This window comes from Leopardus geoffroyi, chromosome C1 (genome assembly GCF_018350155.1).
Source record: "Leopardus geoffroyi isolate Oge1 chromosome C1, O.geoffroyi_Oge1_pat1.0, whole genome shotgun sequence".
Lineage (NCBI taxonomy): Eukaryota > Metazoa > Chordata > Mammalia > Carnivora > Felidae > Leopardus > Leopardus geoffroyi.
Window position 1 is genome coordinate 206,582,374 of NC_059328.1, and position 237,157 is coordinate 206,819,530.

The 237,157-nt window shown below is 43.5% G+C and overlaps 3 protein-coding genes, 1 long non-coding RNA gene and 1 pseudogene across 7 annotated transcripts; 3 read left to right on the top strand and 2 right to left on the bottom strand.

Annotated features, from left to right (window-relative positions):
- Nucleotides 1–9,400: 9,400 nt before the first annotated feature.
- Nucleotides 9,401–81,742, bottom strand: FARSB (phenylalanyl-tRNA synthetase subunit beta). The gene is made up of 17 exons (XM_045481435.1): nt 81,501–81,742; nt 75,188–75,243; nt 71,430–71,584; nt 69,331–69,400; nt 68,605–68,720; nt 63,877–64,027; nt 62,990–63,098; nt 61,119–61,189; nt 59,593–59,654; nt 58,623–58,674; nt 55,175–55,236; nt 54,497–54,704; nt 53,930–54,010; nt 50,465–50,557; nt 46,675–46,792; nt 35,179–35,334; nt 9,401–10,200 (listed from the first exon to the last, which is right to left on the bottom strand). Exons 1-17 carry the CDS (start codon nt 81,556–81,558, stop codon nt 10,049–10,051), a joined length of 1,770 nt encoding a protein of 589 aa, XP_045337391.1. The 5' UTR covers nt 81,559–81,742; the 3' UTR covers nt 9,401–10,048.
- Nucleotides 15,530–16,858, top strand: LOC123599777 (annotated as a pseudogene).
- An 8,205-nt stretch (nt 81,743–89,947) lies between the features above and the next one.
- Nucleotides 89,948–91,919, bottom strand: LOC123596941 (rRNA 2'-O-methyltransferase fibrillarin-like). The gene is made up of 3 exons (XM_045475153.1): nt 91,912–91,919; nt 91,361–91,847; nt 89,948–90,285 (listed from the first exon to the last, which is right to left on the bottom strand). Exons 1-3 carry the CDS (start codon nt 91,917–91,919, stop codon nt 89,974–89,976), a joined length of 807 nt encoding a protein of 268 aa, XP_045331109.1. The 3' UTR covers nt 89,948–89,973.
- On the top strand, nt 91,799–125,984 carry MOGAT1 (monoacylglycerol O-acyltransferase 1). 4 transcript variants are annotated; one of them, XM_045481442.1, is made up of 6 exons: nt 91,799–92,011; nt 105,342–105,520; nt 105,850–106,054; nt 111,008–111,182; nt 111,984–112,183; nt 125,277–125,984. In XM_045481442.1, exons 1-6 carry the CDS (start codon nt 91,918–91,920, stop codon nt 125,429–125,431), a joined length of 1,008 nt encoding a protein of 335 aa, XP_045337398.1. In that variant the 5' UTR covers nt 91,799–91,917; the 3' UTR covers nt 125,432–125,984. The 4 variants fall into 4 exon arrangements, with proteins under 4 accessions (XP_045337398.1, XP_045337401.1, XP_045337399.1 ...); XM_045481445.1 differs by having other exon boundaries at nt 91,847–92,011; nt 105,347–105,520; XM_045481443.1 differs by lacking the exons at nt 91,799–92,011; nt 125,277–125,984 and adding exons at nt 99,645–100,483; nt 113,972–114,532.
- Nucleotides 125,985–126,053: 69 nt separating this feature from the next.
- Nucleotides 126,054–128,216, top strand: LOC123599538. The gene is made up of 2 exons (XR_006713187.1): nt 126,054–126,607; nt 126,744–128,216. It is a non-coding gene; the product is annotated as an uncharacterized LOC123599538 (long non-coding RNA).
- The last annotated feature ends 108,941 nt before the right edge of the window (nt 128,217–237,157 follow it).

Genomic DNA, 237,157 nt, shown 5'->3' on the forward strand with positions numbered 1-237,157 from the left:
TCCATCTTCCCACCTCTTGTCTCTCGGCAGTTTTTAAGGGTAGTTAAGGCAGGAACAGGGTCGGCCTCTCTTGGGAAAACAACATGACCGAACGCAACACACCCTTTAAGCCTGTGCGTGTCCTCATTAGACTTAGGCGGGGGATCTTATGCAAACACCGGCAGCTTCTCTCTGCAGGCTTCTCTTCGGTTCTTAAGAATTAGGAATAAGCAGGGGTGCCTGGTGGCTCAGTCGGTTAAGCGTCCGACTTCGGCTCAGGTCACGATCTCGCAGTTGGTGAGTTCGAGCCCTGCGTCGGGCTCTGTGCTCACAGCTCGGAGCCTGGAGCCTGACTCGGATTCTGTGTCTCCCTCCCTCCCTGCCCCTTCCCCAGCTCACATCCTGTCTCCCTCTGTCTCAAAAAGGAGATAAACATTAGAAAAAAATTTTTTTAAAGAATAAGGAACAAGCATCCACAATTTCCTGAAAAGTTAGCGTAGATGCATAGCTAAGGAAGTGTCTTTCTCACTATGGTACCCAAACCACTGAAATCAATGACTTGTGATCCCAACATAACATCGCCATACACATTCTTTGGGGGACAGTTAGCCTGCCTTGAACGTTAGGCTCTTAACCTCTGCCCCCAGTGTGAAAACCTCAAGCCCCATTTGTCCCGATTGCAAACATCTCCCCTGGCCTTTCTGTTGGGATGACCTTTGCTGTCTGGCTTAGCGCTCCTGTCAATTAAGAAGGACTTTTTTTAGGAAAACGTTTTGCTTCTCCTTGAAATTCTCCTGACATTTTCCATAATTAGAAGGCGGGGCTCGAAATGACCTGCCGTTGTTACAGCAAACTCCGACCAGTATTTGTGGTACCATGATGGGGGGGAAATGGGAAAGGAAAGGGGGGCCCCAACTCACAGGCCAGCCCCACCAGTGCAGTGGAGGAGGCAAGTCCCTGCAGCCCTGGATAATACTTATGCCAAATGATTTTAGTTGATTCTTCTGGAGCCAGTCAGCAAAAGGATCAGGTCTTTCCACTTGTATCTTTTGAAAGGAGAGGCCATAATGGTTGTCGTGGCAGTGGGTGCTGACACTTCACTCAAGTGTGTACGTGTAATTTTTAATGCTGTCCTTTTAAGTCCCAGCAATAGGACAGCAATCCGCCGTATTAATGCGTTTGAGGCTGTATTTACACAATTGGACTGAGGATGAATACAGTAGCTGTAGCCCATTAAATAATGACCCAAGGGCTTGTCATGGTCACTTTTTGAAGTATCTTGTTTTGCAGCTGGAGAATAAAAAGTATGCTGGGGCGCCTGGGTGGCTCAGTCGGTTGGGTGTCCGACTTCGGCTCAGGTCATGATCTCGCGGGCTGTGAGTTCGAGCCCCACGTCGGGCTCTGTGCTGACAGCTCGAGCCTGGAGCCTGCTTCGGATTCTGTGTCTCCCTCTCTCTCTGCCCCTCCCCTGCTCATGGTCTGTCTCTCTCTGTCTCTCAAAAATAAAAACGTTTAATAAAAAAATTTTTTTAAAAGTATGTATATTGGTGAAGACAATTTTAGTTTTTGAGCTCTTCTGCTCTGTGGCCTGGAATCCGGCAGAAACGGATTGGAAGTCACTACCTGCTTCCTCCTCTTGCTGGCCTTCGTCACTCATCTGACACCCTCCCAGGCGGCTGTCTCACACACCCCACGCGTGCCCCTTCAAAGAGCAGGCCCTATGGCTCCTTGGAGACATTTGGATTTTCTCTCTGGGGAAAGACTGCCCCCTGCTGGAATCGCCTCAGCGGTGGCCCAGAGCACCTCTCCTTCAGGCGACTTGGGGATTAAGAATTTAAAAGTCAAGCTCATCGTGATGTATCCCACATAGGCTTAGGACCTGTGGTCGGGCCAACCCTGCCTTTGGAAACCGTGACACTAGAGTCCTCAGGACTCCTGGCACCTCTGGGAGGCAAGCAGAACATGTCTCCTTTCTAACCGTCCTCAGCCTGCCCCCAACCCACTACCATTCCGGGCTGGGACCTCCAACCTGTACCGTCATCCTAAACAGCTGTCACTCCATGCTGATTTTGCTCAGACCTGCCCCACAGCATTATGCAGAAGGAAACACAGAAGGGACCTTGAACTCAAAACCCGTGAATGGCCGTGGCCGAAATCACTCTACAACAGGCCTGATGGTCGCACTGGTAACATGGGATTTTCTAGTCCGCGTCGGCAACTTGGGCTTCTTGAGTGTAATCAAAGCAGGTGGTGTTTCGGGGCCATATGCTCCGGGTTTCTATTTTGGAAGGTTTCAGATGTCTTGCTCATGTAGTGTATGTAAATTTATTCTTTTTAAAATAAAATCATTTTTGGTTTGCTTATGACTTCTTGTTACATGTTTCAAAAGCTAGGGTTGTGCTCCCTTGGATTTTTTTTTTCCTGCTAGACCTTTCAGGGTTCATTGGACCGGAGTTGAAAAGAGGTGACAAAAATAAATGGCAGGCTATAGAATTCTCTGTTGCTGTCGTAGTTCAATCATGTGCAGATGTTGGGGAGTGTCATGGCGGCCGTAGATGTGATTAGCAGGAAGTGGTAGGCGCACAAGCTCACATACCCTCCTCTGACTCCTTGATACTAAAAACAATCTTCGGGGCGCCTGGGTGGCTCAGTCGGTTAAGAGACCGACTTCGGCTCAGGTCATGATCTCACGGTTTGTGAGTTCGAGCCCCGCGTCGGGCTCTGTGCTGACAGCTCGGAGCCTGGAGCCTGCTTCGGATTCAGGGTCTCCCTCTCTCTCTCTGCCCCTCCCCCGCTCATGTTGTCTCTGTCTCTCAAAAATAAATAAACATAAAAAAAAATTTTTTTTGGAAAAGAATCTTACCATATTTGGAGACCAATGCCACTGTGAGTTGAAAGGTAAATGCTATCGGTGCTGCTAGTTAAGGTAATACACGGTTTTCACGAATAAGTACCCTGCAGAGCCAAATGAATATGACCCTGTTTCATATCCACATCGTTACGATGATAGGCTGTGTCTTCACGCATCCCAAATACGCTATTTGAAATGGTGCAGACAACTGCCACTCCTATTGGCAAGGCCAAGGCTAGGCCCCCGTTTGTACTTTCAATACGTAATACGCCGGGCACCATGGGCCTGCGGAGCCGGATGGACGTAATCCTGCCCTGTGGAGCTCTCGCAGGAGACAGGAGCCTCTGGCTCAGGGAATTGGAGGGTAGGGGCATAGGAGCCCGAGAGGAGGGGGAGACGAGTTCCTGCTTGGGGGCTGCAGCAAGTCGAGGGGGGCTCCCGGGAGAGGCAGCACACGAGCCAGGCTTACAGAACAGATGATGTGATGGGAAGCAGATACGAGATGATACTCCATGGCGAGGGCAGAGCTTGCCAGAGACGCGTCCCCCAAACACCTGCGGCGCTCCCGAGGCGAAGCCACACCAAAGCCGGGTTGACGATCGTGTGCAGGAAGAGCGGTGGTGGCCGTGGCCGAGCAAAGGACGAGCAGAACCAAATCACGAGAACGGGAAGGAAGGGTGAGGGAGCCCCTTAGTCCATCTCCTTACATCCATGTGGGGCCATTCCAGAGAAGATGACATAGGAGGTGGCTTCCCAGTCTCCCCCATCATTCCTCCTTTGAACATTTGACAGGCCGCAGTGGGCACCTTCCCCTTCCGCCCTCTTGGACCTGACCTCGCCTGCACAGTTTCATGCCCATTCTTGTTCAGCTGTCAGCAGAGGTGACAGTTGCGAGGGCCTCCGTCTGTTTCCCTCTTTTCTCTGTTCGGTTCCCTGAACTAGGCCCGTGGAACTTGATGTAAAAGTATTTTACCTTGATCTGGCTCTTTGAGAGACCCGTAAATGTGCTCGCTCACCCTCCCTCCCTCCCTCCCTGAATCCCTGGTTGTCTAGTAAGAGGCTAACAAGAACCAAGTGGTGTAGATGTATCCAGTTTTAGAGAAGAGATGTTTTCCTGAAGGCTGTCTTGATTTTTTTTAACTTGAATTTTAAGTGCACCAAGGGGTTCGCTGTTTATAAATGGCATTTTTAATCATATGGCAGTTCTTCATTTCTGTAAACATAAGGCTCTTTAATGGATTACTTTGGATACACCATGTGTCCACTGTTTTCTTAAAGTGGGGCACACCTGTAGTACAGACTTGCCTATTTACAGGACGCATGTGAAAAAGAAGACTTGAATGTGGACCATGAATAGAATGTTAAATTCCTAAAACTATAGCCACATGAGACAACGGAGCTATATGAAGCCAAAAATCCTTTTTCCTTTTCCACGCCTGTCTATATGGCATGCAAAAACAAACAAGAAAAGCCAGGGCGCAGCTAGTTCCGGCTGTGACGCTTCTTTAATGCACACCCTCGACACATCTGCTGGCCTTGCTCTTTCCTGCTACCACAGCAGGGTCCCCTTGCTGGGAGCACAAGCCAGATTCTTCCCCAGTGGAGGTGTTCGGAGAATGTCAATGCCTCTGGACAAAGCTAGCCTCGAACTGCTGAGGACAGGACAGGGTGCCGGCCGGTGCTGCCTCCACGCCCTGTACCTGCGTCTGTGAGCCCAGAGACCATGAGGCCTCCGGGGCTTCCAGGCTGCAGCGTGGGTCACGTGGGAGCCAGGTGGGCGGTGCTGTGGGAGGGGCAAAGCATGCACAGGCCACGTTAGCCATCCTAATTAGGTGCTGGTAAGAATACTTGGCTGGGAAGCTATTTTTGTGAAACTTTCATGAAGTCCATCAGTTCTGTTATTCCATAGGTATTGGTATTATTATCAGCTTATTCCTTTATCTCATAGTTTTCTTCTCTAGAAATTGAAAATCTGTACCTTCTGTGTTTCCACTTGTTCAGTCTTTCCTCTAGCATCTTAAACATATGGAGGACAGTTACAATAATATCCTATTAATTTTATCACCTATGGCACATTCGTCAGTTTCTGATTTTTTTTCCCCCCTTCCTCATTATTGGTTAGGTTTCCCAGCTTCTTGGCTTGCCTGGTAATTTTTGGTTGGATGCCAGACACTGTGAGTTTTACACTGTTGGGTGCTGGATATTTTGTATTACTATAAATATCCTTAAGCTGTGTTCTAGGATGCAGTTCATTTCTCGCAAATAGTTTCTTTTGGCCTTGTTTTTAAGCTTTATTAGGCACAACTGGAATGGCGTTTAGTCTAGAGTTGGTTTTCCCCAACTACTGAGGCAAAATCCATCTAGCCCTTCTCCACATAACCTTTTGATTCCTGGGGTTTTCTAGCTCTGACCTGCCCTCTGTGAGCTCCAGGAATGAATGGTTCAGTTCTCCGTGGATGGTTAGAGGTAGTCTCTGTAATGGGTGCTGGCCCCATGTGCACAGGCTGATTGATACTCAGCTAGAGACTCAGGGGCCTTTGCAGACAGGTTTATGTCTGGTGTCTTCCCGAAGGCATCTCACCTACAGGGTCCCTCTCTTCCCTACAGTGCAGTTTGCTCACAGGGTGCCCTTCCCTCTGGCTTACCTTGTGTCGTCCCCCCAAACGCTGTTTGGATGTTCTACCTAACACAGCTGAGAAAGGTCTACTCCCAGCCATCTCTGATTGGTCTTTTACTCTGTACGATTCCAGCGCCAGTGTGGGGGCTTACTAGGTTTGTATCCTTTACAACTGGTTTCTTGCTGGCCCTAAGCAGGTGTTTCTTTTAGAGAAATATTTTCATTCCTCAGGACAAAAAGTTGTGACTTGTGGAGTGCAGGAACTTTATTTCGCTACCAGGTTTCCTCAACATCCTCACTTTTCTGTCTTAAAGGTCAGATTTGCTTTGTATGGCTGATAAGATCTGCAACTTGGAACACCTAGCAGTTATCTCTTACAAGTGCCTCCTAAAACAGGGAGAGGGGGGCTTTTCAAAATGTTTTCTATGCAGAATCACGTCATGCTCCTTAAACAGAGACAGTCAAAGCCAAACCTTAGGGATGAGTCAAAGACTTGAATGGAGGCCTTGAGCGTATTCTTACCACACTGCATCGGTCCCATGAGGGAGAAGAAACATACTGGGCTTTAGCCATAGACATAACTCAATCAAACCCTTTGCTGGAGATATTTCTTCAACCCACAGCTGAGTTACAATGTCTGTCGTCATCCTGTTTACTAGGAAGTCAGAGGAGGGTGGGAGACTGGACAAGAAAGCAGGCAGTAGTAGAAACTAAAATCGCCCTGGGTCGGCTTGGCCTTGCTTGTGGCCCGGCTGACTTCTCAAGGATTGGCTGTTTGGTTCCTGTACCTTTACCCAAGGAGGCAGATCTCCTCGCGCTGAGCTGGGTCAGGGAGCTGCTTGTAGATTGTCCCAGGGCTGTACTGGTGCCTTGAGTTCCGTTACGTATGCCAGCCTCTACCTTTTTAAAAATAATATATCCAGGCTCCTTATAATAAGCCACAGCCTGGAAGATATCAGACGTGTCAAATGCTTCTGCTGTTTAAAGGGCATATTTTACTGAAGGCAGTTGTGTCCCTTTAAGGCCACCTGTCTGCTTTTGGATAAAATGGACCAAAAAAGCCAACTCAATACCCAAGCATTGGGGTTAGTGGTATTTACAGAAAGCTTCAAGCAAAAATAGCAGCTAAGACTGAGACACAGGATTGTAAGCAGTGCTCTTTTCCCAATGTGACGAGCCCCTTGTTGCTGAGGGCAAGAGTGCCAGCTGGGCCCTAGTTGGGCTACCCCTGTTTAAAAGGTAATAATTCGGGGCGCCTGGGTGGCTCAGTCAGTTAAGCGTCCAACTTCGGCTCAGGTCACGATCTCACGGTCTGTGAGTTCGAGCCCTGCGTTGGGCTCTGTGCTGACCGCTCAGAGCCTGGAGCCTGTTTCAGATTCTGTGTCTCCCTCTCTCTCTGACCCTCCCCCGTTCATGCTCTGTCTCTGTCTCAAAAATAAACGTTAAAAAAAATTTTTTTTTAAATAAATAAAAGGTAATAATTTAACATTCTTTACACCTGGGAATGTAACCTACTGGGATAAGATACTGTTTGGGTGTAAAAGGCACACGTAAGAACTATCTAAGTAGCCCCTCGCCTCTCCGAATGCATCTATCAAATAGCAAATGTGGATGTTTGTACAGCCATTAGGCCTGGGTTTTCATGGCCTCTAAGCTAATACTGTTTTGGGGGCTGGCATGTGGAGGTCCACTGATCACTGTACTCGCAGATTGGGAAACAAGGTCAGCAGAGGAATAGAATGACGTGGGTCTACAGGTCCTGACCTAGAAAAATAAGACATGGTGAGTGAAGTGTCATGATGTAAAATACTATGTAAAATAGAAACCGAAGGTTGTTGCGAATCAGTGAGCAGAGTCTGGCCCCAAAACTGTGAGCCTATGTGTGGCTGACTGTCCAAACTAAGGAAAATGTCAGGAACAGCACAAGCCAAATTAACAGTGGTTAGTTACTTCAGTAGGAGACTGGGGGCAGAAAGGGTAGATTAGCCTGGGAAGGTCTAGCTTTGTACGATTTTCTATAGTTGAGATTTTTAACTTTGTTTTTCCGTGTTTTTTATAAAACTCAAAAACTCCGACATTTTGGATAAGTGGGTAAGTGACACAAAACACCAAGTGATCTAGGGAATCCAAGTCGCTCATTGTCCCAAACCCATTTGTTAAGCATGTGACTTTTGGGCATATCATTCATCTCTCTGAAGGTTGAATGTTCCCATAAGGCAGGGAGAATGCCTACTTTATCTCCTATGATTATCATAAAAACGTAAACGTTGCAACAAGATCACGGGTGAAAATATAAAACTCGAGAGTAATACAGGAGTGTCGGGCTCTAGCACTCTTCTGTAAGCTAGAACAAGAAATCGATTATATCTAACTTCCCTCTTCATACTAGGGCTCCCAGTTTTCACAAAGAAGGTGTGTTTTCTCCAACATAGGTTTTGGTAGTACCCACGACTGGCCCGGCCCCAGTTCAAATGCCTCAGCTGGGACAAGTGTAAGATGATCTGGCCATGGAGCCTCAGTTCCTAAACTGGTGGTTCATTTCTCCTAACGTAGCTGATATCGGTTTTCTTCCTACAGTTTCCCCGCTTCAGAGGGCAGAAACATCCCCGTGATGGATGGAGTTGATCTTTCCCCTTTCATGCTGGGATATACAATCAGATGTCAGTGGGTTTTTCATTACAAGTAGTTTCTGACCAAAAAACATCCAGGTGGCTGCCTAACAGGGTATCTCAGGATATCCACTCACTTCAACCATGGCTATCACATGGCCCACGAACCTGGACTTTATAGACAACCTGGAGGGACAGTATCTCCTGAAGAGCGGACCAGTAAACCACTTTAAACAGACACACCAATTCCACAGTTCATGCTTTTACCCTAGGCATAGATGTGGGGTGCAAGATTATTAACTACGTTAACGTGTTTCTCCCATCTTTGCTGAGGTAATAAGCTACATCCTAATTACCATGCCAGTTAGGATAGATCCGTCCCATCGTCCCCAACAGCTTAGCCCTCTACCCTTTGCAAGCTCTAGCCAGCCAGTGTACCACCGACTCTTTTAGAATTTCATTTATGTGCAATCACATGTAGTCTTGGGTCTGGTTTTTTTTTTTCCCCCTGAGCATGCTTAGGGATTCATTCATGTTCTTCTTCAGTAGCTCATCCCCTTGTATTGCCGAGAACTACTCCATGATACGGATGTACTATAAGTTAGCTATTCAGCTGCTGATGAACATTTGGGCTGAAGCTACTATAAATAACACTGTTCCGTTTCCACCAGCAGGACACGGAGGTCCCATGGCACGGGTCTCACCAACGCTCGGTATGAGCCAGTCTTTCAAATTTCAGCCATTTCAATTCATACTGTGGTTTTTATTTGCATCTCCCTGATGACTAATGAGAATTTTTCCCGATGCTTATTTCATTTATCTGCAGGAAATATCTGTTCAAATCTTTTGTCCATTTAAAAAAAAACTGGGTTGTCTTAACTTGCAAGAAATCTTTAGGTATGCATGCTGGACACAAAACCTTTTGACGTACATTCTTTTTTGTGAGCTCTCTCTTCATTTAAATGCCCTAAACAGAACGGGGAAGCAGTGGTGAAAGTCTGTATGTTCACAAATCTTACTAGGCTGGACACCGCTGCCCTGATTCAGAGCAGTAAGAGGGTTGGGTTACTCTGTAGTAGGCTCAGCACAAGCTCCAAGAACCTAATTCTTTCTAACTTTGTTATTTCTAGTGGACTTAAAGTTTTACATTTTATTGTTTCATCATCTTAACAGGAATTGAGAACTTATCTCAAACATCTGACCTTTTTTCAGTACCTATTGGAGGAGTCTAGATCAAAGAAATAAAAGTAAATTAGGAGGCAAGACAAGGCAGACCGACACACTTAGCATCAGAGGAGAGACCTAATACTTCCCTGCAAAATAAGACAGAACCTAGTTGCTCAATTAAGTATTTAAAGCCATGATTTTATAGTATTGATTACAGCAGAACGTATAGCCTGGGGCAAAAATACTCTTTCATGGTTTCCGAATGTTCATACCGCACTGCTATCAACACGTTTGTTTTAACTCGTCTAGCAGAACAGATGTGTGTTGTGTGAACTCCGTCTCAGGATATCAGAGTGGAAACACCCACGCACCTTCAAGCACTTCAAATACTCGTCTTCTTTCACTTTCAAAGGACTTCGAAGGCTATAACTGCCAGACGGCCGCTGCTCCCTAATCGTTTCCCAAAGCTACTGTTGTTTCCCACTGCTGGCTGCACGTCAGATGGAGAAGGAACAAATTCTTCCATTCTCCCGCATCAGCGCTGGTTTCATCAGCAAGGCTCCGTCCTGCGGTCCTCTGGGCTTCTCCTCGTAACGCGGCTTCACAGACAGCGTGTTCGCACAAGCTGGCCTAATGCAGGGAGCGGGCGGCCTCTACACACGGAGCCAGACACGACTTTCTACTTTATTAAACATTAAAGCGCAAGCGAATGGTCCCGGGGGGGGGGGGGGGGGGGGGGGGGGGGGGGGAGGGCAGAGACGACTCAAGGACACCAGGGAAGGAGCAGAATGCTCCGGGAGAGAGTCACACGGCAGAGACCCATCTTCACAAAAAGGGCTCGATGTTGATTTCCAGGGAGGAGCAGGGCATGGTCAGCTCAAATTTAGTGATGACATCAGGATGAAGGACCCCGAGCTTCCCGATGCTTTGACCCCTGGCCAAGATCTCGGCGCATCTCCCGGGGAAGAAGGCAGCACCTGAAAGAGAGAAATCAATGTTTCTCCCGGCCAGAGAGTCAACAGACATTTAACACTGCAGGCTCACTAGTCTGCTTGAAAAATAACTTCTTTAAGCCACTGGCTAGTAAATGAAAGTGCTTCCTCACACTTTCTAGTCTTGAAATTATTTTTGGTATTACAGCTAGCAACTCTTACAAGGAAAAGGTTAAGCAGTAAATATCAAAGTCAGGGTCCTGTATGGTTTGTCTTTTTCTTTCTTTTCTTCCTTCCTTCCTTTTTTTTTTTTTTTAATCCCAGAGCTCCAGGCAGGAAGGATCAAGAAAAGGAGGCTGACGAGCACAGCTGGAGAAGTCCTAGGGGAACCTGGCAGGGAGGAAGGACAAAGGGGAAAAGTGAACCGTAAAACTGATGACCTTACATGGGAAGAACCTGTTTTGAAACAGGTTTTTCCATAGTCATCCTTGCTGGATAAAAATTCATTTACTATTCCACCCTCACTCTTTTCTACCTTCTTGCACAGAGAAGCACAAGCTTGCGCTGTCATCGGCAGGCTTAGGCCTTGTTAGCAGAATGCAACCCCCATTCCTGTGGGAGAAAGCACTTTCTCAGCAGTTCTGGAGCCTCTCCCGTAAAACCACAGCAAAGGCCAGCACCAAACAAGTCTGGGTTGACCCCCGATTTACTTCAAGATAGGCAGGAAGTGCTCTCTTCATCTGGTGTCAGTGCAGAGACATGGCTCACCAAACCAGGAACTGGTACTGAGGCTCAAACAGCCAAACACAAGCAAACCTACAAGCCCCTCCAGATTCGCCAGCTGGCCAGGGCCACAGAGTTCAGCAGTGCTCTTCCCTCCTCAAGGTTGTGGTGGGGGGTGGGGGGTGGGGGGGGGTGGGAGCTGACTCACTTCTCTAGCCACCAACTTGAAAAGAGATCAGGCCCACAGCTCCTGACCGATTCAACCGAAACATTTACTGGCATGAACTATAAATACCCAGCAGGTCTGGGCCACAAGCCTGCAGCCTGCTGTTTCGGAGCGAGTGCATTATTTATGAAAGGATAAACTGCTGAGTCTGTACTAATGGCTCCAAGGTCAGCATGATGAAGAGGGGTGGAGGGGGACCACGAACACGTCAGTACCAGCTGCACCACGAAGACACAGGGCAATTTCACACCCTTCCCAGTCAGCCCAGAAGGATGTATGTTTATGTTCCTGAAAAACAGTGTTTTGTTTATTTTTGAGAAAGAACGAGCGTGGGAGAACACGCAAGCTGGGGAGGGGCAGAGAGAGGGAGACAGGATGGAAAGCAGGCTCCACATGGTGAGTGCAGGGCCCGATGCGGGGCTCGACCTCACAAACTGAGATCATGCCCTGGGCCAAAGTCGGACGCTTAACTGACTTAGCCATCCAGGTGCCCCCACCTAAAAAACATTTTTAATTGTCACTCTTAACTCTCAGAGCACCCTGGGCTGAAATACAAAATGGTCTGTTCCTCACCTCCCCCTAAACAATTTTGTTCCAATGTCTTATTAGAAAATTTCACTGGACTGCATTTGGAGTTTGTATTTGGCTGTGCACATGAATCCACGCTTGGACAGAGGGGGGACTCAACACAGAAAGCAAACCGAACGGATGAAGTGAGAGATCACTAAATCTGATAAAGATGGCACACTTTAACCCCATTTACAAAACTAACCCCACCCCCACCCTAATAAAAGAAATCTTTAGACAACAAAGCGTGGAGCTTGTCTAAGTGTTGACGGTAAGCAGTGTAACCAAGAGTCGGACACTGGAAGGACCGCTGAGGAGGCCGCTCGCTCCACCGTCCGTCACCCCTTTACACACACACACAACTACGGCTGAATGCCCTACACTAACTGAAACCACCAGCGGCCTGTTTCTAAAGGCCATCCAGAAAGAAAGGAGGCTTAAGACCTTCCCTGCTAACCCTGCTCTGTTTAAGAATCCTCCCTGTGTATCAAAATCCTTTTTATCTATCTTCAAATTCCAATTTGATTGGATTCATTTTAACTGAAGCATAAAACCAGACTATTTTAGAATCTAAGCCAGATGTACTAGTTCTAACAATGTTAGCAAAATAAAGCTGAAGAGATAAGAACTCGGAATTTTTACTTCATAAAAGAACCTTTGGAATCAGTGCTTTTCAGCAAAATTCAGTTACATTCTTCTTCAGTGAGCAAGTGTGCTCATGCCATCTGCCCCTTTCTCCAGAAGTTCTGACCACATTTGGCTTTAGCTTGTTAACCAGTCGGGTACTCGGTCAAACAAAAATGTTCCTATCACGAAATACAATTTCCCTCTTTGCAAAGAAAACTGAAATTCGCTATGATGCATTATTTAAGATCTATTCAAGTAGGAGAGCGCTCTAAATAACGTAAATGCCAAAAGCTCTCAGGCCAGCACACGGGTCCGTCCGAGTCATCACCACCCGCTAACCTGGCCGGGGTCAGAGGACCCTGCTGTAGAGCAGCCGCCGCACCAAGGGGGCCTCGGACGCCTGGACCAGGGGGAGCCCTCCTCTACCCACCGCACGGAAGAGGGAAGTTCGGTAACGGAGTTCTTCAGAAACTTCACTTTCTGAAAACTGCACCCTTTAACCCGTGACACCACGATTGTTTTTTTGCAATTTCTCTTTCCTGACAAGGTCAGATGATGATAAGTACTTCTTTTTTTTTTTAAATGTTTACTTATTTCTGGGGCGCCTGGGTGGCGCAGTCGGTTAAGCGTCCGACTTCAGCCAGGTCACGATCTCGCGGTCCGTGAGTTCGAGCCCCACGTCGGGCTCTGGGCTGATGGCTCAGAGCCTGGAGCCTGTATCCGATTCTGTGTCTCCCTTTCTCTCTGCCCCTCCCCCGTTCATGCTCTGTCTCTCTCTGTCCCAAAAAAAATAAATACACGTTGAAAAAAAAAAAATTTATAAAAAAAAAAATGTTTACTTATTTCTGTGTGAGAGAGAGAGAGAGAGAGACAGAGAGAGAGAGAGAGAGAAAATCCAAAGCAGGCTCCAGGCTCTGAGCTGGCTGCACAGGGCCTGACGCGGGGCTCGAACTCATGAGCTATGACATCATGACCTGAGCCAAAGTCGGACGCTTAACTGACTGAGCCACCCAGGGGCCCCAGTACTTCTGATTTTATTGACTCTTCTGTTCAGTTAGAGCAAGGAGGAAGTTTTGGTCTTCCCACACACAGGTTGAGAGGCACACAAAGGGACTTCAAAGGGTACGGAGAGGACCTAAAAAATGGACCTCCTGACTGATGATAGGTATAGACTAGAAATACTGAAAGAAAATTTAAAATTATTGGAACACAAGCATTTCTTAGTGCTTTTTAAAATGTTATGGCTCAAACCAAACTTTGCAGGCAGAAATAAATCACTCCAAGGAAGAGAGACAAGAAATAAGAGAATTGCTTCACTATGGAAACAAAGGGAACAGACTGGAGTAAAGGAGCCATTAGGCCCGAGTTCGAAGATGACAACGTCTCCCATCGATAGCAGGATGGTTGAGCTCAGGAACACAGGCAGATCAATGCATCGTAACGCACTGCCTGGGACTGGATGCAACTTAAATCAGTCCTTTTAGGAGAAGTCACATCTGAATGCAGCCTCACCACGGGTCTGGGCTTGTGAACAACCAGACCTGGATGACAGAGGCTACTCTAACCTCCTCGACACAAAACACACACATGTTTCTGGAGAAAGAGCGGCCTGCTGGGTCTAGAGACATAAAGCTGCCAATTCAAGGAAAGTCATGGTGCCCTGTGAATGGGAATTCTAAAATTCAAATTCTACAAAATACATCTGCTTATTACCCTTCTTCACGTGTCTAAGCCCAAAGAGAGGTCCTGGTTTCCGGGGGTACTAAGGTGTGTCTAAACACGACAATTTTCAACCTGTGTCCAAAACGCTCCCTGGCAGAAAGCTCCTCGGCTCACTTTTCCACCCGGTTCCCTGCAAGGATTAAACTCTCGGCTTTGCCGGTATCCATCACAGTGAAGCGGCTTCCAACGGAAAGCAGACCCAGGGGAAAACAGTGCTCTCTGCTGAAATCCACGTGGAAGCCCAGACAAAAGAAACATCAGTTAAGCACAAGCAAGAATTTAATTTCCAAAACCTAGTGGGGTGTAAGTAAGTCCCTTAATTAAAGCTTTTGTAGCATCTCCTCCAGGTCTGTAATTGTCTCTCTGGCTCGGGCGGCAGGACCACTTTGAGGACCTTGGGGGTAATTCTCGGCCAGTAACGCGGCACCGCACCCAGTCTTTAGCACATTTTCTGGCTAATTGACCTTCAAAGCGTTGGTGAGCTCCCACTCTTGCTCGCTGCCAAACACCTTTCACAGTTTCTTTTTGCCCCTGTCTTTCTTTTAGGGTTATATTATAGGCCCAAAGTTTGGATAAGCTTCACACACAGAGCCATTCCTATAATTTTATGAAGCATCGGAAGTAAAGGTTTAAGGCGGTAACTGAGCAGATCTCTAATCGGAACGTGGCGCAGCGTTATCAAGCACGAGGCTCTTAATTCCTTAACCTTAAACCCCTGCCAGTGGCTATCTTCATCTGGCCATCGCTTCTTTTGACCATCGCTAACAATCATCTACTCACAATTTTACTTTTCCCTTCACATCACTGAGACATGCCTCAGGATTCAAATCCCCATATTTAACCGCCTGCAATCTGGTACTTCATCACCCAGATATTTCTCTAATAAAAAGGCAAGAACAAAATAAAAAGGGGGCAAGGAGCTCTGGAAAAGGACTGAGTGTATCTCACATGTGTCACAGCAAATAACAGAAAACACCACTATCGGCTTAAATACAAATAACCACACAGAGCTCTCCATAAATTCAGGGACAAAATACAAAATGCAGAATCATACAGATACCCTAAGCCACTGAGCTGACTGTATTTTAAATCTGTTCTAAATGGCTGATGATGTGATATGGGGTGGGGATAGGAATCATCATTTAACAGGCTGATTCTAGGGCTGGCACCTACCAAGCCTACCCCTTCCTCTCCGAAGTCCTAATTCTCAATACCATTCCACGGTGCGACAGTCCATCCTAGGAAAACACGAAGGACAAGGACATTCCCAGCCTTCCATCCTGGCATGACGTGGGTAGAGTGGAACGGGGCTGAAACCACAACCCCGAATGCAGGGCTCCCCTCCTGGTTTCCCACCAGCTTCTTGAGAGTTCAGTGACCAGAACCGTCTAACTCTGCCGCGGGCACGTCAACCTCACTTTCCCTTTCTAAGCAGTGTTAGCTTAAAGGAAGAGAAAGAACAAAACATAGGGCCTCTTTTAAAAAACTGAACACACACTTAAACCGAACATGGGTGCACGGCAGTTGGTTCTTGAAGTGTCAGAGGCAGTTCTTGGTGTAGCAGCGGAGTGAGGAGACCCCATCGGGCAGGGAGGAAGCACGACAGAGACAGCATGTTAACTTATAAACACAAAGAAAAAGGTTTTAGAAGGAAAAAAAAAAAAAAATCAGTATAATTACTGAGCTTTAAACCTGCACATTTTTTTCCCCCAATCTCAGTCCACTACAGGTTGGGAGAAAAGTATCTCTACAAAGCTCATTCAATTTGTAAGTGGAGACTGAATAATTTCCAACTGGTAATATAAAACACCCGTTTCCCCCTAGATGTATATAATTCTTTGCCTTACATCTGAAGTGAAATATTTATGGTACCTAAAGTCTTTAAAGAGAGGGGACCTAATCCCTCGAGTTTAATGGCTATCTTTCATCCCTTTCAGAAGATCAAAAGAAAGAAAAAGCCCTGACACAACTTTACAGTGCTAATCCCAACACACCTGCAGACATCATTAACTCTTAAAGCAAAGGCCACCGGACGTGATCGGAGAGGGTGCCTACTTAACCCCACAGCACGGGACCGAGGAGGAAACCTGCACTCACGGCAACAGCCTACGGAGACCGGGCAGGGCAAAACCCCTACTGCAGGTAAGGACTGGATCCTGTAGACTTTATTCTGAAAAAGGAATCAGCCGAGCCCAGACTATCTAGTCTTCCAACAAAAGGAAAATGTCTTCAATAAAAAATCTTTTAAAACAGTGAAGCTGTGGCCATCTATGGCGTCATCGTGGCAATTGTGATTAGCAACCTGGCTGAGCCTTTCAGTGCCACTGACCCCCAGGCCGCTGCACATCGAAACTACCATGCAGGCTACTGCATGTGTGGGGCTGGCCTCACGGTGGGCCTGTCTAACCTCTTCTGTGGAGTCTGCGTGGGCATCGTGGGCAGTGGAGCTGCCCCGGCTGATGCACAGAACCCCAGCCTCTTTGTAAAGATTCTCATCGTGGAGATCTGGCAGCGCCAGTGGCCTCTTTGGGGTCACTGTTGCAATCCTGCAGACCTCCAGAGTGAAGACGGGTGGCTAGATGATCTGTACGGTGGGGCCGTGTCCCACTCTCATTTGTGGTTTTCCTGGGACAGCTGGCCTTGCAGGGGGCTTGGTGTTCAAGGGCCCTCCCTGCACTCACTCGTTTGTCAACTTGGAGGCGCTGCCTGGCTGGAGCCTCAGTGTGGGAAGCGGGTCACTGATGACCGTGCGCAGCTGTGCACCTGTGTCCCAACTCCACCCCAACCCATTTTCCCGGTGTTTGTGAAATAAACGTGGTATTTGTCTGGGTCAAAAAACAAAAAAAAAAACCTTTTAAAATGAATCACCACAGGGCACCTGGGTGGCTGTCATTAAGCATCTGACTTTGGCTCAGGTCATGATCACACTGTGAGTTCGAGCCCCACTTCTCTCTCTCTCCTCTCCTTCCCCACCCCACCTCTCATGGGATTCTCTCTCTCTGCCCCTCACTCACTTGTGCCCTCTCTCAAAATAAATAAATAAATCACCATAATCACTTTATGACAAAACTCCAAAATTTCCCAGTTTACTTTGTATCAACAAATTTGTAACTTCGTGGCTATTACTTTTTAAGACCTACTTTAAAGTCTAGTCTATGTCTATGTCTCTCTCATACCCACCTACTCATATTTAAAAAGCTGAAGAAGGTCAGCAATGTTAGAATTTAAATGTGATCCATCCAGGGGTGCTTGGGTGGCTCAGTAGGTTAAGTGTCTGCCTCCGGCTCAGGTCATGATCTCATGGTTCCTGAGTTTGAGCCCTGCATCTGGCTCTGTGCTGATAGCACAGAGCCTGCTTGGGATTCTCTCTCTGTCTGCCCCTCCCCAGCTCATGCATGTGCACTCTCAAACATGAACTTTAAAAAAAAAAAAAAAAAAGTGACCCATCCAGTTGCGATTTTAAATCAGTCTCAAATTTACTTGTATAAAACCAAAGGATTTTTAACTCCTGGTTAACAAGTGTCCTCATGGACTACTGATTTTGACAACTCCTGTTCTAAATAATGCCATTGTCCTACATTTGTCTGATGCTTCCATCATTTCCCCTAACCTGTTACATTTCTTAAACACATTAAGACAGTTTTAGAATAGCAACTTCAGAAATAAAAGGTAGGACCATCCTGCTTTCCTAGACTAATAAAATGGTTCTTTTCTAGTTTTTCACCTAATAAAATCCTTTAAGGAGGCAGTTTCTCAAGGCAAGTATGAACAACTTTACACTTTCTCCACAATTATAGTGAAATAATAATCATAAGGAGACCATCGTAGGGTTAACTGGGGAAAGAATGGGAATGTTAAGTATATAAGACTGTATCTATAATTTCACAATTAGTTAACTTATTTCAGACCTTTGACAAACATGGAGTAAAGAGAACTTCAAGCGTGCAGTTACGGCAGATGGGCCGTAGTTTCAGAACTAGATTTCTGCTGACACGTAGGGAGTGCGCGCAAAAAAGGAAAGAACCCGAGACTGTTAAACTCTGCCTTCTATTCCTCTCCTTCCGTGCGTAGGAAGGGCCGGGCCGCAGCCCCAGTCAGCCCTGGCCAGGCCCCCGAGGACGGGCAAGTTACAGATGGGAGAAAGCAAAGTACAAGGAGATCAGGGGACTCGCCCCAGGCAAGCCACAGGATCGGACGGTGCTGACGGCCACTGAAACGGGGCACCTGTGTGTGTGTGGCCCAGAGCACAGATGGCCCGCGGGATAAGGTTTTCAACCTTTTGGTCAAGCTGTCCGTTCCATGTTTGCAAACTTCTTCTGGTTTAAAATAAAATAAACAGAACTTAAGAGGGGGAAAGGAACCTGACAACCTCTAACCTCAGGACAGACCCAAGCAGGCTCTGCAGAATTATCAATACAACATAATACTGACAAAACCTAGAGCATTCCAGGGAAAACAACTGTGTTTTTTCAGAAATCTCACACATCATAGGCACACTAAGAATAAATTCCAGATTCTTGAGACAAGGCTAGAGTAACACGAGCAGATAAAGCAGCACCACAGTGACACCGCCTAAAAGGCGAGGAGAACAGCGCATCCGTTAGAACCTGTGGCAGGGCCTGCTTTTGAAGCTCTGAAACTCCTGCATGATCTGAACCCCGGAAACGACTTCGGAGAAGATCTTCTCTGTGCCTTTACTTCAGAGACGAGAAAATGGCCACCAGAGAGGATAAGGAAACCATACGGCCAGGTAACAGCAGAGCTGACGTCACAAGCCCAGTCTGTGCTGCTTTCACCCACTGCCACTTGTCTCAAGGGCAGAGCGGAAATCTACCCGGAGTTTACTCTGCAGAGTATCCACCCCAAATGCTTTCCCAAACTCACCTGCCTCTCCACAACTGTGTGGTGCAGACGGACAGATGCCAGCATCCCCCTTAGGGACGAAGAAGCCCGCACGAGGGCATGGAGTCCTCGGTCACACGGGCTCCAGCGACACAAGGACTGGAAGCAACATCCGGTGTTTTTACTGCACCGCAGCTGACGCGCGTCCCCGGGTCCGACGAAACATACCCTTTCCTACCGTTTTCGCTGCTGTCTATACCATCTTGGGATCTGCATTTCAACTTAGTTTATACCCACATGTCTAAAGACATTTTCAACATTTCCATTACATTTATGTCCTAGTTTGCCAGACTGTTCTTAAAGTATCTTATGTTGGAGTTGTTCCCAATTATTCATTGTTATATACAGGGCTTCTAGAGTATATACTGCTTTTTGCTTTCTTGGTTTCTTCCCCTTTGCCAAGAGTAATAGCACACAGTAAAAAAAAAAAAAAAAAAATAGGAATCCTTGTCTAGCTCATTATATACCAAAGTGTTAACACAACAGATTTCTAGATTTCTAGCAATGGTAACCACAAACTTACATTCATGGGGGTCACGCTGATCCCATCTCGTACAACACCAATTAAACGATGCTTTCCCTTGCGTGGTACCAAGTCCTACCTTTCTTAGTTCTACTGAGGGGGAAAATGCATCAAAGCCGCCTAGGAAAGTAATTCCAAGAGGAAATCTCTGTTCAGAGAATGTAATTCAAACAAGCTAGCAGCCCTCAGGAATTAAGAGAACTGATCAGAAACTTTCCCCTCCTGGAAGGGGAGTGCCACAGTATAGCGGCTGAGACGACAGCAGTGACAGAATGCCTACCAGCTACTGATGGTATTACTCACTGAAACAGGAAGTTCTGGAGACATTTAGAGCGAGGCATTTTGTCTTTTTTTTTTTTTTAATGTTTACTTATTATCGAGAGACAGAGGAAGACAGAGCATGAGCAGGGGAGGGGCAGAGAGAGGGGGAGACACAGACTCGGAAGCAGGCTCCAGGCTCTGAGCCGTCAGCACAGAGCCCGAACGGGGGCTGGAACTCACAAACTGCAAGATCATGACCTGAGCCACAGTTGGATGCTTAACCGACTGAGCCACCCAGGTGCCCCCTTATCTGGTATTTTTACTCCAGGGTTTACTCTTTATGGCCTTCAACATCACTCAGAAGAAATAAAAATACTGTAACTACAGTCACATGGTTTATGTTTACAATAAGGCAAGTAAATAAAGAACTGCCTGTATTTGCGATTATACTGGGCAGTGCTGCTGTTCCCCCACATTTCTTCTTCCATGTCTCCCTAGATATGCTCTTTTCACATAGGAGTGTGGCTGTCACCATGGCATGGTTTCAGGGGGCGGGTAGATTTTTCTATTCCACTGAATTAGCCCCCATTCTTTTTGAAATTTTTATAATGGGACCAAACTGTTCTCCCTTCACAATCAGAAAGGTGACTAAAAATCAAAGCATCTCTTTAAGTTCACACTGATATGTATCAATGGAACGGAAGTCAGATCCCTTCCTGAAAATAAAGTATTTTTAAAGGATTAGAAAGGGACAAATAAGAACCCGGGTCCTAGGGGGGCAGAGGGTGGATAGGAAGAACACTAGAGACACAGAAGGACGGCGAGGGCCAGGGGTTCTCAATGCAAGCTGTCAATTTCACATTTGGCCCGTCTTGCCCAGAATAACCGTCAGCAGGAAGAGTGTGTTCCTGACCCCCAACCCGCCTGAATCTGCAGGTTCTCAGGGGTAGTTCCAAGTGCCCAAGTCGCCATATGACTATCTGCATGGATTTCTCAAACAGGTCAAGATTAGACCAGAGCTATTCAATGCCAACATAAAGCAAAATAACTCACCAGGATCTAAGCTCTCAACTGAATGAAGTTAAACTGTCCTATCGTGTATATAAAAACATTGGGAGCACTTTATTTTATTTTCCAAATTTTTAATGTTTATTTTTGAGAGAGAAAGAGAACATGAGCACAAGTGGGGGGATGGGCAGAGAGAGAGGGAGACACAGAATCCGAAGCAGGCTCCAGGCTCTGAGCTGTTAGCACAGGGCCTGACATGGGGCTCAAACTCACAAACTATGAGACCATGATCTGAGCCATTAACTGACTGAGCCACCCAGAGGCCCCAAATATTTATCTATTTCTGAGAGAGAGAGAGAAAATTAGAGGCAGAGAGACAAAGTACAGAAAGCATGCGTGGAGTTGGGGACAGGCAGAGAGAGAAGGGAGACACAGAATCCGAAGCAGGCTCCAGGCTCTGAGCTGTCAGCACAGAGCCAGATGTGGGGCTTCAACTTGGGAACGGTGAGATCATGACCTTAGCCGAGGTCAGACACTTAACCGACTGAGCCACCCAGGTGCCCTGGGAGCGCTTTAAATGAATATCAATCTATGGGATTCCTGCAATGATGTAGAGAGAAGACTAAGCTAAAAGGCAGAAAGGAGTGTAAGTAAAGGATAATACGGGAAGCAGAGAGAAAAGGTGCCGGCAGATGAAAGAACCTCTGGAGAAGACAGACATCTAATGAACGTCTGGCTAACTTTCCACTTCCCCAATGCCCCACAGTCCACAGTAAAATACGTGGTTTTTGTTTTTTAACAAAGCAGATTATGGCTTAACATATTTTTATTAACCTTTAGTTATTTTTGAGGGATTGAGAGAGAGAGAGAGACAGAGACAGAGAATGAGTGGGGGAGGGGCAGAGAGGGAGACACAGGATCCGAAGCAGGCTCCAGGCTCTGAGCTATCAGCACAGAGCCTGATGTGGGGTTTGAACCCACTAACCATGAGATCATGACCTGAGCTGAAGTCAGGTGCCCCTGGGTGTAAATATTTTTTTTAAATCAGGGGCGCCTGGGTGGCTCAGTCAGTTAAGCACCCGACTTCAGCTCAGGTCATGATCTCGTCGTCGTTAATGAGTTCAAGCCCCGGGCCGCGCTCTGTGCTGACAGCTCAGAGCCTGGAGCTTGTTTTGTTTCCGGGTCTCCCTCTCTCCGCCCCTCCTCTGCTCATTCTCTCTCCCTTCCTCCCTCCCTCCCTCAAAAATAAATTTAAAAAGATATATTTTTTAAATCTGCAAGCATTAGTTATTAAGGCTCTCAGATGTATTGCTTGTTTAAAAAAGGGGGGGGAGGGGAGATGTTGGTCAGTGATTTTTTTAACGACATTTTAATTTCCTAAACCATAATAGATGGTAAGCTATTAGCTACTAAGCAGTGAGAGTTACTGTATCAAACTATACCTCTGGCTCAACGATACACAAGGAGGGAGCAAAACAGAGACTGAAAAAGGTGTTGGAATACAGAGGAATGACTTCATTATTAGTCCAAGAGGATAATACAAGTAAAAAACTCCAAAAAAAAACCCCACCAAAAAGCCCACAACCCCACAAATACATCACTGTAAACAAGTCCTTGGATGGGAAACCTGGTTATTAAGTTGCAAAGCGCTCTGAAAGGATGATGGGTATCAACATTTGCTCCAGCTCCTGTGTAAACAGGATCATACACAGAGTCCTCTGCTCTGATACATAATGCATTCTTGAAACAGTTACAAAATAAACCCAACATATAAATACACCATCAGCTAAAAGGTTTTTATCAATTCCCTAGTTATGGCATAAATATTTCCTTTTGGAATCTGAATCTTTTCGATACTACCTGATTAAGGTCTCACTCACCTCAATTTCTAATTACCCACCTCTACATATAAATACGACATTTATTTTAATGTTGGGAAAGACTGCTAATAGACCACAAAGGTTGGGCTGATTAAGGACACTATCACGCCAATCTTTGCTTGCAAATTTCTTGAAACCGTTCTCCAGAGTTGAACAACACAGGTTTTCTTTTCTTGAAAGGGTCCCACCCATTCATATACCTGCATGTTTTCTCCTGTACCTGGTTCAATGTAACTAATGGACTTCCAAAACTCATTTCATCTTTTAAAGATATCAGAGATAAAAGTTTGGATCTCTTGTACTCTTTCATGGATTCCAAAAAGCATTTACCATAAATTTAGGAAATTAAATAGTACCATTTAAAAAAAGAGCAATAATTGGAAAACAGCATGTATCAAAATCTACAAAGCAAATGGAAAAAGAAAAAGACTGGATCTATTCCTCAAATGTACTCAGGATAAATTACAGAGAGGTTTAAATGTAAAATGATGAAACACTTATGCACTAAAGGAAGCATGGAGAATTCCTCCCTCATCACAGAATGGAAGAAACTTTATGACTCAAAATCCAGAAGCAGTAAGGGAAAAGACTGGGAAGTTTTATTACATAAAAATCTACATGGCAAAAAAAAAATAATAATAATAATAATTTAAAAACTTATAAAAAATAGTTGGATGTACATCACAAAGGGTTAGTATTCCTAAATGCGTAAGTTTCTAAAAAGAGGGAAGAGCAACATACCTAAAGAAAAAATAAGCAAGACCTATGAACAGAAGTTCACAAAAGTAGGTAAAAATGTCCTGAATCATGAAAATACGTTTACTCGCTCACAAGAATAAGCCAGCTACAACTACAGTAGACACCCCTTTCCTCCTGAAAGATTGCCCCTCAAAGGGGGAAGTCTGACAAGCCTGTGAACAAGGTTCAGGAAAAAAGGTCTTCTCATCTGCTTCTGGGTTTGTATGATGTTAGGACATAAGTCCTCCAGAGGGGTGTTTGCCACTATCTAATAAAAGTATGAATTTATCCTTTGTCCCAGTAATCCCAAACTTCTAGGAATCTTTCCCAAAGAAACACTAGCAAAAACACCAAATAACATATGCAGAGACATTCTTCATGGCATTATCTGCAGAAGCAAAAGACTGGAAACAGCCTAGCTACGTCCACTGATAGGGAATTGGTTGAGTAAACTGTGGCACTCCAGTACAGCACTCTGCAAACATCATAAAGAGAGAGAGAGACAGATCTCCATATAAGGCTGCAGGGTGATCTCCAATGTAGATTAAGTTAAAAAAAAAAAAAAAAAAAAAAGTACAGAACAGTATGTAAAGAAAGTATCGACTCCCCAGTTGAGAACATGGAGAACACAGACACACATTTAAAAAAAACCACAGAAAGATAACTGAAACTAATCATAACCTATACAGGCAGTGAGGGAACAGTGTGATCGGAACAGAAACGAAAGCTGGAATTCTTGAAATATACTTCATTTTGTAAGTTATATCCTAAGTACAAAGAAAACTGCAGATAACATTTAAATTGTTTTAATAATCATACGGATGTCATTTTGAAAAACAGAGCGAGCAAATAACTTCATCAGGAACCAAGATTTTCAAGGTAAAGGAAAGAGCTATAAATATAAAGTCAAGTATAGTAAGTAAAAATCCTCTAATTCTAAGTTGGAAATATCCATATGACTCAATGTTTTCTTGTTTAAAAGAAAAAAAAAACAAAAACAAATGAACGGTTTCCCCAGCCCTGCACACCAAAGTCCCAGAAGCAACAACTTCTTCGGTAGCAGTAAGCAACCTCGGCACCCAGACTGCGATCTAAATTTGATTTCTCACTAAAAGGAACCAGGGCCACTTGGCTATATACCTGCTTCCAGGTCTGACACAGAACATATATATGAGCCCAAAAATGTTTTCTACATTAATGCCAGCTTTAGAAAAAGCTCCATTGTATACAACCATTTTCCCTCCCCGCCCACCTTCATTTTAATAAGAACCTCCTGACAAAGGTTTCTTAAGACTTAAAAGTCTTTCCGCCTACTTTTCCAGGACAATTCAGCCCTAAAGAGGCTAAAGAAGGCAGAAATCCCCACCCTAGGGACTGTGTGTCCCCCAGATCAAGAAAGAGAGAGTCAGCATGGAGTGTCAGAGCCTAAGGGGGTGGAGAGGACATGCACAGCTGAGCAGAGGACAGCCCTGAGGAGGCACAGCAAACATGCAGGGGAAAGACGGAGTCTGGTTACAAACAAGGGCACTGATCCAGTAAGTAAATAAGTTAGGAATAATGCGAGCCAGGTTGAAGAGATACACAAACACGGAACAACAGAAAACTGGAATGAACCCTGAATGTCTGGGCTGGAATGGGAGCACTGCTATAGACTCATGGTCTTAGAAAACACACACACACATACACACACACAAAGAAAATGTATGTGTGTGCAAAATGTATGTGTATTATACACATGCAAATAACTCTCACCTCCAACAGCAATAAACACACCCTAAATCTTGGCTTTTACACGACATTCCCTAATAAATAGAACCAGGATGGAGAAATGGGGCAATGGAAAGTTCCAGATAAGACTGGGAATATTTTCTTGTGCCCAAAGCAAGCGAATGCTAATAAAGAATAGGAACATGTTAAAAGGACACAGAAGCCAGCTTGAAGGAACTCTCACTGGCCAAATTGGGGACAATGTAAGCAACTCAATTATTATAATGGATTAAAATACTGAATAAGAAATAGTCCATACTGATAGAAATAGGAAGATACATTCGGAGCAGAACATTTAAATAATTTCAAAGTTCTTCCTACAAATGTTTATTATAATAGAGAAAGGAATAACTTTATAGTAGTAAAACCTAGTACATACACATCCTGTAACGGTTAAAGTGAACACCATCAGTTATGAAATAAATGGAAACTGGGCCACTTGAGAAGACAGCATTATTTCTGTTACATTCCGCCAAATCCGAATCTAACATAAGGAAACCCCAGACAACCCAAAATCGAGGGATGCACTACAGAATAACTGGCCTGTAATCTTCAAAAGTGAGATGGTCATAAACGTCAAGTAAAGACTATTCTAGAACCCTCCAAAAAGAGACTAGAGAATCATGGCAGCTAAAGACAACACGAGTCTCGGATGTAAAAGATAATAAAACTTGCATAGGGTCTCAGGATTAGATGGTGGTTAGCATTAAGATGAATGGGATTTTCCTGATTTTGATGATTACATTGTCGTTATACAGGACAATGTCCTTGTTTGAAGGAAATACATACTGAAGTACTCTGGAGTATTGGGTCATTAGGTTAGTAACTTATGCTCCAACAGTTCAGGAAAGGTTCTTTGTACTGTACTTGCATTTTTTTCTTTTTTGAGAGAGAGAGAGAGAGAGAGAGAGAGAGAGAGCGAGAAAGGGCACGCACGAGCAGCAAGGGAAGAGCAGAGACAGAGGGAGAAAGAGAATCCCAAGGAGGCTCTTTGCTGTCAGGAGCCTCCTCCTTGGGGAGGCTCCTCCTGGGGGTGGCTCCTCCTTGGGGAGCCGATATGGGGCTTGACTGTGGCATCATGACCTGAGCGGTAATCAAGAGTCAGATGCTTAACCAACTGAGCCACCCAGGCGTCCCTGTACTTGCATTTTTAAAATAGCTTGTGACAACTTCAAAATTTTGGAAACAAAATGGGGTTTAAGTTATAGGAGTGTCCTGAAGGGAGCTTTCATCAAATTCTCAAAAACAAAACAAACAACAACAAAAATTACCACCCCAGTTCTGTACTTTGAAACAAAAGGAAATACTAAATATGAATACATCAAAAGGAAATGAACATTTTGAAGACAGGTAAATTCAATAAACTTATATGCTTAAACATATCTACTGCAAAAGCAGTAAGAGCTGTTAGTGGTTTTAAAGAACTCAATGATTCCCTTAACCAACGCCTTTCAAAGCTGCTCCAACGGGCAGGGTGGTTTCCTCAAGATCTGTCCACCTATTTATCTAAATACATGCATCCATGTTTTGTTCTCTATCACAGTATTTCCTACTGTTTTGGGAAATGCAACACCTTATTTCATTTTGTTCCCTTACCCTGACAAAATATTAGAGCTCATCCATTATTTTAAGTGACTAATTGTGTTGAAGGATTTATCAGACTAAAACAAAAGTCACTGCCAATCCTATATTAACTCATCTCATGAACTTTTCAACTTACCGAAGAAACCTTAAGAAATACGAGCCGAATCGATGTTTTGGCGGATTTGCCTTTCAAGTCAGTGTTGATGAGAAAGACTTCACGTCGCGGTCCCCACAAGCCTGAGACACCATTAGGTACCTGGTCTTCCTGAACAAGTAGAACTGGATGACACCCAAAGCCTGACATCTCATCGCGGATTCAGGAGAAGCTGGATCCACAGCTACTCATTTCTTACACCCACAAAGTAGCTCTCCATGTGACAGGAAGACTTCTGTTACTAAACCTTCACTTTAGCTATTCCTGGGGTGCCTGGGTGGCTCAGTCGGTTAAGCGTCTGACTCTTGGTTTCGGCTCAGGTCATGATCTCACAGTTTTGTGAGTTTGAGCCCTTCACTGGGCTCCACACTGACAGCACAGAGCCTGCTTGGGGTTCTCTCTCTCCCCCTCTCTCTCTGCCTCTTCCCCACTCACGCTGTCTGTGTATCTCTCAAAATAAATAAACTTTAAAATGAAATAAAATCTTAGCTACTCCTAACCACGGCACCAGAAAGAGCAGCATGTGAAACAACACTGTACAGAGTGAGACTATCTACTCATAGTCACTACAGAATTCATGAACTTCCTGCTTCTCTAGAAAGGTGGGTTTCAAACTTATTTTTTCTACAGGGACCCTTTGTTCAAATTTTACTTGGAAGTATACAACTACAATGGGTTTGTTGTTTTATGGGAACCCAGAAGACATTTAAAAAAAATTTTTTTTAATGTTATTTTTGAGAGAGAGAGGGAGACAGCACACAAGTGGGGAAGGGGCAGAGAGAGAAGGAGACACAGAATCCCAAGCAGGCTCCAGATTCTGAGTTGTCAGTACAGGGCCCGAGCCCAATGTGGGGCTCGAACTTATGAGCTGTGAGATCATGACCTGAGCTGAAGTCAGACGCTTAACTGACTAAGCCACCTAGGCGCCCCCCAGAAGACATTTTTAAAAGCCACTCCTCTACAACATATTCCCCGGGAAGGGGCGGGCAATGTCTTCACTAGCTGTAAAAATGCCAACTGAAAATAAGTGCCAGTGGTTAGCAACAACACCTTCAAGGCAACAAGACACAAGTACGTCCATGAAACGAACATCCGTGAAGGTGACCGGAATGAGACCACAGCCTATGCTGATAGGAGAAGGGGTCATCAAAATTGAATTCAAAAGCCAAAAGTAAAGGGATACAACAACAGAGAAAGAAAAAATGAGAATGGTTTTACTAAGAGTTAATTTTAAAATGACTCAAGAGGTTAGCATGAAACTTGATTCTATGATCTTACAGCTGGATAGCACTCAATTCTGCCAAGGAGTTCAGACAAGTAGAAATTAAAATATAACTTGTAAGTTAGAGTTGATTTTATCTTTGAGAAAAGAAAATCCCAAATATCAATGGTTTAAAGAACACAGAAGTTTGTTTTGTATCAAACACAGAATTACGTGCTCCAGGGAAGGAGGCCTTTATTCTGAATGGCCATGTGGACAGCTGATGGCTGCACAGCAGCCCTACCTAGGGATTTATTCAATACGTTTTCCTTTTTATTAGCCACCCAGCCACCCACTCTTTTGATCTTCTGGATTGGCCACTCGGAGGGTTGGAATGTAGTTTGCCAGAACACATCATTCCCTAGGAACTCACAGGACGTTGTTCTCAACCAATACGCTGCAGCACACCCATGTGCCAAAACCAGGGTGCCACCAAAATGTAAAACTGTCTTACATGTACTGAGTAGTAAAAGTCACCCTAAAAATCCTCTAAACTTTCAGGGTCTGGGCCCTTCACGCAAGCTAAAACTGAACTTCTTCCGCATCTCTTTGTATTTGGGCCACAGCGTTTTCTACAGAACAGTGGAGGCCAGGATCTAGTTAGGAAGCAGGAAAAAAAGGAGTATAAGGTGGCAAATAAAGACAAATGGCTGAAGTGAACTCCAAAGAATGCATTCAGTTACAGTCTGCATGCTCAACAGGGGTGAAAACGAGCTCTTGGGGGCAGAAAGAGAGAGATGAAAAAAATCCTATGAATTACAGGGGCGCCTGGGTGGCTCGGCGGGTTGAGTGTCCGACCTTGGCACAGGTGGTGATCTCCCAGTTCGTGGGTTCGAGCCCATCAGGCTCACTGCTGTCAGCACGCAGCCCACTTCAGATCCTCTGTCCCCCTCTCTCTGCCCCTCCTCTGCTCGCACTCTATCAAAAATAAAACAAACATGAAAAAAAAAAAAAAAACCTACAATGGTCTGTGGCCCTCCAATGCTGAACCCAAACTGACCATCTTACTCCTCAGTATTCTGTCCCTCCCACTGGGTTGTCCTGGGCATCACGGGGGCAGCACCGACATGGAAGACAAAGCAGCCATGAGCAAAGTCAGACGGTGCTACAAAACCACGGCCACAGACGGCCAGGACTCTGCCTGCACGCACACGGGCCGCCATCAGCTGCCTGGAGGACATGACTGCTCACATCCGTCGCCAGGAGCTTCCGTGCGGCTCAGGCTTTGACGATTAAATAAAAAGTGTCCGATTCAGAAAGTCATTCAACACATCACTAATTACATCGTGTGCCAAAAAGAAAAAACAATAACCAGCCAGTTATTTTCTCTCAAGGAAAAGCTAAATTCACTAACAGTTAAGAAATTAGTTGCAGTTGTTTGACTTTTGGTGGAAAAAAAATGCTTTTAAACGACAAAATGTGATTGGCACATATAATTTGACACACAATTTACACAAGTAAATAAACATTAAAAGTTATTCAGTAGATACAGATTTTTTAATTTAACTTTTTAGTTATTTTTAACCCTGGGTTTTAAAGAGGTTTACACTTCTTTTTATGCACGAAGCATAGCTATACAGAGAGTACATAGATGTGGTGTATCTGTGGTGTCCATTTTCAGAGAGGGGCAATTAGAGGGAAAAAGTCTAAAACAGGTTTCGTAGGGGAAACAGAAACACTGTTAGGACATCTGTCAGGTGGGAAATGGAACTGAGTCATTCAAGTGAGATGTGGTGGGAGCACTCCAATTTGCCGAGTACTGAAACGTCAGGTAAGAACCAACCAACGCATGCACACACACACACACACGCATGCACGCATGCACGCAAAGTGAAAGGAACGTGAGTGGAGAGAACTTGGCCTGGTACATATGAGAGAGGGAGACAGAAACACTCACTCAAAACCACAGGGCCAAGTGAACCCCTCGATAACTGTGAAAGCTTCATACACACCGCGGCCCATGGTACGCTGCGGCTGTCCGCGTGGGGATCACGGCTGCCGCAATATTGGTTTGAGTCTTTTAATCCCTTCCAAGAAGGTAACAAAAATTGTATTTGAAGGCTTTCCTCAAACACGAAAAAGCAGACGAGCAAAGGAACAAGGGCTGTTTTTACACAGAGTGCTAAGGTCAGGAAGCTGAAAAACTTCTAAAACCTTTTCCAAAAGAGAAAACTTGATGCCTTAACAGAGTGATGCCTTTGTTGGTGGTAACTAAATGTGGACACATCATACGGATCCCCTTCTACTCTGGTCTAGGACACCTGTGTAAGTCAAACCATAAACGTACGCCGCTCCTTCAAAGGTTGTCCAACAGATACGCTTCCCACGTATTTGCAAGCTCGTGTTACACTGAAAGCCAGTGTGAAGATCAAGGGAACCTCACAGCTTCACCCGTGTATTTCAGCATCTGAAATCCTTCACAGGTGTCCTGAAAGAGGAAAAGGTCACGACCTACGGGCCAAGTCAATGATCATTAGGTGTCACTGTAACAGAAGGGATCTAAATAACCTCTGTAGCTACATATGGCTCAGGATTAAATGCACATATTACTTACAGTGATTTTTCATCTCACAAAATGAATTCTGAGCAGCATGAAAACTAGAATTGTTCAAAACTACATGTTGTAAAACCTGTCTCTCGGGGATCTTGTCTCAAGTTTAAACTGAGGTCTCCAGAAGAACTGTGAATAAAACCAAACTGAACCAGGTAACACATAAAAGGGGAAAAATACACACTAAAGTCAATGCAGCCAAACGCACACAAAGCCTGCCACCTCCTACAAGAAATAATTTTTGCCACTGATTTGCCCACTAACCACATAACTGTCCTAAACACAAAAACACTTGAGATTTTTTTTTTTCTTGCCCAGAAGTGGTTTCTGAAAAAGGATAAATGCAGTTTGACATACATAATTTAGTTTGCAACCAACCACGAAGAGGAGAAGCTTGGCAGGGTGGGGGTGGAGGTGGGAGGAGGGGTAGGCATGTGTGTGTGTGTGTGTGTGTGTGTGTGTGTGTATATATATATATATATATATATATATCTCCATGCTGTAACAATCTGATCAAACGCCATTAAAACAGCTGAATCCTTCTGAAACCCTCAAAAGGCTCTACAGTCTGCTGCAAAGTTAAAGGTTCTTTTTCTCCTCCTCCCACTTAGCTGACTTTACCCCATCATCACCTCACGTTCCTAAGCGCAAAGATGCTCGGCAAATGAAAACTCAGTAACACCCTGACTTCTAACTCTGGCTGCAGTCCTTCTGCAGAGACTCCTCAGGCTGCAGAGGGCTGTCGCCTTCATAATAAACAAGGTTACGCTGCAATGTCAACAGAACACTTTGGGGTCAGTGCAGCAATCCGTCAGTCAAGCTTCCAGATTTCTCTCACAGTGGACAGGGCCGCATTTATCAGAGGGGAATCAAGTTTTGTTCCACTCATCACTACCACCAAACAGCACAGCACAGGAGGAACTCGGTGGTGCTCATTACCAAAGACAGAAGAAACCGGGCGTAACTGCCAATGGGCTGACGTTAGCAGGAACCTCTGGTGAAGAGACTTAGCTCAAATATAAACACCAAGTCACTAGGGATTTTTAATTATTAAAGAGTAAACCATATGCTAGAGTAACAGAAGACAACTCCGTAATCAAGAATGGCAGGAAATGGTAGTTCTTAATCTGTTTCTATTCTTTGACACTCTGAAGACCTTTTCCTTCCAGAAAAAGTTATATGCAAACTAACAATAAATTGGTAACAATGATGTAGCTAAACACACTCCAACTACCAAATTCCAGTGTTTACATAGCTACTTAGGAGATATATATACGTATATCTATATGATATATATACAATATACATGTGAAGTTTTAGATGAATACCAGCTTTGCTCCGGACTTGTTTTGACAAACCACTTACTTTAAGTGTCGATTTCTTTAACCGTAAAAAAAATGTCATTAATCAAAATAGACTTAGAAATGCCTATGAGAAATGAGGAACTATTATTTATAATGACAGTAATTCTCTTTGGTTTGATGGCTCTTACAGAAAGCACTCAGAAAAAAAGATGTGGCCAATGCTGGTGATAGGGGCAGTAGAAGTAAATACCCTGCTTTGTTTTTCTGTACCCCCCAAATAGCCAGTTTAGATATAATGAAACATGTACTGGTCCAGGCCACCCGTATGTATAAAGAAGTTGTACCAAAGCTTTTCAAATTTATAAATCTAGGACATCTCATAGACGTCAAAACTTTAAGACATTACAATATTCTACTATGAAAGCCTAAATAAATTTAAAAGGAAACAGAATATTGACTCTGTCCTCATCCTAAATCAAAACCATAGTAACAACTTGGTCTAAAAAAGTGAATGTCAAGACCTATAACCACATCAGAAGGTACAGCTTATGAAGGCATTTTCTAATTAAAAACAAAACACAACACAACAGACATCTTTGCATTACGGAGATTAAGTACTAAATATTACATATTTTAGCACCAAAAATAATAAAAGGATTTAAATACTATCCTAGGTTTAGAATTATAAAAATCTGACTTTTAAAAAGATCAACACAGATTCGCTTTTTCTATAAATGGTTCCAAGCAACACATACCATGATATTTTCCAAATGCTAAATGTTGTAGCTCCTCCCTTTCAGAAGTGTCTTAAATCAGTCTTCTTGAAATAGCTATGGCCAACACTGAAGTTCAAGTTTTAAGTCAACACCCTCACTACTGTCGTATAGTGTATACTGTGATATGGAATCCACACTATTCGACTTTCCAACCATTCTCTACCCCTTACTCTGTGCCACCCAATCTCCATGTTGCTGCCAGATTAATCCCTCTCAAGTACAGGTCTAAATCATATCACTTACTTGAAAAGAGGGAGAGGGGGAGGGGGAGGGGGAGGGGAGGGGGAGGGGGAGGGGAGGGGGAGGGGGAGGGGGAGGGGAGGGGGAGGGGGAGGGAGAGGGAGAGGGAGAGGGAGAGGGAGAGGGAGAGGGAGAGGGAGAGGGAGAGGGAGAGGGAGAGGGAGAGGGAGAGGGAGAGGGAGAGGGAGAGGGAGAGGGAGAGAAGAAGCTTCAGTATTTTTTCTCCTGATTAGCTAAAATCCCTAGCATTATTCTAGCATTCAGGACTCTCAAATATAGTCCTAAGCTTCTTCCTCACCCTATAGTCAAACCAAACTGCACTAGGCCATGCTTCCCATCGTATTTTGTCTTGGCTCATGTAGCTCGTCTTGCTTCCCTATTCCTTCCTTCACAGGCCCATCCAACTTCCCAGAAGCTCAGTAATGCTTTGCTGGATGCCCTCAGGTGCACAGTTTCCCCCTGTGGAAACCTCAAGGCTCCCGTCGGACGCAGTGGCCTGGTGTGAGAGCTGGAATGTAATGCTCTTCCCCCTACAGGTTCCAGGATAGTGGGGCCTGTCCTACTTACCCTTGTCATCTTGAAACCTGCCTCATGACTGGGAACTCAGATTCCTTCGAAAAATAAATGTCTAAGGAGATTACTGAGGCCAGAGAAGCATCATATTAAAATGTCGGTTTATGGTTTATAGAAATATCATTAATATAAAAGTGTCCCATCCATAACAGATTATGTTCCAATTCACCATTTCAGTTCTTTGCAATCTTACAAGAAAAGAACATTAGGCCTCATATACATAGCATAATCTGTTTCAGAGAACTGGTTTTTATCCATCCAGTTAATTTATTTTTGAAAGGAAGTTTCTGAGTGAGTCTTTAGAAGGTAAAGAAGATACCAGCTTTCAGGTTGCTATTAACTTGGTTGACCCTATCTTAAAGAACTCTAGAAGAGCAAACTGGTGAATGCATGAGTAAAGGCACTGAGAAGGTGGGCAACTTGGGCCTGTGGACGGAACACTGGGCGGCAGGAGCCCTGGGTTCTGCACGTGACGTGCAGCCCAGCTCATTCAACTTGTCTACGTCTGGCTCCTTCACTTGAGAAACAAGGGAATTGGATTTGCTGAACTCCAAGATCCAGTTCTAACACTCCACACTTCTAGAGGGGTAACACATGACTTCCTGGGTAATTTCTAATGAGAAATGTGGCAGAAAACAGTAACTCCCTGCCATATTTAATCTCTCAATTTCGTGGGAAAAAAAAAAAAAGAAAACCAAAGAAGAAAAAAAACTTCACAATCAACCTAAAAAGGCCCACATGTTTCAGGGTTATTGCATTTTCAAAGAAATCTTCAAGTTAAAAAAAAAAATTTAAGACAAACCACCCACAAAAAAATCTATGAGGACTACGAAAAATAAATCTAAGAAAAACAAAAATATGCCCTCCAAAAGACCTCATATCACTAGTAACTGCTAAGTAACACTTTAAAAAAAAAATGAATGTTCTGTTAGACATTTAAGATGCCTAACAGTTAAAAAAAAACTGTCAGGCAGGCAGTAGGAAGGAGTGGTATAAAATATTTCCTTTCAAGTTGTTTCTGGATCTCTAGTCTAACAAAATAAACTCAGGTTCCAACTACAGGGAAACGAAATGTAAAAACTTCAGCATCCCCGGCACAGCGAGAAGCCAGCACCCCAGGAAACGTGCTCCGTCCTGTCAGCCTAACTGAAACCCTCCAACAGATGTCGCTGCACGGGCTTTCATACAGGAGGATCCGTGTTGTTCCTCAGTCAACCTCACGACTTGATTAACGTGAAGCCTCTCAGGATAACTTTCCAGGTTTTTCTTTTGCCTTAAAGGCTTCAGACAGGCGGATTTGAATGTGAATCCTCAGTTTAGGTCCTCTCAGCTTCCAGTTTGGACTTCTGAGTTCAGAAGTGCCACCACGGTGCTGGTGGCTTGACCGTGTCAGTAACTAGGGGCTATCACACTCACCTGGGACAAAAGCACTTTACTAAAAGAGCTCTGCAGGTGTTTTCCTAAGATGCTGGAGGGAAGAGGAAATGTTTTCTAGAAAATACTAATAATTAATTGAAAATCGAACCTCTATTTCCCACCTCCCCACCCCAATCAAATTGAAAAAAACTATCAAAACATAGGACCTGGACTCTTCATTACATTATCGCTAACTCTGGATTCAGCTGATGAGTCTTACCTTCTGATGCCTTGATCACATATCCCCCCTTCTTCTCACCGGGAGGCACATTCAGGAGCTGCATAATTCTGTCAAGTAGCCCATGGATGATCTCAAATCCAGGATTCTTGTTGTAATAAACAGCACAGAGGTGCCTGTAGTTTCTTGCACCTACATCTGAAAAAATAAAAGAATTAGACACAAGGCCATGGAGACCATAACTTAAGAAACTCCTATGGGGCTAAAAAGCATCTTTATGAAACTTAGAGCTAAAGCAAATACTTAGAGTAAATTGGGGGGTGGGGTGGGGAGACTGTAAGTTCAAAGAGTCAAAATTATATTGTTTAAAGCATATACAAGGACACCTGGGTGGCTCAGTCAGTTGAGCGTCCGACTCTTGATTTCGCTCAGGTCATGATCTCACGGTTTGTGAGTTCAAGCTCCACATCAGGCTCTACACTTTCAGTGCAGAGCCTGCTTGGGGTTCTCACTCTCTCCCTCTCTCTCTCTCTGCCCCTCCTCCACTTATGCTCTCGCTCTCTCTCAAAATAAATAAATAAACTTAAAAAAGTGTTTAAAAAAGCATATACATTGGTTGGAAAACTACGAAGCGATTGCTTCTCGGCCTTTTGGCTAAGATCAAGTGGAAAACTGAAGCGAAGAAGGGAGTAACTATCACAAAAGTTAGCACAGTGGTTGTTTTAAGTAAAGAGAAATGATAAGATGGGGAAGAGCCTTACAGGACACTGGAGATACTGGCAATAAATATTCTATTTCTTAGTTTGGATGGTTTATAATCTTTTCAAATCATATGTTACATATATTCTTCACAATTAAAACATGAAAAAAAGCAATATAGGAAGACAAGAACAACACTGATGTAAATGTAAGCCAAAAAACTCTCCACACAGGAAACAGAATGAAGAGAAATATACCTAAATGCCAACAGAGATTCAATTAGGGACAGAGAAAAAATAAAACAATGTCTACCTGGGGGAAACCGAAAAATAATCTACTTTATATTCTCATGGAGTGAGCCAAAGTTCTTCCACAGATTTATTCCCATAGCCACGACTGACAAAATACAAAATGTCTTCTACCTTCCAGATATCCAAATAAAACCTGGGTATTTTAAGACACTATACGACTGAAGTAATATAAAAGTGAGCACATAAATGGGGTGAAAAGGAAAACTCACAACTGATTACTATGTGCCAGGTACTTAGTACCTATCATTCTTCTATAATCTTAATTTTCAAGACAATCATGTACAGTGGGTTTTATTACCACTATAAAAGGGGACAGGAAAAGTTAGATGGAAAAACAAAGGCTCAGACAGATTTTACCCAAAATGTCAAGCAAACTGGCTGGAGCTAACTGTAATTAATTACATAGCTAATAAGCTATAAAACCAGGATATGACTGGGATGGTCTGGCTCTAAAACACAGGCTCTTTCAGGGTGCGTGGGTGGCTCAGTCGGTTAAGCATCCGACTTCAGCTCAGGTCATGATTTCGCAGTTTTTGAGTTCGAGCCCCCACAGGGCTCTGTGCTGACAGCTCAGAGATTGGAGCCTGCTCCGGATTCTGTGTCTCCTCCTCTCTCTGCCCCTCCCCTGCTCATGCTCTGTCTCTCAATAATAAATGTTAAAAAATTTTTTTTAAAACACAGGCTCTTTCTAGTAAACACTGCAAATGTTGAAGTCTCTAAAGGATTTAGAGATTTCTTAATCTCTGAAGCACTTAGATGAAAACAACATACAAGGTTAATACAGTCAAAGATGTACGTTCTTAAAATGGTTTTAAGAGGACACATTTTAGTATTCTCATGTGTTATTTGTCAGAAGTCCTTCAACTGAAGTTTCAAGCCACCAACAATATTGTAACTCATGGAAAGAAAGCGTATTCGAAGTGACACTTCTGACTAAATACAGTGAAGAAATAACCATTCTTGCCATGTAACATTTCTTAGTGCCCACTAGGTTCAAGGCACTCTAGTCTATGTATCCCTGGAGGGAGAAGGTCAAAGCCAGCACAGGGCCTGCACAGACTAAACTCTCAACAAGTAATTTCTGAATAAATGAATAAAGCCCAGAAAGGGGACACACACACACACAGAACAGTTAAACGGGGCCAGGCCCAGATAGTGGGCCACATTCTAAGTCCGCACAGGAGCCAGCTGCTAGAGGAAAGGAGTTCTTCACTGTTGTCATTCTCTATCATTTCCATTTGCGAGAATAAAGGAATTTGGTATCTAAAAGCTATAATTGAAGGTGTAAGAATAAAAACTAATATTAAGACCAGGCAGGCATAAAACCTCACTAAACCAACCACACGCATAAACTAAAATGAGGGGCTTGATTTCTCCGTCGGAACACACACACGCACACATACACCCGCATACTCCCTGAGGGGAAAACAATGCAATGAAACAGAACTAAATTATCCCTTTCATATTACTGACTTGCTCCTGGGTATCTCTGCCATGTGGTACCCATTTCTTAGCGTCACGTGCTTCCACTTTAACCCACAGACATGTATTCCAACTACTTTGTTGTTCCACTTTTGCTGGGAGAGAAGAGCCCAACAGTAATGCCAGCATTCAGAGAGCTTAGCAACATAACCTGAAGCTTTGTTTTGGTAACCTCGGTGCCTTGGAATACCTCTTTCCTGATCTCCAAACCACATAAAACTTAACTTTTCTGATAAGAGGAGCAACATCTGCTTTAAAGACTTCGAATTAAGAAAAAGCAGGTCGTGTGATTTTGATGATCAGAATGATGAGCTTACAATAAAAATTACATGCCTTAAAATTATATTCTATTCAAGAAAGGTTTCAAGATGTTTGCATAACACATGTACACATACACACACAAATAAGCTAGGTATTTTTAGATTCAATTTTGCAATATTTTTAAGAAAAGCCATGGATTTTTAGGGCCTTATACTAAACCCACTGTAAGAATTAAACTATTTAGATGGTCCCTCCAACTCCCACCACTGACTGGCCTTTTCCTCCACATCTCCCCAGTGCTACCACTCCCTCTGGACTTGCTTCCTCACATCTTGCTAAGATATTCCCTCTACTGTAGCCAAACTGAATTAAAGGAGGAAATGACCACATATTCGGTTCCACCCATTCCTCCCTGGAGAAACCGCCAGGTAGAGTAAAATTCCGTCTCCTGGTATTTTGCACCAAGGGACCCTCTTACATCACAGGAAGTTCCCTGACTACATGCCGCAAAATAAGAACTATTTAAATTTCATGCCAAAACAAGCGTTTGTTGGAAGTGCCTCAGTTCTTCATAACTCCATTAACAGACCTCTTGTGTTAGGCCATCAAACAATTCTGCTTCTTCAATGGGCCTGCCAAGTATGTCAGCCTAAATTACCAATGCATTTTGCAGACTTCAAAGTACTGCCTGGAGAGGCTGATCTAAACCACCCGAAAGAGGGGATGGCTGGCTACAATTCTAGAAGCTGAAAGAACATGCCAAATGATTTTTTAAAAGAGGAGGAAAAAAAGTGGTACATGATGTCCCCCAGTAAAGAACTATTAGCTACAACTCAAATTATTCAAACAGGCTCCTGCTCAGTGTAGACCGTCTCTCACCACGGTACGAAAAATAAGCAAATTACGGGTGTTAGGTTATTATATACAGACAGACTGTAAAAGGGCAGAGTCTTCAAGGGAACAATTCCGTCTCTATTCTCAGACTCACGTAAAGGCCCAAATACAGATGTTAGGAGAAAGCCTACTGAAAAACCAGAGGTCGACACTGAGCACTGAGATTAACAGTGTGGTCAAGGCAGAAAACAAAATGAAGCACCTTTGTTTTTAATCCATTCCACCCAATACATTTCTTTAATACTGGTACCCAAGAGACTGTAGTTAATGTGGCAAATTTTGCATATCTCCTGAAGCATGTCGATGTAATATTAAATGATTCACAAGAGCTACAAGAATTATGTGAAGACCTACACCTTAATACCTACCTAACATAAGAAAACAGGAACACTTACACACTGGTGTTAGGGCTGCAAGTTTATAAAAAAATCTTTTTTTTTTTTTTTTAAATGTTTATTTATTTTTGAGACAGAGAGAGACAGAGCATGAACAGGGGAGGGGCAGAGAGAGAGGGAGACACAGAATCTGAAACAGGCTCCAGGCTCTGAGCGGTCTGCACAGAGCCCGACGCGGGGCTCAAAATCACGGACCGTGAGATCATGACCTGAGCTGAAGTCGGACGTTTAATCGACCGAGCCACCCAGGTGCCCCAAAAAAATCCTTTTTGGAAGACAATTTAAGACAGCAAAAATTTAAGGTGCATACCTATGGACTAATTCTATTTGTACAAATACATATTTGTATAAGGGTACAAGGATACTCATTACAACAGACATGTTAGCAAAAACCTGGTAGCAATCTAAATATTCATCTTAAGTCTGAACAAACTATAATACAGCCACACAATGGAATATCATATAGACATTAAAAAGAATGCAATGGACAGAATGTGTTCATAGGCAAAAGTACATGATAGGAAAAACATAATTCAATTTTTTAAACACTAGAAAGTATTTATATGTATCTATGGCTCTACAGAGAAATGTAAAACACATGGTTGCATATGCACAGGAAATATACAATAAGAGTGTGTGTGTGTGTGTGTGTGTGTGTGTGTGTGTGTGTATACATTGTAACACTGTATACACACACACACGCGCGCGCGCACACACACACACATAAAACTAAGAGTAGGATTAGGAAGAAGTTGGATATGTGTTGTTTTTTATTAAATATGAAAAATAAAATTGCTCTTAATATGTATTTGTGAAGGTTCTTAAAGATACTACAAATTTTAAAAACAGAAACCTTAAGGGGCGCCTGGGTGGCTCAGTTGGTTGAGCATATGACTTCGGCTCAGGTCATGATTTTGTGGTTCACTAGTTCTAGCCCCATGTCGGGCTCTGGGCTGACAGCTTGGAGCCTGGAGCCCTCTGTGGATTCTGTGTCTCTCTCTCTCTCTCTCTCAAAAATAAAAAAAAATAATAAAAAAAAAACCCAGAAACCTTAACAGCAATTTTCCTTAAAACTTCTATATTAACACACCAAAGTATGGATTCTTTTTTTCTTTTTTTAGATAATGCTGAAAGCCAAAACATAAATGTGAGGAGGAAAAAAAAAATCTATGACCTTCTCAATGCATGCAGGAAAAAGTTATAACTGTGGGTTGCCTTTTAGTTAACATAAACCTGGAATCGATTTTTATCTATTAAAAAAATACAATATGCAATGCATGACAGAGCACATTATACTCACATTTGCAGATTTTAACTATGTGGAACCAAACACACTAAAATAACTTTCCATATTAAAAATGATGTTATTTACAGTTAAGATGCCATCATATAGGAGAATGATGCTACTTCAAATACTGTCAATGTCAATGTTCCTTACACCCATATTTTTTGAATTATTAATTGGAAATTCTACATGCCAAAAACATGAAGTAGTAAAATTAAATTAATCCAGACTGATGACATAAGCTTTCTTCAGAAAACCACATTCCACATGTGGATGCTAGATAATCTTCCATTATTTGATGGCTGCAGAATTAATGAACAATTTCTCAGAGCTCAAGTATTTCACAAGCTCATAATGAAAACGCCTTTATTGAGCTCTTTATCAAGCAAAGAGTTATAGAAAAAACTATAAATATCTGGCCGCCGTATTCAGTAGGTTACAATATAGACAGATCCACGAACGGTACAGAGGAAGCTGGAAAGAACAAACCAAATCACAGAACAGTGAATTAGTTATGTTCTACACAGTCTTGGTGGCCCAAGGAGGGAAAAAGAACAAGAATCTCATATACTGTGATTAACGCTAAAAGACATTCTGGATTTCCACATCTAAACAAGTCAGGGTCAGAAGATCATTCTGATTTAGAAAAGCTACTGGAAGAGTGCAAAATTTTAGACACCACTTGAACATTCGGGGGAGGGGGTGGGCGGGGGCAGAGAAAACACAGCTCGTACCAGGACCGTAACGATGCTCTGGAGAAAGTAGGAATGGTCTGAGCAAGGAGTGAATGAAGGCTTTGAGCGAGCATGCTTGCTCGGGCAAGCGAGGTCACCGGAGCCCTCCCAGTGCTCGAGGGCCTGTAACCTGCTCCATCTACCGTAATATTAAAACCCCAAAGTCTTCAAGTGCAGCTCAAACTCAAGAGCGTGGTGACGTGATCATCAGGATTCTCCACAGATATGACTGAATCATGCTAAACCTAAGGCACCTTATACCCTTTACGAAGCCAAGCTGAGCCATCTTGCTGAGGTATGGTTTCTTTTAAACTCAGACTCAACCCAGCGATGTGTTCTCTACCGCCACTTCAGGGAGCTTCTAGGCATTTTGGCAGCTTCAGTGACCATCATGAAATAAACTGTGATGGCAGAACTCAATCTGCTTTTAATAAAAAGCCAGAATGTTGGGCTTTGCAAAATCCAATTGCTTTTCTGGGCATAAAGATTAGCCCAAGTTAATTCATACGTAGGTCCTGGGCTCCTCTAAAGTAATTTACTCTTGGGACGGCTGGGTGGCTGTCGGTTGAGCATCCAACTTTCGATTTCAGCTCAGGTCATGATGCTAGGGTTGTAGGATCGAGCTCCACGTCAGGCTCTGTGCTCAGAGTGGGGCCTGCTAGAGATTTTTGCTCTCTCACTGCCCCTCTCCCGTGCCCGCTCTCTCTCTCGCTCTAAAAAAAATAAAAAATCTAAAAAAAATAAATAAATTTACTACTTTGTTAATAGTTTAGTTTATATAGAGGGAACTATGAACAACTGAAATCCGTAACTCACAGCGGCCTGATTTGATAGCTTCAGGGTTGCTTCTACCGACTTCTGTAATACAGCTGAAAATTCACCCCACACCAGAGTCTGCATTTAACTTCATTCCAAAGACACATGCCATTCTGCCCAAAAGGGATAAATCCGCTTAGCTGCTTGAGTCATGACTAATTTTTAACAATGGTGCAGCAACTGTGGATCCTACAGCTCAGTAAATGCAGTGGCTGGCTCAGCCTTAAAGAACCAGGATATGTTGGACTCCACACCGAAGTCTTAATATTTGAGAAGTGTGTCTGACTTAGTTGCTCAACAGGAAGCTAGCCTGATAGTCTCACAACATGGACGGTCGGTCAGTGAGTCCACACGAGCAGAAGAAAGTGTCCAATGGGGTCAAGAATGAAAACAGGCGCTGGTAGCCTTTCACTTGCTCTTACAGAAACGTAAGAGTACAATGTGCACGAGAGTACAGGCGGGCGAATAAAATTGTGGGAGGCATATAATAATCCAGCACAGATTTCTTCTTCATTTCCATTGAGGAAGATACACCTGCCTATACAAAACTGACATGAGGCTGGGAATCGGGGTTTTACTTAATGTTACAAAACAAGTCAGTGGTGACTGTCAATCCTTCTCTGTGCTATCAGGGTCCCTTGTACATTCCCTTGGAGCACTATGTATAAAAACCTGTTTACGGGGGGCACCTGGGTGGCTCAGTCAGTGAAATGTCTGACTTCAGCTCAGGTCATGATCTCGCAGTTTGTGGGTTCAAGCCCAGCATGGGGCTCTGTACTGACAGCTCGGAGCCTAGAGCCTGCTTCGGATTCTGTGTCTCCCTCGCTCTCTGCCCCTCCCCTGCTCACATGCACACTCTCTCTCTTTCTCTCAAAAACAAATAAACATTAAAAAAATAAAAACCAGTTCATCTCCCACAAGACTGGCAACTCTTTCTCTTATATTCCAAACAGACCCTGCAAAGAAAAGGAACTCAAAGACTCTTCGGGGGCGCCTGGGTGGCTCAGTCGGTTAAGTGTCCGACTTTGGCTCAGGTCATGATCTCACAGTTCGTGGGTTCGAGCCCCATGTCGACAGCTCAGAGCCTGGAGCCTGCTTCGATTCTGTGTCTCCCTCTCTCTCTGCCCCTCGCCTGCTCACACTCTGTCTCTCTCTCAAAAATAAATAAACATAAAAAAAAAAAAGACTCTTGTACCAGTGCAATGAATGAGATGGTCTTGTTTACTCTTGCCATACATCCCTACCTTCTGAACTTTGGGTACAGCCCCCCCCCCCCACTAATGAAAATCTGGGATGTTTTTATATTACTGGAAAACTTCTCTATCGTTTCACTTTTGATACTTTAGATTTTTCTTCTTTAAAACAGTGTGACTATTTAGGAGGAAACGGCTAACTCCGACAGAAAAAAAATGCTTACTGGCTTGAAAGGAAGTAAAAATGTATGTGCTCAATTCACTGAGGAGAAGTGGCTGATGAATTACTGAAAAGAAAACAACATTCCTGTTTTTAATACCCCCCCCCCCACCAGTACATTTTGGTTTTTCATGCCCTAAAATAAGAAGATAGAACACAACAGAAGAAAACCCAATTAAATCCAAAGTTAGGACAAACACGGAGCCCCAAGGGCGGCAGCAAGGTGACATTAACCCTTTAATGGCTGGAGGCTTACAAGTCATTCTCACGGACAATCACCACAGACCAGGACGCTAGGTACCTGGCCTCAGGGACTGCTAATACCCCGCCAGTAAGAGCAGACACCAAACAGTGCCTGTTACACGGCCAGAACTTTTCGAAACGCAAATTCATGTAATCCTTACAAAAACCCAGTAAGTGCAACCATCATCCCCACTGCTACAGATGAGAAAACAGGCACAGGGAGACTGAATAAATTGTCCGAGGTTAAGCAGCTCTTAAGTGGCAGAACCAGGACTCAAACCCCCAAACACTGGCTGTACAGTGTTGAATCCATGGAGCTGAGCTGCCGCTGCTACAGAGTCCTCTGCGTACCCCCAAATGACAAGCAGGGGGTCCACCTGCACATACGCAGAATAATCCATCAGAAAAATGACTTGCTAGGGTAAAAACTCCGGGTCTCCCTCAAGAGGAAACCTACTCCAGAGGGTGAACTTACTGAGCACGCCTCCCTCCTCTCATTCCTCAAACCCCACTGGCGGAAAAGGTTAAAGACAATAAACCAGAATGGTGCGAGATAACAGGCAAATGTCTTATCAGATGAAAATGGCTCCACGGGGAGAAGAGCAGAATAATCACAAGTAAAAACCGGAATAAAAGGTCTGCTACAGAGATGAAAACTACTCTTTCTGATGACACAAAGTGTAGCAGAAATGCAAATCGGAGGTGACAAGTATACAGACTGAGTTTCTGGGGTTATCGCCAGGGTGATGTGTTACATGACGGCCCACAGCGCTAGCACTGAACAACAGCTCGCTCGCTTTCAACAGGCGGCCTTCTCTCCGAGCGTGGTCCTCGCTTGCGGAGTGGAGTCTGTGCCTGGGCCTTCCCAAAAACACATGAAAGAAAAAAACAGCAGAGACATCCCTACCAAGGGCTGCACCACAGCCAAGCGCTCTGTGCTCACAGCGAAAGTGTCCTCGCGGCAATCGTGGGGACCTCAGCTTGCTCCTCACCCTCCAGACTCCGAGCCGCCTGCTTACAAGTGTGCCCAGCCCTGAAGCGCCCTGAGGGAGCCCCTGCCATTAGGGAAGAGGCCTACCGCTGAAACAGTATTACAGAACTTTTGAGGAAACTTAGTATAACTGACCTAATCCTATACACATCTGTAAATAGGTTGGATCACCAAGGATCAAAACATACAATTCAAAGAGCTAAGACGAAAGGAAAGGAGTCAAAATTAACAGAAAAACCTGACAGTGAAATCGTAACAAATTCTCAGTTATCTGTACCGACGGAGGATTTGAGGCACAAGAACCCTCAGAACTACTTACAGCCGGCACTGAAAATGTTTTGATTTCTACCACCAAAGAAAACTGATACACCACCCAAAGAAAATGCTACACAGACTGATATTAAAATAAACTTTTATTCTCTAAGGATATATGCACAGAAACCAAATTCTGGCCTTAGCTCAGAGTCCAAAATTTATCCAGCCTTGGGCAAATTAACACTTTCCTGTCTTAATTTTCCTATATATTAAGCATGGACAGTGTTTTTGGTCCCATCTGCCTCAAAGAGATGGATTAACAATCAAAAGAGAAGAAGTATGTTTAAAAAGATTTTGAAAAGTATAAAGTACCATCCAAATGCAAGGTGATGCCGTTAGCCGAAGACAAGGCTGCACACTGGGAAGTGGATGGAATCCAGCTTCGGCGGAAGAGTTTGCTACAGAAGGTTCACATACCGTCAGCATGGACGTGCCTCTCTAGTGTCCATTTCCTAAGATCAGCTGATTTACAGCCAACGGTTCTCAACTACTTTGGGCGGTCAGAACAACTGCCATATGACCCGCTTCATGAGAAACTGAGGAAAAGGCCTTTGCTGGTGTCAACAGACTCAAAAGAAAACAGGGAGTTCTGCAGTCTGGGGTGAGGCTCCTGAATAGAACACAGGATTTGAACAGTTAAATCCAGGGAACCAGAGAAATACTGCCAGCAGTTCAGTCATTTGATGGCACCACTCCCCAAGAAATGATCTCCTATGCAGCTCCAAACAGACCTCAGTCTGAAGACAAAAGTTTGAATAAGACGGACATCCTTGGCAATCAGGTTTAAGTACCAACTAAATACAGGTTTCTTCAGGAATCTCTGAGTTCCAAATGGTGGACCAAGCAACTGGCTGTACTAAGAAGTCCAGACGACACTCGAGACAAAACCTGGTAAAACGTGTATAATAACTAGTACAAGAGTGACAGCGAACAGCCACTGCTAACTAGAATGGCAAGATATCAAGTACCTTAAAATGACATGCACATAAATCACAGGATATAAGGAAATGTTCCGTAGTACTTTCTTTAATGTTTCTTTCTTTTTGAGAGAGAAAGAGACAGAGCATGAAGAGGGGAGGGGCAGAGAGACAGGGAGACACAGAATCAGAAGCAGGCTCCAGGCTCCGAGCTGTCAGCAGAGCCTCACGCGGAGCTGGAACCCATGAGCCGAAGTCAGATGCTCAATGGACCGAGCGACCCAGGCACCCCTCAAGTTGAGGTTTTAATAGGGTTCTTCATAAATGTTAAGTTCTTTACGATTTGCTTTCCATTTAAAGAAATAAGAGAGCAACCAAATATTTGAATAGCTTCCTTGGATGGATTCATATCAATCATGAAAACTAAATTTATGAAACAAATGGGAAAATTTAAACACAAGCTGGGTCTTCGATGGTAAAAGAGTGTGGCTTATTTTTTAAACATCAAGAGTGGCCTCTGTTATCTTTTAGAGATACACTGTCTTCTAGAAATACATACTAAAGTGTTCGCCAATGACATGACAGGATGTCTGGGAACTACATGAAAAGAACATGGGGAAGCAGGCTAGAGTACAAACAGATGAAAGACTGGCCATGTGCTGATAACTGCTGAGCCGGGCGCTGGATTCACAGGGGTCATCATACTGCTTACCTTTTAATATGCAGGTGAAATTTTCATAATCAAATGCTTTCAGCGGGACTAAAAGAGGACTCGTTCTTACCTCTGCTAGAATCTTTTACTACAATGTCAGAGATTTCAAACAGTTTCAGAGGAAGGGGCATCTTCCGATTCGCAGCTATGGTCTTTAGGAGGCCAGGAAGAAGGGTAGTGCGTGCCACCTACAGGAGAACACGTGAAATTGCATTGACCAAAGGAGAACCAAACTGACCTGGGGACAAAGCCAGAACTCAACAGCTTCACAGCAAGACTCTTCTGGAAAATGCAATGCCTAAATATCCAAATCATTTTTAATTTTCAATTCCAAGACAAAAACTTAAAATATTCTGGCTTCCAAACTTAAAAAATGAAAAGTCACAAAACTTGATCCCCAAATGAGAAACAAGTATTATAAATACAATGCTTGTATCTAGGACTGGCTATTTAAGACTTCAAATATATAAATTTTCATATCCTGCTTTATTTTATAAAGAAATTGAAGGAGATTACAAGAAACCCAAGTATTTATGTAAGTTAAATCAGAATCAAATTCTTCAAAACCAAGACCAGGGAAAATGTAAATGCAATTAAAATACCATGACAACGAGAAAAAAGAACGCAAATACGTAAGCACTAAAAAAAATTATGCAGTTGCTATGGGCAAGCTGTGACTATAGTTTTCAGCTTCGTAGCCAAAGAAATACAACCATACATCCTAGTTCTTAAAAACAAACCAGCTTCCCTACTTCTGTCTCAAATAAACTTCTCATTCTGAGCTCAAGGAGACAGGTGGGCTTTTGACGCATCACGTTACCAGACCAGTTTTATGAGCAGTAGTAGGAAACCATCATCAAGAACGTGGGCTCTGGAGTGAGACACGAGCACTGCCACCCTCTGCCCAGACTTCTGCGGGAGCTCACGCTGGTTTCTCGGCTTCCACTCCTGCTACCTTATGGTCTGTTCTCCACAATGATCCTTTAAAGCTCAAATCAGATCAGGAACCTCCCCTGCTCAAAAATCTAATAGGTTTCCATCCAACTGTGAATAAAACCATGCCCTACGTGGGGTCCTTGCATCTAAATCTGGCCCTGGCTTCCTCTCCAACTTCAACACATGCTGCCCCCACTGGGCGTACCGGGCTTCAGCCACACTCGGTGAGCAGACTTCCTCCTCAGGCCTCCATGCCTCCTCCCTACCTCCACTTCATACGTTCTTCCTCTGGACTCACATGTGGCTGTCTTACTTTCTTTAGGTCTCTTCTCAACAGGTCCTCTCCCACAAAGGCCTGTCTGTCCTGACCACCCTGACTAAAACAGCAGCCCCTCTGAGATCCTACAGGCGTAACAGTAATAAGCCCCTAAGACTTGCTAGTAGAATGTGTGTTGAGGAAAGAGAACGGCTTTCCTATCAATCTCACTCTACCAACTGCTGCGAGCAGCCTTAATCTCGGTGCTTTTCTAAATACCGCTCACGTTCGCGAATGGAGAGAAAGTGCCCAAACCAATCAGAAACAAAACTGCAGCGTTAAAAGAAAGCTTAATTTACCGTAATACAGACAAGCTTCCTGTGTAAATCATTTTTCTTAGGTCTCCCCCCCCCCCCATTTTACAGATAAGCCTTATTTGCTTGTTTAGAAACTCACGGCAATACAAAAAGTGAAAACTGAATCCAATCAAACTTCTACATCTACCTACTGACATACTAGAAATATAGGGGACCAGTGGAACGTATTCCACAAAATCTTAACTGTGGGAACTCTACAGGACAAATGACCCCGTTTCTTCAACAAATAAAGTGAAAGGGAGAGAGGAAAAGACAGAGATGGCTAGAGGAGCAATCTGTAAATTAAAAAGACTTAAGAAACACATCAACTTTGTACGAACATTTGAATGTCAAATCAAACTATTAAAAAACTTGAGACAACTGGAAAAATGTGAACAATGATTGGCTACTTAAGGATACTAAAGAATACTATTGCTGACTTGGGGAAATGTGGTAACGTTCTGTAATTTTGTTTATAATTATAATAAAAATTTACATGTTTTAACTAAAGGACATTTCTTCTTATATCCATTCTCTAACATCTCTGTGAGAAAATACCCCCAAATTAAGAATTATGCAAGAGAAAGAATGGGCTTAGACAAGAAGCTTGTGGAGTTACAAGTCCACAAACAACTTTACATTTAACCATAAGCAAACAGAAACCCGTCAGCCCCATGAGTAGCAGTAGGATATATCTGCTAGTAAACCATGAATAAACTGCAGAATCTGTCGAATCCAAAAGATAGCCTCTCATCTAATGTATTTTATGCAGAATTATTGATTCTGAAAGTGTGCTAAACCACTACTATTTATAGTGATATTTAATGTGCTTCTGATTTGTTTTCCTTCCACTTACATAGAAAACAGAATGTAAACCTAAAGAACATTACCTCATCTTACATCTATCAAGCTTGATAAACAAAACTGGGAGAAAACGGAAAACCTGGAATAAACGCAAATAAAAACCCAGTTAAGATTTACTGAAAAATCCCTCTACCCAAATGATTTTGAGTGTCCCCTATTAAAAAGAACACCATAAGAGAGGGCAGTAGAAAAGCTAGTGGGCCTCAAAGCAAACTTATGATCACAATCCTTCCAAATTGGCATAATTCTTCAAAGTTCTGACACCGAATACCAAGAAACAACTCATGTACTTGGTCCATGTTATTATCAATTAGTTCTTTAAATAGCCTCGCCCTAATCTACCGCATTAGTGGGTAGCCCTATAGATTAAATCTAACTTTAAAAAAAATTTAAATTTTAACATTTTTAGAACTTTAAAAATTTTTAGAATTGAGCCTTCTTTTACAGATGTGAAAACCACAGAACTATCTTAAGAGTTCACATGTTATCAACAGCATTAATTTATTTGAAAGCATTTCTTCCCAATTCTAAGATTCCCCTTGATTCCAAACCCGGGTTAAAGAAAAATCATCAAGAGGGGCACCTGGGTGGCTCAGTCGGTTAAGTATCCGACTTCGGCCCAGATCATGATCTCACAGTTCGTGAGTTAGTTCGAGCCCCGCATCGGGCTCTGTGCTGACAGCTCAGAGCCTGGAACCTGCTTCGGACTGTTTCTCCCTCTCTCTCTGCCCCTCACCTGCGTGCACTCTCTCTCTCTCTCTCAAAAGTAAATAAAACGTTAAAAAAATTTAAAAGAAAAAAAGAAACATCATCAAGAATTGCACCTGTAAGCAAAACAGAATGAGAGCGAGCCAGTATGAAAGAGGGGAGACGGTTTAAAGTCATTAATAAACAAAGGTATCATAATCTATAAAAAGAGCGCTTCAAGGTAATATCGTAGTCTATAATGTAAATCATTTAACACTTACTAAGGTAGTATCATCCGCACTGACATATTCCTACACCCTACGTGAAACTGCCATTGAACTAAAGGATTACCACGAAAAAAAATGGAGACGGCTTAGTCAAAAACTGATGTAGCAACTAATTTCAAAGTGAATGACTTCACAGAGGTACTGTGAATAGTTACTGACTCATTTACTACAAATGGGTAGAAAAGATGAAAACTTCAAATAGTACTTAAAAAGTCAACTGATTTGAAAGGAATGAAATGGAAAGTTCAGATAAGACTGGGCTACACAGCACAGAGCAAGCAAAGACGCACCGTAAATCAATCAAGAAAAGATTACAAAAAGGTGTTAAGAATCTGTCAACAAAGCATGCAGGAACCAACTATCCTCTATCCAAGAAGAGACTTTTAAAAAGCTCTAAGACTTTGTTATCTGAAGTATAATAACTTATGTACCACTCAGTATTTACTCAAACTCTTAGCTACTTAGAATTCTCACCTGGAATTCAGCTGTCTTAGGATTACTTATGTGGACTGCCTTTGTTGCAGAGATGTCCAAACCAAGTTTATCAGCAATATCTTCTTGGGAGCACTAAGAAGTACATACAAAATAAATAAGGAAAAACAATGACTAAATTGAATACACAAAGTATTTAAGGCTATAAGTCAACTTACAGTCTTGTAGCAATGTAGATTCTCTGTATAGAGAAGTTAAAAAAAAAGAAAAGAATACATGTATCAACTACTTCAGGGCCACAGCAGATATAATTTCACATTAACCGTTCTTTTACAAGGAGTTCTATCTCTGATACAGAGGCAAAGTAAGTTTTCCACATGTTGATGGTGCTATAACTGTATGTGGGCCCTTCCTAAGCTAGCCTCTCACTCACCAGTCTAGTCTCTTACAACTAGCTACCCACTCCCTGAATCTTACACTCTTCCTTCCTTCCTTTTACCATTAGTGCCTTCCGCCAACCTACCTACTACCGTCCCCCAACAGAGTTCTACCTCCTCCATAGATATATTCCTAGTGACTCCAACTTCTCTCTCCTTCCTTGGTGTTCCTATGGCTTTGTTTTGATTACCATTATAATGTCTGCTAAATACATACTGACTTACGGTAGAACGACAGGAGTAAGAGCAGAATTCAAGTGGCCTGAATTCTGCCCAACATTCTTTCTACTTGATCATTTAACTTCTGTGCATCTGTGCTTGATAAAGCTCTGAGGAATAAACTCTTAAGCACTCACCCACCAAACAGAGAAAGAGGCTGGTCACAAAACCAGGATGATAGGCAGAAGGTATGAAAATAAAACTCACTATTAGATGCATTACATCTAACAAATGAGTTAACAAGATAATGCAAATAAAGTACCTGGCACAAACTAAGCACTCAAAGAAATATTAACAGTGATGCTTAATAAATTACTAAGAACAAGTATCACATATTAATGCTAACTGCTAACTGCTGCAAAGGAGTTTAAAACTTAACATGAAAACTGATGTACCATCAGGGTACTGAACTATCTCCAACATTAGGTGATGTTGCCTAATTGCACTATTTTACCAAATGGTCTTCAAGGGCTAGTCTGCATTTCTCTTGGGGGGAAAAAAAACCACGGATGGGCTCAGATTTTATGTCAATGCCAGTTCTAATGATTCTTGCCATCCTCTCTTGGGAGGGATACTGAAGCCACATCCAGGCAGAGCAGAAAAAAGCTCCCTGATCTGCCATGGCTGCAGAGGTAGAGAATCATGGCAGGCATACTGGGAATAATCAAATTTTCTCTACAACACGGAGGCGGTTTTATAACAAGATATAATGTGATGAATTAGGAAATGCAATTTAAATAATGCAATCTACTCTCAAAAAGAACTCATCTGTATTAAAAAAAAAACATCGTTCTGCACAGCAACACAGGTAGGTATGTGAATGACCTTGTACTTTATCACAACAATGGAGGATAACGGACTGAGATTAGAAGCAGTTTAAATTTTTTCTTTTTAAACACTACTTCTGCAAAAAGGCAGGGAAACACACATGCGAAGTCTAAACAGCAGTTAGTTCTGGGGAGGAAAATAGGGTTAGAATCCAGAGGGCCAACAGAAGGGAATAGTCATCGTTTACTCTACATGGTTCTGTACAGGTTTTGAATCCTTTCAAATCAATCCTATGTCACTCCATTTAAAATTTTTTTTTTAACATTTATTTATTTTTGAGAAAGAGCATGAGCAGGGGAGGGGCAGAGAGCGGGGAGGGATGCAGAATCCAAAGCAGGCTCCAGGCTCTGAGCTGTCAGCACAGAGCCCAACGTAGGGCTCTAACCCAAGAACCATGAGATCATGACCTGAGCCAAACTCGAGTGCTTAACTGAATGAGCCACCCACCTGGGTGTTAAGTGTCCAACTTCAGCTCAGGTCATGATCTCACAGTTCGTGGGTTCGAGGACCGCGTTGGGCTCTGTGCTGACAGCTCGGAGCCTGGAACCTGCTTTGGATTCTGCATCCCTCCCCCATCTCTGCCCCTTCTCTGCTTGCGTTGTGTCTTGCTCTCTCAAAAATAAATGTTAAAAAATAATTTTTAAATAAAATAAAATGCAATACATTTCTTGGGGCACCTGGGTGGTTCACTTGGTTTAGCGTCTGACTTCAGCTCAGCTCATGATCTCAAGGTTCATGAATTCAAGCCCCATGTCAGGCCCTGTGTTGACAGCTCACAACCCGGAGCCTGCTTTGGATTCTGTGTCTCCCTCTCTCTGGCCCCTCCCCAGTTCATGCTCTGTTTCTCTCTCAGAAAGAAATAAAACATTAAAAACAATTAAAAAAACAAATTTAAAATCTAAATAAAGGACTAGTGAATCAGCAAAATGAAAATGTTGACCGAGAAGATCCGTGAGATCCCTTCCCATGTTAGCATCCTACAAATACAAATGCTCACTAAAAGGACCCGGAGAGGGGCGCCTGGGTGGCGCAGTCGGTTAAGCGTCCGACTTCGGCCAGGTCACAATCTCGCGGTCCGTGAGTCCGAGCCCCGCGTCGGGCTCTGGGCTGATGGCTCGGAGCCTGGAGCCTGTTTCCGATTCTGTGTCTCCCTCTCTCTCTGCCCCTCCCCCGTTCATGCTCTGTCTCTCTCTGTCCCAAAAATAAATAAACGTTGAAAAAATAAATAAATAAATAAAAATAAAAGGACCCGGAGAGGTTGCATCTCCCTCTCCCCACATACGTAGTAGCGTAGCCCCCACCCCTGCCTTCTGTAAATACAACACTGAGAAGTCTGTCTGGAGTCGAGTTGAGGGGAGAAAACGAATTAGTTTTGTTTTCCTTTGGTTTGGGTTTTGCCCTACGTCATTAAGCAGAAGCTTGCTTGAATACTCAAGAACCACACTTGAGTAGGCACCACATAAATGCTCAGCAAGAGAAGAAGGAACTATAAACGGCATACATATTTTATTCTTTTCAAATGGTCAATCTGTAGGGGGAAGGGGATTTCCTTCTATTTTGTAATAAAATTCATTTCCTGATTCAAGCCTTTTATGTCAGCTTTTCAACTCAAAGCAAATGTTGTGAACATGTTCAAAGACCAGTTTAATGTGTAACAGTCCACAAACCCTTAACCAGGGCGGCATCTAGTGGGCACAGACACAACCAAATTAAGACTCAATATTCTAACTTCATCAGTCTGGTTATGAAATTCATTGCGAATTCAACCCTTAACATTTCCGTGCTAATAAAAAATACACAGTTATCTGTCATTTAAGACTGTTTTGTCCTTCATGATTTTCAGTGACTAAAAAGAAATAATTTCTTCACTAGAAATTGTACGTTCTCAAGTGAAAACATTTTTCTAGAACCTGGAAATGTTAGCAGTCCGGCTTTTGTAAGTTCGTGTCAGGAATCAGAGAATACAGTGATTCAGGGATTCACGGTCAACAATCAGCTGCACAGAAAAGCACACAGGACATACCAGAGCAAAGGTAAGCGCTTCGGTGAATCCGGCGGCTGCCATGTCATGCCGTAGGAGCTCTGTGAGCTTATTAAGAGGAAACTGAAAAAAAGATATTTCACTTTATTTCACCTCAATAAAACTGCCTACTAACAAAAGGTTTAAACAAAACATGTCATTAAAAGGAAAACCCCCTTCCATCCTAATACCGCTAACACCCCCGTTTTAGCCCTCCCCACCGCCCCACTACCCCACTATTCCTACACAGATGTACAAACCCCCACTTGACCTCTCCCACACCAAACTTCTGCCTTCAGGCCAGGTTGAGGAAATGAATTTCCCAGTTAAAGATTCAAAAGGGCTCCTAACTCGAAACCTGTCTTTCTTCAAGTACTAGCCATCACAAGTTTTCAACTTACTCTAATCCACTGGGCATCTGTTTTGTATCCTCCCATAGCAAATGCCTCTCATGGCACAGCATGTCCAAATGCTACTTAATTCCTATGTTCTGTGTTTCCCAAAACCTTCCTGCCATTCAATAATCAGTCTCTCACAATAAGGAATATTTATTTAAGGGTGCAATCTTACTTGATTAGCTATGGTGTATGTTTTCGGGAGAGCCATCTGAATGTTGTTATATCCGTAAGCAATAGCTGCGTCTTCCACAATATCACATGCGTGGATAACGTCAGCTCTGGTTGGAGGGATCTCAATCTCAATCTGATTCCCGTCGCCTATTACTTCTGACTTTAAATGCATCCTGGTTAGAAGCTTGGCAATATTTTCTGGAGTTTCTCTGAAACAGGAATGTACAATCCATAAACTTCACTGGTTTACTTAAAACATGCTTATATTTTGGGGCGCCTGGGTGGCTCAGTGGGCTCAGTCATGATCTCATGGTTTGAGTTCGAGCCCCGCGTCGGGTCGGGCTCTGTGCTGACAGCTCGGAGCCTGGAGCCTGCTTCTGTTTCTGTGTCTCCCTCTCTCTCTGCCCCTCCCCTGCTCACACTCTGTCTCTGTCTCTCTCAAATATAAATAAACATTAAAAAAATTAAAAAAAATGCTTATATTTTGTTTTAAAATACTCTAAGTATCACCTTTCTTTCGGAGTTCCGTTAGACACTAGATATCACAACAGAGGATTTATTATCACTTACTCTGAAAAGATATGAAAACCCTAAGCATTCTTCCAAGAAAAATTAAAGTCCTGTGGGTACTTCATTCTTGAATTCTCTCCAACAGTAAATAAATGTTTTCAAAGCGTACCTGATTCCAACTTTTTTGTTAATTAGATCAGCTCTCACTATCTCTTTTCGGTAAGCCAGTTCCTTCAAAGAGAAAAAGTTTGAGAAGCTTCAGTCATTCCCTGTCAGCTACAGTGTTAGACTTTAATTTTACGTCATCTTACTGTGCAGTCTGCCCTCCCAAAAAACTGTTGTTAGAGCGAGACACTGAAAATAAACATAATGTTTCGAAAACATTATGGAGGAATAAATCTGCTACATTACGTTCATAACTGAACTTTCTACTTGCTAGACAACAGGAACTTCTCAGAAATATAAAATGTCAAACATTTTCTCTTAGATGATCAATCACCACTCTCTACAATAAAACCCTGGTACATCATTTCTAAGATGCTTATAAATCCTAAGGATTTTGAATCTCCTCTCATGCAAGCAGGTGTATACGACCAAGAAAGAGTTCAAATACCACCGTGTACTATCAAATATCACCATTAAGCTAAATCTAAGTGTTACAAAGAAACTCCTTTCTTATCATTTATTCTGGTGGGGAATGCGACCAGGCGCCCCCAGGCAGTCCTAGCGATCATCAATCTGCTCTAGAAGGTAGGGCTGGAAGCATCTCATAAATCGGTACTCACTCTCCTTCAAACAGCACATAACTGTGCCATGTTAGGTAGGAACAAATATGTATAAAACTCAGGCTTTTCGGCACCTTTGCACACATATCTATGAATGTTTCTTATCACTAAACTACTCTCAAAAGTGTAACTACCACTAGCAAAAAAGGCTATATCTAAAAATGTTTGGATTCAAGTAAGGACAATGGGCCAGAGCCCTGCCATGCAAAATGCAGTGCTCAGGCAGAAACATCATCATCACCCAGTGCCTCTTAGAAATGCAGACTCTTCGGCCTTGTTGCTGGGAGCAGTGACAATGGATCTACTGAATCCAGATCTGATATCAAGATCCTGAGCTAATGTGACTGCACGTTAGGGTTTAAAAAGTACAAAACCAGATGCTAATGACTGCCACAGAAACAACCTCCACTGAGTAGTTAATATGAACTAAACAGTACGAGACACTTTGAAGATACTAACCTTAACCCTCACAACAGATACTATTAGATTTCTTATTTGTGAAATGAGAATAGTAAATTTTAGATGAGTAACTATTCCCTGATCACAACAATGGTAAGCTGCTGAGGTTGTGATGCTATATTCCCAGTGCTTACAAACATGCTCACAAGAGAATAAGCACTTGGTATACAATTAATGAGTAAGTGTGTCCAAGTAGCAAATGAACAAGCACGTGAACTGACATGTTCAGGCAGCCGAATTCCAAGGCTCACACCATCAACCACCAACCTCTCTCACTGCCTTCCACTTTATCTTTTCAGGTCCTCTTATTCTTTTATATGAAATAACAGAAGACTAGGAAGAACCTCCAAAGTGTTTTAAAAAACATGCTAATTCATATGAGGAACAATCAGTTCCTCAGAAGGTCATTCTCTTCTGGGAGGACAATCTGAGAAAAGCTGCTTTAATCCACATTTATAAGGAAATAAATTAACAAATGACAACACTGATACAGTACTCCTGTTCAGAAATCCCATCATTTCAAATTTATGAAACCTCTTTATAATGCAAACAAATTCAAGGAATTAGCTACATGAGAAAAGTCAACCAAATTTTAACGTATCTTTTTCTTCCTCAAAGTACATATTTCACTTTTGTTAATACTTGACGAGTCTTGGGGCGTCTGGGTGGCTCAGTCGGTTGGGTGGCCGACTTCAGCTCAGGTCACGATCTCACAGTCCAGGAGTTCGAGCCCTGCGTCGGGCTCTGTGCTGACATCTCAGAGCCCGGAGCCTGCTTCGGATTCTGTGTCTCCCTCTCTCTCTGCCCCTCCCCTGCTCATACTCTGTCTCTGTCTCTCAAACATTAAAAAAAAAAAGTTAAACAAAAAATACTTGACAGTTCTTCACATTAAAGAGAAAAAAACTTTCTCAACTCGAGACATCACTGTAAAACAAACTAAAAAGCTATCTCTGGTTAATCCCAAGTACTACTGTGGTAAATCACATAAACGGCCAATTCTTCCCAACTCTGCTGCATCCATGGACTCACAATATAACACTTGAGGCCCCCACACTGAGAAATGAGAGTCTATTTCACCCTCCTTGAATCTAGCAAAATGACTGGCTTAGGCCAACAGGACACCATGCTTAAAAATACTGAAGCACTGGACTTGCTCTCTCTCGCTGCTGGGAACCCTGCAACTGCCACCATGTAATAAAAACCAAACTACCTTGCTGGATGTGACAGACACTTGACCCGGGTACTCCAAGGCTAAGCAGACTTGAGCAAGGCCATCAAAGGTCATCTAGCTGCTAGCCTACCAACCAGCTGATGACCCGGAACAAGGCTGGCAGAGGTTAGCCAAGCCAGCTCAGACCAGAACTACCCAGCTGACCAACAGAATCATGATTCTATTGTTCATGGTCATGAACAAATCTTTGCTGTTTTAAGTCACTAAGTCTTAAGATACCAGTTAATTATATAACAAAAGCTAACAGCCACTAAAAATTTTTAACTGATACTGCCCATAATTTCAACGTTTTCTATGGTTATACATTTATTTTGAATTATCATCAATATTCTAGAATAAAATAGGATGCTAAATTACTCATGTTTTCAGGACGGGGTGTTCTGACCTCAGCAGGTTTCATCTACTTTAAAAGCTATTTAAATAGTAGAAACTATTCCAGGCTGTGATCCACTTCTTAAGTGACGGAGGAATAGTGAAAATTCCAAAGAAAAAGAGCTTAAAGAATGGCCTCACTGAATCAGAACCACAACTAAATGACTAATACAGTCATGTGTTGGAATGGTCATCTTTATTTATAAAACCATCTTAGGGGAAGAAAAAAACCCAGTCAGTTAAGAATAATGTTGGTTTAGATTTTTCTTTTACTAAGATCCTATGTCTGGACAATAATCATGCTTATTCCTTAGTCCTGCTAATACATTCGGAATTTTTAGTTACAGTGATGACCTTTAGCAACTGTTAACTCAAATGTGAACAGATTAATTAGGTTTGGAGGGCTGAGTTATCTTAAAAGGGGTCAGACTATAAATTACCCAGTTAACTAGCTACTAGAATAAATCAGAGGAATTCTGGCCACGTACTGTGGTCATATAACGGAGTTGGTGGCTGAAGCCCAACTGTCACACAGCTCTACCACTTAACAGCAAGAGGCAAGCTATTTAACATCTGAAGGTCTCTAACTCCATCTGGGAAAGGGCATAATAACAGCACCCACCTTCACAGGGTCAATGTGATTATGTCCATGTAATGCACATAGTATAGTGCCTGGCATGTGGGTGGACGGACGGACGGACATACAACAAGCACTCTAGCACCATTATTGTTACCACCTGTGTTATCAAGTCCAGTTCTTAAATACTTACTGGAAAGATGTATGATTTTCCATTAGGAAAAACTACCTCAGCGGCTTCAACCCTTAGAAAAAAAAAAAGAGAGAAAGCCAGAAATAAAACACTTAAAAAAAAGGCAGTGAGTTCTAGAAATGAACGTATGGCTCACAAGTCTCTCACTTGGCCTGTAACAGTAGCCTCAACACATTCAATCCATTCACGTTCCAACACTGCCGCCTGGATTAATCCCCCTGCGTTCGCCGCCCCCCTGCTGTTGCACTCCCCGTGGCTCCCATCTCTCCTGGGGCAGCGCACGCCTGACGTTCTCTTCTCAGTGCTGCAAAGCACGCTTCCCCTGTGGGCTCCCCGCCAACACGGATGCACACATTCCAGCCTTCACCAGGGTGCTGTGTGACACCACGAAAGCTGGCTACGCAACCGCTCAGGGGCGCATCAAGCAACAAAACTGGCACTGCCGCGCGATTTCAGGCATGGGCTCTGCAGTGATGCAGCTATTCTGAATTATAATGAACACTTGAATGAACAATCATGCTGATACGCAGCAAGGGCCATTTAAATGTTGTCTAAGCCAACAATAGGCTCTGGAAAAAATACAGAGATCTTAGTGATACATAGAGGATAAATGCTTTGCTCTCCTACGTGCTTCCCTACTTGTTTAGCTGTTCCTCATCTGCCCCTCCATGTTTACATCCTCAAATCCAAGGATCCTTAAACACAGCTTAAATTTCGTTGCCTCCACAAGGTCTGCCCAGGTGCCTCAGCTGGCAATAACCTGCCCTTACAGCCAGAACGTCACTGAAATTTATTTTAAAGTACTTATCACTTTTTATTTTATACATTTATGTTCGGATCTTAGCCCCCGCAAAGAGCGGATATATTCTAATCACCAGAGCCACGTTTTTCATCTTTACGTCTAACACAAGGCTTTACTGCTCTGCCTTTAGAACAACAGGCTGTCAATAAAGGTGTCAAGTGAACTTACATAAACGGATTCTCACAATATTCACTGAACATGGTGACAATAACATCGAGAACTATTTTTGCCTGCAAAAAAAAAAAAAAAAGGAAAAGACAAATATTGTAATCTACAGATATATTCTCTCTTCACTCAGATGGAAGTGAAAATTTAATTTAGTCCTCAAACATCTAAAAATGAGACTTTATATATACATTCTAAAAAAGGGAGTGGAAGAAGAGCTTGTGAGCTAAAGCAGGCCTAGCCGTACCTTCAGGTGGTCTGCATTTATTCAGTTCTCTGAGAGTTAACAATCCATGACTGAAACAAATCATCCACTTCCCCCGGCCCTCCCCCTTGGGTTCACCAAGTTCCGAGGGAGACAAACGGCTAAGTCTGGGGGTCAACCTCATCAGTGTCCTAGGTCTCTGCAGCCAGGCGCCCGACTCCTGGCTCGATCACTCACTAGAAAGCGGACTTTGGGCCAGTTCCTTACCATCTTGGTAGTTCACCACCTTCATCTGTTACATGGAGACAATAAAATTCCTATAGTCCCATCTGGTTATTATGAAGATTAAACGTTTTAATGTGAGAGCAATGCCTGGCATACTGCAAGGGCCATACAGATTTCTTAAAGTCTTTAACTGGAAAAATATTCTCAGAAAAAAATACAGTAAACTTATTGGGATATAGGCTTTGCTTTTACATACCCTTCACTGTTTAAATGTAAGATTTAGGAAAGCTACCTAAAGGTCTGTTAACGTATGAATTCTTTTTAATTGGTAAATAGTGTAAGCCATTATCACTCTAGGATTTCTGACGGCAAATATGGCCCATGAAAGTTAGAAATGAAATACCTTACAGTGGTGTCCAATCCTGTTAAGATGTATTAGATGCCATTTATCTGCCCTATTTCTACAGGCCAGGCTTCTCCTGCCGTTCAAGCTTATCTTTCCCAATTTGCTTACCTGCCACCTCACCTTACGCCTTACTTAACCCGTGTAAAGAAATCGGGGGTGGGGGGTGTTTCATAGCAATCTAATATACGTATTTACTAAAAGTGACTGAACTAGTATTCTACATACTCTAGATATCATCACATGCACATGCCCTTTGTCAACTTGCTAAATAACGCTTCTTTATAGCCAGTTCATTTTTAAAAACTTATTACCAGGTACACAAGGCACCAAATTACTCCGCATTCAAATTAAGCCAACTAAAACAAACAAGTTATACAACACTTTATTCCATTTCTCAATTTTACAGTTAGGTATATGGCTAATTCTCCCACCAGAATGAGTTCCTTAAAGTCAAGAAACTTGTACCTCATTAAATTCACAGCACTGGAAAGACAGAAGTACTCATTAAAGGTTTGTTGATTAAATGAACACACCATTACCAAGTACAGAACATCTACAGTTTTCTAATTTTCTAAATTTCTGAAGTGTGTTCCCATCTACGAAATCAACACTTTGTAGTTCAGCCATATAGTCTTGGCCAGAAATAAAATCTGTCCTGTCCGACAGTATAAAAGTGGAATCTGTTTCACTTACCTTAGTAAAGTCCGTTCCTGTGCATTCAATAAATACATTTCGAGTATTTACAGTTATTTTGGAATGATTTCCTGCAACAAACACAAGGTAACAAAAACAATCAGTTTCAGAAATACAGGTGCACTAAAAAAAGCTCTCCAACACAGGAATGACATTTTCAATTAGGACACGATATAAACTGATATCTCAGAGGTAAGGTGAAAATGCAACTTTTATTTTAAGCCCCCACTGCAAGCAGGTGCATCAAAACAGTAACCAGCTGTTACTAAGTGCATTCAGCCCACCAGCTGCTCTGCCGGCACCGGAAGAAGCCGTCTCCTCGCACCTTCACCACAACCCTGTGCCGGAGTTGCAGGTAGAACGAACATTCAGAGCTTGAGCTCCTTGACCCTGATCCCAATCCATGAAGCAGCAAGGCTATGATATGGTCTCAGTCCAGCTACTCTGAAGCTCAGGTTCTGAACCACTGTAACTGCTCAAGTCCAAGACCTCAAGGACAAGAAACTCTTCTCAGCATGAATCAACTAAACCTTCTCCTCTCCAAAAGGGTAACATCTACGGCTCTGAGGTCATTACATTTTGTGAATACATTCAAGTTGCCTCATCAAACAAGCCCTCAGGACTGAGAAAAAGAGGGCTGAAATTCAGCTTAAAAGTTTTAACTATAAAATAGCAGGTTACTGATGAATGGATAAAGAAATTGTGGTTTATATACACAATGGAGTACTACGTGGCAATGAGAAAGAATGAAATTTGGCCCTTTGTAGCAACGTGGATGGAACTGGAGAGTGTTATGCTAAGTGAAATAAGCCATACAGAGAAAGACAGATACCATATGTTTTCACTCTTATATGGATCCTGAGAAACTTAACAGAAACCCATGGGGGAGGGGAAGGGGAAAAAAAAAAAAAAAAAAGAGGTTAGAGTGGGAGAGAGCCAAAGCATAAGAGACTCTTAAAAACTGAGAACAAACTGAGGGTTGGTGGGGGGTGGGAGAGAGGGGAGGGTGGGTGATGGGTATTGAGGAGGGCACCTTTTGGGATGAGCACTGGGTGTTGTATGGAAATCAATTTGACAATAAATTTCATATATTGGGGGAAAAAAAAAAGAAAAAAAATAGCAGGTTAGACAGAATCTGAGCTTAACCAAGCAAATCACAGGCTAAAACCAAAATATCAACACCCTCTGGAAGAACAGGACAGAATCCAGAGACTGGCACCAGTAAGTACCTATGTACCGATATTTATACATTTAAACGTTATATACTGGGGGACCCTGGGGGGGCTCAGTCAGTTGAGTGTCTGACTTCAGCTCATGTCATGACCTCGCAGTTCCTGGGTTTGAGCCCTGAGTGGGGCTCCACGCTGACAGCCTGCTGGCGATTCTCTCTCTCTCTCCCTCTCTCTCTGCCCCTCCCCCACTCATGCTCCATCTGTCTCTCTCTCTCAAAAATAAATTAACACTAAAAAAAAATAAAATTAAGGGGCGCCTGGGTGGCTCAGTCGATTGAGCATCTGACTTCTGCTCAGGTCATGGTCTCACGGTACATGAGTTTGAACCCGGCACTAGGCTCACTGCTGTCTGTGCATAGCCCGCTTCAGATCCTCTGTCTGTCTCTCTGCCCTTCTCATGCTATCAAAAAATAAACGTTAAAAAAAATTTTTTTTGTTATATAAAAACACCAGTAAAACGTTTATTAAATAAAAACCATTACAATAAAATCTACAAAATTCTGAGATTCCAGATGAAGATTTGATTTGATTCAGCCAAGTCTAAAGTTCAATTCTACAGAAATATTGAAGGATAAAACAGAAAAAAACCCAAAAAACAGAAAACAAACAAAAAACCCTGAGGCTCAAGAAACAACTCACCATTGATGATTGGAGGCATTGAAAGGACAACACCGTTGCTATCATAGATAACTGGGAACAGGGGTTTATTTTCAATGATATGTAAGTAATGTTTAAGGTGGTTGTCAGTCTGAAAAAAAGTAAGCCAAATTATGAACTAGTTTACACACCTATCTAGCACAGAAAAATAATAAAACGGTCCCAAATGAGAGAAAGTTCTAGATTTGATTTGCTAATATAAATATCTCAATAGCTTTGTATACCTCCTCTCCAACAGAAGAGAGATGAGAACACAGCCTGGCCATTTTTCAAGACTGAAAACAGATTTGCAAGCCTGAATGGTCTCAAGCAAAACACAAACTGTCACAAAACTACCTCAATAGGAAGGAAATCACTGGCCAATCAGGCCAAGGATAAGAGCTGCTTTTTCTGAATGATACCTACTACTTTTATTTTTCAAATGCCATTTAAAGTGACTACTAAATGATTTTAACTGCTGGAACCTAAAATGCTGAACAGTAGGAGGTAGATACATTGTAACATTGTTTCTCACAAAAAACTAGCTTAATCTTAGTCTTCGTATTCTCATGAGGTTTAATTATACCTGGACAGGAATATCACAATATGGCATATTCCACTGCATTGGTTCTCAATTCTAGCTGTAGATTAAAATCACCAAGAGGTTAAAAAAAGTAACAAAAATATGCCCAGGCCACACTCTAGATCAAAGGAATCAGTAGCTTGTGGACGGAGCTAAGACACAGTTTTTTAAAAGGACTCATTTAAAATAATTTTTTAAAATAAAAATTAAAAGTAGTCATTTACATCTCCCTATTCCAAGACCAGACATTAAAGGAATTTTCTTGATTTATGGCGAGCTATTGCATAAGATAAAAAAAACAATCTACCTTGTATATGTTCATCAATTCACAGGCTGTATACTCCTTGGTCTTATTTAGAGGCTTGAATTTGATATCTGAAGGTCGCTTTGCAGTGTAAGTAAAAGGGCCTGACAAAGTGTCCAAATCATGGGTACCAATAGCAACCAAGGCTCTTTTCCTAAATGTTGAGAGAAAAGAAGGAGAGGACAGACAAAACAAGTTCTAATAGTCCAAAGCAGATATTCGGGAGCTAGCTAACAGACGTTTTAACAAAACGATTTTTGACACTTCCCTAAAATAGCCTGTTATTACAAGGCAAGTTTAGAAGAGTATAATGAACAAATTCTCACAGCCATCCAAAGTAATGAGAAATTCTAAAGCTACTTAAAACACATTATTTCAGGAGCCAGAATAGATTCCTTGCTGCAGTGCTCTCCTAAGTACTGTGTTAACTAGGACATCAGTGAACCTACCCTTTTTCTTTTAACTCCTCTTTGGGTCTTCAAGTGAACAAATGTTTTATTAGAATAAACTACCAAACTGCTGTGTTTTTTGGATTTTCTATATTTTCCTTAATTTTCTGTCACAAAGCTGTATGACTTCAATAAGGGAAAAAATTAAAGAACTGTGAATTACATTTAAAATTTAATGTGCAAGGAGGGAAGTTCAGAAGGTATTAATTTCATTTGTTCTACAGTTTATGTGCAAAGGATTTAAGGAAATTTTAGGAATTTATAGCAAGTTAAGATTAGGAGAGAAAGAAATAGAAACAGGAATATAAAACAGAGCCAGGAACAATATTAGTACTAATTTAGAATCTAAAGGCCTACAGTCTTAGCACACAGTGTCACAAATTTAGCTCTAAGCTTTCTAAAAGACAATTCAAAAAGAAACTTGGTCAAAATGTATGCCATTCTTAAGACTTCTTAAAATTAGTTTTAGAGGGAAATACAAATATATTTTAGTATTTATGTATAAGTGCATATACACACCAGATAAAATGCATTGGCAATCAAGGATTTTATGAAGGTCCACATTACATGACCTGTGAAATAGTTTTCAAAAATTGCAAGAAATAAATCTTGGTCATCCTTCAAGACAGGTAACAACAAATTTAAGAAATAAAACTGTTAAGCACAAAGAAGTGTTACTTTACTCTGAGTTATGTGCTTCCGGAAGATAGTAACTCCAAAAATATCATAGGTTGTAATACACAGTTCCATAAGTTTAGATACATTAACTCAAACCCACGTGTAAGAAGGTCCATGTGTGTGTGTGGTTTTTTTTTCAATTTTTTTTTTTTAACGTTTATTTATTTTTGAGACAGAGAGAGACAGAGCATGAACGGGGGAGGGTCAGAGAGAGGGAGACACAGAATCTGAAACAGGCTCCAGGCTCTGAGCTGTCAGCACAGAGCCCGACGCGGGGCTCGAACTCACGGACCGTGAGATCATGACGTGAGCCGAAGTCGGCCGCACAACCGACTGAGCCACCCAGGCGCCCTGTGTGTGTTTTTTTAAGATAGTAATGATTCCTTAATCCCAAGAGTATCCCCACAAAAGGTCACTAAATTTCGATTTCAAACCCATCACAAAAAAATAAATTCCATATGAATCAAAGAGCTATGCATTTGGAAAAACAAGAGATAAACACACATACACTCACAGAAGGAACTACAAAAATTATTCAAAAGAAAATACAGGACAATGTGTAAAACTGGAGTAGGACACCCCTTAAGACACAAAATATATCCCAGATTTATGAAAATATGCAACCTAAAAAGAAGTTAGAAATCAAGATTTCCCTATCATACTGGCAAAAATTGTAAAGTCTTGCCCTGAAAAAGCAGGGGAGAGCTGAAAGAACAGAGTGGGAAATTCAGTGGTTGCCAACTGCAGAGGTCTCGCCTAGCTAAGTGTTTTGAATCTAAGTATTCAAAAGTCTTTGCTGGCAAGACAAAATCACTCCTCAGAGAAAATCAAGAACCTTACCCATAACATAACATTCTATGTGCAATCAAAAGACAGGGAAATGGGACTCCTACTCTAGACAAAAAACCAGTCTGTAAAAACCAATGCTAAGATGACCAAGACTGTCAAATCACCATGCAAATTTTAAAGCTCCTACCATAAAAAATGTTCAAGAATTATGGGGAAAATATACACATAAGGAGCAGAAAAGGAAATAACAGCAAAAAAATAAAAAAAAAGAAAGAAACACTTAAGAAGAAGCCAAGAGGGGGCACCTAGGTGGCTCAGTGGGTTGAGCATCCGACTTCGGCTCGGATCATGATCCCATGGTCAGTGAGTCAGAGCCCCACTTAGGGCTCTGCTGTTAGCTCGGAGCCTAGGGCCTGCTTTGGATTCTGTCTCCCTCTCTCTCCGCGCCTCCCTGCGTGTACACTGTTTCTCTCTCAAAAAAAAAAAAAAAAAAAAGTTTTGTTTGTTTAAGAAACCAAATGGATTCTAGAGATGAAAAAGGTAAAAATTCACTGGACACTTCCGGCCAAGATGGAGTAACAGACTAGATTTACACTCTTGCCTGAAACCACAAAAGGGGAAAATACAGGAAACTGTTTCATGGGTGGCCCTGGACATGAGGCAGTGAAGGCAATCCCTGACAGACAGCAAATCAATGAAGGGAGCCCCACGATTGCCCGGCTTACTGCCTCGAGAGGTTTCCACGCTGTAAGGCAGGGAAGGGGGACAGGGTTGGAGATCAGCAGACTCCCTGAGTTGAAGAGACGTAACAGGGAGTCTGGGGAGACCAAGACTGCTGGAGTTGACCGGAAACAGTACTGAAGTGGACAGCGCTATCAGAATCCTGCACATCTGCAGAGGAACCCCCTCAAGGGTTCTGCTGAGTACTGATCAGCGCACACACGTGAGGAAGTTACTCGAGGACAGACAAAGAACTATCTGAAGAACAGTGTCCGTGCAGACCGAAAACCTGTTTCCTGTGGGAAGGGATCAAGTAGACAGAAAGGTCTTGCCTCTGGATTAGCAGTTTGCCCTACACAGAACCTAATCAAAGAGGGGAAAAGTCAATAAAACCAAAAGCTGGGTTTTTTAGATCAATACGATCGATCCTCCAGCCACAGTGAGCAAGGGAACAGACAGGAATGAAAAGGTGGTATCACTACAGACATTAAGAGGGGCACCTGGGAGGCTCAGTCGGTTAAGCTACTCTGGATTTGCCCTCAGGTCATGATCTCCTTATTCGTGAGATCAGCCCCACCTCAGATCAAGCCCCATCTCGGCTTGGTATGTTCTCTCTCCCCCGTCTGCCCCTCCTCCACACACACTCTCTCTCTCTCTAAGAAAACATCGTGAACCACTTTATGCCAATACGTTTGATAATGTAAATGAAATGAGTGTATTTCTTGAAAAAAAGTTTCCAAAGGCCATGCAGGAGGTTAATTAAGATTTACTGACAGGTAAGGACACTGGCACACCAGAGTATCAGGATGTAGTTTATTTCTCCCCGTAGAAAAAGCTCAGGATTCCCAGAAATACCATATAAACAGAGGTTAAAGCTGAATTAACTGAGGAAATGCCTTCTAATTTAGTTAAAAATAGATTCTTCAAATAAAGTATGTCCAGAACATATAATCAGGCTCAACCACTTACTAGCTATACCTATACTGGTAAGAAATCTTTTGTTTTGTTCATTTGAGATATTTAAATTCTTATTGTTTTGCTTAATAATGACATTAACAAGCTAACAGACTATTTTTACAGCAGAACTGGGAATATTTAGAAACTGAAAAAGTTTCTTTTACCACATAAACAAAGATGTTTCTGGAAATAGAGACCTACTGATGTTTTCTTTTTAAAACACTTCATCCCAGAAGAAAACATCCAGGGTCCCCTCCACCCCTTCCCCATCACTTACACAAAAGCCTCTTCTAGTCTCCAGCTTACCAAACTGCAATTACCGCAATTAATAAATTTTTCTATTTTTATTCAAGACATCTCTGTTAATCATACCTTTTGATCAGCATGAGATATGCTGATATATTTCAGGACCAATACAAAAAACCTTGCTATGTTAGCTAAAGCTTGATTTTATCCGTAAATACATCATTTACTTCCATTAGGATTTTTTAAATGCTGAAATTAGTTCAAAGATTCCCACTGTTACCCTCCTTGACCTTTAGGAGTTCAGGAATTATACAGGTTTGAAGATCACTGCGCTAAAGGAGCATATGGGAAATGATCGATAGTAATGTCCAATAAGTAAGAAAATTCAGTTACTTAGAAGTCTCAAGTTTCATCTGTCAAATTTATAATTATACTCAAGAAGAGACATCAAGCCAAAATTTTTCCATTTTAAAATGACAGGTCATACTTCAAATTACCACCATTTAACATTTAGTAGTATAATGCATTACTAAGAATTTGAACCAAACGACAATAACACAAACATAAAAACCAAGGAAATCTCTAGGACTAGATATTTCTTCTCCATATAGTTTTCCCAACAGAGCTCGTTTCTCCATCTATGCACTGTTTATAAGCAGTAACAAATAGCTGTCTGGTAAAATTTAAACTGATTGCAATTTAGCTAAGCAAATTTAAACTTGTTACTCACAGATTAATTTAGAAACGCTTTGAAAAATGTGCAGAAGAAGAAAGGAAGGAGGGAGGGAAGGGGGGGGAGAGAGAGAGAGAGAGAGAGAGAAAAGGGTAAAAAGGAAAAAGAGGGGGCAAGGGACAGAGGAAGGTGAGGAGGACAGAAGATGCAACGACAAACCTGCAAATGTTCTGATGTAGTTTCTCCTGAAGTTCAATGAAGCTGTCGTATCGATCTTTAGTGAACTTGATATTCCGGAGAACCGCAGCCACAGCATAAGGGCGTATTCTTGCTGTCTGCAGTGCATCAGGCCGTTAGATAGAGTCCAGACTAGGGCCTTTCTTTGTAATAACGTCTTGTAAAACAAAGTTAGCTGCACTCTTGATACTATCACAAATTCATAAACACGTATAAAATGTATATTCATATATTCATTCAATCCAAGATAGAGTGGTGACAAGAGACAAAGTCGCCATTCTCATGGAATTTACATGTTAGCAAAATTTCTGAAAATTTACTAAATAACTGAGAAAAAATTAGTGTTTTTAAGTAGTTTTCTCATAGTTGATGTTTTTACCAAGGTGATGTCCCCTCAAAGTTTCTGTAAATTTTATTAATGTATCACAACGTAAACAATTATATCTCAAAGTACTTTAAATAAACACATGGGTGTTATTTTCCAAAATTATTCAGGAAAACTGATGCTTTGCTGTTACTGAGAAATGAAAGGGAACAAACTGACAGTTTTTAAGAGCTAGAGGCTAAATATACGTCCATTTTTAGCAAATGATCAAAGAAAATTATATTTGGCAGAGGGTCAGCTTTGTTTCATTTTCCTCCCCACCTTATAAATATATACACCAAGGAAATTTTTTAAGAAGGAAGATAAGAAGTTATCTTTATTACCTCCTCTGTGATGATCAATTTCTGGATTTCTCCATTAGGTGTTACCCGTTTATACACTGGAGCCTTTATCCTAAAAGGCAATTAAAACAAACTTGCCCATTTTTCACCAAACCATTTCATCAGCTGTAGTCTGTGTAAAAGTATATAAAATGAATAGATCTAGGACAACTGGCTGAAGTTAAAGAAAATCAAATTTAGGCTGAATATCAAAACAAAAAGCAAACTTTCTAACATTTAAAGTGGTCCAAAAATGGTACAGGATGCCCTAGATATAGGGGAGCCCTACTAATGCAGGATCAGCAGAGGCTAGAAAACACTAAGCAACCATGCGGGGGGGGGGGGGGGGGGGGGGGAAGGGGGGCATTGACATCAGCTGAAGGACTAGATTCAATAATCTTTAAGCTTTATTCCAACCATGAGATTCTGAACCTCTAGGAAAAATAGGGTTTATTAAAAATACAGATTGCTGGGGCCCCTGGGTGGCTCAGTCAGTTAACCGTCTGACCTGGGCTCAGGTCGTGATCTCACAGTCCGTGAGTCTGAGCCCCGTATCAGGCTGTCTGCTGTCAGCACCTCTCCCACTTCGGATCCTCTGTTTTCCTCTCTGACCCTCCTCCACACATTCTCTCTCTCAAAAATAAACAAACATTGAAAAAAAAAATGTTTAAAAAAAAAATTGCCTGGGGAGCCTAGGTGGCTCTGTCAGTTGAGCATCCAACTCTCGGTTTCAGCTCAGGTCATGATCTCATGGTTCATGAGTTCAAGCCCCACATCAGGCTCCACACTGACAGCAGGGAGCCTGCTTGGAGTTCTCTCTCTCTCTCTCTCTCTCTCTCTCTCTCTCTCTCCCCCTTCCCCGCTTGTGCTCACTTGCACACACTACAGCTCTGCCAAAATAAACAAACAAACTTTAAAAAAAATACAGATTGCCTGGTTCCATCTGGATGTACTGAATCAGGATATTCAAGGAAAGGCCTGGTAAATGGTATATTTTGAAGGCACAGTCCAGGTAATTCTTATAAGAGATTGGGAACTACTGTTTTAATCAGTACTTCTCAAACCTTAACGCGCTTATAGTCAAGTGGGGAATTTGTTAAACCACAGAGTGATTCAACAGGTCTTGAGGACAGGCTGAGATTCTGCAGTTCTAACAACTGCAGGTGAGAGAGAGTACGCTGGTCCACAGACCACACTCTGAGCAGCAAAGTCACTCTCCTAATTTTGTCTGATCGTAAGTATCACATGAGGTGCCTGCTAAGAGTAGAAAATTCTAATCAAGCAGATTTGGAAAATGCACTCTAAGGGATCATCCCTGATCCTAAAATAAGAGGATCTGTCATGCAGAGAGAATGAATGGAGTCACCCTCCAAATTTTAACCATCTAAACCAAATGCCTCATCATCACCCTTTCACCCACACCCATCAGTCATCTGAAACCTCACAGTTGTAGAATCTAGCCCACCAGCCAGAGGCTCTTATTCTTTTGCAGCTAACCAAATCATACATACGTAATCAAAACCAAAAATAATTATTTTTGATAGCTGTTACTGTTTCACCTCTTTTTCACTTTATATATTCATTACTTTCTGTATTCATTACATGAGTAGTTGGAAGGGGACTTAAAAATATCCATTCTAAACTAGGAGACTAAAATCAGAGAGGCCAATTAACTTGCCCACGGTCAGACAGCCATCACAAGACTTTCAGTTTTCCAGTTAGGAAGCTCCACTCCTGAGTCTTCTTAGAGTTCTTAAGCAAACAGCGTATCAAGGTTTGACACCTCTACTTTCCTCCCAACGTCTACTTCAACTGGATTCCTGAGGAAATTCACATGAACCCACTAAACATTTTAAGAAACCATAAAATCATTAACCACTCCAGTTTTAAATATGTTCCCAAAATAAAAGGCTAGGACTCAATATGCAAATTTTCAGATGGCTATAATCTGCATGAATCTTCCTCTCCAAGCCTCTCTCTATGCAGCCCCAATGCTGTGTACCTGTCCCACAAGTCTTTTTCTGAAGACTTAAACAGGGTTGCTGATAATGACAGGCGAACGAAACCTAACTTAGCAAAGTATTTACTAAACATTTTCTTACCTTTCTTTGAAGACTTGAAGTCCTCGAACCAATCCTTCCAAACAAAGAAGATCATATCTATTGGCAGGGACATCAATTTTGTAAAGAACAACATCAGAGGCTCCCTCCGCCTTTTCATTACCTTGTTCCTTACTTATGATTTCTTTCTCAGAAGTCTAAAACAAGCCCCCAAAAATAAAGTGAAATAAATGTTAACTCTTCTGAAAAAGTAGTAATCAGTGCTATAAAGTAGTAACGACATTATACATGTTCTTTTCGGCAGTAAAATGTGTTTATTATATTTGCAACAAAAATAAAAGTATTAAGTGTTACAATCACAGCACCAGAAAATACTCCAATTTTTGCTGAGTTCTGACATCTAGCATCCTCAGTCATTCCAGACCAGCACTAATTCATCTGAAGCAAGGGTCAGCAAACTATGGCCCACTGGCCATTATCATGCCTGCCACCTGTTTTTGTAAATAAAGTTTTAATGGAACATCACCAGGACCATCTGTTTACATCTCACCTATTGTGACTTACATACTGCAACAGCTGAGTTGTGACAGAGACTACACCACCTACAAGGCTACTATCTGGCCCTTTACAAAAAAAGTTTGCCCACCCTGGATTTAAAAGAAAATACACCATCACCAAGTACAGAGGGCAACAACAACGAAAAGTGCCAAAGAGGCAAAGTCAAGATGATTCACCAAGTAAAAGAAATAGGGCTTATAATGACTCTCAAAGCTAAATCCAGTAGGCACCCATGTGAATGAGAGTAATATTAAAAAAAAAAAAAAAAAAAAAACAAACAAACAGGGGCGCCTGGGTGGCTCTGTCGGTTGAGCGTCCGACCTTCGGCTCAGGTCATGATCTCACAGTTTGTGAGTTCAAGCCCCGCGTCGGGCTCTGTGCTGGCAGCTCAGAATCTGTGTCTCCCTCTCTCTCTGCCCCTCCCCTGCTCACGCTCTGTCTCTCTCTGTCTCAAAAATAAATAAAAATATTTTTTTTTAATTTTTTTTTTTTAAACGTTTATTCATTTTTGGGACAGAGAGAGACAGAGCATGAACGGGGGAGGGGCAGAGAGAGAGGGAGACACAGAATCGGAAACAGGCTCCAGGCTCTGAGCCATCAGCCCAGAGCCTGACGCGGGGCTCAAACTCCCGGACCGCGAGATCGTGACCTGGCTGAAGTCGGACGCCTAACCGACTGCGCCACCCAGGCGCCCCATAAATATTTTCAAAAAAATAAAATAAAAAATAAAACAAAAACAAAAAAGTATGAAGCGATGAGAAGCTGTGGTACAAATGAGAAGAGATTACAGACACAACGGGAAGCAATCTAATGACAGAAAAGGTATGGAGCAGCAAGAATAAGGCAACCAAGAGAAGAGAGAAGAAATACCACTAAAATAATTTTAATACAGTGGCCAAAAGCTTAGAATATCTCAAACGCCACATTACAGCAGATAATAACAGATTTAAATTTTTTTTAAGTATATTTATTTTGAGAAAGCAAGTGGGAGAGGGGCAGAGAAAGAGAGATGGAGAAAGAGAGAGACACAGAGAGAGAGACAGAGAGAGAGAGAGAGAGAGAGAGAGAGAGAATCCTAAGCAGGCTCCTCACGGATAGCATGGAGCCTGATGTGGGGCTTGAACTCACGAACCGTGAGATCATGACCTGAGCTGAAATCAAGTCAGACGATTAACCGACTGAGCCACCCAGGTGCCCCAGTAACAGATATCCTTAAAGATAAACCACTGTTGGGGCGCCTGGGTGGCTTGATTGGTTAAGCGTCTGACTTCAGCTCAGGTCATGATCTCACGGTCCGTGAGTTCGAGCCCCGCGTCGGGCTCTGTGCTGACAGCTCAGAGCCTGGAGCCTGTTTCAGATTCTGTGTCTCCCTCTCTCTCTGACCCTACCCCATTCATGCTCTGTCTCTCTCTGTCTCAAAAATAAATAAATGTTAAAAAAAAAAAAAAATTAAAGATAAACCACTGTCAAGAAAGATAAGAATTACTATGGTGTACACCTGAAATAAGATACTGCATGTTAATTATACTTCAATTTAAAAAATAAACAGCAATTTCATTGACCCCCTTTGATCGAGCTCTATTTATTTATTTTTTTTAATTTTTTTTTTCAACGTTTATTTATTTTTGGGACAGAGAGAGACAGAGCATGAACGGGGGAGGGGCAGAGAGAGAGGGAGACACAGAATCGGAAGCAGGCTCCAGGCTCCGAGCCATCAGCCCAGAGCCTGACGCGGGGCTCGAACTCACAGACCGCGAGATCGTGACCTGGCTGAAGTCGGACGCTTAACCGACTGCGCCACCCAGGCGCCCCGATCGAGCTCTATTTAAATTCTAATTCTTCCTCCTCCCTCTGCCTCCTTTCATGTTGCGTTCTTATCTCCCCCATCATAGGAGATGTGGCATTTCAGAAAGGACCCTTATGAAAAAGGGGAGAAAATGTGGGAAGCAGAGAAATGAAGACCTCTGAATTACAGAAAAAAGGCCTACTCCCTTTGCAAAAAAGACACCAGCTTAAATCTTTCATTTCAGGATCTCAGATCATGCTAGGACTGTATGTGAAGACTGGGTCTGTGAGGGCTAATAAAAATCTTACTGAAATCAAAGACCACAGAAATTTCAGAGCTGGAAGGGGTCTACATCAATCGTATAGTCCAGCCCTTATTTCACACATGAGAAGAAGGCCCGGAGAAGCGATGTAATTTGTCAGTGGTTACCCAGCTAGTGAATGTGGGAGCTTAACCTATTACTCAGATTCTCTGATATCCAGTCCAATGCTTAGGTATCACACAGCCTCAAACATAAGCCAAGTGTAATTATCACAGCAATTTAACAGAAAAATCTCAGTCAACTTCAAGCATAGAGATGCTCATTAACAAAACCAAGGTTTCCTGTAACATCAGTTAAAGCAGCAGAAAAAACAAGGCAAATCAATTTACATTATGTCAGCCTAAAGATTTAGCCTCACAGTGTTGTAACACTGCAGAGATCAAGAAGATAAAAGGTGTAAGAAAAAATAACACTAATTACAAGAGAAACAGTAAATCATTTTAGTTATAAATACAATGTCTATTACATGATCATGAGTAATGTATTTTGCAAATATGTTATCTAATTTTCAATATTTTAATATTATAGTAATATTTGATGTTTTTATTAATATTTTATTATACTAATTTAATAATTATTTAATAATTGAAAGACTAGGGATATGCTTCATAATGATTTTTACAGGCAGCCCTTCAAAAAACAGAAGATCATTTTACAAGGCCAATGTATACACTAACGAGTGAGGAATGAATTAATATTGGTTACACAGCAAGAGAGGAAGGTACGGTAGGGCAGAGGAAGAGAAGTAGGGGGAACCACAGGCCAGTGAGACATAAACTCTGGCTAAAGTAACGTTTCCATCGCTCCCCAGGCCTCTTTCCATAATTTATAAAAAGGCACCACACTGCAAAGGAGCACACCCTCATTCTGGGGTTACTCGAGATGGTCTATCCGTCTCCCCAGCATTAGCCCAATAACTTTAGGTGACAACGTAACATGGAAACCCTCTCTGAGATTTTAAAGAAAGCAACAGACTCTCTTAGAACTGAAGCTTAGCCCCTTAACACCAAGAACACAGCAATCACCATAGCCCACAAATATTCCATGTCAGTCTAACCATAAGGTAACAAAATACAGTAGGCCTCTGCAAAATGCGCTTATACACAAACTATTGAAAAAATATTCAATACATACAATTTCATCAAGTTCCAGACCAAATTCAAAACACAGTTCATCAAATTCTTCGTCAGCTGGAAAAAAAAGGAGATTGCTAATTTTAATTTGTTCAGCTTAAATGGGAGTATATAGACTGCATTTTCTTTTAAAACTGCCTTACACTAAGCATATGAAATACCAGGCATCAGCACCATTTTAAAACCAAAAGTGACAAAAAAAAATATTAAAAACAAATCACTATTTAAGGGCTGATTCATTTAATATCAACTAGAGAATTAGGTTACCTGCACTGGGAAGTTTGGGTAGGGATCAAATGTAAAGTGGGCTCCGAAACACAGATCCAACACAATGGGATAATGTCACGTAAGTCCTATCCTTTAAAATCCTGAGGCCTTGGGGCGCCTGGGTGGCGCAGTCGGTTAAGCGTCCGACTTCAGCCAGGTCACGATCTCGCAGTCCGGGAGTTCGAGCCCCGCATCAGGCTCTGGGCTGATGGCTCGGAGCCTGGAGCCTGTTTCCGATTCTGTGTCTCCCTCTCTCTCTGCCCCTCCCCCGTTCATGCTCTGTCTCTCTCTGTCCCAAAAATAAATAAACGTTGAAAAAAAAAAAAAAAATTTAAAATCCTGAGGCCTTGCGGCCGGCTAGCCGGGCCAGAGTTTGACTACTCCACTTCCTGGTTCTAAGAACTGGCACCTTATGTAAACTTCCTGACTCCTAGACCTCATCCATAAAGTAGCATTTTACAGCCATTTATTTATAGCAGGAACTCTGGGAAAGTTTTCAACATTATTATGCAGGTAACAGACCTGCCACAGCACCCTAAAATGTACTAGGTCTGCAACAATTAACGGTTCTCTTCCTTAGTTACATTCTACTTCACTCTACTACCTCATACAGCATTTTGAGGGACTTTCTTGTTATCAAAAATTGAACACAAACCGTCGTTACCAGTATATTCTAGTGAAAAGCCGCTCTTAAGATTCTGATCTTGACAATGAACTTCAGTTCAACATTTACAAGAACCTACTACGTGGCAGGTGGCTATACCAGGTGCCAAGGCTACAAAAATAAAACAATTCCTACTACTTACTCCTCTATAAAGAAGTCAGATGCGTAAATATAGTTAAGTGCAAGGTACGGAGGTGGCACGAAGAAGGTCATTATCCACTTAAAGTCAGCTAAGGCTTCACAGAAAGGATGAGTTCATTAGGCAGAGACCGCGAGGAGTGGGACAAGAGCATGGCAAATTTGGAAAAGTTCAATATGGATGAAGCCTAAGGTTCCGGTCAGGAAGAAATTGGACGCAACAAGTAGAAGAACTCACAACATGCCAAGGGACTTGCTCTGTCCTGCCTGTAGGCGGTGGGGGTTACACGGAAGGATTTTGCGCTGGGCAAAAGCAGGATCAGATCTGCACTTTAAAGGACGGCAGCAAGGTGGTGGATGGATTGGAGCAGGGAGGTTTCCGTAACAGTACAAGTGAGGCACAGTGAGGGCCTGACTAAAGGAGTGGCGGTGGGTAGGAGGAAGGAAGAATGTGGGAAAGGTCAAAGAAGCAGGATCTGCACGGCTCAGTGACTGGATGGGAGGCGGGAGGTGAGAGCAGGAAGAGTGTAGGACCCCCAGGTCTCCGTGTGGATACCGTTAACTGGGGCGAAGAACAACAGATGTCCCCAGTGATCTCTACCTCCTGGTATTCACGCCCTTGTGTAGACTGAGGTCTGAAGCAATCACATGAGTGATCCCGGGAGCGTACTCTTCAGGCAGCCAAGCCTGGATGGAGACAACTGCAGGCCCAGCTGACATCCTGCCGGCAACCTGGTCAGAGACCCAGAGCTAGAACCCCCCCAGCTAAGCCACTCCTCCATCCCTCTCTCAAAAAACTGTGAAATAGGGAGATGGGCTAGACTGGTGATGGGTACTAAGGAAGACACTTGTGATGAGCACTGGGTGTTTTAGGTTAAGTGATGAATCAGTACTGCACTGCATGTTAACTAAAATTAAACACACACACACACACACACACAACATAACTGGGAAATAACCACCACTTGTTTTACAGTACTGCATACTGGGGTAATTCGTTATGCAGCGATAGAGAATACAGACTTCAGCCCCTGGAAGTGGAGTGATGCCAAAACAAAACGGGGAAAACGTGGGAATATGGCTTTGGAACCGGGAGGTAGGCTTTGAGGCAAGTGTAAATCAAAACCTCAAGTGCCTGTAACAAGAAGCCTCATAGTCTTTAATAGGATACAGGTGAGCATATGGAGGAACCTGAGGCAGTGTTACTAGAAACTGGCAAAGGGGAATCCTTTTTATGTAGAGGCAAAAGTTTAGCAATGCTATTACCCGGTTTTGCAGACTGTAGAAAATGTACCTACTCAACTAGGTGATGTAACTAAGATTCCCAACCAGTGCTGTAGGTGTCGCTTGTTTTTTTTCTTGCTGTTTATGAGAGAAGAGACAAAGTAAAGGCCATTAAAAACGAGCCAGGACTTGACAGTTTTAAAAATTCACAGTCTCCTAAGGTGTAAAATGGTACTAAAATAAAGAAATGACTTCTGAGCAAACAGTAAATCCAGAGCATTGCCAGGAAAGCATGGTCCAAAGATGAAATGAAGGATACGACTGTAAACTCTTAAGACTCAAAAAGATCAAAGGTACTATTCATTCAGAAAAAAGGCACTATCAATTAAGGGTGTGCCTCACAAGTTCAGTCACACAACTGAGCTTAACCAAGGGCCCTGTATCAGTACAAATCCAAGGTACAAAACACCTTATTTCAGAAATTTGTGAGTGTGATGGCTTCTCACTAATGAAATGGAAACTAGCAAAACTCACTGAAGACCCACAAAGTTTTTAAAAGAAATATATAGGCAGAAACATTACAAGCTTGAGCTGAAAGGGACAGAGAGAGGACAAAATGAAGTCTCTGAACCGCCAAAAGGCTATCGGCAAGTAGTAGAGAGAACTAATCGGATGTAAGACACGTGCTTTCTTTCCCCCATAAAAATAAGGATCACTCAAAGAGCGCAGCCAAGAGCCCAGAGGGTAGGGCTGAAAGCCATGGAGAAGGATCCCAGGCCTTGAGACCTCATCAAGAGAGTCGAACACGTGCCAGTTCAATTTCAGAATGTGTCTCCCATGTTCCCCTTTGACGAGGAATGTGCATAGCGGTCCTCCTATGCCTGTCTCCCCGCTGGATGTTAGTTGTCGGCTGGGCAGATCATCTCTTTAGTCTCTGAGACCAAGAGAAACTATATTCAAGCAGCTGTACTTAAGAAACTACACCTGAAGAGCCTCATCCACACTGGGCCGTGATTTAGAGGAGATTCTGGATTTTGAGATGCTGCTGTAATGGGATAACACTTCTGGAATCCTTCGGAAGGGGAGAGTAGGTTTTGTATGGGGGAGGAGCATGAATCACCATGGGGGGAGAGGGCAGAGGGCAGACTGGCAGTCAGCCTCCAAAACTACCCGCCTCCTGGTATTCATACCCTTGTGTAGTCACCTTCCACACTGTGAAATGGTCTGTGTGACCTAAAGAATATGAGAAGGGATGGCATGTCACTTCTGACATGTGCTTCTATCACTCTGAACACTCAATTACCTGCTCTCTTGGGACCTCTCGCTCTGGGACAAACAAGCCACCATATTGCAAGCAGTCCTAGCGAGAGGCACTGAAGTCTCTGGCCAAACACATGCAAAGAACAGAGGCCTGCCAACAACCACTTGAGTGAACTTGGAATTAGATTCTCCAACCCCAGTTAGGCCTGGAGAGAGGACTACAGACCTGGCACCCTTAGGACAACATAATGAGACATCCAGAGCCAGAACGACCCAACTGAGCCACTCCTCACTCCTGGACCCTCAGAAACCATACAACACACGACCATCTTAAGCTGCTACTGTGGGGGGTAATTTATTATGCAGCAATAGAAAACAATTTGATCAGTAACCACTTAGTTTAGAACCGTTAAAACACTGCATCTTTCAATGCCTCATTATACAATTTGTTTTATTCCTATCCGCTGTATTTCACGTGCTTCGAAACAAGAACAAAATTGTGATTCATAATTCTAACAAAACGACACATCTAAGTGACTACCCCTTAGAGGTTTGTAGGACATATACAGGTGGCTCTGACAGTCCCGTCAGCAGTCACACCAAGGCAGAGCAGGAGCAGAACCGAACGGTGATAATAAATCAGTTAACAAGAAAATGTTAACTGTGGCAAAAGGAACACACCTGAGCAGAAAAGTGATAAAAAGGTAGACTAAGGAGATAAAATGGCCCCAGAGAAGGAAAAGGACCAGAACAAAAGCAGCTTGAGAAATCTCCTTGGTAAGCAAAGAGATGGTGAAGACAGTGACAGGGAGAAACAATGGAATTTAGGACAAAAAGCAAAACTTGGAAGGACTGAAAAAAAAATAGAATGTGCATACAAAAGACTGAATATCTGAGAATAAAAAGTGAGGAAGACTAATAAAAAAAAAAGAGGGTAAGAAACAAGATGGACCCATTCTACTTGCAAACTAGATGCTTTGCTAAACATGCTTTTCCAACTTTGACCTCAACCCAATTAAGTTTCAAGAAAAAATACAGGAAATATAAACTGACTGGTGTTTCTAACCTGCCTAAAGTACACCTCAATAACATCAACCTTCATGACTGAAATTTTAAGTTCATTTATTTTTAACTTATTTTCAGAGAGCGAGAGTGTGCGAGAGCACATGCATGCACAGGGGAGGGACAGGAGATGGGGGTAGAGAGAGAATCCCAAGCAGGCTCTCCGCTGTCAGCATGGAGCCCTGATGCAAGGCTCGAACTCATGGCCTGCGAGATCATAAGCTGAGCCAAAATCAACAGTCGGACACTCAACCGAGCCACCCGGGCACCCCTCTGACTGAAATTTGAGTCATTAGCTGATGGATACTTACGGGGGGAGTTGAAATCAAGCTTGCCTGATTACTTTCAATAAGAAAAACATGGGAGGGGTCGCTAGCGAATCTATGAAATCAGATAGACGTAAATAGATGACAAATCTCACCATTTTAAAAACCTAGAGTATTTTTTACTTTCTCAGAAATGGATACTTGGGTGGTAACTGATCACAGACGTCTTAAACAAATATTTGCCCCATACCATCGTGTATAATTCAGGCATATACCATTAGTAAGAACATGGTTTAGAAGAATGGGTTAAGAAATATACATAAGCACATTGTAAAATAAAACAGTGTAGGGAATTAGAGCTGAATTCAGAAGTCAAAAAGTATTACCTCTATTTTCAGGGACTTACGGCAGAACCCGACAAAGAATAATACTTGAAGAGTATGTGGTATCTAAAAGTGCGACTTTAGAAACGTTTTAAAAGCTATCTTCGTGGTAACATTCTAGGCAGCAGTACCTGTTACACCGACTAGGTCTCTCTTATACAGAACCTTAAAATCCAAAAATAGTTCTCACAAATCAGTTGCCACAGCCCTTACATAAGCTGATAACTATGGGGAGAGACAGCTATCATTTCAACCGCTACAACCATACGGCCGCTGATAATGTGCACTGTTTCCTCCCTTTTCTAAATGGGGATGTTTTCAGAACTAAAAAAGACACCAAGTGTAGCATGAAGACTGAGCCCGCCCGGTAAAGACTCCTCGTCGTCATTCAGGTCTCAGGTGTTACTATCCTATCTAACGTTGTTCTTAGCGCAGTATTTTTGTTTCCCCGATAGCCTTTAACATAATCCAGAATCAGCTCATTAGTCTGCTGGTTAATTATTGTCTGCCTCCGTCATCAGAACGTGAACGGGGGCCTTACGTGTCATGCGCACCGCTGTATTCCCAAAGCGCCAGGAACAGAGCCTGGCACCTAACAGGTGCTCAGGAAACGTTAATAAAGTAAGATAGAATGCCACCACTTCCTGCTCAAACTTCTACCCCCTAATCCCTCATAAATGGGGTTCCTACAGAGCTCTTCTTGTTGCGCTCAACTAGCTGCACTCGGGATGCAACCCAGAGCTTCATTCCTAGTCTATCCCCTGACACGAAGCACGCAACAGATGTTCCATGTGAGACTGCTGAACGAATGACAGGGCCAGCTTGGCACGTGCGAATGATGCAACACCAGCCCTGGCAAGGCAGGCTGGGAGAGGCTATTTCAGCCCAGCCCGGCCGCTTCGACCGCCAGACATCCCCGTCTCTACCCGGACCACCCGAGGCCAAAACCTGCCGGACAGCGTGAACGTTCCCACGAAGCCCTTCTGAAGGGGGGGGGGGTCTCAGCCTCGGAGCAGAGGCACAAAGCCAGGCCACGGCGCCGGCACTTACTGTAGGTCCGACCCAGGGCTCGGAAGAGCAAGTCCCGCTTCACGCTGACAGTCGGCATGGCGAGTCGGAATCTACTGCGCCTGCGCGGTGAACCGGCCGGGGCTCAGCGCGCGAGGCACGTAGGACCCGGCTCCCTCTTGTGCAGGCTCCCTTCAATATTGCCAGTCGGCTCCTAACAGCTTCTGCCTCGTTTTTCATCTGGAGGCACGTAAATTGCGACAGTTAAACTCCTTAAATCCATATGCGTGGTATGAATAATGTGCAGGCTGAGAAAGGAGACAACATTGGTGACAACGTGCTACGATTTGATAGGCAGTAGAATAGGCAGATTGCAAAGGCCCTCACGCCTCCAACCCACTATGGGCGGAGGACGCCAAACTAGTGGGAGGGGCACAAGGGGGAGGCACGTCGGGGGCGGGGCCTGGAAGTGGAGCATCCTCTCCCCGGGGAGGTGAGAAGATGAGCGGGAGGGGTCTCTGACAGCCTACGGAGAAAAATGTGCAAATCTGAGCTGTGGGATCTGGAGAAACCGTCCGGCCGCAGTTTGGGCTTCAATCTTCGCGCTTACGTACAGTCTCCATTGTACTCCAGGTTTGAGCCTTGCAGCAGCCCTTTAAGACACAGGGTCTTAGAGACATTTTTAGAAAAGGAGACAAACTGATGGTTAGGCAGTGCTGTCTGCTGGCGGATACTGTGCTCAGTCCTCTGCCATCAGTAGCGGATTTCCTGTTTATGACAACCCTAAATGTAATAGGCTGAATAGAGGCCCCCAAAGATATCAGGTCCTAACTCTTGGCCCCTGTAAATGTCACCTCATCTGGAAAGTATTTGCAGATTAAGGATTTGGGGATGGAGAGATTATCCTGGATTATCAGAATGGGCCCTAAATGCAATCACATGCATCATTTGAAGAGGGAGGCCCAAGGACATTTGACAGAAACAGCAGAGGGGCCGGCGGTATAACCGTGAGGGCAGAGATTGTGATGATGCAGCCACGAGTCAAGGAATGCCAGCAGCCGCCAGAAACAATGATGGGCTCTCCCTTACCTCTGGAGCAGGCCTGGAGGGTCTACAGACACTTTGATTTTGGCCAAGTGAAACTGATTTTGGACTTCTGGCTTCCAACTGTGAGAGAATAAATTTGTTGTTTTAACCCACCAAGTTCATGGTTACTTGTTACAGGAAACTAATATACAAACATAGGCACCCATTATTCCCATTTTACAGATGGTGAGACTGAGGCACAAATGGAGTCACTCACCTCTCAAGGCAGAGCTGAGGCGTTTGCATGAGGGAGACCTGCCTTTATCCTTTCTAGTATTTAGTGAGTGAGGCCTCCAAAGCCATTCAGGTGGGGGGCAGTAGGGAGTGGAACTTAGGCCTCTCTGACTACCATCAAGCAAGTTTTCACTATATTAGTTTCCCTCCGTGACTGCGGGCAATCCCTTCCCAGTGCCCAACATAACCAATTAGCAGAGGTCAATAGCAAACATCATGCCCAACAAAATCTTCTGCCAAATTGGTACTCAGCTCTCAATTAACAAATAAAGGACTTCATAAATTATTGCATGCTGACCTGCTCTCCTCTGGGAACCCCAAAGTGTTCTGTTGCCTCTGAACCTCACTTTCCTTATCTACGAAACAGGGATAATATACACCTTAGAGAATTATCCTAAGGATCAGAAATGCTCATAAATGATTAACATGCTTAAGTCCTAGGCCCTAGAAGTAAGGCAGCTGTCATTATCATCTATCCTAGTCAGTTTCCTGTTTGTCTCAAACCACCAGGGGAATTCTGTTCTCATCTCCCTGTATCCCCCAATGCGTCCATCCTGCTTTTTCATCCTTTGTACCTTTGCTAGGACTGAATGTTTAGAGGATTCTAACGGAAAAGAGAAAACTAGAACACCAGTGTTCATGACAGGTGCTCAGCTGACTGATAGGAAAGACACTTGGAAAACGAGAGTGTATATCACAAATTGTAGGGAGGTGCCTCTTTTGTCTAATTTTAAAGCCAGCTGGAGAGCAAGAATGAGATGGCAGCATTTCCTAGAAACAAAAGATGGGCTGGCCAATACACACACAAAAAGTCCTCCTTCCGTTGGAAATTAGGGAAATACAAGTTCAAATTATAATGAAATATTTTGTAATGTTTTATTTATTTTCAGAAAGTGAGCACGTGGGGGAGGGGCAGAGAGAGAGGGACACACAGAATCCCAAGCAGGCTCCACAGCTGTCAGCCCAGAGCCCAACGCAAGGCTTGAACTCATATACCGTGAGATCATGACTGGAGCCGAAATCAAGAGTTGGACACTCAACCAACGGAGCCACCCAGGTGCCCCATAAGGAAATACATTTTCACCCCTACCGGACTGATAAAAATGTGAAAGTCTGACCAAACTAAATGTTGGCAAGATTTGGAAGTATAAGCTTTGGAAAATAGGGCCTTACTTAGAAGAGTAGAACCTGTGCATACCCTACTGCCATTAAACTCCCAGGAATATTTCTCTGAGAAACTCTCACCCAGGTGCCCCAGGTGAGCAAATAAAAATGTTCAGTGTTACATTGTTCATTGTTCATTGTTCATTGTAAAAAAAAAAAAAAACCAAAAACCAAAAAACCCAAACTGGAAACAAGACATGTGATCATTATTTTTTTTTTCCACTTTAGTCTCAAATATAATTCTTTTTTTTTTTTAAGTTTACGTATTTTGAGAAAGAGAGAGCGCGCACACAAGCACAAGTGGGGAAGAGGCAGAGAGAAATAATCCCTAGCAGGCTCCACACTCCACGCTGACCCTGATGCGGGGCTTGATCTCACAACTACGAGATCGTGACCTGAGCAGAAATTCAACCAACTGAGCTACCCCCTTAATTTTTTTCTTAACCGCAGTTGTCTTTAGATGGTGAGATTATTTCCTTCACTGTACCCTTTGTATTTAACAGAACTGTAATTCGCAAGTATATTTTTGTTATGAGGGAAAAAACTACAAGGTTCCTATAGAACACAGTCACGTGCAGTTCCTCTGCCTCCTCAGACACGTGTAGACAATCCAGTTCTTCCGTTGCTACGTGACAGGAGAGCCTGCGTAGATCTGGGCGAGCACGATTGTTTTTGCCTGTAAAATGTGTAACACACAGTGAAAGTTTCTGAAATGATTGTGCCACTTTCCTGTTAGGCTTATGGGTTGAGCAGCAACTGAGAAAGAGAAGCTATGAGGTCTGCAATCCTTCCCGCACTTAAAAATGCAGTATTATGCCTATGACATTTCACACTACAACAGCAGATAGTTTCAAGTGGTATGCCCAAAACAAACATTTGTCCATTCCCAGCCTCAGTTTCCTCATCCATAAATTGGAGACAGAACCTCAGCGGATGGCTGTGAGGACAACGTATTTGGAAACAATTTGAAACCTGCCAAGCACCCTGTGAATATTAGATGTTTATACTCAAGGTAACAGCCCAGTGATCTGAGACTATAAATTTGCCCTGGCAGTAAGCTTAGTAAAACTCAAGCTGATGCCTCCAGTAGGATGAGACGGCGCTGTAAGCTCAGGTTGTGGATGATACAATTTACCATAAGGGGCCTTGTTTTAATCGTGGTGCATCCCAAACTGGTTCTGTTCTGGCTAAAACCTTGTATGTCTTTCCTGTAAATTTCCAGGACACTAACCCCTTTGTAGGTTACCCTGAAACTTTTAGGACAAGATCAAAGCCCATCTTTCTTCTTGGGTTTCTACCGACAGATCTATCTAGAACCAAGAAGGCCTGCTAGACCTGCCCAGTCATGTTGATTGGCACTGACTTCCCAGTTGTCAAACCAGTGGTCATCTTAAATTGTATTTTAGAAATAAACTTGATAGACACTTTATATTATTGACCATCCCCTCATTCTAGAAATTCTCCTTTCTTAGTTTTCCTGACTCCAGATGCCTCTGTTTAGCTCCCTGGATTTTTCTACTAGCTCTCTGTGAGAGACAATACACTGTAGTGGTGAGAGTTCTATAATAACAGATGGCAAACCTTGCATTTACTGCTCACTGAGACCTTGAACCAAGTACTGATTATTGATGAGCCTCTGTTCCTTATAAAATGAAGGTGACAATAATATGTCCATCATTGGCATACCATAGGATGGTTATGCAAATTTTAAGAGCAGTAGTTCATGGTAGGGTTTAGCATGTGATAAATATTAACTCTCATGGCCTCCTGTACCTCGCACACTCCCCTTTCCCTTTCTTCGGTATAGGATTCCCTCCAGAGTTATGTCTGGTGATCTTCTCCCCAAACAGTCTCATTTCCACTACTACCTAAACACAGATGGCCCCCATTCTAACCTCCAGCCCATCTCTCTCTTCTGTGCATGTTTCTTACCAACTTCTGAACATCTGCACCTGGGTGGCCAACAGGCTGGCATGTCATACTCAAAAACGGAACTTTCTCCTTACCCCTAAACTCTTCCTTCGTGTGTTTCCTATCCTTTTCAAAGTCACCACCATCCACCAAGTTACCCAGGCCCCAAATACTTAAATTGACCTAAACTCCTTCATTTCTCTCTTCTAACTCATTATGATTGAGGAAACTTGGGTGAATCTGCCTAGGATGCCTTATTTCTCACAGCACAAGGTTAAACCTTTGTGTCACCATGTTAAAGCAACGGAACCCTGTATCTCATGCCAGTCTACCAGGGATAAGCACCTGATCCTACCTGGATCTTGGACTTGGGACCACAGGGAACCTGAGGAGGTCCATTTTATTTAATGGTGGAAGCAGCTACGAGTCTGGAGCCATTGGTGGCCATGTTTCCCACCCCTCAGAGAAAATAACCTGCAATGAGATAAAATGATACTGACACCAAGAGAACAGATAGTGGAGAGAAAGCTAGAAGCATTTAAATGGTTGTTCTCAAGCCCCAGGTGTCTCCCTCCTCTTCCTGAAATTTGGTTGTTTAACTGCATGAAGTTCAGATGGCTTAAAGCATGAACGGTAGAGGGTTACACCTGAGACTCAAGAGGTCAGTAGATGCCCTATAACGCAGGGCCCAAAACTACATCAAAGAGTTTGGACTTTATCTTCAGAACAATGAGAGGAAACTCCAAGACTTTAAGCAGAGAAATAACACGATCAATGAAGTCTTCTGGAAAGACCACTTTGAGTACATTGTGTACACGGAATTAGGAGTGTTAGATCAGAGGGCAAAACTCAAGGCAGGGAGGTCAGGTAAGAGGCTGCAGTAATCCAAGGGACCAATGATAGCAGCTAAGACTGGGGCAATTGCGTGTGTTTGAAGAAAAAAAGTAATAACAATAGGCCAGCATAATCAACAGGTCATATACGAGTAGCCATAAACAACTAGAAAGATACAAACGTGAGTGCAAGACCATCCATTGGATTGGCCCTTCTTGGAACTGGAAGTCGTGGGCTGTGCTGTGCCACAACTCCAAATACATTGCTTTTGGACCCTGCCGACTGCTTCTTTCAGGAGCTGGCCCTGGCCCCAGGTGGGTAGCAGATCATTCCAGTCTCTTTCTCCTCATTCCTCCCTCACTTGGGTTGCTGGAACCTCATAGGTTTCCAGGCCAAGTGCAAACAGAAAGTGTGGGTGAGGGTCATGAGAAGAGAAATCATGATGGCTATAGAGCCTCACTATCTCGGGCAAGTCTCCTGCATCTCTGCCCACAGCACTGGGCAGATTGCTCAGATCAGTTGAGAGGACGATAAGAATACAGAGGGTCCATAACAAATTTCTTTAACTTAGTTCAAAAGAGTGTTAAAAAACAGAACTTTCTGAAGAACATTCGACTGAAACTACCATAATGATGGCCTTCTATCAACTTTAACCAGATCTGGTCACTCCCAATGAATTATGGTAACCAGGATGTTTGAGTTTCATGGGTGTGTGTATGTATGTAGAGAGAGAGAGAGAGAGCGAGAGAGAGCGAGAGAGAGCGAGAGAGAATGAGAGGGAGAATATTTACCTTTATGATGAATGCACCTTATGAAAACTGGAAAAGTGACCTTTCTCCTAAACTATCCCCTCTGAGAACTCTCAATCCAGGAAGAATACTATTTCCTTTTCAACTTAAAAACAGGAACATATTAACTTAGGTTACGGTAGAATGTCGTGTTATGGAGAAACATCATTCTCTTCCTGTTAGTAGAGATTAGCTGTCATGAAATGCACAGAAAAAAAAAAAATAGAACAAGGAAGTGATGTTTAAGTTATTCATTTCCACGAGTAGGCTTTTGTAACCTATGAGGCAATCGGAACTGTCATCTTCTTAACTAGAGTTGAGGACTAGAAAGGGGAACCATCCTTGGTTGGTGGAATCAGATCTCCAAGCAGGACAGTGTTGATTTCTATCCACATGATCTCATCAAGACTTGCCACAGCAGAGGTGTCTGATATATTTTTGTTGAATTTTTAAAATTTTACATATGTTTTATTCACTCGCACATACCCAATGCCAGGCCTACAGAATGCGGTTGATAAATATTTGCTGATCGAATAACTAATCCCAACCTAAACTATGACACACCTTGTCCTCTGATTCTTCTGCTCATTGTTCCATGACTTCTCTATTTCAATGACATTCCCTTCCTTCCTTGCAATATCATTTAAGGAACAGCTCCGGGGAGCCTGGGTGGCTCAGTTGGTTAGCGTCAGACTCTTGATGTAGGCTCAGATCATGATCCCAGGGTCAGGGGACTGAGCCCTACTTCGGGCTCCATGCTGAATGTGGAGCCTGCTTGGGATTTTCTCTCTCTCTCTCTCTCTCTAAAATGAATAAAATTAGAAAAGAAAAAGCTCAGTATGTCAGTTATGTGCTCAGGCTCTGGAATCAGACAAACCTATTTTCTTTCTTTTCAGTGTTTTATTTATTCTTGAGAGAGAGACAGAGGGAGGGAGACACGGAATCCAAAGCAGAGTCCAGGCTCTGAGCTGTCAGCACAGAGCTCGACGACGGGCTCGAACTCACGAGCCGTGAGATCATGACCTGAACCGAAGTTGGACGCTCAACGGACTGAGCCACCCAGGCGCCCCCAAACCTATTTTCAAAACACAGCAACTTGGTTCTACTACTTACTAGATGACCAACTGGTTTCACCTGTAGTCTCAGTTGGCACAGTGGTAAAAGATAATCGTACCTAAACTGGAGCGCTATTATTATGAGGTTTAAATCACACAACACCAAAAAGTATGGACACAGTAGTTGCTAGGTGCTAACCACTCAGTAATGTTGACATTATATGGTTTTTTTAACTGCAACCCCATTCAAACTCTGTATTTTTCCAGATATTAAGATGCCCACACCCCCTCCCCCCCACCACACACACACAAATAGCCAAACAAACAGTAGTTTCCAACCTGGGTTTTGCAAACCCTCAGAGCTTCTGTAACTGTTTAATGTCAATTTCATTTTGCTAAAAATACAGCCACTTTGGGAAGGAGGGAGATGCTGAGAAGGTCACTTCTTTTCCACTTAGAGCAGATTCACTTGAATCTCTTCTAGAAGTCAGAGTTCTTTGAAGATTGAAAAAAACTCCCCTGCTAAACTACAAGTTTGAAACCATTATCTCATACCACCTTGCTTCTCCTCCTCTGTTTAAGTATGGCTATGAAGAGAGCTGGGTCTATCCCTTGTCAGTAACTGGCTGGGTTATCCTGGGCAAATCCCTTAATTTCTCTGCTCTCAGCTCCCCATTCCATGAAACATGGGGTTAAGAAAGATAATGTTTACGGTTGGTGTTTTCATGTCAACTTCAGTTCCAGAAATCAACAAAACTCATAGACAAGCATTGTTTTGAATAGCTCGATAAATGAAAACTTTCTCACCATTTAATTCCAGTAATCATTTGGCTACAATAACCTGGGACATAATATATACACAAAGGAATGTGCTGAATACTGAATGAGTGATCTAATAGTTGCTTAAAATGGTGAGAGGCTGTTACACCAACTGAGCCCTGGTGGGGCCATGCTTTGCTGCAGTGTGTCGTGCTAGGCTATGACGGCTGTTTTCTACTAGCTGAGGGCCTGGGAAGGTGACAAAAACTCGACTCAGTACAGCTGATTAGTAGGACTTGTAGTAGTCCTACTACTTGATTAGTAGGAGTCTGGAGGCCTTGCACTTCTCATTTACGAGGAAACTGTGAATTCAACTAATCAACCAATCCTACCATTTATTTTATTTTATTTAAATTTTTAATGTTTACTTATTTTTGAGAGAGAGAGAGAGAGAGAGAGAGAGCGAGCGCGCGTGAGCACAAGCGGGGGAGGGGCAGAGAGACAGGGAGTCAACAGAATCCGAAGCAGGCTCCGGGCTCCGCCCTGTCAGCACAATGCCCAACGTGGGGCTCGAACCCACAGACCGCGAGATCTAGCCCGTACTTATTTTCAACCTTGTGCCTGGCAGAAGCCTTTTCATAAATAACCAATGACAGAATGCTCTAATGCTCAGAGACCATGTCTTCATTTACTTTGGCCATCAACACCAGGGCAAAGCAAGCACTCAGCAACCCTTTGTTCTACGTGACATTCATTTACTGAAGCGATGGCTCTTCTCTCTAGGTTTGAGACAAAACTGTATTTGAAGCTGCTCCACTCTGTCAGCTGGGTGACATTGGGCCTGGATTTCCTTGAAATTCTTAAAAATGCTTCCCTTGAAAAGCTAATGCGTCTTTCACAGGATTGCTCTAGGAGGCGTGAAGGGCTCCCCACAATGTCGGAGAGTGTTCTCATAGTATCCCCACTAGCACCGGGGGGAAGGTTCAGGGAAGAAGTCTAAATGAGAAGAAAGTGATTCCTCAACTAGGAAAAAAAACAAAAACAAAAAACCCAAACCAGCAAGTTTTGTATTCATAAAGTCACAAACAACTCTGCACTACTTTGTAGTATTTGTTTCTTACCCAACTTTCCAGTAAAATGTTGATGGAGAAAGGGGCATGGTGGTGATGGCGAGTCAACTTTGTTGATTTGTCCTGTTGCAGATCTGTTCTAGCAATGACTGGACAGCCACTTGCCACTTGGAGTTGTCCCACTACACATTAACTAATATTTATAAAGAAAAGGGAGGGAGGGGGAGGGGGATGGGTGATGGGCATTGAGGAGGGCACCTGTTGAGATGAGCACTGGGTGTTGTATGGAAACCAATTTGGCAATAAATTTCATATAAAAAAAAAAGGTAGCAGGTCCTCACAAGGATTAGGCAATTATTGAGAACCTATCCATTTAATGCATCAAACTGAAACCCTTCAGCGGCAAGTTTCAGCGGCAAGACTTGAACCCTAAACACAGCCTCGCGAGGATCTGGCCTTTGGCTGCCATTTTTGCCTCATTCCACCCTAATCTCCCTGTTACCTGAGCTCCCACTATATTAGTTTTGAGTTTCAGCTCCAGGACCTTTGCACATGTGCTTCTTCGCCTGGACGACCCCCTCAGTTAACTAGATCCACCTTTATAGCTCCAGTCAAGGTCACTTGTTCAGTGACTACCCTGACCTCCAGTCTAAGTCCTAGAACCTTCCTTCAGTCATTCGCAGTAGGGTTTCACTTTGCAGTTGTACACTCAATTGTGTGGTTATTTTGCTTAATGTTTGTCTCTGCCCATAATCCATGCTCTCTGAGAGCAGAATGAATGCGCGACTGGGTTACCAGGTGTATACGCAGGGACACAACGGTTCCTGGCATGTGGTAGATATTCAGTCAATATCTGTTGAATAAATGATTAAGCGAAAGGTCTCCAGACTAGTGTAGAGATCTGAGTACCCAAGTGAGGAGACCAAATTCCTGTTCCCTTCTCCCCCCCGCCCCCCCGCCCCTTTCCTCGGGGTTTATGGGGTGGTGGAGGGGATACAGACCAGTAAACACAAGAGTACCCTGCGACCAGAGAAGCTACGTCCCGCACCTTCTTCCACCTGGTGGGCGATCCTTTGAACCAACACTTCCCCAGCCTCAGAGAGTTCGGAGGAAGGGGTGGGTTTAAGGGCGGATGCTGAAGGTGATCGATCAGCCGAACAATAGATCCCGGTGGAGATCCCAGGTCCTCCGCAAGGCTGCCGGAGCCCACGCTGCCGAGCTCCGACGGGCGGCCAGCTGACCCCTCTGGCCACCCCTAGTGCCCAAAGCGGCGCGCTCTCCCCAGCGCCGCGGCGCGCCAGCCAATGCGCCCCGGGCGCGCCAGCTGCACTGGGGCCCGGGCGCGCGCGATTGGCAGCCCCCAGCCTCAGCCCTCGCGCCCCACCCCCGGACGAAGTTCTGCCCACGCCTGCTCCGCGGCCGCCGCCCGTCCCCCTCTTTCCGCCCCCGGGGGTGTCCGGCGCGGGGCCCGGATCCGGCCGCACGCTCCTCCCACGCGCCGCGGAGCCACCAGGTTCGAAGCGCCCGCGGTCGGCGCAGTCCCCTCCCGCGCGGGACCATGAAGGTCGAGTTTGCGCCGCTGAACATCCCGCTGGCGCGGCGGCTGCAGACGGCCGCGGTGCTGCAGTGGGTCCTGTCCTTCCTCCTGCTCGGTAAGGACCCCGCGCGCTCCCGGCCGCGCGAGACCCAGGCCAGACGCCGCAGTGCGGGGGGCTCCGTTTCCTCCCTCGCGGCCAGTCCTTGGCCAAGGACGAGCTGAGATTCCAGCCCTTCTTCCGCCTAAGCCAGAGCAAACAGGTCAAGGAGGGAGTTTGAGCTAACTTGGGACTCTCCTTTTTGGTTTCTCTCCCCGTGTGAACCTCGTAGCGAACAAACGATTATTTGCCAACTGTTTTAACCTGTGCTTTTTTGTCTTTTTGATTGAGGCGTAGCTTACCTACCATAAAAGGCAAAGATGATAGGCATACAGATGAATTTTGGCAAATGGACATACCCAAATATAACCAGGACCCAATCCAGCCATGGAACATTGCACTGTAGCCCCTCAGAAGTTGCTAAACTCTTTTCTTGAACTGTCGATTCGTAAAAGGAAAACCAGCGCCCGATTATTTTTACAGCCTGATTCCTTCCTCTTCCCACCCTCGTGACCAACTGCCTTGTTGACTTTTCTGTGTTTAAGGTCATCCGGGTGCAGAAAGGCACCTTTCTACTAGATAGACTGGGTTGAGTTGGGTTGGGTGGCTTCTTTTTGTAATTAACTCGACCCAAGGGGTTCTAGTGGGTTCCCAAGTTGATCCCATCTGGAAAGGGCACGTGAGGCAGTCGCTAGATAGAGCAGGGTGGCTTACCTGAGCCCCTTTTTCTCCCCTGGATGTTTGTCCAGCGATTGGAGTAGATGGGGGATGGTATGGGAGGAGGGAGGAATTATGGAGAACGTGCACTCTTCTGAAGGCTAAGGTCACTTGTGTGCTGTAAGGAGCTGACAGGTTGTACGTTGAGGCCGCAGTACGATCAGTAATAATAAGCCCACTGCACTGTAGACGTCTACACTTTTGAAATGGTTTCACAGTTTTGAATGCCTAGATCAGTGGTTCTCGACCCTGGTTGCACATGAGAAACACTGGAAGAGCTTGTAAAAAAAAACGCAGACGCCCAGGCTCTATCCCCAGAACGTCTTAATTCATTTGTTACGGAACGGAGCCCACGCGTCAGTATGTGTGTGTCTCTGTAAATATGTAACTGTGTGTGCGCGTATACGCACACAGATGCTCCACGTGACTCTGCTGTACAGCTAGGGTTTCCTGACAAAGGAACTTCAAAACATTAACTCATGAAGTCCTCGCAGGCCAAACGGAGACAGGGGTGGTAGCATGATACTCCATTTTGCGCTGAGCCAGCGAGGTAACAACAAACACATTAGGGCATAGTACGTTCCAGATCCCATTCTAAGCACCCTACACTATTAACCGTTCAGCCTTCACCACGACCCTGTGAGGTAAAGGACTGTTCATTTCTGCCCTCGTTGGACAGATGAGGAAACGAAGAGGTGAAGTAAATTGTTCAAGGTCACACACAGTGGGAGGTGGAGAAGCTGGGTGGAAACCTAAGTATTCTACCCAGAGTCCCTGCCTTAACCGCTCTGCTGCCCACATGTATGGCTTGAACTTGGAGATGATCTAGCCTGCTGGTCAATCAGCTCCTCTCTGGTAGCCCGTTGTCCTTTTCTCGTGTTTGTCATTGCTCGTGTCTGTGTATGTCTGCGGTTACTCGAGAAAGGTCCGCATTACCATCCTTGTCCACCGGCTCAGTGCGGGAGCGCTCGGCACGTGCCGAGCCCACGGAAGGTATGAAACAAATACTTGTTGAATGACTGTCTCACTCTGTCACCCAGAGGGGAAGCTATCCGCCCCATGGGTCGCTAGTTGTATTAACCCATGTCATCCTCACAGCAGCCCTGCGAGGTAGGAGCTACCCCTGTACTCATCTTACAGAGGAGGGAGCTCAGAGGTGAAGTTGCTCAAGGTCACATGGCTCTACAAAGCGGGCGGAGCCACAGGTGTTAAATGCGCGTGGACTAGTGACTTAGGCATGACCAATGATTCCTAATTTGAGTCGGACTGGACTGACTTGCAGACCATTTAAATGTCTGCATAGACAGACCATAAAAAGTCATTGCACGCATTTGACTTTTGTGTTACTAGGAACATATGACTTTGTGTTATATATTTTGATAATTTTATTTGGAAAAATTTCAACATACAAAAAATAGAAGTGTGTGAACTCTCATTTACCCATTACCTGGATTTATAATTATTTTGACAATTTGCTGTATTTGTTTCATCAGTTGTTTTGCAAAAACGTTTTAAGACAAAGCACGTTGTTATATTTTAATCCTAAATATTTTAGTACGGAGATATAGAATTAAGTATCTTTTTTACATAATCAGAGTACATATGTGGCATAATTGTTTAAAATCACTTAAAAATGTTTCCAGTTTATTTATTTATTTTGAGAGAGACAGAAACAGGATGAGTAGGGGAGGGGCAGAGAGAGAGGGAGAGAGAGAACCCTGGGCAGGCTCCACACTGCCAGTGCAGAGCCCGATGAGGGGCTTGAACTCATGAACCGTGAGATCATGACCTGAGGCGAAACTGAGAGTCAGACGCTTAACCGACTGAGTCACCCAGGCAATCCTGCTTAAAATCATTTAAAGTAAGTTCATATTTTCTGAACTGTGTCAAAAATACACTTTGGGGATATATCTGAACAAGGTTCTCAACAAGACCTTTGTATTGCATTTGGTTTTGTTTTTTGTTTTTTTGTTTATTTTTTTTTCTTTGATGTTTATTTATTTTTGAGAGAGAGAGAGAGAGAGTGAGCAGGGGAGGGTCAGACAGAGGGAGACACAGACCGCAAAGAGGGCTCCAGGCTCCGATCTGTCAGCACAGAGCCTGATGCGGGGCCTGAACCCACGAACTGCAAGACCGTGAACTGAGCCGAAGTTGGATGCTTAACTGGCTGAGCCACCCAGATGCTCCTGCATTTGGTTTTTACATGTCTTTTAATTTAGAACAGTGTTTCCTATTTGTTTGCTTGTCGTGAAGCCCTAAGGAAACCAGGTTATCTGTCCTGCAAGATGTAGCCCTGACTGCTTCTTTGTGGTGGTAACTTGTTCCTCAGTCTCCTATATTTCTTCGACAGTGAGAGTTAGAGCTAAAGCTTGATTAGATGTAGATGAAACCTTTGTGTCAAGGCCTCTTCCCAGGTACTGCTCTGTGCTTCACATTCCGTCAGGATGCACAGAATGTCTAGTTGTCCCATTAGTTGTGTCTAAGAGTGGTCAGTGGGTCCAAACAGGAAGTCATCTGAGGGCTGGCCAGTCGTTGACATGTGCAAATGAAAGTTCTCCGTTGATCATTGCCCTGCCACCTAGTGACATAAGTCTCCATTAATGATGCTCGCTTGAATGAACTGTTCTATGGGGGACTGCAAAATGGCAGTGTTTTTATTCTGTCATTTATTCATCATAGCTAGAATTTATGCAACGAATAATTTCCCCCCATCAGCTAGGGCTGTTTGACTACCCTACAATTCAATTCTTACTGGAAAAGGTAGGATAAGAGCTTACTTATTTCCTTCCATTTAATTGTCAATTTTGAAGTAAGGAGTTGATGTTGTAGCTACTTTCAGTGTTGGCAAGAGTTTTTTTTTTTTTTTAACGTTTAGTTTTGAGAGACAGAGACAGAGCGTGAGTGGGGGAGGAACAGAGAGAGAGGGAGACACAGAATCTGAAGCAGACTCCAGGCTCTGAGCTGTTAGCACAAAGCCCGACGCGGGGCTTGAACCTATGGACCAGATCATGACCTGAGCCGAAGATGGATGCTTAATCGACTGAATCACCCAGGCACCCCAACAAGAGGGTTTTTATTAGGTATATCTTTTAAGATCTCTAAATCAAAGTTTTGGAAGGCATTTTTCTTTCCAGGAAATGAGTTTAAGCTATTAGCCCTTGAAATATGAAATCATGAAATCAAACATCTTTCCTTGAGATAAATGTTAAACACCTGTCATCCAATCTTACAACATTGTATTAGGTTTTGGTGTATGACATAATGATTTGATACATGTACACATTGCAAAATGATTACCATAATAAGTTTAGTTAACATCTATCACCACCCATAGTTACAAATAATTTTCCTTGTGATGAGAACCTTTAAGACTTACCCTCTTAGCAACTTTCAAATACAATACAATGTTGTTGATTCTAGTCACCAGGCTGTGCATTACATCCCCCGGATTTATTTATCTTCTAACTGGAAGTTTGTATCTTTTGACCCCCTTCGCTCATTTTGCCCACCCCTCCACCCTCCTGCCTCTGGCAACCGCCAATCTGTTCTCTGTACCTATGAATTAGGTGCTTTTGGTTTGTTTTCTTTTTAAGATACACACACAAGTGAGATCATATAGTATTGATCTTTCTCTCTGTCACTTAGTCCACATAGCATAATACCCTCAAGGTCCATCACAATGGCAGTATTTCCTTCTTCTTTTTTTAATTTTTAAAGTTTACTTATTTATTTTGAGAGAGAGAGGGAGAGAGTGAGCAGAGGAAGGGCAGAGGAGGGACCGAGGGGGACAGCGGATCTGAAGTGGGCTCCTTGACAACAGCAGAGAGAACCTGATGTGGGGCTTGAACTCATGAACTGTGAGATCATGACCTGAGCCGAAGTCGGACACTTAACTGACTGAGCTACCTAGGCGCCCCTCGTTTGTCTATCTTCATGCCAGTACAATGCTGTTGTGATTACTGTGGCTTTATAATACTTTGTGGAGTCTGATCTCGTTAGCCCTGAAACCTTGGTCCTTTTTTTAAAGAGTTGTTTTGATTATCATAGATTCTTTGTGTTTCCATATGCACCTGAGAATCAGCTTGTCAATTTCCACACACACACACACACACACACACACACACACACACACACACACCCCTTCTGGGATTTTCATTGGGATTGATTTTTGATTGAGATTAGTCTATAGGTTAATTTGGAGAGAATTGATATCTCAAAAGTATTGAGTCCTCCACTGTGTGATATTATTTATATCAGAAGTTTTTAAACTTTAGAACGTATTTTTTGAATATTTATTTATTTTGAGAGGAAGAGAGAGAGAGTGAGAGAGCATGAGCGGAAGAGGGACAGAGAGAGAGAGAGAGAGAGAGAGAGAGAGAGAGAGGGAATCCCAAGCAGGCTCCTTGCTGTCAGCATGAAGCCTGACGTGGGGCTCAATCCCACAAACTGCAAGATCCTGACCTGAGCAGAAATCAAGAGTCAGACACTCAACCAACTGAGCCACCCAGGTGCCCCTAAACTTTAGAGCATATTTAAGATTCCCTTGGGCATTTTTGTTAAAATGCAGATTACTCAGGGACTTTGATTCTGTAGGTCTCAGGAAGGGCCGTTAACTTTTTAAAACTTTGTATTTTGAGGTAATTCCAGAAATAATAATTCTAGAAAATAAAAATTCTAGAAAGTTACAAAAATTCTAGTATTCCTTTATCCCATTCCCCAGTGTAACATTTTACCATGTTTTTTTCTTTCTCTGTCCCTATCTCTCTCCACACACACACACACACACACAGTTATTATTTTTTTTAACTATTTAAGGATAAGCTACGATATGCTTTCTCTTTATCCTTGAGTCCTTTAGTGTACATTTTCTAAAACCAAAGACATTCTCTTACATAACCGCAGTACAATTATCCAAATGAGAAGAATTAACAGTGATGCAGTTCAATGATCTAATCCATACATAGACCCTATTCACATTCCAGTAGCTGCCCCACAAATGTCCTTTATAGCAAAGGAACCCACATGTTGTATTTAGTTATGTCTCTCTTTTCTTACAGTTTTCAGTTTGTGGCTATACAAAGTAGTTCTGTTTATTTTGTCCTTTAGCTTGTAAACATTTCAGAAATATTAAGAACATGGGACTGATTGTACCTGGATCCTTGTAATTTATTTGCCTTTATTAAATGAAGAAGTAGGTCCAATAATGAATTTACTTAAAAAAATTTTTTTAACATTTATTCCGTTTTGAGAGGCAGAAACAGAGTGTGAGCTGGGGAGGGGCAGAGAGAGAGGGAGACACAGAATCCGAAGCAGGTTCCAGGCTCCGAGCTGTCAGCACGGGGCCCAACGCGGGGCTCAAACTCACGGACTGCGAGATCGTGGCCTGAGCCAAAGTCGGCCGCTTAACCGACTGAGCCACCCAGGCGCCCCTGAATTTGCTTTTAAATAAGAAAAATGCAGTTTCCTCTCCATAAAACTTTTTATTTTATTTTTTTTTAATTTTTTTTTCAACGTTTATTTATTTTTGGGACAGAGAGAGACAGAGCATGAACGGGGGAGGGGCAGAGAGAGAGGGAGACACAGAATCGGAAACAGGCTCCAGGCTCTGAGCCATCAGCCCAGAGCCTGATGCGGGGCTCGAACTCACGGACCGCGAGATCGTGACCTGGCTGAAGTCGGACGCTTAACTGACTGCGCCACCCAGGCGCCCCTATCCATAAAACTTTTTAAAAGCATTGGGGAGCTGACCCACATTCGAGGAATACTGAGCTGCAAAATTCTGCAGAGGGGTCTGAGATTTGTCTTTTAGTATCACCCTAAGAAACTCTGGGGGGTAAGTGCTCTTAAAATAGGAATTTTAAAAATCAGAAGAATATTACGCTTCCATTCTTATAATCAACAGATGACTCTGATTGTGTTTTGAAATACAATGCCTCGGGAACAGGAAAAGAAAAGAATGTGCCCGCTGGACTCTGAATTCCATTTTCGTTCCCCATCCTGGGTTACATGGTTAAAATAAGTATAGAACCAATTTCCATAGGGGAAAAGTGAAAACTTCTTGGATACAAATAGGAAGGCTACATATACAAATTAAATATTTTCAATTATTTCTTAATATTGGTCACTATTAAAACCCAAGTAAACAAACCTCAATAGTTTTTGTAATATTTTTCTGATGCTGTTTGCTCATGGAAATTTAATAGAATCATGTTCAAGATGAGACTATTGTTACTTAAGTAGATTTGTTCTTCAGTTTTGTGTAGTTTTTTTTTTTCCTTTGTTTCTAGTGGAGCCGTTTTATTTCTTTTTTTTTTTAACTTTTTTTTATGTTTATTCATTTTTGAAAAAGACAGAGCACAAGCAGGGGTGGGGCAGAGAGAGAGGGCGGGACACAGAATCTGAAGCAGGCCCCAGGCTCTGAGCTGTCAGCACAGAGCCTGACGCGGGGCTCGAACTCACGGACCGGACCGCGAGATCATGACCTGAGCTGAAGTCGGATGCTTCACCGACTGAGCCACCCAGGCGCCCCTGCATTTGTTTTTCTTATTTATTTTGAGAGAGACGAGACAGCGTGAGTGGGGGAGGGGCAGAGAGGGGGGGGGGGTTGGAGAGAGAGAGACCCAGAGAATCCCAAACAGGCTCTGCACTGCCAGCACAGAGCCTGACACGGGGCTCGAACTCACGGACCGCGAGATCATGACCTGAGCTGAAGTCGGATGCTCAACCGACTGAGCCACCCAGGCGCCCCTATATTTCTTTTTTTTTTTTAAAAAAATAATCTTTTGGGGCGCCTGGGTGGCTCAGTCGGTTGAGGGTCCGACTCTTGATTTCAGCTCAGGTCATGATCCCAGGGTTGTGGGATCGAGTCCCATGTCGGTCTCCGTGCCGAGCATGGAGCCTGTTTGAGATTCTCTGTTAATATTTTGGCATATTTTCTCTTGCTGTTTACCTTTTTTAGATTTATTTTTACTGAAGTAATATGTGCGCTGGAGAACAAATCAACTAGCATTTTGGATTGAGCCCTGTGACATTGGTGTTTCCGAAGGTCCCAAGCGGTCAGTGGTGGCTAATAGCATTTGTTGAGTGTTTCCTATACACCATCACTATTCTTTACGCTTTTCGTGGTATCTGTATGTTTCATTAACCAGTTATTTTTCCATGTTACAAATATTACTTTCTTAAATGTTGAAAAACTGATAAAGTTAAACCTAGAACGTAAAGGAATTTATGTACGTCAGGTCTTTGAAGAAATGCCTATAGACAAAGCACGTTTTTAGGATTCACTGATTTATCAAATTCGGCTACCACTGTTGGGAGCATTGGCCCTGGATGAGACATTGTACAGTGCCCTTGTTCAGCACCATTTCACTGATGGAGGCACAGGTGAGCCCACTGGAGTCAGAAATGTGGGGGGCAGGGGTAGCAGAGGAAGATCATTGCTAAATGCTGCAGAGAAGGCAGCCTTTTGTAACATTGATATTTTCTAAACAGCCCCCGGTAATTATCTTCTAGAATGTCCCAAAGTCTGGAATTGCCTAATTATGTTCTTACGATTGGAGTCAGGTTCAGCACTTTTGGCAAAAAGCCGGCAAAGGTGATGGGGTGTATTTCCCATCAAATCCCATCAAGAGGCATCATGTCATTTTGTCCCTTTATCGGTGATGCTGAATTTAATGACCACGCCACACATTTTGACTGAGTCTTATTTGTTTCTGATGTTTAGCCCTCTTGAAGCGGGTAGGACATTGCAGCCCTCTTCACGGGAGCCAAAAGGTGGAAACAACCCAGATGTTGAATGATGAATGTTTTCTTTTTCTTTTTTTTTTTCTTTTACTACAAATGAGATTTTGTTTTCATTTAGACTGCAATGTACCATTGTATCCGGTATACCTATCTTGATTTCTTTTCTTTTCTTTCCTTTTTTTTAGGAAGTGAAAAAAATTATTTATTTATTTTTTAAAAATTTACATCCAAGTTAGTTAGTGTACCGTGCAGTAATGATTTCAGGAGTAGAATCCAGTGATGTAGCCCCTACATATAACACCCAGCGCTCATCCCAACAAGTGTCTTCCTTAATGCTCCTTGCCCATTTAGCCCATCCCCCGACCCACAGCCCCTTCAGCAACCCTTAGTTTGTTCTCTTAAGAGTCTCTTATGTTTTGTCCCCCTCCCTGTTTTTATATTATTTTTGCTTCCCTTCCCTTATGTTCATCTGTTTTGTCTCTTAAAGTCCTCATATGAGTGAAGTCATGTGACATCTGTCTTTCTCTGACTAATTTCGCTTAGCATAATACCCCCCAGTTCCATTCATGTAGTTGCAAATGGCAAGATTTCATTCTTTTGATTGCAGAGTAATACTCCATTGTATATATATACCACATGTTCTTTATCCATTCATCCATCGATGGCCACTGCGCTCTTTCCATACTTTGGTTATTGTCGATAGTGCTGCTATAATAAATGTTGGACTGCATGTGCCCCTTTGAAACAGCACACCTGTATTCCTTGGATAAATGCCTAGTAGTACAATTGCTGGGTCGTAGGGTAGTTCTATTTTTAACTTTTTGAGGAACCTCCATACTGTTTTCCATAGTGGCTGTACCAGTTTGCATTCCCACCAACGGTGCCAAAGGGTTCCTCTTTCTCTGCATCCTCGCCAACATCTGTCGTTGTCTGAGTTGTTAATTTTAGCCCTTGAATGATGAATGTTGAACAGATGAATGGATAAACGAATTATGATATATCCCTGTGTATGGGAATATTATTCAGTCCTAAAAAGGAATGAAGTCCTGATACATGTTTCAGGATGGACGAGCCTCAAAAACTTGATATCAAGTGAAAGTCTACAGAAGGTTACATATTGGATCGTTCCATTTTTATGAAATATCCTGAGTAGGTAAATCCACAGAAATAGAATGTACGTTGGTGGTTGCCAGGGGCAGAGGAGAAGGAAACGGGGAGTAACTGCCTAGTGGGTTCAGGGTTTTATTTTCGGGTGATCTAAGTATTTTGCAAGCCGGTGGAGTTGGTAGTTGCACGACATCGTGAATGTGCTAAGTGTCCCTGGATTAATTTCCTTAAAGTGGTTGATTTATATCAATGTGAATTTCACCTCAGGATAAAAAGTGAAGGGGGGGAAGCTTCTTTATGATGTGGAGGAAGTAGAATCTATGGGAATGAAATCCTAAAAGAGTACGAACGACAGAGGCTGGCTTGTTCAGCCTGCACCCCAGTCAAAGCAACTGAAGTTCAGGCCTCCCGTGCAACTTGGAATGTGGATCAAGGCAGTTTTATGAGATGTCAACCTCAGTTTTGAGAACTGCACCATGGGTTGGAGTAGACTTTTGTATCTTTTCTCTTTGACCTCCAATTCGGAAGAGTCGTGTTACGTTGGATCGCTTAATGAGATAAAAATAGAAAATAGAGGTGATCCAGTCACCTAGTTTTCTTAGTGTTTTCTTCTTTCAGTCCAATTTAGGATCACGGGATTTAAAAAGCTATTTTGGTGCTGTTTGTGATACGAAATATTAAAGAATGTGACCCAGTAGCCTAATGGATAAGGCATCAGCCTCCGAAATATTAAAGAATGTGTGCCATGTGTGGAGTGAGGGGGTTTAAATTAGGACAGCTCCTTTGGATCGTAAGCTCTCAAAGTATATCAAGTGACAAAGGCGTTTCTGCTCAGCGGTGTAGTGTTTTACTAATTGTCCTATGGAAGTAAATTAAAATGTGGGGAAATGTGATGCCGGATTATGTGCATAGAGAAAATTTGTTAGAAGCCCACATTCTCAAAGAGAGAAGAATGGTTGATGTAGTATTGACATTCAATGGAATGTTCATCAGTTCTCAAAAATACCATTTATGAAGGTTTTAAGGCCACATCGGTGTTATAAAACAGCTAACGTGAGATAATCATAAGCGATAAAATACAGAAATAAAAAAAATGTGATCAACCATGTTTAGGAAACATAACCTGTTCATAGGAACAGAAAAGGCCACAAGGAAAAATTTGAACAGTACTTGTTGTGGAGTGACAGGAACATGAGCAATATCTTATCTGCTTTTATTTTTTGCGTTCCCCAAGCGTGTAATAGTGAACACAGTTACCATAACGATGGCTCCCATTGTCAAGTGCTTGCTCGGTGCCAGGCACGGTGGCCTCTCTGCGTCTCCTTCCCAACAGTCCGGGGAGGCAGGTGCTGGTATCAGCCCATCTCACAGGTAAAGGAATTGAGGCTCAAGGAGCGAAAGAACTTCGCCCCCTGTTCGGCAGCTAGTCGGTGGCAGATTCCAACATAAGCAGTCAGATTCCAGATCCGTGTCTTAACCATCGTACGTGCAGAACATCCAGTGGCTGTTAAAGACATATGCAATATGTATTCAATTAGTGCGTATGTGGTTGGGTTAGTGAAACACTGAATTAATGGCCGGGGGATTTTATTTCTGGACCTGCTCGACTCCCTCTGTGGTTCAAATTGAGTCAGTATGCTTTTGGTCTCAGTCTCTCCATCATTATAGTAAGAAAAACAGAACCTCCCATTTACCTGATTTTTTATGCCTATGAGCCTGCTTATCCGCTTGTAATAAGTACTTGTAAGTTTATGGTGCCATTGCCATAAGCTAAGAATAGTTTGGTTTTGTTAAAAAAGAAAAAGGTGGGTGGGTTTAAAAATTTAGGCAGATCCAGGTTCAAATCCTTTGGACCCTCAAAATCCCTGAGCCTCAGTTTCCACAACTGCAAACTGGGTACAGTAATGTGTACCTTGAGGGTTGTGAGGAGGAGAAAATGACACTGCCTGTGGGAGATGGTCACCCCTCATGAACTGTTCTCTCCCCTGTCTTAGCTCACCTGATCTACCACAGAGTACAGAGTAATGAGATCTACCTAAGTTTTCTTGTACACTTTTTTTTTTTTTACACATTTTAGTAAAATAAAGAGAAGATTAACCAACAGTGGTAAATTGTCAGCACTCAGACCTGGGTAGAGGCAAGCAGGTGAAGCAAGATGAAATGATCCTGGTAGGAGTGAGAACAAAGGGCACCCTTTTGGCTGTGCCCCCGGAGTCATGGAAACTTCGCTGGCTGTTCCAAAATGGAACAAAACACCCCACGGAGGGTTAGAGGGCACATACTTCCTTAACTTTTCATGCACCTTTTCGTAAACAAACCTTACCCTGGAGAAAGCAGGTCAGTTCTCTTACTGGGGTCCATTAAGCGTAAATCTATGCTGGGATGTGTATGGATTTATATATCTCCAGAAATATAAATACTTGTTCTGTTTTTAGCCAAAACAGACAAACAAACAAACAAGTTGTATCTAGCAAACTGTCATAGTTCAAGGTGCTGTTAATCCGATCATGATCGTTTGGGAACAAAACTGTAGCAAAGCTGATAGAGAGTAGACAGGAGTTTGGGGGACTGAAGTCGGCTCTAGAACAGAGAGTATAGCACATAACAGAAGAGAAAGAGGCAAGGACACTTCCTAAAGTAATGGTAATTGCTGGCATTTATTGTGTCGAGCTTTATGACTTTGTGCTCCTCTCTCCCTTTCTCATTAATGTATTTCTCTTTCTATAAATATTTTTTTAGTATGATAGAACGCACATAAAATGCCTGTCTTAGCTTAATGTATTACTTTAAGGCAAACGGTCTTGTCACTACTACTTAGGTCGAGTTTTGTCTGTCCTTGCTTCACATATTTTGAAGCTGTGTCATGAGGTGTGTAAACCATTTGGGTTTTGCTTTGTCGTTGTGAAATGTCGCAAGTAGTGATAGGTAAAGGAAGATGTCAGGAGTTCCTCCTATGCTACCTCTGACTCTCGCAACAGAGTTCCTGGAAACAGAGTTTGTCGCTGGAATGTTCTCTCTTTGTGGGCACATAAACGATGGCTGCTTAAGCAAGGTAGACACCTGTAGTAGGAACTCTTCTGCATCCTTTCAGCCCTGATTCCTCCGTATATCGTGCCAGGGAGGTGGTGTAGACCATGGACTTTGAGAGTGGACTGTGAATTAATTAATTAATTAATTAAATAATTTAATGTGTATGTTTTGAGCGAGAGAGAGACTGTGAGTGGGGAAGGGGCAGAGAGAGAGGGAGACACAGAAATCCGAAGCAGGCTCCAGGCTCTGAGCTGTCAGCACAGAGCCTGATGTGGGGCTTGAACTCACGGACCATGAGATCATGACCAGAGCTGAATGCAGGTGCTCAATCCACTGAGCCACTCAGGTGCCCCAAGAGTGGGCTATGAATTTAGATCAACCGCTTCCATTCTGTGGGACTTGGGCAATTCATTTAACCTCATCTGCTGTCTTGTTATATTACCTCACTTGAACCGAGGCTCAGGTTTTTTTTGTTTTTTGTTTTTGTCTTTTTAGAGAGAGTGCGTGTGAGCAGGGGAAAGGGGCGGAGCCTGATGTAGGGCTCGATCCCATGATTCTGGGATCATGACCTGAGCCGAAATCAAGGGTTGGATGCTCAACTGACTGAGCCATGTAGGCGCCCCGAAATGAGGCTCAGTTTAACACACTTTGTGTGTATTCAATCCCCCTGCCATGGGCCGATGGTGATATAGTACAGTGAGCAGATGCTAACTGACCCTGACTCCTGAGGTCTTTCCCTTTTTTCTTACAGCACAGGTGTGCATTGGGATCATTGTGATACTGATCATACACAACTATTGGTTCCTCTATGTCCCTTATATGACATGGCTTTACTTTGACTGGCGTACCCCAGAGCAGGGGGGCAGGAGATCCAACTGGGTCAGAAGCTGGACCGTGTGGAGGTATTTTAAGGACTATTTTCCAATTCATGTGAGTAGAATTGTTTTGTGTAGTACTATTTTGAGTTGGGAGAAGAATGGAAATTTGTTTTTATCACACACAGTTTAAGCTTTTCCCTTTTCAGAGGGAGAAAGCCAGCAGATCAGCCCCGACTAAACGGGATCTAGAAGGCTGTGTGTGAGGGGCCCTGGGCTTAGGAAATAGTTTAAAAATTGGGAAACATCACTAACTACATGAGTCATGTTCTCTATTTCCTTTTGACAGAGGAACTAATCATGAGGGGGTTTCTTTGTTTCTTATTGGAAACTGATCAGGGAACTTTTTTTTTTTTTTTTTTTTAACCTCAATACATACTGTAGCTCATCAAAACTTGGGATTTGGATCCAAGTCACAACTACATATTTGGGTTTCATCCCCATGGAGTGCTCGTTGCTGGAGCCTTTGGAAATTTTTGTACGAATTATTCGGACTTCGAACAGCTGTTTCCTGGATTCACTGCATATCTCCACGTGCTCCCATTTTGGTTCCGGTGTCCTCTCTTTCGAGAATATCTGATGAGTAGTGGTAAGTGAAGGCAGATCACTATTTCTACCATGTTCTAGGGAGGCAGGACCACACAGAATGTTCCCTCCCAAACACAGGTTTACAGTTTTGTAGTAAAACCCTTTGCTTTTTTCCCTTTCTGACATTTCACATGCTGCTTGGATGATTCTTGCCACTGGACTGAAAGTCCCAGGAAGACACAGACTGTGTCTTTTTTAACACACCTAGTGTCTAGCCTCGTGCCTGGGATATAGGAAAGTTCAATAGATGTTAATTCAATGAATAAATCGATGAGTGCATTTTGTGTATTGACATGTGGAAGAAAGAATCTCGGGTCAAACAAGTGATAGACGGTGCCTTTGGAGAGGCACTTTGCATGTTTTTATAAACATTAGAGATGGAAAATGTGCTCCAATATGTCTTGAAGCAATGGCGGAATGTAAAGTAAGCATACTTAATCTGCCTTTTTCTTCCCGGATTAAAGATCATTTGGCTCAGAAATGAGTTCATTCTACTCTGCTACTCTGAACTAGCGGAAAACTCTTTGATTAATGAAACCATAATTCTACCAACTCCAAGAATAAAATTTAACTGGAATGCTGGAGACACTGTATTAATGTGCACAGAGGCTAAGCTTGTGTTTACAGCTCTCACTGTAATTTGAGGGGTTCAGTTTGTTTGCTTTTCTGACTGGACCGGCTTATTGACTCCGTATGAACTGCAGTAACTCACAAAGCGCTTTATGTTTATGGTTGCTGTGTAGGCTAACTTTATTGTCTTGCATTTCTTAGATATAAAGAAAAGCGGACAGTCTCTATGTGAACACTTATAATTTCAGGATCATTCAGAGACAGAATTTTCCAGGGTCTTCCAGGTTTTCATTACTTCCTATTAATTTCGCAAATCTCTGTTGTCATTATATACCTGATAGGAAATCACTAAGCACCGGAGGATCAGGATCCCTGCCTGGGTTTTTGGGTTCTGTCTTCGGACCTTCACCCGCAAAGCCCTGGGCTCTCTGTTCAGTCTGGGCTGCCACTGTATCTGGCCTCTAGAGGGCGCACCAAACCTCCAAACTACCATAGAGGCAAAAAAAAAAAAAAAAAAATCCCATCTCTTCCCTGTTTTGGAGACACTGATTGGGTTCGTTTTATAAAAGGAAAAAAAATTAAAGGGAAATTTTTTGAATTGCAAAAAAAAAAAAAAACAACAACACAGAAATGTATTTACAGTACACAGTTGTGGTTCCAAGCCACAAGTGCGTTTGAGTGGCATAGCTGAGAGCAGGTGTGGCAATTCATGGCACGAGAGATGTAGATACACCCCTCTCCGTGGCCATGGCAGATACATATAATCAACCTGAGAGTCTTTCTCCAAGTAGTGCCCTCACACTCGCTGCCATTTACTCGAGCCGGCATTTGAGATTAAACTTGTCTGTTCACTCAGGCTTATGACATTAGGAGATCTTTTCCTTTTTCCTATGACCTGAGATATCCTAAAGGCTAAATAAAAATATCCACACTTGAAGCTCTAGGGTGTCCTTGTCTTAAAGTTTAGAGAGTTCTTGATTTTTCCTGGAACCGGCTTCCTAGGACAGCCCCTTCTACTCTGTGCCTGCCTTGGCAGCCGTCCGTCTGGGCATGAGAGACAGACGGACATGTGTACTGAACCCCCGGTAATAAAGAACCAGTAGGGTTTCAGAGGTCCTTTGCTGACCAGTGCCTGTTTTGCTCTTACCCAATAGATTTCTGTCGCTGTAAGTCCCTGTAGGTCCCGCCTCCAAACCATTCCTCTTGGTCCATTCTCATGAGTCTGTACTCACCAGGTGTCAGGCGGGACACATTCCGTGTTTCAAGACTCCTGTTCCTTCCTGTGTACCGAGTAAGGCTGGGCAGGTAGCAGAGATCAGCTCACAACAGCCTTATATACTACACAGAGGAGGTCAGTAGGAAAAGCAGCCGATAGAGTCACCGAGACTTATTGATTGCTGCGGGCTCGTGAAGGTAGCAAGCAATGTATATGTCATCATATCATCAGCCTCTAGCACAGTCTCTGCCTTGTAGCAGGTGCTCAGTACGTGTTCTGAATGAAGGAATGACTGATGTGTCAACATGATTGCTAAGAAGGGGGAATATATATGGGAGGAGCCTATACTTTTGACTTGGGTGACAGAGTAGATGATGGCCCCATTCCCCCTGAGAGGAAATGTTGGCAGAAGGACAACCTTGAGGAAGAATACGGCGCACTGGGTTTGGCAACATGGAACCCGAGGTGTCTTTGAGTTGTCAAGGTAGAAATGTCCACTGGGCCATTGGAAGTGTGGGTGTAGGGCCTCAGGAGGAAGATGTCCCGGGAGATAACGTTTGGGAGAACTCGGCAATTGTAAGTGGTAGTTGAATCCATGTATGTAGATAACGTTAAAAGGTGTTAGAAACGAGGAAGGAGCCTGTCATAGACCAACCTGCTGTAACGAAATACCATAGACTGGGTGGCTGAAATAATAGACGTTTATTGTTCACTGTTCTGGAGGCCGGATGTCCAAGGTCAAGGCACTGGCAGATCCAGTGTCTGGTGAGAGCCCCATTGCTGGCTTGCACACAGCCAGCCGTCTTGTTATGTCTTCACATCACATCACCCCTGTCTCTTCCTCTTTTGATAAGAACACCGATCTCATCTCGGGGCTGCATTCTCATGACCTCATTCTTTTATTCTTTCCAGAGGTCCTACTTCTTAATACCATTCTATTGGGGATTAGGCTTTATAGAAATTTTGGAGGGATACAAATATTCAGGTCTTAGAGCCCTAAGACATAGCAGCAGTTACAGAGATCCTGTAAAGGGAGCCTGGAAAGGGACACTGAGAAGGGCCCGGAGGAGAGTCGGTATCTGGAACTCTAAAAGGCCCGGAAGCTATGCCTCCAGTTTCCACTCAGGGCACATGGGGCACAATGGCCGTGCCTTGAACTCAGAGGAAGTTCAAACCCATTGAGGCTCAGGGTTCTTTGCCCTCTAACCCACCACTCTCTGCCTCTTCTCTCTTTGTCTCTTTTTTTAATCTTTATTGATGTATTTATTTTGAGAGAGAGAGCAAGCAAGCACGAGTGGGGGAGGGGCGTAGAGGGACAGAGAGAGTCCCAAGCAGGCTCTATGCTCAGCACAGAGCCCGGTATGGGACTCCATCCGACAACCGTGAGATCACGATCTGAGCCGAAATCAAGAGTCGGACGCTTGCTTAACTGACTGAGCCACCCAGGCTCCTGCCTCTTCTCTTAAGAAAGTGGTTGGTCACTCAGAATCCTGCATTATTCTATATTCCCCCAGTAATAGGAGCTCACAGAAAAATGAGCATGTAATTTTCCTTTGAGAGATGAGGTGTGTTGTGTCTTTTTTTTTTAATTTTTTTTTTTTCAACGTTTATTTATTTTTGGGACAGAGAGAGACAGAGCATGAACGGGGGAGGGGCAGAGAGAGAGGGAGACACAGAATCGGAAGCAGGCTCCAGGCTCTGAGCCATCAGCCCAGAGCCTGACGCGGGGCTCGAACTCACGGACCGCAAGATCGTGACCTGGCTGAAGTCGGACGCTTAACCGACTGCACCACCCAGGCGCCCCGAGGTGTGTTGTGTCTTAATAAAACGTGTCCGACATATTCTTTTATGACCAAAAACAATGGATGAAGCCAAGAATGGGAGGAAACAATAAGACATTAAAAAGGAATTATCTCTGAAATACAGGTCATGAATGGCTTGTGTTTTCCTCTTTTTTCTTTTCCTGTAAGAGTTCATGATGTTTTCCTCCAAGAGGACATAGTGCATTCAAAATCTGAAAAGGAATCTTTAAAGTTACTTTTACGTGGGAAAGCCTGGTACAAAGACCGAACAATTATATCACGGTCTTAAGTAAACAGTTTACCAAAGTCAGACTAGGCATTTTGGAACCATGTAAAGATCTGGTTATTTGTTAAACGTCTGAACTTTTAAAACCATTTACAATATAAACGTAGGTTTGGGAAACAAGAATCCGTGTAGAATATCTGACAACAGGCCCTTGTGTGTTCAGAAGATCTGTTGCAGCCTCTTGAAAACGATATGCTTTTTGGTTCTGAGCCAGGATTCAGCAGGCTACTGATCAAGGCCACCAAATACAGCCATGCAGGTTGTGACTGAACAATTGCAGGGGGCCCTTTTACTTATAATGCAGTATGAATAGAGTCCATAGATAGAATTGAGCAGTGCACAACCTATCCAAATAAGCGGTAGATTTAACAAGTGACATCTTAAAAAAATTTTTTTTGATAAAATTTTAATGTTTATTTGTTTTTGAGAGACAGAGTGTGAGTGGGCGAGGGGCAGAGAGAGAGGGAGGCACAGAATCCGAAGCAGGCTCCGGGCTCCGAGCTGTCAGCACAGAGCCCGACACGGGGCTTGAACCCACAAATGGTGAGATCACGACCTGAGCCGAATCGGACACCTAACTGACTGAGCCACCCAGGCGTCCCAATAACAAGTGACATTTTTTGTTTTTTTAATTTTTTTTTTTCAACGTTTATTTATTTTTGGGACAGAGAGAGACAGAGCATGAACGGGGGAGGGGCAGAGAGAGAGGGAGACACAGAATCGGAAACAGGCTCCAGGCTCTGAGCCATCAGCCCAGAGCCCGACGCGGGGCTCGAACCCACAGACCGCGAGATCGTGACCTGGCTGAAGTCGGACGCTTAACTGACTGCGCCACCCAGGCGCCCCACAAGTGATATTTTAAAGATGCAGCCCATCACCTGCCAAAACGTTAGATCCAATGAATGGAATACGTTACCAAAGATCTGGCTGTGTCAAAATTATAAACTGCAAGTTGTTCCATATGTAAGCAGGGTAGGGAATTTTGTTAAGTGTTCGCAGATGCCACAAAATATTATAATAAAAAATGCTGTAATTTTTAAAACACAATAAGTACTCACCCTTTTTGTTTCATTCACTAAGGGCCAGTCTCAGTTTCTAAGAAGAGTGTGTCCCATGTGCTGAGCAAGGAGGGAGGTGGAAACATTTCAGTCATAGTTCTCGGGGGCGCAGAAGAATCACTGGATGCCCATCCTGGAAAATTCACTCTGTTCATCCGCCAGCGGAAAGGATTTGTTAAAATTGCTTTGACCCATGGGTAAGCAGTTTCTCATTTCAGGTACCTGGGTCAGAGAAGTTAAGACATTATTTAAAAAAAAAAAAATTTTTTTAACGTTTATTAATTTTGGAGAAACAGACATGGTGTGAGTGGGGGAGGGGCAGAGAGAGAGAGAGGGTGACACAGAATCCGAAGCAGGCTCCAGCTCTGATCTGTCAGCGCAAAGCCCGACGTGGGGCTCGAACTCACGAACTGTGAGATCATGACCTGAGCCGAAGTCAGACGCTCAACCGACTGAGCCACCCCGGCGCCCCTAGAAATTAAGACATTATTAAATGAACAGAGAGAAATAAAGTAGTGTTTCTTGTCCTTAAAGGCAGACCTCCTCTTAGTTGAGCTGACCCTGAAAGTAGATGTGGATGTTCATGGGGAGTGGAATACAACCTTCCCAGTAAGGCAGTTCAGTGTCACGGCACGCAGCACCTACACTCACCTTGCAAAGCAAAGCAAACAAAAAAGGTACAAAATTTTATATTCACAGTACAGATTTCCAGTCAAATGAACAAATGAACCATGGCCCAAACTATAGGTGGAAAAGAAGTTTCCTGGAGTCTTGATTGACTCTCGAATGAACTTCCATAAATTGCTAGGCTGCTGAAGTCCCTTCTCAAACGATTTCAAGTGTAAGTTTCATGGTGTGGAACATGAAATTAGCAGGATAGGGAGGCAGAGGAACGTTGAAAGATTGTCAGGAGTAGGTTGCAAAAGCCAGCTGGACAGAATAAAATACTTAAATCCCTCCCATTGAAAACCTGTACTCTTCCCCTTTGTTATTTGTAGCGCCTCCTTGGTCCCAGTCTTTTCTTTTGGAGAAAATGAGCTGTTTAAACAAGTTAACAACCCTGAAGGCTCATGGCTTCGAACCGTGCAAGAGAGGCTACAGAAGATCATGGGGTTTGCTTTGCCTCTTTTCCATGCCAGAGGGATTTTTCAATACAATTTTGGCCTGATGCCGTACAGGAAACCGATCCACACTGTTGGTATGTACCTCAAGGACCAAACGCTTGTTAGAATAAGTAAAACTGTTACCTAACTTTGAGCCATGTTACTGTTACTGATTGTGGTGTTAGTGCAAGAGAAGTGGCTTCAAGCAAGAACTTCCTAAAATAAGAATCCTATCGGTGTTATTTGAGCTTTATTTAGGATACATCTTTAGCTAAGAAATGACTATTTTTCACTTGGGAATTGAATCCTTTCAAGAATACTGCTATTGAACTACAGGGAGAATCCAATTTAGACATAGAGTTTCTTTCTTTTTTCCTTTTTTTTTTTTAATTTTTATTTATTTATTTTTGAGAGGGAGAGAGTGAGCAGGCTAGGGGCAGAGAGAGGGAGAAAGAGAATCCCAAGCAGGCTTTGTATTGTCAGTAGCCCGATGCAGGGCTCAAACCTACGAATCGCAAGATCGTGACCTAAGCCAAAATCAAGAGCCAGACGCTTAACTGCCTGAGCCACCCAGGCTCCCCTAGACATAAAATTTCTAGTACCGTATATGAATCTATTTCTCTGTTCGAGCAGATCGTAACGTAGCAGTCCTTTGATGAATGCATTACATCACAGTCTATTAATGTATGCAGATTTCTGTGTAACGAATATCTTCATCATATTCAGTTCACATAGGCGTCTGTAGCAAAAACGATTTTGGGAGGCCACTCACTGTAGTTGTATGTATTCTAATATAGACTGATCTTATTTTTAAAAAGTTGTATATTGGGCAGACTTGAGATGGGAGAGGAGAGTGACAGACCATGTTGACAGAAGGACTGAGGAGCAGAGTAATTAGCTCTTCACATCGAAAGTGACCTGGACCGCCCAGCAGGAGAAAGGGCAGAGCCAGACCCTAGTAGCACAATTAACCAAACTGTATATACTTCACCTGAAACTGGAAGTAATAGTTTCACCAGAGACAGTCCATTAAATGCCATTCAAAGTGCTTTTAGGTCTGTTTCCTTAGAACGGGATTTTACTGCTTTCAGTTTCTGAGAGCGTTGCATTTCACGTGCAGTCACATGACACTATTTTTAACTGTGTATTTAACTCACATGGAATGTTAGCAGACTGCTGATTAGTTACTGTAATGGTAACACAGAGATAAGTTTGCCGTTGTATTTTTCCAAGAGAAGCTGGTTACATTTCTTTGGCTATATATATAAATATATATATACATAGGTTGCAAAATCGATATACATAAATATATATATATATATATATTTTTTATATATCTATTTTGCAACCTATGTATATATATATATATATATATATTTTGCAACCTATATATATATATATATATATTGCAACCTATATATATATATATATATATATATATATATATATATATATATATTTGTATTTAAGCAGGTAATCAACATGTTTCAGAGCCTGATTTTTCTATGTCCTGATACTGGTTTTGGTCCCTTATGTGCAAAGTACTATAGTTGGCATTTGGGGGGATATAAGGAAAATTGAAAGACATTATTTTTAGGAACTGAAGTTTAAGTGTAACTCATACACGCGTGAAATAGGTTGCCAATGTTGAAAGCCAAGTGTATTTTGTTGGATTAAATGATTACAGTTATCACCCAATGGGGTTAAACTTTAGTTTTAAGTGGTTATCACTTGACACAGCCTAGTTTTAACTCTGCTGACAAATAATTATTTGGTCAGGGGTCAGGTAGAAATGACCAGATCTGAATTCGTTGTTGAGACTAGCAAACAGAGCTCTGGTTTTTCGCTCATGACTGTCTAATGTGCTTCTCTTTAACATTTAGAATAAGGCAAACTTGCTTCAGCCCATCCTTTCTGCTTACCTCCCAAACAATTACATCGGAAATACCACGTCTTGTCTCTAGCATCTTCAGTGTCCTGCCAGTATTTGAAACCTTTTAAAAAAGCAAGCTGAGAATATGAACATTTACATAACACCTCAGCTGCCACGAGATTGATTTTATCACCAGCCAGATGACTGAGGCCAGCCTGATTTGAGTGAACCAGACCCGCACAGACCATGTGCATTTAAGGACTTTTATTTGAAATAACCCAAGTAAGGATAGAATATGGACAATTCCTTAGACAAAAGCAGAGCTATGTATCAATCCAATGCAATGTGATATTGCAACAGAGACCTAAGTTGCTGTGTTCATTTCCGTTTTAAATTAATGCACTTCAAACCCAGAGTTGTTTCTTTGCTGACTCCCTGACACAGCCCAGGCAGGTCAGGTAGCATCCAGACCAGCAACTTATTTTGTGATCTCTCTGCTCCCCTTCTACTTAATTAAGAGTTTATATTTTAAAAAATAAAATAAATGGGGCACCTGGGTGGCTCAGTCGGTTAAGCATTTGACTTTGGTTCAGGTCGTGATCTCACCATTCGTGGGTTCAAGCCCCACATCAGGCTCTGTGCTGGCAGCTCAGAGCCTGGACCCTGCTTCGGATTCTGTGTCTCCCTCTCTCTCTCTGCCCCTGTCCCGCTCATGTGCGCTCTCTCTCCCTCTCAAAAGTAAACAAACGTTTAAAAAAAAAGTGATTAAAATAAAAGAGTTTGTGAACTTAACTCTACCTCGCATCATAAAGACTCAGTAAATATTAGTTCAGTTCATCCTCAATCATCACTTCATCTTTAATTCTCTCACTGACAGCTGTCTGGAGATGCTCAGCTTATCCATCCTACACATGTCCACACATCTGTGGGACTTCACTTCCTCATCGACGTTAGAGCCTTCATTTCAGCATTAACGATTCTCTAATACTAGTGAGAATTACTAACACTGCAAGGCTGTGTCTGTTAATATCCTACTAATTAAATCCTTTTAGGAGAAATATGTTCTCATTAAACCCAAAGTGCCATCATCAGGTCACAGTTACCCTCCGTGTATTTCTTACACCAAACCTTGCTAAACCACCAGGTTTCTCTGTGTCCTGCATCAAAACCCTCTTTCCTCTTTGCTGGGGGTCATTCAATGCTTACGAAAGGGAAGTTGGTGGTGGAATGAGTGAAATAGGTGATGAGGATTAAGGAGTTTACTTGCTGCAATGAGCACCGGGTGATACATCGAAGTGTTGAATCACTATGTTGTACGCCCGAAACTAATATTACACTGCAGGTTAACTAATATTACGGTGTAGGTTACACAGGACTAGAATTAAAATGAAAAAAGTAATATAAGAAGCTACCATATAGTTCCTTTATACATTTCAAAAATAGTATATAATTTACGTATTTTATGTTATTGTTGGTTTATCAAAATAAAAGCGTTCACAAAATCGTGATTCGTTACATAAATAATGGAGAGAAACTGGTTTAACTATCGCGTGCATCATAATAATCAGGAGGGATAATTGAAAGAAGTTTAGACTCTAAGAACAATGTGTAAAGGAGTGCAGTTCCTGGGAATTGTTTCTTTCCACAGTATAGAGCTCCAGGAGGCCCGCCGGGATTTTGTCTCACTGTTCCCTGCTGTATTCCCAGGGCCCACAGAGTAGGAGCTCAAGACCCATTTGTAAACAAATCATTCTTCAGTTATGCCTGTCTGATGATACTTCTTAAGTTTTTAAAAAAATTTTTTTTCAACGTTTATTTATTTTTGGGAAAGAGAGAGACAGAGCATGAACGGGGGAGGGGCAGAGAGAGAGGGAGACACAGAATCGGAAACAGGCTCCAGGCTCTGAGCCATCAGCCCAGAGCCCGACGCGGGGCTCGAACTCACGGACCGCGAGATCGTGACCTGGCTGAAGTCGGACGCTCAACCGACTGCGCCACCCAGGCACCCCTTAAGTTTTTAAATACCTAACACGTAGACGTTAAAAATTTTAAGGCAGGCTACTTTTAAATTCACGTTGTAGAGCCCGTGCGCGTAGTATGATGGGAAGTTGTATGTTTGGGCAAGAAAGCAAGAGACAAGGGAGGCTTGCCATTTAAAGGGGGAAATTTCATGTACCGTTGTATGTGTTGATTTTAATTTCTGTAAGTTTATGTTGAAAAATTTCAAAGGTTCAGAAAAGTTTCATGAGTAGTAAAATGAACTCCTGTGTGCCTTTCTCCCACACTTGTAACATTTTGCTACAGTTTTTCTCTCTCTAGTGGTCTAATACAGCACTGAACTTTATTCTGATAGGAGCTGAAATCATGACATCTGCTTCTGTGTGTCTCTTAAGAGCAAGATGATTCTCTTCTCTGATGTCAGTGCAATTTAGGAAATTGAACGTTGATCAAGGACCGTTAACCAGTGTACAGCCTATATTTCAAATTTCACCAATGGCCACAATCGTTGCCTTGTTAGCTGTGCTTTTTGGGGAATGGGGTGGGTCACGTGTCTTTTCCCCCAAACAGAATCATACGTCGCATTGAATTTTCGCATCTCTTTAGCCTGCTTTAGGCTGGGATCATTTTTCAACTTGCCTTTGTCTTTATGACAGGAGCGATTTGGGGGAGTATAGGCCAGTGGTTTCTAGAATGTTCCTCACTGTGGGTTGGTATGGTCCGTCGTGGTTATATTCCAGTTACGCGTCTGTGGCAAGAATTCCACAGGAATGCTGGTGCGTCTTCCTCAGGACCTCGTGTATCAGGAAGCTGTTGATGTCAGTTTGTCCCACTGTTGGTGATACTCACTTTGATCACTTGAGTGGGGTGTTTGCCAGGTTTCTCTACCATAAAGATAAATTACAGAGATTTGTCTACAGAAACCTTTATATGTTTACATACGTAAATATATCATGTATCTTAGATTTATATTTACAAATATAAAGACTTTTTCCTTTTCATTAACAAGTAACCTGGGGATAGTGTTACTTAGACACTATAATTGTCCTGTTCATCAGACTTTACTTGGTGGCTTTACTATCCATTGATAATTCTTGCCTGAATCGATTATTGCAATCATGATTGCAAACTGGTGGTTTTCCAGCTCTAGCATTCCTTCTATATTAATTAGTTGGCATTTACCATAAGGAAAAGTCCTCCTTCCTCCCAGTGTTAGATTATTTGAATTCTGGATACCCAGAGAGGCTTATCAGCTGTGTTTGCATGGGTCATGGGAAAGGCTCCCTTCCCATCTTGTCCAGCCCCATAACTTCCCCTGACTTTCTAGTTCTACTAATTCCTCAGCCTAAATTTTATTATGGATGTGATAGAAGTGTTTGTTTCACTTTTTTAAAATTAATTAATTTTTAAATTTGCATCCAAGTTAGTATATAGTGCAACAATGATTTCAGGAGTACATTCCTTAATGCCCCTTACCCATTTAGCCCATCCCTCCTCCCACAACCCTTTCAGCAACCCTCTGTTTGTTCTCTATATTTAAGAGTCTCTTATGTTTTGTCCCCCTCCCTGGTTTTAAATTATTTTTGCTTCCCTTCCCTTATGTTCATCTGCTTAGTATCTTCAAGTCCTCATATGAGGACTTTGAAGTCATATGATATCTGTCTCTCCCTTACTCATTTCGCTTAGCATAATACCCTCCAGTTCCATCCACATAGTTGCAAAAGGCAAGATTTCATTCTTATTGATTGCCGAGTAATACTCCGTTGTGTGTGTGTGTGTGTGTGTGTGTGTGTGTGTGTGTGTGTGTGTGTGTGTGTATACACCACATCTTCTTTATCCATTCATCCGTCGATGGACATTTGGGCTCTTTTCATACTTTGGCTATTGTTGTTTGCGCTGCTATAAACATTGGGGTGCATGTGCCCCTTTGAAACAGCACACCTGTATCCCTTGGATAAATACCTAGCAGAGTGCAATTGCTGGGTCATAGGGTAGTTCTATTTTTAATTTTTTGAGGAGCCTCCATAATGTTTTCCAGAGTGGCTGCACCAGTTTGCATTCCCACTAGCAGTGCAAGAGGGTTCCTCTTTCTCCACATCCTCGCCAACGTCTGTTGTTGCCTGAGTTGTTAATGTTAGCCGTTCTGACAGGTGTGAGGTGGTATCTCATTGTGGTTTTGACTTCTCTTTCCCTGGTGATGAGTGGTGTTGAGCATGTTTTCGTGTGTCTATTCACATCTGGGTATCTTCTTTGGAGAAGTGCCTATTCGTGTCTTTTGCCCATTTCTTCACTGGATTGTTTGTTTTATGGGTGTTGTGTTTGATAAGTTCTTTATCGATTTTGAATACTAACCCTTTATCTGATACGTCATTTGCAAATATCTTCTCCCATTCTGTCGGTTGCCTTTTAGTTTTGCCGATTGTTTCCTTAGCTGTGCAGAAGCTTTTTATTTTGATGAGGTCCCAATACTTCATTTTTGCTTGCTTCCCTTGCCTCCAGAGATGATTTGAGTGAAAAGTTGCTGTGGCTGAGGTCAAAGGGGTTTTTACCTGCTTTCTCCTCTAGGATTTTGATGGCTTCTTGTTTTATGTTTGGGTCTTTCATCCATTTTGAGTTTATTTTTGTGTGTGATGTAAGACAGTGGTCGGGTTCATTTTTCTGCATGTCACTGTCCAGTTTTCCCAGCACCACTTGCTGAAGAGTCTGTCTATTCCATTGGATATTGTTTCCTGCTTTGTCAAAGATTAGTTGGCCATACGTTCGTGGGTCCATTTCTGGGTTTTCTATTCTGTTCCATTGATCTGAGTGTCTGTTCTTGTGCCAGTACCATACTGTCTTGGTGATTACAGCTTTGTAATACAGCTTGAAGTCTGGGATTGTGATGCCTCCAGCTTCGATTTTCTTTTTCACGATCGCTTTGGCTATTCGGGGTCTTTCCTGGTTCCATACAAATTTTAGGATTGTTTGTTCTAGCTCTTTGAAGAATGCTGGTGCTATTTTGGTAGGGATTGCTGTTTCACTTTTATATTTATGGCAAAATGAAAAAAAATATAATCACTGCCATTAAGAAATTGCTTCTTTCCATTGTGGGCCCAACGTGATGGCAGGCCCCAGCCACACAAAGAAATCAAAATGGACATTAAGAAGCCATTTGTCGTGCCTCAGCCACATGTACAGAAGCAAGTGATACGGTCTTGGGGTCTGATTCAGAGGGACTTAGGTGGTTTCATTTGTCTTCCCTGAGCCTCAGATTTTACAACTCTAAAGAAGGAACTGTTACAATTGTCCTGTCTTCTCCAGGGGTTATTCTGTGGATCAGATGACATTGTACGTGAGAAAGCACTTTGTGCACCCCCAGAATAGGAGAGTAGGGGCTGATGTACAGCCCGGGGGGCTTCCTGACCAGACTGTTGAGCGCTATTAAACGTGTTTCCATCTCTCTGTGTAAGTGTCCTTGCCGAAGTATTCGTCGAAATCAAATCATGAGGAAATTGACAAATTCAGATTGTGGGACATTCGGATTGTGTTAAACAACTGGCCTAGACTCTTCAAAAATATTAATTTCCTGAAAGAGCAAAAAGAGAGAGTACTCAAAGACACAGCAGCTGTCATGGATGGTTGTGGGGGGTAGGGGGTGGCAATCAGCTGTAAGGATATCATGGAGACAGTTCATCAAGTTTGAATGTGAACTAAGTACAAAATAATTGTGTAGAGGTTAGATGCCTTGGGTATGAGAATGGTGTATTTAAAAAGGACAGCGTTCTTGGGGCGCCTGGGTGGCCCAGTCAGTTAAGCGTCCGACTTCGGCCCAGGTCATCGTCTCACGGTTCGTGAGTTCGAGCTCCGCATCAGGCTCTGTGCTGACAGCTCGGAGACTGGAGTCTGCTTCGGATTCTGTGTCTCTTCTCTCTCTCTGCCCCTGCCTAGCTTATGCTTGCTCTCTGTGTCAAAAATAAATAAACTTAAAAAAATAAAATAAAATAAAATAAAAAGGACAGTGTTCTTGAGGCGCCTGGGTGGTTCAGTCTGTGAAGCATCTGGCTCTTGATTTCAGCTCAGGTTATGATCTCACGGTTTGTGGGATCGAGCCCTGCATCAGGCTGTGTGCTGACAGCACAGAGCCTTTTTGGGATTCTCTGTCTCCCTCTTTCTTTCTGCCCCTCCCACTCACTCTCTCCCTCTCTCTCAAAAATAAATAATAAACATTAAAAAAGAAGGGCAGTGTTGTTGTACTTAAGAACCACGTGCCAAAATGTTTAGGGATGATAATACAATCGAACCATTGATGTCTACAACTTACTTGCAAATGGGTCTACAAAAATAAAAATAATACACATGTATACCTGCGCGTGCACACGTGGGTACCCGCGCTTGTGCGCAAAATGTTCAAAGCTGATGTGTTTAGAAGAGTACTCAGGTGCTTATTGTATCATTCTTGCTATAGATGGGGAAAGAAATGTACTTTAATAAAATAAAACTGGTTTGAACCCACTTGACAAAAGTAGTGCATTATGTTTCATGTCATGATTATATCCTGATGAGGAAAAAAAAAAAGCACGATAAGGGATTCTCTGAAATACAAAGAAAGGAAGGGGAGCCTAATTTAAATTTAAATGTCAAGTAGGGGTTTAAAGAGATAATGTTAAGGGGATTAGTGTGGTGCCCAGTGTAACACAGTAAGTGTTTAATGAATGTTCTTGAGTGTGCATGTGTGTGTGTGTGTATGGAAGCACACACACACACACACACACACACACACACGCGCGCGCGCGCTCTTTCCTCACATCAGGCATATTATTTGAGCCTCCACCATAAGCCAGAGTTTCAATAAACCCAGGTTTCGTGGGCACCCACATGTTGACCCTTTCCAACCCCCTCTGCCAACAGCCTAGCCTTTCTCTAGGGTCCAGCTGTGTAGCAGCCCAAGAAAGAGCAATTCCCGTGTGAGATCAGTCAAGAGATCAACTCTGTGGAATTTTCAGAATTAAAGAAAAACAGCAAAGATTTCTTGTTGCCAAAGACCTGCTCTTGGTCTCAGTGAGAAGAAAATAATGCCCATTTCCAAACTCCTCTCCAGCTGCCTATGCAACGGCTCATGAAGCTGCTCATTCCCCATCTGAGGTCAATACGACACGACACCAGAGAAACGAGGCAAGGCTGCTTGCTGTGTGAGGCCGTGAGTGCGTAGCTCAGCTCGAATTGCTGGATGGGACTGGGAAATGGAACACACGAGCGGCCAGCTCTAAAAAGCACCAGAACGTGAACAGGAGCTATGATTCCCAACTCTACCACCAGGAGAGATGTTGGCTGATTTTTTCCCGGGCAAGGAGTTTCATGTCTGAGAGCAGCCATTTTTTTCCCCCTTTTTGTCAACAGAGAGTAACAGGGCAGTTTGCAGCCAACATAGGCTTAGCTTTGTTTTCTTCCTCTGAGTGATAAAAATCTCCTTTTTTGTGGAGACCGAGGATTCTGGTCTTCCGGGGCTCTGGGGACTCTTCTCAGATTTGCATGGTTTTGTTTTGTCACCTCTGTCTTTACCCCTCAAGAAGTAATTGAGAGGGGGCGCCTGGTGGCTCAGTCGGTTGAGTGTCCGACGTCGGCTCAGGTCATGATCTCGCAGTCCGCGAGTTCGAGCCCCGTGTTGGGCTCTGTGCTGACAGCTCAGAGCCTGGAGCCTGCTTCCGATTCTGTGTGTGTGTCTCTCTCTCTGACCCTCCCCCATTCATGCTCTGTCTCTCTCTGTCTCAAAAATAAATAAACGTTAAAAAAAATTAAAAAAAAAAAGTAATTGAGAAAGATTTCTTGCTCCCCGGTCCAATTTTGGTAATGAGGGACAGGGGCACCAGCTTTATATTTTTAATTCCTGTTTTGTTTTTTTTTTAAATATAGTTTTGAAATTTCCAGTACCTCAGTTTCCCTACACATAAACAAGAGAAAGGCAAGGAGGAAGCTGTCCATCTCACACTTTAAAGGGGAAAGTCTTATGATGAATTTAATATCTATGGGCATGTTTGAGCTTTCTGGAAGAGCCACCTGAAATATACAAACAACCATGAATAAGAAAAGAACAGGGTTGAAGTTATCTGTAGGAAAACTCGTAGGAAATAAGACTTGATTAATAATTCAGAATCCATGAGTCTTTTTTTTAATGTTTGTTTATTTTTGAGAGAGAGTGGGGGAGGGGCAAAAAGAGAAGGAGAGAGAGTCCCAAGCAGGCTCCATGCTGTCAGTGCGGACCCTGACATGGGGCTCGATCTTACAACCATGAGATCATGACCTGAGCCAAAATCTAGAGTCAGATGCTCAATAGACTGAGCCACCCAGGTGCCCAGAATTCATGAATTAAAAAAAAAATTTTTATAAACTTTTTTTTAACATTCGTATCCATTTTTGAGAGACAGAGACAGGCTGTGAGCGGGGGAGGGGCAGAGAGAGAGGGTGACACAGAATCTGAAGCAGGCTCCGGACTCCGAGCTGTCAGCACAGAGCCTGATGCGGGGCCCGAACTCATAAACCGTGAGATCATGACCTGAGCTGAAGTTGGATGCTCAACCGACTGAGCCACCCCGGTGCCCCTAAATTTTTTTTAATGCTTATTTATTTTTGAGAGAGAGAGAGAGAGAGACAGAGTGCAAGCAGGGGTGGGGCAGAGAGGGAGGGCGACACAGAATCCGAAGAAGGCTCCAGGCTCTGAGCTGTCAGCACAGAGCCTGATGTGGGGCCTGAACTCACGAACTGTGAGATCATGACCTGAGCCGACATTGGACGCTTCAGACTGAGCCACCCGGGTGCCCCAGAATTCATGAATTTTATTTAAAGTAATCTGGGAACTGGGGCGCCTGGGTGGCGCAGTCGGTTAAGCGTCCGACTTCAGCCAGGTCACGATCTCGCGGTCCGTGAGTTCGAGCCCCACGTCGGGCTCTGGGCTGATGGCTCGGAGCCTGGAGCCTGTTTCCGATTCTGTGTCTCCCTCTCTCTCTGCCCCTCCCCTGTTCATGTCTCTGTCCCAAAAATAAATAAACGTTGAAAAAAAAAATAAATAAAGTAATCTGGGAACAACATCTTCTTAGATCACTGTGCCTCTTTCTAAGTCCCCGGCCCCCCGACTTCCACCTCGAATAATCGTATGTACTTGACCTCTCTTGGGATTAATTTCACTTAACAGAAGCTATTTCTATAAAACTGTACATTTGCTAGTAGATTGGCAACGGCTAGTAGATTCTCAAGTCACCTGTAGATTTCTCAATTTTTTCCTGAAACAAAAAGGTCAGAGTTAGAAGGAAGTTTCAAGATCATTGAGTTCTACTTTTTTATCCTATACATGTGAAAATTACGGCCAGGGAGGAAGTTACTCGGTAGCTCGGTGCGCTTGGTAGTCTAGTGTTTTCTGTGCCGCCCCAGCTCCTCTTCCACCCCACTACCACATTAGCCTTCTCCTCAGCCGTATTTCCAACCACAACTGACAGTAAGAGAGTTCCAGTTTGTGGAATGACAAAGGACTGATGTCTACTCTATGTAAATTTGACATCCAGGCTCTCAGAACTGTATGTGAGATTCCTGAGGCTATATCTGCTTAAAAACTTAGCAATGTAAGAATATTAATACTGCAGTAAGGTGATATGTATCTACTATATATGTCTCCTTATTGCACCATTAGATAGATAGATGATAGATAGATTGGTAGGTAGGTAGATAGGTAGATAGCTAGAGAGATAGATAAAGTGATAGAGGTATCTTCTTAATAATACATTTCGTCCTATGTGTGTGTGTATCACTGCCTTCTCTGCACCTCCTTACCTCCCGTACTGATTTTATTACTTCCTTCTTTCTCTGTGACTTAACATTTGCTTGGTTTTCTCTTAACTCACCCACCACCTGTTACTGACATGGGTTTGAACCTTGGGTGTACCACGGAATGACTTAGGGTAGACCAAAGGAAACCTCCTGTGTCCCCTCTGAGTTCCATTCTATTACCCATGGCCCCACTTGACCTCATGCCCAAGTTGCTCCTGGGTCATAAGAACCTCTTTGCCGCGGGTCACGGAACATCCTGTAGGTTTTCAACTCTTGGCATCAGTAAGCTGCATTAGGCCAGCAGGGGGAGCAGTGAGCAGCAGGGAAAGACCCAGGAAAGCAGGTGCCAAAGCCATGTGGATCTTGTAGTTTCTAAAAATCTGAGACAACTCTAGACACCTTTTGAAATATGTAGAGAAGTTGACAGGTTAAAAAAATAATTAGTTCATTTTTAATTACAGGTAAAACAACTGCATTCTCATTGTAGAAAATTCCTACAATACAGTTAAAGTGAAAACTACCCCATCTCTACCTTCTTCCCTAGAGGTAATGGTAATCAGTCTCTCTTTCTAGGCTCTTTTAAAGTTTATTTTTATTTATTTTGAGAGAGAGAGAGAGAATACTAGAGAGGCAGAGAGAGAGAATCCCAAGCGGTGTTTGAACCCACAAACTGAATTCATGACCTGAGCCAAAAATCAAGAGTCAGACACTTAACCAACTGAGCCACCAGGCACCTCTAGATTTTTTAATACACTAAAGCTTATAATACACCTAGAAATATAAATGTTTTTTCATAAATGGGATCATACTGTATTATTTTACAATTCTTTTCCCACTTCATACATTTTAGACCTCAGTGTGTGTGTGTGTGTGTGTGTGTGTGTGTGTGTGTGTGTATACACATATAATTTCATTTTGTTTAAAGATTGCTGCCTAGGATTCTGTTGAGGGACTGTTCTGTGGCTTATTTAATAATTTTTCTACTGAGACTTCGGGTTGGTTTTGTTTTCTACTCTTAACAAACAGTGAGAGTCTTGTGATGATGTGTGTTTTCTAGTACAGATTCTTGGCTCTGAAGATATACATTCTTCAGATTTTTTAGGATGACATTAAAAAGAGAGTAAAGAGCTGATGCCTCATGACTCAAGACTTCACCATCGGTCACAATAGGGTCCTGTGGCCTGGCTGTCAGCTGTACCAGAGGGAGAATGCTAGTGACATACACACACAGCTATGTCCTCTTACTTCACAGCTGTGGTCAGCACAGTGGCTCATTTGACTCAGAGTCAAAGCCACCAGGGTACCTAACACTCCAGCAATCGCTGAGAAGGAAAGTTCTTTATTTGTCATCGAATAGGATGGTGTGACCACTGTAGGCAGCCAGTAAAATGAACAAGGGATTGGAGTGAGCACGCCTGACAGATTCTGATTGGCTGATCTTTTTGGAGCCATCCTTGAGAGGCAGCGGTTTGTGACGGAGTGGTTTTGGTTTCTCCTGTCTGATACGTTCTCTATTTTTGTAGTTGGCCGTCCAATCCCCGTTCATCAGACTCTGCACCCAACCACGGAACAGATTGAGGAGTTACATCACACCTATATGGAGGAGCTAAAGAAATTATTTGAGGCACACAAGAGGAAGTATGGTATTCCAGAGCACGAAACTCTCATTTTTAAATAACTATACGCTTAGAAGGCACACCAGAGGATGCGAGAACATCCCATTGGAGAATACATATTTTAAATAAGGATTTTCTTCTTTGACTATGGAGTCCAATGTGCAACTGGAAAATATTATTTATGGTGACAGATGTTGGTGAGTGTCCATGGGCAATAAAAATACAGCAGGTGACTACAGGAGAAGGGTGGAGAAGACTATAACCCTTCTAATCATCCTCCTCGTTTAGGAAGGGCCAGTCATTTTGCAGGTGAGGAAAGGTTTAGAATTATTCATGTGCTCAAGAAAAAAAATATGACAGCTTCAAAAAATAATTAGACCCTTTTACTAAACATCACAATAATTTAAGGTAGTGTTTTCACTAAGTGTGACAGCTGTTGTTTACCACAGCTGGAGCAGTTAGGAGACTATGTGTGAAATAATTTTCCATACAGAGCTAGAGGAGATCTTTTTTTTTTTTTTTTCTGCTTGAACAGACCATTTTTGGGTGAATAATGTTACTTTTCAGGCTTAGATAATTTGATCCCTTTAGGTAATGTCAACCAACACATTCTTATACAATAGGGCAGAATTTTTATGCGGTCTTTGAAATAGGATGAATCAACCATCTGGAAACCCATGTGGGTGAGAGCGTGTCTCTTCATTTCTATTCATGCTTGGAAACATTCATACTTGCCGTTTGCTTCGAAGCATGTGCATTTGCTATGGACAAGGAGGTCTTTTGGGACACACGCTTTATAGAACATTGAAATTCCGAAAGGTTTTCGTGGTCGTAGAAATGATTTGAATTTTCTTCCCAAATAGCCTCTTTGAGGAAGACCAGCTATGAAAGAAAGCGCCCTCTCTGGTTGTCATGTGTCCAGTTACAACTGTCTGGTCCGGAAGAGAGGCAACCCTTTGCCTCCTGTTCATTGATACCTCCCTGGTGCCTGGGCCGGGCACAAAATAAGTACTTGTTTAGTGAATATATTTACGGATGAGCCCACAAAGGTGAAGAGTTTTTAAAGCTGTACCATAGGATGAACCTATTTTAAGAAAAGACCCAGTTTCAGAAGGAGAGAATGTGCGGGGTCTGATTGTCTCATGCCAGTAACGGACGAGACCACAGGCTGGTTTATAAGATGCAAGTGAAAAGGAGGTTTCTGATCATTAGGCACTAAAAGTTAAGTAAAAAGTAAAGTAAAGTAAAGTTACTTAAGTTAAGTAAACAAAACTCGACTTAAATAATAAATGAGTAAAATAAATAAATGAGAAGTAAATAAATGAGAAGAATGTCTAGTTTCCAAATGATCTCCATTGCTATATGTAAATATAGCAGTAAATAAATGAGAAGAATGTCTAGTTTCCAAATGATCTCCATTGCTATATGTTGCTTCTTTACCCCTTGTGCTCTGGGTATTTGGGGGCAACTTTTTGGAGTTGTTCTAACTTACTAGTAATATATCTTCAGGCCTCTAATTTTTCAAACATGAAGCCTGGGCTGGAGCCTGGACTGAGTTCAGCATCAGCCAAACAAAATCATGCTGGGTAATGCCTTGACTAGGAAAGCATTTCACACAGGAAAAAATGAACATGCCTCTGGCTTCATACTGGTTGAACAATCCAGGAGTCCACTGACCCATGGCCTTGAAATTAGATCAATTTTTTGTCAAAGCAGGGAATAGGGCACAACCTATTTTTAACAGATGCACAAAACTCGACTATAAATCCTTTTTGGTATTACTCAACACCAACAAAGTATAAAAGGAGCACCATTTACAGAAAATGACACCCCAGCTGGTCATGGGTCGGTCTTTCAGAATGCCACAATGACTAGAGACCTTTATTATAAAGTCTGTGAATTTCATCCCTTTAGAGAAGTTCATTAAAGTCTCTGTGATTTCACAAAACTATGACTTTTAATCTCATACTTGGTCCTGGGAGGCCAAGCTGACCCTGACATCAGCTGGATCATCTAATAAAGCAAAGTTAAAGCCCATAGGTAGTAAAGCAAAGGCACTGAAAAATGAGCAAAGTTCCCCTCTGACGAATTTGCTAGAATTTTGCCATTTCAAAACCCTAGGCATCAGCTAACTTCCATTCTGGCGTCCATAAAATCTCATTTTTAGATACATTTTAGGGGTTTTATCCCTTTCTTTCTTTCTTTCTTTCTCTCTCTCTCTCTCTCTCTCTCTCTCTCTCTAGAGGTCATAATCTAGCCAGAAGTCCGTTCATAAACCCAAAGCATAGTTGTAAGCCCCATATAGTCCTACAGATTGCAAGTGAAGGTTTGGACACGAACTTTTGCTACAGCACAATTGTGGGCTATATCTTGTACTCACTAATATGGTTTGACACAGAGTGCCTCTGTTTTAAAGATTCTCGTCTACTCTGCAACTGTACCTAATGTTTAAACAGCAAAGCAAAAAATAACAACAACAAAGATAACCCCAGGACCCAGTAAGAGAAACTGACCTAATTGCCTTGAGAAAATGTACGTTTGTGCTATTTGACTTAGACATTTCTTTGTCCTGTTTCTCTTGCCCACTGGGCACCGGCTGAGTCATTTGCTTTGTCTTACGGTTAGAACTGTTGAAATTATCTAGATCTGGTTGAGTCTGTTATGCTCACATTGAAGATTACAGCTCCAATGCTTAGAAAGGCCAGCCAGTTTTGCTGTGTCCCAAGGGGAACCAGGACAAGGGAGGCTACATGATTTATGAAAACCCTTCACCAGAACCCTGGAAACAATCAAAGTATATATACTTCAGGGATGAAGGGTGAGCCTTTATTGTATGCATAGCATTTTTTTTTTTAATTTTTTTTTTCAACGTTTATTTATTTTTGGGACAGAGAGAGACAGAGCATGAACGGGGGAGGGGCAGAGAGAGAGGGAGACACAGAATCGGAAACAGGCTCCAGGCTCTGAGCCATCAGCCCAGAGCCCGACGCGGGGCTCGAACTCACGGACCGCGAGATCGTGACCTGGCTGAAGTCGGACGCTTAACCGACTGCGCCACCCAGGCGCCCCTATGCATAGCATTTTTAAAAAATACTTTTTAACGTTTATTCATTTTTGAGAGACAGAAAGAGACAGAGTGCAATCAGGGGAGGGGCAGAGAGAGAGGGAGACCCAGAATCCAAAGCAGGCTCCAGGCTCCGAGCTGTCAGCACAGAGCCCCACGTGGGGCTTGAACTCAGGAACTGTGAGATCATGACCTGAGCTGAAGTCAGACGCTTACCCGACTGAGTTGCCCAGGTGCCCCGTATGCATAGCATTAAAAGCAGAATCCCTGTTTTCAGTAGAAGGTACGCTTTGGTCATGGAAATACAGGAAGACGTAACTTCACATCTCTTCCAAACTACCTCACCCACGATGCAAATGGCCAAAGTACATGATAAATCTGAAAACAAGTTTGGGGTCTATTTACTCTGTCTCCTTTTCCTTTGACAGGAAACAGTGTTGATGGGATTTGTTGATTGTTTTTGTTTTTGTTTTTTTCCCCCAGTAGCCCAAGGATAAGCCAGTTCTTAAACTGTATTTGTATATATATTTTTTAAGCTAAGCGATAAGATGTCTATTTCTGGGGCTGAGAGAGTTACCTCAAATAGAATTTGTGTATCTTATGAAAGGAAAAAAACAAGGCAACTTCTACATAGCCAATCACTCACTCCAGTCTCTCTGGGCTGGCAAATACAGAAGCAGTGTTTTATATTTAAAAAAAAAACCAAGGGATTTGTCTAACACCTTATATTTCAGTAATGTTCATTAATCCCTCCCAGACACCCATTGCTTAGTGCCTTAATACCGCATATGAAGGAGAAGGTCTGTCCCAAACCCTAGTTTACTCATGGAATGATGGGTTCCTCAGTAGCAGAGTCTGTGTCCTGTGAGTGTCGTGATCCTGGCACCCACAGAGCAGGCTGGCCGCACTTTCTGGAATGCTTGTGGTGCCACCTATGTCATAGGAGCCAGGCTTTGGAGCCAGAAGGGGCTTTGCAGTCTGCGGGTTATTCCTTCTACAGATGAAGCAGCTGAACCCCAGTGGCTTCGTGCGTGTTGGAACCATGTTCGTGTTACTCTTCTCTGGTGGAACAGGAGGCAGCACTCGTCCGTCATTGTTGATAAATAAACCCGTGCACCCTCTTGTAGAACAGAGGTGTCAAAACATAGAGTTGGGATGAAAAATACTCGTAAAGCAAGGGATTTAGCCACTCCGAAGCGAGCTCTGTCTTATTGGGACCTAGAGCATGTTTCTTTTGTGAGACCAGCACGCCGCATTGTTGATTTTTCCCTTTTTGCGAGAGCTATTTTGGTGATGTGCTCTGGGTGACATCCAAGTTTTCAACGACAAGCTGAGCCACAAGAGCCTTCGGTAGTGAGCAGCAGGCTAAGGCAAGGGGCTTTATGCCCAGGATGAGTGACAGACCCCACGAAGGATCCTGTCTCTTGGTCATGTTGTGATCATTAAGACAGGTCAGAACAGAAGTGGAAGAGGACTGTGGTCACCTCCGTGACAGCCTCAGAGCCCCAAGCCCGTTCTGGCTGTGGCTTCATCCGGCTGGGTTGTTAGAGCTGCCTTTTTTCTTTTTCTTTCTTTCTTTCTTTCTTTCTTTCTTTCTTTCTTTCTCTCTCTCTCTCTCTCTCTCTCTCTCTTTCTTTCTTTCTTTCAAGGCTCTTAGATTCTGATTAAGAATTTTCTTAGGCCCTCTTGAGACTAAAGATAAATCTGACCTTCTTGTATTCCCAAGGGCTGTACAGTTCCCCCCTGTCTATTTCCAGACCAACGTGGAGTTTCCTGGTTGGATTCCGTCTGTCCAGTCTGGGGAATGGTCACGTGGAAACAACCAGCAAACACAACTGTGCTATTCTTTTTTACCTTCCAGACTTCGATTTCAAATAACCCTTTAGCCTCTGGGTCTCCACTAACTGGCGGGGTGACCTGGGCCCATTCCTCCTTCCTGTTAGGAGTGAATGATCTCCGAGGCTCCCTCTGGCTCTGTCTCTATGGTGGGTGTCTGCCTGTTCTGTCATGGTAATGACATCTGGTGGGAGGTGCAGACTTATCTGTAGACTTCTTTTTCCTCTGCCTTCCTCACTCTGGACACGCAGAGAGTTCAAATGACGGTCTCCTTTCGTAGTATACGTGAAACATAAATTGCTACGGAAGTTTCTCCAGCATCACCGTGACCTTCAGTCATGGTGTTTCCACAAAACAGTTGAATTCTCTAAATAAAAATCGGAGACATTTTCCTAAGAGATTTCCTCCTTTACACACTTGAAAACTGTGAAGTAACAGTTTATTCCTTGTTAAAATCTTTATAGGAGATGGTGGGCTTTTAGATTTTCTACACCGTACGTGTTTGCTGTGTGCTTTTTAAAAGCTCTTGGTTGATAAAGTTGTGACCAATAAATGTGTTTTATGCCCAAGTTGTAAATGTGTGGGTGTGGTGTTTTATCTGAGTAGAATGGATTCTCTTTCCACGCCTTGCCAACGCTGAATTCACTTGGACTTGAGGACGGATACAGGCAAGGGAACTGCAGCAGAATCGTGAGCGTTGCAGATTCTCATACTGAAGAGCCCGGCCTTTTAGATGCCCTGCATGAGAGACAAGACAAAACAGAAGGCAGGGGCAGAGCTGAACGAAAAGCACAGATGTGCCGGATGAAATAAAAGCAGAGAACAGGAAGAGGAAACAAGACAGGAAGCTGCCGTGGTCAAAATAAGAGTGAAACTTGTTAGTTACAGAAATGTTCAAAAACTGGTAGAAAAATTGATAGATTCCAAATCAAAGGAATCATTGCTATGGGTACGGGGTTTCTTTTTGGGTGATGAAGTGTTTTAAAATTCGACTATGGTGATGGCCGCACAACTCTGCAGATACACTAAAAACTCCTACACGCCTCTCTTCAAGTGGGTGGATTTTACGATATGTGAGTTATACCTCAATAAAGCTGTTTTATACACACGAGTCGGTCATCCGCTTGGCAAAATAAGGGAAGAAGCAAAAAACTAAAATCCTTTTTTTGTATGTGTCAGCAGTAAAATCGCCTCCCTTTGATGTCAGCATTTTGGATGACAGAGTTTTCGCCTTGATTTTTGAGACCTGGTGGTGTTTCCGGTGTTATCAAAACAGGCGTTTTCAGGGGCGCCTGGGTGGCGCAGTCGGTTAAGCGTCCGACTTCAGCCAGGTCACGATCTTGCGGTCCGTGAGTTCGAGCCCCGCGTCGGGCTCTGGGCTGATGGCTCGGAGCCTGGAGCCTGTTTCCGATTCTGTGTCTCCCTCTCTCTCTGCCCCTCCCCCGTTCATGCTCTGTCTCTCTCTGTCCCAAAAAGAATAAATAAACGTTGGAAAAAAAAAAAAAAAAACAAAAAACAGGTGTTTTCAATACTCTTAAAATATTTTATCGGATAAAGAACATGCTGGTTTATTATTGTGTAAAAACACTGCTTGACTTTAACTTTTCCCAGTGTTTTATTAATACTGTGGCTAATAATAAATATTGTCATATAAAACCCATCAACATTTATTGACCACCTACAATGTACCAGATACAGAGCTAGGAGAGTTTATGTACATTAGGACATTTAACTCTTAAAATAGCCGTGTGAGATCAGTACTATTTTTATCCCATAAAAAATTGGGGTTAAGAGGGGCTAAGAACTTTGCTTGAGGCAACCCTCATGTTGGGGGTGGAGCTCAGATATGATGCCGGGTCCTCTGGCCAGAGCCCATGCTTTGGATGTAGGGCTCAGGAGCCCTGGGGCGTCCACCATCCCCATCACTAACTTGTGTGACTTTGGGTAAGTGACCTTATACTCTTCACCTATGGAAGGAAAAGGTGGGACATGATTACTAAGATTCTTGGTGGGTCCCTCTACTGGCGATTCTTTTCGCAAGCCGTCTACATTTCTGAATGCCGTGCCCCCACACCCCCACCACAATCCACCCACACATAGACCCAATAGACACAGGGGCCATTCTCAGCACTGAAACAGTCGTGAGCACCAATTGTGAGATGGCAAAATGTTGTGGCCGCCATTAGCAGGACAGAGTAAGAAAGTTTCATTAAGTGGACCAATATTTGTGGTCCAAGTTAAACATCTAAAATGTTATATTAAGAACACCTATTTAGCTGAAAGGCTTGATTTTTTTTTCTTTTTTTGGTAGCTGTGACTGCATGGGGTACTAGTTGGGGGAAAGGTCATTTCTCCCAACCATGTATTCTTTTAAGTTCATTTTATTTCTCACATGTGTATATGTATATGTGTGTTTGCAAGCACCTTTTAAAATTTTTCGTCATGAAATTGCCACATGTTCCAAATTTAAGAAGAAATGTCTCCGGTTTGATGTCTCCTTCTCTGCCTTCTCCAGTCCATCAGCAACATCTTTAAAAACTCCAGAGAGAAAGGCAATTTGATCTTTAGTTTGGCCTGGCATTGACATTTTATGTGTGATGCTAAAATAATGGAAGGCTGTCATCTATCTTACATTGGTTGAATCTATAAGAGTGGGATCATATAATTTGTCATCTGAAATTCACTTAATTTTAAAATAACATTGAATTCCTAAACATAGAATGTTAAGTCATATTAAATAATTTCAGTGGGATTTGCAGAAGGGTTTATATATTACGTACATAAATAGAGACGTTGATGGGGAGATATAGTCATTACTGTTATTGAAATAATACCCAAATCAAGGGAGATTTAAATCACTGGGAATAAAAGCAAATGTGATTCATTTGGGAACTGGCTATACTTTTACGGACGAGTTTGATTTATATTTTGAATAGTAGGTAGGTGATTGAACTCAGTGCCATCATTATGACAAATAAACGCAGGAGACGGGACATACGTTTCTGTAGCAAGCCGCCTACCGTGTCAAACTGAGACACAAGCATAGCCAGGCCTTCAAAGCAGTTCCAAAGGAAGCAGAGGGCAAAGTTAAATTGCAAGAAGCAACTAAGGACCTCTTGCTGTCTGTCAGAGGTAAGGTCAAGGACAACAGAAGTAGGGAAACGAAAAGGAAGGGAGGACGCTGGGAGGAGGAACAGCCCCAGGGAAGAGACAGACATCTTACCATCATACACTTCCCGTGAAAGGAACGTTCACACTCTACTCCACGGTGTGTCCCTGTCCCAGAGGGTCGTCTTCTCCGTAACAGATGACAGGAACGCATCTGGTGCTGCCTAAGAGAGGTGTTATCTCGGAAATGGTATTCCTTGGGAGGAAGGTCACGTCCTCTTGTTGGCCCCTGGCTGGTGATGTGAAGGAGTGATTCCTGCGTGAACAGCCCACACGTTCTTAGCCCTACCTGGCCACTATGATTAGGACCTTTGCTATTGCCTGATTACTGTCATGACTCCACTCTGACCTAGTCAGCTAGACAGTTGCAGATCTTAGCTGAAAATCATGGAAGACCCTGAAAGCCCTCTCTGCCCCCATCGCTGTGCCAAGTTGACAGATGATACGATAGCAATGACTCCAAAGATCAAATAGGCAAATGAAAACAGAATGGTAAAGTCGCGTTTGTTCAAATCTCCATAGGCATTGGGATCTTTACAACTATCTGTTTCCACTATTACTGTTGAGAGTTCCGTGAACCAAACCATCAGGATGATTTGGCCACAGAGCTGAGTTTAGATGTTTAGATGACAGAGTTTATGCAAAGCAGCGTGCCCTACTGGTCAATTGTGGCCAGAGAAAATGCTTTTCATAAGGAACTGTTGACATTGAACTTTTGAATCGCTCTGAAGCTGTTACCACATCCTTTTGGCCTGGCTCTATTGCAGGGTTTATTTCCTTTTCCACATCTTGATAGGCTTAGAAACCGCCCCGGGGCCATTATTTCAAAGGAGAAATTTCTCTTCCATCCTGCCCGTGATTTCTCTTTGCTCTGGGCTCTAGTTTTTGTGAAGCAGGGATGCAGTGGCTTCAGTCTGATCCTCTATCTGGGGTATGTAATGTGTTTTCTGCTAATTCACAGAGTTCCATCAGGGATAGTCTCTGCCAGGATTATTTGGCAAGAGTCCACCGAAGAATTACTTTCAGCTTTGTTTGTGGTTACTAGATTCCATTGGAATTTCCTGCATTTCCCAGCGATTCAAAGATTCTCATGGAGGGGTGGAGGCTGGGGCTGCAAGGTGTGTTTCTGCCAGTAAATGCAAGAAGTCTGGGTGCTGCGTGGAGGTAGAGGTTCAGGGCCCGGTTCTTCTGAACATCTTCCCAGTTAATTGGACGATCTTGACCAAGCACTGACTTGGTGAAAAGCACCAAGGCGCGGGACCTGTGTGCTCCCCTCTCTGGGCCCATAATTAGAGAACTATCTCATTGGTGAGAGGGGGAAGCAAGTGTCTCCAGAGCAGCACCAGCCCGGAGCTTTGGCCCTGGACTTGCCTGGCTTTAGCAGTGAAAGCTCCCGTCCTGGGAAGCCCCCTTCAGTCACAAGCAAAGTGGGACACCGTGGGCGGGAAGGCAGAATACTTCACGGCCCTGGTGTTGAGGGCACAGCTAGCCGTTCTGTCCACCTTTGGGAGGGACAACAGGGAGGCATTTTATTTAAAAAATGCTCCAGGGCTACCTGGGGCTCAGTCAGTTAAGTGTCTGACTTCGACTCGGGTCGTGATCTCATGGTTTGTGAGTTCGAGCCTCACATCGGGCTCTCTGCTGTCAGTACAGAGCCTGCTTCGGATCCTCTGTCCCCGCTCTCTCTCTCTGCCCTTCCCCCACTCATTCTTTCTCTCTCTCTCAAAAATAAACATTAAAAAAATTGTTTTAAATGCTTCAGAGATTAGCTTTTAAACTAATTTTTGGAAAATGAATCTCCAACTTAGCTGTGTATCCTATGATACTCTGAAATTTCTCAGTCTCTGTATGTTCAACGTGAATGATGGTCTTAAAGGTTCTGGAAGGTCTCTGTACCTCTGAGTGGGATTTTGTTGTGAGTTCTTCTTAATGCACTGTCTTGTTTGAGTGGCCTCAAAACTAAAGACAGTGAATATTCCCAAAGAGCCTGGGTCCTGTGGAGAGTGTTGTGTGTATATGTGACCATGACTGTCTTTTCTGGGCTTCAGTTTCTCTTTCTTCAAGGAGAAATTATTTTCTTCTATAATGGATTTCTAAAATACTTTTAATGAAGGGGTGCTTAGACACTGGAACTTTTGGAACTGAAGTTATACTTAGAAATCTGAAATGTTATAAGGGAAGGGAAGCAAAAATAATATAAAAACAGGGTGGGGGACAAAACAGAAGAGACTCTTCAATTTAGAGAACAAACAGCGTTGCTGGAGGGGTTGTGAGAGGGGGGATGGGCTAAATGGGGAAGGGGCGTTAAGGAATCTACTCCTGAAATCATTGTTGCACTATATGCTAACTTTGATGTAAATTAGTAAATAAATAAATTATTAAAAAAAAAGAAATCTGAAATGTCAGGAAATGCCCTAAACTTTACATAAACTTTACTGTAGGTTTTTTTTTTTTTACTTTTCATCATTCTTTATTTTTTTTTTCAATATATGAAGTTTATTGTCAAATGGGTTTCCATTTTACTGTAGGTTTTTACTTTGTTTTTTCTGCCCTTTACTTGTTAAATATATGTTTTATATATAAACAATAACATAATAATTAACATAATACTTATATTAATATAAATATATAAACATAGCTATATAAATAATATAATTATTAATGACTGTATATATATTCAAATCTTATTTTTTATGCCTTATTCCCAAAAGAACCATATGTGGAATAGCTCTCTGAGAGATTTGAGACTCTTAATTGTCACATGAAACTTAATAAAAATGAGAACTGAATATAAGAATATAAAATTTTGAGTATTCACTTACAATAATAAAATTATCTCTCCTACACAGAAGTTCCACCGAGTGGTAGAAACTAGCAATCGTTGATACTTTTACATCTTTGCCACCATTAAATGAGCACACTGAATCTTAAGACACAGTTTTTAAACTTGTTTTTTTATCCTCCCCACCCCAAGACCCTTGGCAGGTTTAACTTAGACTGAAGTTGAACTCCCCTCAATTGGAGTCTGGGGTTACATGACCACGATCAAATTGCTAAAGAAAACAGAAAGTTTCCCATGACAAGCATCTAACTTATTCTTTCCACAGTGACCATTCTTGAGACTAGGTTTAGAAAACCTCGAGACTGCTTGAAATCAATTCCTACTCCAGAGACTCGAGAAAGCCTTTGCTCATCCACCAATATAGCCAATAATATAGCAAATAGAAATGTCAACCTCATGCTTGTTTTATTGTGGAGGCAAAAAACATCACACCTCCAGATACCACAGGCATGTTTAGGGCAGGAAGAAGAAGAAAGGTGTCCATTTTCTTCCTTTACTTTGCTAGAAATCTTGCTGTCTTTCCCAGGATCCCTCTTGCAAACCTTACTTGACATCTCATTGGTCGAAACTGGGTCCCATGGGTCACCCCCAGGTACAGATATGGCTGGGAAAATGACTACTGACTTCCCATTCTCTCCAGCATTGTCTCTCAGTGGACTTTTTCGGGAAAGACTAGGATAGTAAATAGCTTAGTCAATAACTACTCAACTCCGTCACTGTTGTGCAAAAGTAGCCGTAGATAATTACAAATGAGTGAATGTGGCAGTGCGCTGATGAAACTTTATTATGGACGTGGAGTTTCAAATTTCATGCACTTTTCATGAAACCTTCTTTTGATCTTTCTTGAACCATTCGAAGGTGTGAAAATCATTTTTAGTTCGCAGGCTATATAAAAACAGGAGGCCGACCTGACTTGATTTGCGGACCCCGGGGGAGGGTGAGAACAGTTTGTGGGGGACACCGTATAGCTGCTGCAAATAGGCTCCGTACCTTGAATATAGAATATAGGAAAGTGATGACAAGCTCAACCTATCAAGCCTACCTTAATTTTCCTGATGTCAGCAAGCAAATTCTGCTTCCGAATCATGGTCTTTGTCACGAACACATTAAAGTCTACCAGATGCCTTTAACTCAGAAAGTCTGTATCGCTGATATTCTAGGTCAGGAGATCTTTATATATGTTTACATATTTTGTTTTAAATTGCCCTATAGTGACTGCAAAACTGGATCAGACCTACAGAGAAAACTCTCGAATGCAGTGTAGAACTGGAACCAGGTAATTATTAACACTGTAGCCCAGACATTTGCATAATTGCTCAAAGGTCTGTTTGTATGAGCTTCGTGAAAATTCAGAAATAATGCTACCCTAGATAGTGGTTAAAACAGAAGAATGGTATATTAGATATGTTGATCTAATGATTATTCTTTTTGAAACTATTTATAACAGGTTACCACATCCTACAAGATCAGCACTCCCAAAAGAGAAAGAACTCTTTTTCCTAGAATTGGGTCTCAGTTGAACTGATTTGGCTCATGTGTCCATCCCTGAACGCATCATTGTGGTCAAGGGTGGGGGGGGGGGATATACTGACTTGCCTGGGCTCTGTGGTTGAGTGTCCCTTCCCTAGAGATGGGGACATTGTGGGGCTGGCTGGATTTCTAAACCACGTGGACAGGGAATAAAGGAAAGTGGGTCCCCAAAGGAAATCAGGGTGAATAGATTCTGGAGAGGCAAAAATAAGGGTCCACTATGGTGACATTAACATTTGATATTTAGGGGTGCCTTGGTGGTTCAGTCGGTTGAGCGTCCGACTTAGGCTCAGGTCATGATCTCATGGTTCATGAGTTCGAGCCCTGTGTTGGGCTCACTGATGTCAGCACAGAGCCCACTTGGATCCTCTGTCCCCCTCTCTCTCTTTCTGCCCCACCCCCCTCATGCTCTCTCTCTCTCTCTTTCAGAAATAAATAAACATTGAACAATTTTTTGACTTTTAACAAAGGAATTGGGAAGAGAATGTGGAGACTTCCAGAAAATGAATGAGGAATGGGAAATAACCATAGGAATGTGAGGAAAATGTTTTATAGGAAACTGGGCGCGGTCAGTGGTTCATCATCTTGGCAATGTATCAGAGAAATCTAGGTAGTTAAAAAACAAACAAAACAGATTTCTGTAACTTACCCCAGACTGACTGAAGCAGAATCTGGGAAGGTGGGGTCCGGGACTCTGTATCTTTTTAAATCTCCACAGGCAATAGATGTGCAGCTTATTCATAGACTTGTTTCGGGCACTACTGAATAGGGTCGTAGAGTATGGGCTAAGCTGCTGTAACAGAGAGACCGCAAACTACAGACGCCTGAAGACATTAATCTCTTTCTCATGTAATAGCTTGAAGGTGAACAGTCCAGGATGGTGGGTGGGTTTATTCAAAAACAAAGTTCTGGGGTGCCTGGGTGGCTCAGTCAGTTAAGCGACCAACTCTTGGTTTCAGGTCAGGTCATGATCTCATGGTTTCGTGAGTTCGAGCCCCGCATTGGGCTCTGAGCTGGCAGCACGGAGCCTGCTTGGGATTCTCTCTCTCCCTCTCTCCCTGCCCCTCCCCTACTCATGCTGTTTCTGTCTCTCTCAAAATAAATAAATAAATAAACTTAATTTAAAAAAATTAAAAAAGGGGCGCCTGGGTGGCGCAGTCGGTTAAGTGTCCGACTTCAGCCAGGTCACGATCTCGCGGTCCGTGAGTTCGAGCCCCGCGTCGGGCTCTGGGCTGATGGCTCAGAGCCTGGAGCCTGTTTCCGATTCTGTGTCTCCCTCTCTCTCTGCCCCTCCCCCGTTCATGCTCTGTCTCTCTCTGTCCCAAAAATAAAAATAAACGTTGAAAAAAAAAATTAAAAAAAAAACCAACAAAGTGCCTTCCATTTGTTTCTCCACCGTCCCCTCGGGTGCTGTCCTTGTCTGTACAGTTGACACTGGCTGCCACCCCGTTCACATTCTAGCCCACGGCGAAAACAGAGAGAGGGCGGAGAAGTGCCAGGTTGTCAAGGCCAAGGTTCAGAAGTGCACACATCACTGCCACTTTCATGATATTGGTCTGAACTTAGTCCACATCGCACAGCAAGAGCAAGGGAAGCTGGAAAGTATAGTTTTTCTCTTGCCTGAGATATAAATATGTATTTTTTTCTTGTTTCCAAAAACAGACCCTCACATATATACATAAGTAGACAGGTGGATGTCTGCCCAGCTAAAATTGGACCCCTAAAAATTAAACATTTATTACTTTCAGTTAAACGTGACAAATTGAACGGCACGAGTCTTTATTGTTTTTCATGAAACTCCTCAAGTGAAAATAAAAATGATAAAAAAAAAAAAGTCAAAGAGAGCAGAGGAGGGGTAAGAGGAGAAAGTGATGTCAAAACTATTTCACAAGATGGAAAACAGATGGGCAAGTGGTAAGTGACTCGCCAGAACAGAAAAGGCAGAAACTTAATGCCAGAGAGAGTCGGGGGGAAGAGTCCTGTCAAAAGCAGGTGATTCCCATTGCAGGATCTCTGGAAGGCCAACCCATTGAGGGCACCAACTATTCGAAGTTGGGTGTGGAGGGGATCAAAACCAAAGAGGATCGTCACAAATCTCCTTAAGGAGAAGACTCACAGATTCCCTACCCTAAAGCCAGCAGCTCTTGCCCCTACCCGAGCAGAGCACAAGAGTTTTGCTCTTGGAAATTCTAGAGAAATTCTACACTCTGGGAATACCAGGCTCAGTAGAGAGATGGGGTGGTGAGGTGCCTTTAAAGCTGATTGAGAGACAGTCTCCATTTTGAATGGTAATTCCCATCACCCTCTTCCCACACTAGGTTCCCACTATCCTCAGCACCAACTTCCTATCACCCCAATAGGAGAATAGATAATTCCTCTGTGGGGAAACCCATGAACCCAAGAGAGAAGACCCACAGATTCCAATTTATGTGGGTCTCCATCTGCCACAATCTACTGAAGTCCACCAACGAATAAACTATTTACACAGGGCTGCTGGTCAGCATTTTGGTGTCTGTAAGGAAAATTCAAGAATCATCAGACATTTCAAGAATGCCTTCAGCGGGAAATAGAACAAATAAAGAACATGAGAGAGAGGGAAACTTCAGAAAATTTACCTTTAGAGAGACAAGAGAAGAGTTTACAACAATAAAACAAGAACAGAACACTATGTAAAGACGCGCATTTAGAATGGAGAAAGTGACGTAACTATAGAGAATAATGGGGGGAGGGGAGGACAAAAATAGGTGTGGGAATGTAAGAGGGAGCCAAATCCTCATACTGCTTAGAAGAGAGCCAGCAGATGAAGTCTCATTTTAAAAAAGCCAAGAAATAGCAATTTAAGCATGTAATTTAGAATGTAGGTATAAACAGGGGCCCCTGGGTGGCTCCGTTGGTTAAGTGTCTGACTTCTGTTCAGGTCATGATCTCATGGTTCATGGGTTCGAGCCCTGGATCAGGTTCTCTGCTGTCAGCTCAGAGCCCACTTTGGAACCTCTGTCTCCCTCTCTCTCTGCCCCTTGCATGCTATCTCTCTCTCAAAAATAAATAAACATTAAAAAAAGAAAGAATGTAGATATACATACATAAAGGAGGGGCACTTGGGTGTCTCAGTTGGTTAAGCATCCGACTTTTGATCTCAGCTTAGGTCTTGATCTCAGCGTCATGAGTTCAAGCCCCGTGTTGGGCTCCATGCTGGGCATGAAGCCTACTTAAAAAAAAAAAAAAAAAAAAACCATAAAGGAAAGGGCAAGTGAGTTGAAAATTATCGACTCTGGAAGTGGGAATGGAGGGTGGGGGAGGGGAGGCAGGGGCTGCTGCTTTTCATTATAAGCCAATACTTGGCTTGCTGATTTCATTTGCTAATCCATGCATATAGCAGAAAAATACATTCTCAGACTTTTATTAGTTGTAATATCATTCTAAAATATTTCGCATAGACCTTAATTAAGAATGTTATTACTTCATATTGTCGAGACTACTTCTTTGCAAGAGGTGCACGAGATGTGTAAGAGACTCTATGTGAAGTAATTAGTGAGAAGAGATATAGACGGACCAGGGGGAAGAGGCAGTTTATGAGGGAACTCACAGACTTAAGACATGAAGGCATTTGGAAGAGTCCAGAAACTTTCAGGAGGGAAAGTGAGAACTTCTATTTTAAGAAATCTGAGCAAACCATTATAGACCAAGCTGCCAAATATCTACAGAGAGTTGGCAGATGTTGTAGAACGCACAGATGCTCTGTTTTTAAAAATAATTTTGTTCGTATGTTTTAATAATCGGAAGTCATTTTATTTGGATGATATTGGGAAATGAAGGCTTGTATTTCCCTTTAAGTTCTCACCAGAAGTGCTTTGCAGAGCAGTAAGTCAGACACTACAAATTGGTTTCTCAAAACCCCGCCTCCCTGACTGGCATCCCACTAAACAGGTCAGATACTTGCTTTCTCAATCTTCCTCTAAGCTAAGAGTGCCCATGTGTTCCAGTTGTGGCCAATGAAATATGAGGGAGTCTGGTTAGGGGCTTCTGGGGAGTTCTTTTCTTCCTGATAAAGAGTTGGTGCACTGAGGGAGATTCCGCATGATACCTTTGGACGATGTGACGATGTCATTTTGGAGCTCTCTGTGGCCATCTTGAAACCACAAGGGCAAGGCCAAAGGAATCTCCCAAGACACCAATCCAAAGCTCTGGCATCAACAAATGTTAAACCAATAGCAGTAACTGTCTAACTCAAGTCTCCCTGTTATGCAAGCACAAAAAAGCCAAGGTGAATTTGTTATGCAAGAACAAAAAAGCCAAGTGTTCTGTTTTGTGCAACCAAAAGCATTCCTATTTCCATCATGGGTCCAAAATATGTCATTGTATTGTTTTTATAAATAATGTAATGTCCGTGATTAGGCAGTGTCCCCTGTAGTCATTGAGTGAAAGAAGGTAAAATGATTTACTCACATCAATATGATCATTCCATTCCATTTGTACACTTGTATGAAAGTTTAAAACAGTTTCTCAAGACGTGTGCCTTGACATACAGATATTGTAGGTGTGACGACATATTGATCCCCTCATCCCTGGGGGTTGCTTGGAGAAGCCTGGGGTGGTAGGAGTGGCTAGTACTATGAGGGTCCCTGGGGCAGCGAGAACTCCTTCTAGGCTGCCTTATCCATTTACCCTCAATGCACTCGTCAAATATAATCCTTAACCCTGAGTGCCATCGAGTGTAATGGGTCAGGAAACCATACTCTACAACTTGTGCATAGCACTTATGTGTCCTGTCTCTCTTGGTCTTTGCAGGAGGGTTGTGCAGTTATTCTTAATCTCGTCCTCCAAAGGTAGAAGTTGAGTCCTTCGATAAGTTCGACATTTTAGGATTTAAAAAAGTCAGACATTGTACCACTACACAAAGAACTGTACCCTACAAAATTTGATTTTTAAATTTTAATCACCCATGCTGGGTTGAGCCATTTTCACCTTTATCTGTTGGTTCCCGTGACAGATGATCAGGAAGCATTTGCTGAGTACCTCCCATGTACATAAAGGCCTCAAAGAAGACCACGTTGACTGAAATTCCCTGAAAAACAAGCCAACAATAGGCAAAAATGAGAAAAGGGTTAAGCCTATTAGGTTTGCCTCTCAATTCTTACCACATTGGACCTGTCCACAGGGCGTGATATTCTGTTGGTTTCCGTGGATAAAAGTTGCTTTAGGGGCGCCTGGGTGGCGCAGTCGGTTAAGCGTCCGACTTCAGCCAGGTCACGATCTCGCGGTCCGTGAGTTCGAGCCCCGCGTCGGGCTCTGGGCTGATGGCTCAGAGCCTGGAGCCTGTTTCCGATTCTGTGTCTCCCTCTCTCTCTGCCCCTCCCCCGTTCATGCTCTGTCTCTCTCTGTCCCAAAAATAAATAAACATTGAAAAAAAAAAAAAGTTGCTTTAAACAGTGAAAGAGAGTAAAGTATAGAGGTGATGTATGGCCAGAAAGATGTAATACTCCCCGCCAGGTCTTTTAGCATTGGCACCCCCAAAGGAATATCATTATATGGGAAATAAAGTTTACTTGTTGACTTCAGTCCCAATTAAAAAAAAAAAAAAAAAGATAGTAGAGTGTTCCAATTCACACAGCCATTTGGTAGCTGAGTCAGAATTTGGAACTAGGTCTCCACTCACTCTATGCTGCAGAGAGAAGAGGCATACTTATCCCCAGGTCTCCAATCTTACTTTATACTTCCCTCCAGAACTACCAGACAATAATGAACTTTGATTGCTGAGACGGGGTGGTGGGAGGAGGGAGCATTTAAAGTGGGGTGATGTGTTGGAAGGATGGTTTGGCAACCACAGAACTGAAAGCTCAGAGAATAAGGGTGGTTCAGCCGACTCAAATCTCTTTATCTGTGGTCTGTGGAGATGTGACGAGATTGGAGAAGCCAGAACAGAAGACAGGGGCCACATTGTTCTGCTGGACTGAGGCCTCATGTCCTTCCTCACCATTTGTTTCTTTGGCCTCCTGAACTCCAGGAGATGGCATTGTCCTTGTTCCCTGTGCCAGCCGCTTATGTTGAGAAAGAGGGGAAGAGTCTGTGTGGGAGCAGGCTGGGCTCCGTCCAAGCCTGTGTGGCATTTCTATTTGTTTCTTTAACTGCTGGGGCTGTTTAAGTATTTCAGCCCTGGGGGGCCACTGCTGGTCAGACGTTTTATTTCCACTTGTGAACCAAGATGGTGGGGCTCTGATAGGGAATTAGAGGTGTGCCGGGGATTAGAAGGCCAGTCCAAGCTTCTCTTTATACACGTGAGAAAAATGAAGCCCTAAGGGGCCAAATGAATTTCCCCAAATCTCTAAACTACTTAATGACAGAGGCCAGAAATTCTCCCTGCTTGGGAGACTGCTACGTCCTGGGTCTGTGCCCCTGGCCGGCTTGACTTCTCCAAGCTGCAGTTTTCACATCTCTAGAGATTATAAAAGAATATTTTCTATAGGGACAGGAGATGTAGGTAAGATCATGCATATAAAGAGCATACTGGAGGGGGACCTGGGTGTCTGTCGGTTAAATGTTTGCCTCTTGATTTCGGCTCAGGTCATGATCTCATGGTTTGTGAGGTGGAGCCCCCGTTGCTTACGATTCTCTCTCTCCCTCTCTCTCTATGCCCCTCCCCCGCTAGCGCATGCTGTGTTTTTTCTCTCTTAGAAATAAATAAACTTAAGGGGCACCTGAGTGGCTCAGTCGGTTAAGCATCAGACTTCAGCTCAGATCATGATCTCCCAGTTTACGAGTTCAAACCCTGCATTGGGCTCTGTGCTGACGGCTCAGAGCCTGGAGCCTGCTTTGGGTTCTGTCTCCCTCTCTCTGCCCCTCCCCTGCTCACACTCTGTCTCTCTGTCTCTCAAAAATAAAATAAACATTAGAACAAACAAACAAACAAAGGAGCGTGCTGGAAATGTTAGCTGTACATAAGTACTGCTTCCTAGCCTGTCTCTCTCCAGTCAGTTCTGCACATCTTTACTGTGCTAATCTAACTGTGGGAATCACAATAAAAAGCATCCCATTTGTGGGGCACCTGGGTGGCTTTGTCGGTTACCGTCCGACTTTGGCTCAGGTCACGATCTCACGGTCCGTGCGTTCGAGTCCCGCATCGGGCTGAAGAACCTGGAGGCTGCTTCGGATTCTGTGTCTCCCTCTCTCTCTGCCCCTCCTCCACTCATGCTCTGTCTCTCAAAAATAAGTAACATTTAAACAAAATTGTTTTTAAAAATCATCCCATTTGCCAAAACTCATGGAACTTTACACCTAAAAAGTGTGATGTTTACTACATCTAAATTATAACTGAATAAACTGAAGGGTTTTTTTTTAAGGCATTTATTCCATTTCAAGCTATCAAGTCTCATTAAACTCATATAACACTGCCATTTGAAAAGCCCCTACACAATTACAGCGGCCGACTTAAACTATGAAGGCTAAAGGTATCAATTTAGAGGGAACGGAATTTAAGTACTTTCATCTTACTCTAAGTATAGACACAACTGAGGTCAACGTGGGTGCGGTTAGATATATTTGCCCTGAGGATTGGTGAAGTATTCTAAAAGTCTCAGCAGCCAGTTAAGAAAATGTGTCCTGTGGTGAGAGATCGTTTGTTTGGGTGGTTTTAAGGAAACTGCTGATTTTCCTTTGCAGTTCATGTTTGTTAATAAATAGAAAACTTGTATTTGAAGACTTGAACAATTTCCATGCACTCCAGAAGTTCTTCCTCTGAAGCTCTGTGAGGTCAACATATATTTTCTTGCTTTCCTTTCTCCCAGGCAGACGTGACTTCACTCCTCTGGGACCTCATGACATACGGTAGCCTCTAACGGTGTCACCAAGATCTACTCTACATCGTACTTACTTGTGGTTCTGTCTTATTTCCTCGTTTGGATTTTTAGCTTTTTGAGGTCAGGGCTATGTCTGAATAATATTGCATTCCTCATGGTGCCTGGGATAGTGCTGAATGAATGAAAAAAAAATCAATCACTGTTGACTGCTAAGACAGAATTAAGAAGCAATACATTGTTTGAGAGATAACTGAATAAATGGGGAAAAATCAACAAACAAAATGGTGTTTCATTATTGTTAACTGGTAGAGGCAGAATTAAGAAGCAATATATTGTTTCAGAGGGAACTATAGGTCCTTGATTTAGTAAATAGACAATCTTCCATTAACATATCCATTATTTTTAAGTGAATGCTCTGACTGAACCTAGTATTAAGACATCGGGGCTGTAATCCCAGATCTGTGATTACCCAACTGTGGGAACTTGGCCAAGTTACTTGAGCCTCTGAATATCAGTTTCCTCCTCCGTACAATGAAGGGATTGAAGTCATTATTAGATCATTACCAAAGTGCCTTCCAGTTTTAGCGTCCACCAAGTGTGGGCCTCTCTGTGTCCATCTCAATGTCTTGGGTACAGTGGACCCTCAGGAAATCCTGCGACAGAATTGAAGCAGTTCGTTAAGACGTTTGACGTTAGCATTGTTTCTTTTGCAAACTCTTCATCAATAGGATAACCTGGATCTCAACAGTATACTTAATTTGGAGGCCTTATCACTTTTACATCTCTCAAACCTGTTCCACGAATTACGGTTTTGTTTTTAGATAAAAGGGACATTTAGAGATTATTTTGGCCAAGGATTCTGAATCTGGGTCATCTTCAACCCGAGGGCGTTAAGGGCTTTATGTATCCCTAAATTGTAGCCCTTGGAATTTTTATTTTTTTCATCAAGTCTGTGTGAGAGCTGTACTCATGTGCATGCTAGCACACACACACACACACACACACACACACACACACACACCTAGCCTATAAAGCTCTAGAAGGAGAGCACCTCATTGTGTCTTGCTCACCAATGCATCCCAGTGTCCACAGAATGGGGCCTGGCATTCAGTAGTTGCTCAATAAACATTTGTTGACTGAATAAATGTGCAAGCCAAAAACAAGTGGATTATTTTGGAACCAATCGCAATTCAATATCCCAAAACTCAAACTCAAAATTCGTTTTTTTTAATTTTTATTTTTGATTTACTTATTTATTTTTTTTTTTTAGAGAGAAAGAGAGCACGAGTGGGGAAGAGGGGCAGATTGAGAGAATCTTAAGCAGACTTCATGCTCAGCTTGGAGCCCAGTGCGGGGTTCAATCCCACGACCCTGGGATCGTGACCTGAGCTGAAATCGGGAGATGGACATTCAACCAATGGCGCCCCTCAGGGCCCTCCCCCAATTCCAAAATTCTTTAAAAATATGTAATTTCTGAAGAATCTAACAAAAGAGAGTGGGATATATCCCAGATACATATTAAACTTCCTAAAAACCCTCTTTACCTCTCCACCTCTCTCACATTTCATACAAGGCCAGGGGTCTTGAACTTCCTTTTCTCTTTCTTCCCCAAAGTCTGACCGGCTCCCTCATCTTCCTTATTTATTCTCTCCCCCTTCTACCTCCTGACCTTTCCTTTTAAGAAAAAAAATCTGAATATAATTCTCACACAATAAAATTCACTATTTTATTTTATTTTTTTTTTAATGTGTATTTATTTTGGAGAGACAGAGACAGAGTGCAAGCAGGGAAGGGTCCGAGAGAGGGGGAGACACAGAATCTGAAGCAGGCTCCAGGCTCTGAGCTGTCAGCGCAGAGCCTGACGCGGGGCTCGAACCCACGAACCACGAGATCGTGACCTGACCCAAAGTCAGATGGTTAACCGACTGAGCCACCGAGGTGCCCCAAAATTCACTATTTTAAAGGGTACAATTCCAGGGGGAGGGTTGTGTATTAACAAGGTTATACAGTCATCACCACTAATTCCAGAATATTTTCATCACTCCATAAAGAAACTAGAACCCACTAGCCATCATTCCCCATCATCCCTTCCCTCACCCCCTGGCAACCACTGATCTATTGACTCTCTCTGAATTTGTACCTTTTGGACATTCTACACAAATAGGTTCATACGATATGTGGCCTTTTGTGTCTGGCTTCTTTCACTCAGCACGTCTTCAAGGTTCATACATATTGTAGTATAATGTATTGACCTCATTCTTTTTTTATAGCTGAATAATATTCCATTGTACGGATTTACCACATTTTGTTTATCTATTCATGCGATGATGGCCGTTTGGGTTTTCCTCTTCTTGGATATTACAAATGATGTTGCTGTGAATATTCATGCACAAGCTTTTCTGTGAATAACTTTTTCTGCGTTTTTGATTTTCTTAGGTATATACCTAAGAGTGGAGTTGTTGGTCATAAGATAACTCCATGGTTAACATCTTGAGGAATTTCCAAATTGTTCTCCACAGCCACTGAAACGCGTTTGCATTTTCACCACCAGTGTATAAGCCTTCCCATTTCTCTACAAGTCAAAACCACGATGAGATACCACCTCACACCTGTCAGAATGGCTACAATGACCAACACAAGAAATAACAGGTGTTGGGGGGGGATGCGGAGAAGGGGGAACCCTCTCGCACTGTTGGTGGGAATGCAGACTGGCGCAGCCGCTCTGGAAAACAGTATGGACGTTCCTCAGAAAGTTAAAAATAGAACTACTCTACAATCCAGCAATTGTCTACTAGGTATTTACCCAAAGGAGACAAAAATACATATTTGAAGGGGTGCATGCACCCCGATGTTCATAGCAGCATTAGCAGCAATAACCAAATTATAGAAAGAGCCTAAGGGACCATCGACTGATGATGGATAAAGAAGATGTGATATTCATATACAATGGAGTATTCCACAGCCATCAAAAAGAATGAGATTTTGCCATTTGCAACAATGTGGGTGGAGCTAGAATATATTATGCTAAGTGAAATGAGTCAGTCAGAGAAAGACAGATACCCTATAAACCATATGTGGTGGAATTTAAGAAACAAAACAGATGAACATATGGGGGAGGAAAAGAAAGAGAGAGGGAAACAAACCATAAGAGTCTCTTAGCAACAGAGAACAAACTGAGGGTTGATAGAGGGATGGGGGTGGGGGATGGGATAGACGGTGATGGGTGCTAATAAGGACACTTGTTATGATAGGCACTAGGTGTTGTATGAAAATGATGAATCACTGAATTCTACTCCTGAAGCCAACATTGAACTGTACGTTAACTAACTATAATTTAAATACAAATTTGAAAAGAATACATACATACATACATACTTTTTTTTTAAGAAGTCTTCAATTTCTCCACATCTGTGCCAACAATTGCTAGTGTCCATCTTTTTTTGTTTTTTAATCAAGGCCATTCTAGTGGGTGAGAATGTGATTTGCATTCCTTGTTGCATTCACAGCAACACTGTGCCGTTGATTTGCGTTTCCTTAACGCCTAATGATATGAAGCATCTTTTCATGAGTGAATTGGCAATTTGTGTACCTTTGTTAGGGATATTTCTAGTCTGGTCTTTTGCCCATTTTTAAATAGGGTTATTTGCCTCTTTATTGTTAAATTGTGAGTTCTTCATATATTCTAGATACAAGTCCCTTGTCAGATATATGATTTGTAAATATTTTCTCTCATTCTGTAGGGGTTTGTTTCATTGCCTTTATCTTTTTCTTTTCTTTTCTTTTTTCTCTCTCTTTTTTTTTTTTTTTTTTTTTTTTTGGTTATATTAGAGAGAGTGCAAGCAGGGGGGAGGGCAGAGGGACAAAGGGAGAGAGAAAGAATCCCAAGCAGGCTCCATGACCAGCATGGAGGCCCACGTGGGGCTCAATCCCATGACGCTGGGATCATGGCCTGAGCCAAAATCAAGAGTTGGACACTCAATCGACTGAGCCACCCAGATGCCCTTTTTTTGCGCTTTCTTGATAATGTCCTCAGAAGCAAAAAAAAAAAAAAAAGTTTGTAATTTTGGTGAAGTACGTTTTATTTAGCCAGACCTATTCTTGCTTACCTTCTACATTAGCACTCTGATCCTTACGTGAATCAACCTAGCCTCTCTTGTTTCTTCCAGTCCTCCCTCCTACACATTACACTGATCTGTATAATAAAGGCCCCATGGGGAGTAAAACAAATTCAGTGTCATCTTTAGAGTGTGAAATGCAGAGGAATGTCTGTGACCTCCTATTTTGTGATAGTATCATCCCTTTTGTATATTCAAAAATACATAAGCACAGGGGCATTGGTGTGGCTCAGTCAGTTAAGTGTCCAACATCAACTCAGGTCATGGTCTTACAGTCCGTGAGTTTGAGCCCCGAGTCAGGCTCTTTGCTGACAGCTCAGAGCCTGGAGCCTGCTTCAGATTCTGTGTCTCCCTCTCTCTTTGCCCCTCCCCCGCTGCACTGCCTGTGTGTGTGTGTGTGTGTGTGTGTGTGTGTGTGTGAAAAATAAATAAACATTTAAAAAATTTAAAAAAAAATGTAAGCACAATGTGTACTTTCCTGAGGGTATGGCCTATAGATTTATTTTATCATGTTTTCAAAGCTAACTTTAATGCCAATAATATTTTTAAAAATATTCATTTAATTTCATTCTCTTGTTTTACAGTAAAATGAGACTTAGAGCCATTGAGTGATGTGGCCGAAGCCACACAGCTTATTAGTGAGAGTTTTACAGCCATTCAGCTTTCCCTATCTCCCTTCCCTTCCCCCATCAATGCGGTCCGAGGGTATCATGCTGCTTCTAGAATTTCCATATCGCAGGGAGATTCCCCTAGGAGCAGCATATTAATCCAGCACCGACATTTTATCAAATATTTATTCTTCAGAGACTGAGGCCAGGCAAGATTGACTTGGAAGGGTGTGTGGGAGCCGGGGAACAGGACAGGTCTAGGTGGTATGCAAAAGCATCCATCCTGAGGCTTCCCTAAGAAAGTGATGTGCCTAGGGGCTCCTGGGTGGCTCAGTGGGTTAAGTGTCCAACTTCAGCTCAAGTCACGATCTCGCGGTTTGTGAGTTTGCACCCCACGTTGGGCTCTGTGCTGACGTCTCAGAGCCTGGAGCCTGCTTTGGATTCTGTGTCTCCCTCTCTCTCGGCCCTTCTCCTGATCATGCTCTGTCTCTGTCTCTCAAAAATAAATAAACATTTAAAAAAAATTGAAAAAAAAAAAAAAAGAAGAAGGTTGTGTGCCTAGATGGAGCTCAAACCAGAAAGTCACAGAATGAAAAAGGTGGGGAGAGAAGGCGAAAGTAGGATCCATCACCACTTGGCCTGGGCTCTGCTGAAAACAAATTGGAGACTGAAGTCTCGAAAGTGCTGAGAAATTGGCACTACTTAGCCAGGTGGGAGGATAAGAAAGATTGTATAATTGATAACCCTGATGGCCCCTTCTCCCACCTAGACAATTACAAAACTTTCTTTGAATGCTACATTGGGGGTAAAAAAAAAAAGAGGTAACTTTAGAAACTGTCTGGTTGATTTCTCACTTTTGGACTTTTTTTTTTTTTTTTTTTGGGGCCATCTGGAAAGAAGTTTCTAAATGCTTAGTATGGCATCAATATTAGTACTTTGGCTAAAAGTTTAGCTTAGAGTAGTGTAGTTCGTGATATTGTTATCAACACGAATTTTCTGGCATTAGTAACAGGACTGTGTTTATATAAAATGTCAATAAAAGTGGAACCTGGGTAAAAGGGATGCCGGAATTCTCTACTTTTTTGGTAACTTTCCTGTAAGTCTGAAATTATCCCAAAACAAAAAGTTAAAAGAGAAAAAAATCGGCTTGATTTTTTTTAGTGTTTTTTTTTTTTTTTTTTTGCCTTTCCAGAGATTTCTATTTTAGCAAAACATTCTTTATGGGATCATAATGCAAAATATTAACTAATAACCACACATAGCAAATCTCATTAAACTTTGGTATTTATTTTATTTTATATTTTGAGCAGGTGGTACATTTGTAGCTTTCAAAAATTGTAAATGGCTGAGAACATGCAGTGGAAACTCTGTCTCCACTCTCAGCCACCCACCTGGTTCCTCTCCTCACGAGCAGTGTTGTGTGCCCTTCCGAGAGATTTTGTATATATATATATATATATATATATATATATATATATATATATATATCAGGGTTTCCCAGAGAAACAGAGCCCATAGGATATGGAGTAGACCCCCCTCCCCGATCCTCAGGGTATGTTCTCCAAGACCTGCAGTAGATATCAGGAAGCACATATATAGTACCCAACCCTATACACACGGCATGTTCTTTCCTATACATACATACAGATGATAAAGTTCAATTTATAACTCGGGCATAGTGAGAGATTAGCAACACAACTAATAATAAAATAGAGCAATTATAACAATATAGTGTAATTAAAGTTACGTGATTATGGTCCGTCTCTCTCTCCTAATGTCTTGCTGTACCGTACTCACCCTTCTTGCGATGATATGAGATGATAAAATGCCTACCGGGTAAGATAAAGTGAGGCGAATGATATAGACACTTTGATGTACTTAGCATTAGGCAACTATTGGCTTTCTGCCAATGTATTTTTCTGGAGAACTTCCTCAAGGACTTAATATCTACCTGACCTTTCTGTCCCTTCCAGATCACTTCCTCGATTGACTTCTGGGAACTTGCCAAAAGTAGAAGTGACAACCCAAACACCCATCACTTAACTGAGAGAGTGTTTTACTTTGATTAATATATATGTATATTTGTGTTATAAGCGCAGGTATCTCCCCCAACCAGGCCCTCAAAATACATATTCTAGGACTTTCCTTACCTACTATAGCTTCTCCTGTGCCAGAGATCCTCTTGTTCTTCTAAAAATCATTTTGTAGGGGCGCCTGGGTGGCTCAGTCAGTTGAGCGTCTGACTTCAGCTCAGGTCATGATCTCATGGTTTGTGTGTTCGAGCCCTGCGTCGGGCTCTGTGTTGATGGCTCAGAGCCTGGAGCCTGCTTCGGATTCTGTGTCTCCCTCTCTCTGTCTGCTCCTCCCCTCCCCTCTCAAAAATAAATAAATGTTAAAAAAAATTTTTTTAGATCGTTTTGTAGGGAGAGAGGGGGAGCAGGGCAAGTAAGTGAATGAATGAGTAAATAAATAAATATCATTTTGTCAGTGATCCACTTTTTCCCACACATGTTATCCCTCTCTCAGTTTGCTGACTTCTGAACCCCCTTCAGTGGTTCATTTCCAGAATTATCTGTTACTTTCTTGTGTGGCATTTTTTAGTTTCTATTTATTTCTTAACGTAATACTCTTCCTCCAGACCATGACCAGGAAAGCTTTTTTTTTTTTTTTTTTTTCTCAATCAGTAGGGCGTGGATGATAGATCCTCTAGTGGAAAGCTCTACCCACCACTTTTTTTACGGAACTGTCCCCCATTGCAATGCAGAAGTGGCTTGAATCATTTCCTTTTAACTTTTTTTTTTTCAATGAGGAACAGTTCCTTCTTGTTCTTTGCACATCATGTTCTTTAATACAGGAAGGCTGCCTCCACAAGTGGGCCGGTGTGCCCACTGGTCAGTCACACCATCTGTCGCTGCTTTGTCGTGTCAATTGCCAGTGACGAAGCGTTGGGAGGAGTCTGCTATTGGCTGAACGTGAGATGACCGGACCAGTCTGGAATTCATGCCTTTGTTTAAAAAAAATTTTTTTTTTAATGTTTATTATTGAGAAAGAGAGACAGAGCATGAGTGGGGAAGGGGCAGAGAGAGGCGGAGACACAGAATCCGAAGCAGACTGCAGGCTCTGAGCCGTCAGCACAGAGCCTGATGCGGGGCTCGAACTCAGGAACCGCGAAATCATGACCTGAGCCGAAGTCTGACGCTCAACCGACTGAGCCAGCCAGGCGCCCCTGGAAATTATGGCTTTGTGACTTGAGTTGCAGGGACAAGCTGGCATGGGGAGGGGGCAGAAATGGATCAGAGTGTTATCATGGAACAGAGTGTTGAGGGGAAAGTCTATTTCTCTTTATTGGTTGAGGTTATTCGGCATTCACCATCTCTTTGAACGAGCAAATGCCACCTTGCGCATGCTAGAAAATATGAAACAAAGCTGTAAACAGGAAGAAAGTTGTGACTTCCAGTTTTGCATCTTCTTGTCATAGCTGTTTACCTAGTGTGTTTAATTCACCGTGACAGAGTCCAAGATTTTTCTGTCTAGTTGTAGCAACACTCGTAGACCGTCTCTCCAGAGATCGCTGATGTTCTCTTCAATCCTCAATCACAGCACCCTCGCTTAGTAGGCAACTAAAGAATGCACGACTTTGGCCCGGATGGAAATCTTTGGGTTCAGAGAAGCCATGGGATTCACTGAAGATTGGTGTTAGTTTCCCAGAGCTACCGTAAGAAAGTACTATCAATTGGGCGGCTTCAAACAACAGATTTTATGGTGTCACAGTTCTGGAGCTTAGAAGTCCAAAATCAAGGTGTTGGCTCATGCTTTCTCGGAAACCTGTAGGGGAGAATCCTTCTTGCCTTTTCCCGCTTCTGTTGGTGGCTAGCAATCCTCAGTGTTCCTTGACATACGGTGACACCAGTCTGCTCTCTGCCTCTATCATCACATGGTCTTTTCCCTCTATGTCTCTGTCTAAATTTTCTTCTTCTTATAAGGACACCAGTCCTATTTATTGGATTAGGGACCACCCTAATGACCTTGTCTTAACGTGGGTACATCTGCAAAGGCCGTATTTCCAAAATCATCACCCTCACAGTTACTGGAGTTAGGGTTTTACAATACTTTGGTGGGGGGTGAGGAGAAGATGTAAATTAACCCCTAACGGCTGGGTAGGAAATCTGGTGCAACATTGGGAAAATAATGGCTGCCAAACCACTGTTTCTTTTCTTTTTTTTTTTTTTTTAAATTATTTTCAATGTTTATTTTTGAGAGAGAGAGACAGACAGACAGACAGAACATGAGCAGGGGAGGAGCAGAGAGAGAGCGAGACACAGAATCCACAGCAGGCTCCAGGCTCTGAGCTATCAGCACAGAGCCAGACGAGGGGCTCGAACCCACCAACCACGAGATCATGACCTGAGCTGAAGTCGGACATTTAACCAACTGAGCCTCCCAGGTGCCCCGCCAAACTACTGTTTCTTAAATTAGTCCATACACATGTGTTCTGGGCTACTTGTTAAAATGAACTTTCTCATTCAGTAGGTCTGAGGTGGGGTCCTGAGAACAAGCATTTCTGATATTCTACGACAATGCCAATGCTGGTCCAAGAGCACATCTGGGAATAGTGAGAATCTAGTCCCATCCTGCCCACCACACAGCCACTCTCCACACATAGTATTTAAATTCAAAATTGAACGAATATTGGGGCGCCTGGGTGGCTCAATCCGTTAAACGACCAGCTCAGGTCATGATCTCGTGGTTTGTGAGTTCGAGCCCCACATTGGGATCTGTGCTAACAGCTCAGAGCCTAGAACCCATTTCGGATTCTGTGTCTCCCTCTCTCTCTGCCCGCCCCCCACCCCCGCCCCTGCTCATGCACTGGATGGTGCAGATAGAGAACATTTCCACCATCACAGAAAGTTCAAGTGCATAGTGCTACTTTAGACCGGTGGTTCTCCAAATTACCACCTGGGATTTACAAATGCAAATTCCCAGGTCCCATCCCAGAGCTACTGAATTGGAAAATCGGGAATTGGAGCCCAGCAGGACGTGTGAACAAGCCCTCAAAGTGACTCTACACGTACATCTTTTTTTTTTTTTTTTTTTTTTTTTGGTGATTTCTTTGCTTATATGGACATAATAAGGATCTAAAACACCTGACCATGACTGTAAAAAGGTCAGTTAATCAGGTTATCAAGGGACATAATTACCCTCTCTTATTTTTTTTTTAATGTTTACTTATTTTGAGAAGGGGGGAGAGAGAGAGAGAGAGAGAGGGAGAAAAGAACCCAAGCAGGCTCCACACTGTCAGTACAGAGCCCCACTCTGAGGCAATTACCCTCTTCTAATATTAGGTGTGAAGAAATAGAATCATTGGCCCTGTTTTGGCCCAACCTGCCCCCATCAGAGCTTGAGACAAGGACTTACGTGTAGATAGTTTATTTGGGGATGTGACCCCAGGGAACAGGAGCGTAAAGAAGATGAAAGTTAATGCAAGCCCGCATCATTGGGCTGTCTACACCCTTTGCACAGTTTAGACTGTGCACCCTTTGCAGTTTAGACTGTGTACTTTTTTAAACGTTTTAATGTTTATTTATTTTGGAGAGAGAGAAAGAGAGAGACAGAGCATGAGCAGGGGAGGGGCCGAGAGAGAGGGAGACACAGAATCCGAAGCAGGCTCCAGGCTCCGAGCTGTCAGCACAGAGCCCGACGTGGGGCCGGAACTCACAGACCTGGAGATCGTGACCTGAGCCGAAGTGGGATGCTTAACGGACCAAGCCGCCCAGGCGCCCCTGGACTGTGTATTTTAACCTTGAGTCTCTGACACAATGGTTTGCTGTATGATCCAATCAATGGCATCAACACGTACACAATCAGGAGAGCTGAGCTGATGGTGCAGTATTTATAGGGGCTAATCATTACGATACAGGGTGTTAGTCAATGGCCCCTTGCAGTGTAGACTCTGAAAGCAGTGGTTGGTGGCTGGCTCCCAGCTTCCACCCAAACATGCTACTTCCTTTTCTGTCTTTCCAACCTCAGATTTTCTTGCTTCTCTTGCTTATATATATTTGTGTGTGTGTGTGTGTGTGTGTGTGTGTGTGTGTATTTATTTATTTTGAGAGAGAGAGAGAGAGACAGAGAGAGGGAGAGAGAGAATCCCAAGCAGGCTCCGCACTGCCCGTGTGAAGCCCGATGCGGGGCTGGGACTCACGAACTGAGAGATCATGACCTGAGCCGAAACCAAGAGTCAGATGTTCAACTGACTGAGCCCCCCACGTGCCCCTCTGCCATGCTTTTACACCCATACTGTGGGGCATGCACCTGGTGTCCCTTTTGCTTACCCGCTAAGTACTGGATCATAGAGGAAACTTCCAGGAGCTTCTCTTTCTCCATTTGCAAACTGAAGACCAGAATATCTTCTTCCCAGGCCTCTGTAACAATCAAGACCATACACGGGAAAGGTATTTATCCAGGAGCTACCGACCACACACTAAAGTTTCATGAATATTCACTCTCGACTCTGGATTCTTCTATTTCTTTCCCTTTTTGTCTTTTCTCACCCCTCCTTTTTTTCTGTCTCTCTCCTTTTTTCCCTCCACCCCTTTCCCCATGTCCCCCATTTCAGTCTTCCTTCTGACTGGCCTCTCCCATGGGCTACATGGCAGACTTCCCTTCACATCACTTGTGAAACACAGGGGTAGATTCCCGATCAGAAAGGATGGTGGGACGGAACAGGACCCCGCTTGACCATTTTATCGACAAAGCCTAAGAGGAAGGAAGAATGAGGGCTATTCAAAAATATACAAGCGACTGGGGCACCTGAGTGGCTCAGTCGGTTGAGCATCTGACTTCAACTCAGGTCATGATCTCACGGTTCGAGAGTTTGCGCCTCACTTCGGGCTTGTTGCCTGCCAACGCAGAGCCCGCTTCTGAGCCTCTGTCCCCCTCTCTCTGCCCCTCACCTGCCTGCACTCTCCCCAAAATAAATAAAGAGAAATAGAACCGTGTGGTAACTTCGATACATCCAATTCAGAAAAATCTGCTTTCCTGGCTCAGATGATCCTCCAATGTGGGCATCTGCTGCACGTTCAAGGGCAGGTCAGCGGGCAGAAGACCAGGGGTAGCAAACAGGTGGTCTCCATCTAACACTGTCCCACCCACCAGTTCTGCAGGCACCAGGGTTTCAAATGGAAGCTTTCTCATATAAATCCCAATTGTTAGTGTCTCTTTTGAAACGAGAAAATGTGCATTGAGGAGGGCACTGGGGGGGAGGAGCACTGGGCATTGTAGGAAAGCCAATGTGACAATACGTGATATTCATTAACAAGAAGAAGAAGAAGAAATCTGGCAATACCAGGCCCACATTCCTGCATGACAATGGTCGTCGAGAGGTGGGTACCTGCTAGAAATCGGGCACCGTGGTCTCTGCTTTACCCCAAGCCCTGCTACTCCTGGCGTAAACACTTGGCTGGTGTCACTCATTTCTGTCACCTGTCTGGTCCTTTGAAAGCATTTGGGTTCAGAAGATCCGTATTCTGCTCTCCCTAAAGGCTGTCCTGTAGGACGATGAAGGTAGGGGGTGCAGAGGAGAGATAGGGCAAGAAAGAAGACAGTCTAGGCTCCTTTGTAATTGTGGCAAAACACACACGACACAAACATTATTTCACCGCTTTTAAGTGTACGATCCAGTGGCATCGATGACATTCACAGTGTTATGCAACCATCACCACTACTGACTTTCAAACCATTTTACTGCCCCAAACAGACATTCTGTGCCCATTTCTCCCCTTCCCTCAGCTTCTGATAACGTCTGGTCTATGAATTTGCCTATCCTAGGTACCTCATGTTAGTGTAATTGCACGATATCTGTCCTTTTGGGTCTGGCTTATTTCACTTGGCGTAATGTTTTCGACGTTTCTCCACGTGTAGCGTGGGTCCATATGTCATTCCTTTTTACGGCTAACTAAAATGCCATCCTACGATGTAGCACATTTGTTTTTCCATTCATCTGTTAGTTGACACTGGTCGCTTCCACCTTTTGGCTATTTGTGACTAGTGCGGCTGCGAATACGAGTGTACAAATACCTGTTCAAGGCTCTTTCAACTCCTTGGGATATACATCTGTGAATAGACTTGTGGGTTACATGGTAATTCTAAGTTTAGTGCCTTTAAAAAAAAATTTTTTTAACGTTTACTTATTTTTGAAAGACAGAGAGAGACAGAGCGTGAGCGGGGAAGGGGTAGAGGGGCGACACAGGATCGGAAGCAGGTTCCAGGCTCTGAGCTGTCAGCACAGAGCCCGACGCAGGGCTCGAACTCACGAACCGCGAGATCATGACCTGAACTGAAGTGGGATGCTTAACCAACTGAAACACCCAGGTGGCCCTTTAATGTTTTTTGGTTGTTTGTTTGTTTGGGTTTTTTGTTTTGTTTTGTTTTTTTGAGAGAGAGAGCATGAGCAGGAGCAGGGGAGGGGGGAGACAGAGAGTGATGGGGGCAGAGGTCTGAAGCAGGCTCTGTGCTGACAGTAGAGAGCCTGATGTGGCGTTCAAACTCATGAACCTTGAGATCACGACCTGAGCTGAAGTCAGATGCTTAACCATCTGAACCACCCAGGCGCCCCCTAAGTTTAGCTTTTTAAGGAACCAGCCACTGTTTTCACTGGTGGCCACATTATTTTACGTGCCCACCCCTAAACTTTAAACAACAAATCACTTCCAACTGGAGGAGAGTCAAGTTTATTTCATTGTTCTTTCCCATTTTTCTTAAGAAGTACACAGGGTGCCCGAGTGGCTCAATCAGTTGAGTGTCCGACTTCGGCTCAGGTCAGGATCTTGCGGTTCGTGGGTTTGAGCCCCGCGGCGGGCTCTGTGCTGACAACTCAGAGCCTGGAGCCTGCTTCGGATTCTGTGTCTCCCTCTCTCTCTCTGCCCCTCCCCCACCCACGCTCTGTCTGTCAAAAATGAGTAAATGTTAAAAACTTTTTTGAAAAGAAAAAAAGAAGTGCATGTCAACTGTTGGCTTTTCGAAAGACCACCAGAGAGACCTGTTAACCAAGCAAAGCAATTTTATTAAGGCTATTTGGGAAAGACCTATTACTGTATCTTTAAAAGTTTTAGCAGATGGGCGCCTCGGTGGCTCAGTCAGTTAAGCGTCCAACTTGGGCTCAGGTCGCAATCTTGCCATTCACGAGTTCAAGTCCCACGTCAGGCTCTGTGCTAATAGCTCAGAGCTTGGAGCCTGCTTCAGCTTCTGTCTCTGTCTCTGTCTCTGTCTCTCTCAAAACTTCATAAACATAAAAAATTTTTTTGTGAATGTTTAGCAGACTTCCAGAGGAAGAAAGTCAGTGCAGGGTGCCTGGTCTTGGCAACTTTAAGGCAGGTCTTAGAAGCCGAGTCACTAGTCGGCACTGAAAGCTTTGGATTCATGGGCACAATGACACGAGGGTCTTGAAGCCAGTCTTCCTAAATAAGCTGTTGGTTTTTCTAAGTCAGCTCTTCTACTTAGCTTATAGTCTGATCTTCTAGAAACAAGTATTTATCTACTGGATCAAGTAGATAAAAGAGTTTTGCTTCTTTTTCAGAATAAGCCCCATCCCAGTAGTGTCTACCAGCTACAGGAAATTCTGTTGGTCTCCATCCTCACAGGTAAGGAGGGAAGAATCTCTCCTTTAATATCACAGATTCATGGAGTGAAAGCCACAATAGGAAAAGGAGGGATGGGAAAGGCCACCGGTGACACGGCGGGGTTGGGCCGTCAGATGGGAATTGTGGCCCTTCCGGCCAATTCTCTAAACCGGGATCAACGTGAATTTCTAGACTCTTTACTTGAATCCTAATTTGTGAATAATTTGTCTTAATATTATATAAAGTATTTGCCCAGCAAGTGTCTCCCAATGTTCTCAGTCTCGTCGGCCACGGAGGTAACAGGTCTCACTTCCCTCCCTCGGTCAGACAACTCACACACACACACACACACACACACACACACGGTGTCCCTCTCTTGCCCACATCCTCCTAACCTCCACTTAGTCAAAAACTAACAAAGAGCAATGAGAAAAACTAGGGCAGCTTCACAAGACTCTGCATTGTTTTGAGAAACAGGGAGAAAAAAAGCACATTTGTTCACTTTAATCCAATGTGGAGTTGCAGAACTTGGTTGTCTCAATCCTTACAGTATGTTTTATGCACTAAAATCCCTACATCTTAAAATTACAAAATCCGAATTCCAGAACAGCCTGTTGACAAAGGGCCACAATGATGTGCGGGCTTCTGTGTTACACATGACTTCAAAGTTCTCAACAGCCAGTTGAAACAACCAGTGAAAAGTCAAAGAAAATGGACTATTCATCAAGAATTCCTCTTGGGAAAGCGCTTTGTTTATTGGGAAGAAATATTTTGATAGGCACCCTGGGCTGGGAGGGTGGGATCCCAAGAACACTGTTAAATAGCAATAATGACATTAGTCAACTGCTCTTCACGGAGACTGAATTCTGTTAACAGGAGGCCAGTTGTGCAGCCGAGCCGTGAATTGGTCTTGTGTGTGTCTGGGAGTAGAAGCAGGGTAGAAAGCAGAACATCTCTGCAGATCGGAAGAAGACCAGGCAAGGCTGGGCCTTGCTGGGGGAAGGAGAGGGAGAAAAACAATTCTCAGCCATGGTTCGTCAAAGAGCAGGTAGAAATGAACTGGCTAATATTTGATGTCAGGTATAGGATTGTAAATTCTAGGCCAAGGCTTCTCACCCCTCCGCACTATCAACATTTCAGGCCAACGTGCTTCTTCATGGAGGGGGCTGTCCTCTGCACTGTAGTAGGCCTTAGCGTCCCTGGCCACCAACGGCTAGGTGCCAGTAGCATCCTCCCCCTTCTATCAGCTGTGATAACCAAAAATGTCCCTGGTCATCGCCAAATGTCCCCCTGGAAAGCGAAATCATGACTGGTCGAGAAGCACTGTGTTACATCTTTAGCAAAGTCTACTTTGCTCCTGGGGGACGAAAGGCCAACGAAATGAATGTTCTTCTAAGAGGAAACGGGAAGGTTTGATGGGCTTACTTCACCAGGATGCCTTACTCTTGTACTCACATTGAGCCGCAGCCTGCACACCCTCTAGTTTCTAATCAACAGCCTGATGCGAAGCCAGATGAAACAGAATTAGATCTTGTGAGGGTTCCTAATTCCTCCGTGCCTCGTGTTAACTTTGAGCATTTCTTTATTATAACATTTTACCTTATTCTTTAACACCTGCGTGTATCTGTTTCCTTTGTAGCCTGCAGGCTCTTTTGTTATCACCACTGCCCAACACGATGTCTAAAATACCCTAGGGGCACCTGGGTGGCTCAGTTGGTTAAGCCTCCGACTTCGGCTCAGGTCGTGATCTCACAGTTGGTGAGTTCGAGTCCCGTGTCGTTGTCTGTGCTGACGGCTCGGAGCCTGGAGCCTGCTTCCGACTCTGTGTCTCCCTCTCTCTCTGCTCCTTCACGCTCATGCTCTGTCTCTCTGTCTCTCAAAAATAAATAAACATTAAAAATTCTTTTAAAAATTAAATATCCTAGAGGGTAAAGCCACCAACTGGCCAAGTAAGGCCTGTGGCTATGTCTTCGTTAGCTCTTTTAAACATTGAGGATGTTCACATTAAAATGGAGATGTACGATTTTTCTGGCAGAATCGTAAGGTGGTTCAGCAGTAGACTAGCATGGCTACATTACCAGGAATCCGTAATTCCTGGAACTGAAAATCAGCTTCCTCTTTCGAAGAACACACTTAGCCGTTTCCATCCTTATGGGATTGCTCCCGCCCCTTCTCTTGTCTCTGATACAGGCCTGGCCCCTGAAGGTATGAGAATTTTCAACCACTACTATCAGTGCCCCCAAAAGGCTGACAATAACTGGTCTTTGATTTTTACATCAGGTGTCCTAATATTGCACAGCGAGGAAGGGAAGAAACAAAGACCGCCGTATAGCAGTTTGAAACAAAGCTGAATTCATTTGCTTGCCTGACCCAGGAGAACTGCATCACCCAAGTGCAAAATCAGCAGGTCTTTCTGAACAAAATGGAAAGGGCTAGCTATGTGGTGAAAAGAAAGTACATCAAATGTGTACTGAGTATAAGTCTGACGGCTCCTGAGACAGGCCGTAAATTCCTCTTTGCAATTGGTCATTGCCCAGAAGCAGGACGAAAGTTCTGGAAGAGACCATAATGGACTGTGTGGGGTGCAGCTTAGCGTAGGGCCACGTAAATCTCCATGTGCGTGCTGAAGGCCAGTAGAAAATTGTTCAACAACGGTGAATAACAATAACTGTCATCTGGTTATTTGAATGACTGAGACAGGTCTCCCAGGGTCTCATTTGATCTTCAACTCTGGTGCTTTCTTTCTGAATCACTAAGAACATCTTAGTGCTGTTAGGTAGGCCATTCAGTGCCCTGGAGTGGGGCTCCTTGAGGCCTGCCGCACATTCTTTCTGCACCTCTAGTGAATTTCCCTGGCCCTTGAATTTCCCCAGCACAACACGAGTGCATTGTGCACAATGCATAGCTCCCAGCTCCACGGGGAAATTAGGCCAGGCTGGATATTTCCTGAAACAGGACTTTCATTTTCTCCAGCCAATGTGATAAATCAGTCAATCTCATGCCCAGGGATTTTGGACATTAAAATAACTTATTGTTCTACCAGTGGACCTGCTCTTAGGCACAGACATCAAAACAAGCTTCATTCTCCTTGATCAGTAGTTGACAGGCTGATTACTAACCATTCGACATTTTAAAAGTGAATTCTCAAGGCATGGTAGATAGATGGAAATACTAACCAGTCAGCATGTTTACAAAGTACTTGCCTCACATGAAGCTAGTAATGTGACAGTCTTTCTGATTTGGTTTAATAGATTATTAGAACAGCTTTTCCTGGAGAAAAATAAAAAAAAGGAACCTCTCTAAGATGTTATACTTATGATAGCAGTAGAGGAAATGAAATTTGATATGTTTGGATAGTTTATAGCTTCTAGCGGCTTAAGGTCACTTTAAAACTAAATGTTTTAAAATTTCTGTTCTTAATATCACTCTCCTTTAAGTTTTCTTTATTGTGGTAAAATATACATAACATAAAAATTTTCCATTTTTACTATTAAAAAATTTGTTTTATTTTGAGAAAGAGAGAGAGAGAGAGGGAGCACGAGTGGGGGAGGAGCAGAGAGAGAGGGAGAGAGAATCCCAAGCAGACTCTGCTGTCAGCACAGAGCCCGACACAGGGCTCGAACCCACGAACCGTGAAATCACGACCTGAGCCAAAACAAGAGCCAGATGCTTAACCAACTGAGCCACCCAGGTGCCCTATTTTTACTATTTTTAAGTGTGCAGTTCAGTGGCCTAATTTATTTCTTTTTAAAGCTGCTATTTTGCTAATAAAAATTTTTGGAGGACAAATTCATCTGGGTCTAGTTTCACATATATACACGGGGACCCAATCTACACCAACAAAAACCCTCTGTCCAATTCTTTCCCCCCTCAAAGCCTCTGCTATTGGGGCGCCTGGGTGGCGCAGTCGGTTAAGCGTCCGACTTCAGCCAGGTCACGATCTCGCGGTCCGTGAGTTCGAGCCCCGCGTCAGGCTCTGGGCTGATGGCTCAGAGCCTGGAGCCTGTTTCCGATTCTGTGTCTCCCTCTCTCTCTGCCCCTCCCCCGTTCATGCTCTGTCTCTCTCTGTCCCCAAAATAAATAAAGGTTGAAAAAAAAAATTAAAAAAAAAAAAAAAAAAAGCCTCTGCTATTAAAGAGGTAAGGCCACGGCTAAGTACAGATTCCACTATTTGTAAGCGACAGAACTTCAGTTATGCTTCTTTTTTCAAATCCAAAATGGAGTGGTTAGATTCTGTAGAAAGAATAAGATATTATACTGAGATTTGATGAGATGAAAATGCTAAGCTCAAGTGAAGAAAGCCAACAGGTTTTCAACTTGGTTGATTCATTTCAATATATTTATCTTATTTGTATGCTCTCCAACAATCATAAAAAAATGAAAAATAGGGGCACCTGGGAGGCTCAATCAGTTAAGTGTTCAACTTCAGCTCAGGTCATGATCTTGCAGTTCGTCAGTTCAAGCCCCACGTTGGGTTCCATGCTGACAGTGCAATGCTTGCTTGGGATTCTCTCTCTCCCTCTCTCTCTGGCCCTCCCCTGCTTGTGCTTGATCGCTCTCTTTCTCTCAGATAGATAAATAAACTTAAAAAGAAAACACATGAAAAAAATGAAAAATAAAACATGCAAAGCAACAGTAAAATTTGAGTGAAGTATTTTTATTTACCTTAAAAATGATTACTCTTTTAAAAATATAAGCAGAAATAGGAGCACTTGGCTGGCTCGGTAGAGCATGGAACTCTTGATGTCAGGGTCATGAGTTTGAGCCCCACGTTGGGGAAAGTGTACTTTATACACACACACACATACACACACACACACACATATGAATAAGCACAGAAATAAGATTGAATGCATATTTTGAACTTTTTTGTCTTCACATAAAGCAAAGAAAATATTTGCTCCAAATGTAGGCATTACATAGGCCAGATATTCCCGAATAGTAACATAAAGAACACTGGGGTAAGGGGTTGTTGACTGACCCCACTTGTCAATCGTCACAAAGCTCCAAACCAAACCCCCTCCCTGGAAATTCCCAGGATACGTCAAAGAAGTCCCGTAATAAAAGAGAAACGGGGCTCCTGGATGGCTCAGTCAGTTAAGTGTCTGACTTCAGCTCAGGTCAGGATCTCGTGGTTCATGAGTTCGAGCCCTGCCTCAGGCTCTGTGCTGACAGCTCGGAGCCTGGAGCCTGCTTCGGATTCTGTGTCTCCCTCTCTCTCTGCCCCTCCCTTGCTCATGCTCTGACTCTCTCTGTCTTTCAGTAATAAATAAACGTTAAAAAAAAAAAAAGAAAATAAGGTGTCTTTTTAGAGGACACAAATAATAACAAATAAATAAAAGGCATCAAACATGTAAAAAAATAAAATAAAAAAAATAAAAGAGAAACCTTTCCAATTATCTCAGTGGGAGGGCTGCTATGGCATTCGCTCTGGGTCTATAAAATATTTCACTTCACTTCAGTGCCGTCTCTTCATGGTCCTCGAAATTCATCTTCATCAATATAGGATTATTTTTTATGATGCTGCAATCATTCAGCTCATTCGCCTTCCTGGGCGGTACCATTTTACAAATTAGGGAACTGGAGCCATTAAAAGGATAGAAGAATTCCTGTCACTACACGAAGTATCATTCCCTAACAAAAGCCTTTATTTTCATCTCATATTTCGGTGACCTTTTTCTTCAAGGAAAGACATCAGGTTTAAATTGATTGTACCCAGGGTATTATTGATCAGAGCCCTTTGCCTGCAATCCCGGGAGCTGCCACCAGGTGGTGGTGAGCCAATTTGGATGCAGCGGCTCTTCCCGGGGAAGTTTGAGGGGCTGACAAAAGCTCAGAAGAGTTTTTTACTTCAAAGGAAAAAAAAAAATAGGAGAGGAGCAGAGAGGAGAGGAGAGGAGAGGAGAGGAGAGGAGAGGAGAGAAAGGAGAGGAGAGGAGAGGAAGAGAAGAGGAAGAAGAGAAGAGAAGAGGAGAAGAGAAGAGAAGAGATCAACCCACAACAAAAAATGTCAGGACATCATCATAAATTCACAAAATGCATCTATTGAGAAGTGTTTAATAAACAGAAGTGCTAGGGGCCAACTTCCTCCTCCCTTCCCTCCCTCCCCTCCCCACCCCGTCTGGCAGCTTCGATGGACAGCTTCCAGCACACTGACAGTCCCCCACCTCTGGGACAGGGGCACCCTCTGCTTTGCGGTCAGGAGTTTGTGTCTAGGGCAAAAGGGTTTTGCTGTCAGTTCTGTTTCTGGGCTCAGAGAGGCCTAGAAGACTCAGGAGCCTAACCGCAGGGGCAGCCCTTAACCAAGGAGGGAAAGGAGCCAGTGGATAAACTGCACCCAGCCTCCCCTGTCCGTGTGGCCCTTTCTGAGGAGCTTCTGTGTGCCTCCTCCGAGGGTCCCCTTGGAAACCGAGCCCCAGACATCCCCAGGGGAAAACTGCTCCTTCACATGCCATGTATTGATTGGCCTTTCTCTCTTTCCTGCTCCCTCACTGGTACTTACTGAGATCACCTCCCCAAGGAAGTACTTGCCCTAAGTTGTCCCAGGGTCTGCTTTGAGGCAACCTACACTAGAAACTAGTACAACTTAACCCTGGTAGCTTTTCAGTCTCATTAGATACTGTGTTAATATTAGAACCCAAGCCCTGGAAGTCAGACCCTGATTGGTTTGCACAGACACACCCGAACTTGTCTTGTTTTTGACCCTGCTAGCTCGAAGTCTGGCGAACCCACAAGTACACAAGCTAACATCCAAACCTTATTGACTTGCTAATTGAGCTTCGCCTCTGTGTCCGTTTAGTTTAAGCTGTTGGATTTCTTGGAAACCCCTCCCTTACTAGGTCTCATTATGGCTAAAAACAAGAAAAAAGAAAGTAAATGGCACACATCACACAGTGGCCATTGTACTATCCTATGTTAAGAATATAGCTTTTTACCTATAATTTTACCTTTTAACCTACCGGGCTTTCTTTGTTTGTTTTTTTTTTTCCTTTTAAATAAACTTTATTTTTTATTACTCCACACTGTCGGCGTGGAGCCTGATTCAGGCAGGGCTTAAACCCTTGAGCCATGAGATCATGACCTGAGCCCAAACCAAGAGTCAGATGCTCCACCGACTGAGCCGTCCAGCCCCCTAAATAAACTTTATTTTTAGAGCACGTCCAGGTTGACAGCAAAATTGAGCAGTTCCCACATACTGCCTTTCCTGCCGCCTTAGGCACGGCCTCCCCCACTATCAATGCCCCCACTTGCAGTACTGTTTTTGTTTTATTTTATTTTTTATGTTTATTTATTTATTTTGAGAGAGACGGATGGAGACTGAGCAGGGGAGGGGCAGAGAGAGAGGGAGGGAGAGAATCCCAAGCAGGTTCTGCACTGTCAGCATGGAGCCTGACTCGGGGCTTGAACTCAAGAACTGCAAGATCATGACCTGAGCCGAAACCAAGAGTTGGATGCTTAACCAACTGAGCCACCCATCTGGGTCTATCAGTACCGTTTTTATTTTTTATTTTTTTCAACGTTTATTCATTTTTGGGACAGAGAGAGACAGAGCATGAACGGGGGAGGGGCAGAGAGAGAGGGAGACACAGAATCGGAAACAGGCTCCAGGCTCTGAGCCATCAGCCCAGAGCCCGACGCGGGGCTCGAACTCACGGACCGCGAGATCGTGACCTGGCTGAAGTCGGACGCCTAACCGACTGCGCCACCCAGGCGCCCCAGTACCGTTTTTATTTTTATTTTTTTAACGTTTATTTATTTTTGAGACAGAGAGAGACAGAGCATGAACAGGGGAGGGGCAGAGAGAGAGGGAGACACAGAATCTGAAACAGGCTGTAGGCTCTGAGCGGTCAGCACAGAGCCCGACACGGGGCTCGAACTCACGGACAGTGAGATCATGACCTGAGCCACAGTTGGACGCTTAACCAACCAAGCCACCCAGGCGCCCCAATCAGTACCGTTTTTAAATTAGATATTTTGGGTCTCGTTGAAACTTAAAAAAAATTTAACATCGTACGGATTTGAAAAGTCATAACATGGAGATTCACTAACACTGCCAACTCTTTGATCTTTTTCTTCATGTTTCTTCCATTCTGGGCCCACACTCTTCTCACAAAGGCCGACAGAAAGATCCACAAGGCTCTATGCACCGGGGCTCAGAAGTACCAGGGGTCTTTTCCCAAGCAGAGAGTGGGGGAGGGTTGATCTTCATCAAGTCTAAGACGTATGAAAGGGACACCTTTCTGGGTTGGTAAAGACAAATCATCTCAAAGCAAAATTAAAGGAAAAATTAAAGTCTTAACCACTTCTCGGAGAAGCCATGTTAACAACCGATGTGGCAACTTGCTCCAAATAGTAGTTCCTGTGTGAAAGTCAGAGAAGTTACAGGAAACACAGAGAGATGAACAGCATTTGAATTTACTTATTAAGTGGTTTAAGGGCTCCTGAGCTTCTGGTCCTAAGAATCAGGCCTGCAGCTGCTGCTTTTGTTAATGCCACCAGTTTCTAGCGCCCTGAACATTTGCTGGTTACCTCCTGGACGCAAGGTCCCTCCCCACACACACTGCAGACAGGGGGTGTCCATATTTCTTCAGCGACCCATTTGTGCAAGGCGCCTCCTGGATGTCATCACGGTTTCTCATTTTGTTCTCAAGAATCAGAGAAGGAGGACTTCCCCCGTTTTACGATTGAGGAAAGCGAGGTTCCGGAAACTTGCCTAAAAGCACGACTTTAACTTACACAGGCAGAATTTGAACCTAGATCCATTTGATCCCAAAGCTTTTTTTTTTTTTTTTTTTTAAATTCTTATTATTATGCCAGTTCACCACACCACCTCTGTAGCAAAGAAAGAGCTTCGCCACCGTGCGTTTCTGGATAGGATCATATGTCTCCTATTTACTTAAGGAAATGTTTACGGGGGCGGGGGAGGGGCGCCTGGCTGTCTCAGTCGGTAGAGCAAGCGACTCTGGACGTTTGGATCGTGAGTTCAAGCCCCAGGTTGGGTGCGGAGCCTACTTAAAGGAGTGTTTATTGGGCTCTCCCCTCCCACCTGTCCTGCCCCCCGGCTACGGGCACTGCAAGGACAGTATCACGGGCCACATGCCCGCCTGTTGACACCTGAAGTGTCTCTAGTTTGAATTGAATGGGCTGTAAAATACACACAGGCTTTTGAAAGGGCGCCAAGAAACAGATAACGGTTCATTAGTACAGTTTTTATGTCGATCACGTGTTGAAATAACATGATGGCTATAGCAGGTAAAATAAAAATATTAATGACAACTAATTGCATCTCTTTCTTCTTGCTTGTTGAATGTGGCTGCTAGAGACTTTGAATTACCCGTGTGGTTCACATTCTGTGTCTAAAGGACGGCTCCGCGGCCCAGGCTGTACTACGATCTCTTCCTTTGTTGCTTTCTTCAGAGATTAAGTTGCTATTACTGGGAGTTTAAGAGGGATTTGTGGAAGGAGGGCTGACAGCTTCTCTGCGGGCCTGGGTGGGACCCTAATGCCCCAGACTTAACTTGGCTAATCTGCTTTAGCTGGAATTTCGTGTCCTCGGTCATTAACAGAGTTAAGCCCTTTAGTGAACTCTGGCCTTCAAAAACAGTACCTGCCTTTTTGGATTATATCTCATAGAATTTTAAAAAGGACGGGGGTGAAATAGTCAAGGAACAAAACAGACCTATCCTCCCTCTGTTTTGTCGCACGATGGCCCAAGTTTGAGGTTTCCAAATTTGTCCTGAGTTTACCTGAGCAGCGAGCTGAGAGCCCTCTCAATGTTTGCTTCCATGTGTAACGAAAATGCCTATAATCACTGTCTGTAGGCCTCTTTTCATGCTACAGCTGAAGGGGATGGAAAAATACATTTGGCTTGGAGAGGCGAAGAGACGAAAAGAAACCCTACAGGGAATATCACATTACCCCCTCCAGCTGGGAAAAAGTCGCTGGCCCAGGATGGGATTTCAGCCCTGTGGTTAAGTAAGCAAACAATCTAACCGTGTCATAGAAGAATAATAATACGAAAGGGAAGAGATAAATCCAGGTCAACTGCCCACATTCAGCAGCTGGAGACACAGAGGCCCAGGGAGGCTGGGCTGGTTGAGATCACTTAACACCACCACAGGGTCCGTCCTACAACTGCACGTGGGAGGGGTGGGACAGAACGTCACTGGTCATCCAGCTCAGGGCCCTCCAACTACTGGGTACACTAGAATCACCTGATGACTGCTGACAGTCCCGATGCACAAGACCCCCGCCCCCAACCGATTCAGTCAATAGTTGGAGTTTCCCAGGTGATTTCAATACGCAGCCAAGTTTGAGAACCATTGATCAGTTTACCCCGATGTCGCAGATACTCAGACCTAGAAAGGACCAGGGAACTTCGCTCAAGTCCCAAGAGTTCACAAGTGGCTGAGCTGGACGAGCCCCTTCTCTTCTGCCTCTTGACTTAGCACTTTGCTTTGCCTTTCCTGAATTCCCAGGCCACTGTTCTGACATCCCCTCTTTGCCTTCCTCTGAAATGTCCTTTTTCCGGATCTCTGCAGGGCTGTCTCCTTGTTTGAACGTCCCCTTCCATGCAGCACTTCCTGAGAGATACCTGCCTGACCGCCTGCGCCCCCTCCCCCCATGTCACCATCACATCAAATCACATCACATCACATCAATTTTTCTTCCAGGAATCTTCTGGAAGATTCCAGCTCCTGCAATTGTCCCTGGCCCACTGAAGGGGGTCAGTGTGTAGGTATTTGTAGACTGAGGGAATGGTGAGCAGATTCTTAACAGTGACACTCTCCTGGAGATTGTCTTCTAAGGGTATAATACCAGGGGAAATATACTTCCTATTATGTACATTGGAGAAAATATTACTTAATTTTGAGAAACATATTTTCCAGTTCAACTCTTCCAAATCACATCTGTTCCATCATGTGAGGCTCATCTGGGTGGACAATTTGAAAATACATCAGCTCTAAGATAGACTCCTAGGCTATTTAAAGGGACATTTTACCCACGAACCAAAAATGGACTTTGATTAGATAATGGCGCGTGATTGGAATAAGAGTATCACATGACTGAGTGGAAACATTTGCTCCCAATGAAGATCAGATTGTAATTGCACTACTTGCAACTGAGAGGATTAACAATACGGCTTTCCAGGTGGATAATACTCCACACATAACATAATGCAGGTGGCAGGCTACGAGATCATGGTGTTCAACACATTTGTGAGTCCCCATATTCTTGGATTCTATAAAATGGTATAAAGTGACCCTGTAAATACTCAGAGGTCAAAGTTGATTCTCAAATGCATTAATGGAAAGCTGCCATTTCCCACTGAGATCAGCACTCACTTTGGCGCTTACACTTGAAGCATTTAAAGCCTGGTTTCTCAAAAGCTCCCAGAGAGGCAGCAAGGCTTGAAAACTAGTTACACATGCAAAAGGTCAGGCTCTGGACCCCAGCCCCACAGAAGCTGAACCTGCCTTTTAACGGGGTTCCCTGGAGATTCATATGCATGCATATAAACACACCCACAGAGGTTGAGAAAAATCAGTGTAGAATCAGACCCTAGACCAGTGGTTCTCACCTGGGAGTGAGGAGTGGGGTGCAGCTTTCCTCCCCGAGGGACATTTGGCGAAGACTAGAGACATTTTTGGTGGTCACATCTGGGGACGGTGAGGAGGCAGGGATGTTACTGGCATCCAGCGGGGAGAGGCTGGGAAGGCTGCTCAACACCGTTAAAATTCACAGGACAGCCCTCCACGCTGAGAAAGAATGATCCAGCACAAAAAGTCAATAGTGCTGAGGTGGAGAAAATGCTCCAGACCAACAGACGCTAGAGTTCAAAATGGTAACATTATCATGTGTAATAAAGCCAACCGTAGCTTATACACATTGGTCAATTGGAACTCACCACAGACTCCACATATCAGAAACTTGGAAGATGAAATTATTTAAAAATCAATAACCCGATGCTTATGCACACATAACAGATTAGTGGCCAAAACAAATGAACAAAATCACAATCTATTGCATCAGAAGCCAAGGGTTTAATGGGAAAGATATTTTAAAGTGAGCTAAACCCATCGTCATCAACCTTACCATTTTCGTCTCCTTTCTGCTCCTTGTTCTGATCACAAGTTTGCTTCCTGCTTCCTCCAAATACTCCGTGCTCTCAGGTATTGGTTCTTCTGCCGGGAAGGCTCTCTCCCCTCTCATTCGTCCACCATATTACTCCCCCTCCTAACCCTAGGGTGTCATTGGGCCCTGCCTTCCTCAGGGCTCCCCCTCTCACTCCAGATCTCACAGCCCATCTCCCAGCCTCCAGGTTCTCCATCCCCCCCGGTGCACACTCATTCTAGAGTGTCTGTGTCTGGCTGCATCTACCCCACTTTACTGGTGCCTGAGTCCCACCCCCAGAGATTTTTCTGTTCGATGCTCTGGGTGTGGCCTGGGCATTGGTAATTTCCAAGCTCCTCAGCCAGCGTTGAGAACCGCTGCTGTCAGATAGGGGTCAATCTCCTTAACTCAGGGGGGGATCTGAGGCCATCCTACCCAGCTTCCTTTTCAGGCTTATCACCCCTCCTCAGCATCTTGACCTCTATTCACTTTCTATCCATATTCCCCGATATGCCATGCACTTTTTTTTTAAGACAAAACGTAGCAGTCTATTCGCACAAAGTTTGGAAAAGATGGCAAACGATGAAGATGAAATCGACTTACCTCTAATTTCAGAACTAAGAAGTAATCAGTGCCATGTTTTTGTATTTCTCACCAGTATTGCCACGGGCATAGTCACACATAAGGCCAACCCTGTCCTGCACCTGGGCCTTGATTTATACAGATCCCTTTGCCTGGAAGGCCCTCCCTCCCCTCTCATACCTTAGCCTCCCAGCAAACTGCTGAAAATCCCACAGTGCCCATCACATACAAGTGCTTCTCTTTCACAAAGTCTTTCCTGACCAGTCTCAGGCAGACGGAACGTCTTGTCTCATGATCTGCGTTCCCACGGCACACTGTACCTATTCCTCCAGTCTGGCACTGATCACCGGCGGGGTGGGGGCTGGGTCATCGTCTGCTGTTCACTTTCCCCATCGACACTGTGCGAACTTGAACGTAGGACGTCAGGGCTTTCTCTTGCGTATCACTTTTGCTTGTTTGTAATTTCATCTCTGACGCATAGCACAGAGGAAGAGGGGCTTCCTAAATGTTTCTTGACTTGATGAATCTGCTTCCGTAATTGAATCAGAATATATATATGTGTGTATATATCCCTTGGTGGAACCATTCTGGACGGAAGCCTTTTACAGACTGGTGAGGACCTGATTCTGTTTTCGTTTGAAGATGTGGCTGCATTCCTTTATACGCTTAACACTATATTCACTGTTCTTTGCCGCTGGGTGACTAAACAACTGTACCATTTTCACTGAAGTCAGAAGGGTGGAGAACAACCATATGAGTTTTTCTCTTTTATTCCTGTTCTGTAGAATTGGGCTATGTGGGCGAGGGGTGGATGGAGGCAAGTTGGCACAAAAGTAGCTGCTTTGACCTTTAACAACAAGGAGAACACGTGGCCGTGGTCTTCCCAAGCCCCAAAGGCGACATTTGAACGGATAATGTTGTAACACATGTACACGGTTTTACCTGAGAGTGATACTGGACTGTGCTTTAATTTTATTTTATTTTTTATTTTATTTTTTTTTTTAATTTAAAAAAAAATTTTTTTTTTCCAACGTTTATTTATTTTTGGGACAGAGAGAGACAGAGCATGAACGGGGGAGGGGCAGAGAGAGAGGGAGACACAGAATCGGAAACAGGCTCCAGGCTCTGAGCCATCAGCCCAGAGCCTGACGCGGGGCTCGAACTCACGGACCGCGAGATCGTGACCTGGCTGAAGTCGGACGCTTAACCGACTGCGCCACCCAGGCGCCCCTGTGCTTTAATTTTAAAGATGCTCCAAAATTCACAGCAGGAACACTGAGGAGGAGAGCTAGGAAGACACAGGAGCTTTAATATTAATAGTTACTTTGGTCAAGAAAACTACAGCTGCATTCATTTTCCCATGTCTTTTTTTTTTAAACTTTTTTAACGTTTTTTATTTTATTTTTGAGAGACAGAGAGAGACAGAGCGCGAGCAGAGAAGGGGCAGAGAGGGAGGTAGACACAATCCGAAGCGGGCTCCAGGCTCTGAGCTGTTGGCACAGAGCCTGACGCGGGACTCGAACTCACAAACCGTGAGCTCAGGACCTGAGCCGAAGTCGGATGCTCAACTGATTTCCCATTTCTTATCTGGAGCATGAGGATGCTGAATAGTGATAGCAAAAATCAGCAATTCTACATTTAAGATATTTAATATTTTAAGTAAGATATTTAATCTACCAAAATTATATTCTTTTTTTTTTATGTTTATTTATTTTTGAGAGAGAGAACAAGCAGAGGCAGAGAGAGAGGGAGACATAGAATCTGAAGCAGGCTCCAGGCTCTGAGCTGCCAGCACAAAGCCTGACGCGGGGCTCGAACTCACGAACCGTGAGATCATGACCTGAGCTGAAGTCAATGCTTAACCGACTAAGCCACCCAGGCGCCCCTCCTTTTTTTTTTTTTTTTTTTTTTTTTTAAAGGAAATGGTAAAATGCCAGGGAAGTAAAACAGGTAACTCAGAGCTTCAGAAGAGAAAAACAAACGCTGAATTCTGAGCAAGGCAATGTCCTTATATGAACTCATTATCGTTATCGACAATTAAGATTGCAAGACTGCCCTCTAAATCCTTCCTACCAGCTACGATTCCATCTTATCCTACAAACCCTTCACTCATCACACTGGTACTGCTCTCCATTGTGCACTAACAATTCGTTGGCTCCTGGGGGACTCAGATTTAAAAAAAAAAACAATGAGCCATTTCAATTACATTTCCACAGAAATGGGACATTGCTGTTTATTTCTCCTTCCCAGCCAAACTCCAAGGGGCAGCTTGAGGATGGGATTGAATTCGGGCTAAAGCTGATTTCGTTGTCCTAGTTGGCCAGGCCTTTTGATTCTGTGCTAGGTGAGGGCTTTCCCTGGGCCAACGTTGCTTCTGGAACTTTTTAGGAACGCAGTTTGGAGGCAGACTCCTTCAGCATGACCCCGAGTAAGCAATTTCACTTATCTGAGCCGCTTATCAGCGGTTTTGGTTTTTTGTTTTTTCCCAATAAAACAAGATATAATAATACAAGTACAAGCCCATTCCCAAGGATATTTTGAGATTAAATGAGGTATTACATAAAACATTTAACACACTGTTTACACACGGTATGGTCTCAATAAATGATAGCCATTATGATAGTTCAGCATCACATGCATCATAATATGTTTGTAAAAGTCCTGGCTATCCTGAGTCAGGTCCGAATCTTTCCAGAGTTCATCGGATCCCCAGAAGCTTGCCCACAGTAGATCTGGTTGACCTTCCTCATGTCAGAACTTGGGGCTCTAGAGAAACTTCCCAACAGGAAACAAACGAATAAAGAGATCTTTTCGTCCGATCTCTGGAACCTGCCTGGTGCCGACACAGCTTGCCCTCCCTGTGAGAAAAATGAAACACATTTTGGCATTTGCACGCACACCAGCATCATGATGGATGTGAGGCCCCACGTCCACCAGCTCGCGGAAAACCTTGAATCCTATTTATAATCCCGTTACGTCTGCGAGTCCCAAACTGGCCTCTGAATGTGTGCCCACGAGCCGGTGGCCGTTGCCGTAGGGTACCTGCTCTGTGCCTCTTCTCCAGCCTCTCGGTGCCGGCTGCCCAAGGAAGGGCAGAAAAGAGCCTTGGCCCTCTGCTCTGACTCCTACAGCGGTGCTTGTCCTGCCCAGGGTCGTGCAGACGTGGGAATAGTGGCCCTCTCCCCAGCACCGGGTCACTCCCTGCCACCTGTGATCCAAAGCAGTCCAGCCCGTGCTCAGAATCTCAAAAAAAGTCTCTCGTGAAAGTTATTTCACTTATCTGAGGGACATAGTTCATCTGTCCCTGGCTGTCCCTTCTCTGATGGGGAGGCCTCAGCCCCAGGCCAGGAGGCTGGGAGGGAAGCGGGGTCACATCTGGTGCCTTTTGCCATTATTCTTGCCATCCCCTCTTTCCAGTGCCCCGATTCCTCATCCCCCAGACACAGTCCTGAAACGGGTGCGTGCATTCATCTCCAGGTGGACAAGGGACTCGGCCCCTTCACTCCACAGCGGGGGGCCCAACCCTTCTGGGCAGCCAGGACCCTTTGGCAGCCTGGAGAAGCCTCTGGGCAACTTGTCGGAAAGATATATTTTGATGCATAGAATAAAATATAGAAGATCACCAAAGAAAGCCTCTCTAGGAACATAGTTATGAATATATTTTAAAAAGAAATACACATAACCTTTGAAAAAAAATTTTTTTAATGTCTATGTATTTTTGAGAGAGAGGGAGGCACAGAATCCCAAGCAGGCTCCACGCTGTCAGTGCAGAGCTGGACTCGGGGCTCGAACTCAGGAACCGTGAGCCAACATCGAGTAGGAGGCTTTACTGACTGAGCACCGCCAGGTGCCCTCGAAGCTGACAATTCTGGAGGTTCTCGGGGGAGTGTGAGCAAAAGATGTGAATTATTCTCGATGGACTTTCTTTCCTTCCTTTCTGCTAAATATCCCAGACTGATGTGTGGAAGGGGCCTGGGGAGGGGTCGGAGTGACTGTTTGCAGCAAAGTCACGTAATAGAGAAGGGCACTGTCCCCTGATACCAGACTGGTGGGGACACAGCAGCTGGGGAGGCTGCCGCAGGTGGGGGTGGGGGTGCTGGGCCGGCTGAGAAGCGATCTTAACAAAAGTCATCCGCCATTTTCAGATGTCATGAGGAGGGAAAGAGGGAAATTTCTTTCTTTCTTTTTTTTTAATTTTACTTTCTACTTTGTTAACTTTACATCCAAATTAGCATCTAGGGCAACACTGATTTCAGTAGATTCCTTAGTTCCTCTTGCCCATTTAGCCCATCCCCCCTCCCACACCCCCTCCCGTAACCCTCACAGTGTTCTCCATATTTAGGAGCCTCTTCTGGTTTGTCCCCCTCCCTGTTTTTATATTATTTTTGTTTCCCTTCCCTTATGTTCATCTGTTTTGTCTCTTAAAGTCCTCATAGGTGTGAAGTCATATGATTTTTGTCTTTCTCTGACTGACTAATTTCACTTGGCATCATACCCTCCAGTTCCATCCACGTAGTTGCCAATGGCAAGATTTCATTCTTTTTGATTGCCGAGTCATACTCCATTGTATATACATCCCACATCTTTTTTATCCATTCATCCATCGATGGACATTTGGGCTCTTTCCATACTTTAGCTATTGTTGATAGTGCCGCTATAAACATGGGGGTGCGTGTGTCCCTTCGAAACAGCACACCTGTCTTCCATGGATAAATGCCTAGTAGTGCAACTGTTGGGTCATAGGGTAGTTCTATTTTTAGTTTTTTGAGGAACCTCCATCCTGTTTTCCAGGGTGGCTGCAACCAGCTTGCATTCCCAGAGAGGAATTTATTTCTGTTCTAGAGTCTAGAAGTCCAAGATCAAAGAGCATGAGAGATTTGCTTCTGGGCACAGGGGATGTAAATACTTAGGAAAACCTGGAAATGTCAGGGGAGCAGTCACTGGGGGACGATTTGTCCCCAATTTTTTATCTGTCCACAGATAAACAGGAGTTCCTATCAGCATAGAAGGGGAGCCCCAATACATGAACAGAGCCTGTAGCCGTAGGTGATGGGATTATAGATGGTTTATATTTTCTTCTCTTAAGTTATCCTACTGACAGTTAAATTTTCTACATGGATACTTATCCATTTGTAATAATACAGAGAAAGTAATAAAGGTTACTTTTTAAATGTTATGCAAAATGTCTATGTTTCTTTTTTACCAATGAAAGGCAGAATGGAGTAATAGAACGAAGCCAAGTAACAAAATTTAATGTTTATTTATTTTTGAGAGAGAGAGAGAGAGAGCAGGGGAGGGGCAGAGAGACACACACACACACACACACACACACAGAATCCGAAGCAGTCTCCAGGCTCTGAGCGGTCAGCACAGAGCCCAACGCGGGGCTCGAACTTATGAAATATGAGCTCGTGACCTGAGTTGAAACCAAGACTCAGACATTTAAGCAACTAGGCCACCTAGGCGCCCCCAAATAACAAAATGTAAAATCTAAGTTTCTTGGTCCAAGTATAATTTGCTCTGGCACCTTGGGCAAATCACTTACAGTAAAATGAAGTTTGTTAGGGCTCCCGTGACAAAATACCACAGACTGGGTGACTTAAACAACAAAAACTTATTTCTGTTCTGGAGTCTAGAAGTCCAAGATCAAAGCGTTGGCAGTTTTGGTTTCTCCTGAGGCCTCTCTCCCTGGCTTGCAGATGGCCACCTTCTCCTCGTGTCCTCACACGGCCTTTTCCCTGTGTACACATCCCCGGTGTCTCTTCCCCTCCTGTGTGTTGTGTGCGTCCCCATTTCCTCTTCTTACAAGGACACTAGTCAGGTTGGATTAAGGTCCACCCCAATGACTGTATTTTACCTTAGTTACCTCTTTAAAGGCCCTATCTTTTAAAAATTTTTTTAAATGTTGATTTATTTTTGAGAGAGAGATAGAAAGAGAATGCGAGTAGGGGAGGGGCAGAGAGAGAGGGAGACACAGAATCGAAGAAGGCTCCAGGCCCTGAGCTGTCAACACAGAGCCCGATGACTTTTGAACTGTGAGATCATGACCTGAGCCGATGTCTGACGCTTAACCAACTGAGCTACCCAGGGGCCCCAGTTTATTCATTTATTTTGAGAGAGAGAGAGAGAGAGAGAGATCGAGAGCAGGGGAGGGGCAGACAGCAAGGGAGGGAGGGAGAATCCCAAGCAGGCTCTGCACAGCCAGCACAGAGTCTGACGTGGGGCTCGAACTCATGAACCAGGAAATCGTGACCTGACCAGAAACCAAGAGTCAGATGCTTAACCGACTGAACCATGCAGGCGCCCTAGGAGATCTTCTTAAAGCGGTAAGCAATCTGGTTAAGATTCCCTCAGGAGGACTTTGGCGTTCTTTGGCCTTTATGCTGAGCATCAGTGGCAAGAAACTATTATACCAAAATACACTCCAAGCCTAGAAATTTTCCAGTGGGATATAATATCTCAAAACGAGAACCAGGAATGATGCTTATGTCATCACACCAGTGATTGCTATTGCGGAAGATACGACAGCGTGATTTGAAGAAATGCTGACCTGCTACCAGGAAGAAAGTTGCGATTTCAGCATCGTCGGTTTATTTAGGGACACGTTCCCCAAGCTGGCAGCTTCACACCTGTCTATTAGCCCTGCTTCCCGCATAGTTCCACTTTGATGTCCAGTCCTGATAATGGAAATTTCTTTCAATGCTATCGTATTAATATTTCCTAACTCAGTTGACTTACACGGTCTACAGTAAACCTTGACAGCAGATGAGAAATGTATTGGCTCTTTGGCCAATATGCTGAGCTTTTAAGTAATGCTTCTTGGAAAGTTATGTGCTTTGAGCTCTGTTTATAGTTATGGAGACAGATTTTCCCCAGAGACAGATATTCCTTTGTCTCTTTACATTTGTTCTCTCTCTCTCTCTCTCTCTCTCTCTCTCTCTTTTTCTTATGTTTATTTTTGATACAGAGAGAGAGACACACACAGAGCACGAGCAGGGGAGGGGCAGAGACAGAGGGAGACACAGAATCCGAAGCAGGCTCCAGGCTCTGAGCTGTCAGCACAAAGCCCGATGCAGGGCTCAAACCCACGAACCATGAGATCACGACCTGAGCCGAAGTCTGATGCTTAACCTAACTGACTGAGCCACCCAGGCACCCCTTAAGTTTGTTTATTTATTTCGAGAGAGTGTATGCATGCAAGCAGGGGGAGGGGCCAAGGGGAGGAGAGAGAGAGAAAGAGAGAGAGAGAGAGAGAGAGTCTCCCAAGCAAGCTCCACTCTCAGCAAGAGCCCAACACAGGGCTCCATCCCACAAATCCTGAGATCATGACCTGAGACGAAATCAAGAGGTGGGTGCTTAACCAACCGACTGAGCCACCCAGGCACCCTGTCTGTGGTCTTTGTATCACAAAAAGAGGCAGATTCTTTTCCCTACTGAAACTAGTTCTCTAAAGAATACTAATCAGGGCGCCTGGGTGGCTCAGTCGGTTAGGCGTCTACTTCGGCTCAGGTCATGGTCTCACGATTCAGGTTCTAGCCCCACATCGGGCTCTGGGCTGACAGTGCGGAGCCTGCTTGGGATTCTCTCTCTCCTTCTCTCTCTGTCCCTCCCCCACCTGTGCTCTCTCTCTCTCTCTCTCTGTCTGTCTCAAAAAATAAACATTTAAAAAAAATAAAAGAGAAAAGAAAAACCATCCCTTTACCATTTGAGCCCCACCCTATAAATAGCCCTCCTTGATATCCTCCTTCTGAGACACTAGGTATTCTGTTAAGGTGGTGTTTTTCTTTTCTATGGTAAATCGAATAAAATTAGCTTTGGAGGAGTTGACAGGCAACAGGATGGAAAAACGATATTCATTGAATATTGGGGTCGGCGCCCATCATGTGTCAAACTGTTATGTGTTACAATCTACTTCCTCTGCTAATGTGTGTAGAACACACATAAGTCAGTGTTTGGTTATGCTGTGTCTTGGGCTAGGAGAGATGTAACAAGTCTTATTTCTTGTTATTTATTTTCAACACCAAGATTCATGATAAATAGCAGTGCATACTTGAATCCTTCTTTACTATGCAAGGGGTAAAACATGGCCAGACTTCAAGGCCTTTAGCAAGCTTCTCCACGCGCATCTCATGTCCCCTCCAAATGTTGTGTGAGCAGATGAAAGATGGAAAAGATTTATGGTCTCTATTGGCTGAATTACCAGTGGGAAGCACACAGAAGAGAATGCAGACTTGAGCTGCCTTAGTGATAACCCAGAACCACGGAGATAATGGACTCCTTTACCGGTGATGTCATCTGGGGTGACAAAGTCTAAGAGCAATACTGGTAAACTGAAACAGATCCAGAGAAGAGCAAATTGAAAAGTGAGAACACTTGAAATCGTGTCACATGATGGAGACGCTTCATGTGGATAAGAGACTCTGAGGAGATAGGACAGCTGTCTTTCAATACTTGTAGGGCTGTCGCCAAGAAGAAGGACTCAAATTTGTCTGCAAAGTTCCACAGGGAAGAGCCAGAGGCCATGGGGACAAGTTACAGGGGAGCAAATTCTGATTCAAAACAAAAGAGCATTCTGGAGTCACCAGAAAGATGTCCAAGCAAGGATGAATGGCCCCTGGTTGAAGAAATCGGGCCGTTATTCCCAATCACTTACTTAATATCTGTCCCTGACTTTCCTCCTTTCTAACCATGCCTCACTTTTATTTGGAAGTGAACAGGTGACGCAGTTCTAACATAACAGACCTCGGAGAAAGTCCTGCTGGGGCATTTGGGTGAGATTTGATAAGAAGGAAGAGGATTGGCTGTGGTTACCTCCCCCCTTTATTCTGCCCTGAATGCAGATGTGATGCTAAGAACTGCAGACGCCATCTTGAAACCACAAGGAAAAGGCCAAGAGAGTCAGGAAGAATCGGTCAGACGTCACTGAGCTGCTAAACCAAAGCCAGCAACTGCTTACTTTCAGATACTTGCTGTATAAGAAAAAATGTGCCCTTATTTGTTTAAGCCACAGCAGTAGGTTTTCTGTTATTTGTAGCCAAATGCGTTCCTAACTAACCTAGGAACAAGGGAGGCAAATAGCAGTGGAAGCAGATGAGCTCTAGAATTTCTCCAACCTTAAGATTTTTTTAGTCCATAAGCTAATGCAATATTCTCAAATTATTCTATATTTAACCAGTAAGTACCCTGCTGAGTACTCACTATATACATGGAGGTAGGTTAAGAGCGCTAAAACACTCCCTTACGTACGTATATTACCAAAACCTCTAACTTTGTGCCGAGAGTTCAAGAGTCCATTGGAACCTCTCAACAACGCCGTTGTCAGAAAAGATGCTTTTATTTGTGAATGAGTTTTATGTAGCAATTCGAATACAATTTTGTAACTAACATCCTTTTATACCCAGATCCATATTTGTTCCAAAGGCTCACTGCTCATGGCATACCAGGGCTTATGTTCCCTGGTCCGGGACCTGTGAGGAGCATTTTGGGGATTTCCAATAGACTCCCACACAGTTAGGTCAGCCCATCTCTCTCTCTCACCGGGAGGGAAAGAGAATGCCACACAGAAGCTACTGGGAAGGACGTCCTGGGAAAACAGGGGGCCCTAAGCTGGGGGACACCTGTGGTCATTGCCCTGCTTTGGTGCACGAGGAAGACGTCCAAGTAGGCGAGTCTCAACCCCAGCACTTTAGATGGAAACAGCCCCCCTGCCCTCAAATGAGTGGCTGCCTCTGAGGATTGTGTCTCCATTTCTGTTCAGTTAGACTTGTACAATCCTGGTCAGCTGGAGATCAAGAACCAACCCTCAGGTTGAGAGGGCTGCAGTGTAACCTCGGTGGACACAGGCCCAGGAGCCCCGGTTTGCCGTAGCACCTCCACGAGACGGTAAAAGCACCTGAGCAGGGACGCCAGGGTGAGCAGTGGAACCAGAAAGGGAGCAAGTCTGATAGAATGGAACCGGGGCGAAGGTCATTGTTGACCACAAGGGCAGGTGGGTACCAGCCTGGTGTCTTGGTAGTGTCCAAGGGCAACAACACCAAAGGAAGATGGGTGGCGAGAAGGGACAGTTAGCCTGAGGAGGCTGACTTGCTTTGCCAAGAGCAGTGGCTTCCCTGGCAATTTGGAGGAGGGACAGGAACCACATCCCTCTAAGCGATGGGAGAAATCCACTGGAAGCATAGCTGGGTCTGGTTCACATTCCAGGGACTCTTGCTGTGGGCTTGAGCTGGAGAAAGCTGCCTTTGCAGGGCAGATCTGAGATTCTCAGCAGCAGCATCAACACCAGCGCGTCCTCAGGAATCAGGACACTGCCGATCGGGCCATTCAATAAATACTTTTCAGACTCTGAACTGCCATCCACGACTGAGTCGTGAAATAAACCTAGTGGGTCTCTGATAGCGTTTTACAAATGAGAAATGGAATAAAAGAAAACAGAGTAGAAAGCCAATATCAGAGTGCTTTGTTCGCCTATAGTAGAGGTCACGTGAAACTTTCGTGTGTGTGTGAGACAGCCTTTGATGCAAAATACGTTTTCTCACCATGGGTGAGGGTCAAAAATGTTGGAAAGCCACCGATTAAGAGACTCACTGCCTAAATACTTAATTTGAATACTGTAGTCTTCAGGACATTTTGTATCCTGTTTCATTTTTATGATTAAACTAACAGGAAGCAAAGTGACTCAGGGCATCGACCAATATTAATTAAACAAATGTGTCCTGATTTTGGAATGACATGTTCTGGTTTCCTATTGCTCTTTTGGCTCACACAAGTGTTCATACTTTATTCAGTGAGAGAATTGTTTGTTCTTTTGCTGCTCTTCTTGCCTACTTTCTCATTGGTAATCATTTATTTTCTGGAACATTCTTTAGCTCCATTTCCATAGTTTTGATCATTGGTTCCAACATTCCTCCTTTTAACCTGATACAAATTCCCTGTTTTTGTTTGTTTTGTTTTGTTTTTACTTTGTTTGGTTTTTAATTTTTTAAAGTTTATTTACTTTGGGAGAGAGAAGCGCGAGCAGCGGACGCTTTGTTTCGTTTTTATTTATTTTTTTTATTTATTTATTTTTTTTTTAATTTTTTTTTTCAACGTTTATTTATTTTTGGGACAGAGAGAGACAGAGCATGAACGGGGGAGGGGCAGAGAGAGAGGGAGACACAGAATCGGAAACAGGCTCCAGGCTCTGAGCCATCAGCCCAGAGCCCGACGCGGGGCTCGAACTCACGGACCGCGAGATCGTGACCTGGCTGAAGTCGGACGCTTAACCGACTGTGCCACCCAGGCGCCCCTCGTTTTTAATTAGACCATCTCTTTTCTTGAAATGTTCAAGAGCCATGGTAGTGTCCCTCTTCTCTTTTTCACCTGAGCAGGGTAAGGACCTTGCCTCATGCCCCTTGGTTTTACTAAGTGCTTGTTGAAGATATCAAGCGAGAACGGTTTCCAAAACCCATTGACAGATGCCGGTTCTAGAAGGGAAAGATTCTGAAGAAAAGGAGAAGGAGGTGTTCTGATTGAATACATGTTGTTTCTAGAGAATTATCGCACGCATTGAAATAATTAGAGTACCCTTACAATATAGAGTCATGCTACAAAACAAAGAGATCTCAAGGATCCTCCTGGCTGACCCGTCTCTGATTTGGAAGCAGCACTGGGCACCGCTGGCTGGGTAATGCCACCAATGCCAACATAGTCTGAGGTCTTTTAAAACTTACTGTGACCTGTAGATGGGGCTGACAAGAACTGAAGTTATTTCTGATATATATATCAGATAATATATATATATTTAAAAAAATGAGCATTGAACTGCAAGCTTTTATTGGACCACAAGTCTGTCTGGGCTCCAACCTTCTGGTCGTGTCAGACTCCCAACCCCAGTAAGACTTTCGTCTGCTGCTTTGGCTTCCACTATGGACAGAAGGCTTCTTTCCCCCCCAAAATTCATATGTTGAAACCTAATCCCCAGTGTGATGGCATTTGGAGATGGGCTTTCAGGAGGTGATTAGGACATAAGGCTAGAGCCCTCATGAAAGGGAATACCATTAAAGGAGACCCTGGAGAGCTCATTCACTCCTTGAGCCATATGAGGACACGATAAGGAGACAGCCATCTGTGAATCAGGAAGTGAGTCCCCACCCGACAGCAAATCTACCAGCACGTTGATCTTGGACTTCCAGCCTCCAGAACTGTGAGAAATAAATTTCTGTTGTTTATAAGCCACCCAGTCTGTGGCATTCTGTTATACCAGCCTGAACGGAATAAGACAGCCCTCATCCCTGAGTTTGAGCTTATTTTGCTCTAACCCTGCTCTGACCCTCTGTCATTCTCATGCCTTTAGCTTTGTCTTCTTCCACTGATTGTGCGAGGTCCCCATCTCTGTCACCTTTTACGTAAGTCTTGTCTATACCATGCTCCCCGCCCCTGGAGCCCCCGGGATTTTGTCTTTTGCTTTATTTCCCTTTGTTCTGGCCCATCATTGAGATGATCTTGTCAGTAACTTGCCTTCTTTGCTCCCCATCGTTATCATCACTAGCAAATGAATATTTAGCATTATGATGCAAGGACACCCCGGTAATAGCAATTGCAATGTTGGTTATTAATGTTCTGTCAGTCACCCTTTTTACTTTAAGCTGGTTTGCGATTTTTTTGAAAAAAATTTTTTTAGTGTTTTATTTATTTATTTTTGAGAGACAGTGTATGTGTGCAAGCAGGGAGGAGCAGAGAGAGGGGGAGACAGAGAATCTGAAGCAGGCTCCCCAGTTTCCAGGCCGTCAGCACAGAGCTCGATGTGGGGCTCGAACTCACAAACCGTGAGATCACGACCTGAGCCGAAGTCGGATGCTTAACCGATGCGCCATCCAGGCACCCCAGTTTGGGATTTTTTTTTCTGACATTTGTAACCATAAGAACCTTGACTGATAACATATTAATTTCTAGTGTGCCAACAACTAGCTGTGGAACATGTGATTTAATCTTTCTGGTCCTTGGTTTCTTAATCTGAAGAGTGAGGGGGTTGGGTATTAGATTGTGTTAAAAATTTTCCTCTGTATCCAAAATTCTCTGAGCATACTTTTTCCCAGAGTTGAAAAGAGGGAAAGCAGTCAGAAGACTAAAAGTCCAGAACCAGAGGGGCGTTTGGATGGCTCTGTCAGTTGAGCGCCCAACTTTGGCTCAGGTCAGGATCTCACAGTTGGTGAGTTCGAGCCCCACATTGGGCTCACTACTGTCAGCTTGGAGCCTGAAGCCTGCTTTGGATTCTGTGTCTCCCTCTCTCTGCCCCTTTCCTGCTCATGCTCTCTCTCTCTCTCTCTCAAAAATAAGTAAATATTAAAAAAAAAAAAAAAGGCCAGAAACAGAGACCATCAAAAAGATACAAATACACAGAATGGGAAACATTTTTTTGCAAATTACATAGCCAATAAAGGACCTTTATCTAGAACATATGAAGAGCTCTTACAACTTAAGAATTAAAAGATAAACAACCCAATTAAAAAATTTTGGCAAAGGATCTGAATGGACATTTCTCCAAACAAGACATACAAATGGTCAAGAAGCACATGAAAAGATTCTCGACATTACCAGCCATCAAGGAAGTTCAAATCAAAACCATAATAAGACACCAGTTCACAGCAATTAGGATGGCTAGAATCAAAAAGACAGATAATAACAAGGGTTGGCAAGGATGTGGAGGCAATTGGTGGCCTCGGGTACCACCGCTGGGGATGTAAAATAGTGCAGCTTTTATGAAAAGTAATCTGTCGCTTCCTCAAAAGCTTAAACATAGATTTATTATATGACCCATCAGTTCCACTCCTAAGTATATATACTCAAGAGAAGTGAACACATATGTCCACAGAAGAATATGGACACAAATGTTAACAGCGGGGCACCTGGGTGGCTCAGTCGATTGGGCATCTGACTTCGGCTCAGGTCATGATCTCACGGTTCAGGAGTTCGAGCCCCACGTCGGGCTCTGTGCTGACCGCTCGGAGCCTGGAGCCTGCTTCGGGTTCTGTGTATGTGTCTCTCTCTCTGCCCCTCCCCCACTCTCTCTCTCTCTCTCTCTCTCTCTCTCTCTGTCAAAAATAAACATTAAAAAAATTTTTTTTAAATTTTTTTTTTCAACGTTTATTTATTTTTAGGACAGAGAGAGACAGAGCATGAACGGGGGAGGGGCAGAGAGAGAGGGAGACACAGAATCGGAAACAGGCTCCAGGCTCTGAGCCATCAGCCCAGAGCCTGATGCGGGGCTCGAACTCACGGACCGCGAGATCGTGACCTGGCTGAAGTCGGACGCTCAACCGACTGCGCCACCCAGGCGCCCCTAAAAAAATTTTTAAAAAAAGTTCTTAACAGCATTATTCATAGTAACTCAAAGGTGGAAATAATCCAAATGCTATCTACCGATTAATTAATTAATTATCTACCAATTAATTAATTAATTAATTATCTATCTAGCATTAATCCAAATGCTATCTACCTATCTAGGGAAACTGCAGTGTATTCATATAACGGAATATTATTCAGCTATAAAAAAGAAATGAAGTACAGATACATGCAACAACATGGACGAATCTTGAAAATATTATGCTAAGTGAAATAAGGCAAAAACAAAAGGACAAATAGGGTCTGATTCCATTCATAGGAAATATCCAGAAGAGGTAAATCCTTATATTAGTAGGGGCCGGGGACTTGGCATGAGTCAATCAGGTACCTCACTCCCCGATGTCACATCCTTGTGACACCCCCAGAATACATTTTCATGTTCTGTCCCCATGGGTTTGCATCTTGGTTGTCTATGATTGGCTGTCACAGAGCCGCACCCCCTTTTGTTCCTTGCTCAGATTATTTTTTCTCAGTTTGTTCAAGTAGTGTCCTCAACAACCAGAGCTTTCTGTGTGTAACCAAGAATGCCAACCCGTGAGCCTCAGAGAGAACAGCTAGACATACTCAGGGGCTTATGCTTCAAGAAGGCACCACTCAAGGCTACATTTCCTTAACTTTTCTAGGAAGCGTGAGCTCTGAGTAGCTATTTTTAGGAATTACAATTCATACCCCATAGGTATCTGAGGCTTACAAGCATTATTTCATGGAATCTTTACAATAATTAAAAAAAATTTTTTTTAACATTTATTTATTTTTGAGAGAGAGACAGAGTGCGAGCTGGGGAAGGGCAGATAGAGGGAGACACAGAATCTGAAGCAGACTCCAGGCTCTGAGCTGTCAGCACAGCTGACAGCTGTCGTGGTTGACCCCACGAACCAAGATCCTGACCTGAGCGGAAGTCGGACGCTTAACCAACGAAGCCACCCAGGCGCTCCTAGAATAATCTTATTGGTATTATTTTTCTTGTTCTATAGATCAGAATTAAGGCTCAGAGAGTTGAAGCCCCTGCCCAAGATGACCTCACCAGGGTATTTTAGAGCAGTGGACTGGCCGTGGCCAGGGCACTGAATCCTGTTCCAACCAGGGATATGCTGTAAATACGTGTAAGGTGGATAGCAGTTCAAAAAAACATGTTTACCTATCATTTCATATCCTATAAACTGTATTTCCTCATTGGCTTAAAACTTAAATTAGTTAGGGGCACTTGGGTGGCTCAGTTATGCATCAGACTTCAGCTCAGGTCAGGATCTCGCGGTTCATGAGTTCCAGCCCTGCGTCAGGCTCTGTGCTGACAGCTCGGAGCCTGGAGCCTGCTTCGGATTCTGTGTCTCCCTCTCTCTCTGCCTCTCCCCGACTCATGCTTTGTCTCTCAAAAATAAATAAGCCTGAAAAAAAATGTCTGAAAAACTAAACCAGTTAAACAATTTATTCCAAATTAATGAGCTCTACCATATTTTGCTTTCAAAGTCAGTCTTACAGAATTCTGCTTTTATTCTATCTCCTGTTCAGTAAAAAAGAAAGCTCATATTTTGCCACTAAAAAAAGGCACCTGAAATTAGCTTTAGAAATATTTCCGTACAACTGATATCTGAGCGCGTGTTGTTCTTTTGTTCTCTGAGGTCCATGGTTCTATTTGATGTGTTACATTTGCAAATAGAGACAAGGGAGTTTCCTCATGAATATTTCCTAACAGGGACATGATTCGGACGGAAATGGGACAAAAAGTGGCCAGTCCTCAGTTAGGACCGCCCTTTCTCTTTGTTCAGGCCCCGGGCCATTCCCCTCATCATTGTAAGTAGGACAGTGGGTGCCTTAGCCTGTCACCTCATTCAAGCAGAATTGTGAGAACAGAACTTCTGCCTTTGACTGGGAACGCGGTGCCTGGACACCCTGTGCTCAGTGCTCAGACTGTGCACATTTCCATTTGTTGTCCGTGGAAGTTTCTGCCAAGTCTTTAACACTTGCAGCCAATTAAAAACAATTTCCTAACGTTCGTAACTTCTATCTGCAATAACTTCATTTATCATAGGTCTCTTCTGACCAGTAATAGAATCAAGGCCAAAGGCTGCCTTCACATCTGAAAAGGAGAGTTTCTAAGCCCCTCACTGCGGACCACTCTGTCCGCCTCTCACGGCTCAGCACGTAGCCAGAAAGCTGGGTCTGGGCCTCGATCGGAGGATTTTTCCGGTTAGTTACAGTCCCTCCTCCTTTTCTGAGTATAGCTTGTCTGTCTTAGAGCAGAGAATGTGTGGATTCAGCACAAGGTTCCCCTGGAGATATGTAAATGCAAAAAAAGAATGACTATTTGGATGGAACATGTCAAGCCAATGGAGATGGCGTGAGGAGGCTTTGAAGGATTAGCACCGATGGAGACGGAGACGTGTAGAGTCTGAGGAGGGGCAGGAAAGCAGATTCCCCGGGGTAGCTGCGTTTCTCTTCTCTTAAAATCTGTGGCTCTTCCAAAAAGGATTTCTCAATAACGGGTAAGAATCCCAAAATGTGAAAAATGTGAATCCGTGGCAAAAAGTGCTGTGTCACATTCCGGAAACTCTCCTTTTTCTTGTTCTTTCCAGAGTAAAGTGTCCTCCTTCTCCTCCCCTGACCCTTCCCCTCTCCTTCCACTTCCCCCTACCCTTTCTCCTCCTCCTCCTTCTTTTTAAATAAAATGTTATTTCAAGGGGCGCCTGGGTGGCTCAGTCGGCGAAGCGTCCGACTTTGGCTCAGGGCATCGTCTCACCGTCTGTGGGTTCGAGCCCCGCGTCGGGCTCTGTGCTGACGGCTCAGGGCCCGGAGCCTGCTTCCGATTCTGTGTCTCCCTCTCTCTCTCTGCCCCTCCCCCCCCCCCCACTCATACTCTGTCTCTCTCTCAAAAATAGGTAAACATTAAAAATAATAAGTAAATAAATAAATAAATAAAATGTTATTTCTGGATATGGTCAACGTTCATGAAGTATCGAAAGGAACACTATGAAATAGGATGTTAATAGGATGTTAACTAGATTTATTGTGATGATCACTTAGGATATCAAATCATTATGTTGTACACCTGAAACTAATATAAACTTGTAGGTCAATTAAACTTTGATGAAATAAAATCTTACTGAGAGTAAGATGCTAAAATAGGTTTCTTAAAGCATATATTACCGAAATATTATTTTTAGAAATCTGCCTTTGGCTTCAATTCCACCTCTGAAGTAAGTTATTATCACTAGCTCCCTCCTACATTTTCCGATCCACGTAGGATTCTGCACAGAAGGATTGTGTTTATGATCCATAGATCAAAAGACACACTCCATCCCTGCTTGGGTTAGACACGGTAAGATGCAATCTCATTCAGGGCATTTCCTGTTCCAAATTGTGGGGCGCATGCCAGTCAGCGATTTGGCCATCAGCATCTGGATGGAGTTCATCTCTGGTCCACAACTGTAAATCTCTGGTTAGTGTATTAGTCAGCTTGGGTTGCCATAACAAAATAGCACAGGCTGGGTGGCTGAAACAGCATTTCTTTCTTCTTTTTTTTTTAAGGGGCTGGCAGAGTTGGTTTCTAATGAGGCCGCTGATCCTGGCTTGTAGATTTCTGCCTTCTCATTGTGGCCTTTTCCCTATGTGAGGGCAGAGAGAGAGGGAGAGAGAGAGAGCTCTCTGATGTCTCTTCCTTTTCCTATAAGGGTGCCATTCTCATCAGATTAGGGCTCTACCCTGATGACCTCATTTAACCTTCATTGCTTCCTTAAAGGCTCCATCTCCAAATACAGTCACATTGGAGGTCAGGGCTTCAACAGATGGAATTTTGGGGGAACCCAGTTCAGTCCACAACAGTTAGCAATGGTGATAACCATTTTAGTAAAATAATAACAGCTACTGTTTATTTAAGTACCTGTGTTGGGTGATGTTCAGCTTGCTCTGTGCGTATCATTTATAGTCCTCAAAATAACTCCACGAGGTAGTCATTATTACTCGCAGGGTGAAACTCAAAATACTTAACAATCAATACGGTTTGAGTGACGACCCATCAGAATGAAGACCGACTAGAAACAACCATCTCAGTGCATGAAGGCTGAGGAGGAGCCCCACCAAATTCCACCGCTCAGGTGAAAAGGGGGAGATTTGGAGCTGTTAGGTGAATTCTAGACAGGCTTACACAGCTGGCGAATGGTGGATCAGGGAACGGAACCACCTCTGTCTGACCCGACATCATTTTGTGTCTCCGCCATTTTGGTCAGAGCCGTCTGCATGGGGGTGTCCACATTTCTCCACCTCAGTGAGCCTTTGAGTGTGTTCCATCCTATCCACAACTGACTTACAGAGTCTGCTTGGGGAAGAGGCTGGCTTGGTATCGAGGTCCACTGGCCTTGCCGGTGCCCTTGAGAGCCAACACAGACCTTGGTGCCGGGGTTTTCCTCACTGTCCGCTCTGGCTCACGTCTGACAGTATTGCAGGGTTCTGAATCTGGTCTTGGCATTGGGTCCAAGCTACCTTTCCCAAAAGATATACCTGGGTCTTAGAGACCCTCTGCTTCCTTCAGTGAACTTGACCTCCACTGGTTTTCTAGATCAGGTGTGTGCTACTCCTGCTCCCTCATGGTACAGCTCACACGTTTATCTGATCCTATCTTGAGTCTTGGACTTCAGCCTGCTGACCCATCATGAGGTACCAAACACCAAATACAGTGCTTTCTGAGCGCTCCACATCCAGACTACATCTGGTCTTGGAGTTACTTCCCAATAACCTCTTCTTCCTACTCTACGTGTTCCTTGTGTTCTCTCCTTCCTTTGTTTTCTTCTTGCTTTCACGTTCCCATTTTCCTGTTCTCTCTCTGAGTTAGGGCTGTGTTAGCATGTCCTCGAAGAGAGCAGCCTTCACTGTTGACATTTATGGCCTAAGAACGTTTCTGTCTCCCGGGCCGTCAGGGGCTCAATGTATCTGTGGGACAGGGTATGAAACTCTCCATCCATCAGTGAGCGATATCTGCAAGCAACCCGGAACTGGTCCCGGCTCAAGGCACTTTCATTAAAGATTAAAAAGCAGCCTTACTTATCCCAACCTCTTCCACCCTTCCCCCAGGGGCACCTTGTCCAGAGGAGAAAGGACATGTTTTGTTATCGGGGAATTTGCTATCACATTTAGACTTCACCTGGATGCACCCTCCATTTCTTCGACACAGTCTCACTGTGCATCGTATCTTTGGTCCTATATCCTGCTGTGCTCATTGTTACTAGAGTCAATATTTGTAGTACAAGCAGAACTTTGCTTGGAGGATAAATCCAAAGGATAATTAGTGCTCTGACCAATGGAAAAACCTCTTTTTTTTATGTGCCCTTTGCTTGACATGGACTAAATGTTGTGTTTTCTTTTCTGGGCTTTGCATAACGCACAAATTTCAGGCACTCCTTGACAAGACCTTGTAATGATAAACTACCTCTTGACGACAATACCGAAGAGACTTCCCCTCCCTAAATATCCCTCCATGACTCCGGTGTTTTCTGCCTAAGGGTGAGGTCCCAGCCACTTGCCTTTTTGTACCAGGAATGAAATGACCATGAAAACATCAGCTTTGCCATGTGGGAAAATTGCCTAGGGACAGGAAGGTGTGACCTTCACCTGCCAAAACACCCACAGCGAGGTATGGTGCTGCGTGATCAGGACTGAGAGGCGCCCTGGGCAAGGGTGACTTTCCCACACTGGCACTGCCGATCTCGACACCTAGGCATTAAGAGACGTCTAGAAAAGGCAGTGTAGGTACGGAATCAGATACCTCAGAAGGGGCTCCAGGCTGCCCAAGAGCTGATGTTCATTCCTTGGTCACTCAACAAATATTTACTGAGTATTGCCTCCGTGCTGGAGCCTCTCCTGGGTGTGAAAGTCCAGCAGTAGGGGAAAGAGGCCTGGGCACAGGCTACAGGGACCTGAGCCCTCCCCCCACTCCCCTGTGCCCAGGAGATGGCCTTTGGCTCCTTGCTGTGCTTGTCACCCAGGGCACTGACAGGCAGTGGCCATGAGCTGCTGAGCTGTGAGACGTAGCCCTGTTCCTTCAATGCCCAGTAATCAGGCCCCGGGGAACTTCCTGAAATACTGCAGGTGAACGGCTTTTGACAGCTACTCTAATGTGTCAAAGGCCTTGTTATTTTCTGGCTGGAAAAATTTCCTCAAAGATTTATTTATTTATTTAGAAAAAAAAATGTTCATGTTTATTTATTTTTGAGAGAGAGCAGGGGAGGGGAATAGAGAGAGGGAGACACAGAATCCGAAGCAGGCTCCGCGCTCTGAGCTGTCAGCACAGAGCCTGATGTGGGGCTCGAACCCATGAGCCTTGCGATCATGACCTGAGCCGAAGTCACTTAACCAACTAAGCCGCCCGGGCGACCCTCAAAGATTTATTAAAACAGGAACATGACAAGCAGTTCCATAGTTAACATTAAGCCTGGGGTCCATACTTCAATCATTTTCAAGAAGGCTCAATCTTGTTAGGATGGATTCCTGTGACAGCGGCTAAAGGCTCTGAACGCTCAGCAAGTAAATGCGGATGACGTTTGCTCAAGTTAATGCTACCTCGAAAGTTTAAGATGCTCCCCATCTTTCCCCTAAACTCCCTCCTCCCCCAGAATAATCTTTCTAGAAGCTTATCTTCTTTGGCTCCAGGAGGCAAAGGTTCCAGGTGAAGTCTTTCTTTCTTTTGAACTTAGTGCCATCTACCTTCTGCAAAGAATCGTCCGAATATTGCTTTTGAAAGGAATTATTTGAAAGTTCTAAAAGCTAGCAGTTTTTGGCCTTTAAGAAAACACACACACACATACACACACACACACACACACACACACACACACACACATTTCTAGTCATTCAAGGACCGACTGTCTGCCTATTTATCACTGCCATTTATTTGCTTTAAAATACTTTTAATGCTGGGTGGCTCAGTAGGTGAAGCGTCTGACTCTTGATTTCTGCTCAGGTCGTGATCTCACGGTTCTTGAGTTCAAGCCCCACCTCTGGCTCCGTGCCGGCAGTGCAGAGCCTGCTTGGGATTCTCTCTTTCCCTTACTCTCTCTGCCCCTCCCCCACTCGTGCTGTTTCTGTCTCTTTCAAAATAAATAAACTTTAAAAAAAAAAAAGCTTAAAAATGAATAAACAAAATAATTGTAATTCCTAAAGACAAGAAGACTTAGGCCGAGAAACAGGATGTTTAATGACTTACTTTAATTCTGGTGACTAAAACACCACACTTCCCGTTTCTGAGTAGCACTTAGAAATGTGATTCCTCCAGGGGCGCCTGGAGGGGCTCAGTCGGTTAAGGGTCCGACTTCAGCTCAGGTCATGATCTCACTGTCCGTGAGTTTGAGCCCCACGTTGGGCTCTCTGCTGACGGCTCAGAGCCTGGAGCCTGCTTCGGATTCTGTGTCTCCCTCTCTCTCTTCCCTTCCCCTGATTGTACTCTGTCTCTCTCTCTCAAAAATAAAGAAAAGAAAAGAAAAGAAAAGAAAAGAAAAGAAAAGAAAAGAAAAGAAAAGAAAAGAAAAAGAAACGTAATTCCTCTTTTTCTTTTATATTATTCCAATTTTCTAGACAATATTCAAAGACTGGGGGTGGATCGATATTCTGTTGGGTCCCCTGAAAATCCCAGCCCATCTACTGCCCAGCAAATCCTTTAGAGTTGATGCACTGGGAGGTGATTCAACAGGTTGACAGGGGATTTAGTGTTCCATCTGCCTCCATTTGCAACTGGCTCACCGGGAACTGTGGGATTCACAGCAAGCCTAGAGGTTGGTCCAGGGTGTAGCTCACTGGAGTCCCTCATTACTTTTCAGAACTGATCTACCACTTGGTTGAAGAATACATCAGCAGGAAGGCACTGATTCTATAGTGGGAATCTCTCAGAGGTGTACAAATGCGTTCAGTCCGAACCCCAATCCCCGGAGCTATCCAGGTGTGAGGTGGGATTTGGATGTTAGGGAGCATGGGCCCATGGCCTAATGAAGCATGCTGGCATTCATTCTAGATTCAAGGGCTCACCAAAGCTTTTCATCTGCAATCGTGGTAAGCACCTTAGACGAAGCCCTGATACCATGTTCTGGAAATGAAAGCTATGCACCCTGCCAGTATATCTCTGAGTAATTCCTTTTTGAAGTTATTGGCAAATTGCTGTCCATAGAAAAATTCTTTTCTACCACACGATTCAGGGTTTCCCATTCTTTTTTTTTTTTTTTTTTAATGTTTATTTATTTTTGAAAGAGGGAGAGACAGAACGTGAGCAGGGGAATGGCAGAGAGAGAGGGAGACACAGAATCTGAAGCAGGCTCCAGGCCCCATGCTGTCCGCACAGAGCCCGAGGCGGGGCTCAAACTCACGAACCACAAAATCATGACCTGAGCCAAAGTTGGACGCTTGACCGACTGAGCCACCCAGGTGCCCCTGGGGTTTCCCATTCTAAAGTCAGATAATCATACTGTACCTTCAAGTGATTTAAGGATTAATTTATTAAAATATTACTTCATTTTTTTTGCCTGACAACGCAAATGCAATTTTGGAAACCATATCACTATATCAGATGATTGCATTCTTAATCGGAAGGACATTTCTTATAGGTCTTACAGGTGATTATTACCTGTATGGAATTTTGTGATTCCTTTCTTGGGGTTTTTGTTATATTCACAAAGGGAAACTAGTAATTTTCATCGCTCAAGAAAGGCTTAAGAAGTTTATTTAAGTTGCGATAATAAATATTTTGTTAAATGTTGTCTCTTTCAGGGTACAATTAGCTGATTACAAGGGATCTGACTTGTCAATTTGTCCTTCTACTGTTTTCTTAGTCCGGGTGAGAGGTGTGTGTGTGTGTGTGTGTGTGTGTGTGTGTTGGTGGGGGTGGTGGGTCAGGGGGCAGTTATAAGAGAGGTACAAGCGAGCAGGTCAAGTACAAGTCATTGTGCAGGCAGTCAACTCCAGTTGCTTAGACTTAGCTGCATGACCCTGACCCTTAACTCACGCAGTGGGCTGATCTTGCTTGACATGTGGCTTTTATCTTTCTGAAAGAAGGCATATCACATAGACAAACATTCATTGTACCCTTTGCTGTATGAAAGTCATGTACTAAAGAAGCTCTTTAGGGGAGTACAAAGGAATATAAGGCACAGGCTTTGCTCTCTTCAAGCTTTTGACTCCACTGGAGTGAAGTTAAACACCAATAAAGACAGCAGTGAAAATATCGCCCGAAGTAGTTGCGGGGGATAAAAGTGAGGCTGGTACGTGCCCCCCCAGAACTCCTCCTAAGGCTCCCTACATGCCCTCCAATGAATGGGAATAAAATAGCTAAGTTAGTTCCAATGCACAAAGGGCCTCTTCTCCCCAGTGCAAGGCTTGTCCCATCGTCAGTGCTTGGGTTCCCAAACCTAAGTGAGGGTTGCCTTACCCACCTCCTTACCCCGGACCGGAAGGCTGGACGCATGAAGCCCCTTCAAGGTCCATGTCCCAGCCTGTTGCAGGAAAAGGAGTTGGACCAGAGTCCACAGGGATGGCCTGCTTCAAAGACAAGGGACAGGAAGGGTTTTGTTCACCACTCTATCTCCACGGCCAGGCTTAGAACAGGTGCTCCCCAGACTACTGGGTGAGTGAATAACCAAACGGTACATTATGAACTGATAGATTCTTATTCTTCATCGAGGGAAACGTGGCATTGTTGTTTCTTAGGCCAAACATAAATGATTACACATACATACCTGCTGCATTTAAATCATAGTCACTCAAAAATTCACTTTAATTTTAGTAAACATTTTCCCCTCAAGCCATAACAAAGTCTTCCTTTTAAAAATAGATTTTTCTAGGGGTGCCTGGGTGGCTCAGTCAGTTAAGCGTACAACTTCAGCTCGGGTCATGATCTCTCAGCTCGTGAGTTCGAGCTCCGTGTCGGGCGCTGTGCTGACAGCTCGCAGCCTGGAGCCTGCTTCGGATTCGGTGTCTCCCTCTCTCTCTGCCCCTAACCCACTTGCATTCTGTCTCCATCTCTCTCTCAAAAATAAACAAACATTAAAAAAATTTTTTTTAAATAGATTTTCTAGAACCCTAGGAGATTAATGTATTTATTGCACATTAACCGAGGAGCCAAAAAAAAAAAAAAAAAGATTATCTTTGGATAAACTATTTTCTTTTACCTGAGAAAACAATTAAGTATTTCTAATGGAATGTTTATAATCTGGAGTACAAAGTACTGTGACTTTAACGGGCAACTAGGAAATTTAAACCAGTAAGAAACTTGGTAGCATTCTGCATGTGCTAAGAGAAATGCTTTCTGATATTTTCATTTAATTGTTTTTATTCTGAGAATCGCCCAACTGTCAGTGATCTTTACCGTATATCATGAAAGTAAATTGATTTCCTGAAACTGCTCTTTAGAAATGATGATAACAAAGCAGTCATTAGCATGTTGTACCTAGCTGTTTACTTCACTCTAGACATGACTGCCCGTTTTGACGGAAAGGCTTAGAAAGAGAAACAGAGAAATTCAATTTTTTATTAAGACCATTTGTGTTAGAAATGATGACTTCTTCTCAAGGCTGTTTTCTGATTCACTGGATGTGTATATTCATCAGCCCACTTTTTTTATGTATATATTTCTAACCTGTTTTCTAAAATAGAATATAATCGGGGTGTCTGGGTGGCTCAGTCAGTTGAGCCTCTGACTCTGGCTCAGGTCATGATCTTGCACTCTGTGAGTTCCAGCCCCACGTCAGGCTCTGTGCTGACAGCTCAGAGCCTGGAGTCTGCTTCGGATTCTGTGTCTCCTCCTCTCTCTGCCCCTCCGTCTCTCATGCTCGCGTGTGCTCTCTCTCTCTCTCTCTCTCTCTCTCTCTCAAAAATAAACATTAAAAAAAATAGAATAGAATTTCTTAAGACTGTAGGGGCACCTGAGTGGCTCAGTCGGTTAAGCATCCGACATCACCTCAGGTCATGATCTTACTGTTCGTGAGTTCGAGCCCCACATTGGGCTTTGCACTAAAGGTGCGAAGCCTGCTTGGGATTCTCTCTCCTCTCTCTTTCTGCCCCTCCCCAACTTGTGCTCTCTCTTTCAAAGTGAATAAATAAACTTAAAAAAAAAAAAAGACTATGGAAAGAATTATACTAACTACAAAAATGCAGGTAAGTGAACTAAAAGTTAAATTATCCTATCCCCAAAGGTAATCATTAAGACCTTGATATACGTATTCCTTCTAGTCTTTTTCCCAAGCATAACAAAAATCATGCTCTTTAAAAACAGCATAATTCCTCTTTCATTTAATATTTTTCCATGTTGATTTTGTCTAGAATAAATGTATCACTGTAAATTATTCTACAACACTCAGGTTATGGGCTATATTTTAACCTTTGAGGTGAACACAGGCAGGAAAATGTTTTGGACACAGTAACATAAAAGACATAAGGGCAGAAGTAATACTCATTTTTCCTAACCTAAGAATGGTGCATTTTTTTCAGACCCTGTGGTATAGTTTGGATAAAACAGAATGAATGAATGAAAAATAACAACGTTCCTTGTTTTAGGGCTTCCTTTCTCTCCCCTAATGGAGTTAGGGTACAAGTGACTTTTCATAGGAGGGTTGATTTTATATATTTAGTTTTCTGGCACTCACAATGCCTTATTTTTTTTTTTTCAATGTTTATTTATTTTTGAGAGAGAGAGAGAGAGACAGAGCATGAGCAGGGGAGGGGCAGAGAGAGAGGGAGACACAGAATCCGAAGCAGGCTCTAGGGTCTGAGGCGTCTGCATAGAGCCTGACATGGGGCTCGAACTCATGAATGGTGAGATCATGACCTGAGCTGAAGTCGGACACCCAACCGACTGAGCCACCCAGGTGCCCCAACACAATGCCTTATTTTTAAATATAAAGGATGATATTACTCTTAATGATTCTTCTTAGGAAAGAAAGCACTTCTCAGTCCTTCACCTCCAATTGAACAGGAAATGTCTCCATTCTTGTTAGGTCTTTTCTTTCGAATTTGCTTTTGCCTGATCCTAACATAGTGGAGTAAATGGACAATTTACTGAGTGTGGCCAGAAAGGAATAACGTGCTTTGACATTCAAAGTTAGTGTTTTTGGGGGTGCTTGGGGGGGCTCAGTAGGTTAAGTGTCCAACTTCGGCTCAGGTCATGATCTCACAGTTCATGAGTTCGAGCCCTGGGTCGAGCTCTGTGCGGACAGCTCAGGGCCTGAAGCCTGCTTCAGATTCTGTGTCTCCCTCTCTCTCTGCACCGCACCGCCCCCCCCCCCCCCCCGCCCTGGCTCATGCTCTGTCTCTCAAAAATGAATAAAAATTAAAAAATAAATTAAAAAAAGATTCTGTCTCTCTGTCTCTTTCCCTCTCCCCCTCTCTTCCTCTCCCCCACTCCTGTTCTCTCTCTCAAAAATAAAAATAAATAAATAAATAAAGTTTGCGTTTTTGAAGACAGAGAATCCAATGGAACTCCTTGAGAGACACACACCAAACAATAACTCCTGGGATATCGTTCTAGAATAACTCTGCCACGTTAACTACGGGAGTGCCCTCCCTGGCTGGTGCGTCTGAGGCAATGTCATGCCTCTTATCAGCTGGTGGCTGTAACAATGCTCAGTGCCAGACGGATTAGAAGCGGTTGAAAGAGCTGAGATTAGGGGCGCCTGGGTGGCTCAGTCGGTTAAGCGGCCCACTTCGGCTCAGGTCATGACCTCGCAGTCCGTGAGTTCGAGCCCCGCGTCGGGCTCTGTGCTGATAGCTCTGAGCCTGGAGCCTGTTTCAGATTCTGTGTCTCCCTCTCTCTCTGACCCTCCCCCATTCATGCTCTGTCACTCTCTGCCTCAAAAATAAATAAATGTTAAAAAAAAATTAAAAAAAAAAGAAAGAAAAAGCTGAGATTGTATTCGTATTTTGAAATCAATGAGTGAAAACTCGTAAGTGTGGCAAGAGGCAGGACCCACAGCCACTGCTTCTTCTTCAAAGCACTGTCTGCCGGTGGATCCCTTCCCTGTGCTGTTTGTCCTTGTCCCCTTTCCAGGCCACCTCAGCAGACACGTGGGTGACAATCTGTGAGGGCTGGGGATCCTGCCTGGGCTCTTGTGAGGGGCTCCCTGCACACAGGCCCAGGGATCAGAATGGAGGCTGAGTGCCACCCTCTTTGGAGTCATAGAAGATGTGGTCCCTAGTGGCTGGTTTCTGTTGCATGAGATGTTTTCAAGGTTCATCCAGGTTGTAGCATCGCTCTCTATAGCTGCATGGTATTTTCCCGTGCAGAGGTAGCACTCTTTGCTCAATAAATTCCCCTATCGGAAGCGTGGGTTCTTCCCAGTCTTTGCTTCTTCAAGCAATGCCACTAGTGACCTTGAACACAGGTCAATCCCTGTGTGTGCTGGCACGTGTGTATAATACCTTCTCAGAAGTGGGATTTCTGGAGCAGGTAGTATATGCAACCGTTGTTTTGCTAGATGTGGCTAACCTACTCTATTACACTGTGGCCACCAGCAATGTATGAGAAGCCTAATTCTTTTTTTTTTTTTTTTTTAATTTTTTTTTTTTCCAACGTTTATTTATTTTTGGGACAGAGAGAGACAGAGCATGAACGGGGGAGGGGCAGAGAGAGAGGGAGACAGAATCGGAAACAGGCTCCAGGCTCTGAGCCATCAGCCCAGAGCCTGACGCGGGGCTCGAACTCACGGACCGCGAGATCGTGACCTGGCTGAAGTCGGACGCCTAACCGACTGCGCCACCCAGGCGCCCCGAGAAGCCTAATTCTTCATAGCCTTACGAGCAGAGCATACTGTCAAGTTCTTGAATTTTTGCCAGTTTGTGGGCTTTAAAAAAAAAAAAAAAAAATCTCTCTATGGTTTTCATTTGCATGTTTCTTACTATGGTGAAGACGGATATCCATATATATGGACAACCCTCGTGATGTCCTTGTTTGAACGACCTTCTCTTGGCTTCACCAGAGTGATGGGTTGAGGGGCTTCCCGCAAATGTTTGATTTTTCACAGTTTTGCAATTGGCAACAGGGTCCCGGTCATTTTAGTACTGATGGTTATAATAAAGGTGTATGTATTGTTTATTTTTACTTATTTTGAGAAAGAGATAGAGAGCAAGCAGGGAAGAGGCAGAGAGAGAGAGAGAGAGAGAGAGACCGACAGAATCCCAAGCAGGCTCCTCTCTGCCAGCACAGAGCCTGATGCGGGGCTTGATCTCACGAACCAGGAGATCATGACCTGAGCCGAGATCAAGAGTTGGACACTTAACCAACTGAGCCACCCAAGTGCCCCACAAAGGTACATATTTTTAAGGATAAGTAGTTATCTTTATAACACGAGTATCAAGAGGACTGTAATTTGCTTACTTCCAAATCAGTTTGCTCTTTTTTTTTTTAGATTAATTGAGTAAGAAATGATCTTTCAGTAGTGAATCATTTTGGTTGGCAACACGACTGTCCTTTTCATGAAACTGCAACTCACATGAAATAAAAACAAAACATCTATTTATAACCAATCGAATTACTTCATTATAGGTTAGATGCTCCTCACCAGTCCCATTTGGAATTTCTCTGAAACAAACAAACAAACGACAACAACAAAAAAGGCTCTAATATTTCCTGGCAGGGGGAGGGGAGGCTGTTTCTCTGAATACTCTCCCCTTTTTGTTAGCCATTTTACCGAGCAAGTTCTTCCATTTGAAACTAAGGTTTCTCTAAAGGACATGCAAAGACATATACGCTTTGACTAATTTACAATTAATGTCCTGAGGTTCTGACACTGGTGCACAAGACTTATATGTTTTTCTTAGCAGTGAGCCATCCGTCTCTCAAAGAACACTGTTGATTTGAGGTCTGATCTGCGTATCCGCCCAGGGGACTCTTGTGTGGGTGACCCCGTATCTCCTGAAAGGAGCAGTGACGGAAGTAGGACTGATGGCCAGGCCCTCAGGGCTCTGACATTGATGCTCTTGCAGAAAAGGCAGAAGCAAGCCTGCCTTAACTTGTAAGGGGGCCATCCTGGTGCTTCGGGAGGACCAGGCACGAGACAGGAGGGCTTCAGTTCCAAACAGCGTCCGGAACCATGATTAATTGCCAGCAGGGGGCCAGAAATCCTTTCGAGGCTACAAAGGATGGGATGACAGCTCCTCAGCATTCGTGGCAGGAAGACGTATACATTAAAGGTCAGACCCTGTTGACTAAGCCTAAAGCGTAAGCTGGAATTCTGAGAGGCCACGTCATTTTTCGTTGGGAAACAACACCAACAGCCACGATAAGAATACAGCTGTTTCCGCTTATCCATGGTGGCTCTGTCCCTCAAAGCCACAGTAAACTTTGAATTAGCCAATCTTGAAGCATTGCTCCTGGGCCTAACACACCGTTACACTCCTACAAGCTTCCGGTAACATTTTTATCAACCTATCAGCGCATAACTTGTTTGCCGTGTGAACTCAGAGTCAACAGCTCTGTAACTCGCGGCTGAAGGAACCGAATTTAACACACAAGTCTCCGCGCTTGAGAGCACTCAATAGCTCTTTGGTACTGCACCTGGGGGCCATTTTAAAATGGCAAAATCAGGGGCGCCTGGGTGGCCCGGTCGGTTGAACATCCGACTTCGGCTCAGGTCATGATCTCACGGTTCGTGAGTTCGAGCCCCTCGTCGGGCTCTGTGCTGATGGCTCAGAGCCTGCAGCTTGCTTCGGATCCCGTGTCTCCCTCTCTCTCTGCCCCTCCCCCACCCTTGCTCTGTCTCTCAAAAAAAGAATAAACGTTTGACAAAATACCTAAAATATAAATGGCAAAATCAACGACAAGAGCACAAAACTGCAGGTGATGTGCACGAAAGAGCCTGCTGAGAGGACACTGGTTTCCAGTCTGAGAGCTGAAGCCAGAAAGTAGAGTGTCCCCTTGTTTGAGCTCAGCTGAGAACGGGTGCAAAGAGGGGCTCCAATTTGTGGCTGCCTGTCCACGAGTTGGTCCAACGCGGGAGGAATCGATCTGGGGGTTAGAATAAATATTAGCAAGGAGGCGAATTTGCAAGCCGGAAACCTGTGAATAATGAGGAGGGAGTGTAATCATAATTAATGAAAAAAAAGTCCTCTCTCCATTTGAGGAACATCACACTGGCTGCAGAAGCAATGGAACAGGTAAGCGGACCTATACAGAAGGGCAGTCTGGGGGACCACCTTGTGCAGCCACCAAGGGGCCAACCAGGGTCTCCGGCTGGTGTTCGGTGGCCCACTGGCCACGTCATGGAATTTCACCGGGCCTCAGTTTCCTCATCAGCGAAACTGCCATAATTCCTGACCTACCTTCATTCAAGGGGATGTTTTGAGGTTTAACTGTAGGGAACTTTTAAATAAGTTAGAATAAATTAGAAAGAAAAAAAAAAAAAAAACCCAAGGGCCCACCACGGTGATTTCTCTCTTTTTAAAAAAATTTTTGTAATGTTTACTTATTTTTGAGAGAAAGAGAGAGAAAGACAGAGTGGGAGCAGGGGAAGGGCAGAGAGGGAGAGACACAGAATCTGAAGCAGGCTCCAGGCTCTGAGCTGTTAGCACAGAGCCCCATGTGGGGCTTGAACTCACGGATTGTGAGATCATGACCAGGGTTGAAGTCGGAAGCTTAACTGACTGAGCCACCCAGGCGTCCCTACCGTGGTGATTTCTGTGTAAGAATAGTAAAGGCAATTTTTATTTTCTTCTCAGTATATCTCTGAATTATTTCACCCTGATTTGCATTTAGTGTGTGTGTGTGTTCTTTTTTAATGCTTATTTATTTTTGAGAGAGAGGGAGAAACGGAGTGTGAGCAGAGGAGAAGCAGAGAGGGAGGCACAGAATCTGAAGCAGGCTCCATGCTCTGAACGGTCAGCACAGAGCCCGACGCGGGGCTCGAACTCACAAACCGCGAGATCACGACCTGAGCCCGAAGTCGGAGGCTTAACCAACTGAGCCACCCAGGCGCCCCTAGGGTGTATGTTTCCAATCCAAGAAAAGTTGAAAAGGAAAGAGCACCCATGAGCATAAGATTAATTCATAGGAAACTGCTTTGAAAAAGCGCAGCTGAAGATAAGAAGGTGTTGTGTTTCCATGAAATAAATCAATATATACAACGGGTTCGTAAACTGAAATGGAATGCCAACCTGCCCCGTCATGCATGGAAAAACAAGTCCCACCTGGTCTGGGTAGTTAATCTTGTTGTCAGAGCCATTTGAGTCAGACTGGCTTTTATAACATTTCAGAAGCGCTCCTGCACCGGCAGCCTGCCTCCTGAGGCTGTCAGAACCGCCCTTGACTTCATTTGTACTGAAAGGAAAACAAAGGGGGAGGTGGGTTATTTTCCCCGTCCTAACGGCAGCATGGGCTATAAACCGGGGAGAAAGGGAATGGTGTAGAGTGGGGTCTGCACCAGGTTTCCCCTTGATTTAGTAACGCAGTTTGTAAAATGCAACGCTCCTGTGTTCTTTTGGTTCCGGGAACCGACTCGAGTCACCAGTCACCGTTGTCGAAGCACAGATTCCTCTCTGCGCTTTTAAACAAAGAACAGGTTTGTCTCCCTCACAAGTTCACTGCCTTCCATAAACAGTCGTTTACACACTCCTCCCTGTCTTTTCCATTGGACACGGGATTCTTTTTCATTTTCTAATCTAAACTGTCCCCTGGCGTCGTTGAGAGCATTTCAATGGCTGTGATGTTTTGTGAAAGAGATGGTTGGCTCTCCATGCTAGGTAATGTGATCCTAAAATAGATTAAAGAGAGAAGCCTAAGCCCTTCAGCGCTGGCCTCTGGCTTACATAAAACACAAACCTAGTTGATATATCGGATCTATTCCTAGACAATTAGGTCTCCTGCAAAATTCTGCAGAACAGAAGCATCACTGTTGAAAGATTTAAAGGCATTTTAGATGTGTCAGAATGGAAATAAAACCCACAAGCCTCGCAGAAATAATAAAAAAAAATGATTGCCTGGTTATTATTTAATAAGAAATATGAAGTAATTAGTGTTCACCAAAGCGAACATTGTTTTAACATTCTGTTTACATAACTGATGTACTGTGTTAGGCAGATTTAGAACGTTAAGCGTGTTCCATGCAGAAATCCGTTCCGACTTCACAGAGAAGTCGGTGGTTTCACAATAACCCTTCAAAAGGTCACTTGAAAGGAGCCCAGAAATGCTTGCTCACTGGGTGAGAGATTAGAGAGAAGAGGGAGCCTGGGGTAATTAACAGGCTGGATGGAATCTTTTTTGCACCCAGCAAATTACTTAGAGCAGTCTAGGCAAGATCTGCTCCTGGAACGACTATCCAAACGCGAGAGATTTCGATTAAGCCATTCCTCGTTTTTTATGATGGATTAATTAGGAAGATGTTGCTTCCTATAATTCTCTTTTAGAAAGAAAAGAAAAAAAAAAAAACCAAGCCCATGGTGACACTGCTGTTTGAGAATCACTAGAAAGTGCTTTCCTGTGGGAGGCAGTTGATCCTAATCCGAAAGAAGGAAATTTGGTTGTGGTGTGTGTAAGAATACCCGTGGAAGGAAACTCAGTCTGGAACGTGACAAAATTGATGATGATAGCCCTGGAGGAAACCAGTCTATTTTGACCTCTCTACTATTTCACATAAAAAGCCCTATTTGAATATATTTAGCATCATCTAGGGGCAATGCAGGCATCCTCTTGATTGTTGGGTTCTCACACTGTTAGAATTTTCCAGGAGCAAGGGGGAAGAAGGACAGAGAGAAAAACAAGTGAAAATAAAATAAATCATGGGCCATCAGACCAAGCTTTGGTTTCAAGGAACATTCAGAGAAATCTACAGGTGAAGATCCTTTGCTGACATAAAATACGCCTTTCTTTTTAAGCAGGGGACATAAGTGGATGCCAAGAAGTGATGAAAGGAGGTAGAATCTTGGGGTGGCCGAACTCCGAGGGACCCCTGACGTTATCCCACCAGCTCGGTCATCCGAAAGCTGGAGACAGTGAAGCCTCAAGAACTTACGTGACTTGCCCCGCTGAGGCATTTTTTTTTTCCTCCACGCCTCACTTCTCTTGAAATAAAACACACTGAGGAAGCTAGCAGTTCACAGACCGTCTCTTGACTAGAAGGAAGAAGAGAAGAAAGGCAAGAAGCAAGAGGGAGAGATCCTAGTTCAAGGAGGAAGCCATCCCTTCTTGTGGCTTGGCCCAAAGCCCCCTAAGTATGTGTTTCTTTTTTTTTTTTTTTTTTTTTTTAACGTTTATTTATTTTTGAGACAGAGAGAGACAGAGCATGAACGGGGGAGGGGCAGAGAGAGGGAGACACAGAACCAGAAGCAGGCTCCAGGCTCTGAGCCGTCAGCCCAGAGCCCGACGCGGGGCTCAAACTCACGGTCCGTGAGATCGTGACCTGAGCTGAAGTCGGACGCTTAACCGACTGAGCCACCCAGGCGCCCCAAGTATGTGTTTCTTAAACCTCGGGCTGCCTCTCCATCTGCCCTCTTACTTCTTGCTATCTATGCTGATACATTAGCTCTTGAGGCTCTGCCCCCTATTAAAAATGAAATGAACTTGAGGATAGAATGTAAGAAAAGTTTACAAACAGCACGTGATATATGTGTATCAAAGAAGAATAGATTGGCTGTTTAAATTTTAATATTAATGAGCCCACTGTCTTCCCCCCCGCCAAAAAAAAAAAAAAATGTTTATGCATAATGCTAACCTGATAAAATGTGCTCCGTGGCCTGAATGTCCCTAATTTTAATTAGCAGGAGGATGCATGCCTGCAAGCATGAAAGAATGATGAGTCTTGGATTTTGTCTCTAATCTGTTGTGTGACCTTGGGCATGTGACTACACTTTTGTTGTAGCTTCTGAGTCCATAAAAAGGGTAGTAAAATTATCCACTGAGGTAACCTCAAAGAAATGTTGATGCCGATGAGGATGATGGCTTACGTACCTGAGATGAAAGGCAGTGTACAAACATGTCACGTCAGTGTTGTTGTAATCACTCTTACTGTTCGTGCACAACAGCATTAGCCAGTTCAATGCCACTCAACGCCAACTCCTTGCAAAGTGCCCCCCCCACCCTCCCCCACCCCCCTGCCAAGTACGCAGGATGGCTTTCACCTGTGCTCACGGCCACGGTTTATTCTCAGACTTTTCATCCACAAGTTCATTCATCTAGACACTTATTTATTTATGTAACAAGCCCTTTCCGAGTCCCTGGGATGCCATGCGCGGTGCTAAATACCAAGATACGGTTTTGAATAAGACAATCCAATCCCCCTTAGGGACCTTCTATTCTAACGACATCGAAACTTCTTCTAATACCTCTTCTCTTCTCCTGGACCTATTTGCTCGTCTCTTAATGCAGAGCGGGACCTTCGAGGTGACAAAGCCCCTCGACACCGCATTCATTTGGAAAGTGGAGAAGGTACCTCTCGGTGTTGGCACTGGCTTGAGATCTGACACTTTTTCATCATGACAGATGCCGTCTGTTGGATGGTTTTCTGTGTCAGGCACTATGCTACACGCTTGTTTTTAATTACCTCATTTGATCGTACTCAGCAAGGTAGGTAGGATTACTATTGCTTTTTGACAGAGGAGGAAACTGAGGCATAGGAAGTTTAAAGCAGCTTGACCAAGTTGGAAGACCAGTATGTGATCGAACTGGTTTTCCGGGGATTAAAACGAGAATCGTGTGGCTCTGTGCTGCTGCTTTGTCTCGAGGAGGTTTACTGAACCACCTGTTTTGTGTTCTACTTACAGCCCCTCTCTCCCTGACTACTTCCCGGCCCCGCCCCCCACTGCCTCCATAAGATTGACGGTCACTACGGAGAATGTGCCAGACCTAGATGTGAACAAGAGGCTTGGTGCTCTCCCGGGGAGCGCTCCTCTCCTCCTCTCCAGGGTTGGCGACTTTGCTCCTGGGTCAAAGTCTCTTGGGCATGGCTCCCTCTTCCCTTAGAAGAGGCTGTTTCTCAGCAGGAGGTTCCCAGCCTTTCATGTATATAAACCCCTGGCAGGCAATTCTAGTCGTGGATATCACTGCCCTGTCCTGCAGAATTAGACAACACATAGAAGTTTGAGGGATCTAGGTTTTCATTAATTCTTTTATTTTATTTATTTATTTTATTTATTAATTCTTTTTATTTTATTTTTTTTAATCCTTAGTTTTGAGAGAGGGAGAGAGAGAGAGAGAGAGAGAGAACAAACGAGGAGAGGCAGAGAGAGAGGGAGACACAGAATCCGAAGCAGGCTCTAGGCTCTGAGTTGTTGGCACAGAGCGCAAAGCGGGGCTCGAACTCATGAATCGTGAGATCATGACCTGAGCCGAAGTCAGATGCTTAACCAACAGAGCCACCCAAGCGCCCTTAGGTTTTCATTAATTCTAGTAAGGATATCAGCCAAACACCTTCGTGATTGTGGAGGTGGAAAAAACCTCATTAGATCACACCCCATTCTATCCACACATATACATATTTTAAATTTTATCTTCTCTGGGCATGACCAATGTATGCACGTATGTGGTTGTTGGGACAGAGAAACAATTCCATTCACCTTGCCACACCTAGGAGCCAAAGTAGCAGTTAGCTTTCGTTAGGGCTGTGCTGCTTTACAGGACCTCCTCTTTCTAGCAGCAAAGGTACAGAGCGGGTGAAGACGGGCGTGCATTGAGTGGGAAAAGAAAACCTTCCCTATGTTAAGGGCAGTCTTACTGTTCAGGCTAGCTCACTGTCCGGACGCAGAGGAGTGAGATCCGGAGACAAGCTTCCTTGTATCTTAAATAAATTTGTTATGGTATATGGTCCTTGAAGGTTTATAAAAAGCCATGCATAACTCAAAATCGAAGAGGCATAAAGAGTGAAAGCAGAGTATCCATCTTCCGAGATGAGAGGGATATGAAGAGATCACGGTAGAATACACCAGAGGTGTTTGCATAGGTGTTCCAAGGACCTGAGAGAAACCGGGGAACCAGAACTCACTCTGTGTGCCGTGAAAAATTGGGTACTTTGGAAGGTATGGGCAAATACCTTTCTAATTAAATTCAAATTAAAAACAGGTTTGGGGGCACTTGGGTAGCTCAGTGGATGACGCATCTGACTTTGGCTCAGGTCATGATTTCTTGGTTCGTGAGTTCAAGCCCTGCATCTGGCTCTCTGCTGTCAGAGTGGAGCCCGCTTCGGGTCCTCTGTTCCTCACTCTCTCTGCGCCTCCCCAGCTCACGTGCTCTCTCTCTCTCTCTCTCTCTCTCAAACAAATATTAAAAAAAAAAAAAAAAAATTACAAACAGGTTTTTAGAAAATACCAGAAAATAAGTGTTGTTCTATGAAATGTTTGTACATATGTCTACGTATATACACACTAGGTTGCACACATTTCTCTGTGGGGGTGATAGTTTAAATGTTTGAAAGTCACCTCTAATATCTTCAGTAAAGACCTAGAATATGAGAGAGGTTTATATTATAAAATTATTCTCTTGTTCCAAAAATGACCACGGGCACAGTTTAACTGCTACTGATGCCATTTTTTTCCTTCTCTTCCTTCTTTCTTCCCCCTTTATTTATTCATTCATTCATTCATTCATTTTTGAGCAAAAGACAGAGAGAGCGAGCTGGGGAGGGGCAGAGAGAGAGAGAGGGAGAGAGAGAATCCTAAGCAGGCTCTGCACTGTCAGCACAGAGCCCCACGTGGGGCCTGAACCCACAAACCGTGAGACCATGACCTGAGCCGGAACCAAGAGTCAGACGCTTAGCCAACTGAGCCACCCAGGCGCCCCTCCCCCTTCACTTTTAACAAGTATAATTTGCTGATGTTCAATAGTGAGTTAAAGGACTTACACCTTCTTTTATGAGACAGTGGTTTTCTTTGGAAATCTCCTGTTTATTTTATTTTTTATTTTTTAAAAGAAAACTACAAATTTAAATTGAAAGATGTAAAAGATGTAGATAAAAAGAGAGAAATGCGCCATATCCTTGAAGGCAAAGACTAAATTGCGTTGCAAGTTTGTTGCAAATTGGATTTTTATTCCTTCATGGGTATGCTTCACTTTTTGGTTTTATTTTTTCCATCCTTGCACTAATATTTATCTATTACACTTAAAAATTTCCAAGACAGGGGTACCTGGGTGGCTCAGTTGGTTAAGGATCCTACTCTCAGTTTTGCTCAGGTCATGATCCCACGGTTCCATGAGTTCGAGCCCTGCAGTGGCCTCCCTACTGACAGTGCAGAGCCTGCTTGGGATTGTCTTTCTGCCTCTCTCTCTCTCTGTTTCTCTCAAAATAAATGAAAAAACTTTAAAAAAAAAAAAAAAAAAAGAAAAGAAAAGAAACAAAAATTTCCAAAACACGTAGTTATTTTTTTCCATGATATCCTCTCAAATCTTTCTAAGGATGTCACCTGTTAGAACATTTTTGCCAGCCTAATTAACTGTATTTCTTCAGGTATTTACTCTTTTTTAAAAATTATTATTGGGCGCCTGGGTGGCGCAGTCGGTTAAGCGTCCGACTTCAGCCAGGTCACGATCTCGCGGTCCGTGAGTTCGAGCCCCGCGTCGGGCTCTGGGCTGATGGCTCGGAGCCTGGAGCCTGTTTCCGATTCTGTGTCTCCCTCTCTCTCTGCCCCTCCCCCGTTCATGCTCTGTCTCTCTCTGTCCCAAAAATAAATAAACGTTGAAAAAAAAAATTATTATTGAATTTGATGTCTTTTTATGGTAGTGTTTCCCCCCCTAAAATCTCGATGATACTTGGTTTCCACTTATCTTTGTGTTGAAATTTTCTGGCCGTGTGCCCATCCTAGCTTGTGTTCTGGGGAGATGTGGGAGTGGATTAGAGAAGCCATGTTGGTAAGGGAATCTACCTTTAGCTTCTCCTCTGAGTACGGAAGCCTTTAGTGCCCATGGGGATGTGTAATTCCCCAGATCTTGCTTTTCCAGCACCAATGTCTACACTCAAGCTTTTTCCATGGGCAAACCCCCCGGTTCAACAAATAGCCCCCTTCCCCCCCCCTCCAAAGTCATCTTCCCGTTCATCACCTTCTGTGTATGCTGCTCTTTAGCTCCATGGCGTCTGAGCTGAGTGCTCTTCTGGGTCCTCTTAATGTGCTCCCCACATTAAGCTTTGTTTCTCTTTCTTGATTCATCCATAGTGCTGACCCTTAGGGCTTTCTGTTAGTAATTCTTCAACTGTTCTGGTCCGTTGGGGATACTCTTGCTTTCCAAGATAATGTTAACTTATTGCTTATATTGATCAGGCTTAAAGTTTGCCTCAGCTCCAAAAACACAAAGTCTGAACACAAAGTATGTCTCCTGATCCAGTCTTTTAACCGTCCCTTTGATGTTTGATATTAACTTTTCAGATCTTGAATCATCAGCTCTCCTAAAGTGGGTAAATAGTATCTCCATTACAGGTATTCTTATTTTAGCAGAGCAATATAGATTTTTTGCTTCGAAAAAGTAAGAAGTCCCAAGCATATACAGTTATGTTTTTCTTGTGGAATTATTTGTGTTTTTAATGTAGGGTGGGTCATAGTTAATGCTTAATATATATAGTTAATGCTTAATATATGTGGTGTGTATTTCCTTCTGATCTTATCTAGGTAATTTCTATATCACCAGGTGAAGTAGTAAATTTCAAGTCCAGCACATTGGTTCTTATCTACATGATAGGTTTCCGTGTCCTTTTATTTTCTACAGGATTATCAGGGCAGACACTCCACTCATGTCTTTACGAGAATTGGCTTCTATCCCTTAGTAGATAGAAACAAGCAAAGACTGTTGAATAAACAGGGTCAAAAGCCAAAAGACCCATCTTCTGAACGTCCCTCTGTGAAGTGAGGCTTGTTGCTTTCGCCTTTGTGTTTCTGCATTCTCTTTGCAGCTTTGCCTAATTGCCCAGATTACAATCTATATCTCCTTCAAGTACCAGTGCAGAAGAGCCTTCTGGGGAGGTTATCCGAGGAAAGACTGAATCTCTGATCAAATGAACGCTGACCTAGAACCAGACAAAAACCGTGTGTTGGTGGGAATTCTTTCCCCAGGGGATCGAAATCAACAGTGGCACACTTCCCACGACTAAACAGAAAACCCCCTCAAAAGCAAAGCCCATCAGAAACGAGTTTCCATAGGAATGATTTCACGAAATCAGAGAAGACCAGGAGAGCAGAGAAAAGCCATCAAGAAATCTCTGCAGTGACTACATAGGAGTCATTACAGGAAAGACTGGGGACATTTGCCTTCATTTGTTCTGGCATGAGAGATAAATCGGGGCCTGCTTTTCTCTGCAGCCTTACGTAACAGTCTTAGTTTTTTAGGTTGAATGGAGCTCACAGTGGTTCCTAACCTCATTCTCTTCTAACTAAAATTGTGACTCATTTTAGATATGTAATTGCCTTACTCTTTCATTTTTCAGTGGAGCTAAAGGGAGGGAGGAGGAGGGAGGGGTAGAAGGAGATGGGAGGGGCAGGTCCTTAAGGGGAAGCCCAAAAGACGGGATGAAAGGTACTGATGCTGGCAAAGAAGCCCAGGCTTCTGCCTGCTTGGGTTTCTGGGACTCAATCCTCCTCTGCTTGGAATGTTGCCTCCTTTCTATCTGGGCTTGAACGTCATCTCCTCTGGGCAGGCTGCCCTGCCCCCACCCCCACCCAGACTAAACCTGTCCCTAACTTTCTGTCCTTACCCTTCTTTAGATACTCATGTGATCATGTCCCCTGGACCTGAAGGTCGCAAAGACAGTGTCTTGATTTTGCTAATAAGCCACACGGCCAAGTGACTAGAGCATCAGCAGCGTACTTTGCTGAAGGGGAGGATGACTTTTCTCCCCATCATCTAAACTGACATTCTGGGGCACCTGGGTGACTCAGTCAGTTAAGACTGTGGCTCCTGATTTGGGCTCAGGTCATGATCTCCTGGTGGTGGGATCGAGCCCCACCATCGGGCTCCACACCGGGTGTTAGGGATTCTCTCTCTCCTCTCTCTCTCTGCCTCTCCCCTGCTCTTGCACCTGCGTGCTCTCTCTCTCTCTCTCTCTCTCTCAAAAAAAAAAAATTAATACATAAGAAATAAACCAACAATCTGATTAGGTGTGCATCTGAGTCATTGGGGAAAGTGAAGTGTGCCTGGAGCTCAGCAGAATGTTTTCCGTTTTCGCCTTGTCTCCCTTGAGTTTCCATTTTCATGCACCTGCTCCTTTCTCAAGCTTGGCCTCAAAGTGCAAAACATGACTTTGCTATTCTGCTGAAGGGCTTCTGCCTTTTTGTTATCTGTTTAAATATCTCCCTAACACAACATTGGTTTTCTTTGTAGAATACAATAAGAACGCAGTTATTAAAGTCCCTGGGGTAAATTGGTTATACGTTTTCTGAACTGGAAATGAAATATTAATGACATAAGAGTTCAGACACTTATATTGCGATTCCTGTAGGAAGTAGTCTCCTTGGATATCGAATTTGTGACATACTCTTTTCGAGACAAGGAATATTTTGACTGCAAAAAGTAAGCAGAGGGGGGAATTTTTTAAAATGATAACAAAAAAGGCCAATTATCATTCAAAAGAGAATTTGTCACCCTGATAATTTAATGTTATCAAGTGAAGCACCGTCTTCACAAAAGTTTAAAATTGAGGGGAAATAAAAACTCTGTGAAGCAATTTTGCCTAAAAAATTAACTAAATATAATAATTTAATAAGAAAGAGCTTTTAGGGGCACCTGGCTGGCTCAGTTGGTAGAGTGTATGACTCTTGATCTTGGAGTTGTGATTAAGAGTCTCTTTCCAGGGTGCCTGGGTGGCTCAGTCAGTTAAACATCTGACTCTTGATTTTGGCTCAGGTCATGATTTCATGGTTCATGGGCTCAAGCTCTGTGCTGACAGCATGGAGCCTACTTGGGATTCTCTCTCTCTCTCTCTCTCTCTCTCTCTCTCTCTCTCTTTCCCTCTGCCTTCCACCCGCCTCAAAATAAGTAAAAATTAAAAAAAAAAAAAAAAAAAGATTCTCTCTCCCCCTCTCCCCCATCTGTGTGCTCTCTCTCTCTAAAATTAAAAAAGAGAAAAGAAGTATACTAACTTGGACAAGTCTGTATATGAAGGTTAACTGTCTTCTATTGTAGTCTGGCCATGAATACAGAGGAAACGATTGTGTTGAAGCAAACACACCCATTTGGTCATTTATGGATATAGCACATTAATAGCTGGAGAATATCCAACCCCTGCTGAGATCATAGCATTGTATTATTTAAATTAAGCCTAACCTGCTCTATCATGTTCAAGGTTCAAATAAGGTCACATCTCCCTTTAATCAATGGGGCCCTACTTGCCAGTTTGTGCAACGAATCTGCTTTCTCGCCTGGGGGGCTTTCTCGAGAACATCAACGGGTTACACAGCCGAGCCTGGCCAGGCCTGTGTCCAAACATCTCGCCAACAGAATCTGAAGAATACGATTAGTCCGCTGATGGAGCTCACATTTGCTGAGGTTGCTGCTTCCACAGATGCCCTCGGTTTATGCTTATATGTCCTTGCCAGGATTAGCCATGGATTCTGCTGGAACCAGCTGTCAGTAATCTAGACCCTGATATCAGGCCTTGGAGTCCAAGCAAGTTTGTCTTTTCCTTCTTGGCAAGATTCCCCTTGCATACCGTTTCAACCCCTTAAGGAGAATCAGAACCCCAAAGGGTAGGACTTGTAAGCCTCTCCACGTTCCCCAAAGCTCCCAGTTCTTCAAGCAGATTATGCCACCCTCTCCTCAAAAATGGACCACTCCTATTGGCGCTCCTGGGCGTCTCAGTCAGTTAAGCATCCGACTTCAGCTCAGGTCATGATCTCACGGTTCATGGGTTCAAGACCCGCGTTGGCCTCTGTGCTGACAGCTCAGAGTCTGGAGGCTGCTTCAGATTCTGTGTCTCCCTCTCTCTGCCCCTCCCCTGCTCATGCTCTGTCTCTCAAAAATAAATAAATGTTAAAAAAAAATTTTTTTTTTAAATGTACCACTCCTGCATACCATGGAGTATTGAAGAAGCATACTTTGGTAAACCAAAAACATACCAACTTCAACCAAAAATAAAAATGAAGAAGCAATGCTTCCTTAAACCAAGAAAATATGCTTCGATTTATTTACTACTACCATCTAGGATGAGAGGTGACCTACATTAGTTAAATAGCAATCTCTCTAGGTAAATTAAATTCAGCACTAAGCGGTTAAACAACATACAAAGTATACCAGAGTTCAAAACCAGTTTATTACTCGACCCTTTCTCGCACCAACATCACTTTCTTCCGAGCTTGTGCATATATTATCTGTATCTCTGGATGAAGGACCTTTTTAATCTGACTCATTAACTCATTAACGAAGAATGGGGCTACGTTTACAGCTTTCAAAAGTATATTTCATGGTACAGACAGCCAAGAAATAGCTCTTAACTCAAACTATAACTTCCTGTAGCTTTGAAATCCTTATTTAACTTCAAAGGCTCTCTTCTTGGAAAAGAATTATGAATCAAATCTAAGTAATCTGACTAAAATTCAGTAGGAAATAGTAGGAATTTGTTGCAGATGGGTTACGATTTGATTATTTCCCTCATGCTCTGTAAATCGTGACAGTCTGACCATAATCAGATGTAGACTTAATATCTGAATCAAATAAAATCAAATAAACCAAAAAACCTCTTTAGTTATCTTTCCACCTAGTTTTTAATATGATGTCTTTAGATTCTGAATCTTCATGGTAGGGGCTTTTAAATATACTTTCTTAAAAAAAAACATGTCTGGTTTTTATTTTCCTCTTAATATTTATGTATGCGCTCTGTAATCATCAGGGCTGGAAGTTATTTTCCCCTGTAACTTTTAACTTAAAATCTTATTTGGGGGAACAAAGACTTTCTGTTTCTAGTCACTTATGGAGTCTCTTTGTGGATTTCAAGAATTAAACAGTTGTTTGAAATGTACGTATTGCTTTTATGTACATGTCTCTAGATTTCAGTATAGTATAAAAAACTGGGAAATACCACACGTGTAGTTCCAAATACTTTACATGCTGTATGTATTATATTTGTATTTTACATATTTGTATTTGAACTGATTTGTTAAGTAGTATTTAAAAAAAATTTTTTTTTTCAACGTTTATTTACTTTTGGGACAGAGAGAGACAGAGCATGAACGGGGGAGGGGCAGAGAGAGAGGGAGACACAGAATCGGAAACAGGCTCCAGGCTCTGAGCCATCAGCCCAGAGCCTGACGTGGGGCTCGAACTCACGGACCGCGAGATCGTGACCTGGCTGAAGTCGGACGCTTAACCGACTGCGCCACCCAGGCGCCCCTTGTTAAGTAGTATTTAAGTAAGTATTTAGTTTTTAAGTAATAAGTATTAAGTATTTGAGTAAGGAGCCAGTCAAAGCTAAAGCCTTTCTGTAGGATTTTGCAGGAAACCCACTCAGGGTAGAACCTGTTCCTTCGGTAACTAAGTCCACCTTAACCAAGGTCTTTCAAAATGTATTAGAAGTTCATTTTCAAGGTCAGAACCCTATGTATATGGTACTCTCAGATATTGACCTCAGTTGGATTTTATGTCAGAGTCCGCACATCAGCAACATGTCACCTGGCGTGGAGGAAAGAAGACTCTTTTTGTAAGTGACAGAACGTTTTGTAAGTGACAGAAAAACACCTGTAACTAATTTCGACAGTGAAAGGCATTTATCGACTCACATAATTAGAAGTCTCAAGACAGATAGCCTTCAGACAAGGTTTGAGCTGACAATTCAGACAACATCACCAAGAGGAGACCACCTTCTGGTGGGTTCCCCAGTGCATCCCACCACCCTCTACCCACCCCGGAGCTTCAGGTGGCCATATGGAGGCAGCATTCTAAGATCTCACCTCTCCATGCCTTCCAGGGTAACTAGCTCCTTCATAAGTTGTGGGATGCACAGTCTTTGACCAAAATCACGCACATGTCCATCCCTGGAGCTATCTCTGTGGCCAAAGGTATGAAACATGTCTGTAGTCTCAAATTACCCCTCTCCTTCCCAGAGATGAAATCGATCCTTTGTGCAGGGGTGAAGTCCCTGATGGCAGCAGATGGGATAATGGATATAGAAAAGGCAGTCATCCGAAACCCATGGTGCCCTTCCTCTCCATGCTCTTTCCTTTCCTATCACCTTTTAGTTGGAGACACATAGATGTAAAACAAAACGAAACAAAATGAAACAAAACTATACAAAACAAAACAGCCCCCCAGATCCTGACAGCCTATTTGACTGCTTTCCAGTGGGGGTCCTCCAAGGTAACCTGTTGTCTCTGACCATTTCCATATGGCAAAAAGGATGTTTGTACTCTTTCTTGCTGATGTAATTCATTTATTTTACTTACTCATTTGCTCGTTCAATACATGCTTCTTTGCCAGGTAGTGTGGTTTTTTTCCCTCATCTTTTCTCTTAGGACCAAGTGAAGGAGCTGGGCCTGGTGGGAAGAGTTGAACCCATGTAAAGCCGGTGTGCTTAGAAGTGTTTGAGAAATTTTCCCTGCTAATATGCAAGCCTGCAGAGGCCTGCCTTATGGACTTATAACTCCACCCACTCTTACCTACAAATGCCTGGGGATTTTTAAGATTGTTAATTAACGACTCAAAGATAATCCTTCGGAAGCCCCACTTGTCAAACCAAGTATGTTTCCATGGTATTTTACAATTCTCTCCTAGAGAACAAGGTAATCATTGCCACTTATTGGAGGACCTAGCAGACAAAATGTTATTTATTTTATTTACATTATTTTATTAAGTCTTTACAACAAAACGCCAAGGTAGGAATTGATTTTACCCATGAAAAAATGAAGGCATGGGGAGGTCAAGTAAACTTCTCAAGGTAGAAAGTGACAAGGGGGCGCCTAGGTGGCTCAGCCAGTTAAGCATCCGACTCTTGATATCAGCTCAGGTCATGATCTCATGGCTCTTGGGATCGAGCCCTGTGTCAGGGTCTGTGCTGATGGAGTGGAGCCTACTTGGGATTATCTCTCTCCTCTCTCTCTGCCCCTCCGCCTGCTCACGCTATCTCTCTCTCAAAATAAACAAATAAACTGAAAGAAAGAAAGAAAGAAAGAAAGAAAAGAAAAGAAAGTGACAGAACCAGGATGTAAACTCAGATCTGTCCAAAGCCAAAGCCAATGCTTATTCCTTGGGCTTATCGCTTCCATAGGTATGCTGTACTCTGTTAGTAAATGTCAAGTCTTATTTTCATTAGGTCGCACTTAACCCCATTCACCACATCAGAGTCTCTTCAGTTCAATTAGTAAGTGTGACAGAGACCCTTCCTGAGTTCACATTATAGTTGGGGAGTAAGACTCGCAGAGACATCTCTACTCTTGGTTGTCAGAGCAAGTTGTAAAATACAGCTGAATGTCAAATGGAGTGCTGTCAACACTTAGAACCACAGCATTAAAATACCAATGCTATTGATAGTAAGTACCCGACCATACACTGTTCCTACGATTTCTTTTTCTTTTCACAATTGTTGGAAGAAATCTTTTTCTTTTTTTTGCCCTGCCTCACTGTTCCGCACGGGGGAACTCCCATCAGAGCAATGTGCCTGCCCTAGAAATGAGTTCTCTGGGGCGCCTGGGTGGCTCAGTCAGTTAGGCGACCGACCTCGGCCCAGGTCATGATCTCGCAGATCGTGAGTTCAAGCCCCGCGTCGGGCTCTGTGCTGACAGCTCCAAGCCTGGGGCCTGCTTCGGATTCTAGGTCTCCCTCTCTCTCTCTCTGCCCCTCCCCTGCTTGCACTCTGTCTCTCAAAAATGAATAAACGTTAAAAAAAAAAAAAAATTAGAAATGAGTTAGAAAATTAGAAATGAGCTCTCGGATTGGTGAATGACAAGGATCCCATGGCAAATGGTGCACACCTATACTCACACAGACACACAGAGATACCTACACACACAAACACGCATGTGCAGATACAGACGCACATACATGGCTTCCGGTCATCGCCTCTGGCCAGATTTCGTTGTTACCACCTAAGGGCGTAAAGAAACACCACCTCGCCATCGAAACCATGTCCCTGAATGCTGGCCTGGGCTTTTCCGGCTATACTCTCAATTTGTCCTGTTTACTACAATCAAGCAACTGGTTCAAGGGGAAGACGACATCTTATAACACTGCGGGAAGATGTCAAGGTCTTTGTTGTGCTGAATTACAGATACAGTTCCAAGTTCCCCTGTTGGCTTATCCCAACTTTGAACAGTGAAGCAATACTTTCTGACATTTACTGTCATCCTTTTCCCAGTTTAGCCAACAGCTTTATTTTTGCATCCCGACCCATAAGTTTTTCCTGGTCACCTTCCTCATCATTCTTTGGTTTGGGATATTGCTGTTGAGTTCCCCTTGTGTTTTTGGAGGAATATTTTTTTGATTCCCACTTAGGTTCCAGGACTATTGCTTGAGGTGCTTGCTGAGACCATTCCTTTGGAAGCAGCTTCCCACACAACCTGTCCTGTGGTCTCACCTAAGCCACAGCCTAGAATCTGCTCCCGTTCTATTCCTACGGTAGACTCTTTTCCTCAGAGTCTTGATATTTGGCTCCCTGTCACAGGTTGGGTTCACCAGAAGCATACACTGAGATTATCACACAATAAGTTTTCCAGGGACTGTCCTAGAGATCAACAACTAGGTGAGGAACAAAAGTGGGCAAAGACAGGCGTGTGGCCACACAAATGCAACAGGGCCTCAGCCCACAGAGTCCTGAAGCTGAGAAGGCTCTTCAGAGTCGTCCTGACTTGAGTTGGCCCTGATTATCTCCTTGTAGGCCAGTCATTGGATGCGGGCTGCTCTGGGAAGAGATAGTGGCTGGGCTTTGACTCAGTCCAGCCAATTCCTAAAGAGGGCTGACAGCTGAGGGCTATGGGCTGCCAACATTCTCAGCAGCTGAAGAAACAAATCCTTCAGCCCTGAGGGAGTGGGGGAGGGATCTGGGGAGCAGAGCGCACCCCCCATAATCCCTCATTCTTCCACCAGCCATTCTCCAAGTCCTGGGCCCTGGGCTCTGTCTATAGGTGTTCCAGGTGAAAACCAAAGACTCAGCAACATCTTAAAAAACAAGCAGAAACCCCTTCAAAAATTGTGGTACAACGTAGTCTTACTTTTTTACAAAACAGAAATCGAAATGTTAAATCTTTTTTGTTTGGGATAAACAAAACGAAAGTCTACGTTCCAAAATATATTTCTGAAACCCAAGGCATTCTTTTCCAGCGACGCTCAACTTTGTGAATTCCGTAGGAAATGGAAACTTTTCCCCCCAAATAAACCTTGAAGCAGTTTGGAAATAAAGAGGACCTTCCTTTTGAACCGATGCTAAAAGTCAAGCAGGCCCACAGGCCCTGTGAACCAAACTTTTTAAGAGTTCAAAATTTGAAAAGATTGTAACAGCAGATGTACGAAAGTCTGTGGCAGGGTTTTTAAGTAACTACGGGAGTAAACTCCCAGTTAGAAAATTATGCATTTTTTTTTTCTGAACTTAAAAATACATTCATACATTTTCTTTTGTAAATTTTTTAATTTTTTTGTGTTTGAGAGAGAGAGAGAGCACGCACACACACACACACACGGGGGAGGGGCAGAGAGGGAGGGAGAGAGAGAATCCTAAGCAGGTTTCGTGCTGTCAGCACAGAGCCTAACTCAAAGCTCAAACCCACGAATGATGAATCATGACCTGAGCCGAAATAGTTGGACAGTCAACCGACTGAGCCACCCGGGTGCCCCACATTCCTACATTTTCTAACTTAAAATGCATTAACATGTCTTTCAGACATTATAAACTTATGTGAAGACAGGAGTACAAACTCATTTGGAGGTATGAACAACTCAATATTAAGTCATTGTTGTGGGTTGAGTTGTGGAATCCCCCCAAGTCCCGAAAAAGGATATACTGAAGTCCTAACCCCTAGTACCTCAGAGTGTGACTTTTTTTCAGAGATAGAATCTTTCCAGAGGTAATCAAGTGAAAAAATGGGGTCATTAGGGTGGGCCTTAATCTAATACAACTGGCGTTTCCATTTAAAAAGGGGCGTTGGGGTCAGAGAGGAAAACAGACACAGAGGGAGAGCCATCTGAAGATACTAGGGGAATGCCATCTACAAGCCAAGGAATGCCCAAGGCCGCCAGAGGCTGGGAGAGAAGACACAGAACAGATTCTCCCTCATAGCCCTTGAAGGAACCAACCATGCAGACACCTTGATTTTGGACTTTTGGCCTCCAGAACTGTGAGACGATGAATGTCTGTTGTTTTAGCCACATATTTGGTGGTATCTTGTGACTGTGGCCCCAGGAAACCAACACAGCTACTCTGACAGCACCTTTTCCATTCAGCTCACATTTCCTTCTTGCATGAAGGCGGCTCAGAAGTCAAATGGACTTGATCTTGTTTCAATCATTTGGGCGAGTTTCTTAATATCGCCAAGACTATTTCCTCATATAAACTAAGAACATTAATAATACCTACTAGAGAGTTCTTTGGATTATTAAAAGAGCTAAAATAAATAAGATCCTCCTTTTCTAGGTGTTATAAATTCAGGGGCTGAGGCTCTTGATAGCCCAGTTGACTATCTTTCAAAAAATGTTTGTAAATCTATTGGTGGTCAGGCTGGTCCTTGTAATTTGTATGCCTCCTAGAGATTCAAGTTCAGCATCACTTCCTCTGTCCGTTAGTGACCATTAATAATATTGCTGTTATTTCTTAAAATATATATACCATTTAAAATATAAATATATTATGTGTGTGTGTGTTGCTATTATTTCTCTTTAACTCTCAGTGATCAAAACTGTTAAGCTTCTGAAACAAAACAATTATTTATGTTTTGAGGAAGTCATAAATCAGAAAGACAACCTTAGAGCAAGCATCCAGCCTTTCTTGACATGTCATAGTGGATCAGTCATGGGTCACTGTAGATTAATTAGCAGTGTGGGTCACAGTCAGGGAGTCACCCAGCCGGGGACCAACTTCCAGCCTCTTTAGAGCCAGATATGTACATGGAGCTTTACTATCTTAAATGTATTTTTAAAACCAGATAATCACCGTTGCTTAGTGGGGCACAGACTCTTTCACATAATGCCCAGATATTACAAAACTTCATGCAGATGATCTTTGGACTGTTGGTTATATTTGATTATTTGAACTATTTTTCATTCATTGACAGAGATAATAAAATACTGATTAAGCCACAGTGAGATGCCACTTCACACCTACTAGGATGGATGTAATTTAAGAAAAAAGCAAGTGTTGGTGAGGATACGGAGAAATTGGAATCCGTGTACCTTGCCGGTGGAAGTGTAAAGGTGCGATGCCGTGAAAAAGTTTGGTGGTTTCCCCAAAAAGTTTAACACAGAATTACGACATGACCCAGCAATGCCGGGTCAATACACCCCCCAAATTGGAAGCAGGGACTCAAAGAGATACTTGTGCACCAGTGTTTATAGTTGCATCATTCACAATAGCCACAAGATGGAAACAACTCCTGTGTCGATCAACAGATGAAAGGGGGAAACAAGATGCTGTACGTGCCCACGCTGGACTATTATTCAGCCATAAAAAAGGAATGAAGTTCTGATACATGTCACAACAGGATCAACTCTGAAAACGTTATACTAGCTGAAATAAGCCAGACACAAAAGAACAAACATGTACGATTCCACTTACATGAGATATCTAGAGTAGGCAAATTTACAGGCTCAACAAAGTAGACTCGAGGTTGCCAGGGGTTGGGGGTGTGGGAGGATGGGAGTTAATTGTTTGATGGGTACAGAGTTGCTATTTGGGGTGATGGAAAATTTTAGAAAGGGATGGTGATAATGGCTGTACAACATCGTGCATGTGACTAATGCCGCTGAACTGCACACTTACCGATGGCAAATCTCATGCTGTCTATCCTTTATTACAGTAAGATAAAAAGGAAAGTTGATTATATAATTCTTCTATTCTTTTCACACGGAACCTGGGACATGAACCGAGGAGCTCTATACACATTGGATGATCTCATGTCACCTTTGTCTTCACATAGTGTCATGAGGTAAAAATTATTGTCTCCATTTGACAACTATGGAAACTAAGGCTCGGAGAGGTGCTCATGGCCAATAGTTACTAACTGACAGAGCTGGGATTAGGCTCAAGTCCAGTCCTTCCCCAGGGCTAAATACGTAGGTTCCTCTACCTACGACCTATCAAGGCAACCCAAACATAGATATCCATTCCTTCTATACAGCAACAGATTGAGGTTAGTGGGGGAGAAGGGCCCTGTGGGTCCCGTGAAGGAGAATTTCCTGGTTCTGAAGGGAAACTTGAGAGGGTTTCTCCAGTCCAGTTGATTGTTTATAAAGATAAGTTTTGCCTTGAAAGTGTTACTGGAATGCTTCTTGTATTTGTGACCTCAGTTATCTAGAACATAGCCCAAAACCCAGAAGCGATGACCCAAAATCCCATTACCTGTTACCACATAGGAGAATGGAAACAAGTAACATGATGTTAAAGTACCAAGCTGTTTATAGTGTAGAGGATGCAGCTTTTCTGCATATTCTTCAAATCCTTTTTTTTTTTTTTTAGATTTTATTTTTAAGTAATCTCTGCACCCATTGTGGGGCTTGAACTCACGTCCCCGAGATCAAGAGTTACGTGCTCCAGCAACTGAGCCAGCCGAGCATCCCCAAAGCGTCGGTTACCTTCACTCCCAATCTGCAGCGTTAGCAGCTAGGAGGTGGAGTGGGGGAGGGGAGGGAGCAGTTTTCCTAAAGAGAACTGCAAATGGCTATAAGGAAGAGAATCTGCCCCTCCTGGTGTGTGGCATCCTTACTGCACCCTTCTGTGTCTCGTCCCTTTCCCTTTGTCTTCTTTTTGACTCCTCATTATTTACTGGACTTTTAAATGTTGGCCATACCCAGGGTTCTGTCCTTCTCACTTCCCTTGTCATATTATACATCCCTGTGACTGACCCATCCACGCACATGGCTTCAGCTACCCCTGGTCCCCAATGACATATTCCAGTCCTGACAGCTCTTAGAGCCATTATATTGTCTCCAGTTGGATGTCCCCAACTGTATCCATCATCTTGTTCCGAAACCTTAGTTTCTGCTGGAATGACCGCATTAACCAAGCAGTCACCCAAGCCAGAATCCTTGGAACCCTCTTGGACTCTCCCCTTTTCTCCTCTGTCTCTGTCTCCATCTCCGTCTCCTCCTTCTCCCTCTCCCTCTCCTCCTTCTCCCTCTCCTTCTCCCTCTCCTCCTTCTCCTTCTCCCTCTCCTCCTTCTCCTTCTCCCTCTCCTCCTTCTCCCTCTCCCTCTCCTCCTTCTCCCTCTCCCTCTCCTCCTTCTCCCTCTCCCTCTCCTCCTTCTCCCTCTCCCTCTCCTCCTTCTCCCTCTCCCTCTCCTCCTCCTCCTTCTCCCTCTCCCTCTCCTCCTCCTCCTTCTCCCTCTCCCTCTCCTCCTCCTCCTTCTCCCTCTCCCTCTCCTCCTTCTCCTTCTCCTTCTTTTCACCCTCCCTAGTTTTTCTGTCCTGTCAATTCTATCTCTGGTACACGGCTAATCATTTTCTTTTCTTTCTCCCACTGTGCTTTGTTCAATTCCTCACTATCAAAACCTACCAGGATGAAGTGGACTGTATTTGTCTCCTTGCCTCCAGGCGTATTTCTCTGCAATTGTTCTCCAGAAAACGACTGGATGAATGAAACCACACCTGGTCATATTTTTCTTCTGCCTTAAAGCTTTCAGGGGCTAATGCTCGCCTGCAAGATAACTTTCAAACATCCAGGCTTGATATGGCCGACAAGTTCATTCGTGTTCTCGGGGCCACTTTCCTATACATACCCTGAGCTGTAGTTATCCCCGTCAGCTTAAAATTCCAAAAATGCACCTTGGCCCCTCTTGCCTTTGTGCTTTGATATGTATTGTTCTCTCCGCCTGGAATGTCCATCTAACCTCTCATCCCCCACCTCTCCCTAAACCTTACATGTCCTTAGGGATATAGCTTAAATATATTCTTTTAGAACTAGGCATGTCCTGACGGCCCTGGGCTAATTTTGAAGTTTCTCCTTCATAACTTTCCTCTATTAGCCCTATCAGTAGGGTGCAGAACTCTACTCTATTCTTTATCATGATGTCTTAATACTGATTTTCTTGGATAGCACTATCACAAGGCTACTGAGTATAGGTAGGAACTGGGTCAAGCCATTTGATACAGAGAAGGAATGAAGCACATGTTGAATAAATGCTCCTTGCCTGGAAAATTGTTCTTCCTCAGTCCAAATCATAGGGGGTTATCAGGCAATCCTTCCCAGTGCTAATAGCAATGCCCCGAGAGCTTCTTGAGACTCCAAGGTTGAAAAGAGAAATTGGTTGAGAACCAAAAGTCAGAGCATGGCTGACAGACATTAGAGACATAAAAAAGAGAGTAACGATAATGAAACTTGATGATTCAGTGTGACTATTTGTCGGGGAAACTGGTACACATTTCTTGTTTTTGCTTTCCAGAAATGCTTTCCCTTTGTACCTTGGTATGTATGTCTTTGGAACACGAACCCTTCTCCATCGACCCAGCCCTTGGGTTCAGGTGGGACTGATCCCCTGGTTTCCACACTGGTAGACACATGCCCCAGGCCTGTCCAGTCAGTGTTCCATTCCCTTTCCCAGCAGTTGGCTGGGGGATAGGCTCATGACCCAACCCGGACACTGAATGACGCTGAACGCCAGGACTTTCTCTGGAGCGAAATGGAAATTTTCTGTTTTCGCTGAGGTTGGTTGCTGGAACTCTAAGACAGAATTACAAACCTGCAGTGGCTGTTTGCCAGCTTGGTCTTCTTCTTGTGGGAAAAGATTTGAGAATGAAGCCTGTGGCAAAAGGAGGAAGAGCCGCGGGGCAGAAAAACAAATTGCTGATGATAACGTTTGAGCGCCAAATCCAACTTTGCATGAAGTGAAAGCCTGTTTTGTTTTGTTGCTTGTCATAAAATAAATTCTCCTTTTTGAGTAAGGTAATCCAGTCTGGGTATCTGTCACTGGCAACCCAAGGAGGCTTTATTAGTTCTGAAATCAGGGTAGTCAGCAAATCTAGAAAAAAAAAAAAAAAAAAAAGAATGCACAGACCCCTGGTTCTGTGGTCCTGTGACAAGGGTATGTTTCCTTCCATCTAAATCATTTCACCCGGTGACCCTCTGGGCTTGAGGTCATTGACCCTCTGGACATGTAGCAGAGGAAAGAGTACCCTAGAGGGAGTTCTGGGTCTCAAACTATGGCCCACTTAGATGGGGCACATCTATGAGGCGCCTGGGTGGCGCAGTTGTTAAGCATCTGATTCTTGGTTTCCCCTCAGGTCATGACCTCACTGTTCCTGAGGTTGGGCTCTCGGCCGACAGGGCAGAGGCTGCTTAGGATTCCCTCTCTTTCTCTCTCTGTCCCTCCCCTGGCTCTCTCTCTCTCAAAATAAATTAAAAAAATTAAAAACAAAAAACAAAAAAACCCACAGATGGGGCACATTTGGTCCCCACCCATTCTCACTCACCAAAAACATGTTTCAAAATTGATTTTGTTTCATATTAATTTTAATTACTATGCACACTTGAATACATTCTTCTGGTAGACATTGAAATATAGAGAATGCAAAAAGTCCCCTGTCTTTTCCTTGATCATCCCCCTCCAGAGGCCACCCCATATTCAGTTTGCATTTTTAAACACTTATAACCCAGTATGGATGCAAAAAAGAACGTCGAGGTTTGTTTTACATGGTGGCTATGGAGTGAATGGAATCTGCCTGCATCCACACGAAGGGTAAAGGCCCAGCTACAGAATCCCCTCCCCTCTCTCTCTGTCCCCCAACCCCAAGGATATCTCAACTTGCTCCTTCCTTCAAATCCCTTCTAGTAATTTAGCAGTCCTCTCCAAAAGGTTGCTACTGAACAGTGTCTGGGTAAAAGAAGAATAAACTATACTATGGATTTTTCTCTTTTTTTTTTTCCCATTCATTTTTTAAAATTACATAAGTAATATATAAATAGGTGCTTAATGTAAAAGATCCAGAAAATACAGAAATATAAGGAACAAAAGGGTAAACTCCAGCCTCACTTTACCATCTCCCCTCCACGTTCTCCACCCCTCCTCCCACCCCCACCCCCCCAATCATGTTGTGTACTTTCCCGGTCCTTTTTTCTTTCCACTTTCATTATGTGCCTAGCAAAGCAACAGTATATTTTAGAAACTTTTCCGCGTCACTGTCCTACAACTAAAGGATTAGAAAAAACCAGAAAATGCCTTTAGGTAATGAGATACAGGATAGGCAAGTTTCAAAGGGTGAGGAGGGGCAGGAAATCTTTGTACACAAGCCTGAATAAGGAGGGCTGGGCTGCCAGGGTGTTGAGTGTGTTTGGGGCTAAGGACTCAGCAGGGCCAGGTCAAAAGCAAGCCTTCCTGCCTTCCCAGGTTTTCCATCCCTGCTTTTCAAATCCTGTTAGTGTCACTGGGGTATTTATTTTAATAATTAAAATAATATGCACGTAAAACACTGATTCAATACACGAGTGCTATTTTCTCATCTTAACATTTTGACTTAGAGAATCGTCAATGGACACTTCACGCCATTCAGCCAGTTAATCAGGACAGAGGAGGAAAGAGTGACTCAGACAGAAGATGTGTCTAAAAGGAAACACTGCCTTAACTTCTTTTTTACCGTGTTTACTCAGAAACCTGAGCTTGCCTGACCTAGTGCAGGAAGAAAAGGAAGCCCTGGAAATACGATTCCTGCTCTACAGAGATGGGAAGGTAGCGTGTAGGCAGACTCCTGGTAAAAGGCTGAATGAGTCTGTTTACGAAAGATATAACTCTCGATTTCCCAAGAGTGCGAAGCTACCTTCCAAGGCTTCAGTGAATTTCATTTTGAAAATCTCCTTTCATTTTCCTGTGTGTGTATTAGGACGTTTGAGTTGTGAATGACCCAACACCGGCTTCAGCAAGCACACACACGTCCTGACTCATTTTACCCGTCAAGATAGTGGTCGATGCTGACCTCAAGAACCACCACCTTTGGGGGTTTCTCACCTTCATTTCTTCCCTGGGCTGTGTTGGCCTGATGGTTTCTGAGAGAGAGTTGATTTGGACTCGGTAAACTTCAGGCTTAAACCACCCCAACTCAGCCTCTGTATAAAGAAGCCAAATGCTAGAGTTGGAACGACTGGGCCTGCTTAGATCACGTGACTGCCCTTAAACCAAACCGTAGGTGTGGAGGTATTGAGGGATAGGACGTTCTGATGGCAGGTTGGGGTTTTTACTCACCTCCGTGGCCAATGTGGGGAAGGCTTGGTCACCAGAAACACAACGCACAGGATGGCGAGGAGCCCGTTCTCAAAGGGAAGTGGTGGCTTTTTTTTTTTAAATAATGTTTTTATTTTATTTATTTTTGAGAGAGAGAGAGAGAGAGGGAGAGAGTGAGGTCTTTGTTATAGCCTAAAGTATTGAGGGAAACTACTACTTTTCAGAGCTGCTTTGATAGCAGCGATAAGAAGCGTTACATTGGATGGGGCACCTGGCTGCCTCAGTCGGTAGGGCACATGACCGCTGATCTTGCGGTCATGAGTTCAAGCCCCACGTTTGGCATACCGATTACTTAAGTGCCCAGGCACTAGAAATTGGAGACGCTCTATTGGGTCTCTGGGCCTGTGGTTTTTTTCTCCTTTCGATGCCTGGCTCGTCTCAGTGGCCAGCATATCTCCAGCTGGTGGTAGACAAGCTGACACCAATGGTGAATCAGTGCTTCTCAGACTCACAGGAATCACCTAGGGATCTTGTTATGTTACAATGCAGATTCTGATTCAGTAGATCTGGGGAAGGGCTGGAGAGGCTGCATTTCGACTAAATTCCTGGGTGAAGTTCATGTTGCTTGACCATGGGAACACATTTTGAGCAACAAGGTATTAAAGTCATGGGAAGGCTTTCCTAAATAAATTAGGTGCCCTCACTGTGCTTTTAACCTTTGGTATTTTCAGCAATGTGTATTCGTTTAAGAAATACCCTCTTGAGCAAGGTGTGATGTAATCAATACTAGGTTGTGGTGGTTTAGAAATTACATAGAAAGTATATAAAACAGATAAAATATAAAACATATAAAATGTTTTCGTATTTGTTCACGGAGTCCAGGAATGTTTTCAAAGTCATTAGAGATTTAGTGCAACCAGGAAAAAACTAGCAAGATGTAAATGAACAATTTTCACGTGTAGATTTTTTTTTTGAAGTCAGGTACATGGTCTTCATGACAAATTTCTAGACTAAAACTGTCTTTAAAATAGTAAGACAAATAGAAATAATAAAGGTTTTCAAGTCAATATCTGAAGGAGAAAAAAGAAACCCTGAAATGACTTCTCTGTTTTGATTTTGCCCATAGCTCTCGATTCTGTCTGCCTGATGTTTCCACCTTTAAGAGAATGGAAAGGGAAGAAGAAAGGAAAGGAAAATGGAGGAGAGAGAAAGATGAGAGAGGAGAAAAGGGATATTTCAGATTCACTTGTACCTTTTTGAAGGTAGGGTAATTTAATTAAAAAACACAGGTTCTTGGGGCACCTGGGTGGCCCAGTCAGTTGAACGGCTGGCTTCAGCTCAGGACATGATCTCATGGTTCATAAGTTCGAGCCCCAAGTTGGGCTGTATGCTGCCAGCTCAGAGCCCGGAGCCCGCTTCAGATTCTGTGTCTTCCTCTCTCTTTTGCTCCTTCCCCGCTCTCTCTCTCAAAGATAAATAAACATTAAACAACAACAACAACAACACAAGTTCAGGAGTGGGCATTGCTGTGTTTTGCACACCAGCATTCTCTACCCGGTGTAAGGTAAGTTTACGCCAACATCTTCCTCACCTCAAGCCTACGTGCCGCCTACCCCTGGTGGCCCCACTCTCAGCTCTGGGGACAGGCCCTGAATACCTTGAGCAAGAATATTTTATCTCCCTGCACACATAGCTGTTTTTGAGGTAAGGATAGCAGATTAGTCTTATCACAGTCAACACAATGCAAGAAGATGTTTCCCAGGATTTCTGAAAAAGATAGCTATTTTTTTCCTCGGGCTTAATTTGGCGATTTGAGGAAGGGTAGTTCAGAGCTAGGGGTTACCGGTCTGGCGAAGTCAACCCATGAAGAAAGACAAGCCCAGAGGGGCAGAAATACAGAGGAGCCTGATGACAAGGGAGTCTAGATGAAGTTGCACCAGAAGGAAACTCTACCTCCAGGGCTCCAATTACATGACTGAATACATGCCTTTTTTATTTAAATCAGCTGGAGTTGAGGTTTCTGGTCCACTGAAAAAGAAAAGGATCTTAGTCGGCTGGGGTGTCCTTGGATGCACAGGAATATCATTCCTCTTTGTTTCTTCTCCTGCTGTCCCCCCCCCCCCCCCCCCCCAAGGTGATTCTGCACACAATAGGTTCTCGCTAATGAATGAATTTAGCGGAAGGCTTTCTGGGTTGGAAGTTGAGACCTGAATGTCCAATCCTAGCTTTGTGCATAAAGAACGGGTGACTAGGCACAAATCACTTACCTGTCTGGACTCTGTGTCCTCATTTGAGATACGAAGGGATTGGACCCGGGCACGTACTCTTGGCGGGTGCTCTGTCTGCCCTCACCGATGTCGCAGTTATGGTTGTCGACGCCCTGTGTCAATTGTGACTGGTACGGGGGACCTATACTCTTTGGTCAGTGCTTTTGCTGTGCTGGTTAAATATTTTAAACATCTCTCCTGTCAATTTATGAATTCAACAAGCATTTAGTGAGTGCTTCCTACCTGTCAGGCACTGGGCTAGGCGCTGGGATACAGGGGAGAGTGAAACACACGCCATCTGTTGTTTTCATGCATCTTACAGTCTAGAGCTGGGGTGATCAATATGGTAACCACTAACCATATGTGGCTATTGAGCACTCGGAGGGGGTTAGTCCAAACTGAGGTATCCTGTATGTATAAAATATAAATATAAATATGTATACATACCCAGGTTAAAAGAGCACCCGCTAATAGTTTTTCATTAATATTTTTTATATTGATTATACGTTGAAATGATGATATTCGGGATATGTCGAGTCACATGAAATATATTACTAAAATGAATTTGGCTCTTTTCTTCGAACTTTTTTTTTTTTAATTTTTTTTAACGTTTATTTATTCTTGAGACAGAGAGAGAGCATGAACGGGGGAGGGGCAGAGAGAGAGGGAGACACAGAACCGGAAGCGGGCTCCAGGCTCTGAGCCATCAGCCCAGAGCCCGACGCGGGGCTCGAACTCACGGTCCGTGAGATCGTGACCTGAGCTGAAGTCGGACGCTCAACCGACTGAGCCACCCAGGCGCCCCTTCTTCGAACTTTTTAAGTGTGGTTACTAGAAAATATGAAATCACATATGTGGCTTCCATTAGATTTCCAGTGGATGGCGCTAGTTAGACCCGGAGACCAGTGATTCTCAATTTTTAATGTGTCTATGAATCACCTGAACAATCTCGTTAAAATGAACATCCGGTGCTAGTAGGTCTGGGCTTGAGATTCTGCATGTCTTACGAGCTCCCAGGTTGGGCAGACTGGAAGGGCTTAGAAGGCCTGCGAAATGGTCAGTTAAATGTGGATTGAAACGTGTAAGTATGAATTCAGTAGCATTCATAGAAAGAATGAACATTAAGATAAACGAAAGCCGTCACAGGCGAAATAACGTTTCGTCTCGAACAGCTCAGCACGGAATCAGAGGAAGAGAAAGACACAACTGGCCTCGAGACAGCACAAGAGCTCATGGTGGTGCCATCTGATGTCCTCGTTTCCTTTCACCTTGACTAGTGAGGCGCTCTGATTTCCCTGGGGAAGAGCTACGTCTGCCTTTCCACCACACTGCCTCAGTGCCTTTGGGGTGTGGATTCCTGAACCCCACTCTCACGTCCCAGGGGGGAGCAAGTCCATCAGGTCGGGACAGAGCGGGACACGGGACAGTGCGTGTTCCGGGCACGCAGATTGGGCAGGGAGGGACGCACAGAAGCTCAAGCGGAAAAGAGATTTCTGGGAAGAGACCCTGAGTTTCCTGTGGGCTCCGAGTAGGCAAGGGCCTCCAGCCGTCTTACTGCTGGGGGGGGGGGGGGGGGTTCAAACACCTGCAACAAAGGAAGCCGACCTGCGGAACGGAGAGAGAGAGTCCAAATTGCTCTTTCTTGATTTCTTTCGAGCTCCTTATCAAGCTGTCCCTATGGGTAGATAAACTCCCTTCAATTTTGTAAGCCAATAAATGCCATTTGCTTAAGCAAGTTTAATTTCCGTTTCCTATTCTTTGGAACCTAAAGAGGCCTAACCAATAACCCAATGGCACAAACAAAGCACAGAAAATGGGACGCGTCATTTTGCTTGGGAGCTTCACAGAGCACTTGACATTTAAATTAAATGCCTTAAATGACAAAGCAAGATCTAATGAAGCTTTAGATGATAGGACTGTGGTCCTCGTTACATTTATTGATTCTGCAAACTGGGCAGGATTCCTAAAAAGGCCAGGTCAAGTTCACATGATACAAGTATATGTCCCTAGGCTCTGGGAAAAGCTCTCTAGAGCGGGAAGATGATTTTCCTGCCAAAACTCTCAGCCAGTTCCTCATCAGGGCTGCAGTGTCACCTCTCTGAGTTGTCATCGCTGACCTCTCTATCCAAAAGTGTCTCTGTTCTTCCTTTCTTCCAGTTATCCTAAGGTCTAACGAGCGTCTTTGACTCTGTAATTATCTTGTTTCACTATTTTTATTTATTTATTATAGTGATCCTATCTTAGAATATAAACTCCTTAAGGGTCAGGACCTTTTCTGTCTTGATAAGTGCTATATTTGCAGCATCTGGCACAGTACCTGTCACCTAGTGGCACAGAAATATCTTGAACTAATGTGCAATTAATTAGAGCATTGAATCCCAGCTTGGCTTCCAAACATTTTATAATGATATAAAGAAACTATAGCAGGTCCAGAAAAAAGAAGCAAAAAGGATGAAAGCATGAAGTTCAGTAAGGAACTGTGAAGAAAATTAAGACCGATGGTTCCCAAGAAGAGAAAGGACATATAATCTCACAATTATATGAAAGCTCTTTGTCAGAAAAATGTAGAACAGTTGCCCTCTATTGTCACAAACTTCTAAATCAAAGGGAGAAATGACCAGAAGCATTTTCGTTGGCCCTAGGAAAACTTGAACAACATCAGGTTAAAGGCATGTATTTCAGGGGAACCTGAGTGGCTCAGTCAGTTAAGTGTCCAACTCTTGATCTCAGATCAGGTTATGATCTCACAGTGAGTTCAAGCCCCACATTGGGCTCTGTGCTGATGGCATGGAGCCTTTTTGAGATTCTGTCTTTCCTTCTCTCTGTCCTTCACCTGCTTGTTCTCTCTCTCTCTCTCAAAATAAATAAATAAACCAATAAAATAAAATAAAATAAAATAAAATAAAATAAAATAAAAGCATGTATTTCAGTGCTCAACATATTATGGTTTCCATCAACTGCCCCGTCTTTATCAAGGGGGGGGGGGGGGCAGACTGTAGGTTGCTTACCCAATAACTTCCCTTACCCAATAACTTACCCAATAACTTCCCTTCATGGTTAGTAACAGAATCATGATTTCATTTAGGATGGTAATGTGTGCTTCTGGGAGATTTCACATCTCAGTCCATTCTGGTCAATGGCATGTAGGGTGAGATGTGTGGGAAAAACAATTTCATAATTCTTTTAACTGCCTAAAGAGACTTACTGGGAGTTGCATGCCTTTTACAATCTTCTTTTCTTTGTTCCTGATGCCTGGAAGGTAGATGTGATGGCGGGAGCTCTGGCAGCTATTTTATGACCTTGAGTAGGGAAGTCACTGGCAGCTATTTTATGACCTTGAGTAGGGAAGTCACACATGAAAAAGCCACACATGAGGAATAATAGCAGAAAGAGAGAATCATCTTGGGTCCCTGATGATTACATGGAGTTTCCATACTCCTTTTAGGTGGAATTAAAGTCCTTGTATGCTTCAGCCACTATTATTTTGCATTCTCAGTTACATGCAGTCGAACTTAATTCTAACTGCTATGTCTCAGTTATCTCTTTTTAATCAAACATATCAAGTCTCTATTCCAGAATATCTTTAAAAAATACTAGAAAACCAACTATTTTGGAGAGTTTACTCTAACTTCCTGAATTCAGAGTTCTTTATGTCTATATTCAAATGAATTGAAAAATTATAAAGTTTTTTTTTTTTTTTTTTTAATTTTTTTTTTTTCAACATTTATTTATTTTTGGGACAGAGAGAGACAGAGCATGAACGGGGGAGGGGCAGAGAGAGAGGGAGACACAGATCGGAAACAGGCTCCAGGTTCTGAGCCATCAGCCCAGAGCCTGACGCGGGGCTCGAACTCCCGGACCGCGGACCGCGAGATCGTGACCTGGCTGAAGTCGGACGCTTAACCGACTGCGCCACCCAGGCGCCCCAAAAATTATAAAGTTTAATGAAGATATTATAAGACTCTATATATGTAGAGACTCCCACATAGAGCAGCAAACAAGCCCAACAGTGGATTTAAAGAGACTTTAAGACACAGACAAATGTGTAGTTAATAAATGTTCACTGCCTTAGGGGCACCTGGGTGGCTCAGTCGGGTTAAGTGTCACTTCAACTCAGGTTATGATCTTGCAGTTAGTGAGTTCGAGCCCCACATTGGGCTTGCTGCTGTCAGCCTGTCAGCACAGAGTCCACTTTGGATCTTCTGTCCCCCTCTCCCTGCCCCTCCCCCACTCGTGCGCTCTCAAAAATGAATACATGTTTAAAAAAAAATGTTCACTTCCTTAATTGGAAATTATCCTTAATCAAAATGAACTTGGTATGAGAAAGTATGTGTTGTTACTTTCAAAAGCTAATTAGGGGTGTCTGGGTGGCTCAGTTAGTTAAGCGTCTGACTCTTGATTTTGGCTCAGGTCATGATCTCATGGTTCATGAGACTGAGCCCTTCATCGGGCTCTGTGCTGACAGAGCAGTGCCTGCTTGGGATTCTCTCGCTCCCTTTTTCCCTGCCCCTCCCCTGCTCATGCTCTCTTTCTCTCTCTCTCAAAATAAATAAACTTACATTTAGATAATTAGATAATTAGCATTAGCTTATTTTTATGGAATTCTGATGGGTAGGACTGGGAATAGATTCATACTGATAAGAGTGTTTATGCAATCTAGTGTCATTGAGGACACTGACATTAAGAATCTCAATCCCTAGAGGTCTTTATATAGAGTGGGTAGGAAGGTATCCCACTGTGATTTCTTATGTCATGATCACCATGCACTTTCCTCCTGAATCTGATGCCTATGTTACAAAGGGCTTTCTAGAAAGACAGGACCACAGGATTTGGACACACAGGACCTCTTAGAATTCTCCTGATTCTTTCCTTGAAATTCAGTAACTGGAAAATTCCTTGAAATCCATTCCATTCCCCCCCCCGCCCCAACAAAAAGATAAATGGTAGACACAATTGATTGCCCACTTGTAGCAGATGTGTTGGTGCCCTGCACATATCTTATCACTCATATGTCCAGTATATGCTGATGGCACCTGTGAATCTCCACCTCAGGGTTTTCTCCCTACCAGTGTGTAGGGCAATTATTTGTCTTTACTGGGGCTGCTACAAAATCTTTGTATGGATTTGCCAATCCTGCCCACTGAGTCTTGGCTCACAGAGTGCCCGATTTGCCATCATGGAATCTTGTGTAACATTTGTCTGCTACTAAGGGACCCATTTTATGGCAGAGTAGCAATGATGGGCATGTGACTACGGGACCCACGGGTCCTATCATACTACTTCCTCCCCAGTAAGTACTGCCCGATAAAACTCTTTTTTAAAAAAGTAAGCAGAGGGACGCCTGGGTGGCTCAGTCGGTTAAGCATCTGACTTCGGCTCAGGTCACCATCTCGCAGTTACTGAGTTCGAGCTCTGTGTCTGGCTCTGTGCTGACTGCTCAGAGTCTGGGGCCTGCTTCGGAATCTGTGTCTCCCTTTCTCTCTGCCCCTCTCCCGCTCGTGCTCTGTCTCTCAAAAAATAAGTAAATGTTAACAAAAAATTTTAAAAATAAATAGAATTTTAAAAATTAAAAAAAAACCTCCTTCAAAGAAAGAAAGAAAAAAAAAAAAGGTAAGCAGAATGGGGGGGCTTAACCTCATGGCCCTGAGATCAAGTGCTGCTTGGTCTACCAAAGGGGCCAACTGGGCATGCCCTGCCTGATAAAACTCTTAAAGGTCCCTTAAAGGACAGTGCTAAGGAGCCAGCTTGAGGATGATCCTCTTTTGGGGTGGGCCCTGTCCTTCACAGTGCCCTTCTTACAGTTTGAACTGGAGGTCAAATGATGCTGTGTCCAGCTGCTAGACTGTCCTTTCCTAGCCCTGGTAGATGATCTGTGAGGGGGCTCAGTTTATCAGAGCATTTCACTTGCTAGCAAAATCATGAAGGGAAAGAACATAAACACAGAGCTTGGCAGAACGCAGAGAAAGAAGAATCTAGGCTCTCGATAACACCAGTTGAGCCTTTGAAGCAACCCCGGAAGTGCTTTCCTCCGGCCATTTTAAGCGAGATAATAGATGGTTTCATTGTTTAAGCACTTTGTGTCAGAGAGAAGTACTTTCAGGTGATATCTGTGGCAGATACTGGAGGCCTTCCCACATTTATTCGTTCCCTGTCTGCTTCCACGTTGACAGTGCCTGCCTCCCATTAGGGAGGCCGGGAAGGCCGACTCTTCCCGGCCTCCCTTGCGGCTAGGCTATGAACATGTGACCTAATTCCAGCCAATGGGACTTGAGGAGCGGTCTGTCGCGAGCCTTCTGACGAAGGGTTTCCACCTTGATAAGAAACGGCCTTAGGGAACGTGCCTCTAGGTTTGGGCCAGTTGCTGTTGTGTTTTCATGTGACACTTGACACTGTGGCTGCCATCTGTGATGAAGCCGATATGCTGAGACTGACAGTGAAAGGTGGTAAAAGCTCTGATCCTCAGCGACAGGGCAGAGTCTCTGAACTCATCTCGGACTTGCCCTGCCTCTGGAGTAATCTTTATGTGACGCAAATAAAGGTCATCGTTTTTTGTTGATTGTTCTGATCCTTGGAGCCAGAACCATCGTAACTCAAACCTATAGTATCCCGTGCTACCTCAGCTCCTCCCACCCCTTCTCAATCCCCAGAAATGGAAGAACAAAAAAGGCTTCTGTTC

Bases quoted from the DNA above. Each gene is read 5' to 3' on its own strand.
- LOC123596941 (XM_045475153.1), bottom strand. The intron at 90,286-91,360 runs GTCTGTATCCCC...CTTCTCATTTAG, and splicing joins GGGTACTCTTGTGTTTACTG to ACTTCTTCCCTGAACCTTCC.
- MOGAT1 (XM_045481441.1), top strand. From the start codon at position 100,372: ATGCTGAATTTAATGACCACGCCACACATTTTGACTGAGTCTTATTTG. The intron at 105,521-105,849 runs GTGAGTAGAATT...TACATACTGTAG, and splicing joins AGGACTATTTTCCAATTCAT to CTCATCAAAACTTGGGATTT. The intron at 112,184-125,276 runs GTATGTACCTCA...CTATTTTTGTAG, and splicing joins GAAACCGATCCACACTGTTG to TTGGCCGTCCAATCCCCGTT.
- FARSB (XM_045481435.1), bottom strand. From the start codon at position 81,558: ATGCCGACTGTCAGCGTGAAGCGGGACTTGCTCTTCCGAGCCCTGGGT. The intron at 61,190-62,989 runs GTGAGTTGTTTC...TGTTTGTTGCAG, and splicing joins AATGCCTCCAATCATCAATG to GAAATCATTCCAAAATAACT. The intron at 50,558-53,929 runs GTATGTCCTGTG...TGTACTTCTTAG, and splicing joins AAGCGCTTACCTTTGCTCTG to TGCTCCCAAGAAGATATTGC.